At 41.5% G+C, this 288,358-nt stretch overlaps 8 protein-coding genes across 16 annotated transcripts in view; 5 read left to right on the top strand and 3 right to left on the bottom strand.

Annotated features, from left to right (window-relative positions):
• Positions 1–24,849: 24,849 nt before the first annotated feature.
• On the top strand, positions 24,850–43,499 carry LOC149744015 (clathrin light chain B). 3 transcript variants are annotated; one of them, XR_016391457.1, is made up of 7 exons: positions 24,850–25,189; positions 30,189–30,235; positions 37,207–37,324; positions 37,586–37,697; positions 40,124–40,177; positions 41,547–41,671; positions 43,048–43,136. XR_016391457.1 is itself a non-coding variant. In XM_089905157.1 (6 exons), exons 1-6 carry the CDS (start codon positions 25,003–25,005, stop codon positions 43,217–43,219), a joined length of 690 nt encoding a protein of 229 aa, XP_089761283.1. In that variant the 5' UTR covers positions 24,850–25,002; the 3' UTR covers positions 43,220–43,499. The 3 variants fall into 3 exon arrangements, 2 of the variants coding, with proteins under 2 accessions (XP_089761283.1, XP_089761284.1); XM_089905157.1 differs by lacking the exon at positions 41,547–41,671 and having other exon boundaries at positions 43,048–43,499; XM_089905158.1 differs by lacking the exons at positions 40,124–40,177; positions 41,547–41,671 and having other exon boundaries at positions 43,048–43,499.
• Positions 43,500–45,357: 1,858 nt separating this feature from the next.
• LOC111169824 (HIG1 domain family member 2A) lies at positions 45,358–46,328 on the bottom strand. The gene is made up of 2 exons (XM_022564333.2): positions 46,129–46,328; positions 45,358–45,775 (listed from the first exon to the last, which is right to left on the bottom strand). Exons 1-2 carry the CDS (start codon positions 46,280–46,282, stop codon positions 45,609–45,611), a joined length of 321 nt encoding a protein of 106 aa, XP_022420041.1. The 5' UTR covers positions 46,283–46,328; the 3' UTR covers positions 45,358–45,608.
• LOC149744016 (nucleolar protein 16) lies at positions 46,246–50,766 on the top strand. Of its 3 annotated transcripts, XR_016391458.1 has the most exons (7): positions 46,246–46,671; positions 46,762–46,870; positions 47,640–47,748; positions 48,050–48,119; positions 49,649–49,755; positions 50,273–50,402; positions 50,509–50,620. XR_016391458.1 is itself a non-coding variant. In XM_089905159.1 (6 exons), exons 1-6 carry the CDS (start codon positions 46,638–46,640, stop codon positions 50,650–50,652), a joined length of 573 nt encoding a protein of 190 aa, XP_089761285.1. In that variant the 5' UTR covers positions 46,246–46,637; the 3' UTR covers positions 50,653–50,766. The 3 variants fall into 3 exon arrangements, 2 of the variants coding, with proteins under 2 accessions (XP_089761285.1, XP_089761286.1); XM_089905159.1 differs by lacking the exon at positions 50,273–50,402 and having other exon boundaries at positions 50,509–50,766; XM_089905160.1 differs by lacking the exons at positions 47,640–47,748; positions 50,273–50,402 and having other exon boundaries at positions 50,509–50,766.
• On the bottom strand, positions 50,377–68,921 carry LOC149744017 (ADP-ribosylation factor-like protein 10). Of its 3 annotated transcripts, XR_016391456.1 has the most exons (6): positions 66,970–68,921; positions 62,140–63,921; positions 61,315–61,516; positions 58,264–58,439; positions 55,816–56,162; positions 50,377–55,383 (listed from the first exon to the last, which is right to left on the bottom strand). XR_016391456.1 is itself a non-coding variant. In XM_089905155.1 (5 exons), the coding sequence occupies exons 2-5, from the start codon at positions 62,605–62,607 to the stop codon at positions 55,989–55,991; spliced, it is 1,020 nt and encodes a 339-aa protein (XP_089761281.1). In that variant the 5' UTR covers positions 62,608–63,921; positions 66,970–68,921; the 3' UTR covers positions 50,377–55,988. The 3 variants fall into 3 exon arrangements, 2 of the variants coding, with proteins under 2 accessions (XP_089761281.1, XP_089761282.1); XM_089905155.1 differs by having other exon boundaries at positions 50,377–56,162; XM_089905156.1 differs by lacking the exon at positions 66,970–68,921 and having other exon boundaries at positions 50,377–56,162; positions 61,222–61,516; positions 62,140–62,390.
• An 8,607-nt stretch (positions 68,922–77,528) lies between these two features.
• Positions 77,529–91,648, top strand: LOC111169873 (putative monooxygenase p33MONOX). 2 transcript variants are annotated; one of them, XM_022564439.3, is made up of 8 exons: positions 77,529–77,697; positions 78,779–78,878; positions 81,907–82,085; positions 85,204–85,321; positions 87,447–87,571; positions 89,640–89,746; positions 89,940–90,082; positions 90,190–91,648. In XM_022564439.3, the coding sequence occupies exons 1-8, from the start codon at positions 77,605–77,607 to the stop codon at positions 90,396–90,398; spliced, it is 1,074 nt and encodes a 357-aa protein (XP_022420147.1). In that variant the 5' UTR covers positions 77,529–77,604; the 3' UTR covers positions 90,399–91,648. The 2 variants fall into 2 exon arrangements, with proteins under 2 accessions (XP_022420147.1, XP_022420148.1); XM_022564440.3 differs by lacking the exon at positions 77,529–77,697 and adding an exon at positions 79,097–79,183.
• LOC111169871 (SUMO-interacting motif-containing protein 1) lies at positions 86,181–189,690 on the bottom strand. Of its 2 annotated transcripts, XM_022564437.3 has the most exons (10): positions 189,448–189,690; positions 135,452–136,951; positions 131,588–131,820; positions 130,751–130,820; positions 125,664–125,818; positions 120,836–120,988; positions 118,843–118,971; positions 99,448–99,604; positions 99,177–99,261; positions 86,181–92,578 (listed from the first exon to the last, which is right to left on the bottom strand). In XM_022564437.3, exons 1-10 carry the CDS (start codon positions 189,574–189,576, stop codon positions 92,316–92,318), a joined length of 2,874 nt encoding a protein of 957 aa, XP_022420145.1. In that variant the 5' UTR covers positions 189,577–189,690; the 3' UTR covers positions 86,181–92,315. The 2 variants fall into 2 exon arrangements, with proteins under 2 accessions (XP_022420145.1, XP_022420146.1); XM_022564438.3 differs by lacking the exon at positions 135,452–136,951.
• Positions 189,691–272,877: 83,187 nt separating this feature from the next.
• On the top strand, positions 272,878–282,447 carry LOC149744018 (THO complex subunit 3). The gene is made up of 6 exons (XM_089905162.1): positions 272,878–273,213; positions 274,013–274,169; positions 275,581–275,785; positions 279,125–279,286; positions 279,406–279,506; positions 281,915–282,447. Exons 1-6 carry the CDS (start codon positions 272,947–272,949, stop codon positions 282,076–282,078), a joined length of 1,056 nt encoding a protein of 351 aa, XP_089761288.1. The 5' UTR covers positions 272,878–272,946; the 3' UTR covers positions 282,079–282,447.
• Positions 282,448–288,249: 5,802 nt separating this feature from the next.
• The window catches only part of LOC111171131 (centrosomal protein of 78 kDa), an 8,981-nt gene continuing 8,872 nt past the window's right edge, over positions 288,250–288,358 (top strand). The window contains 1 exon segment of the mRNA XM_030761039.2: positions 288,250–288,291. Coding sequence (XP_030616899.2) covers positions 288,250–288,291 — 42 coding nt within the window.

The raw sequence follows: 288,358 nt of genomic DNA on the forward strand, positions 1-288,358 counted from the left end.
GGGGATATAGTGTAGGTTCCACTGAACCAGAGGCTGGGATTACCAACTGGATACTTTGGGCTCAATATGCCAATGAACCTGGAGGTGGAGGAGTTATCATACTGGCAGGGCAATGCCCCTGATCACAGTGAGGGGCCAGGGTTGCTGTTACACACAACAGAGTCAGAAAGAGTATGTCTGGAGCCCAGGGGATTCACTTGGGACACCTTTGGGTGCCTCTATACCCAGTGACAACAGAAAAAAAGCAATTGCAACAACTACAAACTGACAAGGGCCAGGTAACTAAAGGCTCAGACTCCGCAGAAATGAAAGTCTGGATCACTCCACTGGAAAGCAATCAGGCCAACTGAAGTATTAGCTAAGAGTGACAAATTCTAGACTGAACAGTGAAGGAGGGAGATGATGTGATTATCACTTACAGCCTTGGGACCAGCTTCAGCTGCGAACTGTAGCTTGACTCACTAACTCATCTTCCCTGAGTTTTAAGAGAGATTGTGGCTGGTTACTGCCTTAAGGGGAATTTTATGAATGATTGGACTTGTACCACCCCTTTTGGAAGGAGTGAGGGCATTTTGTTCCCACAGTAGAGGAGAACCCTTATTGTCGTATGAGACCAGGTATAATGAGAGGGAATGAATAGCACGGAGGGGTCCAAGGGGTGTGCTGTATCAGATGCCTCTTATGTTTTCACTTCAGATCTTTGCAGTCTCCAAGGCCCTTGGCCACTTGTTTCACCTTGGCCACTTCTGTGGGACCAACTCTACACGGATTCTTTCTAGTCACCACCATGGTGACCCATTTACACAGACACAACCCGACAGCACTTCACCTCACCCGTGCACCACCAGCCTCCCGCCTCCCCCGCTACAGCTTGCCTGTTGCTACTGGAGCACAAGACACTGCGGATCAGCACGGTGCCCACACATGCACTACCCAGAAATGTGGGGGAATTCATGTGCCATGGGGCAAAACCCTGACCAGTGACAGACGGGAATCCACCACATGAAAATTTCTCATTTCCTGCCCCGTGTTGAGCTGTCTTGAGATGCAGTAATTTATATGGTCTCTCTGAGGCAAACCCATGGGGTGGCGCAATGTACTTCCTACCCTGTACTTGTCCCTATTCCTTGCCTCCCTGCTTCATTCTCTCATGCCTGATACCTTGGAATTGTACTCCCCGGTAAAGTATAAACATGTAAGCTTTTGATTCAGGCTATGTTTTCTATGGGACCTAGCCTATGATGTTGTGTATCAAATTAGTGGCTCAACCACGGAGAAAATAATAAGAAAATAATAATTTCAAGTGAATTTAAAACACAGTAATTTGCGTACAAATTCCTGATAGGCTATATCCTAAAAACAGAAAGAAATCTTAAATGATATTTAGTAATCATAGGTCAATAATAATATTGATGTTGTTATTTTAAAACTACACAGACAGGGCTTCCCTGGTGGCGCAGTGGTTGAGAGTCTGCCTGCCGATGCAGGGGACACGGGTTCGTGCCCCGGTCTGGGAAGATCCCACATGCCGCGGAGCAGCTGGGCCCGTGAGCCATGGCCGCTGAGCCTGCGCGTCCGGAGCCTGTGCTCCACAATGGGAGAGGCCACAACAGTGAGAGGCCTGCGTACCGCAAAAAATAAATAAATAAATAAAAAATAAAAACTACAAAGACATAGAAAACAAATTTATGGTTACCAAAGGGGAAAGGAGGGGGAGGGATAAATTAGGAGATTGGGATTAACAGTTACACCCTACTATATATAAAATACATAGACGCACATATGTATAACTGAATCACTTTGCTGTACACCAGAAACTAATACAACATTGTAAACAACTATACTTCAATAAAAAATAAATAAAATAAAAACTATATATTCATGTAGATAGAGCAAAAAAGAGAGATTATGTTATGCATTAGAACCAAGATTTTTGGTGAAAGAGAAATATATATATCTAAAATCAAAAGGATTGAGTAAAAACATTGTAATCTTAAACCTGAATTAGAAATATTAGTAAGAACACAATGTATTTTTCTCTTTCAAACAGAAAATGCGTTGTCTAGTTCTGTTGACTGAAGAGGTCTATAAGAAATAACTACTGAGGAGCCCAGACAGTGGTTTCTAAATATTATTTGCCACTAACAGGTCATAGAACTCTTTGAAGAAACGGCTAATTCCAGTCTGGGGGCAGGAAATGTACAGGATGAGCCAGGAACGTGTACCAGAGAACAAAGAAGTTGTCAAACTGTTACAAGGGGCCAAAGATGGGAAAATTTAAGCGTCAAAAAGTATAGTGACTATCTCTCTTCCACTGAATTGCCTTTGCAACTTTGTCAGTAATCAGTTGTCTATATATGTGCATGTCTTTTTCCAGACTATTTTCTTCCATTGATCTATTTGTTTATCTTGATACCGATACCACACTGTCTTGATTACTGTAACTGTATAATAAATTTTGAAATCTGGTAATGATAGTCCTCCAACTTTTTCTTTGCTAAAGTTGTTTTGACTATTTTAGGTCCTGCTGGGATTTTGTGATTGCATTGACTCTGTAGATTAACACGAGGAGAATTTACACCTTACTGTTGAGTCTTCTAATCAATGAACAAAGAATATCTCTCCGTTTATTTAGACCTTAACTTCTCTCAGCAATATTTTATAGTTTTTAGTGTACAAGTCTTTCATTTTATTTGTTAGGTTTATCTCTAAATATTTAATATTTTTTATGCTATTGTAAATGGCATTTTAAATTGTTAATTTCCTCTTGGTCACTGCTTGTGTATAAAAATACAATTCATTTTGTGTGTTCATCTTGTATTCTGTAAACTTGCTGAACACACATATTAGTTCTAGTAGCTTTTTGTAGAATCTATTTTTCTACTTAATCATATTGTCTATATATGTGTATAAAGGTACTTTTATTTCTTCCTTTTAAATCTAGAACCTCCAGTACAATGTTGAAAAGAAGTGCTAGAAGAGGACAACCTTGTGTGATCTCTGATTATAGAGGAAAAGAGTTCAGTCTTTCACCATTAAGTTTAATGTTAACTGAAGGTTTTTCATAGCTGTCCTTTATCAGGTTGAGGAAGTTTTCTTCAATTCTTAGTTTGCTGAGAGTTTTAATTAGGAAGATGTTGGATTTAGTCAAAGGTTTTTTCTGCATTGAAGTGATCATATGGTTTTTCTCTCTTGGTTTTTTTTAATGTTGTCAATTACATTCATTGATTCTTTAAAAGTGTGGTAAAAAGTATATAACATAAAATTTACCAGTTTAATCATTTTATAGTTACAATTCAGTCTTTTTATAGCTGAATAGTATTCCATTGTATGGGTGTACCACATTTTGTTTATACACTTGTCAGTTGATGAACATTTGGGTTGTTTCCACATTTTTGCTATTGTTAATAGTGCTGTTATGAACATTTGTAAGCAACTTTTGGCTTGAATACCTGTCTTTGATTCTTTTGGATATTAGGAGTAGAATTTCTGGGTCATATGGTAATTTTATGTTTAACCTTCTGAAGAACCACCAAACTGTTTGCCACAAAGGCTGCCTCATTTTACGTTCCACCTGCACTGTATGAGGGTTCCAATTATGCAACATCCTGGCCAATACATTTTCCTTTTTAAAAAAAATTACAGCCATTCTAGCAGGTATAAAGTGGCATCTCATGTGGTTTCAGTTTGCATTTCCCTAGTGACTAATGGTGTTGAGCATCTTTTCATGTGATTGCTGGCTATTTGTATGTCTTCTTTGGAGAAATGTCCATTCATGTCCTCTGCATATTTCTTTTAATTGGGTTGTTTGTCTTTTGGTTGTTGAATTATATGAGTTTATTATATATTCTGGATATTAGATCCTTACCAGATGTGTGATTTGCAGGTATTTCCTCCCATTCTGTAGGTTATATTTTTCCCTTTCTTGATAGTGTCCTTTGATGCACAAAAGTTTTTAATTTTGATGAAGTCAAGTTCATCTATTTTTTTCTTTTGTTGCTTGTGCTTTGGGGTCATCTCTAAGAATCTATTGCCAAATACCAAGTCATGAAGATTTACGCTTAGGTTTGAGAGTTTCACAGTTTTAAGTCTTACATTTACATCTTTGATCTATTTTGAGTTGATTTTTTATATGTTATGAGGCAAGTGTCCAACTTCATTCTTTTGCACTGTGGGTATCTAGTTGTCCCAGCACCATTTGTTGAAGAAGTTATTCTTCTCTTATTGAATAGTCCTGGCACCCTTTTCAAAAACATTTGACGATAGGTATATGGGTTTATTACTGAACTCTCAATACTCTTCTATTGATTTATCTTTATGCCAGTACCTCACTCTTGATTACTGTAGCTTTTTAGTAAGTTATAAAAGTGGGAAGTGTGAATCCTTCAACTTTGTTTTTCTTTTTCAAGATTGTTTTGGCTATTCATGGTTCCTTGAGATTCCACATGAATTTTAAAATCAACCTTACCATTTCTGCAAAAATGGTCATTGGGATTTTGATAGCAGTTACACTGAACCTGTAGACCACTTGGGGATGTATTGTCATCTTGACTATATTAAGTCTTTCAATCCATGAACACTGCATGTCTTTCCATTTGTGTAGGTCTTCCTTAAATTTTTTCAGCAATATTTTGTAGTTCTCAGTGTACAAGCCTTGCACTTCTTTTGTTAAATTTTTTCCTAAGCATTTTATGCTTTTGAGGCTATTGTAAATGAAATTGTTTTCTTAATTGCATTTTTGGATTGTTCATTGCCAGTGTATGGCAATACAACTTTAAAAAAAAATTATTTTATTAAGGGCTTTCCTGGTGGCGCAGTGGTTAAGAGTCTGCCTGCCAGTGCAGGGGACATATGTTCGAGCCTGGTCTGGGAAGATCCCACATGCCGTGGAGAAACTAAACCCGTGCACCACAACTACTGAGCCTGAGCTCTAGAGCCCTCAAGCCACAACTACTGAGCCAGAATGCCACAACTACTGAAGCCTGCGTGCCTAGAGCCCGTGCTCCACAACAAGAGAAGCCCCCACTCACCCCAACTAGAGAAAGCCGGCCTGCATCAACGAAGGCCCAACGCGGCCAAAATAAATAAATAAATAAAATAGAACATTAAAAAAATTACTTTATTGAAGTATAGTTGATTTACAACATAACTATTCTTTGTCTGTTGATCTTTTTATTAATAAATTAATTAATTTATTTATTTTTGGCTGCATTGGGTCTTCATTGCTGCGCATGGGTTTTCTCTAGTTGTGGCAAGTGGGGGCTGCTCTTCATTGGGGTGCGTGGGCTTCTCATTGCGGTGGCTTCTCTTGTTGTGGAGCACAGGCTCTAGGTGCGCGGGCTCAGTAGTTGTAGCTCGCGGGCTCTAGAGCACAGGCTCAGTAGTTGTGGTGCATGAGCTTAGTTGCTCCACAGCATGTGGGATCCTCCTGGACCAGGGCTCGAACCCGTGTCCCCTGCATTGGCAGGCGGGTTCTTAACCACTGCACCACCAGGGAAGTCCCTGTCTGTTGATCTTGAACCCTAAAACATTGCTAAATTCATTTATTAGCTCTAATGGTTTTTGATGTGTAGTCTTAAGGATTTTCAATATATAAAATAATTTCATCTGTAGATAGAGAACATTTTACTTCTTCTGTTCCAATTTGGATGCCTTTTATTTCTCTTTATTGCCTAATTGTTCTGGTTAGAACTTCCAGTACAATGTTGAACAGAAGTGGCAAAAGTGAGCTTTCTTGTATAGGAAGGTTTTTAACTAAAAATTCTGTTTCTTTAACAGATATATGGGTATTCAAGTAGTTTGTGCCTTTCAAGGAAAATTCATCATAGACTTAGATGTAAAACACAAAACTATAAAAGTTCTGGAGGAGAACATTAGACAAAAATCTTTGCGAACTGGGGTTAGGCAAAGATTTCTTAGATATAATACAAAAGTATGATACATAAAAGAACAGATAAATTATAATTCATCAAAATGTAAAACTTCTGCTCTTCAAAAGTCTCTGTTTAGAAAATAAAAAGACAGACTGGAAGAATATATTTGCATACTACATCTGATGAGAGACTTTAGTCAGAAAATATAAAGTACTGTCAAAACTCAATAGTAGGGACTTCCCTGGTGGACCAGGGGAAAAGAATCCATCTTCCAGTGCAGGGGATGCGGGTTTGATCCCTGGTCGGGGAACTAAGATCCCACATGCCGAGGGGCAACTAAGCCCCCAAGCCACAAGTGCTGAGCTCTCGTGCCTCAACTAGAGAGCCCGTGTGCTGCAAACTACAGAACCCACACGCTCTGAAGCTGCGCACCACAACCAGAGAAAGAAAAAACCTGTGTGCCACAGCTAGAGAAGAGCCTGTGCGCCGCAACGGAGAACCCGCCATGCCGCAACTATGACCCAACGCAGCCTAGAAAGAAAGAAAGAAAGAAAGAAAGAAAGAAAGAAAGAAAGAAAAACTCAATAGTAAAATAAACAAACAGTCCAATTTAAATACTAGGTAAAAGCCTTTAAATAAAATATAATAATATTATACTAACTTTAGTTAATGATGTATCACTATTGTTTCATTAACTGTGACAAATATACAATATTAATGTAGAATGTTAATGGGGGAAAGTGGGTATGGGATGTATGGAAACTCTCTGTACTACTTTCACAATTTTTCTGTAATCTAAAACTCTTCTAAAAAATTAACTTTTTAAATGATAAAAATAAAAGTTAAGCCTACTCTTACCCTATGATCCAGCCATTCCACTTCTAGGTATTTACCCAAGAAAAAAGAAAACATGTATTCACACAAAGACTTGTACACAAATGTTCATAACAACTTTATTGATAAACTGGAAACAGAAACAGAAACTGGAAACAACCCAAATATCTATCAACAGGTGAATGGATGAACAAATTTTAGTACTCAGCACAATAAAAAGGAATGAACTACTGATACATGGAACAACATAGATGAATCTTTAAAGAATTACGCTGAGTAAAAGAAGCCAGACAAAAAAGAATGAGTCTTGTATGATTCCATTTACATAAAACTCAAGACAAAATGTAAAACACATCAGCGGATGTCTGGGTATTGGAGGGAGGCAGGGAGATAAGGGAGAGAGGGAACAAAGGGAACAAAGGGAAAAAATACATGTTTCAGGTTATTGGAGATGTTCATTATCTTGATTGCAGGGAGGATTTCCTAGCTGTACACCTATGTCAAAATTTCTCAAATTGTAAACTTTAAATATGTGCAGTTTATTACCTGTCAATTATACGTAAATAGAGGTACTTAGAAAATATAATGCCTACAATGAATTGAAACTCATCAAGTATGTGTAAAACCAGGAGCTTATTATGATATCAGAAAGAGAACAACCACAAACCCATGCTCGTTAATTGCTTTTGGAGATTGCCAGCACATCAGTTCATTTTTCTGAAAGCTGATAAATTAAGAGAAGCAATCAAGCATTGGTCTTACCTGTCCTCTATGAACTCTACCTGTGGGCAAACAAACTGATAACAAGAGAAAGTTCTTTAAGAATTTCCAGCTAATGCATCACAGAAATAATGAATTGGGAGATGGGGATTGACATGTATACACTGATGTGTATAAAATGGATGAATAATAAGAACCTGCTGTATAAAAAATTAAATTAAATTAAATTAAAAATAAATTAATTAATTAAAAAAAGAATTTCCAGCTAATGCAAATATAGTGAGAGAAATAGAATCACCACAGTTTCAACCCCAAATAAAGTAACTGATTTAGATAAAAATCACAAAGAGTGCTAAGAGCCTGAGATGAAAAGCTGATCTGAAACTTTATTATCAAATGATCAGGCTGACAACACCTAAACCTGCTGATCAATGTTAATGTTACTAAGAGGTGACTAGACATGATGTGATATATGATGTGATGCAATGGGAATTTCCCAACATCATGTATGAAATATTCTTGCAAAAAATTCATCTGGAATCTGCTCAAGCCTCTAGATCAGGGTTTCTCAGCTTGGGCTTTACTGACATTTTGGGATGGATAATTCTTTTTTGTGAGGGGCCGTTCTGTGCACGTAAGATGTTTAGCAACATCCCTGGCTGCCACCCACTAGATGATATTAGCAGCTGGCAAGTTGTGACAATTAAAAAAGGTCTCTAAACATTGCCAAATGGCCCCTGGGGGGTGAGATCAACCCTGGTTGAGAACCACCACTCTAGATCTGACTACTAATTTATAGGATGTAATAAAGATCCTGAGAGCAAGTTAAACGCCACCACAGGAATGCAAATGGATAAACCTACACTGAGATAAACTCTACAAAGCAGTAGGATTTCTTCAACAACAGCAACAACAAATTGAAGGAAAAAAGGGTGTGGGGGGAAATGTGTAAATTAAAAAAGATTTAAGAAACATCCTTAAATCCAGTGAGCTAGGAAGCTCCGCACAGTTAAATTTCACCACATATGGATAGAGTGAGACGCTAAGAGACCCCAAACTTTAAGGGAAAGAAAGGTTCCTCCAAAATGCTAATTTAGAACTAGGACTCAGGTACAGAACAGATTGGTGGTTGCCAGAGGCAAGGATGAGGGGTGGATGAAGTGGGTGAAGGAGGTCAAAAAGTGCAAACTTCCGGTTATAAAATAAGTAAGTCATAGGGATGTAATGTATATAGCAAAGTGACTATTGTTAATAATACTGTATTGCAGATTTGAAAGTTGCTAAAAGAGTAGATCTTAAAAGATCTCATCACAAGAGAAAAAAGTTTGTAACTGTGTAGGGTGACAGATGTTAACTAGATTTATTGTGGTGATCATTTCACAATATATACAAATATAGAATCATTATGCTGTACACCTGAAACTAATATGATGCTATATGTTATACATCAATTTAAAAAAAAAAAAGAAAGAAAGAACTAGGACTCAGGGTTTGTTTCACTGGTTTTTAACCTAGCGAAAAGGCAAAGGGCAGGACCATCTCCTGAACAAGCCCTGTCAGCCCAGGCCCAGAAAAAGCAGGGCTACGTTATGGGCAGTAAAGATGCTGAAAGTCAGGAGAACAAGAAAGGCTTTGGGCAGATCTTAGAGAAGAAAATGTCAATTTCATGTTTGGGCATAAAGAAAGAGTCTCAGCACAGCCAGATCTTTTAATTGGATGACCCTGTAGCCTTCAGTGACCTCTGAGGGCCTGAATTTTCTAGGCAGAGACAGGTATATCAGAGACACAGACATCTCAGGAAAATTGTGAATTCCCAAGATCAACAATAGTGAAGGCATTCTCCTTCCTTCCATGGCCCCCAGGGTCCCTGTGCCCAATCCAGCACCAGCCAGGATGCACCAAGAATGTCAGGAACCTCAGAATGCCATCTCCATCTTTAGGGATGTGTATTCATTGTCAACCAGAAAGCCCTCCTCCAGTCTCTACAGAGAAGAAAATTTTGCTCAAAGAAATGTCTCCGTTCAGTTTCAGTAACTCCATTAAGTCTTGGAGAAGCACATCCTCTAACGAAGTTTAACTCTGCTTTTCACAAGCAGTGATATTTATCCTTCATAAACACATTCATTTTTTTTTTTTAAGATTAAGAGGAGATTTCTACTTTTCTCCACTGGCCATGAAGGAGTAACAGGGTTCAAAATTACTCTCCCACAGTACACAACTAGAAAACTGGACAAAATATGTGATAGAATTGTTTTTAGACATTGACACAGCACAGATTTGTGATCCCTGAGAGAAGAGAAACAAATAAGTAAGCCCTGTGATTTTCCAGGCTTTCTGCCTGAAGGAATTTCTAAACTGCTGAGTATGAAAGGGGAACACAAACAGAGCTCAGTGGTTTCAAAAACCGGAGACAGAGATAGGAGTTTGGGGAGATTGAAGTAGATAGGGTTTACAGGGCAGGGTCCTGGAGAGGAGGGAACAAGGCAGAGCAAGTATTCCAGAAATATGCATAGGAATTGCCCTTGATTCTATGACCAAATAACAATCTATATGTGGTGACATGATTTTATATGTAGAAAACCCTGAAGATTCCACACACACACAAAACTATTAGAACTAATATTGGGTGGGCCAGAAAGTTCGTTCGTTTTTTTCCATAAGGTGGATCTAGTAGTACTTACTGGTCTTCAACTTCATTCGAAACAATTTTATTAGATTGTATGTGACAGCTGTCATATCAGCATGCATTTAAAAAAAGACTTATCAAAATTGTGTAGCCATTTTAATACTGAAGATGGAAGAAAAAAAGCAACATTTTTGGCATATTAGGCTTTATTATTTCAAGAAAGGTAAAAACGCAACTGAAATGCACGAAAAGATTTGTGCAGTGTATGGAGAAGGTGTTGTGACTGATCAAACGTGTCAAAAGTGGTTTGCAAAGTTTCGGGCTGGAGATTTCTCACTGGACAATGCTCTCCACAGTCGGGTAGATCAGTTGAGGTTGATAGCGATCAAACTAAAACAATAATTGAGAACAATCAATGTTATACCACGCAGGAGATAGCCGAAATACTCAAAATATCCAAATCAAGCATTGAAAATCATTTGCACCAGCTTGGTTATGTGAATCGCTTTGATATTTGGGTTTCACATAAGTTAAGCGAAAAGACCTTCTTGACCATATTTCCATATGCGATTCTGTATTTAAACGTACTGAAAATGTTCTGTTTTTAAAACAAATTGTGACGGGCTATGAAAAGTGGATACTGTACAGCAATGTGGAACAAAAGAGATCGTGGGGTAAGCTAAATGAACCACCACCAGCCACACCAAAGGCTGGTCTTCATCCAAAGAAGTTGATGTGTATGTGGTGGGATTAGAAGGGAGTCCTCTATTATGATCTCCTTCCAGAAAACCAAACGATTAATTCCAACAAGTACTGCTCCCAGTTAGACCAACTGAACGTGGCACTCAATGAAAAGCATCCAGAATTAGTCAACAGAAAATGCATAATCTTCCATCAGGATAACGCAAGACCGCATGTTTCTTTGATGACCAGGCAAAAACGATTACAGCTTGGCTGGGATGTTCTGATTCATCCACCATATTCACCAGACATTGCACCTTCGGATTTCCATTTATTTCTGTCTTTACAAAATTCTGTTAATGGAAAAAATTTCAATTCCCTAAAAGGCATCTAGAACAGTTCTTTGCTCAAAAATATTAAAAGTTTTGGGAAGATGGAATTATGAAGTTACCTGAAAATTGGCAGAAGGTAGTGGAACAAAAAGGCGAATATGTTGTTCAATACGGTTCTTGGTGAAAATGAAAAATGCGTCTTTTATTTTTACTTAAAAAAACGAAGGCTCGAGCTTCCCTGGTGGCGCAGTGGTTGAGAGTCCGCCTGCCGATGCGGGGGACGCGGGTTCGTGCCCCGGTCCGGGAGGATCCCACATGCCGTGGAGCGGCTGGGCCTGTAAGCCATGGCCGCTGAGCCTGCGCGTCCGGAGTCTGTGCTCCGCGGCAGGAGAGGCCACAGCAGTGAGGGGCCCGCGTACCGTAAAAACAACAACAACAACAAAAAAAACCGAAGGCTCATCTTGGCCCACCCAATACATGGATTCAATAAAGCAGCAGGATACAAAGTCAACATACAAATTTAAGTTGCATTCCTTTACACTAACAATGAAGGTCTGAAAAGGAAATTAAGAAAACAACTCCTTCAATGAATGGTTCTGGGAGAACTGGATATTTACACACAAAAGAATGAAATTGAACCCTTACCTAACACCGCATACAAAAATTAACTGAAAATGGATCTATGACTTAAATGTAAAACCTAAAACAATAAAACTCTTAGAGGAAAACCCGGGACAAAAGCTTCCCAATATTGGATTTGGCAATGATTTCTTGGATATGACACCAAAGGCCCAGGTAAAAAAAAGAAAAGATAGACAAATTGGACTTCATGGAAAAACTTTAAATTTGTGCATCAAAAGACACTATACACAGAGTAAAAAGGCAACCCACAGAAAGGGAGAAAATATTTACAAATCATAAGGAATTAATATCCAGAACACATAAATAAATCCTAAAAGTCAGCAACAAAAAACAAACAAGCCAACTTAAAAATGGGCAAAGGGGGACTTCCCTGGTGGTCCTGTGGTTAAGAATCTGCCTGCCAATGCAGGGGGCACAGGTTTGAGCCCTGGACTGGGAAGATCCCACATGCCGCAGAGCAACTAAGCCCGTGCACCACAACTACTGAGCCTGTGCTCTAGAGCCCGTGAGCCACAACTACTGAGCACACGTGCCACAGCTACTGAAGCCCGTGCACATAGAACCCGTGCTCTTCAACAAGAGAAGCCACCGCAATGAGAAGGCTGCATGCTGAAACGAAGAGTAGCTCCCACTCGCCACAACTAGAGAAAACCCGTGCGCAGCAACGAAGACCCAATGCAGCCAAAAATAAGTATGTAAATTAATTAATTTTAAAAAAAGGGGCAAAGGACTTCAACAGACATTTCTCCAATGAAGATATACAAATGACTAGTAAGCACACGAAGAGATGCTCAACATCACTAACCATCAGGGGAACGCAAATCAAAACCGTATTGAGAAACCACTTCATGCCCATTAAGATGGCTGCTGTCAAAACAAAATAAAGCAGAAAATTAAGCAAGTATTGTCAAGGATATGGAGAAACTGGAACCCCTTGTGGACTGTTGGTGAGAATGTAAAATGGTACAGCCACTGTGGAAAACAGTATGGCAGTTCCTCAAAAAATTAGAAATAGAATTACAATATGATATAGCAATTCCACTTCTGGGGATATATTCAAAGGAATTGAAAGCAGGGTCTTGAAGAGATATTTTCACATCCATGTTAACAGTAGCACTATTCCCAATAGCTAAAATGTGAAAACAACCCAAATGTTCATCAACAGATGAATGGATAAACAAATTGTGGCATACACATACAATGGAACATTATTCAGCTTCAAAAAGGAAGGAAATTGTGACATATGCTACAACATGAATGAAACTTGAGGACATTATGTTAAGGGAAATAAACTAGTTATACAAAGATAAATAATTCATGATTCCACTTATAAGAAATACTTAGACTAGTCAAAATCAGAGACAGATGGTAGAGTGGTTGCCAAGACCTGCAGGGAGGGGAGAACAGGGAGTTATTCTCCCCCTTGTATGGGTAAAGAGTTTCAGTTTTACAAGATGAAAAAAATTCTGGAGATGGATAGTGGTGATGGTTTGCACAACGATATGAATGTACTTAATGCTCTGGACCACATACTTAAAAATGGTTAAGACAGTAAATTTTATGGTATATGTACTTCACACAATAAAAAAATGAGACAAATTGACAGGAAAAAAGACAATTGGCAGTTTAAAGCAAAAAATCATTAATATATTGTGTGGTTTAAACCGTACATAGAAATAAGTGTAGAATAAAATTTGCACAAAAAACGAGAGGAAAGAAATGGAGGTATAATGTTGTAAAGTTTTTATACATGAAATGATATTACATTATTTGAAGATAAACTCTGATAAGTTAAGGATGAGTATCATAAAACCTAGAGCAACTACAAACAAACGAGCAAACAACAACAAAAAACATGCACAAAGAGGCATAATTAGTAAGCCAATAATGGAGGTAAAATTGAATCCTAAAAAATATTCAGGCAATAAAAAGGAAACAAAGAACAAAGAGGATGAGGGAGGAGAGAAAACAAATAGCAAGATCTAAACCCAGTCAGATTAATAATTATATTAAATGTAAATGTCTGAACACTGCAATTAAAAAGCAGAGAATATCAAACTGGATTTAAAAGCTAGACAACTATATGCTTTCAATAAGGAAATCACTTTAAATGCAAAGACACAGGTAGGTTAATAGGAAAGGATGAGAAAAGATATACCATGCAAACACTAATCATAAGAAAGCTGAAATGCCTATATTAAGATCAGACAAAACAGATTTCACAACAAGGAGCATTATCAAGGTTCAAAAGGATCATATCATCATGTAAAAGGCTGAAATTCATCAGGAGACCTTACAATCCAAAGTATGTATGCGCCTAATAATAATAAAGCCTCAAAATGGTGAGAAGCAAAAACTGATAGAACTAAAAGGAGGAAAAGACAAATCCACAACTATAGTTGGAGGTTTGAACACTCCTCTCTCAGTATTTGATCGAATAAGTATAAAGTAAATCAGTAAGGATATAAGAGACAAACAACGCTACCCACCAACTTGACTTAATTGACGTAAAATACTCCACCCTGAAACTGTAGAATACGTATTTCTTCAAGAGCACATGATAGACTGTATGTGTCATAAAACAAGACTCATAAGATTTCAGACTATTGAAATCATATAGAATATATTCCCTGTAGAACCCTCTAAATATTTGCAAATTAAATAACACACTTCTAAATGACTGAGAAGTCAAAAAAATCGTGAGGGAAATTAGAAAATATTTGAAGTAAATTAAAATTAAAAACAATATATCAAAATTTGTAAGATGAGGCTAAAGCAGTGCTTAGAAGGAAATTTATAGCATTAAATATTTGTATTAGAAAGTAAGAAAGGTTTGGGGAATTCCCTTGCAGTCCAGTGCAGTGGTTAGGACTTCATGCTTCCACTGCAGGGGGCATGGGTTCAGTCCCTGGTCTGGGAACTAAGATCCCGCAAGCTGCTCAGTGTGGCAAAAAAATAAAAAAATAAGAAAGGTTTAAAATGAGCACACTAAGCTTCTCTAAGTACGTGGAAGAAGAAACCCAAATTCAAACTCAAAGTGTAAGAAATGGAGTGATAAAAACAAAATAACAAAATGTTAGCAAATTGAATCCAACAATATACAGAAATGATACTGCATCATGACCAAGTGAAATTTATTCCAGGAAAGGTTGGCTTAACATTAAAAAATAAACTATTCTTTAGTTAACTTCTCAGTAGTTGCAGAAAAGGCACTTGACAAAATTCAATACCCATTCATGATAAAATCTCTCAACATACTAGGTGGAAAGGAACTTCCTCATCTTGAGGAAGGGCATGTATGAAAAACAGCTAGCATCATATTGATGATGGACGACTCAAGATTTTCCCCTAAAATTGAGTCCAGGACAAGGATATCCAATCTTACCACTGCTATTCAGCATGGTACTGGAAGTCCTAGCCTGCACAATAATGCAAGAAAAAAAGGCATGCACATTAGAAACAGAAAATTAAATTATCTATATTTGCAGATATGATAATTATGGCAGATTGTATTTTCGGAAGATGTTTTCACAAATATCTCCCATCCCATATGCTCTTCTTGTAATGTGACTTGGACACTTTTCCAATTGAGAGGTGGCCTCTATGTCTCCTTCTCTTGAAATTGGATGGCCTTTTGTGACTTTCATGACCAATATAGTATTGTGAAAGTGATGCTTTGAAACTTTGAAGGCTATAGAACACATAGGTGATATAGCTTCTGCCTTGCTCACAATAGTACTTGTTCTTGAAGCCTTCAGCCACCATGTAAACAATCTGATTGTCCTGAGGATGTTATGCAATAAAGACAGCTCAAATAGCCCACACAGTAAGAGCATACAGAAAGGCTCTGAGACTGTCTGACTAGAGAGAGATGTTCACTTTAGCCTCCCTGGTTTTAGCCCCCTTGCTCTTTCAGCTCTAGCTACCATCTGAAACTCTGAGTCAAAACTCTGCACCTGAGCACTTTCCAAATTCCCGAACCAAAGAAAATCTGAGAGATAATAAAATGTTCGTTGCCCTATCCAGCTAAGTTTTGGGGTAAATTGTTTTCTAGCAAAACTTAGAAAATCATGTACATAGAAAATCTTAAGAAATCTGTTTTTTAAAGCTATTAGAGGGGACTTCCCTGGTGGTCCAGTGGTAAAGAACCCGCCTTCCAATTCGGGGGATGTGAGTTCGATTTCTGGTTGGGGGACTAAGATCCCATATGCCTCTACAGAGCCTACGTGCTCTGGAGCCTGCGTGCCACAACTAGAGAGAAGCCCGCATGCTGCAACAAAGAGCCTGCGCACCGCAACAAAAGATCCCGCATGCCTCAACAAAGATTTTGCCTGCTGCAACTAAGACTGACGCAGCCAAAAATATATAAATAAAGCTATTAGAATGCATGAGCTTAGCAAAACCATAGGATACAGGGTCAATATATTTAAAAAATCTAACAACACTAGGAAAAAAATTGTAACTATGTGAAGTAATGGATATTAACTAAACTTATTGTGGTAATCATTTTGCAATGAATACATAGAGCAAATTGCTATGTTCTACACCTTAAACTCTAAAGCGTTATATGTCAATTATATCTCAATAAAATTGAATATATTTATTTCTATATACTAGCAATAAATAATCAGAAAGTGAAAATTTGAAATATGTCCTTTACAATATCATCAAAAACCATGAAACACTTAGATGGCCAAGAAATATACTTTGAAAGCTACAAAACACAGCTGAAAGAAATTGAAGAAGAGCTTAGTGGAGTGATATACTATGTTCATTTATCTGAAGACTCAATATTGTCAAAGTGTCCATTTTCCAAAAGTTGATCTGTAGATTTTGTTCCTTTCCAGTCAAAATCACAACAGCTTTTTTGGGCGGAAATTTAAAAGCTTATTCTAAAATTTATATGGAGATGCAAAGGATCAAGAAGAAGCAAACAATTTTGAAAAAGAAAAACATAGGTGGAAGAAATACACTATCTGACTACAAAACTTACTTATAGCTATAGTAATCAAGATGTGTAGTATTAGCATAAGGATAGACACAGAGATTAATGGAACAAAACAGAGAATCAAGAAGTAGACCCACATATATATGGTACGTTTATGTTCAACAAAGAGGCAAAGTACATCAATGAGGGAAATTATATAGTCTTTTCAACAAATGAAGCTGGAACAGCTGGACATCATATGGAAAAAAATTAGCCTCAATCCTTATCTCACACCTTACATAAAAATTATCTTGGAATGGATCATAGACCTAAGCATAAAAGATAAAACTTCTAGAAGAAAGCAGAAGAAAAACTGCCACCTTGATGTAGGGCAAAGATTTTTTAAAATAGGTCACAATGGGCTTCCCTGGTGGCGCAGTGGTCGAGAGTCCGCCTGCCGATGCAGGGGACACGGGTTCGTGCCCCGGTCCAGGAAGATCCCACATGCCGCGGAGCGGCTGGGCCCGTGAGCCATGCCCTCTGAGCCTGCGCGTCCAGAGCCTGTGCTCCGCAACGGGGGAGGCCGCGGCAGCGAGAGGCCCGCGTACCGCAAAAAAAAAAAAAAGTCACAAAAAGCATGAACCATAAAAGAAAAAAATTGATAAATTGGACTTCATAAAAGTTTAAAACTTCCGGTCTCTAAAAGACACAGTTACAAAAGTGGAAAGGCAATGGGAAAATATTCACAAAACATATATCTATTGAAGAACTTGAATTTAGAGTAAACGTAAAGCATTCATAACGAACTCAACAATAAGAAAACAATCCAATAATAAAACGGACGAAAGATTTGAACAGACACTTCGGAAGAGAAGATACACAAATGGCTAATAAGTGCATTAATAATGATCAACATTATTAGTTGTCAGGGAAACACGAATGAAAGCCATAATGAGATACCACTGCACACATAGAAAGGCTAAAGTTAAAAAGACAAAGTGTTGGTGGGGATGTGGAGCAACACGAACTCTCACAATTTACTGGTAGGAATGTAAAATGTACAACCACTTTGGAAAACAGTTTAGCTGTTCCTTATAAAGTAAACGTACACTCTTCATACAAACCAGTAACTCCTTCCTAGATGTTTACTCAAGAGAAATGGAAGTATGTCCAAAGGCTGTAGCTTTTGTACCATAGCAAAAACTTACAAACAATTCTAATGCCCATCGATAGGTGAAAAGATAAAACAATTTATGTTTTATTCGTATTACAGAGTTTTTGTTTTTGTTTTTGTTTTTTTTTTTTTGGCTGTGTCGGGTCTTAGTTGCCGCACCCTGGATCTTCGCTGAGGCATACGGGATCTTTCGTTTCGGTGCACAGGCTCTTCTTTGGGGGGCGCGGGCTTCTCTCTAGTTGTGGCCTGCAGTTTTGGGGTTTTTTTAACATCTTTATTGGAGTATAATTGCTTTACAATGGTGTGTTAGTTCCTGCTTTACAACAAAGTGAATCAGCTATACATATACATATATCCCCATATCTCCTCCCTATCCCACCCCTCTGGGTGGTCACTGTTTTTTTTTCTTTTTCTCTCTCCCTAGTTGTCGCGTGTGGGCTCTGTAGTTTGCAGCATGTGGGCTCTCTAGCTGAGGAGCGCGAGCTCAGTAGTTGTGGCACGTGGGCTTAGTTGCCCTGCGGCATGTGGGATCTTAGTTGCCCGACAGGGGTGGAACCCGCGTCCCCTGAATTGGAAGGTGGATTCTTTACCACTGGACAACCAGTGAAGTCCCTACTATTACAAAGTTCTACAGTGCAGTAAAACATTGATATATGAAACAACATGGGTGAATAACAAAAAGTAATCTGTAGTAACAGAAGGCAGTCGTTGCTTGGGGTTGGAGGTTGCAGGCAGTAGGGGGAGTTGACTGAGAAGTAGCATGGGCTTCCCTGGTGGCGCAGTGGTTGACAGTCTGCCTGCCAATGCAGGGGACACGGGTTTGCGCCCCGGTCCGGGGAGGTCCCACAGACCGTGAAGTGGCTAGGCCCGTGAGCCGTGGCCTCTGAGCCTGCGCGTCCAGAGCCTGTGCTCCGCAACGCGAGAGGCCACAACAGTGAGAGGCCCGCGTACCCCTTTTTAGGGTAATACATGTTTCATATCTTGAGTGTGTTGATAGTTATACAGGTATACACATCAGAACTCATGGAATTATACACTTAAAATGGACACACTTTATTGATTATAAATTTTACCTTATAAAGCTGATTTTTCAAAAAGACTTAAGAGACATAAGTAAATGTAATATGGAGACATTGTTTAGATCCTGATTCTAACAAACCAACTGCAAAAAAATAAGACAATTATGAAAATTTGAATACTTACTGAATATTTGCTGATATTAATATTCTTAATTTTTATCTATGATAATTAATATTGTGATTATATTAAGAGGGCATAAGAAATCCTTCTATTTTAGAGACATATTTATAGATGAATTGATATAGCATGTGGGACTTGCTTTAAAAGAATTAAAGCACGGGGCAGTGGTGGGGATGTAGGTGAAACAAGTTTGGCCAAATATTGATAATTATTGAAGCTGGCTGATGGGCACACTGCGGTTTAGTATATTATTGTAATTATAATTTTATTATTATATCATATATTAATTTTGTTATCTCTATATTTGTATATGATTGAAATTGTCCATAATAAAAACTTTTTGTAAGGAACTTAGGAGTTATATCAACCAAATGCAATGTTTTGACCTTGTCTGGATCCTAAGTGAGTAAACCTACAATAGAAAGATATTTATGGCACAAGTGGGGAAATCTGAATACGGATTAGATAATGGATGACACTGCGGAATTTGGAGGAGAAACTTTTTTTGATGTTATAATAATTTTGTGGTTATGTAAAGAAGAAGATGAAGATAAGGACTAAGGAGGAGGAAGAGGAGAAGCTTCAGCCATAACAAGGATCACACCTGGCACGTGATCTTGGTTTCTTCATCTTCCTCTCAAAGGTACCAGAAGTTCTCATAGAAATTGTTTATTCTTTCCCCTGTCAGCTTTATTGAGATATGAATGACATACAATATTGAGTAAGTTTAAGGTGTACAACCAGTTGACTTGATACATTCATATATTGCAAAATAATTACCACCATAGCTTTAGCCTGCACATGTATGACATTAATCATCACCATTTCTTTCTCTTTTTAAATTGAAGTATAGTTGATTTATAATATTGTGTTAGTTTCAGGGGTACAGCAAAGTGATTCAGTTATATATATATATTTTTTCAGATTATTTTCCATTAGAGGTGATTAGAAGATACTGAATATTGTTCCCTGTGTTATACAGTAAATCCTTGTTGCTTATCTATTTTATGTATAGTATAATTGTTTGTATCTGTTAATTCCGTACTCCTAATTTATTCCTCCCCCCATTTATCTCTCCCCTCCCCCCTTTTCCCCTTTGATAACCATAAGTTTGTTTTCTATGTCTGTGTGTCTATTTCTGTTTTGTATGTAGATTCATTTGTATTGTTTGTTAGGTTCCACATATATGTGATATTACATAATAATTGTCTTTCTCTGTCTGACTTTCTCTAGGCCTGTTCTCTAGGACCACCCATGTTGCTGTTGCTGTGCCATATATATATATATATATATATATATATATATGGCACATCTTCTTAAACCAATCATCTGTTGACGGGCACTTGGGTTGTCTCCATGTCTTGGCTATTGTAAATGGTGCTGCTATGAACATTGGGGTGCATGTATCTTTTTGAATTAAGAGTTTTTGTCTTTTCCAGATATATGCCCAGGAGTAGGATTGCTGGATCATATGGTAACTCTTATTTTAGCCTTTTTGAGGAACCTCCATACTGTTTTCCATAGTGGTGGCACCAATTTACATTCCCACCACAGTGTAGGAGGGTTCCCTTTTCTCCACACCCTCCCTAGCATTTTATTCTTTGTAGACTTTTTGATGATAGAGAAATGGTTTATTCTTAAGCCTGGAACATTTTGCTGTGCCAGAAAGTGAGAATGCTCTCAAAGAATGATGTAGACATATCAGAAACACAGGAGCCAGCTTGAAGGGGCTCCCAGTGACCCAATCTTGGACAATTTGAAGCACTAAAATAAATAATGATAGCAAAATACTACAACCCACTTGGATCAAATGAGTCTATGAATCTTGCAGACATAGCAAACAAACAAACACTTTCCCTATAGTAGAAAGCCAACTAATAAATGTATAAGGAATGATGGAACTAGAAAATTACCATTTGGCAACTATCATTATAATACCTGAATCATGCAAAAATCAATAGATGCTATAATGAATGAATCGGTGTAATTTTACAGAGCAATATAAAATTTACAAGTATTAATGTACCCTCCACAAGATATTTATTAATTATAAAGGGAAAAGTAGTAATTTTACAGTGGAGAAACCTAACAGACACCACCTTAACCAAGTGATCAATGTTAACATCACCAGTGGACATCCCTGGCGGTCCAGTTGTTAAGACTCCGAGCTTCCAATGCAGGGGATGCGGGTTTGACCCCTGGTTGGGGAACTGAGATCCCGCATGCCAGCGGCTAAAAAATAAAAAATACATGAATAAACATCACCAGTAACTGGAGAAATTGACATTATATGCTTCCTGACATGATGCACTGAGAGGAACTCAGCATCACATTTGTATTATTCCTGCCAAAAATGTTTAACCTGAATCTAATCAGGAGGAAACAAAGACACCTCAAATTGAAGGATGAAATAACTGACCAGTAATCTTCAAGACATCAATGTCATGAAAGAGAAATAAAGAGAGGAATGGTTCTAGATTGAAGGAGATCAAACAGAGAAGGTAACTGAATGCAGTACATAAATACATTACTTGGGATTTTCTTTTCTTCTATTGTTGGGACATTTGGTGAAATCTGAGTAAGTTATGTCAATTTGATAATGGTATTATATCAATATTAATACCTTGATTTTGATAATTGTATAATAGTTATATAAATGAATGTCCTTATTGTTAGGAAAACACAAAGTGAAATATTTTGGGATGTAGGGTCATGGTGTCTATAACTTACTCTCCAACAGTACAGGAGAAAGAGAGACAGAAATAAAAAGAATAAAGACAATGTGATAAAGTGTTATCATTTAAGGAATCTGGTGAGAGGCCTATGGGAATTATTTACAGTTTTCTGTAAGTCTGAAATTAAAAGTTGAAAAGGGTGGGGGGGAACCTTGAAAGTAAAATCAAAAAAAAAAAAGGAGCTTATTAGTGGGAATGTAAAATGGTGTAGTGGCTCTGGAAACCAGTGTGGTGATTCTTCAAAATATTGAAAATACAATTACCCTATGATCCAGCAATGCCATTCCTGGGTATATATCTAAAAGTACAGAAAGCAGGATCTCAAAGAGATATTTGCACAGCTGTGTTAACAGCAGCATCATTCATAGTAACTAAGGTGGAACCAACCCAAGTGTCCATGGACGGATGGATGAAGAAAATGCGGTATATACATCATACAATGGAATATTATTCAGCCTTAAAAAGGGAGGAAATTCTGTCACATGATACATCTGTCAGAACATGGTGAACCTTGAGAACATGCTAAGTGAAATAAGGATACAATACTGTATGATTTCACCTTCGTGAGGTATCTAAAGCCGTCAAATTTATATTAGCAGGAAGTAGACTGATGGTTGCCATGGGCATTGAGGAAGGGAAAGTGAGGAATTGTTTAACAGGTATAGAATTTTTTTGTTTGTTTGTTTTATAAATTTATTTTTCCCTGTGTTGGGTCTTCGTTGCTGTGCACGGGCTTCCTCTAGTTGCGGTGAGCGGGGGCTACTCTTCGTTGTGGTGCGCAGGCTTCTCATTGTCGTGGCTTCTCTTGTTACACAGCACGGGCTCTAGGCGTGCAGGCTTCAGTAGTTGTGGCACATGGGCTCAGTAGTTGTGGCTCGCGGGCTCTAGAACTCAGGCTCAGTAGTTGTGGCGCACGGGCTTAGTTGCTCTGCGGCGTGTGGGATCCTTCCGGACCAGGGCTCAAACCTGTGTCCCCTGCATTGGCAGGCAGATTCTTAACCACTGCGCCACCAGGAAAGTCCTAGAATTTGTTTTTTAATATGAGAAAGTTCTGGATATCTGTTGAACAACAATGTAATTGTACTTAACACTACTGAACTGTGCACTTAAAAATGGTAAAGGCCATACTTTTGATGTATTTTTTACCACAATTTAAAAAAATCTCTAAATTAAAAAAATAGAAGTTAACATAGTGGATGATTTACAGATGAAATTATATAATATATGGGGAGGAATAAAGGTTGCAGATGAAACAAGACTGACTCTATGTTAGTAACACTGAGGTTCAGGGGTTATTATGTGGAGTTGTATTATACCAATCTTTCTACTCTTTTGCATGCTTGAAATTTTCCATTAAAAATGTTTTTAAAATTTCTCCACTTCAGACTTCATGAGCTGAAATTTAGATTCTGTGCGACTGTCCCATATCTTTACTCAACTTTATTTTATTCATGTCTTTTGACCATTACTGAGCTTCACAATTAAATGGAGAATTAGAAGACAAGAACTGTGTTTAGAGATATCCAAAGATATTTAGGGAGGTGTCAAGAAAGTGGGAATCTCCAGCACAAAGAAGTGCTGCATGGTTCAAAAGATAACTTTTTAACGATCATTTTTAATATTCATGATTAAGAATAAGAGTCATGTACAAGAGCAAGCATGGTTGCAGAATGATCTGGACCAGTAATTTGTATAAATTAAGCATGGAGCTAAATTCTGCTGATGGTTAAATTAGGAAGGAGCAGGAAGGAAGGAAGAAATAGCTGGGAAGAGTGCCTGTAGTGGCACCGAAGTCTCCGGGAACCAAGTAAGAACATCCAGGGGAGAGCATGGCAGGCACAGAGCATGTTCACTAGTCCTTCTGTCTCTACGAAACCTGGAGTCCACATTTATGGCTGGTTTGTTAAACTAGGAAACTTTCAAGGTCTTTTCAGCACCTGAGCCTGCAGCTGGGGGAATGAGGGAGAGGAATGAGATGGATGATGGTGGAGTGCTGTGCTTGGACCAGGTTGTGCAGGGCCTGAAGCTTCTTTCTTTCTTTCCTACACTGATAAATAATTATATTCTTATCATAACAGTGAAAACTACATCAAAGTATTACTGTGCAAAACTGAAATTGCCCTTCGGTGGTCTAGCCTTCTGCTCCCCACCCCCAAGGGAACCCCCAGTTTGCAGCACATCTTTCCTTTCTCTTTTCCAGGTTATAGTTGACTTTCAGGTTTCAAATCAGAAAGAGAAAATCCCAAAGCCCAGATCCAATGGTGGTTCTCCGGGCCCCCCAATACCCTGTGTTTAAATGTCAGAGCGCCTTTTATGCTGTGCTGTCTGGCCATTTCCTATCTGTAGGCCTCTTAGGCTGTAATCTCCCCGTCGCCAAGGCTCGGTTTTACTGTATTTTGGAGACTTTATTCAGGGTGACTGAACGGCAGGCTGCCTGGATAAATTAGGTCTGCCTTTCCCAAGCTGGTTCATACTTAAGGGACATTTAAGGGACCCAGCCTCCAAGTAGGGACCCAGTCAGGACACACAAACTCTGGCGGTCTGAGCTGAAGCCTCACCGAATGAAAGGAAGTGCTGAAGAAATGCACGGAAGCAACACGGCCTTGTGGGAAAGGCCCTGGACTTGCAGGAAAGATGCAGTAAAGCCGTGGGACTTACTGTCATTTCTCCAAGGCTCATGATAATGGGCTTCATAATACCCGCCTAGCTTAGGAGAAGAAACTTTTGCAGAATGAATCAGGAGCCAGGTTGCGCAGCGACCACCCCCTCGGTGCTCCCGAAGCCCGGGCTGCCAACCTGCGGTGGCCCTGTACACGCTATGGTCACTTTCTGCAGTCCGCTTCGCCTCTAGACCCTGCGGGAGCTGCGCCCTGTCCTGGTGTCCTGGAAATGCGTGCTGCTGGCCCGGAGCGGGGAGCGCGGCCCGGGCCTCTGGGCCCCTCGGGCTGCGCCGCCGTCCTGCTGCCGCCCTCCTGTGGCCGCTGTGAGGCGACCTCCGGCCGTCCTGCGGGCCTCCTCCCTCGGCCGGTGACATCACCGCATTCCCGTCCCGGCTCCTCCCGCCTGCAGCCGCAGTGACAGGCGAGCCGGGCCCGGTGGCGGAAAGGAAGTGCGGGGCCGCCGCGCCGAGCCTGTCCCCGCCGAGGCCGGCTCCCCCGGGCGGCTCGGGTGACAGTGTCGCGGCTGCCGGGCGCAGGGCGGGGCACGCGCCGGGCAGAGCCGAGCGGCAGGCGGACGCTTCAGAGAGACGTGGGGAAAATGGCTGATGACTTTGGCTTCTTCTCGTCGACGGAGAGCGGGGCCCCCGAGGCGCCCGAGGAGGACCCGGCGGCTGCTTTCCTGGCCCAGCAGGAGAGTGAAATCGCGGGCATAGAGAATGACGAGGGCTTCGGGGCACCTGCTGGCAGCCAGGCGGCCCTCACGCAGCCGGGACCCGTGAGTGGGGGTGAGTCAGCCTGGTGGCCTGGGGGTTGGGGGACCTGGGGCTCGCACCCGGGGTACCGGGTGGAGTGAAGAGGGCCTGCTATGGCCAGCCAGGAGCAGGCCTGGGGCTAGTGTGTACCTGACCGGAACCTGGAGGAGATGCGGCGGGGACGGGGGGATCTTTTGGAGATCCCCACCTGAGGCCTTGCCTGGGGCTGTGGATCTGGTGGCTCCCAGGACAGAAATTCGTCATGACATTTCATCCCCAAGCCAACTCCACTATTGCCTGGCTCCGGAATCCAACACAGCCCAGGCTTGAGCTTCCCAGTAGGTTGGCTGCCCCAGGCCGAGCCCTGCAGGTGTGGGCAGAACCCCAGATCTCCCTGCCCCTCAGAAGTAGCTCCCTCCTAACAGCTGGGAAAGCAGGGGACGCTGGGTGCTCCAAGAACTCACAGACCTTCCCTGGGGAACACTTGCCATCCTGCAGTCACTGGTCTAGGCACTTTTCTTACATTTAATCATTTCATATGCATTATTAAACCCATTTCAGAGATGGCAAAACCGAGGCTCAAAAGGTACACTACTGAAACAACTAGTAAGTGACAGAGTGAGGATTCTAAACCATTTCTCTCTAACTCTAACCCTTTCCACCTGACCACACTGTCTTCCATATGCCAGGCTCTGAGTTAGACACCAGGGTGGGGGCAGGAGCACAGAGGGCTTCAGTCAGATGTGGTCCTGTCTTCCTGGGGTTGGTAGCTCAATGGTTTTCCAAAGGTGGTCCAGGACTCAGGATTTGGGGCCTGGTCCTTGCAGTACTGTGTTTATCAACAGTGTTCCTGCTCTGGCTCTGCCTGAAAGGGCAATTTCTTAACGTATCTAGTAAAAAAGTAGATATCACTTTCATGGGTACCTCCAAAACAGCGCTTGCTTCTTGTTAATGTTGTCGTTTTGGTAGGAGTTTATGGGCCTGTTGGAATAAGTGGTACCTTACATATTTTTTTAAAATGTTTACAAGTAAGGATCCTTTTAGTCATGTTTGTATTCATTCAGCATCTACTGAGCATCTACTGTGTGCCAGGCCCAGTGGGGATACAGATATGAATAAGACAGTTCCTGTGGCTTGAGGAGCTTGAAGCATCTCTGTATCCTCTTGGTATGAGAAACATAACAAGCCTTTTGTAACATATGAGAAACTGGAGGCCCAGAGAGCCTGAATATCTTGCCCAAAGTCACACAGCCGTGAGTGACAGATCTGGGACTTGATCCCAGGCTTCTCAACTGTGGGCTCCATGCTCTTTCAAATGCTGTGGCAGTCACCCTGGGAGGTGATGAGATGTAGAGGTAGGGAGAGGGGTCTTTTGCTACTCAACCAAGGCAGCAGTGGAGGACTTCTGAAGAAGCAGCAGCTCCTAGCACTTCAGCGGGACCCTCACACATCCCAGGGAATTCCTAGGAAATGTGAGCCCACGTTCATGTACCAGTACTCATTTGTCCACATCTTCCCCTTGAGACCACCAACTTCCCCAGTCGGGTTGGCCTGGGAGAGCCAGTGTCAGAACCACCTAAGAGAGAAGAAGGTAGAAGTCAGGCAGAGGGCCGCAGAGGTGGCTGGGGGTTGAGCAGGCTGTGACCTCTCCCAGGACAATGGGGCTCCAGGGGTTTACAGCCTGGATGGGAGGTTCCCTCTCCGGCAGGGGTGGTGCACAGATTGGCCCCAGACCTGAGGTGGCAGGGAGAGAAGCGGGGACATGGCCCTCTGAGGGTCTCCCAGACTCACAACCAGTAAAGCAGCAAATGCTCAGCTGCTCTGCTGAGTGGGGCACGGGGATCCGGGAGGGGTTATGGGATGGCGGCTCAATAGGTGGCCAGATAGGATGGAATTGATCTGATCCTCCTAGGCCTAGACGGTGATGAGCAAGTAATCCCCCGAGACCAGTGATGAGTGCCAGAAGCCCAAATGAGGTGCGGAAAATGTGCCTTGGGCTGCTGGGAGCTGGGCGGAAGCTCCCGCAGCCAGCACCACTCACCACCATTGAGTCTCGTCTCTTAAATGATGCCCCTGTGCTGAGTGCACTGACGTTGGGCTCCCCAGGAAACTGTTTAGTGTAGGCCTGAGCCTGAGCCACTTTGAGTCTCTCCTCTGGGGCTGGAACGACGGCCAGCCTGAGCAATGGATACTTTGTTTCCATTCATCAGCCTTGGGTAGGGCCCAGGAGGTGTGTACATTTTCACACCCAGATTTCTAAGCACTCCACCTGGCTCTGACCCCGACTTGCCCAGTCATTTCCTGACAAGCCCATTTCCCCTGATGGGCCTCAGTAACCTCCCAGGAATGTTCTGGACCCTTCCTTGTCTGCCCCCGTTCCAAAAGGGGTCAGGGATCTGAGAGAAGCAACACCCACAGGGTTATCCTTGGCACTCGTGTCTGCCGTACTCTGGTTCTGCCGGCTTCGGACTGTGGACACGTGATTATCAACGTGCCGTGGGCTACTCATTGTGGGGACAGAGACTTTTAATTCTGTGTGTGGGTATGTGTGGATTCCCAAAGAGGTTAAGCCTCATTCCAGGGGGACACTCATGGGACTGAGAGACTGGGGCACAGAGACTTTCTGAAGGCCAGGGTGGGCACCTGTGGACAAGGGGCCTGAGGCTGGGACTGGTCGGGGAGGCGGGGCCGCAACTTCCCCTCCAGAAATGCCAGGTGCACAGACCAGCGTCATCGTGAATGGACCCTGGTAACGTAAGGCCCTGGTAGAGGAGATGCCCCAGGAGAAGAAGCCACTTTGCAGAAGATGCTGCCACCAATTTAGGGGCCAGGCCACCCATGCAGGAGAAACCCCATCGGAATGCGTAGGGAGGGTGGCTGACAACGGTTGGTCAAAATCAGTCAATGTTTGGCTGTGCAAACAAAGTTGATTATAATCTATATCAGCTGGGCATTATTTCCATGGGATTAAGTATCCTTCTCTTCAGTCCCCAAGCTGAAAACACTGTCACCATTACTCACAGCTCTACCTGGCTGGTAAAGTGTACTTGTCCATCTGCGGTGATCTTGTGCAGCCTCCTGTGGGTCTTGGCTAAGAGGCATTGCAGTTTCTGAGAGTCCTCAGGCCTTGTAGATAACAGTGGGCCCCCCAAAGAGCAAGTCAGCTTCCATTTAGCCAACACTGCTCACCCTTAGGAGCTGAATGGGGTACAGAGCCTTATGAGGGAGTGAATGACCCGTGGGAGGTCACAGTAATCGCATAAGAGCGTGGGGGATTCTGTACGATATTCTGGGATACCTCAGAGTTGAGACCTTCCATCAGCACCCAGGGAAGTAGGGGAAGTAGTAGACGGCTTCCCAGAGGGGATGACTTGTGAGCTGGGCCTTGGAAAACAACTGGATCCCAAAGCACATTCTTTAGTGAGGGAAGCAGGAAGAAAGGTGTGGGATGAGGCATAGTGTGTTTGGGGAAGGAGGAAACCAGAATAGGGTTTGTGGGAGGGACTGGTGGGAAGTGAGGCAGGAAAAATGGGCAGGGCCAGATTGTAAAGATCCTCACGAGCTATGGGCCAAAGTTCAATGTACTCATTCAACAAATATTTATTGGGCTCCTATTATGTGTCAGGCACTGTTCTAGGTGCTGGATCCCAGCAGTGGACAAAACAAAGTCTCTGCCCTCCCAGAGGGCATTCAAGTGGGGAAGACAGATAATAAGCACATACAAAAATAAACATATCAGGCTGTGGTAGGTGCTACAGAGAAAATAACTGCCCAGGGGAGGAGGTAGGGGTGCTGGGGCATGAATGTCAGGAGTGGTCAGGGAAGGCCTCTAATAAGGCAGTGTTTGAGCAGCAGCTGAAGGGCGTGAGGCAGCAGCCCACATAGAAATGGGCAGGAGAGCTTTCTAGGGAGAGGGGACAGCACCTGCCGAGGCCCCAAGGAAGGAGCAGGCCCTATCGGCCACCATGGTCCACGGGAAGTGGATTTCCTTTTGGTTTGTGTTCATTATATTTTTAATTAGAGGAGTGACATAGGTAAGTGTATGCTTTTCAAAACGTCAACCTTGGCAGCTGGTTTGAAAGAGGTTTGGGAGAGGGTGAAGATGGAGGCAGGGAGGCCAGTGAGTGGACAAAAACCATTTATTCCTTCTTTCTTTAATGCACTGATTCATTTGCTTATTCAACAATTAGTTTCTGAGCGTGTCCTAAGTCACAGGTACCGTGCACGGCTCTGGGGAAGACAGCGGTGAGGATAATGGACACAGGCGTGCCCGTCCAGGTGCTTTCCACTAGCGGGACAGACAGGCCAAAGTAGTTGTACAGGTGGGCCAGGCTGGGGGCAGAGGGCGGAGGGCAACTTTGAGGATTCTTGTTGCAGCAGAAGCCACAGGAATTTGTGACTAACGAGATGTCAGGGAAAGGGACCGGGAGGAGTCACTGTTTAGGTGAGGGCAAAATCGACTCCTTCTGGGAGGGGCAGGAGGAGGAAAAGTAGGCCAGGTGCTGCCTGGTGGGGGCTGTGATTCCTGCTCTCCGAGGTGGAGCCATTGCTCAAGGCACCACAGGGACAGGCAGAGACCTGCAGGCCCCTCTTCCTGAGCCCTCGCAGACCCTGCCCTGGGCCTCCAGAGCCTCTGCCTGTTCACCAGGCACAAGCTCCACAGACAGTTGGGCCATTCCCAGCCGTGGCTGAGGGGAAATAAGTTTTGGGTAGGTGAGGACCTATTATTGGCTGGGTGACCTTGGGCAATCACGTAGCCTCTCTGAGCCTCAATTTGAGAATCTGTAAAATGGGTTGATGACAGCTTTGTCACAAGGCTATGGTGAAAATCAGAGGTCATAATGGCTGTGAGAAGGCTTTGTGCACAGTCAAGGATTGAGCCCAGGTTATTTGCATATCCATTATGTGTGCGTGTAGGGCGGGGAGTTAGTACGCACATGGACATATACAGAGGTTGCTTTGGGGGCTAATGTAAGACCCTGCTTGCTATAAGCTGAGCAATGAGTGATGCTGTCTTCTGTTCTCTTTCCAGCGGGTTCTGAGGACATGGGGACCACAGTCAATGGAGATGTGTATCAGGTAAGCAAGATTCTGTCATAGCAGGGGAAGGGACCGATAGCCTGGGTCTCAGTAACCTTTGGCCCCCATCATGGGTAGGATTAGGGATTCAAGTTCTGTTCATTGGGATGGGAACATCAAGAAAGATTTTGATGTGGTTCTTTTGGTCATGTAGGAGAAGGGGATGAAGAATAAGGACCACAGGGATCAATGGGGTGTTGCCTCAGGTTGCCCGTGATGATGTCCAGCTTCCAGAGGGAGAGATTAAGTGGCCTGCAGTGGCATGGACTAAAGGAAACACAGGGCCCTGCACACGTGTGTGCCATTGGTGGGAGGCTGAAGCCAGTGGTCATCTGCACCATGTCTGAGCATTTTAACTGGGTGAGCCTTGGACCCAGAGATTCCACTTCTCAGAATTTTCCCAAAGGAAATAGCTGGACAAGGACACCCAGATTCTTTGCAGGATTATTTATAATAGCAGACAAACTGGAAACAACCTAAGTGCCTAGTATTGAGGGCCTGGGTAGGTAAATTGGAAAACCATTCTGTTGTTAAAAAGAGCAGTCAGAGCTTTCTGTATTGACATGAAAAGATGCCTATAATATAGTAAATGGAAAAGCAGCTTGCAGAATAATATGCACAGTATGGTCCTGTTTTTTATTTTAGAAATATGTTTTCATGAAAGATCTGAAAGGATGTGTACCAACTGTTAACAGTGGTTAGCCCCGAGCTTGCGGGAGAAGGGGGGATAAGGAAAGGGCTTTCACTTTCACTGGATTGTCTTAAAATTCTTTGTAGTGATCCTATAACACACATGCGCACACACTCACCCCCCCAAAAAAAAACAGCTAGTAAAGATATTTCTAGTTAAATACTGCTTCTCTCCACACTCACTTAACCCCCCTCCCTTCATACATACACAGTTCATTTTGAAAGTACTTAAAGAACTTGGACCACAAATAGCATCCCCAGGACCCCACAGATGCAACAGTCTTTACCCCCAACCTGCAGATACCTGGGTGGGGGCAAAACCTTCACTGGATAAACTTTAATTCCCACTGGACTGGCTCAAAGACCCTTGACTGCTGGGGCTGCAGCTGCAGGATCTCCTGAGCTCTGCTTCGTTGAGGAGCTGGCCTCCTAAATCCTCAGAGAGAACAAACAATACTTTCTTATGTAAGAGAGATGGGCTGGTACCTTACACAGGGCAACTGGCCAAGTCCCATTTCTGGAAAATTACTCAACTACCAGCAAGCTGGAAAAGTCAGTCTCTAGGACTTTAAGGGCTTCGTGTCTCCCTGGCCCTGAGAGCACCAAATAAGCAGCATTGACGCCGGTACAGTTTGGCAGAGCATTGAAACTCAGGCTGCCCCTGTCCTGGGCACACTCAAAAGGACGTGGCCTGACCCAAAAGGTCAGTGTCCTAAAGTGGCCCTGGAGCTGGAGATACACTTGGGACCAGAGAAGTACCTAGAACACCATGAGCAGGATAATTTTCCCTTTCTATACATTAGGATCTTGAGGCCTTCTCCCTCCCTGCCCCAGGCCTCGCTTTGTATTTAATGGATCTGAGAAACCCTGGGCCTCCTCCCCAATCTCGGTGGGAACTCTTATTCTCCCTGCTACCAAGAATAACCCCAGCTATGTTTATCTGTAACTCATTTCACATCTGTGCCACGTTAGCATCCTAACAGGCAGGGGAGAGGTCACAGATGAGGCGAGTCACTCAGAAGCTTAGTGGCCAAGTTCAGGTTCATCTAGGTCTCCTGCCCCTGATCTGGTGTCCTTTGTACCATCCCCTTGTTGCTGGAGCAGGCAGGCCACAGCCCCTGGCTGGCGGGTGGGAAGCCCCTGCAGACTTTTCTTAGGATGGAGCATAGAGCAGGGTCTGGCTTGTGCACCCCAGGCGTTCAAGGGTCCTGGGCAGAACTTTCCTGCTACCTTTCTTAATCTTTTCTGGAAGGCTATGGGCCACTAGGGGGCCCAACTGTGAACCTGATCCCCAACAAGGCCTAAGGATAAGCCTGCATCCCCGTTGAGCTACTTAGAGGAATCAACAGCTCAGCTCAGCTTAGCTTTAGCTGGTCAATCCCACAGATTGGTTATGCCTCATTCTCCTGGCTGTCCCTGGAGTCACAGTACATGCTCGGCCAGCATGGCCCCCCGGAAGCCCTTGTGGTGGTATCCAGTGTCCAGCAGAGGGGTCCCTCGGGAGAGGAGTGCTGGGGAGCTGGGCTGAGACAAGCCCGGCCCTGACTGTAGCCTGTGGCCTTTTGGTCCACAGGCCATTCCCGCCTGACCTCTTCCCTTTCGAGCTTGGGAGGGGCTCAGAGCATTCCTGCAGCCCCTGGTGAGCCCTCCTGGGCTGCCAGCCCCACTGGCGGCTGACCCGATTTCCTCACTGCGACAGTCAAGTGATTAAAGAGGAGCCCGACTGTGGCCCTCCCGACCTCACTGCTCACTGGCAGGGGCAGGGCAGGAAAATAAGTCCAGAGCAGCTGGAGAAGGGGAGCCAGCAAATAGCTTCTCAGGGCCTTGTCTGCTGGCAGCACCACTGTGTTCTTCCTGGTTGTGGTGATGGTACAGCGCAAGCCGGCCTGCTGGGGGCATGCCACGGGCAATGGTGAGCCCTGCAGCTCTGCCACCCGTGCATGTGCATGTGCATGTCCGCTACAGGCTACAGGGGTCACAGGGCAGTTATCGCATTCAGGCCCCATTTTGCACCCCGAGTGGGATGTTGTCACTCCCATTTGACAGGTGACGAAACCTAAGGAGCCCAGGGAAGGGACTTCTTAAAGGTCACACATCCAGTGAGTCGCAGGAGGGGACTTAAAGCCCAGTCGCTCTGATGCTGTGTCCCCGTGCCCTCCACATCGCTTTGCAGGCAGCCCCTCATTCCTTCATTTAGTCAACTCGCATTCTGAGTGCCATGCGCTGTGCTCAGGGCCTCAGATGTAGAGGCAAATCCCATGGATGTTTGTCCTCGAAGAGCTCAAAGGACAGAGACCTGAAAGTCATGCAGGATGGCAAGGGCTTGGGTGTGGGGCTGGTCTCAAGAGTTCTTACTATGCGTCAGGCACCACCCAAAAGCTTTATGTGGATTAACTCATTTCATCCTCCCAACACCCCTACGATGTAGGTTCTGTCATTATCCCCATTTTACAGATGAGGAGGAGGATGCACAGGGAGGTTTAATAGCTCTGGTTGCACAGCAGCAGCAGGGAAGAGCTGGGACCTGAACCAGGCTCAGGCGCCAGACGCTGCACTGAAGTCAGAGAGTGTGACAGGGACGGATGTTGGAAGTGGGTTCCAGGCTGCCCAGGGGCATGTGGGTGGTCCTGGCTAGGGGGACAGCATGTGCAAAGGCACAGAGGATAAGACACGCATTCGGGGGCTTGCCTGGAGCCTGGCACCTGCTGCAGAGAAGGGTGTGCTGGGGGAACCTGAAGAGACCACGGGTGCAGGGCTGCTGTGCCCGCAGGCGGAAGGGATGGGGGTTGGGGGGGCAGGCACAGCTCCCAGCCAGAGCCTGTTACTAGGCCGTGCTGGTGGAGGACGCAGGCCCAGCTTGGCCAGGCTTTGTGCCCAGGGCCTGAGCACAGCATGCTTGGACCACACTGAGCAGCGCCCCTGGATGTGCAGTGCAGCTGCTCGAGGCTCCGCCACCCCCCCCACCCCGCCCCAGAGAAGCCCTAGGGTCTCTCAAGCTGCTCCTACACCCAGACTGCTCCTACGCAGGGCGCTGTGGCGGGCTGCGGCAGAGGAGTTTGGATGGAGTCAGACAACCTGCGCTTCATTTCTGGCTTTTCCCAGCCGGACAGCTTTGGACTAGTCACTGCTCTGAGCTGGATTTCTCATTTGTGAAATTGGGATTAGAAGCCCTGCACTGCTGCCTCCGCAGGTCTGTTGAGAAAAGTGCTCTGTAGCCCTGGAAGCTGCTTCTAAATCCCTGACCTAGCCACTGAGTGAGCCAAGGGGGGTGCGTGTGTGGGTGTGAGAGAGACAGACGGGGAATGGGGCGTGGGGCAGTGGGAGGAGGGGGTGCAGTCTCTAATCTTGGGATGGTAGACTTATCAGGGAGACCAAAATCACGTGACACAGAAGTAACTTTGGTCCCTATTGGCTATGTATGGACACACGTGTGGCTATGTGTGACACCCAGGAATTCAGTTTGAATTCTGGCCCTGCCAGTTCCTGGCCAGGTGACCCTGGGACTTTGGAGCTAGACTTTTCCTACCTGTAAAACAAAGATAATGAAACCCACCATGTAGGGTTGTAAAGACCAAAGGGAACTGTTTAATTGCAAGTTCTCTGCCAGTTTTAAAACGCTGTAACCTGTGAGTCTTAATTTTGGGGCAATCTTGATGGAGATGGTGGGTCCTGAAGGACACCATGGGATGACTTTTACCCAGAGGACCCCCTCCAGCCCACCTCTCCCACCCCATCTGCTCCACACCTGGTAGCATCTCTGTACTCAGATTTTTCCAAAGGCACCGGCCTCATGTGGTCCTTAAGCTGCCAGCTCTTGGTCTGAAATGCCCTTTCCCTATCTCTTCCCAGCCTACTCTGCTCCCAGGCTAGAAAGGTCATGCCCTCCCTTGTCCCCACTCTTTTCATGACCCGTGTTATGCATGTACCCCAGCCATGATCCTCATTTGTGAGGGACTCCCTCTGCAAGCTCCCGGACGATGGGCTGTCTCGTTCATCCCTGACCTCTAGCCTGAACATCGGTTAATTCATTCAAGTAATGTTCTTGAAATCCTCCTACAGCCAGGCCCTCCATGGTCTACATACTATAAAGAGACAGGCAGTTTCTGTCCTCATGGAATTCCCTTACTGGGGGGGCGGGGTAGGGTGGGGTGGGGAGGGCAGATAGTAAACATGTAAACAAACCAGGCTTTTAAGATATCCTGAGTGCCAATAAGAAATAAAATGTAGCACCTGGATAAACACGTAGAAAGTAAAAGTAACTGCATTTGTCTGCAGACGGGACAGTCTATAGGATTGGGCAGAGGTCCTGGTAGCCTAGCCTCAGGACAGGGTTGTTCCCAGAACTGGAAAGGTACATCCGTGATCAACTCGTGTTGTCCAGATTAGGGCCCTGGAAAGGCCCCTCGAGATGTCTTGAGAGACTCTCTCAGTTGAAGTGTAATGCTGGGCAGGAAAGAGGAATAAGGACAGCGCCCCAACTGCCCCACCCAAGGGTGGGCCTGATCCGAGGAGCCAGGCTGCACCTCTCCGCCCTGGGCCTGCCCTTCCTTCTCCCCAAAGACAGCTGGAGATGCAGCCCTGATGTTCCATCTGCGTGCTCCTTCGCCCTGCTGCCCACAGCCCCTTGGGCAGACGCTTACCCAGCCCTTCTTCTGAACCGGGCACATACATGCTGGCCCTGGGGGGGATCTTCATCCACATGGCCACTGCTTACTGATCACCAGCTGTATGCCCACAGCAGGCACCACTGGACAGATGTTGTTGGGTGGGGAGAAGATACGCTGGTACTCGTGACAGTTTTAATGAGTGCTTGCAGGAGGAGCACAGGGAGCAATAAAAAGATGGGACAGGAGTTCAGAGGCTATAAACAAGGTCCTGTCCTGCCCACCGGGAGCTCACGGTCCAGCGGGGAGACACCCGCAGTAGAAGGTGAGGGTGTGACAAGAAGCACAGAGAGGACAGGGTGTGAAATCTGTTTTGGGGCTGGGAAATATCCCAGAGCTGGTGACCTCTGAGCTGGAAACTTGTGGGGTGGAATAAGATTTCATCAGCCAGAGAAAGGAGGGAAGACAACTGAAGGCGAAAAGCACAAAGGAGACAAAAGCCGGCAGCATGGGCATGTGGGATGTGTGCAGACAGGAATGTACAGGGCGGACAGAGCACCAGAGTGGGCGTGCCAGGAGATGGGGCTGGATCATAAAGTCTCCAGCTTTGCGAGACCAGGGGGGAGCCCCATCCTTGTTGGGCTGAGCTCTCAGCCTGCAATGCTTCAAGTCACCACCCTGGCAGGTGGCGTGGAGAATTGGGCAGAGCCCTGGCTTGGGAGCCAGAGGACTGGACTCTGGCCCTGCTTCTGCCACTGTGTTGTGCCATCTCTCCTGGCCTCAGTTTCCTCCCCTATAAAATGGGAATTAATAATAATAATAATTCTAGCTACCATTTACTGAGCCATCACTCCATGCCAGGCACTCTTGTAAATGTCTTATAAATATTGTTGCATCAAATCCTCACAACTAGCTCTTAGAGGTACTTTTATTACTATTCTCACTTCAGATGAGAAAACTGAGGCCAGGCAAGGTTGAGCAACTTGCCTGGGCTACACACATATATAGCAGGCAGTAGAGGTGGGATTTGAACCCAGATGGTCCAGCTGCAGAGTCTGAGTTTTTCATCACTGTACAGTCGTAGCCATGGCCACCCTGCCTATCTCAGGGCTGCTCGTTCACTCAGCAAATAGTTATTGAGTACCTGCTACATGCCAGGCATTGTGCTAGATGCTGGGGACACAGCAGTGAACAGGACAGGCAAGGTCCCTGTTGCCACAAGGGTGACATTCTGATGGAGGAGACAGACAATGGACAAGTAAGCATATTATAAAGTGAGGCCATTTGGGACTGTGTTATTTGGTAAATAAAACTAATAGGGCAGGGCTTTAATGATAGAAACACAGGGAACTCTCTGAGTGCCAAGAAGCGTTTGAAGTTCTTTACACTTTTTTAACTCATTTCATCCTCATATTAACCCTGTGGGGTGGGTGCTATTTTGTAGCCCATTTTATGATGAGGAAAGTGAGGCACAGAGAGGTTGAGTAACTTGCCCACGGTCACACAAGGAGCAGAATTACTGGCAGAGGGCACAGCAAGTGCAAAGGCAGGGTACAGTCCCAGGAGACAGTGGGTATGAGGTGGTTTGAGATGTGAGGGGGTGTCCTGGTACTCAGGTGCCAGACACAGAGGGGCAGGTGGACAGGCTGGGTACACTGCCGTGTGTTTGTGTCCTAGGAGGCTAACGGTCCAGCTGATGGCTACGCTGCAATTGCCCAGGTCGACAGGCTGACGCAGGAACCCGAGAGCATCCGCAAATGGAGAGAGGAGCAGCGGAAACGGCTGCAAGAGCTGGGTGAGGGCAGGGCTGAGTGTGCAAGCTGGGCTGGTCCCCCTGGCCCCGGGCTCCCCACTGGGTTGGCTCTCTGGGACACGGTTGGGTGGGGAAGCCTTAGGCTATATGGGGGCCTGCCCCACCTTAATGTGGGATTAGCTGAGGATGGACCCAGGGCTGCCTGCCGGGGCCGAGGGGAGAAGCAGCAGCCAGAAGCACAGCCAGCTGTGCCTCACATCCCTCCTGGAAAGCTGCTGCTCATTCACCTGTTGTGGGTTGCAGATGCTGCCTCCAAAGTGATGGAACAGGAGTGGCGGGAGAAGGCCAAGAAGGACCTGGAGGAATGGAACCAGCGCCAGAGTGAACAAGTTGAGAAGAATAAGATCAACAACCGGTGAGAGGAGCTGTGAGGGTGCGAGGGGACTGTAGGGTCATGAGGGAACTATGGGGACATGAGAGGACCTACAGGGATATGAGGAGCTATGGGGACATGAGAGGACCTTTGGGGACATGAGAGGAGCTACAGGGATATGAGGAGCTATTGGGGACATAAGAGAACCTATGGGGACACGAGAGGACCTATGGGGCATGAGAGGACCTATGGGGCATGAGAGGACCTATGGGGACGTGAGAGGACCTACAGGGATATGAGGAGCTATGGGGACATAAGAGGACCTATGATGACATGAGAGGACTGATGGGGACATGAGAGGACCTATGGGGACATGAGAGGACCTACAGGGATATGAGGAGCTATGGGGACATAAGAGGACCTATGGTGACATGAGAGGACTGATGGGGACATGAGAGGGCCTATGGGGACATGATAGGACCTATGGGGACATGAGAGGACCTATGGGGACGTGAGAGGACCTACAGGAATATGAGGAGTTATGGGGACATAAGAGGACCTATGGTGACATGAGAGGACTGATGGGGACATGAGAGGACCTATGGGGACATGAGAGGACCTATGGGGACATGAGAGGGCCTACAGGGATATGAGGAGCTATGGGGACATAAGAGGACCTATGGTGACATGAGAGGACTGATGGGGACATGAGAGGACCTATGGGGACATGAGAGGACCTATGGGGACGTGAGGAGCTACGGGGACATGAGAGGACCTATGGGGACAATGAGAGGAACTATGGTGGGGGGACTGTCTTGAGGATGGGTGATTTGGTGGCAAGAACGTGGAGGAAGGAGAAGCCGAACCCACAATGATGTTTCCTCAGTGGCCTGTGGAACTCAGCGCGCTGAGCTCTGCAGAGCTGGTATGCCATTAAGCTCTGACCTCCTCACCACGACAGACAAAAGTGAGTCTGCCAGTAAGCAGATGAGGTCCTGGGACCCAGTGGGATGTAAGCCAGGCCGTCCTGGAGCCCAGTGGCCAACAGCTCGACCTGGGCCCCCTGTGGCCATGGTTATCATGACAGAGAACACAGGCCTGGCAGGAAGGGAAGAACCAAGCCGTGTGCAGGATTTTATTGCTTATAGAAATGATAATGCTTCGACCCAGAAGTGGCTAAAGAATAAAGGGAAGTTAGTGGCCTATATAACTGGAAAGGCCAGGGGTAAGGGCTGCAGACCCAGTGGACTCAGGCACTGAAACAAAGTCCGTCAGTGCTCACTTTTACTGTCTCTCGGTCTGCTTTCCCCTACGTGGCCTTCACTCTTGGGCATACACCCCTGGGATGGGGGCAAAGGTGGCCACTAGCAGCTCCAGGCTTCTGCTCGATTTTCTTGGCAACTTCAGTGAATATAAGCCTCTTGCTCCCAACAGCTCTAGCTGAAGTCCTCCACCTGACCTTCATTGGTCTGGTGTGGGTCACGTGCCCACCCCAGGCCCAGTGATTGTCTCGGGGGAGGGACTCTCCCATAGACCCAGCTTGGTCGATAGTCCCATTACTTGGGTTGTGCATGGGGTCCGGTCCCACCCAAACCACAGGGACTGAGTGGGGGCAGCTGATGCTTCAAAGGACAATCAGGATGCCCTTCCTGGAAGAAGGGGGACAGATGTTGGTCAGGAAAGATAGCAGAGGCCCACCGGAGAATACCTTGCAGAAATGGTCTCAGATTAGAGACTGCCAGCAGCCCCTGCCTCTGAGGCTGTGCACTTCAGGGTACAAGACTTGCCAGAAAGGAAAAGGCTGGCTCTGGGAAGCCACCAGCTGGAAGCTGCTGCATGCCAGGCCCTGGGCCGGGCACTGCGGAGGCTGAGCTGAGAAGGACGCAGTCTGTGTCCTCAAAGAGCAGAGGAGGGAAACACACGGGTACAGCTGAACTCAGTAGTAGGGCCCTCTGCAGGAGAGCTGTGGAAGCAAGGGATGTGGGTGGCGGAGGGACCTCTGTGTCTAGGGACCTGGGCTTTGGAAGGTGGCTAGGAGTTCACCAGGAGAAAGAGGGCAGGGGGTGGGGGAGGGTATTCTAGACTAGGGAACAGCATGATACGAAAGAAAGGACGTTGTGCTTGGGCACCAGGGAGCGGCGGGAGACAGGGCCGGAATGAGGGCTCCCATGTGCAGGGCCTCGGAGGCGAGGGGCAGGCAGACACAGGCGGTGGGGAGCCACTGAAGGTTTGTAAACAGGGGGACTAATATGATAGGGCTGAGTTTTAGAAAAGGCCACCCACTCGGGTGGGTGGAGGATCCCTGCTCTCCTCTCAGGACTGTGGAGAGTTGCTGAGCCTTCCAGAACTATGCTTCCTAACACGTCTCCAACTGGAGGTACTAACGCTGTCTCTCTTTCTCTTTAACCCTCTGCCTGTCTGTCCATCTTGCCATCCCGTCTTCCCCCACCTAACCCCCTTCCCTCAAGGATCGCCGACAAAGCATTCTACCAGCAGCCAGATGCTGATATCATCGGCTACGTGTACGTGTCTCCTTTGCTCCTCTGCAAGGGCCTGTGTGTGGCTGGCAGTTTCTTGAGTCTCCCCCTTGTGGGGTATAAATGAGTATGGCTGGGCCTGGGGCAATGATCAGAGCAGGAGGTGAGCCCGAGGGGTGGGTACAGGCACCAACCCTCCCCTCCATCCCTCCAGCAAATGTTTATTGAGCATCTTTGAGACAGCTTTGCTAAAATCCAGGCAAAGAAAAGAAAGGAATGTCCGGCCATCCCCAGGTGAGAGAAGCAAAGGGCAAAGCAGCCCAACTCCCTCCTTCTGAGATGCCTCTTGGAGGGGGGAGGTGGGGTGAGTCTTCTGTTGAACAAACAAACATTGAGTGCTGGTGCTAGAGGTATAAAGAATGCACAGCCATTCCCCGCTCCTGCCCACAAGTGCACTGCTCCTCCTTAGAACTTCAGCCTGAATTTGGTCATGAGCCCCTGTCCAGACCACCAGCGGTTCCCTTTCACATGTTTCTGCTTTGAGGTCTAGTTGGTCCTGTGCCTGATCCAGACCAGAGATGGCAGAGATTTCCTCTTATGCCGCCCCGCTGGCTGGTAGTGACAGCCTGGACAGTGTGCTGGGGATTGTGAAGCCGAAGAAAATAATGCAGTGATGAATGTGTGATGATTGCCACGTGTGTATGTGCCAAATATTTGCTGTTTCTCGCTCTGGATACGCCCTTGGCAGGCCTCTGACACTGTCTGGGCTAACGCTTCTCTCACAGATCATGGGACACACCAGAATAACAGCTTTCCACTCCTTCCTTCCGTCCACTCTCCCATCTGTCCAGTGCCAGTCTCTGGTCAGACAGGAGTAAGACACACACGGTCTGTCCCCCCAAGTTGCTCATGATCAAGAGCGTGTTGTGATAAGAGCCACATGCAAGGACACAGTGGGCTCAGGGAGAGCCCGGGCAGGCTTCAGAGGTCAGAGTCCGCCGGCCCTTAAAGTGTGAGAAGGAGTGTGCTGGGTGGGGAGGGTGAGAAGGGAATGGCATCCTAGGTGGGAAAAGCTGCTGGGGCAAAGGCGATGAGATGGGAAATATCTAGCGGCCTGCAGCGCCTGGAGCGGTGGGAATGGGGAGAGAAGGTCAGTTTGGAGCCAGTTGCAAAAAGCCTGTCGTGAGATGTTAAAAAGCTCAGACTTGATCCTGAAGGCAGCGGGGAGCCGTGGGAGGTTTCAAGCAGGAGAGTGGGGATGGAAGAAGGGCATCGGCGCTGAGTAATACCACAGGGCGTTCAGTGCTCCTGTTGCACCCGAAGAAGTGGTCCAAGGAGCACCCAAGGGAGTCCTGAAGAGAGGAATAGTCTAGACCAGCGCTTCTCAGACTTCCATGTGCCTATGAATCACCAGGGCCTCTTGTCAAAATGGAGATTCTGATTCAGAAGGACTGAGGTGAGGCCATGATTCTGCATTTGCAACAAGCTCCATGGTGATGCCGGTGCTGCTGGACCATGAACCCCACTTTGAGCAACAAGGTTAGAGGCAAGCCTCTTGACCCAGAAGAGAGAGCTCCTAGGATCGCTCCCCTCAGCCCCACTGGTCAGCCAATGCCACACAGCACCTTACATTTTCTCAAGCCTACACACACCTGCTACGTTGTTTGATTCTCAGGCCAGTGAGACAGATCAGCAAGGTGGAGGCACTGATCCTCCCTTCCCAGGTTAGGAAATAAGCACACACCAGGGAAGCAAGATCACTAGCAAGGGGCCAGGTCACCTGATCTGGGGCCGGCTCATCCTGAGCCGTGGGGATCATGTGGAGAGCTCCCTGCCATCAGTCAGTGCCTGGCATGTGGCAGAACTGGTCCTGCTTGAGATGCAGGGGGCTTCTAAGGAGAAAGGGGCTTTAGGGACACTTGTTAGCTAAACAGGACAGAGACCCAGCCCTCCCCACCCCAGAATCCCTCATTGCTTTTCTCTTAATGATTCCCATGTTTAGGTTTTGTCCACTAAGCTACATTTATTATACTTTGTTTCCCCATTGTTCTTTAATCAGTGGCTTCTGTAACTGTCAGCCAGAACTTCTGATGAAAAACCCACCAGTTTCCATCCTAATTTGATTCCAATCAAAGGCAAAGACTCCAGTGGAGCATTCCTCAGGCTGTGGCACCAAAGAGATAATAGTCATTTGGGGCTAAAAAGAGTTCTGTAGTCAAGTATGCTTGGGATATGGCAGATTCTATATCCATCGTGTACTCACATTTGTGGTGCACATAAGCACATTAAAGGCTTTGCAAGTCTTGTTTTGAAGATCTTCTTCAACTGATTCTTCTATACATTTTTAAGCACAGCTCTTTTCTAAAGAACACTTATAGGGTCCACAGAACCCCGAGGCAATGCTGAACAAGAGACTTCACCTAGGTGGTTAGTTAATGTCCTGCTCAGTTTTTGGAAATGTTGAAAATAGCTGAGATACTGCATTAGTTCCTCCAAGGGCCTTTAGGTGTCAGGAGCCCCAGTTTGGGAACTCTTGATAGAGAGGTAATGAACAGACAGTGCTGGGGCAGGGGTAGGAGGCTACTTGAGCTACAGTGGCAAGGGAAGACCTTTCTGAGGAGGTAAGGCCTGCACTCAGACCTGAATTACCAGAAGCAACAAGCCATGAACAGGTCTGGGGGAAGAGGTGACCGAAAGTACAAAGGCCCTGAGGTAGGACCAAACTAGGCTTCCTCTGATGGCAAGGCTGTTCCTGGGGGCCTGAGGTCAGAGGGCCCGGGGCTGGGGAGGAGACGTCTAGACAAAGGACCCCAGAGTAGGCTGGACAAAGCAGCCTTGCTCAGTGGGAGCAGAGCATCACTGATTAAGGGGAAAGGCAGACAGCTATGAAACCTCTGTCCTATCTCCACCTGCAGGGCATCTGAGGAGGCTTTTGTGAAGGAATCCAAGGAGGAGACCCCAGGCACAGAGTGGGAGAAGGTGGCCCAGCTGTGTGACTTCAACCCCAAGAGCAGCAAGCAGTGCAAAGACGTGTCCCGCCTGCGCTCGGTGCTCATGTCCCTGAAGCAGACGCCGCTGTCCCGCTAGGAGCCTGCCGCCAACATGGCCGCCATACAGGGGCCGGGCCGGGCAGAGGAGGAGCAGCTGCTTTGGCCAGGGGGGAAATGCCTCCAGCAGCTGCTACACAGCCTATTCCGTTCCTCGCCATCTCCCGGGGCCGGGAAGGGGAACCCTCACCCCTCTCAACTGTCATTCCCTCACGGCCCTACGGCCCAGCCCCTCACATCTCCTCTCAGTCCACAAAATTGTGACTGTCCCTCCTGATGTATTTTTTTTTCTTGGCTTAAAGGGTGTGTTGTTAACTCTTTTTACACTTATTTCATTCTCATTTCTCTGGAAGCCACAAACTGGTGTCAGGGCTGTTTGTGCTTAGAACTTTCCCAGCTTCATGGGCTTGAGAGAAGGTAGGGCTATTTCCCTGGTAACCCAGGGGCTCCCAGCTGGCAGAGGGCATCCCAGGGGCTCCCAGCTGGCAGAGGGCATCCCAATCTGTCTATGTCTGCTGCCTCCAGCCCCAGGAGGAAAGACAACCTCTCACAGAATGTTTTTGCAAGCTTGATCCTTTCTGATCCTTGAACAAACCCATGACATAGGGATTCTGTTGGTCTGTCATATAGCCACAGACACCCAGAGGGGAAGCAGCTTGGAGGGAAGAGGCAAGACCAGAGGTTCCCGGTGGGTGCTTCCTCTTTGCCTGGGTGAGGGGCTGGTGAAGGTAGCCTCTGCCACAACCCTTCCTTGGGATTGGTCAGGACCCTCTGCCTCTTTCAGCTGTGCTCTTCTGTGGATTTGGGAGAAACAATCAGTGACAACACCTTCCCCTTCAAGAGAGTTGCAAACAGGTTATGTTCAAGCCATTGTGATCTGAACAATGTTTAAAAATATTTAATTGCCAACCGTATTAGTTTCCTAGAGCTGCCATAACAAAATACCACAGCGTCTGGTTTAGAACAACAGAAATTTATTGTCTCACTGTTCTGGAAGTCATAAATCTGAAATCATGGTGTCAGCAGGGCCATGATCCCTCTAAAGGCACTAGGGAAGTATCTGTGTTCCTTGGTGTTCCTTGCCTTGTACAAGCATTACTACAATCCTGAGTTCATCTTCACATCGCCTGCTCTCTATATGTGTCTGTTGCTGTGTCCAAATTTCCCCTTTGTATAAGGACACCAGTCATATTGGATTAGGGCCCACCCTACTGACCTCATTTTAACTTGATTACCTCTGAAAAGACCCTATTCCCAAATAAGGTCACATTCTGAGGTACTGGGGTTAGGACTTCAACTAATCTTTTCTTTTTTGGAGCGGGGGGAGCCCACAACACCAACAGTTAAAAATAGTGGCCATCCTCTCTAGAAGTGCCGTAGTCCTCACCACTTCATATCTGTTTCTTGTGGAGGCCAAGGGTCACCACAAGTACTGCTTTACATTTATAATCTCTGTCTTACAGCTGAAAGAGCATGGTGGGGGCAAGAAACTTAGCTGGCCTAAGTCATTCAGCTGGTGTTGAAACTGATGGAGTCACAGATGGAAGGAACCTGAATCCGAATCAACACTTTAGGGATGACTGCAGACCAGGAACACCTGTTTGAGACTTTACATGAATGAGAAACTCATGAGTTGCCTCTCTTCTAGAGGTTGCTCAGGTCCCCAGCCTCCTTTCTTCCTTAGCCATAAAACACTAGGTGCTGCCACAAACCACTGGCAAGCTTTGGGGATTATGCTTTATGCTCTTTCTGTTACACCATGCTGCTTCTCTAAGCCTCAGTTTCCTGGTCCATAAAATGCATCAAGAACCAAGCTGAGATGATCTAGATCAGTGGAGCCTTAGGTGCTCTCAGGAGGTGGGATTGGGGTCAGGAGCAGAAGTGGAAGGCAGAGCCCCCTGCCTCTGACAGAACCATGGCAGGCCTCATATGAAGGAAGGTTTTCTACTGAAAGTTTAAAAACTGTTGGAAAGCTCAGTTTTTTGGTTTTTTTTCCATATAACATCACTGTAGAGACTCTCTACTTTTAATAAGTACCCCAGGGTGATTGTTACCAGGAAAGTTTGAGAATCAGTAGACTATTGGAATTCTAAGAGCCCCTGCAGTCTTTAGTCTGTTTTCTCCTAAAACCAAAGACCAAAAGGCATGGGGGTGAGACTGGGAATGAATTCACCAAACTACAAGTGGATCAGAGTTTATTAAGTAGGGAGTGGTGAAGGTGCAGCACAACTAGAAGTATGCAACACTCAAACTGAACCGAACCTGAGATTCCTGAAAAAAATCTGTCGGTTACACAATTGGCCACTTCTGCCCCCACTGATACAGGGGCTTGTCAGGGGAGATGAGGGAATAATGCCAGTGGCAGGACCGGTGGTTGCTCCTGGAGCTGGGAACGATCTCCGCGGAGCTTTCAAGGGCAGGCCACCGACTCAGGGTCGAGATTTCATAGTGGATGCAGCCAGACCCATCAAGATGGCTACGACCGTGAAGCCCTGGGCGGCGATTCGGGTGCGCATCATGAGCTGGGAGCGCTGGCTCTGACCCCGGTGGAAGCAGTAGAGGCCGTAGGTAAGGGCGGCCGCTGTGCCCAGGCAGCCTGAAGAGGCGACAAAGCAGGTGGGAAGCACCCTCCCCGCTTTGGGCTCCTGCCCCCAGGTTCAAAATCTCTAAACAGCAGCCGAGGAGAGGGGTGTATGGGGTGGAGCTGAGGTGGGAGGGGCTGGCCAAAGCGGTGGTCCTCCGTGTCAGAATCGGCCCCATCTCAGCGCCCCAATCCCGTCCAGCTCCTGCTCCAATCACCGCCCGGCCCCTCACCGCCCGGCCCCTTCGCTACATCTCTGGTCCACTCTCATTCCAGTCCCCCCTGGCGTCCCCGGTCCTCCCCGATTTCATTCCCCTCTACATCACTGTCTTCTTGGTCTACAGTACCTTGAGCGCCCGCTTGCTTACCTATGGGTACCATTGGGTTCTCGCGGGTCTTGCGAAGAAACTTTTCCTTGAAGCTTTCCGAAGTGCTGTATACACTGGGGCTAAAGCCCTCAATGACTGGGGGCTGCGATGGCTCAAAGGGTGCCTCCGGAGTGACGGGGCCAGGAGTCGCCATGTTTTAGGCTACAGCAGTAGAAGAAAATCCGGACGCTAAACCCCTCCTCCTGATGAGGTCATCAAAGAGGGCGGGGAAAAGGACTTTGCTCAGTGTTGTACGCAGGTGTAATCCCTCATGGCACTCTGGGAGTCGTAGTAATCAGTCTGCTGTTGCTGCGTGGAGGACTACATTTCCCCAAAGCCTGCGAAACCACGCGATCACTAGCCGGAAGGAGTCGCTACACGAGGTACTTGGAGTGAGAGGCACCGAGTCTGAGTTACCCGTGCTGGGGTCAGTGCGATGCCTAAAGCCAAGGGGAAGACCCGGAGGCAGAAGTTCGGTTATAATGTTAACCGGAAGCGTCTGAACCGGAATGCTCGACGGAAGGCAGCGCCGCGGATCGAATGGTGAGGGGACCAAGGTTCAGGAGGCAGGGGGCCTCGGGCGGGACAGCCGGCGAGATGATGGTTACGCGATCGCCCTCTCTTTTCCCGTAGCTCCCACATCCGACATGCCTGGGACCAGACCAAATCGGTGCGGCAGAACCTGGCCGATATGGGTTTGGCTATGGACCCCAACAGGGCAGTGCCCCTTCTTAAGAGAAAGGTAGTGACGTGGTAGGGTCCAGGCCCTTGCCCTCCACCTCCAGCTCCCCCCCGCCCCCCACTCCCGCCATACTTAGCTGGGTTTCAGAACTTAATCCTGTTTATTATTACCTCCCTCACGCCCTTCCTGGGTTTGCGACTTCCCCACAGCCAACTCGGCCAGGCTGTACTGACTGGGGTTGAGGGTCCCTTCATATTCCCTCCCCCAGCACACATTGGACCTGGGTTGGAACTTCCCCTTTCCTTCTGCACTTACTTTTTTTCCTCTGAAATTAAACTGTTTGGGTCCCTTGGCATCTCAGCCATATTTTTCAGAGTTTATCTTTTTCTGCCCTTAACTTTTCTAATAAGGAGTTTGGAATCTTTACTTACTGTTCCTTACACCTTTCCTCAGTTATCCAGTCGTCCTTGGTCTGAGGCTTCCCAAGGGGTAGTTTTTCCCAGGGCTAATTTCTCCGGAATAATTCTTTTTCTGGACCCGCTTTCAAAAATAGCAGCCCTTTTCACTCAGTAACTTCTTTCCTGCTTTATTTTAATTCATTGGCAGTTGTAAATACTTGATGGTATATTTGTATATTTGCTTATTGTCTGTGCCTCTTTCCGCCAACATAATCTCCTGGGGACAAGAATCTGTGTTCCATTCACTACTAAATCCTGTGCTGCTTAGGATGTGACTAGTCCTCAATAAATAGTCAGCCTAATGAACGGGCTTGCTGATTGGATTTGTCCCATTGCCTTCAGACATGTTTCTTTTTATCCCTTCATGCCAGAAGAAACTGGTGCTGCTGTTTCTTGAACAATTATGAAGCTATAGCCAAGCACCGTCAGCTTGCTCTTCTGCATAAGAGAAGATGTCTGACATCTCTCCCTCACTGTAAAGTATAAAGTGCTTTCACGTGCATTGTTTCATTTGCTAACCGCACAGTTAAGTGAGGCAGGCAAGCGGTATTATGCCCATTTTATAGTTAGGCACAGAAAGATGAATTGCTTACTTGAGCCTCTTGGGAACCACGAAGCTTCCAGGGAGGGCATTAGTTCTTTTTGTCATCTATTCTTGCCTTTGTGGAGGGATCCTTGTGGGTAATGCAGTTGTGTTGGGACGGGCAGGAGCCTTTAGAATTTCCCCTCATCCAGGATCTTTTCCTGTGTCTCCTAATCTCATGGTCTGTGTTCTCTGCAGGTAAAGGCCCTGGAAGTGGACGTGGAGGAGGGGCCTAAGGAGCTCATGCGGAAGCCCTATGTGCTCAATGGTGGGTGTGGGCCACATTCCTCTAGGTCACCATCCTGCTCAGTTAGAGCTGGAAAGGACCCTCAGATGTTCTCATTTCACAGATAGAGAAACTGAGGTTCAGAGGGAAAAAGTGAGCTGTTCTAGGGCTCAGCTTGCAGAGTTAGGACTGTGTCCCGGCTGAGACATTTTCAGTCTACTGGCTAAGCTCCAGTGTGTGAAGGGAGGTCAGAGATGTTCAGGGAGGATGTAACTAGTGCCTGAGAGGATAGAAGAGAAAACGGTAAGTCTCAGGCATACATTCAGCTTCTTATGAGATTAAGGATGAACAGATCTTTTTAAAGATTCCACCATGTAATCTTTCCAATGATAAATCCAATTTTATGTATATTAAGGCTATAGAGACTGAATATTAAAACAGAAGAGGGTAAATTCTGCAGGGAAGCAGGAATACTCTGGAATATTCTACCCATCCTTCCTCTTTCCTGTCTGTGGTTTTTAACAGTTCTCCTAAAGTTTAAAGTATCTGAATGACCAGACATTTGATACAGAATTCTGTGAGTTCCTGTCTGTAGTCTATTTTAATGATTCTTGTAAGTTACTGACTGCACAGGACTGTATATACAAACTCGTGTGTACTCTCTGTAGTCAAAGCTAATCTTAAAAAGTTTTACTTTTAATTCTTTAATTAAAACAAAATTTAATTGTGGTTAAAAAGCACATAAAATTTACCATCTTAATCATTTTAAAATGTATAGCTCATTAGTGTTAAGTATATTCACATCGTCTTGCAACAGAACTCCAGAACTTTCATCTTGCACGACTGAAACTCTTTACTCATGAAACAATAATGCCCTGTTCTCCACCCCCCCCCCTGCCCGCAACCCATGGCAACCAAGTTAAAGATAATTTTGACTATAAGCAATTTTAGCACCTGACCCCGGATAAGATTTGACTACCTCATTTCCATGAGGTAGCTATTTTTCTCCCTTCATAGATGAGGAATGGGGGAGTATTTACCTAGCTATTTTAGGTGTGAGGCCATTATTGGAGCTTGGCTTTTCCCCTCACAAAGTAGTAGATACACAAAGGAGTAGAGAGGTGCCTCAGGCCCTAGTTCTTACAGCTCGAGTTCTCATTTATTCACACCTTTCCATTTCACGTATTGTTATTAACTCTTCAAGAGGTTCTCAGAGAGTTTTAGAGCTGGAAGGGAGCCCTGTCCTGTGGACAGGCACTGCATCTTCATCTCTGTTCCCAGGACCTGGCATTAAGTAGAGATTTTTAGTTTGGTGCCTTTCTTTCACCCATCTGAGGCCCAAAGAGCGGTGACTTGCCTTTCAGTTCATTGCTATACTGATAGATGCTTGTGCCATAGACAGAGCCTGGGACCTGAGGGGCTAAAAAGAAGTTTCTAGCACTGAATTTGCAGATGGAAAAGCTCATCTGATGGTTGGTGTAGCAACTCTTGTGGCTTGGGATTGACTGAGCAGCTCAACTTGTGCAGGAAGCAAAGCCTCATTCCCTGTCTCTCGGCTTCTCTCAACCCAGACCTGGAGGCAGAAGCCAGCCTTCCAGAAAAGAAAGGAAATACGCTATCTCGGGATCTCATTGACTATGTTTGCTACATGGTGGAGAACCATGGGGAGGACTATAAGGTGAGTGGGCTTAGGCCTGGCAGGAGGAACCACTTGGGGCCCTTTGGGAAGGTACCCTGGACCATTCAGGGTCTGATATGCTTGGCTATTGCCTGTTTCCTGAGACTGAATGGAAACAGAGAGGAAAGAGAGAACCTAAGAAATGGATGCCATTGACAGAATGCTTATAATTGGATAGACTGAGTGGCCTGTGGTTCATATCACACTCATTAATATGTTTTGCTTGCATGGTATTTTTATTAATCAACTTGAACTACAGGTGACCCTTGAACAACTTGAGAGTTAATCTGTCTATATTTACAGTTGGTCCTCCAGGTCTGCGGTTCCTCGCATCTAGGGATTCAACCAACCATGGACCATGTAGTGCTGTAGTATTTACTACTGAAAAATATCCGTGTATAAGTCAACCCATGCAGTTCACATCTGTGTTGTTCAAGGGTTAACTGTAGTTGCCATTTTAATTATCGGAGGTTTCAAATAAAAGTTCTTATTTTTGGCTTCTCCTAAAAATTGAAAGATCTGGGTACATTGGACCCCCGTGCCCAGGTGGGATCAGTTGGCGATGGATGGAGAATGAGCTACTCAGTTGGTCCCAGTTCCTGCCTAGTCCCTGAGGGCATTTCCCCACATACACTCTGGCTTTTAAGGTGAGGAATCTGAACCTCAGGGATGGGAAGTAGCTTGCCCAACTCAGGGCTAGGATTTGAACCTTGCCTGTCCAGCCTTCTTCAAGTGGCCCTTCTCCCTTCTTAGGCTATGGCCCGGGATGAGAAGAATTACTATCAAGATACCCCGAAACAGATTCGGAATAAGATCAACGTCTATAAGCGTTTTTACCCAGCGGAGTGGCAAGCCTTTGTCGATTCGTTGCAAAAGAATAAGATGGAGGTTGAGTGACTGGTTTACACCTGCCCCAGGTTGAGGCTTCCTCCTGGACCAGAGAAGCTGAGCCAGGGTTTAAGGCAAGGAGAGGTGTGCGGCTACAGATGAGTCTAGCCAAACCCCATGGAATCAAAAGGTTACAGCGCACACATACACACACACACACACACACACACACACACACAAAATCTCTCTCACACTTCCCTTTGGGGAAGACACTGTCTCCCAGAGGCTTCAATTTATGTTCTTCTGGAGTCTCTGGGAAAAGCCAGAACCTGCTGTTTTCAGAGTGGGTGGTTTGTTTGAATATAGTCTGTGTACAATAAAATACAGTATTTTACTTCTCTGATGGTTTTGTATTTGCCCCTCCCAGCCAAGCCCTGGGGCTGCCTCTGCAAAAACCTACTCAGCCAAGGTAAAGAGGCCATTCAGCCCTTTTTGCTCCATATTCACATGCCTTTCTAGGCACAGCCTCCCTCCTCTTCTCCCCTGTTCTGGTTCCACTGCTCTCTGCCTTGGTCTCCTGCATAGCAGTTCCACTAACGCTTCTACAGAAGCCTGCTGGGAACCCTGGGCTGCTTGGGAGGGGCTTCCAGTGCTTGCCTCACCCCAGGCTGGGGGCTGGTGGAACGGTTCTCCATGGCCCTGGTCTGAGGCCAGCTGTGGCTCAAGGGCCAGAGGGTAAGGAGCTGTATAGCTGCTTCCTGGTCTGTCTTCAAGTGACCTTGCCTTTGCTACTTGTCTTTCCTGAAGGGAGTCTGAGGCCCCCAAACTTGCTTTCTGAGACCGTCTGGGGACTGCTGAATACCACTGTGCTGTGTGCCAAGCACTGGGCTACACACTGCATGGCCATTCCCTGGGGCCAGGCCTGCCTAATTCGGTGGCACGGCTGGTATGTAGCAGGATCACAGACAAAGTGTGGGGTGGGTGCTGGGCATTTTCTTGTCTTGATACGTTATCCTCAGCTATTAATAATACAGAAAACCTGTTCTTAATCTTTCTCCTTAAAGCACGTAAAATTTGTCTCTCCTCACTGCTCTTGAAAAGAAGTGCTTATGTTTTTACATAGAACATTTCACATAAAACCCTGTTAGGTTGTGTGGGATCCTCGTCTTGCAGGTAAAGAAACAGGCTTGAGAGGCATTAACGTGGGGTTTGAAGTCAAGTCTGCACGATGACTAAGCCTAGGCTTTCTCTTGCTGACCTTCTCTTTGGACCCTAAAGGCAGCCCACCTGTCCCACACCATTAAGGCAGGCTGGAAACTAGACAGAAACCACCTCCCATCAGATCCGGCCTGCTAGACTCCAGCAGTGACTGGCCATTGTGAACACCTCAAGCACAGCCTTTATGATTTGAGTCTGCAGCAGAGCTCCTGGGGGCCTTTGTGATTTGGTCTCCTAACTTCTGCCCTTCACAGCATTCCAAATTCAGGCCTTTAACTAGGCTGGGCCCTTAACCTTGTTTCTTCACCCAGTTCAGGTGCCAACTTTAGGAAGTCTTCCATACCACTTTCCTCTGCCCCCAGGCTGGAGTTCCCATGCCCCAGACTTCCTGTAGCAGTGCCTATCACAGTCATAACTACCTTTTAGTCTGGCTGACATTCTCTACCAGACTGGGCTTGAGTGCATGTACCTTGTCTGGGAATCCCAGAGCCCAGCCCAAGGCAGGTACTGGGGGAATGCTTGTGGAATGGCGCCGCCTGCATTCTGACCTCTGGCATGGAGGCACTCAAAAGATGTTCTCGCTCCCATTTCCACGCCTAGCTCTGGCCCCGACAGCTAGAACTCCTCCCAAGAAAGGGTTTGGGTTCCTCCCCAAAAGTACTGAATTAGGCCAAAGCTGATGTTCCTTAACCCCCCCACCCCCATGTGGACTGAAGAGCCAGGGAACTGGAACTTGCTGTTTGACACGTTGTGTCACAGGAAGTGTTCTGGGACCACCCTCCATAGCTGCCCCTCACTGGAACTATAAGCACCAAGCACACGTTCCTCAAAATCAGAATTTACGTGAAACCATATCCAAATTTTTTGCGTTTATTGTATACCTTAAACAGCCACCAACACTCCGTTTTATGCAGTTCGTGGGTCCGTGTTCACAGGGCATGGGCTGGGACAGCAAGGCTCCTTTACTTCACATCTTTGATGGCAATCTTCCCCTTGTCCCTTAATAGGCCCACCTCCTGGAGGCAGCAGGAAAACTTGGAGGTGCCCCTTCTCAGTTACTAGAAAGGACTTAGAGGATGTGGGAGCACATAGCAAAGATGAGAGGCAGACTGCTCAGACTGCCCAGGTCTGAGGTCTGGGGCAGGATGAGGACGACGATGGACACCACAGGCGAGTTTTAGCAGCTGGTTCGAGATGCTGGCAGTTGATACTAAACTAGCATAAGAAAAAAATGTTTCTTTCCCAAAGGCAAGTGGAAACATTATTTTGGAGAACCTGGGGTTTCACTCAGACAGACAGGCTAGAGTTGTGAGATTTTTCATTAGCATTTCTCTGTGGAGGATCGGGAGGCCAGGATGGACCAACTTCACCTCCTCCCCAGTCTTTACAGCTGGATACCAATGTGTCAGTGCAAGCTTGCAACGGGCAGTTCTGGGCGCCAAGAAGTGCCAGAGGAGGCTTCTTAGAATAGGCGGCCAGTCCAAGGTGATGGTCCCAGCAGCCTCAGGATCCCTCTTGCCTAGACCATCCACATGTCCAAGCTCTGGGCCAGGCTGGCCTCTCTTCAGAGGGATAGCAGCAGGTCAGAAGCCATGGTTTCATTTAAATAACTCTTAAGAACAGAAGCCCCTAGAGCCAGGGTAAGTGATCCAGGCACAGGTTCAACCAGCAAGTAGGTGCAGAAACTTCCTTCCCATGTGAAGTGGGCACTGTATTGTCTTCATTAGAATATGAGAGCTGCCCAACCATTCACTCCCTATTCCCAAGCTCAGGTAGAGTCAGGGCAGTAGGGGGAACACAGCGTCACCCAGACTAGTCAGGAACCTCACTTTGAGATGAACAGCTCCAGGTAATGACTGGTTCCCTAAAGCAGTTATCTGGGCTCCAGAACCAAAGTCACATTCAGGAACAACTAGGTAAGAGCACCACAAGGCCAGGCAGTTAGCTGTTCCTAAGAAAGGCCTCTCCCCCACTTTGCCCAATCTGGTCCTGGTAGGAACTGGAGCAGATGAGTACTGTTTGCCACCCAGCCAGGGCAGGCCAGCAGCTCCACACGTGAGGCACAGCCACAGGCCAAAAGAATGTCTATACACTCTGTGCAAGTACCAGGGACCTTCAGTGCTCCTCAGTGGTGTCTTCTGGTGTGCCACTGGGACCTGTCAGTTCTGAGAGTGGTCTTTGAAAGTTGCTAAAGTACATATAGTTAAACTCTAGTCAAGTTCACCTCCCCACAGTGGGGACTTTAAAAACCTTACTACATAGTGATACTCATTAGACCAAAGGCAGATCTTAATTAGTAGAAAAGGGTGCCCCCCTCAACAATGCTGGCTCCAAAGGTAACTTTTAAGTACTAGAGGACAAGGTGGAGTTCATAGAACAGAGAAGTAAAGTCTCTCAACCTTCTAATGGCGAAATGAAAAGTGTCAGCAGAGCTTCAAAGTCTACTCTAAAACCCAAGTCATTCCCGAAATATTTAAAATAAAATCAGTCAAATCACTTCTTAAAGCAGAAAGTTAATCAGAATTTCAAAGAAAGTGATTCTATTCTGAGACATCTACAGCCCACCTTCCTGGCCTGCCCCTTTTGCACCGGTCAAATGAAACAAAGGCACATAATCTCTATTCTCAATTAAAAAGCAAACTGAGTTGGATATCTCCTTGAAAAAAAGGCCCATTTGTGGAGATGACAGTTCAGTGGCCCCTGACAGACAAAAGACTCCTTTTGTCTGCACTAAAGAGAAGTGTCAATCCAGAGACAGTCCTTAAACTGGCTGATCACTGGAAACAGGAGAATCGTGGAATGTGTACTGGAGAGGACAGCAGAAATTCCGTCCAACTTTGCTTTAGCTGGGCAATCAGCAGGTCTAGAAAGGCTGAGTGATGTACCCAAGGCTACCCTGTTGGTTGGTCTGCTGAGTCTCATTTCTTTTTATTTGGGTAACTATGATGAAATTGCCTCTCCCAGAGTCATGTTACCTACACAGACTTTGTGTCCCTTTGACTACTGGGCCAAGTGGTAGAGTTCAAGTTCATATGGATCATCGTGAAGTATTATGACATCAATTACAGCCACAGAGGGTCAGGGGAGTACGAGCTCTGTCTCCACTGACACATGTAGCTTACCACACTGTCATTCATGATTCCAGTTATTTTCCTCAAATATCCAAATTTTCCATGACAATCATCTGGGGGTTTTAATAACAGCACCTAGAAACAGAGCCTAAACTTTGGCCTGTTCCTTTTGTAAATAAATAAATAAATAAATAAATGCAGTTTGGAGGGCAACGTCCCGCTCCACTGACAGTCTTCTTCCCAGGGACACAGGCAGGCTCCTTCCTTCCCCAGACTTATGTAAACATGGGCATTGGCACAGTTAGTGTAAGAGCAGCAGCTTCTGTCTCCAGATTTTGGTGGGGTGGGGGGCTGGGGGAAGCTTTCAATTTTTCTGATTAGCAGGTGAATACCACTTACTCTGTAGTCAAGAGGCTGGTGGGCCAGGCCTCAACCTCGGGGAAGCAGGGAGGTTTCAGAAAGCTCCTTGCTAGGATCTCTAGGTTCGTCCTTGAGCTTCTTATCTTCATGGCTGGGAAATACATCTCCAAGTTAGAAAAAAAACATAGAAATCACTTCTCTTTAAAAAGGATGGCCCTGGGGCCAGAGAGGGAGGGATTGCACAAGGCCATGAGCCAGCTGGGGTTGGAGGATAATGCAGGAGTGGGGGTCTGAGCTCACAGCGTACTGCCCAGAACCTGCCCACATTAGAGGGGTGTGAAGTCACCAGGAGGGAATGGTCTAGACTGGGCATACTTCGGACACCTACAATGGTCCTCAACCACTGGGACCTATAGGGCGGGGAGAACTAAGCCTGCTGAGCAGCTCACTGTACAGGTCAGAGGACGAGGCTGCCTTCCCTGGTGAAAGTGGGATTCACTCCCAGCCCAGAATGGGCAAGACACCATTCTCTCCCACCCTCAGCCTCACCCATCTCCCTGCTTCAGCCTCATGGCTAGCTCACCAAGGCTTCCATATGGTTCCTGGCCTTGCCCAGGCCCTGCTCTTGAGAGGGCGAGGAGGGGAGAAGGGAAGTGCTGCCACATAGCCTGTGCCCCAGGCCCCGGCTGGGGATGAAGAAGCAGGAGGAGCAGAACTGGGGTCCCAGGGCTGGCTGGTGAGCAGGTGGGTACCAGCCTAGGAGAGAAGCTCCAGGAGCAGTCTCCAGATGTGCACGGTGCCAGGATTTTCAAAGCCGGCTCCTGCAGGGGCAATGCTGGCTGCCAAGAGGAAGACCTCCCGCTGGTTATCGACAGCCTGAAGGCCCAGCTCCTGCTGCAGCTCCACCACACTCATGGCCTCGCTCAGGTCCTGGGATGAAACAGAGATGTCAGGCGGGACTGACAGTGTTTCCCAACAACCCACCCTTGTCATCTATGAAATAAACTGTTCTTCGGCTCCCTGGGGGAACACTGGGGCCTAAGTTCTCTCACGGCCACTTGGTCTAAACTCTCTTCCTCATCTCTGACTTTCTTGGTATCAATCTCTTTCCACCCCGTCATTCTTACCCACAGCCACTGTGCTAAGAAAGAGCACTTCCTCTAAGTCAGGCATTGTGATAGGCACTTAATCTTACTTCATTCTCACAGTCCGCACTTAACTGATGAGGAAATAAGCTCAGGGAGGTGAAGTCATTTAGCCAACGAAACAGTGATAAGTGGCAGAGCCAGGTTTCAAACTCAGGTTGGCTTGATGACCAAGTTTATAACCTTTATAGGAATCCTAGCTCAGTTTCCTAAACTTAATGGTGGAGAGAGAGATCTTACAGTAGGGTCACTTCCAGACAAGGGCCTTACCTTCCCTAGACTTCTAGAGACCCAGTGACAAGAAAAAGAAGCCACTACACAACATGGCTGGTGATGGTACATTTTAATTTCAAGCCTAGCCCAAGATTAAAATGATTCTTCTTGGAGCAATTCATAAGAGTGCTGGGACCTCAGGTTCAAAATCACTATAAATTATAGTTTATATACAAGATGATGATGTGATTCACTGTCCAAACTGGGGTACTTCTTTTTATTTTAATTAATTAATTTATTTATTTATTTTAACGTCTTTATTGGAGTCTAATTGCTTTACAATGTTGTGTTAGTTTCTGCTTTATAACAAAGTGAATCAGCTATACATATACATATATCCCCATATCCCCTCCCTCTTGCATCTCCCTCTCACCCTCCCTATCCCACCCCTCTAGGTGGACACAAAGCACTGAACTGATCTCCCTGTGCTATGCAGCTGCTTCCCACTAGCTATTTTACATTTGACCCCTCTAGGCGGTCACAAAGCACCGAGCACCAAGCTGATCTCCCTGTGCTATGCAGCTGCTTCCCACTAGCTATTTTACATTTGGTAGTGTATATATGTCACTGCTACTCTCTCACTTTGTCCCAGCTTACCCTTCCCCCTCCCCATGTCAAACTGGGGTACTTCAGAGACTCAAAGTAGGTAGTATTAATAGTTATACCAGAGCAACAGGCATAAATGGGGGCTGTCCCAGGCAGACCAGGACATATGGTTACCCTATTTATAAATGACGGTCAAGTATTTCCTGATAGGCAGAGGGAACCTGAGGTCAAAAATGGACAGCCTCTCTCCAAGCCAGGCTGGAAACATGCCCCACAGCTATCAGGACCATGGGCACAGGCCACATGAAATATGACAGGACTCTATACTGTGGCAGAGAATGGCATCTTAAGTGTGTGATGCCGAGAGTTGCTGGGCCAGGAGAGGTAGAGTGAAGAGCAGGAACTTTGAGGAAGATCTAAGCTCAACTCCTGGCTTTGCCACATACCAGCTGTAACTTTGGGCTAACAGCAAGGCCTATAGTGGGGTTTTTGTAAGGCTGAAGTGAGGTCACGATTACCAGGTGCTTAGCATGCTGTAAGCACACAATAAATGTTAGTTCTTCTTATTTAATCTGTTCAACTTCTTATTACTTCCTAGCTATAGCTCTCTGATCTAGAGTCAGAAATCATATGGACATAGAAGAGTGGAAAAGGTGCAGGTTTTGGAGTTAAGACATTCCAATTTTACTATTTTCAAGGTGTACAAAATTTCTCTGAGCTTCAGATTCCCCATCTGTAAAATGGAAAGAGTATCCCATATCTTGTAGGGTGAACAGAAGCATAATATGAAATGTTATTTGAAACCACACCTGGGAAATAGTGGACACTTAATAATAATTTTTCTCATTTCTCTAGGATGACAAATGACAGGCAAAGAGGAAGGCAGAGAGAGGATGAGGATTAGGAATGGGAAAAGAGTACAGGTAGCAGAGGTGGGGGACAGTTTCTCAGCTAAGCGTTGCAGGTCATGGGCCTGGGCCCGAATACCTCTCCAGTGCTCCCTGCCCCTGCCCAGGCATCTGTGGACCAAGCCCGCCTGGCCTGAGCCAGCCTCCCATGGCCCTCACCTGCTTGTTGGCCACGATGACGACAGGCAGGTCAGGGTCCTTGTCCAGCAGCTTGTGCAGCTCCTGTCGGGCCCAGGGCATCCGCAGCCGGTCAGCCGAGTCCACCATGAACACCAGCACGTCCACTTCATTCACAAACTCCTTCCAGTAGAAACGCAGATTCTGGCTGCCACCGACTGAGGAGAGGCCAGGGGCCAGCTCAGAGCCTCCCTGGGCCCTGGCTCTCTACATATAGCCTGACCCCACCCCACTTCCTGCCTTCCAAGGCTCCACTGGCCAGGAGCAAGGTTAAGTCCACAGGTTCCAGAGCCAATCAGACCTGGGTTTAGCTCCAGCTCTGACAGCTAGGTCGCCCTGTGCAGGTCGCTACCTCCGAGCATCAGTCTCCTCCTCACTGAACTTACCTAACAGGTTGCAGCAAGACCCAAAGGTACCACATGCAATGCACCTTTCACAGGACTGGTGTATACTATATGCTCAATAAATAGTACTCTGGTTCTTTCTCCTGGGCTGCCTTGCCTCCTCCCAAATCCTAGCTTCCTCCTGGGTCAGTGGCAGCTGTGGTCAGCAGCCAGGACTCCCTGCCCTGCCTGTGCACATCCATTCTCCATTTGGCTTCTCTTGTTCAGTCTAGTCGCCCCATTTTCTTTCCTTGGAAACACCATACTCAATAGTGTCACCAAGTGGCTGCCCAAGTAGCACCCCCAACCTGGGTTATTCCTATTCCCCTCTGTCCCTCTGCAAAGTCCCCACTGGTCATCCTGCATCCTAGTGTTTCTGGTTATACTTCTGACACTTGTGGGCTCTAAGCTCTTTGAGAGTTAGAGCTATTTATCTCTGGATCCCCCCAAAGCCCTCAGCACAATGCCTGGCACATAGCAGGCACTCAACAAGTATATACTGAGTGCTTACTAGGTGCCAAGCACTGATCTGGGTGCTGGAGATACAGAGGTGAGCAAGGCAGGCAGGGGCCCTGCTCTCAAGGAGCTCCCTCCGTAACCAGAAACAACACAGCAGTAACACATAAACACATTCCACAAAGGAAGGAAGTAAAACAGAAAAAGTGAAAGGGGTGGGGTGAGGTGGTTGTATGTGCTGGTGGCTTTGGACTGGTTGGTCTGGGAAGGTGGTCTAAGGAGGCAGCATGTGAGCTGAGTCTGGGATGACGAGAAGGAGCTAGTCATGAGATGAGGCAGAGAGAAGCAGAGCAAGATCCATGTGTTCGAGAAACAGAAGGCTGAGGCGCCGCCAGAAGGGGAGAGGAGGAAGCCATGACCAGCAAGGCTGCCCAGGGCTGGACCACACAGGGCCTGTAAAGCCACAGTGAGTCTGTGGGGAGCCCCTTAAGCATTTTAAGCAAGAATGACATGATCTGATACGGGTTTCTTAAAGATACCTATGGCCAACATTGAGGACAGAAGTAGAAGCAGGAAGACCAGCAAGGAGACTGTTGTAGTCCTGACAGGTGACCATGGCTTGGACCAATTAGGCAGAGATGGAGGTGGGGAGAAGTGAACAGACGCAGACTCGACTGGAGGATAAAGCTGACAGAACTAGCTAATAAAATGGATATAGGAGGTGTGGGGAAGGCAAAAGTCGTCAAAAATGCACAAAGTGCTCACTCTCAGCTGGGGCTGCAGGCCAGGCACTGTAGGAGACCACAGTGAAGTGTGTGCTGTGGGAGGGGAAAGCCCCAGGACTTGAATGGGAGATCTGGGTTTGAATCCAGGTTGGGTGACCTTACTGAGCCTGGGATGTTAACAGGGCAGACCCCTGGGTAACATGAAAACACCAAACCCCTTCTTCCAAGGTGAAGGGAGGGGGATACTGTCTCTGCCAGACAGAATGGGCCTTAAGTGCAGAACCCCCACTTGAATTTTGTGTCCCTGGCACAAGAGATGGAGACAGGGAAAGCTTGTTGAAAGGACTAAATCTCAGGTGAATGTCAACATTTGCTACAGTCAGGGAGAAAAGATGTAGCCAGGGCAGGCTAGCAGGCAAGGCCCTGAGACCAGAGGAACTGGACCCATTCAGGCCAAAAGCCAGGTCCTCAGAGTCCCATCCCACCACTTTAGGACTTAACTAAACCCACCTAGTCTTTATGGTCTGAGTCCTTTGGCTGGCAGGAAGGCTACCTGTCCATCCCCACTGAGTCTGTGGCTGGACACAGGTGGTTAAGTACTGCTGCGCTCTCAATACCCTCTCTCCCATCCTCTCCTGGGATCCCCAAGAGGCCTAACACTGAGGGCAGGAGGATGCTCAGACCCTCTCTGATCACTCACTCAACAAGCTCTCCCAGGTACCTGATTAGGGCTGGGCCCTAGAGGCCAGAGCTGGATCGGATTTATCGGTGCCCCAGATGCCTAGTCAGGGACACAGGGTGGTATGTGGCAAACACTGCAGCAGGAGGAGCTCTTAATCTAGCCTATAGGGGTCAGAGAAGGCTTCAGAGGGATATCATGTTTGACTTAAATCTTGAAGGATGAACAGCAGTTTAACAAGGGAAGAAGGGCTTTCCGGACTGGGGGAACAGTGTGCATGCAAAGCACAGAAGATTAGAAAGAAAACAGCAAGCACCCTTCAGAAACAAGCACTGCAAATGGTGCTTAACATCGAGAGCCCAGAGCCAGATAGTCTGCATTAGCTGACCGGCAAGCTGCGTGCGCTTGGATAAATTATTTTACTGGGCCTCGATAAATTAAAAAAAAATTATTTTTCTGGGCCTCCTTTCCTCACATATAATGAAGGTGGTAACTGTTGCCGGTTTTATGGAGTTGTTGGGAGGGTTTTTTAAGTGATGTCTGTCAAGGGCTTGGCATACTGGAAACTTTAGATGTTAGTATCTCAGTGTTAGGCATGTAGGCTGCAGTAAGGGTGAGGGACAGGGGTCGACCAAGCCAGAGTACAGAGCTTGGACTATATCCTGTGTCGCAGGGAAGCGTGGGAAGGACTTTCTACAGGGGCGTGTCCTGCTTAGATAAAAAGCCACAGCTTGGGTCCAGCTGAAATGATGGGGAGACAGCGGGAGACACGGAGGGAGGGTCTGCTCACTCTCCAGCAGGTCCACCTCGAAGTTCTTGGTGGGCAGCCGCACGGAGTTGAAGCCCCAGGTGGGGATGTGGCCTTCCAGCGGTGGCTTCCCGGCCAGCACGCGCAGGAACGTGCTCTTCCCAGAGCCATCCAGCCCCAGCACCAGCACCTCGCGCTGCTCCAACTCCTCCAACGCCGGCTCCTCGTCCGCTTCGTCCTCGGGCTGTGGGGTACGGGTCAGGCTGCGGTTGGCACCCTCCCGCCTGACCCTTCCCCATAGAAGACCGAAGGCCCAAAGCGCCCATCCCCGCCCTGCCGCCGTTAAAGGGGCAGCCAGGCCCGCTCTGCTGCAAAGGGACTAGCGGGGCCTATGGAGTCCTGAGTCTCAAGACCCGTTCTTCAGGTTTTTCCTGAGTGACCTCGGGCAAATTCCTACCCCTCGCGGAGCGTCAGCCTCCTCAGACTGACAATCCCCAACACCCCACAGCGAAAGGAACAACCGAGTCGGGGTAACGCGCAAATGAACCGCGCGGGCTGGGTGAGGGGGCGGAGGGCCTCTCCCGGCATCCCCCGGCCCGCGCGCACTGCGCAGGCGCCGGGCGGGCGCGGGCTGGGCCCGGCGCGGGCCCGCCAGGCTCCGGCTGCCCGGAGGAAGCCCTAGGCCTACGGCGGCGCATCATAGCACACTCCCCCAAACGCCCACCCGTTCCTCGGTTCCGGGACTCCCGGCCGCCCGACGCGCGTCCACCCGCGCGAGGCCTGCGGCGTCAAACTCCCGCCCCGCAGCGCGGCGGTCACACCCCTCGGCTGCGCGCGCGGAGGCGCAGAACCCCTCCAGGTACTCACATCCCATTCGTCCCACTCCGGAAGGCGGGCAGGCTCCGTGCCCCACCAGGCTTCGCCTCCGTCCCAGCGCCGCTCCCGTCCGCGGCCGAAGTAGGTCTTCCAGAGGATGAAGATCACCGAACCGAGCACGGCCGCCGCGCCACCCAGCGCCAGCACCAACGGGCTTAGCGGCCGCGGCGCCATCGGGCCGGGCGAGGGGCGCGGGTACCGGCTGCACAGGCCGAGCCAGCCGGCCTGCCGAAGATGGCCCCGCTGCGAACTGCCTCGGCCGCGCCCACCCACCCACCCAACAGAGACCCGCACTACAAGCCCCACAATGCACCGCCGCTGTCGCGACAGGCCGCCCGCGCCCTGGCGGCTGGAGTGGGGTCGCTGGCCGGAGCGCGGGGACCTCCTGCCCACTCTGCAAGGTGCGATGTGGAGCGAGAGGCTGTGCCTGGGCAGAACAAGAGGCGGTGATACTGGCATCTACCGAGCACTTGCTGTGTGCCAAGGGGTTAGCTCACAGCTGTTCTAGGTTTCCCCTTAAAACAGTGCCTCTTAGAAGGGAAAACCGAGGCCCAGGCCACACCGTAGTGCTTTGGTGAAGCCTGCGGTCAAACCCTGGCGATCTGTTTCCTGCATCCCTCAAGATCTCGGAAAGGAATTCTATGGGATGGCAGGTTATGGAGTGCAGAAACAGGACTGGAACCCAGGTCCACGACTGTTAGTACGCCCTTCCCTGCCTTGGCTGCTGCCTGGTTCCCAGGGGTTCTGCTCTCTTGTGGTCTCTTGGCATCCTGATGAAGGAGGCAGGTCCAGGAGTCTGTTTAGACCTGACCACTTTGTCCTCCGTGACCCCCAGTGACTGCCAAAGTTTCCAGATGTAACACAAGGAGGAAAAGCAGGAGAAACGGGCCTGGGTACTTAAGAGGAGGACCCTGTGAGGAGAATGGGTATATTTTTACTGTAAACCACCTCAAGCCATCTTATACAACAGGGAGGACTCTGGGCTTTTTTCTAGTCATCCCCCGGTATGCTCAGATCTCTCCTGTTTCCTCTGACTCTGGTTGCTACCTCTCCTTTCCATTTTAGCCCTGCATTTCCTATTCTTTGACCCACCCACCCAGAGAAGCTGTTCTCACCAGGGTCTCTAACAAACCCCTTGTTGGTAAATCCCTTAGTGGCATCTTAGTTCTTATCTTGCTTGACCTCCTGGCACCATTTAACACCGTTAAATCTTTTTTTTTTTCTTTCAGTACGCAGACCTCTCACTGTTGTGGCCTCTCCCGTTGCGGGGCACAGCCTCCGGACGCGCAGGCTCAGCGGCCATGGCTCACGGGCCCAGCCGCTCCGCGGCATGTGGGACCTTCCCGGATCGGGGCGTGAACCCATGTCCCCTGCATCGCCAGGCGGACTCTCATCCACTGCACCACCAGAGAAGCCCTTTTTTTTTTTTTTTTTTAATTTTATTTTTGGCTGCATTGGGTCTTTGTTGCTGCACACGGGCTTTCTCTAGTTGTGGCGAGTAGCGGCTACTCTTCTTTGCAGTGCGCGGGCTTCTCATTACAGTGGCTTCTCTTGTTGCAGAGCACAGGCTCTAGGCACGCAGGCTCAGTAGTTGTGGTGCACGAGCTTAGTTGCTCCGCGGCATGTGGGATCTTCTCGGACCAGGGCTCGAACCCATATCCCCTGCATTGGCAGGCGGATTCTTAACCACTGCACCACCAGGGAAGCCCCAACACTGTTAAATCTTAGCAGATGTTTTAATCTTCTTGGGCTGTCATAACAAAATACCACAGACTGGGTGAAAAACAATAAGAATTTAGTTCTCACAGTTCTGGAGGCTAGGAAGTCCAAGATCAAGGTATCAGCAGATTCAGTTCCCAGCTAGTGCCCTCTTGACTTGCAGGCAGCCACCTTCTCACTGTGTACTCACATGGCAGAGAGAGTGAGCTCTGCTCTCTCTTCCTCTTATGTGGACGCTAATCCCATAGTGGGGCCCCACCCTCTTGACCTCATTTAAATTTAATTACCTCCCAAGAGCACCACCTCCAAATACTATCATTGCTATTACACTGGGGACTAGGGCATCAACATAATGTATTTTGGGGGGATACCACCATTTGGTCCATAACAGCAGGTTTATAAAGAATGCTTCTGCTCCGCAAGTTTAGAACTAATGGAGAAGACAAAGAAGATGTTCAAATGGAGAGAAAAATGTCATCTTTGTTGTCAATAAATGCTGAATTGGAGAAAGTGGCTTAGACATGGGGCCGAAATAGTCTTGCTGATACTTTCTCCTGAAACAGATGGACTATCCACCAGATCAGTGACTCAACTCATCACGCAAGGGCAGGAGTTTTGTACTAAGAATATTAACAGCCAGTATGGCAGAGGCACCAAATAATCAGAAAGGGGTAGGCACTGAAGTGAGAACAGAAACTGTCTAGAAACCTTACAGGGCCAGGCCCCTCCCGAGCAGTCAGAGAGCATCCTGATCCACCATCTCTACAGATGGGCAGGGCAGAAGAGCCCAGAAGCAGCTGGGTTGAGCATACCTACTGTCTTCTCCCAAACTCCCCATTCAAAGAAGTCATTCCTCTGGAGAGAAGTAATGCTTAGCAAGAGAGCCTAAGAGTATGACTCCAGTCCTGTGTTTCAAACTGTAGTTTAAGACCATTAGTGAATTGTGAAATCAATTTATATCATATATATGTTTTATACATATATATATATATATATGGAATACAGTGGACAATAACACCCTCTCATGAAACTTTTGTTTTAAGGGTGTGTGTGTGTGTGTGTGTGTGTGTGTACTGAGGTACCATGTAAAATATCTATACCTTCTTCATGCTTTTTAGGAGATTTTCTCAACCTGATCTTAATATCAATACTTGCTTATTTGGTCTTTCTTTGGCTATATCCACTCTGCTATTCACCCCAGACTTTGAGGTCTTTATTTCATCTATGACATTTTTCATGTCTGACTCTATAGTTGGTTCTTCTGTATGACTTCTTGTTCCTCCTTCATATTTCCCCAATCCTCTCTTTTCCTTTTTAGAATAATACTTAAAATGGGTATTTCATTTCCTGTCCTGCCTAGTCCATGAACTCTGCTGTGTCTGGTTATGGTTGCCCTGTATGTTGTCTTTCTCTTGATGGGTGTGTGTCCCTCAGCTGTCTCTTTTCTGCCCCTGTGAGCTCCTATTTCTTTGGGGCCAGGACTGAGTGCCTGGGGGAGGGGGCAAAGCCCAAGTATAGCTTGAACTTTTCCTGGTGAGTTGAGAAGGAGACTCGTGTACAGTCTATACCTCCTGGTTTATACTGTCCTGAGCAGACATCTGCATCCCTGAAGTACCTCCCTGTACCTCTCTCTATCCAGGTAGGACTCTTACTAGAAGCTGCCACCCATGGTTGCCATAACCTAGTGCCTAAGGTATCAGGAGGGCGGAGAGGAGTGGTGGAAGAGAAGCTAAGGTACAGGCCAGTTCACTGCCTTGTACTTGTTTTTGACTTCCCTCCTCACCCAGAGGCTGTAAGCCACCCCACCCAGCCAGTGCCTTCTCAGCCTGCAGTAATAGTATGGTGACAGCTATAGGGCTGGCCAAGGTCTGCCCCGGACAAGGTGGGGAAGAAGAAAGTGTGTGTCTATCAGAAAACTCTGATGGGGCTGTGTCCTATTCTGCTCTGGGCTGCCATTGTCCACACCCCAGCCCGGCCCTCTTCTGGTAGCCACAGGGCTAGTTTCTCTGATCTGCCAACTTCCCTGTGACTCCTGGGTATCCCCCTGACCTGGGGCTGGCTTGTGCTATCTGCCAACTTGTCAGCTTATCTCCATCTCCTAAAAGAGAAAACTGAAGCCTGGAGAGAGGAAGTGACTTCCCCAAGACCACAGAGTCAATAAATGATGCAACTGGGGTTTGTATCAGGTCTGTGTGATTGCAAAACCATGCTTCTTTAAATATCCTAGATCCCCCTTTACAGTTGCTGGAACCTAGGTCCACTCATTTTATCATACTTTTCATCTGAAAAAGAAGCAAAACTCAAGAGTTTGGCTCTGAAGCCTCTCATATGTATTGGAGGAGAGAAGAGTAGCAGGGTTAAAAGTTATTAGAGCATAATAGAGTTATGTGAGGAGCAGTTAACAAAAGGCCTTCATAGGAGGTGAGGCAGCTGACTGAGAAATGTTGAGTGTGATGAGAACTCAGGAAGGCTTCTACTGCATGAGGTACAAAGATGGTTAAAGGGGATCCCACAATAATTTTCTTGGTGCTCTTAACCAAAAGGGCAGTGGCCATAATGGCTCTAAGGCAAGGAGGGTGTCCCCATGCCACAGGGTCCAGTTGCTGGCTATAATACCCTAAGCATCAATGGTGGTCCCATGTTTTTGGGTGAATATCCCCAGGGCATTCTTTTCCTTTTCATAAACAAAAAGGATTGCAAAACCATGCTTTAAATATCCTAGATCCCCCTTTACAGTTGTTGGAACCTAGGTCCACTCATTTTATCATACTTTTATCATACTGATAATTTTATCATACTTTTATCATACTGATAATTGCAATGTCCAAGAGCAAGTGGGTTCATCAAACTCTCCTTTAAGGCCTTGGAAACTATGTTGTCTGGTTCTCATAAAATTGGGTCCAGGTTGTTATTGTTTAGTAAAATATTACAGAGGTTTGGCCATAAGAAATTTGAAATCCAGTTTTGGCAATAGCCAACTAGCCCAAGAAAACCTCCCAGTGGGCACTTAGTTTTGGGTTTTAGGAAACTTAGGACACCATGAAGTCTATCTGAATCTGAGTGTAGCCCTTGTTCTGATATCAGATATCCTAAATATCAAACCTGGGTTCGGGCAAACTGCAATTTTTCTTTGGTGAACTTCGGTCCCTTTGAGGCTAAAAGCTTTAGCAAGTCGATGCTGTCTTTCTGTGAGAAACCTTGAGAAAGAGAGAAAAGAAATAAATCATCTACATATTGCAACAAAGTAGAACCTCTAGGGGACTTTATATCATCCAGATCAGCTTCTGGGATTTGCAAGAAATAAGAAGTAATGTCTCAAGTAGAACCTTGAGACATCACTGTCCAGGTGAATTGTTTTTCTTCCCAAGTGAAGGCAAAAAGGTAGGTAGGTAGCTTCATCAACAAGAATACTAAAGAATGCACTGCATAAATCAATTACAGTAAAAAATTTACATCTGGTGGGAATGGATGTTAGCAACATACATGGATTAGGAACAACAGGGTGTGGAGAGATAACAGTGTTGTTTGTTGCTCTGAGGTGCAGCACAAACCTCCACCCTTGACCCTTAGGTTTTCTCACTGGTAAAATGGGAGTGTTACAGGGCTACTACAAGGGATAATGAGGCCTTGAGCCTTGTAACTGTTATGGGTCTTATGCCCTGAAGAACTTCTTATAGGGTGTTAACTAATTCTGGGGAGAAGTTTTGAGGGGTCTATATGAATCTTGATGGGAGGTACGCTATGAATTTTGCCAACATCAGTTGGAGATTTTGCCCAGAAGGGGGATGGTAGCTGATTCAATAGGCACAAATGATCTGTGTTTCTAGAATAAGCTCTAATACTGTCAGAGATGGAACAAATAAAAGATGTCAAAGGATCATTTAATTCACCTGGTGGGTGACTTTGATGACTACTGTCAAATTCTAGAATTATTTCCTTTTTTGGGGAGAAAGAAATTCTGGCATGATACTTTTTTTATTTCTTGGCCACACCACACAGCATTCAGGACCCAGACCAGGGATAGAACCCATTCCCCCTGCAGTGGAAGCATGGAGTCCTAACCACTGGACCGCCAGGGAAGTCCCTGGTGTGATACTTCTATAAGAAGTCTTGGCCTAATAAATGGATGAGGTGGAGGGACTGAGGAGAAAGGCATGTATATCTTTCAAAGGGTCTAGACAAAAAAGAATAGGTTCAGGGACAGGAAGCGCTTGAGGTTCATTAGAGATCCCACTGTTGGAACTGTATTAGTACTCCGAGGCAGGGGCTGCTTTATAGTAGTGGGGTTGAGCACCGAGACTGTGGCTGCAGTGTCAGTTAGGATGAGAAGAGACCCATCCCAAATCTGGAGGAGTGTTTCTCCAAGCTGATTAAGAGGGAGGATTGGGAAGCGGCCCCGTAGTTCCTTGGAGCCCTGTCAGTGAGAATTGGGAAGAAGTTGGAAAAGCTGGTTAGAGGGATAATGGTGCCTGAAGTGCTTGAGTCTGTAACAATCTCTTTTCCATGTCCTGGCTCTTTGCAGTAATAGCAGAAACTGGGAGGGTGTTGATTTTATTTAGGGGACTTCATTTTTGGAGTTGAAGATTAAGAATTTTGGTGGTGACTCACCTACAGCGTGAGAGCTGGTTTGCCAGACTACCTAAATCTAGAGTGGACATAATTTCCCAGTTCATCCTGGTCCTTTATATTAGAAGGGAAAGGTCCTGGTTCAGCCCACTAATAAACAGAGTTAAAAGTTACCCATGGGGAATCAATATCTGAAGGAAGATGAGAATTTTCTTAAAAAATAATCTGAAGTTGACTGTAATAGTCATGAACAGGTTCATCAGATTTTTGTGGGCAAGCTTGAATTTTGTCTCAATCAATAGGCTTTGGAAAAGCCCTAGAAATTGCTCAGTGAAGTCACCTAGCAATTGAACAAGCCTGATCATATAATCAATTAGTGGGCTGCTCTCCCAGTTGTAATTCTAGAGCCCTTTCATGATTTTCCCAATTAGGGGTTTTTATCTAAGGCTGGGCCACTGACAAGCATATTAACTAGCTGATATAAGTTGGAGAAACCAGGTTCATAAGTTTGAATGACTATACTTTTAAATTCCTCAGCAAATCCGGGAGGACCTTCAGTTACTTTGGGAAAATCTTTTAACTATGGCTTGCAGTTTAATTTTAATCCAGGGAATATAAGAAATTAAGGGTTTTTCTCTGGGTCCTCAGGAGGCTTAATTTTAAAGGGACAGATTTTCCTCTGAACCTTTAATTTTAAAGGTTCAGAGGAAAAGGGGGTAGGGAGAGTTTCAGAAAAAAGGACAAGTTTGGTGAGAGATTTAGCATGGGGGACTCGAGAGTATAGAGGAGGTGTAGGTGGTATAGAAGGGAAGGAGGAAGATGGCGCTGGGAACAGGGCCTGAACATGAAGAACCAAGGGAGAGAGAGATAAGATGGTGTCAGAGGCAGAATGGGAGACAAAGAAGCCAAGGAAGAAGAGTCCAAGGCTTTGGGAGCCATTTTGTTTTTCTTCATTTGCCGTACTTAATCTTAAAATCTTATTTTTCAGAGAGGCAATTTTAGACTCCTGATAACATTGGGAATCCTCAAAGTACCAATTGAAATAGGCATACAACTCAGTTCTGGAAAATTTTTGAGCCATTTTAGTCCAATTTGGTTTTAATGAAATTAAGTTTGTGGATTTCGAAAGTTCCTCCAAATGGCCTTTGATATTCTAAATTGCCTTTGGTTGGGTTGGTCCATTTGTTGAAATGTGCATGAAGAATGATGCAGTTTTTAAACATAAAATCATTCAGAGTCACTATAGGGAGGACACCCTCAAACTATTTAGGTAACTGATATCCTATTTCTTACAGGTTTTTCTCTAGAGTAAAAACAATTTTCAAACAGCTCAAACAACTTGAAAGCTGATACCATCCAATTCTAAGGAAACAGGTTGGTCCCAGAGAAGCCAGGCCAAAGACTTTCTCAGTCAGTTTCTAGAGAATAGCCCCTATTCCTAAGGAATGGGCTGACAGCTGAACTGGCACAGTTTCAGTGAAGCAGCTCTTGTTCCCATAGGAATGGGCCCACAGCTTCTCAGCCAGCTTCAATTGAAACGTTCTGATCTCAAAAATCAGACCAAGGTGTGAAAAAAGTACTCGCATACAGCACAAGACCTTAACCAGAAAGACGAAAGCTTTAAGTAGATCCCCCCAAAAGCCTGGAGAGCTTCAAAGGCAAAGAGAGTGTGAGCTTGATCCAGGAGAAAGACCAGGGCTGGTGAGAAAAGCAGTGAGCGACAGTGGGCTCAATTGTGGTGCTGCATCTGTTTGCTCACCAGTCCTCGAACCAGCAGGGATCATCTCTGGCCCCCATATGGGCCACCAAAATGTTGACCTAAAATAAAAAGACTGCCAGATATTTCTCCAGCCAAGGTGGGTTTATTCAAGATGAGCAGAGAATTGCAATTTGGGGCCTGCAATTGTGGGAAGCCATGTGCAAGTCCTTGCATGGCAAGGGAAGGAGAACTCTTTTATAAAGGGGAAAAGGAAGCTGGGAGGGCTACAGTAAACAAAGAGTCCATGGCTTTTCACTGGATGAGTCCTTGTCAGGAAGGAAGAGGAATCTTTCTTTTTTTTTGCAGTATGCGGGCCTCTCACTGTTGTGGCCTTTCCCGTTGTGGAGCACAGCCTCTGGACGCGCAGGCTCAGCGGCCATGGCTCACGGGCCCAGCCGCTCCGCGGCATGTGGGATCTTCCCGGAACAGGGCACGAACCCGTGTCCCCTGCATCGGCAGGCGGACTCTCAACCACTGCGCCACCAGGGAAGCCCAAGAGGAATCTTTCTTATTCCTTTTGGGCTCTGTTATCATCATCACAGAGTGTGAGAGCCCCCTGCTTCTGGTCTCTTGACTATTTAATTAAGGTTTCTCTTTATTAATTTTTTTACACTGGAAATAAATACCCAGGAAGTTCCCTCCTCTCCCCAACTCTCTGTAGGGGCTATAGGGACCCCTAGTTGGCAACCATTGTTACATGCAAAGAAAACTGGTCTTAGAGTCAGCAAGACCTGAACAGGGCACAGCATAGTGGTATCAGAAGGATCTGGGCTCAATTTCCGGACCCACTCTGACCTTCATCATGCCACATAACCTCTTTGAACCTGTTTCTTCAACTGTAAAATGAGGATAATGATTGTGCAGACACTGTTGGTGGCCTATCCAACAGAGCCATCCCTCTGTTTTTCTTGCTAACAGAATCCCAACTTTATTTATTTGGTATGTGCTCAGCCTTGGGAGGAGTCATGACTTAAAACTAAGATGATTGGAGCCTTCCAGTTCCTGTTGATCAGTTTTAGTGTAGGGGTGAGCATCTGGCTCAGTTCTGGCCCAGGGGTTGTAGGTAGAAGACTGCTAGCCTTCTAGGAAGTAATTTTCTCCCTTCCCACAGAGAGTGCTGTCATGTGAGGAAGCTCCGCTTTGTGAGCTGGAGCGACCACAGTTCAAACGTGAGGTCCAAGCCTGAAAATGAAACCCAACTTGCTGAGGGAAGGCACAAAAGGGAAGGGAAAACCCAGGTCTCTGAGGATATTATGGAGCTTCCAAACCAATCCGAGGTCTAATTTCCTACAGACTCCTAAATAAACAACAAATACCTTTAGGCCATTGTTAGTTGAGTTTTTCTCTTGACTGCAGCCAAACGCATTGTAACCAATATAATGATCCTTATGGATGAGGCAGTGTATGTAAGAGTGTCTATTCTTGTGCACACGATGTAGGCACTCAAGTGATGTTAACTTCCTCACCTCCTTTGACCCTTCATCCTGCTCACCCTATTGGACCCCAGCCCTGGGTGAATCCAGGGTGTTCCTGCTTCCAGACCGTTAAACTATGCTCCTTAATACACACAACTAGACACATTGGCACTATCAGTTACTCATGGTGACCAGCCTCAACTGGGTCATCCACACTTTCCAGTCAGTTTCTCCTCCTCCACTCTCTGAAATGGCAATTTCAAATCTTTACGTTCTTCTCTCTTTGCCCCTCACCTCACCTCCCCCTCTCTGCTCACAGACAGAAGAGACAGCTCACCTCCTACCTCACCGACAACAAAAAAGCCAGTAGAGGGGGCCTTGCCAATCTTCTCCACCAAACACACGGAAAACTTCCTTCTTTCCGAGGCCAGCCCCTCACATGTCACATGCTTTGGACCCACCCCGGGGTGGTTTTTAGGTCTTCTCTGCCCTAGTCTGTCCTTCCTTAGAACATTCCACCACATACTGTACCAAACAAACATATTCAAATGTACTCACGTCCCATGTTAAACATATTGCTGTAAAATATTTAAATAATTAAAAAGTTTTTCTTTAAAAATTACTTAGCTACAGATAACTTGTCTAATTTTTTTTAATAAATTTATTTATTTTATTTATTTATTTTTGACTGAGTTGGGTCTTTGTTGCTGTGCGCGGGCTTTCTCTAGTTGTGGCGAGCGGGGGCTACTCCTTGTTGCGGTGCGCGGGCTTCAGTAGTTGTGTTGTGTGGGCTCAGTATTTGTGGCGCACGGGCTTAGTTGCTCCGCGGCATGTGAGATCTTCCCAGACCAGGGCTTGATCCCGTGTCCCCTGCATGGGCAGGCAGATTCTTAACCACTGTGCCACCAGGGAAGTCCCAACTTGTCTAATTTGTGATTGGCTATGTTTTTTTGCTTTTTGTTTTTTTTGGGGGAGCACTAAGTTGCTCATTGGGAGTATTTTTCAAGGTGAGAAAAATCTAGCTCTCAATTTGTTTTCAAATGCAACGGCATCTTTATGAGAGTTAAATATTATCATAAAGGAAGTTGATGTAATACTCTGTTGTGCGGACATTTAATTAAACATATTAGTTTTGATTCTGCAGTTTTAAAAAAATCTTGGAGCCAATCATTTAACTTTTAGCGTTCAAAGATGTTTTTGTGGGTCTCTGAAAGACCTGTAGGCCCTAGGTAATTGATCAAATGCCAGGTGCCCCTTCCTGCATCTCAGGGCTCTTAACCCCTTACTCACCTGCATCTTGCACACTTCCCTCTCTGCTGATTCTTCCCAATGCATTTAAATGTGCTCCAACTGCTGTCCAGATAAACCCCAACCCTAATAAAACCTAGCTTAACAAAATCACCCCAGGGCCCATTGCACTAACCTTTCTAACTCTCCCCTCTCTTCCCCTCCCCACCCAAGGCCAACTATGGACTTGTTTACACTATGTCCACTTCCAGGTGGCCCCTCACCCTCATGGCTCTCAGGGGAAAGACCAAAATCCATACCTTGGCCTATAAACCTTGAGCTGGTGGGGGCTCTGCCACCTCAAGGACTCTGCTAATTGCTCCCCACCCTCCAATTCTCCTCAGACACAAGCTTTCTCCTGCCTCTGGGCCTTTGCCCTTGCTTTGGTGCCCCACGTGGAGCACCCTCTTCCACCTACTTCCTTGCCTCTGTAACTCGTATTTCTCTGGGCACCCTCCCCTGATGTTCCAGAGTCAGTCCCCCTATTACATAGCACTTGGTGCTCTTGCCTCCTGATATCTGGCTTTTAATTATTCATAATCTCTCATTCGTTGTCTGTCTCCTCGTATTAGTTTGGTAGGGCTGCCATAACAAAGTATCACAGAGTGGGTGGCTTAAACAACAGAAATTAATTTTCTCACAGTTCTGGAGGCTAGAAGTCCAAGATCAAGGTACCGGCAGGTTTGGTTTCTTTTGCAGCCTCTCTTCTTGGCTTGCAAATTGCCACCTCTCACTGTATCCTCACATGGCCTTTTCCCTGTGCTTGTGTAACTCTGGGGCCTCTTCCTCTTCTTATAAGGACACCAGCCTTATTTTAACCTAATCACCCCTTTACAGCCCTTATCTATAAATAACTGTTAAGTTCTGACGCACTGGGGTTTGGGATTTCATCACATGAATTTTGGGAAGACACAAGTCAGCCTATAACATCCAGGGACCCTTCCCAGTGTATCCTGAGTACCACGCATAGTACCTGACACAAAGTAAGAAACAAAAACACATTTTCTAGCTAACCAACTGCCCCGGACTAACTTTGTGACAGTGGCCGGGTTCCTTCTGTTCTCTGCACCTTAGTTGCTTCATCTGTGATATTAGGCGGGAGAAGTTTGTCTCTAAGGACAGTCTGACAGCTGACCAAGCATCCTTATTTTTTTCAGTGAAATCTTTACCCCTCACCACTAGAGGGCGGTGTTACTGATCTTTGTTTCTTCCTTGGGAATGCGCCTTCAACCCTCTAGCCCCAGGGACGTTAAAGTGGAGGAGCTGAGGCCAAGGATAGCCAGCAGCGAAACTATCAGCTGGGCACTCAGCCCGTCTTGAATTTCAACTCTGCCGCTTCCTGGCTGAGGTATCTTATCCAAAGTTCCCTTGAGAGTGTTAGTTTCCTCTGCTGCGAAATGGGCAATGGAAATGGACAATGCCTAAGCACTACTAGGTGGAATGCCTTATCTGTGATATTATAGGGGGCAGATTTCCAGAGTTCCAAGTCTAGAGATCCCAAAAATGCAAATGCCCCACCTGCTACTATCCCAGTGACCAAGTTTCAGTCCGCTGATGGGTCGTGAGAATGTTGGCAGGTCTATCTAGGGAGTGGACCTTTCTGAGGGCTTGTTACTGACCAGAGAGCGCAGATGTCTAGAGGAAGGCAGGTGGGCAGAGTCTGGTTCCACTCTCTGCCCGTCCCCCATGAAGTAGAAATGCAGGATGATTTGGGGCATCCTGGGTGGATGTAAGAGAGATTCTGGTCAATTTCAGAGGCTCCAAGTTTATTAAAGTATGAAGTGCCCAAGGAGGTGCAAAAAGAAAATTCCGAGTCAAAAGTATTTAGAAAATTAGTTTCGGGACTTCCCTGATGACACAGTGGTTAAGAATATTCCTGCCCATGCAGGGGACACGGGTTCGAGCCTTGGTCCGGGAAGATCCCACATGCCGCGGAGCAACTAAGCCCGTGCGCCACAACTACTGAGCCCACACGCCTAGAGCCCGTGCTCCACAATAAGAGAAGCCACCCCAATGAGAAGCCTGCACACCGCAAAGAAGAGTAACCCCCACTCGCAGCAACTAGAGAGAGCCCATGCACAGCAATGAAGACCCAACGCAGCCCCCCCAAAAATAATAAAATAAATAAATTAATTAATTAAAAAAAATATTTTTTTAAAAAAAGAAAATTAGTTTCGTGGTAAGTGTATGTTGTAAACATACATAAAAAGGCAACCAGATTCCCTGGTCAACCACACACAGGGACCCTTGACTGTTGTCTGTCCCCAGATAAGAACCAACAATCAGACCTCAAAGACCAACCTCCCAAAGATGCTGCCACTCTTGGGGAAATAAAGTGGCTGTGACAATTAAAAGTAGGCTTGGCTAAGAACCAAAACCAGAGGGACTTCCCTGGCGGTCCAGTGCTTAAGACTTCACCTTCCAATGCAGGGGGTGTGGGTTCGATCCCTGGTCGGGGAGCTAAGATCCCACATGCCTCGTGGCCAAAAAACCAAAACATAAAACAGAAGCAATATTGTAACAAATGCAATAAAGACTTTAAAACAAAGAAAGAAAGAAAGAAAAAAAGAACCAAAACCAGAGTGAGAAAAAAAGCACAGAAAAGGCAGTGGAGGGGAATCTCTATTGCCACAAGAGATCCACCCCCGGCACTGAGAAAAACCGCCTGAGATCAAACAGCTCTGAAGGTGCCCTTCTTGGGCCTCATGGATTCAGCTGCGACTGAATCCTCTTTAGCTATGCAACCAGACCATTTAGAAAAGTAGTTTACTTACAAAGAAGGGTTCGAAGGAAGTCCAGGCTTTAGAAGAATAAGCTCCCTAAATAAAAAATACAACACCCATTTAAAGGGGAAAACCCTGTAAGCTTGCAAAGGCTAAAAGTTTATAGCTAGTCTGCTCTTTGGGGAAAACAGCAATTTTCTCAAACGGCTACTGTCTGCCAACATCATGTCACAGCTTCAGACATCAGTATCACAAGAGTCAGGGATAAAGTTGTCTTAGTTAGAGTCAGTAACTTCCAGGAAAGCCTTCAGCTTTCATTAATTTGGGAATAAGACTGAAACAAGGTGATCCTGTCCTGCAATTTATATAAAGGTGCAAAGTGCTCTTTCCTCCCCTTCTGACTAAGATGTGATGTGTATGCCTTCCTTGTGATGGAGGAGGGCAAGGTGTCAGCTTTGTCCCCACAGAGGGCAAAAATTATGGCATATTTTAAAAGTTGCAAATTTACAAAGTAACACTTTTTTTTTTTGAGAATCTATTTTAATTAATTAATTTTGGGCTGCATTGGGTCTTCGTTGCTGCGTGCGGGCTTTCTCTAGTTACGGCAAGCAGGGGCTACTCTTTGTTGTGGTGTGCCGGCTTCTCTTGTTGTGGAGCACGGGCTCTAGGTGCGCGGGCTTCAGTAGTTGTGGCTCACGGGCTCTAGAGAGCAGGCTCAGTAGTTGTGGCACACGGACTTATTTGCTCTGCAGAATGTGGGATCTTCCCGGACCAGGGCTTGAACCCGTGTCCCCTGCATTGGCAGGCGGATTCTTAACCACTGTGCCACCAGGGAAGCCCTGAAGTAACAATTTTTTTTTTTGCGGTACGCGGGCCTCTCACTGTCTTGGCCTCTCCTGTTGCGGAGCACAGGCTCCGGACGCGCAGGCTCAGCGGCCATGGCTCACGGGCCCAGCCGCTCCGCGGCATGCGGGATCTTCCTGGAACAGGGCACGAACCCGTGTCCCCTGCATCGGCAGGCGGACTCTCAACCACTGCACCACCAGGGAAGCCCATGAAAGAACACTTTTAACACGAGAAAAAAATCACACTGCAATGTAATTGTGCTATTTATAAGCTAATCACAGAATTTAGAAAAGACTCTAATTACTGGCATATTCAAGTTTAAAGGTGCATGAAGAAAGCCTCTCAGTCCCGCCAGTAGGCCTGGCCAATGGTCAAATGCTGAAATCTAAAAGTCCTAGCCCCAAGCCCCTATAGCCCTCTTGAAATGAGCCTTGATGGCAAACTTTGGACATGTGGATAGATTGTTTTTCAACTTCGTTTACTTCCTCAACTTTATTGCTTTGTCATATTTGTAAACCCTTTAAGGAAAAAAGAAGTCTTCAGGGTATGACAGTTGAGCTGGCACCTCTCCAAGTGTCACTTTCCTTAGTGTAAAAGGGAAATAATGTTACGACCACCTTACCTAGCAGAGGCTGGTGCTATTTGCTTCCCCTTTTGGTTCTGCTACTAGTATGAACCCTGCCTAACCCAGCTGTTCCTGGAAGAGGGTCCCTGCTCACTTCACCTCTTCTTAGTCAAAGTGCCTTCGCATCTCTTCAACTTCCCCTCCGTGAAACGGGTTTGAGGGTGTCACTTTACTATGCCACCTCCATCTGCCCTCAGCCTGTCACAGACCCAGGCATAAAATGCTAGTCAAGGGTAGCTTTTCGTATGGGAGCTGGCAGTTTCCACACACGGAGCTCTGGCCCTACCAACCTGCAGTGCAGCTAAGATCCTGGGGCTTTCCCGACCGTGGACTACAACTCCCAGCATGCATCGAGCCCCCCCCCCCCCGCCAAATCTCGCGTGAAATGACTTGGCCTCTGGAGACTTTATCGGGAAGGCTGTGGGCCGGCAGCCTGTGGTCCCTCCCTGTTTGGTGTCTGGGGCCTTCTGTGTCGCCACGGGCACAGCGCCGCTCACACCATGGCTTGGGTCCCGAATGCGCCACAGCCTCTCGAGAGACGTGGGTCCTCGGAGCCTCTTTAGTGCCGGAGCTCGGGCCGCAGGCGGCTCCGCGGCGGCGGAAAAACAGGTAACCAGATGAGCCGGACCGGACCCTCCTTGGGGCTCGGTCCTCCACCGGTAAGGAGGGGCGTGCCCCCGTCCCCTCCACCGAGGCCCTGGCCCGGGCCCTCGTGGTGCTTCTCTCCTCTCCCCTTACTCAGGCTCAGACCTTTGCCGGACCGCTCCGTGCATCTCTCGCCCCGCCTTCTGGGGTCCCCCCGTGGGGTATCTCTGTGATCATGCCCCCGCAGCCCCGGCACCGGGCTTCGCCTCTACTTTACCAGGCCGGCCTTGTCCTGGACCCCCCATTTCTCGCCCTTACCTCCCAAGCCTCCTACTTGCCTTGCCCCGGGGAACTTTCAGCTTGTGCCAGGCCCTGGCCCTAATCGCCTTAATCTTTCTTATCCTCGCCGGGTGGAAGAGGCGGTTCAGTCAGCCCAGGCGTTTCACATCCTGGTGGCATTGTCCTGTATCTTATGAAGGAGAAGTCAGAGCTCTGCGGGGAGGGGGAGGGGATGGGCACTGGGAAGTGGAAGGGGAGGTGTCGGGTCGGAATGCTGCCTGGACCCCGAGGATGGCCGACTTTGGTTTCAGCGATATTCTTTAATGAGGAATTAACAATTTTGCCTTCTGAGCTTCATCAGGATAGAGGGGGGAGTGCAGCAAGCTGAAAAGCAAGTAACTTGGCTTTCTCGGAGCTTTGTTTGAACTCCCCTGTAAAATGGAGATGAAACTACCTGCCTTACAGATGGGCCACTTGTCTGTAACCTTGGACAAATCACTTCTGCTTTTTAGTTTCCTTTTCTTTAAATTGGGGGTAAACAATGCCTGCTTTGCAAGGGTTGCTGCAAGGGTTAAAACACAAGATAAGTGTTGTATAAAACCCTTATGAATATCAGTCAGTACTAGCAGCAAGGAATGAATTTACCCACTGTGGTTCCCTCGTCCCTTGCTGTGGGTCAGGTTATTTGGACCCTGAGCCCTAACTTATTTAACGAAATGAGTATAGTATCTCTCGCAAGGTTGTTACAGGAGATACATGAAAGTACAGGAAGGTGTTTGGCAGACTCTGAAGGGCTGTGCCAATGGTGGTTGTTTGTTGTTCTCAGAACCTCTGGAATGGATGGACTCTTCCCGAGCAGCTTGCAGCAGCTGAGCAGTGTTCCTCATTAATATCTGTCAGCATAATCGTCACATCATTTCGCTCTGGTAAGGTGACCTTTTCACTGTGTATGGTGTCTGTGTGACAGGTACAGTGAGACCTTTGATTTTTTCCTTTTTTTTCTCCCTCGCATGTTTGTCCCTCTTTTGTGTGTGTTTCAACCTTGTAACCAAGCCATAAAACTCTGTGTGCTTGTCAGAAGAACAGCATTGGAGCTATTCTTTGGTGTTCACTGTAAGAAAATGCCCTTTGTTGTTTTTATTAGGTGGCAGGGACTCAGCTCTGAATTCTGTATAGAAAAAGCACCTGGATCCCAGTCTTTCAATGGCTTCGAGACAACCAGAAGTGCCTGGTAAACTTAATTCTTTTTGGTAAAGTTATGTTTTGCCCTTAACATTTTGAGCTAGACAGAAACTACTTTTTCTGAACCACATATCAGTAGTAACTCTGTGCCACCAGGAGAGTATTTAGACTTAATAGATTGGCATCATTTAAATATTATCTTATTAACCACCCAGCCAGGGTGTGAACCCAAAAATCTGACTTGAAAGAGAACAGTTATTTCACTTAAGGGTATGACAGATTTGTCACTTTCCTATGTATCAAATAAAAATTTAGAATAAGCTGCGTAGTTCTTAAACCAAAATGATTAAACTCACCCCCTTTTTTTGTGAGGAGGAGATAGGAGGGTGGGAGGAATGAAAGTTTGGGCAAAAAGGCACCAGCCTGATTTCAAGACACATTGAACTTAGTCATGAAAATGCTCACTGCAACATTTAGTGAGTCTTGGGTCTGTACAGGGTTATAATTTCTGGGTTAGTGAAGTCATTGATTCCTCCTTGGACTGTTTTAGTGGGAAGGGCTAGTGATTTTTAAAATCTGAATCACTCAATTTTTGATTCTCAGTAAAGTATAGATGATAGTGCCTGTCTCTCAGGTTTGCTGTGAAGATCAAACATAAAATACATGAAAATGTGAGTTAAAGATGAATATACATTTACTGCCCAGAAAATTTTTTGGTCTCTATTTGTGGGAATTTATCTCCTAGTAAATATTAGCTGACTTTATTATTATTCTTAGGAAGGCTATTGGGATGGCTCTTGGGATGAGTCTTTAAGATGTTTCCGAAATTGCTCCCAAATTAAGTGGAGTCATAGGAGTCTCCCTTGTGTCTCCCGATAAGGATCCATCTCTAGTCTCTAACTTCATCAACCTGTGTTTTAGTTTGTCTTTCATTGTCGTTGTGATGACTGTGAACTCCCTGTAAGCACCCTGGCCGCAGGGTTGCATGCATTAGGTTAATGCTTATAGTGTGTGGAGCATGGAGTGTTGCGTGGCGGGTGTGAGAGCTGGCTGAGATCTGTGTTCCAGCCCCCACCTCACACTTGCTAGTGGGGTGTTGCTTAAGATCTATGCCTCAGTTTCCTGAGCTGGAAAAGGGGAAGAATATCTGCTTAATGAGGATTAGGAAAGATGAGGGATGTAAGTTCCTGGCAAGGAAGGGTACTTGTAATTATGATTTGCTTGTGTGTTTGTTTTAATTGAGATAATTCACATACCATACAATTCAGCCATTTAAAATGAACAGTATAGTGATTTTTAGTATATTCACAAGGTTGTGCAACCATCACCACTGTCTGATTCCAGAACATCTTCCTCACCCACAAAAGAAAACCTTGTCCCTTTAGTAGTCACTGCTGTGGCTCCTCCCTCCCCCCAGGTCCTGGCAACTACTAATCCTCTTTCTGTTTCTATGGATTTGTTAGTAATTGTCATTAATCATAATAATAATGGTAACTGCTTGGCCCTCTTGTTGTTTACATGGAATGTCTTTGCTGGTTTTGGACTTATTGCCGAACAGGTTGATGTCTTGGAGAGTGTGATTGTGTAATTATAGCAGCAGGATAATGTCACACTGAAGGCAGGATCTGGACGTTAGTTCTGCTCTGAAAGGATCAGCAAACAAACAAAATGAACTTTGCTCCCTGATCTGGCAGAGCTGAGTGTGCCCTTGAGGTGGGGAGCCTGCGTCACTGGGGCATTCTGCCAGTCCGTTCCGGTGGACAGGAATGGCAGGATCAGCTGGCAGTGCTTTGTGAGAACCGTTGTCAGTAGTTTCTGTGATGAAAATTGGCTGTGCCATTTAAGTCATATAGAACATTCGAAACTGTTCTAGATGCTGCTGGACAGCATATTATTTGACATATTTCTTGTCATGGTGCTCTTGTTATCTTAGGTGAGTTAGTAAAGACAGAGTATTTTCCACCTCTGGGCCTTCATTTCCTCATGTATAAACTGGGAACAAGATTTCATGGTGGTTTTTTTTGTTTTTTTTGGCCATGAGGCTTGTGGGATTTTAGTCCCCCCAACCAGGGATTGAACCCTGGCCCTCAGCAGTGAAAGCGTGGAGTCCTAACCACTAGACTGCCAGGGAATTCCCAAGACTGCATATCCTCAGTTTTGCCTGAGTTGAGAGTCTTGGGATTGCCATGGGCTTCTGTGGCCTAAAGAATACAAGCTTTGAGGGCTTCCCTGGTGGCGCAGTGGTTGAGAGTCTGCCTGCTGACGCAGGGGTCACGGGTTCGTGCCCCGGTCTGGGAAGATCCCACATGCCACGGAGTGGCTGGGCCCGTGAGCCATGGCTGCTGAGCCTGCACGTCCGGAGCCTGTGCTCCGCCACGGGAGAGGCCACAACGGTGAGAGGCCCGCGTACCCCCCAAAAAAAAAAAAAAAAAAGAATACAAGCTTTGAAATCAGATTGCTTTGGGTTTTGATTTCTTACTGCACTTTGAAGTTATGTGACCTTGCTCAGGTAAATTGAAATTGAATTTTGGTTTCCTAATCCATAAAAATGGATTAGGGCTGCTGTGTGGGTTAAGTGGAGAATCCAGTGTCAGGCAGAGAGGAAGGAATTTGTAGTTACCTTACCTTGACTGGATTAGCTCTTCCAGAACGAGCTTTTCTTGCTCTGTCCCAGAATAAGAGTGTTTCAGAGCTTTCCTGCCTACAGATTAATTTAAAGCTACTGGTATGTTCAGCTGATGAGCCCATCCTGACAGGTGTGTCTGTTCTTAGCTCTTGAGCCTAGTGGGCCTCTAGGCAAGATGTCCCTGCCCATCGGGATGTACCGCCGGGCATTCAGCTATGATGATGCCCTCGAGGACCCTACGCCCATGACTCCTCCTCCATCGGACATGGGCAGCATCCCCTGGAAGCCAGTGATTCCAGAGCGCAAGTATCAGCACCTCGCCAAGGTATCTGACCCCGCTGACTGCTGTTGGCAGGCCCGACCCCTTCGTTCTCCTCCCTCTGCTCCAGAAGCTGTCAGCGGCTCCTGACACCCATAGAATTGGGCAGCCACCAATCCCTGTATATGTTATGTTTTCTGTAGAGTTGGTAGGCCTTTTTCCTTTTTAATTCAAAACTAGAATGGCTGTGTCTTCTACCTGAAATACAAGCTCCCCATCCCCTCTCCTCCTCGTCCTCCCCACCCTCGTTTCCACAGTATTAAATCCAAGCTCCTTAGTCTTAGTCTGGCTCTGCATGGTCCAGGTCCTGTCTGCGCTCCCTCCCCTCCGAATCCACCCCCCACCCCCTGTGATCCAGCCATGCAAGTCACCTAAGATTTCTTGTATTTAATAGGGTATTTGATGCCTCTAAGTCTTTGCTTCTCGCTGCTCCGATTGCCTGGAATGTTCACAGTCCCCATCCTATCCTCGTACTTCATCTGCCTGACAGATGGCATCCTTTAAGTCTTAGCTCAACCATCTCTTCTGTGATTTTCCTCCATCCTCCCAGTAAGACTATCACCCCTCCTTTTGAGGTCTCCAGTGTACTGTGGACCCCTGTTACAATCCCTGTGTTACTTCATTGCCCTCCATTAGCTTCCTGGAGGCAGGGGCCCTGTCTGATTCATACTCCATCTACAGTATCTAGCAGAGGACTTGGCATAAAGTGATTGCAAAAAGATGCTCATTGAGTGATTAAAAATTGGCTCTTTCCTGAACATATGCTGTGCTTTTCCTCATGCTGTCCCTCCTGCCTCAGATGCCCTTCCCCACTGCCATCCTATGTGAGAGCTGCCTCCTTTGTAAGGCCCTCCTGACATGCACACACATGCACACACATACCTCGTTACACACTGATCTGCTCTCACAGCCCTTTTGTGCAGTTGGGCTTCATGGGTTCTGACATGCTTGTTGCAGGCTTGTTTCTGAAGCCTGTGCTTCCTGACTGCAGGGACTGTGTCTCTCTCGCCTCTGACTTTCCAACCACCAAGAATGCCAGAAAGGTGGTCCTGTTGCCTGAATAAGCTAGGCCCACCCAGTTCAGATGAATCCTTTTAAGCTGCAGCTATCGTTTCACTGCACTTTGAGCTGTGTGACAGCTAGGTCCTGACAGCAAGTACCAGTAAGCAGCTGTCTAAGCAGACCTGGGTGTGAGCCACCTAACAGTCTGTGCACCAGCTGTGAGCTTGGGCTTCACCCCTGAGCCACAGTGTCTCTGTGTGAGAGATGAAAATACTTTGTCATGGAGGTGCCATGGGGATTAAATAAAAGAGGAATGGAGGGACTTCCCTGGTGGCACAGTGGTTAAGAATCTGCCTGCCATTGCAGCGGACACGGGTTCAAGCCCTGGTCTGGGAAGATCCCACATGCCATGGAGCAACTAAGCCCGTGCGCCACAACTACGGAGCCTGCGCTCTAGAGCCCGAGAGCCACAACTACTGAGCCCACGCACCTAGAGCCCGTGCTCCGCAACAAGAGAAGCCACCGCAGTGGGAAGCCCGTGCACCGCAACGAAGAGTAGCCCCCGCTCGCCGCAGCTAGAGAAAACCCGCGCACAGCAACGAAGACCCAACGCAGCCAAAAATAAATAAATAAAATAGATAAATTTATATAAAAAAAAAAGAGGATTGAAAGGCCTGGCACATATTAGGTGTGGAGCTGATGTTGTGACTCCTGGCTCCGGGCTTAGCTTCCCTTGGCAGAGCTGTATGTGATCCTTCCTTTCTAAAGAGTGTAGTGTCCCTCCCTTCCCCGCCCCCCCGCCCCCCACATACCATTAAGCTCTCAGAACAGGGCGCTCCTTGCTATGAAAGTACCCCCTACAGCTCTGGGGGAAGTTCCCTATATCAGTTTTCTACTGAAATCTGACCCAGTCAGTTGTTGAGGTGGAAACATTTTGTGTAAAAAGTATTGGCAGTACTAGGGGGAAAGGGCCCCAGCAGCCTGCCTGTGATGCCAAAACAGCAGACTCAAGGGACCGGAGCAGAAAAGAAGCAAGGCTCCTGATAGCTCTTGGGAGGGCAGCCCACTACCCTCTTCATTTATGAAGGCTGCTGCTTGCTCCTCTAGGCAAAGAATGGGCTTCCAGTTTTCTGCTGTGTCCCAGCTGGAACAGCTGACAGTTTGGAACAACTGGCCTTTCTAAGGAGAGCTCAACTTGACTCATTACATGCATTCTTTTGTTTGTCCTAACCATCCATGCCCTAGGCATCCATGTCCCAATTGTCAGCCGTCTTCCAAGTGAGAAAGCAGAGGTTCAAGTTTTGCTCGAGTAAGGTCACAGCTGAAGAGTTTAAATCCTGTTTTGTAACAGGGATACAACATTTCAATACTTCCTTCTACTCCCCTCCTTTCTGACCATCTTTCTTCTCGATTCCTTTGGAGAAGTAGAGAACAAAGAGTAAAACCCAGTCCTCTGCTTCCAGTTAGTCCTGAGCACGGTGTCAGGCGTTTAGATTAAGGAAGGCAGCGTGCTCCAGCTCTCTCATGTTAAAGCTGAGGAGCTACGTAGACTTTCTGGTTTGTTTTAAAAGACCGTTATTGAACCCTTAGAGCAGTGGTCCTCGAAGTGTGGCCTCAGGGACCAACAGCATCAGCATCACTTAGTAATTTGTTAGAAACAAAATTCTTGAGCCCTACCTACTGAATCAGCTCTGGGTTGGGGCCCAGCAGTCTGTTTAACAAGCCCTCCAGGGGATTCTGGTGCTTGGCAAAATTTGCGAACCACTTAGCAAATGCAGTGATTAATTAAGCAAAAGCAAGCATGGTGCTTGGTACACGGTCAATGCTTAGTAATAGTTGTTTCTTCTGTATCCTTAGGGGCATATTGTGTTTTGGACAGACATAATCTGGAAAGATAATAGAGCTCAGAGCTTCAAATTCTGGCTCTCCCACTTTTATAAATACAGGCTATTCGTATGATGTCATATCTTTTGTCACTATGGATAATACATATCTAATTGGGTGTGGACAACCAAGCCCCCCTTCACATATTTTCTCCTGTATCTGATTACTCCCAGAGGAGTAAGTTGAGGCGTGTGACTCCCTTGTCTGGCTCAGGTGCCTCCTTGCCCCTCTTGAACAGGTGGAGGAAGGAGAGGCCAGCGTCTCATCCTGTGCCCTGCCATCGGCCATTGATGCGGACAAGGTCCCCGTGGTGAAGGCTAAAGCTACCCATGTCATCATGAGTTCTCTGATCACAAGTAAGCATTCTGCGCTCTCAGAACTGGGGGCGGGGAAGAGTTTAGGCTTCCTACAACTAGCTGGGGGAGCTCTGCAGACACACTTGCCTTAACCTGTCCTAACCCAGCCCGGCAGAGGTCAGTCTGGCTGCTGAGTCATCACCAGTGTTGAAGCTACATTTAGGTGGAAGACTTGCCCAACGTTAAGCATCTCAGTTGATTTAGGTGCACTCCTGCTGCTTCGTTGCTACAGCCTTATTTTCCCATATCCATCAGCGTGACCTTGGGCAAGTTACTTAACTACTGAGGCTGTTTCCTCCTCTGTGAGATGGGGAATCTGGCCGGCAGGTGGAGGGGAGGATTAGATGGCACCAGTGCTCAGTGGCCGGGAGCGGCTGCTGTTACTGTTTCAAGCTCTGCTGGAGAAGGAGACACACTGAGACATCTCCCACCGCCCCTGCGCTTATTTTTTTAAATTAAATGGCTCAAAGTTGTTCCTCCTCTTGGATCTTGAGACAAGATTGGTGCCTCAAGTGTCTTTGGTCTTAAGAATGTGTGATTTGTGGTCCTGATAAGACTGGAAACGAGAGCTTGAATTTTTAAAAAAAATCTTACAAGTTAACTAAACTTGTTGGTTCCAGAGGGCCCTTCTAGTTGCTTCTAGTGGGAAGTTAACAATTATTAGATATACAGCTCTGCTTGTCAGCAGCAGCCTCTGCCAGGGGCAGGGCACATAGGGGTTCTCTTTAGTTGGCTCAGTTTTGATGTCGGAAGCCCTTGTTTATCTGCTCTGGAGGGCATCAGTTAGTCTTGGGCAATTCCTGAAGAACTCACCCAGGAACCAAAAGTCCAAACTCTTACTTGGACTTTTTCTTATTCACACATAAATGCACTGTTTGAATCAGCAACTATTGCTTGTATTTTGCAAGCTTGAGAAGGTGTCCTGGCAGTGTTAGGAAGCTTAGTCATTGTTCTTTTAGAACAGTGTAACTTCTTTATTGAAAATAGAGTTTACTAACAGTATAGAACATTATAGCGCCCCAGTATATATTACTATCACTCAGATACTTATTTGGCTTAGTCATTTCCACATATATGCATATTTTTATATAATTGCAAATCTAATAGACAAACCATTCTATCAATATTTTTTCAATTAATATTACGATGAACTTTTCATGTTGCTGTAGTCATAAATTTAAAAAAAAAGCTGCATTTAAAATCCTGGCATTTTAAATACCAGGTATCGTATTCATTAAATCCTTTCCTGCTTTTAAAATTTTCAAGTGACTACATGGCAAGACTGGAAAACACCTTTATACATTTAGTGTGTGTGTGTGTGTGTATGTTTCCTTTGCTTCTATTTCTGTTGGAAATAAACTAGTCCCTTAGAAGGGGAATGACTAAGTCATAAAGGACATCTGGCATCTGGACTTTTGGTCCTCAGCTGCCACATTCTTGTACATGGGGGTGTATTACATAGTGTGTGTACAGATTAAGCAAAAACTCCACTGTCAGTCATTCCCAGGTATAACTGACATTGATGACAAGATAATCGGGTCAGACTGCCCTGATAGTGAGTTGAGTCCTGCCTGCTGTGCCAGGCACTGTGGTGGGCAGTTTCACACACAGGAAACATTGGATCAGTAGACCTTGGTTAGTTCAAGGCACATTCTCTCTGGTTTGGATCCAGTTGCTACTTTGGTGCCATCTGTCCTAAACGTGGCCCATTTCTCTTTGGTGAAGATCGTAAAGAGGGTGGTGAGTATCTCTGAGGAAACTTTATATTTGGAGAACTTGCACTGTTTCTGCATGTCAGCTGCCTTCTTCATGTTGCATTTCTGAATACAAAGAAAATGTCCTAGGGTATAAATGAGAGGAAGGTAAGGAGTGTTTCCCTGGAGGTTATCAGGCTGTCCCTTTAGGAGTAACCTGCTCTTTAGCTTGCTGTAAGGGAAGGCTTCTTTCTGCCTAGGCTTCATGTGAGGTTCAGAATTCCTGCCACGATGCCTGTCTGGGCATCCTTTTCGGATGGCCAGTGTGTATGCTCTTGCTCCCGGGGAGAACAGTGGATATCTGTGTTCATCTCCTCCAGTTTGTGATGGGAGAGGGGGATGGGCATGACTGTTATCTCCTCTGTTCCCAGAACAGACCCAGGAGAGCATTCAGCGTTTTGAGCAACAGGCAGGGCTGAGAGATGCTGGCTACACACCCCACAAGGGCCTCACCACCGAGGAGACCAAGTACCTTCGAGTGGCAGAAGCACTCCACGTAAGCTTGTTTCTTAGGAACTTTTAAAAAACAAAACCCTCGGGCTTCCCGGGTGGCGCAGTGGTTGAGAGTCCGCCTGTGGATACAGGGGACACGGGTTCGTGCCCCGGTCCGGGAAGATCCCACGTGCCGCGGGGCGGCTGGGCCCGTGAGCCATGGCCGCTGAGCCTGCACATCCGGAGCCTGTGCTCCACAACGGGAGAGGCCATAACAGTGAGAGGCCCGTGTACCGCAAAAAAAACAAAAACACAAACAAAAAAACAAAACTCTCATCATTCACAGCTTGAGGTGTGGCTGTGGTTTTGAAGTTACCAGCTCAGCTAGTTGGGGGTGTGGAGAGTGGTGGAAAGAGGCTTGAGCGAGGAATTTAGAGCAGGTTTAGTCCCCCTTGTGGTCGCACTTTCTAGCTGAAAGCTCCCGGGCTCTTGGCCTCGTAGTTTCTGCTTATCCATCTATAAAACTTACTGTTTCCCTTACTTCTAGTTCGGAGGGTCAGATGAGATTCTGAGCTTACACAGGTGATATGTGTGAGCACGTTATGAACAACAAAGCCAACGTGGGTCACTATGTACCAGGGTGATTGACTCTGAGGGCGAGAAATGGGAGTCAGGCAACCTCAACAGAGGTAACACTGGCTAGAAAGGAATGTTATGCTCTATGTTTAGTTTTTTAAAAATTAAAATAAATATAGAATTGGGATGTTTTTGCTTTCATTTTAAAAATTGGAACAAATGGAGAATTTTCAGTAAGGTTAATAATGACCAAATAATTGTATGAATAAAATAAAATAGTTTCAAATGATTTTCTTTCAGGGAATATCACTTTATACTTAATAGTGCTTTTAAGATTTATCAAGCACTCATATTCACTTCATCTTCTTATTAATCCTCTGACATAGATACATCCATGTTCTATAAATGAAGAAACTGAGGTCCAGGGTTATGTATTTATTAACCAGTCATAGTACCTGAAATCAAGTCTCCTGATGCCCTATTTCCTGTTGGTTTTTCTCCATATTCCAGAGTTGCCTGAGAATCTGGCTCCCGAGGGGCTCACAAGGAGGATCATGATATACAATACATGGAGGAGGAATAGTTGGGGGTTAGTGGCCTGTGGGCAGGGCTATGAGACGTTGTGGATGGCTGCATTTTGTAATGAGCATCCCGGATGATGTTTGCACACTAAACTTAAAACCACTGCTGTGGCGGGTCAGGGTTGGTTTGGTGTCCAGCTTAAGCTCTCAGACAAGACAGGTCCTTCCGGAGAGGGGCACTGTCAGCCTTTGACACTGAGAACTTTCCAGGGTAGGTGTCAGTCTGAATTCCATTTGCACAGTTCACCCCATATAATGGTGGAACTGAATCTGGCCCACCTTCTGCATCTTGGCCATAGGAGTAGAACATGAGGATGGCTGAAATGCCAGCTCATGTAACTTGATATGTTGAGTGTTGAGAAAATTCATCACGGTCATTTGTTTGAAGTATAGCCTGGGCTGAGCATTGGTGTACTAGACACGGAGCACGGAGACCGTATGGAAGCCTTGACCTAGGAGCAGTGAGAAGTAGGCTTGTCTCCCCTGCTAGAGTGCTGGTCTGTCTGTTAGATGTCTGTTTACAATGCTGAGGGCAGCTGGAGTGACTGGTTATGGGAAGGAAGGGCTGCACAGAGGGAGCATTTAGCTGGAGGGGTTAGCGGCCAAGTCCGCGCTGAGAGGCTGGGGATGGCGGGGTGTGCACGGTAGCGGCAAAGAGGGCAGTTGAGGAAGGCCCGCCACTGGGGTTCTGGCTCGTCCACTTATTGGTTGGTCAATGTGGACAGTCGAAAGCTCTGGTGTGGAATTAGTACAGAGATGTTCAGGATATGCTATAGAATGAATACATTTTTTTAAAAGATGGAACTCTAGTATGGCAGAATCAAAGGAATATCTTCCTATAATCCAAAACTATTTCACCTCTTAATGTTTCCTTTTGCCTGAAGTTAGTGTGAACCAGGTTGTTTATACCCAAACTTAGCTGTTTTGTATTTGCTGTGATTTTTAAAAAGCCTCTCTTCTTACCCATCTGAGCAGAAACTAAAGCTCCAGAGCGGAGAGATAACAAGAGAGGAGAAGCAGCCGGCCTCCACCCAGTCCACCCCAAGCAGCAGCCCCCACTCATCCCCTAAGCAGAAGCCCAGGTGAGCCCTTCCTGCAACCCCCACCCCCCCAGTAGCCGTGGGCTAAAGCAAAGCCAGTGCCACGTCCAACACTGGGAGGTCAGCCTGTGGCTTCCGAGCCAGGAGGGGGAGCTGACAGTCCCTAGTCCTGGCGTGGGACACTTCTAGAGGTGTAGGAAGAGGATGTGTTACCATTTCATTCTTTCTCTTCCAGAGGCTGGTTCACTTCTGGTTCTTCCACAGCCTTACCTGGCCCCAATCTTAGCACCATGGATTCTGGAAGCGGGGAAAAAGACAGAAGCTCGGCAGATAAATGGAGCGTCTTTGGACCAAGATCCCTCCAGAAGTCTGATTCGGGTAAGGCTGCCGCTTCACGGAAGAGAGCAGTGGCGGGCATTTTACCATGTATGTTGGTAGCTGCTTACTAATTTTGAAATCGTTTGCTCTGTGGTTTACTTCTGTAGGAGGTTTTGCCATCCAGGCCTACAAAGGAGCCCAGAAGCCTTCTCCAATGGAACTGATTCGCACACAAGCCACCCGAATGGCCGAGGATCCAGCAGTGTTCAAGCCACCCAAAATGGACATCCCAGTGATAGAAGGGAAGAAACAGCTGCCGCGGGCCCACAATCTAAAACCGCGGGACTTGAATGTTCTCACACCCACTGGCTTCTAGAGCCCTTTCTGTTCCAGGGACTCTGGATAGAGGTGGCTTGAGCCCAGCTCCCCTTTACCTTGGCTCTGACATAGGAAAAGTTTTGTTTTCTCTTTTTAAAAAACTCTCAAACTGAGCCTAGAGCTGGAGACATAACTGGCTTTTGAGAAACATTAGTGCAAAGCTTGTCCTTGTGTGGAAGAAGCCATTTTGTACTGCTTTAGTTTAAAGTTAGACTAAACCTCAGCAGTGATGTATGGGGACCTCATTACCTATTTTTGTATCATTTACCCTACACAAGAACTTTGATCATTACTTAATAGGTAAATAATATTTGTGTTGTTCCAAAACCAAGGCTTCTTGATTCCTTTACCACTGTCCATGTGCACATGGACAAATCATGGCATAGAGGCGTTCACTGACTAGTTTAGATGACTTTGGGCCTCTTGGCTGTGCTGGCACTGTGTGCTCCAGCCTTGTCAGTTATGGGGACCCAGGATCTGTTTGAGATCTGGGTATAGTTAAGAGCCAGCCTTGGTAGGGATCCCCTCTGTTTTCTGCTGAAACCGGAATCTCCTTGCTTTTTGGTAGACCTCATGGATCACTTTGTCCTGCAGCCAGTTCTTACGTAGTACCTCTTGGGCCAGTGCTGTTGGAGGGATGCTTCTCTTTTGTGTGTCACAGAACAAACACTAGCCTTACATATCCTTTGTTGCACTTTAAAGTGAGATTAATTTAACTCCCATTTGGCTGAAAACTTCCGAAGGGAGAAAATCCAGTCTACTGGTTTGGTATAGATAAATGGATGTTAAACTTTCTTAAAGGAGGTGGCAACTGCAGTTCGAGTATAGTCTTGCGGTTCATACGGAACTAGTGTCACCCTATTTTGAGTTTCTTGTTCAGGCCAGGGCCTGAAAAATTCTTTTCTGGGAGGTGGAAGAATTAAAAAATTTTCTGTATGCAATCATTTTCCCCCCAAAAGAGCCTCATACCTTTCTAAACACGTACCTCACTGAGGCAAGGGACGAGGGGAACCACCTTTTCATTTCTCCTCACTGTGTACATGTTCAATCATTGTCTTGAACACTGTCTCAAATTCCTGCTGTCTTTTGCTTTGGACAGTATGGTGTCTACACAAGGAGCTGAGCTGACCTTCCCACAGAGATGCCCTGGAGTCTAAAATGATCAGAACAGTTAATTTATTTGTGTTTTCTGTTATGCTTGTATCTCTTAACTGTTTTGACAATAAAAATCCTTACTACTTTCTCAAATGTGGATGGAACTTTTTTTGGTTCTGTTAAGAGTAGTTATTCCATTCTGCCTGCTTGCAGTCATGAAACCGAAGCGTGATAAACTTGGTATTTTGAAAAACCATTGCTTTTTTATTGTATGTATGCTTTTAACATCAGATTTTTTGTAACACACTCAATCCTTTTGTTTTTACCCCTTTCATTGCATTAGATCTTGACAGACTGGCCACAAAGTCAAATTCATAGGCAATATCACAGGTCCAATATAGGATGTTTGTTTTCCATTAGGGAGAAACAAATATCTCTTTCTCTTTCGAGACAGGTTGTCAGTACCTTGAATGACATAACATTGATGTCTAGAATTTGTTCAGCACACGGATTCTTTTTTCACATCTTGAAATGTTAAACATATAGTGCATATAGTATTACCTGTTTCAAAAGAAGTATAGATAAATAATTTATTAAAAAATATATACACCTTATATATTTAAGCCATATCTGAGAACAGGCTAGGATAGGATTATAAAAAAAAAGATATTTACTAAACAGAAAGTTATTATAGCCTACAGATAAATAAGATAGGTTTGGTCCTATAAGATTTTAAACTACTTTTTATACTTTTAGAACTTCCAAGTAATTTGAGATGGAGTTCAGGAGGTATTCTTGGCGTTCAGTGCTTAGAAGGACCTCAGGGTCTGCTCCAGGCCTGTGGAGAGGAGTCTGCGTCAGGGTTCAGGTCTGCGGCATAGAAAAGCAGGAGCTTCAACAGGTGCACCTTGTCTTGGAGCTGTGGGACGAGCGGCTCCCCCAGTATCTGGACCAGGCGGCTGCGGAAGGCCTCGATCTGTTTCTCCACGTCCACCACTGTGATGTCATCTCCTTGCTGGGGCTTGGGCTTAATCCTTTTGATTATTAAGTCTTTTCGATCGATCACTGAACTCCGTAAGTGCTCTGCAAGAGGGAAAAGGTTAGCGGAACTGTTCTGAACTGCTTTTTATTCCTTTATGACTTGGGAAGATGAAGTCCAATTTTGGTAGGTAGGGTCTAGGCAAAGACTTGATGAGTTACTAGGATACAAGTCAAAGGGCATGTGAGTACCTGTGGTACCTCCATTTCCAGTCCTTTGTTCTTGGTCCTCTTTGGACCTCAAGTTTTACGTATTAAAAAATGTATTTCAAAGTCATTTTAATTTTTTTCAGAGTAGTACATGCTTTGTTTAAGAAAATCAAATTCTACTCAAAGGCTTTTGTCCCCTGTGACTGTTCTCCCCCAGTAGCAGAGTGAAATAGAGCACATTTCCCTGCTTAAAACCCTCCAGATACTTGCCTTTGCTTTCAGAGGCCAAACTCCACATTGTTCTGTGGCCCAGCCTGCCTGCCAGTCTCCTCTAGTCCTGCTCTCCTTCTTACTACCCGGATCTTACCTCCAGTTCTTGAAACAAGCTCTTCCTGCATCATGGCATTTGCACTTGTTCTATCTGGACTGCTTTTCCCCTAGACCTCTGCATGCTTACCTCCTTCTCATCCTTTGGGACTCAGCTAAGAGGCCCTCCCTGACTAGAGTGAGCTGCTTCCCTCGTTTCCCCAGTGTTCCTCTTCATCACAGCACCTGATTTATTTATTGGGTTGCACTCACCAAAACTATAATTGTTTTTGTTGGCTTGTTCACTGTCAGGCACTGTCACTGCAGCTAGAATGTCAGTCCATGAGGGCTGGGCTCAAGTCTCTGCCTCTGACATCACGCACTGGGAAAGGGGTGTACATCCTCATCTCTTCCATGTTCTTGCTGGTCACCAGAGAATAACTAGGCAACCCCAATTGTGAGGCATTCTACAAAATAACTGCCCTGGACTCTTCAAAAATGTACATATTACGAGAGACAAGTAAAGGCTGGGAGCTGTGTTAGATGACAGGAGACTGAAGAGCATAACAACCAAGTACAATGTGTGCTGTTTGACTGAATCCTGGCCCAAAGCAAAACTGAACACCTATAAAGGATATTATCGGCACATATTAGATAATATTAAATCAAGGATAAAATGAGTGGGATGATGAATAGTTGTTATGTAGGGGAATATTCGTATTCTTAAGCTGAAGTATTTAAGCATGAAGGATTATGACAGTGCAACTTACTCTTAACTGGTTCAGCAAGAAAAAAAGAAAAAAGCATATAGATGGATTAACAGATAAACCAAATGTGGCAAAATGTTAACAGCTTATGAATCAAGGTAAAGTTTATATGGGTGTGCATCGTACTATGCTTTAAACTTTTCTGTAAGTCCAAAAATAAAATACTGGGGAAAAGTACAAAGGTCTAAAGGTATCTCATCCCAAATCCATAACTCAGTCCCAACAAGGTTCTGGAAGTGTGTGGAATTGAGGGAAAGGAGCTCAAGGTTACATATAAGGCAAATAAAGTGAGAAGAGCCCTGCAGCCCTTCTGACTCCCAGGTGCGCCAGAGGCCACAACAGTATCATTTTCTCTATCTCATTTATAAAATGGGGGTAATGGCACCTTCATTAACAGGGCTATTAGAAGGACTGAACTACAGTGTCCAGAAATTTGGGAAACAGAATAAACTGAAAAGAAAGTACAATAAATACACTGTAGAGTATCCAAAAAGTCTGGAAACATAGGAGGTGAAGCTGCCTTGAGATGTCATTACAGGGCCCTTTCAACATTCAATCAACAAACATTTACAGTGAGCTTGTGGAGCTTCTGTCTGTGGAACTGGGCTAGACTTCGGGGATGCAGTGGGATCAGAGCCTTGGGCCCAGCCCTCATGGACTGACGTTCTAGCTGCAGTGACAGTGCCTGACAGTGAACAAGCCAACAAAAACAATTATAGTTTTGGTGAGTGCAACCCAATAAATAAATCAGGTGCTGTGATGAAGAGGAACACTGGGGAAACGAGGGAAGCAGCTCACTCTAGTCAGGGAGGGCCTCTTAGCTGAGTCCCAAAGGATGAGAAGGAGATAAGCATGCAAGGGTCTAGGGGAAAAGCAGTCCAGATAGAGAGAACAAGTGCAAATGCCATGATGCAGGAAGAGCTTGTTTCAAGAACTGGAGGTAAGATCTGGGTAGTAAGAAGGAGAGCAGGACTAGAGGAGACTGGCAGGCAGGCTGGGCCACAGAACAATGTGGAGTTTGGCCTCTGAAAGCAAAGGCAAGTATCTGGAGGGTTTTAAGCAGGGAAATGTGCTCTATTTCACTCTGCTACTGGAGGAGAACGGTCACAGGGGACAAAAGCCTTTGAGTAGAATTTGATTTTCTTAAACAAAGCATGTACTACTCTGAAAAACATTAAAATGACTTTGAAAAGATAGAATTGGCTGAATAGAGTGGGATATAGGGAACATGTGGGTTAGGAGCAAGAAGAATTTGGAATTTATTAATACAGGAAATTCAAAGAAGCAAAGGTTGGCAGTGCCCACCTAACCACCATCCAAGGGGAGGAAGTCTAGGCCAGTGGACTTGAACCATTCTGGTCCAGTTGGCAAGGCCTTGGATTTTATGCTTCAGTAGAGGAGAGTTCTTACATCAGAGGTTCTTGTGATTATTGTGTGAGGTGATTTATGTAAAGGGTTTATTTGGCACAAGGCCTGGCTCAAGATATTCTGGCTGGTAGTATTATTAGTTCCTGGATCAACACTAGGATCAGCTACTATTATTTTATCATAATCGTCGTCACTACAGGAATCTCCAATCTAACAGTCACACTGAGCTCTTTATCTTCTCTGCAGATCTTCCATTTATCTCCACGTCAGTACTGGGCGACATCCTTCAGCCTTGGTCACCCATGCCCTGTCACACTGATCTTCAAAGTGCTTCTGATCCGTCACTGCCTTCCCCACTGCACCACCCACACCCTTGTCACCATTATCCCTCCCCTGACCTCTCTGGTCCTTGGCCAAACTATTTATCACACATCAGGCAGAGTGACCTTACTTAAAACCACTTTGATGGGTTCCCTTCACTCTGGAATCAAGGTGAAATTCCTTAACACGAACTCCCTAACAGGAGGGCCCTTCACACCTGCTCCTGTCTAGTACCGTGGTCTCGTTTCGTGCTATTACCCCCTTGCTCCCTGTATCCTAGTCCCACCAGTTTGCTCTATGTTCCTTGGACTCATTAAGCAACTTCTTGTCTCAAGGCCCTTGGACATGCTGTTTCTTCTTTCTGGGAAACTTTTCCCTCCCTATTCGCTTGGCTAACACTGGTACTTCATATCTCAGCCCAAGTATCACTTCTTCAGGGAGGCCTTCCTGGGTTCCTCCATAAACAGTGTGCACTTGTACTTTCCTTCACAGCATTTATTTTCATTGCAATTATATGTTACTTGTGTGGTGGTTTGTTTAGGGTCAATCTCTTTACTAGACAGTTAAGCTCTAGGAGGGCAGGGGCCATGTTGGTCTCATTCATTGAAGTTTTCCCAATGAGCCAGGCACAGAGGAGGCATTCAGTAAATATTTGTTGCCTGGATGAATGTATGAACTTAACTGATCTTGCCTGAGTCTGCTTTTCTCCCCTCTGTGGACAGGGCTCCTTGCAGGAAGGCTGTATGTGAGACTCTCCTTGGAGTGAACAGGTGTCTGACTTCCGCATCGCCCTAAGTGGTCCAGCAGGGCGGAATTCAGGAAAAGCATGCATTTCATTCATTTAAATACTATATGTTTAAATTCCTAGAATTCATGGTTTCAAAATATGAGGTTCTAATTATTCATAAGCATCAGGAAAACTCACGGCATTATGGCAATTCATAATTTTGCCGAGGCTGACTTGAGTTGCATGGTTGTGAAACTGGGGTGTGGGGGATTGATTCTCTCAGCCAGAGAATGTGAGCTCAGCCGACAGCCCAGCATCCACCTCTCAGTGGGGCCACTCTGCCCTCTACAGAAACATTTACAAGATGTGGGGCTTCAAGATATACTTCTGCCCAGGATCAAGGGTAGATACAAAAGTATTTTAACCATGTATAGAGAGTTTAGAAAGTGGGGGGTCGGAAATTCCTTAGAATCTCACCTTCTAATCTGACCCAGTGATTTCATAGAAAATTAGTTCCTTCCAGTGTGCTTTCACCATATACAGACTTTGGCAACAGACCTGGCTCTGCATTTACTTTCCTCTCAGCCTTTGTTTTCCCATCTGTGAAAGGCGGGTGGTACTCACCTTCACAGGGGTACTGGGTTAGATAAGCCAGTGCATGCACATTTACCTATGCTCCCTTCCTCTATTCCTCCATGCTAAGAGGTTCCCATAAACATAGGGCGAGCTTAGGCTCCCCAACCTCTTCCCTTCTTCCCCTGCCCTTGGAGCTGGACAACTCCGGCCGACCTCAAAACACAGTCAACAATGTCCTCAGCCCACTTGAAGAGGACAGAGATGACTAAGGAGCCCTCACAGTAAAATGCCTACTGACAAGGACACTGACCATTTCAGGGAACCATTCAGCTGTGTTCTTTGTAGTTCTTTGTAGGACTCTGTTTTCAAACTACTGGTTCTAAATATTTTTTTCTCCTTCTTAACTCCTGGTCTCCAAAGAAGCTGGAAACAATGTTAAGGATAAAATAGCATTGGAACACACCCCGTTTATTCTTGGTCAATATACACTGGTCTGAGGCCTTCCTCTCCTTTATTCAAGGCAGAAGAATATATTCTGTAATAAAAGTAGATCCCATGTCCATCTTAAATTACTATTGCCCATGACCCAGGTGTATTCCCTGGGACGCAAAACAGAAATGAACAAGAAGTCTTAAAGGTGAACTTTAAGCAAAACCGAGCTGCTTTAATATTAAACTTTCAGCTAGATCTCCAAAAGAAACAATTACATAAACCTCCATAAGGCATGGAATTTGCCTTTGGGGCTTTGTTCTGAGAAGGACACATACCTTTCTTTGAGCGTGTTAAAAAATGCACAAACCACACAATTACATGTCGTGGCCTTGACAATGCTCTCTCTTATGTTTTAGTTACAGGCGCCTGAAACAGAGAAGACCCTCCTGGCCAGATGACAGGCAGCTAACACTGACTGAGCGCTTTCTACTTTTATCTCACGCCCATTAGCAATCAGTCTTGGCAAGTTATGTATTACCATCCCCGTTCTATAGAAGGAAGAAACTGAGGTCTAGAGACATAAAGTTAGCTGCCCAATGCAGAGTAGGTGATGGAGTTGGGATTTAAACCCAGACCTTCTGTCTTAAATCCAGTGCTTTTTAAAATGTTTCTGTAACAGCTTCCTCAATTCCAGGCCCAAGAGGGTGTAAGGACCATCTTATCTTCCCAAGTGCCATTACTGAGCTAAAATCAACCTCAATATGATCATGGCAGGTAAATTATGTATATATGTATGTGTGTGTGTGTGTGTGTGTGTGTGTGTGTGTGTGTATATATATATGCATTTTCCCCCCTTACTGACGGAGAATAAGTTGGACATTGTACCCCTCAATACTTGAGAATGGATTTCCTAAGACCAAGGGTATTTACTTTCATAAGCCAGGATAATTATAAAAAAAAATGAAACTTAATATTAACACAATACTATTATATAATCTACTTAAAATTTACCAATTGTCCCAATAATGCACATTATAACTTCTTTTTCCCTGGTTCAGGATCCTATCCAGGATCATGTTTTACGTTTAATATTCATGTGCTTTAGTTTGTTTTTAATCTGGAACAGTTCTTCAGTCTTTCTTTGTTTTTAAGACATTGTGACTTTTGAAAGTACAGGCCAGCTACTTTGTAAAAGCCCTTCAATCTGGGTTTGTCTGATGCTTCCTTCTGATTAGATTCAGGTCATGAATTTTTGGCAAGAACACTACATAAGTGATGAGGTGTCCTTCTCAGGGTATCACATCAAGAGGCATGTCAGTTTTCTCCCCTGAAAACTTACTATCTTTCCTTATGTAATTAATAATTACATTAGTTTCCCCAGGGACCACATTAATCCTTGGCTAATCAAATCATTCTTATTTGAAGCAGCTATTCCATCATTATCCTTGTCAATATTTGCCCCCTGAGTGTTAATTAGTCTAACTTTTCCAGATCCTCACGGATCACTGGCTTTGCCTGTGACTAGAGCAGAGCCACTTACACAGACTTAAGAGTGTCTTACAACTTTTGCAAGATGTACATTTTTACTTTGCCACTGATTTGCTCTGTATTTGCATCATATTGACGGATATTTACAATGTCCGAGTCAGTGAGCAATCAACCCAACAAAGACGCTGCAGTGATAGGCCACGGAAAGATGCCAGGGCCACATCAGGTCATTACTAAATCCTTCTCATGTCAGGATGACTTTTGTTTACCTGCACAGCCTAATAACTGTGAGGACCACTGTAGTATCTGCCATAACAAAAATACTATATGAATTCTTCTGTTTCACAGCAGTGATTCCGGCTATGTCCTTCCTTGTTCCTCACAGTTACACCAAGGAACAATGGTTTACTGAAGCTAACAAATTAGAGTCCCTTATGTAACTTTAATTCATAATAATGTCCACTGTGAGACTCCCACACCATCTGGTTTGTGACCAAATGCTCCTTACCTCTTAAAACATGTTGGTAACTGGATAACAGAAACTGTAGATGCTCAACCAGTTCATCCCATGTCTGCCACTGGGTTTTATCCGACTGCAGAGATAGTAAAAGCAATTGGTAATAAATGCCTTCCTCAGTTAGAGGTTTTGTACAGTTTTCAAGTCACTTTTACATAATGTAAAAAAGTGTAAAACACTTTTACACGTTTACATAATTTACTTAATCAAGGATTAAGGAAAAGGTGTTCTAGGCCTGGAACTGAAATAGGGAAAAATGTACCTGACACTTGAGCAGTGATGTGGAATTGTTCAGAAAATAGAGGGCCTGGGCCAGAGACAAGGGCAGGCGGGTGGGTGTCTCACAGCTGTGGAGGAATATGATTTCCAGCACTTTGCAGCGCAGAAGGTGGCTCTCCATGGTAGTAAAGAACATCTCTCTGTGTGGAGAAGAGATAGAGAGAGTTCACTATCACAATTATTGTTTCACGGAACATACACCACAATTCTCCCTGAATGCTCTAACCTTTGCCCTAATCCAGAGAAGGCTAAGAAGGAATACAGTGAAGGCCTACAAAATCACAAAGCTTGTGGACAGGGCAGAAATGGATTTGTTCATAAATTTGCAACTGTCAGAAAGAGGGAAAGTCTTTGATATTTGAAAAAGACTAGTTTAGGACACGTTAAGAAGAATTATATCATACTGTAACCAAGAGAATTAATCATGAGATTACATATTTCTGAATGGCCATAATGTGCCAGGTACTGTTTGGCAGAAACAAGGAATAATAAGAGAAATAAAAGAGGATATTGCTCTCAAAAAGCTGATAGTTGAACAGGGGCAAGAAGTATGCAACAGGAAACCTACATAAAGCGCAGGGCAAGTGTACACGTATGCGAGGTGCCTGTGGCGCTCTAGAGACACAGAGAAGAGAGCACATTTGATCAAGGGGCTGGAAGCAGCCTTCGTATGGAGGAGGTGGCGCTGCTGACGGTGGTCTAGGAGTAAAGAAGGCCCGAGGCAGGAGGCATTTCAGTGCAGGGTTAAGCATGGGTAAAAACAAAGAAGTAAAAGTCATAGCTGGGGCACTGCAGCCTTCTTAAATTTCAAGTCTAGGACTTAAGAGTCCCAGAGGGACTCTGGCCCTTGACTTTGTCACTCTGTGCAGGGCAGGGCTTGGCCAGCGAGGGTGGGTTGGAGCACATTCAGAGGCTTCTGAGCGGGATAGCTGTAAAACGGGGGCTGTGCTTCAGAAAGGTGAATCAAACTCATTGTTCTAAAAGCAATGTCAGCTTCCAAAAAAAAAAAAGTTATGAATCTCAGATGCACAGGGTGAATCTCTGGACTGCCTGAAGGTTTTTGCCTGAAGGTTTGTTTGGTGGTTCTTGCCAGGTCTGCTTGTCATAGCAGTTCTGAGGAATAGACGGCTCATGAGCAGATAAGGAGATGGCAGCAACAGAGCTAGCTCTAGATCTCAGAGTTCTTTCTTCTACAACTGCCCCTTTGCAGTTTTGCAACATCTGGAAAAATAGGGTGCTCTTTGTGCCACTGTCACTTATAAAAATGATAAATAACAAAGTATCTATTCATTTTTATTTTCTTTTTTCCCCTTTCCCGTTGCTGTTCCACCAGGCACAGGTATTATTTGTGTAAAAGCAAGGGTAAAAAAGCAGAATAAATACTTTAAAACCTCTGCTTCTTACCATTCAAAAGTTTTAAAAAGTCTGTAATATTTGTGAAAATCCATTTTATCTCTCTTTTTAAAAAAAATATATTTATTTATTTATGGTTGTGTTGGGTCTTCGTTGCTGCACGCGAGCTTTCTCTAGTTGCGGCGAGCGTAGGCTACTCTTCTTTGCGGTGCGCGGGCTTTTCATCGCGGTGGCTTCTCTTGCTGCAGAGCACGGGCTCTGGGCACACGGGCTTCAGTAGTTGTAGCACGTGGGCTTCAGCAGTTGTGGCACGCAGGCTCAGTAGTTGTGGCTCACGGGCTGTAGAGCGCAGCCTCAGTAGTTGTGGCACATGGGCTTAGTTGTTCTGTGGCATGTGGGATCTTCCCGGACCGGGGCTCGAACCCGTGTCCCCTGCATTGGCAGGTGGATTCTTAACCACTGCGCCACCAGGGAAGCCCCATTTTATCTCTTTAATGTGTGGTTTTTTTTTAAGTACGATTCTATACCTCCTCTGACAAATTTTCTTTTTTAATACAAAGGACTCCAAATTATTACATCTATAAGATATTCCCCCAATTCTTTTAAAGTTTAATTTCTACTCTGTATTTGGCCTATTACTTTCACAAGACAGTTTTCCTTTTTAATAACTTTTTATTTCAAACTGTATTTTCTCTTCCAATTTTTATTCCAGGGCCTGCATTTGTCCTGGTTTTATAACCCAAAATGGCAAACCCAGAAATATCCAAGGGACAAGAAAGTAATTTTAATGTATTGGACATAGTAGGAAATCGAGGTACAATTATCTATAGCAATTCAAATTCAAAATTTAAAAACAAGATACAGAGGAAGGCTAACATCCAGATCCAGCCTTAGCAAGTATAGCTGGTATTGGATTTACTCTCCTGTTATCAATAATTATAAACCTGTACAAAATATATGAAATAACTATTTTCAGGCATTGGACAAGCTACTACAAATGACTATTATTCTTGAGAGAAGGGAAACAAAGGTGGTGAACCCCATGTTTACCCCAGATTTCTTGCTGGGGGCACTTTCTAACTAAGGCAGAGGAAAGCGTGGGTCCCAAACAGAAAGCAGTGGGCTTGCTGGGCAGAGCAAACAGAGACTGGAGCTCAGTAGAGCTGAGGTGGCTGGAATTTGTGTCAAAGAAGAGGGAGCTCAAGAAATATGTGTAAGGGGCCCCCTTGGCACACGGACAGGGAGAAGATCCAAAAGCCTGGGAGAGAACAGCTAGTGAGGAGCTATAAGCTGACTGGGAATTCGGGAGAGTACCCAGTGCTGAAAGACATGGGGTTTCAATGAGCTAGAGGAGAGATCTCATTGAACATGTTGGGCATTCAGGTGCAACCCCAGAAAGACTAAGCTACAAGACTAGTATCTTAAGAAGGGTTGATTTAGAACACCCTTACAAATCCTAGAAACAAGGCTTAAAAGGAGAAAGCTAATCTGCCAGTAAATCACTGTCTGCAAGAATGAAACTCAATACTCTTTAAAGGAAGTCAGCAAATTTCAGACTCTCAACAATGTGGCATTCATAATGTTCAGCACACAATAAAAAATTATTAGACAGGGGAAAAAGCAGGAAAATGTGATTCATAACCAGGAGCAAAATGTCCATAGAAACAGGCTAAGAGTTGATACAGATGTTGGAATTAGTAGACAAGGACTTTAGAACAGCTATTATAAATATGTTCAAAATTAACCAACCAACCAACCAACCAGCCGACCAACTAACCAAGAATATATATAATCAGTGATTAGATGGGGACACTTAGCAGAGAGAAATGGACACTATAACAATGAACCAAATGGAGACTCTAGAGCTGAAAAACACAATACCTGAAAAAAAAAATCACTGGATAGGCTTAACAACAATTGGGCACCACAAAAGAAAAGATCAGGGAGCATGAAGACTATCCAAAGTGAAAAAGAGAAAAAAAAAGACAAGTCAAAACAAAATAAAACAAAACAACAACAGTAGAAAACACCAGATCCTCAGTGTTCTGTGGAACAGTGTCATACAGCTTAATGTATATGTACTTGAATTCCCAGAAGATGAAAGTTTGGGGCAAAAAATAATGGCCAAGATATTTCAAAAATTGATCAAAAATATCAACTCACAGATTCCAGAATCTCAATAAACCCCAAGCAGGATAAACATAAAGGAAACCACACCTAGTTATAATAATCAAATTGCTGAAAACAAAAAAAAGCAGCCAGAGAAAAAAGACACATGGCATATAAGGGAACAAAAGTAAGAAATTCTAATGACTTCTCATCAGCAAGCCAGAAGAAAATGGAACATCTTTAAAATAAATTAAAAATACCTATCAATCTAGAACTCATATCAAGTAAAAACACCATTCATATATGAAGGTAAAATAAAAACATTTCCAGATAAACAAAAGCTGAGAGAATTCACTACGGTAGACCTGCACTACAAAAAATGTTAAAAGAGGTTAAGTTCTTTAGGTGGAAGAGAAATGATACCAAATGGAACTTGGATCTTCAACAAAGAAAGAAGAGCACCCAAAATGGTAGCTATGTGGATCTGATGTGTGTTTTATTTCAGCACCACTAAGCAATTAACTCAATTCTGACACTATTTACCATAGTGTCAGATCCCACAGGTTAAGGGCTCAATCCTACAAGACTGCCCTCCCACTCTCTCTTCAGGTGCCAATTGGAAAGTCCAGGTTGTTGACCTGTGTGCTTCTGAACCACTTAGCTATAGATCGAAGGTTCCCAGAAACCCATCTTAGGTTTGATTAATTTGTTACAGTGGCACACAGAACTCAGAGAAACACTTTACTTACTAGATTACCAGTTTATTATAAAAGGATATAACTCAAGAACAGCCAAATGGGAGAGATGCATAAGGTATGGGGAAAGGGTGAGGCCCTTCCATGCTCTCTGGGTACATCACTCTACAGGCATCTCCACCTGTTTACCAACCTGGAAGCTCTCTGAACCCAGGCCTTTTGGGTTTTCAAGGAAGCTGCATTAGATAGGCATGACTGATTAAATCATTGGCCATTGGTAACTGAACTCAACCTCCAGCCCCTGCCCATTCCCAAGACGTGGGGGTGGGGTGGGGGGAGGGCTGGGAGTGGAGGGTTGGAGTCCCAACTCTCTAATTACATGGTTCCCCTGGCAACCAGCTCCTATCCGTAGGTCACCAAATGCTTTCTGAAAGACCCCTCACTAACATAACAAAGATAACTTGATCACTCTTATCACTTATAAAACTCCAAAAGAGCTCTGTGCCAGGAACAGGATGAAGATCAAATATATATATTTCTTATTATAGGTCATAATATCACAGTTAGGTAGTATAAAGACTTTCCGTCCCATATCTCTGAAATTTTTTTAAAAACAACTAAATGTTTAAAGCAAAAATATGATCCCATCCTGGAGTAAAATGTATGACAACAATAGCACAGAGGATGGGAGTGGGGTAAATGGAAATACACAGTTATAAGGTTCTTACATTACATGTTATGATATAATATTAATTCAAGGCAGACTCTAGTAAGTTAAGAATGCATATTGTAATTCCAAGAGCAACCATTAAAAAAAGTAAAACATTTGCTGAAAAAGCATGTGATAAAATTCAATACCTGCTCATGATAAAAACTGAGAAAACTAGGAATAGAAGGGAACTTCTTCAACTTATTAATGAATATCTACAAAAAAACTTATAGCTGGCATAATAATTAATGGTGAACTCATATATATATATTTTTTTGCGGTACACGGGCCTCTCACTGTTGTGGCCTCTCCCGTGGCGGAGCACAGGCTCCAGACGCGCAGGCTCAGTGGCCATGGCTCGCGGGCCTAGCCGCTCCGCAGCATGTGGGATCTTCCCGGACTGGGGCACGAACCTGTGTCCCCTGCATTGGCAGGTCGACTCTCAACCACTGCGCCACCAGGGAAGCCCTGAACTCATATTTTAATTAATCAATAATTAATGAACTGAATGCTTTCCCCTAGATCATGAACAAAGGTGTCTGCTTTCATCACTGCTATTCAACATAGTACTGGAAGTTCTAGCCAGTGCAGTAAGGCAATAAAAGGCATACTGATTGGAAAAAAAGAAATAAAACTTTCCCTATTTGCAGATGACATGATGGTCTACACAGACAATCCTAAGGAATCTTTGGCACAAAAGCATTTTCCTTAAAAGAAAAAGCTGATAAGCTGGACTTCATTAAAATTTAAAACTTGCTTTTTGAAAGACCTTGTTAAAGAGGATGAAAAGACAAACTACAGAATGGGAGAAAATATTTGCAAACTACAGATCTGAAAAAGGATTGTATCTAGAATATATAAAGACTCTTAAAAGTCAACAGTAGGAGAGCAGAGTCAAGATGGAGATGTGGGAAGGTGTGGAGTTAGCTTCTCCCTGCAACTAGGGCGCCTGCCGGCCGCTGGTGGGGGACTCTGATGCCCAAGGAGATGGGAGGAACCCCAAAGTGAACCGGTAGGATGCAGGGGGACTGATGGGGGAGGAGAAGTGTAAGCCAGACAGGATCGGCATCCCTGAGGCCAGGGAGATCAGGAGAGGCAGGCGGGAGGGACTCTCCAGGAAGAGCAGGAGAGGAGGGAGGGCGATTGCCTGGCCCGTCTGGGCCAGGGAGCCTGCTGAGCTCCCAGTCCTGTACCCCCCCCTCCAAAGCCCCATCCAGGCTGCATGGGTCCTGGGGGCATAGGAGGGAGGCAGGGAGATCAGGAGAGGCAGTTGGGAGGAGCCATCTGGGAGGAGTGGGGGATGAGCGGAGGGCGATTGCCCCTCTCACTCGGTATGGGGAGCCTGCTGAGATCCCAGGCCTGTCCCCTGCCCTCCAAATATGTAGGTCCTTGAGGGCATAGGAGGGAGGAGGGGAGATCAGGAGAGGCAGCGGGGAGGGGCCCTCCCAGACTGGAGGAGCAGGAGAGGAGAGGAGGACGTTTGTCACACCCACTTGAGCCCAGGAAGCCTGCTGGGCTCCCAGGTGAAGTCCCCTGCCCTCTCAGACCAGGAGTGGGGGGCACGCCTGGGCCCCTTCTGCTCCTTGAGCCTAAGCCCCATCCCCCACAGCCCCCAGGGCCTGTTCCAGCCCTGTGGGTCCTGAGCATTGGCCCCACCCACTACCCAAACCTCACCCTTGCTTAGGCCCTGCCCTCTGCAGCCAAAGCCTCCTCCCCCACCCCCCTTTTTTTTCCCTCCTCTTTTTTACTACTGTGGTACTGTTGTACCTTCCGGTTGTTGATTCATCTATATTTTTATTTTTATATTCTTCCTAACATATCTGTTAGTTTCCTAGTCTAATTTTATTTTTTACTTTGTTATTGTATTTTATTTTTTTGCCACCCCAGGCAGCTTGTGGGATCTTGGTTCATGAGCCTGCCAGGGTAAGGACAAAGCTCCTGCGGTGGGAGTTCTGAGTCCGAACCACTGGACTAACAGAGAACCTTAGACCCCAGGGAATTTTCATTGGAATGAGGTCTCACGGAGTTCCTCATCTTAGCACCAAGACCCAGCTCTACACAGTAGCCTACAAACCCCAGTGTTGGAAGCCTCAGGCCAAACAACCAGTAAGACAAGAACACAGTCCCACTCATAAAAAAATTTAAAAAAATGAGACGGCAAAATAATATGTCACAGATGGAGGAGCAAGGTAAAAGCCTACAATACCAAAAATATGAAGAGGAAATAGGCAATCTACCTGAAAAAGAATTCAAAGTAATGATAGTGATGATGATTCAGAATCTCGGAAACGGAATGGAGGCACAGACTGAGAAAATACAAGAAATGTTTAACAAAGGTCTAGAAGAAATAAAGAACAAACAGAGATGAACAACACAATAACTGAAATAAAAAATACAGCAGAAGGAATCAGTAACAGAATAACTGAGGCAGAAGAACGAGTAAGTGAGCTGGAAGACAAAATGGTGGAAATAACTGTCGAGGAGCAGAATAAAGAAAAAAGAATGAAAAGAATTGAAGACAATCTCAGAGACCTCTGGGACAACACTAAACACACCAACATTCGAATTATAGGGGTCCCAGAAGAAGAAGAGAAAAAGAAAAGGTCTGAGAAAATATCTGAAGAGATTATAGTTGAAAACTTCCGTTACATGGGAAAGAGTCACTTAAGTCCAAGAAGCAAAGAGAGTCCCATACAGGATAAACCCTAGGAAAAACACACCAAGACACATATTATTCAAACTAACAAAAATTAAATTCAAAGAAAAATATTAAAAGCAGCAAGGGAAAAACAAAAAATAACATATAAAGGAATCCCCATAACATTATCAGCTGATTTTTCAGCAGAAACTCTGCAGGCCAGAAGGGAGTGGCAGGATATACTTAAAGTGATGAAAGAGAAAAACCTACAACCTAGATTACTCTACCCAGCAAGGATCTCATTCAGATTCAATGGAGAAGTCAAAAGCTTTTCAGACAAGGAAAAGCTAAGAGAATTCAGCACCACCAAACCAGCTTTACAACAAACGCTAAAGAAACTTCTCCAAGCGGGAAGCACAAGAGGAGAAAAAGACCCACAGAAACAAACCCAAAACAGTTAAGAAAATAGTAATAGGAACATACATATCGATAATAACCTTGATTATTAAATGCTCCAACCAAAAGACACAGACTGGCTGAATGGATACAAAACAAGACCCATATATATGCTGTCTACAAGAGACCTACTTCACATCTAGGGACATATACAGACTGAAAGTGAAGGGATGGAAAAAGATGTTACAACAGACAAGGAGGGACACTACATAATGATCAAAGGATCAATCCAAGAAGAAGATATAACAATTATAAATATATATTCACCCAGCATAGGAGCACCTCAATACATAGGCAAATGCTAACAACCATGAAAGGAGAAATCTACAGTAACACAATAATAGTAGGGGACTTTAACACCCCAGTTACACCAATGGACAGATCATCCAAACAGAAAATAAATAAGGAAACACAAACTTTAAATGACACAATAGACCAGGCAGATCTAACTGATATTTATACAACATTCCAACCAAACGTGGCAGAATACACTTTCTTCTCAAGTGCACATGGAACATTCTTCAGGATAGATCACATCTTTGGTCACAAATCAAGCCTCGGAAAATTTAAGAAAATTGAAATCACATCAAGCATCTTTTCTGACCACATGCCATGAGACTGGAAATCAATCACAGGAAAAAAACTGTAAAAAACACAAATACATGGAGGCTAAGCAGTGCACTACTAAATAACCAAGGGATCACTGAAGAAATCAAAGAAGAAATAAAAAAATACATAGGAACAAATGACAATGAAAACACGACAACCCAAAACCTATGCGATGCAGCAAAAGCAGTTCTAAGAGAGAAGTTTATAGCAATACAATCTCACTACAAGAAACAAGAAAAATCTCAAATAAACAATCTAACTCTATACTTAAAACAGCTAGAGAAAGAAGAACAAAGAAAACCCAAAGTCAGTAGAAGGAAAGAAATCATAAAGATGAGAGCAGAAATAAATGAAATAGAAATGAAGAAAACAATAGCGAAGATCAATAAAACTAAAAGCTGGTTCTTTGAGAAAAACAAAATTGATAAACCCTTAGTCAGTCTCATCCAGAAAAAAAGGGAGAGGACGCAAATCAATAAAATTAGAAATGAAAAAGGAGAAGTTACAACAGACACCGCAGAAATACAAAGCATCGTAAGAGACTACTACAAGCAACTATATGCCAATAAAATGGACAACCATGAAGAAACGGACAAATTCTTGGAAAGGTACAATTTTCCAAGACTGAACCAGGAAGAATTAGAAAATATAAACAGAACTATCACAAGTAATGAAATTGAAACTGTAATTTAAAATCTTCCAACAAACAAAAGTCCAGGACCAGATGGCTTCACAGGCGAATTCTATCAAACATTTAGAGAAGAGCTAACACCAATCCTTCTCAAACTCTTCCAAAAAAAATCCTGAACAAAATACTAGTAAACAGAACCCAACAGCACATTAAAAGGATCATACACCATGATCAAGTGGGATTTATCCCAGGGATGCAAGGATTCTTTAATATATGCAAATCAATCAATAATGGTACACCACATTAACAAATTAAGGAATAAAAACCATATGATCATCTCAATAGATGCAGAAAAAGCTTTTGACAAAATTCAACACCAATTTATGATAAAAACTCTCCAGAAAATGGGCATAGAGGGAACCTACCTCAACACAATAAAGGCCATATATGACAAACCCACAGCAAGCATCATACTCAATGGTGAAAAACTCAAAGCATTTCCACTAAGATCAGGAAGAAGACAAGGATGTCCACTCTCACCACTCTTATTCAACATAGTTTTGGAAGTCCTAGCCACAGCAATCAGAGAAGAAAAAGAAACAACAGGAATACAAATTGGCACTGTTTGCCAATAACATGATGCTATACATAGAAAATCCTAAAGATGCCACCAGAAAACTACTAGAACTAATCAATGAATTTGGTAAGGTTGCGGGATACAAAATTAATGCACAGAAATCTCTGGCATTCCTATACACCAACAACAAAAAGCAGAAACAGAAACTAAGAAAACACTCCCATTTACCATTGCAACAAAAAGAATAAAATACCTAGGGATAAACCTGCCTAAGGAGGTGAAAGACTTGCACTCAGAAAACTATAAAACACTGACGAAAGAAATCAAAGATGACATAAATGGAGAAATATATCATGTTCTTGGATTGGAAGAATCAATATTGTGAAAATGACTATACTACCTAAAGCAATCTACAGATTCAATGCAATCCCTATCAAACTACCAATGGCATTTTTCACAGAATTAGAACAAAAAACTTTACAATTCGTATGGAAACACAAAAGACTCTGAATAGCCAAGGAATCTTGAGAAAGAAAAATGGAGTTGGAGGAATCAGGCTCCCCAACTTCAAACTATACTACAAAGCTACAGTAATCAAGACAGTATGGTGCTGGCACAAAAACAGAAATATATATCAATGGTACAGGATAGAATGCCCAGAGATAAACCCATGCATATATGGGCACCTAATTACGACAAAGGAGGCAAGAACATACAATGGAGAAAAGACATCCTCTTCAATAAGTGATGCTGGGAAAACTGGACAGCTACGTGTAAAAGAATAAAATTAGAATACTACCTAACACCATACACAAAAATAAACTCCATATGGATTAAACACTTAAACATAAGGCCAGACACTATAAAACTCTTAGAGGAAAACATAGGAAAAACACTCTTTAACATAAACCACAGCAAGATCTTTTTGACCCATATCCTAGAGTAACAGAAATAAAAACAAAAATAAACAAATGGGACTTAAACTTAAGAGCTTTTGCACAGCAAAGGAAACCATAACCAAGACAAAAAGACAACCCTCAGAATGGGAGAAAATAATATTTGCAAATGAAACAACAAAGGATTAGTCTCCAAAATATACAAACAGCTCATGGAGCTCAATATGAAAAAAACCAAACAATCCAGTTAAAAAGTGGGTGGAAGACCTAAATAGACATTTCATACAGATGGCCAAGAGGCACATGAAAAGATGCTCAACATCACTAATTATTAGAGAAATGCAAATCAAAACTACAATGAGGGGCTTCCCTGGTGGTGCAGTGGTTGAGAGTCTGCCTGCCGATGCAAGGGACATGGGTTCGTGCCCCGGTCCGGCAAGATCCCACATGCCGTGGAGCGGCTGGGCCTGTGAGCCATGGCTGCTGAGCCTGCGCGTCCGGAGCCTGTGCTCCGCAACGGGAGGGGCCACAACAGTGAGAGGCCCGTGTACTGCAAAAAAAAACCAAAAACAAACTACAATGAGGTATCACCTCACGCTGATCAGAATGGCCATTATCAAAAAATCTAGAAACAATAAATGCTGGAAAGGGTGTGGTGAAAAGGGAATCCTCCTGCACTGTTGGTGGGAATGTAAATTGATACAGCCACTATGGAGAACAGTATGCAGGTTCCTTAAAAAACTAAAAAGAGAACTACCATATGACCCAGCAATCCCACTACTGGGCATATACCCTGAGAAAACCATAATTCAAAAAGAGACATGTACCAATGTTCATTGCAGCACTATTTACAATAGCCAGGACATGGAACCAACCTAAATGTCCATCGACAGATGAATAGGTAAGGAAGATGTGGCACATATGCACAATGGAATATTACTCAGCCATAAAAAGAAACAAAATTGAGTTATCTGTAGTGAGGTGGATGGGCCTAGAGTCTCTCATACAGAGTGAAGTAAGTCAGAAAAAGAAAAACAGATACCATATGCTAACACATATATATGGAATCTAAAAAAAAAAAAAAGGTACCAATGAACCTAGTTGCAGGGCAGGAATAAAGAGATAGACATAGAAAATGGACTTTAGGACATGGGGTGGGAGGGCAAAGTGAGAGTAGCATTGACATACATACACTACCAAATGTAAAATAGTTGGCTGGTGGGAAGCAGCAGCATAGCACAGGGAGATCGTCTCGGTGCTTTACGATGACCTAGAGGGGGGATGGGAGGGAGGCTCAAGAGGGAAGGGATATGGGGACATGTGTATGCATATGGCTATTCGCTTCACTGTGCAACAGAACTAACACAGTATTATGAAGTAATTATATTCCAATAAAGATCTATTAAAAAAAACCAAACTCAGTAAAAAAGCAAACAAGCTATTTAGAACATGAGAAAAAAATATTTTAGTGAAGATGTTATACAGATGGTATTAAGCACATGAAAAGATGTTCAACTTCATTAGCCATCAGAGAAATGAAGATGAAAATCACAATGAGAATCTACTACACACCTATCAGAATGGCTAAAATAAAAAACAGTAACAACACCAAATGCTGGCCAGGATGCAGAGAAACTGGATCACTCATATACTGCTGGGGGGAATGTAAAACCGTACAACCACTCAAGGAAACAGTTTGGCAGTTTCTTAAAAAAATTAAATAAGTAACTACTATATAATACAAAAATTGTACTCCTTGGCACTTATTCCATAGAAATGAAGACTTACATTTATTCAAAAATTTGTACATGAATGTTTATAGAAGTTTTATTCATAATAGCCCCAAACTGGTAACAAGACAGATATCCTTCAGGAGGTAAATTGTTAAAGAAAAAAAATCAAAGGTACACCCACACTATGGAATACTATTCAGCAATAAAAAATAATCAACTATTAATAGATACAACAACCTGAATGGATCTCCAGAGGTTTATGCTAAGTGAAAAAGCCAATCCCCAAAGGTTACGTACTGTATGATTCCACTTATACAATATCTTGAAATGACAAAACTATAAAAATGAAAAATAGACTAGTATTTGCCAAGGGTTAAGAAAGGGTGGCGGTGGGAGGGTATAGTTCTAAAAGGGCAAAATGAATAATCCTTATGACTATGGAAATGTTCTCTATCTTGGCTTCTATCATTCTTTGTTTTTATTTTTAAAAATTGAAAAAATTTTTATTTTATTTATTTTTATTTTTGGCTGCATTGGGTTGCTGCACACGGGCTTTCTCTATTTGCTGTGAGTGGGGGCTACTCTTTGTTGCAGTGCGCGGGCTTCTTATTGCGGTGGCCTCTCTTGTTGCGGAGCACGGGCTCTAGGCACGCAGGCCTCAGCAGTTGCGGCACGTGGGCTCAGTAGTTGTGGCTCACGGGCTCTAGAGTGCAGGTTCAGTAGTTGAGGCTCACAGGCTTAGTTTCCCTGCGGCATGTGGGATCTTCCCAGACCGGGGCTCAAACCTGTGTCCCCTGCATTGGCAGGTGGATTCTTAACCACTGCGCCACCAGGGAAATCCATTCTTGATATCCTGGTTGTGATACATGCACTAAAGTTTTGCAATATGTTACCATTGGGCAAAATTGTGTAAAGGGTACATGTGATCTCTCTGTACTATTCCTTACAACTACATAAGAATCTACAACTATGTAAAAATAAATTTTTAATTTAAAAAAGTTAAAAAGACTTAGGAAAGATAAAATGGAATAATAGAAAATAATTAATCCAAAAGAAGGCAGAAAAGGAGGTAAAAATGAACAAAGAACAAAAGGGACAAATAGGAAACAAACAGTAAGATGACAGATATAAAACTAATAATTAAATCAAATGTAAATGGAATAAATAACTCCAGTTAAAAGGCAGGGATTTTCAGCTGCGTAAAAAAGCAAATCTGACTATATGCTGTTTACAATAAATATACCTTTTTTTTTTAAACTTTTTTTTTATACTCAGAGAAGAGCTGCAAGAATAGTACAAATAATTCCCAAATACCCTTAGTATTTTTCACTCAGGTTCCCCAAGTGTTAGACATTTACCATATCTTCTTTATCCTTCTTAATAACTGTCTTTCTATTTTTTTTCTCTAAACTATTTGATAGTAAGTTGCAGACATGATGCCCATTTATCCCTAAATACTTGCAGTGTATAATTCCTAAAAACAAGGACATTCTCTAAGATAACCATGTACAATGATAAAAAAAATCAGAAAATTAATCTTAATGCAATACTATTATATTAAGCATAGACTTTAATCAGATTTTTAAAATTGTCTTAATGATGCTATTAATAGCAAAAGAAAATCCCAGATTATGCATTGCATTCAGTTGCCTGTTTTCTAATGTCCTTTGATCTGGAATAGTTCCTCAATCTTGCTTTGTCTTTCATGACATTGACATTTTGGAAAAGTGCAGGTCAGTTTTTTTCATAGAATGTTTCTCATTTGGGATTTCTCTGATGTTTTCCCATGATTTGATTGAGGTTATGCATTTTTTGGCAAGAGGACTGCAAAAATGTTGTGTGTATCATATCAAGGGGCATATGATGTCAATTTGTCCCATTGCTGGTGCTAATTTTGATCACTTGACTATGGTAGTATCTCCACAGTAAAGTTATTATTTTTCACTTCATAATTAATATCTTGTGAGAATATACTTTGAGATTATGCAAATATCTTGGAGTACACAAACTTTCACAATTTTAGTACGCACTCATACCTGAATTTACTCTTATTATGATGGCTTCCAAATGGCATTTTTTCCCCTAATTCATCATTTCTTCTTATATTTATTAGCTGGCTTTCTAATATAAGGAAGAGAGTCCATTTTCTTCCTTCCTATCAGTATTAGAATCATGGATTCTTATTTTACACAACAGTTTATAATGTTCTACTGTCAATATTTATTTGGTACTCAAATTATCCCAGATTTAGTCAGTGGAAGCCCTTTAAGCTTCTTTTGACATGCTCTGAACATTCCTTGAACATTTCCTCACTTTCTGGAGCAAGATGTTCTAGGCTCATTTTATACTTTTCTTTACCTCAGCTCTGGAATTAGTCATTTCCTTAAAGAACTCTGGTTCCTTTTAGTATAAACTAGTATTTAGAAACAAAGATCTGAGTACTAGGTGTGCTCACTGCTACTAGGGTGTAATTGTTTCTATGCTCTCTCAGTGGGTAAAGGTAGGAAACAGACGTATGAATTCACACACACACACACACACACTATATATATATATATATATATATATATAAAACTCATTCACACATCTACATTTATTCCTATGTCTATCTATATTTATTAGAAACCACAAGTTCATGTTGATACCTCCAATTCCAATCCAGCACCACAGGGTTCCTTCTATCCTTTCCCCTTTTCATATGTGTAACTCTCTTCTCTGACAGTGAGAAACTTGGCTCTCATTATCCACAATACATTTATTTGTTTAATCCTAGAATACACATAAGATAGTTTTTGAATTGTTAACTCATACTTTCTGTGAAAAAGAAAGTTACTAACTAGAGTTTAATATTTACTTACACTTCATTTTGTCTTTTGCCTGAGGGCGTTAAGTCCAGATACTGTGTTTTACCTTACTTGGACAGACTAGTGGTTTCCAGGGGTTGGAGAAGATGAATAGTTACCCGTAAAAGGGTAGTACAAGGGATCTTTGTGGTGATGGAACAGTTCCATATATCTTGATTGTGCTGGTGGTTATATGAAGCTACAAATGTGATAAAATTACATAGAACTACCCTCAAATGAGGACAATCTAGGTGAAATGGATGAAATCTGAATATGTTCTGTGGATTATACCAATGTCAATTTCCTTTTTGTGATACTGTTATGGTTATGCAAGATGTAATAACTAGGGGAAAGAGGGTGAAGGGTATACAGGACCCCTCTGTACTAGTTTTTGCAACTTCCTGTGAATCTATAATTATTTAAAAATAAGAAGTAAAAATAAAGTTGCTTGGGCTTGTCCTCCCTCCAATCCCCCACCCCGTGGCCCCAATTATTATTCATTTAAAACACAGGTTAATTTGTGTCTGTTCGTATTGCATGTTAGGCTCCCATCCAACTTCCTTGCTGATTTATTTTTTTTTGAGTATATAAAACATTAATATGGTTCTAAAAGTCTAAAAGTTATAACTATACAAAGAAGTATACTCAGGGAAGTATTACACTACCAATGCTACCATTAAGGTCATTCCAACTCCAGCTCAGCACCTTATCTCCTTTCCAGCCCATTGCCATCTATCTACCCCTGTATGTAAGCAATTTGATTAGACTGCAGTTTGACTTAACTTGGTTTCTTTTTTTGTAAATTATTATAATCATGTATATTTAAAAATTTCTCCTTCTTAGAAAAAGATATGTATATTTATTATGCATACTCTTTTGTATTTTGCTTTGTTTACTTAACAATATATTTTGGAAAACAGATCATAAATATTTTGCTCCTATTTTTAAATTTTACTTTTTTACAGCTACATCTTCACTGTGTAGATGTACCACAGATATTCAACCACTGCCCTATGTATGGGCATTTGGGTCATTTCTAGTATTTTGCAATTACAAACATGCTGTTGTGAATATCCTTGTGCATATGTATTTTTATACTGTTAAAAGTGTACCTTCAGGGGGCTTCCCTGGTGGCGCAGTGGTTGAGAGTCCGCCTGCCGATGCAGGGAACACGTGTTCGTGCCCCGGTCCAGGAAGATCCCACATGCCGCGGAGCGGCTGGGCCCATGCGCCATGGCCGCTGAGCCTGCGCGTCCGGAGCCTGTGCCCCGCAACGGGAGAGGCCACAACAGTGAGAGGCCCGCGTACCGCAAAAAGAAAAAAAAAAAGTGTACCTTCAGGGTAAATTCCTAGACATGAGATTGCTGGGTCAAGAGGTACGTGTACCTTTAATTTTGTTAGATATTGTAAAATTCCCCTCCATAAGGCTTGTACCATTCTGCAGTCCCACCAGCAATGTATGAGTACCTACCTGCTTTCTCAAAGTCTCACTAATGTTATCTTTTATAGTACTTTAAAATTTTTACTATTTAGATAGGTTAGAAATTGTACCTCAGTGTAGTTTTAATTTAAATTTCTTTAAATATGAAGGAGGTTGAACATTATAAGAAAATAAAATCACAGATCACTATCTCTAGTAAACATAGATGCAAAAGCCCTTAACAAAATATTAGCAAATTCAATCTGTCAATAAAAAAAGGATAACATATCACAGTCAAGTAGGGTTTTTTATTCTAGGAATGCAAGGTTGTTTTAATATTAGGAAATTAATCAATGTAATTCATCACACCAATGGAAGAAAGGAGAAAAATTTTGACTATCTCAATAGAGGAAAAAAATTTCACAAATTTTAATACCTGTTCTTCACAAAAACACTCAATATATTAGAAATAGAAGGAAGTCTCCTCAATCTGACAAGGGGTACCTATTAAACACCTACAGCTAATACTACTACTAAATGGTCAAAGACTGAATGTTTGCCCCCTGAGATCAGGCATAAGGCAAGGATGTCTGTTCCTATCACTTCTCCAACATTCTTTTGGAGGTATTAGCCCATGCAATAGGGTAAGATAAACAAGCAAAAGGCATACAGATTGGAAAGGAAGAGGTTAAACTGTTTTTATTTGCAGACAAAATATTGTGTATGTAGAAAATTCTAAGGAAACTACAGAAATATTCCTACTAGAATAAATGAATTCAGCAAGGTTGCAGGATTTCTATATGCTATCAATGAGGCACTGGAAAATGATAGGTCACATGGGTTATGCCCTTGTCAAAACTCATGGAAGGATATTTATGTAAATTAGTTTGTATCATTTAATTGCATGTAAATTATACCTAAACTTTTAAAAGTTAAAACAACCAAGATAAAAGTATATAAAGTATCTTCTAGTATAATTTGGGGTGGTTGCCAATATGCCCTTTCTGAGAAAGTTTTAAAGTAGGGCCAGGTTTTATTTAAACTTTTTTTGTCTATGTTAAGCCCAAATTTGTCTACAGTTACCCATTCCTTAGATTTCCCATCTCTCACCAGAATCTGGGTATAAATGAATGAATGGTATGGGAGTTGGACCCAAATGAAATATCCTTAACAAAGTGATAGCGCAAGCATGGCATTTATGAATGCTTCCTTTTGGCTGACCACTGTAATGTATTGCCTTCTTTGAACTGACCTTGGATTTAAGAAGTCCTGGGGGGCTTCCCTGGTGGTGCAGTGGTTGAGAGTCCGCCTGACGATGCAGGGGACACGGGTTCATGTCTCGGTCCGGGAAGATCCCACATGCCGCGGAGCGGCTAGGCCCGTGAGCCATGGCCGCTGAGCCTGCGCGTCCGGAGCCTGTGCTCCGCCACGGGAGAGGCCACTACAGTGAAAGGCCCGCGTACTGCAAAAAAAAAAAAAAAAGGGCTTCCCTGGTGGCGCAGTGGTTGAGAGTCCGCCTGCCGATGCAGGGGACATGGGTTCGTTCCCCGGTCTGGGAGGATCCCACATGCCGCGGAGCGGCTGGGCCCGTGAGCCATGGCCGCTGGGCCTGCGTGTCCGGAGCCTGAACTCCGCGGCGGGACAGGCCACAACAGTGAGAGGCCCGCGTACCGCAAAAAAAAAAAAAAAAAGAAGTCCTGGGTTTAAATCTGGATTCTGAATGTGATTAACTGTGTAAACTTGGGTTATTTAACTACTTAGAGTATATTTCTCATTTGTTAAACAGTAATAACATTATAAAGTTTTATGAAAACATGAGATAATTAACATGACAATGACTGGCACATTGTAGGGACCCAATAAGTGTTTGTCTTAATCTTAGCAGGGTATTTTAATTAAATCTTTATTACAATTCTATATGGTATGACATTTTCTTCCAATAGAGGAACCAGAACTGTACAAGAATAGTCTTGGCTGCCAACTGGCAGCTTAGGGGATGGGGATGGGAAGCAGACATGGACCTGATGGAGATAATTTCCCCTAAGGGCCACCACCGTACAATGGCTTTCTCATAGTTATCTTCTGTACCAGCAACTGTTCATGAATTCATATTCATTCCAGTTTATTTTTCTTCCTTCAGATTTCTAAAATTACTGGTTCAAAGGAGGAATCACAGGCCCTAGCCAAGAGCTCTATTTCCTTGTCTCTTCCTGATGAAATGCTTTACTAATTAATGCTTAGAGAAACTGAATTCCTTATTCTTAGTATCTCGGCTCATTCTAAAGGTGCAACCCTATTCATTCTTGGGTCACCTCTTTTTCCCCTAATATTGGATATGCCTATTTCATTCATCCATCAAGACTTTAGTGAACAGTTATACCAGGCTCTATGGCTGAGGGTCAGAGAAGATGGTTGTGCCTCACAGCTGAACCTTGAGAGATGAGTAAAGTTATTAGACAGATGGATAAAGTGGGAAAATTTAGGCTCCATTTTAAGGTACCCTGCCTCTTCCCAAGAAATTATGCCTTAGTTGCAAATAATAACAACTGGTTGAGAACCTCTTTCTTTCAAAAGGTTAAAGAGACAGGAACTATCCCTCTACCTCTTTTTTCCTAATTTAACTACCATTTGGAATTCTCTTTTGAAATTACGTTCCCAGACCAAAACAAAAGACAAACAAACAACAACAACAAAAAAACTAAGACTCACCTCTGACTCCTCTCAGGAATGTCCAGCACAAACCCAAACATCATTTCAGCAATTTTATTGGAGCTGCATGTGGGGGTCCTATCCACCTCTACGGCTATGGACAGCATCCTCTGCAGCTGGCATACAATCCTGAGTCCAGAACACAGAACACAAATGAGCGGGAGGGTCTGGCAAAGAGCCACCCTACTGGCTGGGATGAGGTCCCCACCAGTGTACTAAAGGATCTTGTAAAGCACACACTAGGGTCAGGGAGAACTACTCAAGCATCAGCATGCTTTTATTAGCAATTTCACCTACCTGAATCCCTTTTGCCAGATCATACTATCTGAACCTCTCAGAACCTGGGGTTGAGCTGTAAAAGCAAGCTGCTTTTAAATTCAAAAAGAGAAACATACAATCTTAAGGATCTAGAGAACTTTAAGGATCACCTAACCTATAACTTCTCTATTTCACAGATGAAGAAACAGGTCCAGAATGACTAACAATTATTTGAATTTCTTTGATAGGAGAAAATACATATTTACCATATAGTCTTCTCCTGTTACTAGTTCCTTCACAATAATCTTTTACTAAGTTTAGTCTCAGAGTTTCAGCTGGTGAAACGTGACCCTCTCTCTCATCAGACCTAACTGTGGGAGACAGCCAGGCTGATGTGGCAGGAGGAATCTGGGCAACCCCTCAGAAGGTGAGCCTGGCCTTGAAGCTAGCCTCTTCTAACATGCACTATTATTTGTGAGGGAAGGAAGGGCTCTGTTTTCAGAAAATCTGTAGCCAGTGACACAATAGGTGGAACAGGGACTCTGGCATCAGATTCTGGCTCAGCAATGACAAGCTGATCAATTTTTGACAAATTACTAAACTGCTCTCAGTCTAAGTTCTCTCATCTCAAAAAAGGAGAAATAATACCACCTATTTCATAAAGTTGTGCTGTTTAAGATATCTGGCAGACAGGCACTCATTAATGGTAAACAGCAGTGCCTACTGTTGTTGTTAAGATCATGATCACTTTTAGGGGGACCCTATTTTATTCTACTAATATCTACTTACAATAAATTTATTACTATTATTATTATTATATTAGCTTTCATTTAAGGAACAGTGTCTGCTTCTCTCTTGGGTCTATATACTGAGTTCTGGGATAACCCTACTTCCCTACTTTAGGACCTTCCCCAATCTGCTCAAGCAAATATTTCATTGTTCCAAAACATTCTCCCTTTAGATACAAGATTGTCTCCTAAATTAGTGAAAACCCATAGTACTTATATGAAAATCAGGTCAGTGCAACTAGATTATTATATAGCGTTGTGAATTTAGGCACTAATGCTGTATTTGAAATTTCAAGTGTGACTGTCATTTTTAACATAATTGACATGGAATAGCAGGTTACTTGTGCAAGGGCAGCTCCAGCCCCCAAATCCTGGCATTTCTCAAAAAATGCCAAGACCACTTTCAATCCCATTAAAAAAATGCCAGGAATCTCTTTCCAGTGTGGTCTGAGGTAATAGGACCTGCCCTGGTCTGAGCCATTGCTGTTATAACCTGTTGGAACCTGCAGGTTGAACTGCTCTTCTTCTTCCAGGACTGGAGGAGAGACCCAGGTCCTTGAGAACAAGAGGCCTTTGGAACACCCACTACGCATGACTCCTCTTCTGTCAGTGGACAGATGAAGTGGTGAGTAGCTGTAACCCTGTATTGTCTCTTGGAATCTAGGAAAGGGAGGGCACTGTCCTCTGGCTTTTGTTCCATTTCGGCTTTGTGAATTAATATTCACTTAGTGAAGCCCTATTCATCTAGGGGGAAAGCATCTGCTTTTGTTTTACCTTTGGAATTAGGAATTTAGCCTTTAGTCAAACTAAGATAGTTTTTAGTAAAAACCAGCCTATGTTATAAGAGCTTGTTAATTTTGGGGAAACTCCTCTTAGGGGGTGGTGCTGTTCTCTAAAACAGTAAATCCCAATAGCCCCAGGAAAGATAACTTCTGCCTGCTCCTTACAGCTGATTGGTGTTCTTTGTGAGGTTAGGTTGGGGAGAAGGGTGGCTACTGCTGGCCTTCAAGATTCCTGTTCCTGGAGAGGTTTGATTCTCCTTTGGGGACTGAGTTAATCTGTCTTCAGTTACTGCTTTGACCAACCACTTGATGACATCCCTGCAATGGAAAAAAGATAAGAAAGAAAAAGTTTAAACTTCTGTCTTACTATATGGTGCTCAGAACTGCAACTTTAACATGGGCTCCTAGACCTCTAGATTTCCCTAAAGGCAACACAGAGGGTCCTTAGGCTACTTTCAATATTTAAAAAGTCTAATGGAAACCCTGCATTTAATTGCAGTAAGGTTACAAAAGGTAAGTAAAACATCAACATTTTTCTTTAAGTTAGAATTATTGAAAGGTATCTCCAAGGTCAAAGAGCACTATCTGTGGCTTCCTGACCAGGAACATTCCTTGACAAAGTGGAAAGTTGGACTGGATGACTTTGTTGGCTTTCTATTATTAGATGTCAGTTATTAATGCTAATAACCAAGGTTTAGAGTATGTGCAGTAGAGTCAAACCTTACACAGGGTGTAGGCTCACAAAGTTAGTAAGGTAAAAACATCTCATATAGTCAAAATTACTTTTGATGATCACTTAGGTAACCTAGGTAAAAATGATGGATTGAATATACACATCTAATTTTGTTCCCTCCTAAAATGCCACTAATACTACAGTAAATAATTTTTTTAAAAATCCACAAAGAAGGGAAGAAAAGGAGGGCAGATAATAACAGTAAAAATCTGGAAGCTGGAAGGAAAATGAAGTATATTCACAAAACAATATTCTACAGTAGTGGAAATGAATATGCTACAGTGGATAGGTATGGACAAATCTTAGTACTCTATAATAGTAAGTGAAATATAAAAGTACCAATTGATTACATACAACATGATACTCTTTTACATACAGCTAAAAGGAGCTAAAATAAAAATATATACTTTACAGGAACACATATAGATGCAATAAAACTATATAAAAAGGAAAGGAACATGATGAACATTCAGGATGCCAATTACTTTGGGTGCAAGAAGGTGCAAAAAGTGGATGATGGGGGATGGATGTAGGTAATTGTCAAGGTCCTAGCCTTTGATTTAAGGGGTTGGGTAAGAGATGCTGATTACAAAATTCAAAGTAACCAATTAACTAAGTAAATAAGGCAAATGTCATGTTTAGATGATGTTTCATCTAAGTCTATGACTTTGGCAATGGGGTAAATTTTAACTGACTTGGCAGAATTAAGAAAGCTGAATCCTAAGCCAGCAGTAGGGAAGAGCAATCCTATTTAATCCTATTCACCAAAAAATGGAAAAAAAAAAAAAACCTTCAATAAGTGCTGCAAATGGCAGTATGAGGTTTCCATGAAGTTAGGGTAAAAGCGGGTAAATTAAAATAAATATGATGGCTTGTAATCTGTTTAAGAAACTTTTAGATCTTCTCCCCCAATGCTGAAGACTACAGGTTAACTTTGTGGAGAGGTAAAACAGAGGGTCTCTGGACTGGGATACCAGGCACAGCTGGGAGGCAAAGGCATCAAAGCAAAAACAGGGGCTCTAAGTGAACCTATGCATGCTCAGTGCAGAGATCCTTGCCACCTTCCCAGAACTGTCTTCCCAAAACCTGGCAACCTGGTCTTTATCCTTCATGTAGGAAATCTGAAGTCTTTTCTGGAAAACTCATCCAGCCCAAGAGGAAAGACCTAAAGACACTGACGAAGTATTTTCTAAGAAATGGACAGCCAGTTCCACCTACAGGGAAGCTCAGAAATGACAAGTCCTCACCTGTACTCAGAGCTTCCAAGAGCTTTTGAGTCACCCTTAAACGTGGATAGATTACAAAAGTTTACCAGACATCTATGGACATATTCTAACATGAGAGATAAACACCAAAAAGCCAAACCAACCCTCCTTTCTCCTCAAAAAAGCAACTTGGAGAAAACAGACATTATACAGGGAACTAACAAAAACAAAAGCTATCATTAATATAATCAAAAATATGAAAAGATACGGATCCATGAAAGAAAAAGACAAGAACAGAATTCTATTTATTATTTTTAAAAAGGAACATTTAAAGAAAAAGAGCTCTTGGAAATTAAAAACATGATAACAGGAATGAAAATTCTATTTTCCAAGAATGAAGGATATGAAATGGCCCATTGAATGCCCAGCATTCGAGATGAACATAGATCTAAAACAAGTATATTGGGCAAAAAGAGGATTCTATAAACAGCCAGAGAAAAAAATCAAGGCACACACAAAGAATCAGTAATCAAAGTAGCTTATGGCTTCTTTACAGCAATTCTGGAAGCTAGAAGACAATGGAATATTTCCTTTAATATTCTGTAGAAAAGATATTTCTAACCTAAATATCTATACTTACTTATCAATCAACGTGTGGGAAGATAAAGATATTTTCAGACATACAAGATCTCAAAAATTTTACTTCCCACATACCTTTCTAAGAAGCTACTGGAGACTGATCTATCAAAAACATGGGAGTAAACCAAGAAAGAGAAGATATGAAACAGAGATCCAACACTGGAAACAGGTGAAGGGAATTTTCACATTTATGATAAAGACTGGAAAAGAGGACAACCAATCCAGATTGAAGGAGGTCAAAACGTTCCACCACAGATCTTCAAGAAGAAGAACTTCATAAGACTAACCCAGTGTGAATAAACATCTTGATGGGATATTTAAACCAAACGGCAGAGAATCTAGGGTTGACTTCTGATATGCACAAACAATACGAGGAAACTAAAAATGAGGCAGTTATTAACTCTAAGGAAAACAAAAAAGGTATGAGTGAAAGAAAAAGTAATCACAGTTTAGTACTTGGCTCAACTCTGACTAGCACACATAGTTATAGTGATGGAAACATTGGATACTGATCTAAACAAAATTATGATATAACTCTATTAATGGCATGGGGGCTGGGATATGTGTGTGTGTGTGTGTGTGTGTGAAAGAGAGAGAGAGAGAGAGAGAGAGAGAGAGAGAGGAGGTAGAGAGGAAAAAGAGCTAACTCCTCATCTTTCATGTGGGGAGTTAATAGATAATAGCTAACAATGAAAAATCAACAATTAGCAACACAAACAGTTTATTTAGCCATAAAGAGGTAAAAATCCAAAGAATCACTTAAATAAAAGAGTTGAAAGTAGTTACCCCTTGGGAAAGGAAAATGTGGGTGAGGGGATCTGGGGACTAGTGTATTTCTTAAATCATGTAGAACTAGATTATTCTTTGTATGCACAGTTAAAAAAAGAAAAGAAAATCCCTTAAGGGGTCATATGGAGACTGACTTACCATCACTTTCTTTTTAAAAACTTATCTTTGAGGTATAACATATAAAATAAATTGCACACTGGTTTTTGTTTGATGAATTTTTTTTATTTTAAGAAGGAAATGGAAAATTTTATTTGAGCTAAGCTGAGGATTATAACCCGGGAACAGCCTCTCAGAAAGCTCTGACAACTGTCCCACCCATTAGAGGTCAAAGCACAGTTATATACTGTTTGATGAGTTCTGATAAATACATGCACATATCCGTGTAACCACAACCTCAATCTAATAGCCCTCTCTTATTGAATCAAATACAGCTGGTTTCCCCTCCAGCTGGAACTGATTTTTTTCATTGATAAAGCACAAAATAGAGTATGTGGCTTGCATTTAGAGGTTACCAATGCCTATCTTTAAACCCAAGAGTATAGTGTTGGGTATAGTGAGAGGCTCACACAATGAAAGTGAGTGACTTGTCACTGGATTGAGTTGGGTTCATGTCTCCCATCTCCCAATCCAATGCCTAAGCTCACAAAGCAGAATGGTCAGGAGAGTTGCTCTCACTATTTAAATTGTTATTTTTCAATTTTAAACCCAACTATGCTATCCTGTACTCTCTGTAGTTTCTCTACTTACTGATTTTCTACCCCCTATAATCATTAACATTTAAACTTTACATAAAATGGTACATCTAGGGAAATGGATATAAGCATGCAAACTAAGGGAGAAAAAGCGGACTGTTACTTAGAACATAATGAAACGTCCCCCTTTTCTAATTAAAGGAGTTATAATAGTCAATATCCCACACTGGCCTGTGAAAACTATTCTTAACAAATATGCCAGAACATATGAGAATGTAAATGTGAGTGAAAAAAAATCTCAATGATGCTCTGAAAAAAGGAATGCTGGTGAGAACCGTTTCCAAAAGAAGCAAAGCTTGTAGTTCCAGGATGAAAATTCTAGCCTGAGATCCCTACCCTATAAACCACATTTCACCCCATTGGTATAAGGATATGGTAGTTCCCCACTCTGAAGCTTCCAGAAGCTTTGGACCTTATCCTACAAAAAAAGAACACGTGCTTGCTACCTTACTGTACTTTATTGTCAGCCACGTGACCTATTATAATAATAGGCTTTTCAGAAAGTAGTAGTGACAAATGAGATTTATCTTGAGTTACTCAGGGGGATGGAAATAAATTTAGGTTTATAAAAGCTGTGAAAAGTTTTACACAAGTCAAGTTTTCCCCCTGGATCTCACAAGGCCGTCTGAACAATACTGAAATAGACTAAAGGAAGTCTGATGGTCCTCGGGAAAAAAACCACACAAGTTATGGCATCTGACACACAGTTGGTACAGAGAGGTTTTCTTCTAGGACTGTTTATAGTTGTAATAACTATCCCTGTTATACTATCTAGCTACTAGAAAATCTCATCCACCTGATGTTCTCCGGACTTGAGTAGCTGCCCACTTACAGCCCCTACCTCTTGTCATCCCAGGGCTCAGATGGCTGGTTACCTGACATTGTGGGGTTGCTTGTCACAGGATAGCACAGTGCTTGCAATAGATTGCTGCAGGTGCTGTCGCTGCTTCCTCAGGATCTGTTGGAAATCATCTTCCAGGGTTTGTACTACATAACGTAGAAAAAGGACTCGCCCGGGCAGATTTTGTCCCTGGGGGAGAAAAAATGAGAAGTATTTCCTCTCAATCTCCTGGACGACACTGAGCACTGGGCTCTCATAAATACTAAGTCAAGGGAAGGCCCATGAGTCAACGAGTGTGTATCTAAAAGAGAGGTTTCTGGGAGAGAGCAAGCAGTCTAGGTCATTATAAAAGAGGGCAAATAGGGCAATCCTAGAGCTTCAAAAGTCAGTCTCTTTCTTTCACTGAACCTAACTATCAGTCTCAGGATAAACCCTAAACTGTGGATATCCGAACAGAGACAGAAAAAATGACTATGCCAAGCTACTAGATCAAGCAACCATGATGTCTATCTCACTGCTATACTTCTGGTAAGATGAGCTGATGTATATCCTTACTGTGAAAGCAAGTCTGAGCTGGGTTTCCTGTTACAGGTGAAATGATCCTAACTGTTGAAGCCTAACTGATGCAGGTAAAGAGCATGGGCTTTGGTGGTGCACAGACCTTATTTATTTGTTTGTTTGAAACTCAGCTCCATCCCGTATTTAACTTACCCCGCTGAGTCTCAGTGTCCTTGTGATTTATGTGGTGATAACTCTAACCTTACCAAAGCCAGCGTAAGTGTCTGTCACACAGCAGGCAGGCATGCACAATTCATTGGTTTCCCTTTACTGACAAGGAAGGACTTACTTCTGGCCTTGTGCTATTTGTTTTGTAAATGCCTTATAGTTTCTTTGTCCCTCATTTCCTGCATTATTGTCTTTGATTTTTTCGTAGTGAAATGTTTACATTCCTTTCTCATTTCCTTTTGTGTACATTCTACAGCTATTGTCTTTGTGGTTACCATGGGGATTACATTTAACATTCTAAAATTATAATACTTTGAATTTATACCAGCTTAACTTCAATAACACACAAAAACTCTGCTCCTTTACAGCTCTGTTCCCACCCCTTTTAGTTGTTGAAGTCACAATACTATATCTTCATATATTGTGTGCCCCAAAATAAACTAATAATTCTTTTAAATGCATTAATCTTTTAAATTATGTAGAAAACAAAATGTGGAGTTACAATAATACTAGCTTTTAGATTAATACTTTAAAAATGTATTAGTTTCTTAATACATTATAGAAAACCAATGTGGAGTTACAAACCATTGTTACAATAATAGCTTTCATAACTGCCCATGTATTTATCTTTATTTCTTCATACGGCTTCAAGTTACTGTTTAGTTTTCATTTTACCCTTCAGGACTCCCTTTAGCATTTCTTGATGAGCAGGGATAGTAGTAAATGAACTCCCTCAGCTTTTGTTTATCTGGGAATGTCTTTATTTCTCCCTCATTTTTTTTTTTAACAACTTTATTGGAGTATAATTGCTTCACAATGGTGTGTTAGTTTCTGCTGTATAACAAAGTGAATCAGCTATACGTATACTTATATCCTCGTATTGCCTCCCTTTTGCGTCTCCCTCCCACCCTCCCTATCCCACCCCTCTAGGTGGACATAAAGCACTGAGCTGATCTCCCTGTGCTATGCAGCTGCTTCCCACTAGCTATGTATTTTACATTTGGTAGTGTATATATGTCTATGCCACTCTCTCACTTCGTCCCAGCTTACCCTTCTCCCTCCCCATGTCCTCAAGTCCATTCTCTACGTCTGTCTTTATTCCTGTCCTGCCCCTAGGTTCTTCAGAACCTTTTTTTTTTTTTTAGATTCCATATATATGTGTTAGCATATGATATTTGTTTTTCTCTTTCTGATTTACTTCACTCTATATGACAGTCTCTAGATCCATACACCTCACTACAAATAACTCAATTTCGTTTCTTTCTATGGGTAATATTCCATTGTATATATGTGCCACATCTTTTTTAACCATTCATCTGTCGATGGACACTTAGGTTGCTTCCATGTCCTGGCTATTGTAAACAGACCTGCAATTAACATTGTGGTACATGACTCTTTTTGAATTATGGTTTTTTCAGGGTATATGCCCAGTAGTTTCTCCCTCATTTTTGAAGGACAGTTTTGCTGGATACAGGAATCTTGGTTGACTTTTATTCTTTAGCACTTTGAATATATCGCCCCACTAACTTCTGGCCTCCAGTTTCTAATGAGAAATCTCTGATAATCTTATTGAGGATCTTGTATTGATGTGTCACTTCTCTCCTGCTGCTCACCCTCATTTTTAAAGGAAAGTTTTGCCAGATATAGTATTCTTGGTTGACAGTTCTTTTCTTTTAGAACTTTGAATACATCATCCCATTGCCTTCTGACCTGCAAGGTTTCGCTGAGAATCTGCTGAGAGTCTTATACAAACTCACTTTTTTCTTGCTGCTTTCAAGAAAAAGTCTTTCAAAGAAAAAGTCTTTGACTTTTGACAGTTTGATTACAATGTGTCTTGGTGTGGGGTCTCTCTGGTTTATTCTCACTGGAGCTTTCTTGAATTTGTATGCCCACTTCTTTCCTCAGACTTGGAAAGTTTTTGGTTATTATTTCTTCAAATAAGCTCTTTGCCCCTTTCTCTCTTCCGTTTCTGGGACTTCCCTAATGTGTATATGGTCCATTTAATGGTGTCCCATAGTCCCTTAGGTGCTCATCAATTTTCTTTATTCTGTTTTCTTTTTGCTCCTCTGTCTCAGTGATTTCAAATGACCTTTCTTCATGTTCACTGATTTTTTTTCTCCTGCCTGACCAAGACTGTTGTTGAACTCCTCTAGTGAAGTTTTCAATTCAGTAACTGTATTTTTCAGCTCCAGGATATGTTTGATTATTTTCTACAGTTTTTTAAAATTTAATATTCTCATTTTGTTCATGCATTATTTTCTTGCTTCATTTTGTTGTCTGTGTTCTTTTTTAGCTCCTTGAGCATCTTTAAGATAGTTAAAAAATTTTTTTTGTCAGTATGTTGAGAGATTTGTGTTTCTTTAGGGTCAGTTTCTGGAGCTTTATTTCATTCTTTTGATTGGGCCGCATTTCCCTGCCTCTTTGTAATCTTCTTTTGAGATTTAAACATTTGAAAAAAACACCTTTCCCAGTCTTTATCCATTGAGTTCATGCATGGCAAGACCTTCACCAATCAGCTTGGCTAAAGGTCCTGAGACCTCTCAGACCTTTACTGGAGATGTGTTTTCTCTGAGCTTGTGTGTGTGCTTTTATCTGCCTTAATTTCCCAAGTGGCTTGCCCCTACTTCTTCTTGAAAGCCCACAGTCTCTTGCTCCCCCAGTACCTGTTTGTGGAACTGCATACTCTCTGCACCTCTAAAATGCTGCAGTGTTCACATTTCTTTTCAGCCAGAAAACTAAGCCACTGTTCTCAACAGTGCTCTGAGTCAGGTAAGACAGAAACTATCCTCCAAACAAGCCAGAACACTGGACTCAACGTCCACTCTTCTGTTTCCATCCCAAGGGAGGAGCCAAGGTATGGGAGATTTCCTCCTAGTTGCACTGTGCTATGCTAGGTAGAGGGAGGGGTATGGACACACAAAACACCACAAACTTTCCTACTCCTTTCAATGGAGTACCTTCTTGGTTATGCATTGGTTGGCCTGAGTACTACAACTTCTCAACTGGTCTCTAGAGTTTTCACAAAGGTATTCTGGTCCATATATTGTTGTTAACTTGGTATCTCCATTGGGGAATAAGAGCCTGGAGCTTCCTTGTCTGCCCTCTTGGTGGTGTTTCCCAGATCATGCTTCCTTAAAGCCCTGTATTTTTTTGCTCCAATCTGGAGTGATTGCCCTCTAGGTCTACTATTTGCAGTAATCTCAGGACTTCTCTTCCTTACTCTTCTGGATTAGATCTAGTGATACTGGATCCTGTGTCTCCCCCTTTTTTGATTGTTCCCCTATTCTTTGTATGCATATCTTCAAGTAACCTATGAAATGGGGTGTGTGGATATTTTGTCAAGTTTGTACATGTCTGGAAATGTCTTTATTCTACCCTCACAGTTGACTAATAGTTTGGCTGAGTATAGAGTTCTAAGTTGACAATAATTTGTTCCATCCAAGTGCTTTTGGGTTAGCAGACAGAAAGCTGGCAATTAAGTTTAGGGATCCCTAAAGGTCAGAATGCAGACTTTTTTTCTGGAGCACCAACTCTACACTAGCTGCCTTCATTTATGACAGATGGTTCATTCGATTTCTTTTAGACAATGAATCCTCTGATTTTTTTGCCTGAAAGGTAGGTAACCTGGCAACTGAGCTTTCTGTACTCAAAAATAGAGAGATTATCAGTTCCATCTACAAGCTTTCAACAGACTTACAGCTCATATCCTACTTCAACCTTCTTATATACTGTGTTTCTGAGTCCAAAAATTCTCTGCTCTAAAGGGCAGATTTCCTCCCTCTTTGGCTACAGCCCTTCCTCATGTATTCTAGCCTGTAGCTTTCTCAGCCTAGCTTCATCAGTCATCACTCTTATATTTCCTTTAGCTCTTCCAATCTTCATTCAAATCTATTGTCTTTCCCCTTATTTTCAGTGCCATAGGTTTATACATTTCTCTATTCATTTACTGTTATTTTAAATGGAATCTGAAAAAGGAGAGGGATAAGTGAACGTATTCAATCTTGAATTGGAAGACAGCACATACCATTTCAATAGGAATGTTTTGGTCGGGATTGGGGGGAGTAAAAGAAAGGAATAATGGCAAAGACGTTACTACCAGATTTACAGTCACTTTTATTTCTAGTTAAAACTTCCTCTGCGGGGCTTCCCTGGTGGCGCAGTGGTTGAGAGTCCGCCTGCCGATGCAGGGGACACGGGTTCGTGCCCCGGTCTGGGAAGATCCCACATGCCGTGGAGTGGCTGGGCCCGTGAGCCATGGCCACTGAGCCTGCGCGTCCGGAGCCTGTGCTCCGCAACGGGAGAGGCCACAACAGTGAGAGGCCCGCATACCGCAAAAAAAAAAACAAACAAAAAACCTCCTCTGCAAAAGATTTTTGCTTGCAATTGCTATGTTACCTCTTCCTCCATGACATAAGTGAGCAGCTTCCAGTCCCACTCCACCGTCTTGGCATTAGCTGGATGTAGCCTGAAAGTAAAGTGACATCAATCAGAATTCTGGAGAGTTTAGTGGAAGAAGGGATGGGATCTCGAAGATGATAGAAGCAAGAAGCCTCCTCTTATCCTCAGTGCTCTTGCCCACCCTTTGATACAATACCATGTCATCTGAGGGTAGTGGAAGTTCATTTTCTTTGGCTACCCAGTATCCACCTGTCTTTTGGGAAGCATTAGTACCCCAATTTTGCCTTGAAGAAATCAACTCTTTATTATTCTTAGCCCACTGGCTTTACCCACTAGGACCCTGGGATGAAGTCTGTGAAGCATGTCAATCTTGATATTCTATTCCTCAGTTCACAATGATTGGCTCAAAGATGGACTCAGGTCTTATGTTATGCCAATTAAAACCTATAAGACTCAATTTCAGAACTCTGTGTGATTATAAAGGAAGTGGACCCTCTCTTGTACTAAGAATGTTGTAAAAGCTAGAGGCTGAGAAGGTTACCATGTGAAGCCTAGAAACAGCAACGCAGAGCTGAAAAATGGATCCTGGTAACCATTTCTGAACTGAATTAAGTCACATCTTATTCCTAGGTTTCTAGTAACACGAGTCATTAAATTCTCTTTTACCAGCTGTTAAAGCCAGTTTGGATTGAGTTTCCTGTCACTTGCAATACAAATAATACTAATATACTAAGTCACCCTCTCTAATGGTTAGATGAATAAATCTTAGGCAAGAGAAAGTTGTGCCCTGAGTCCAGGTTCCCCAGAAGATTTGCCAAAAGCTAAGGTTCATACTGTTGAATTTTCATGAGAAGCATGTAGGCCTCCTTTAGAACATCCACAGTCTCAGAGCCACTGAGCAGGATTTTCTGGATGATGTGAGCCACAATTTCCCTGGGTGGGTAATGCTGGGGTGACACAAAGTCCATCAAAAACTGCACAGTCCCCAGGGGAAAGTTTTCTTCAATGGTGTTTGCTACCATCCTTAGTCTTCGATGAGGGATAGGTTCTAATTTTTGACCCTTGTTCTGCAGAGATAAAAAGAAATAAATTAGGATGGGTTTCTATAGACATAAAAGCTAGAGGTTCTGGAACAAGTTGAAGACAGGGAAGTTTTCCATGCATTTTAAATATTCATAATTTAAAAAATTGAGACTGGAAAGCCTTATCTAAAAAACTTCTAATGACATGGTAAAATGCTTATATTAAGTTAACAAATAAGAATACAAAGTTCTACATGTAACATGATTTCATCTGTGTTAAAATATAGCATTAGAAAGGAAAGTACAAAAGATTTAAGAGCTAGCCTAAGTTGATTTTGGAATAAGGGTGATAAGATATTTAGGGGTAGCTATGATACTATATCAGATACTGAAACAAAGAGATGAATAAAGATGCTTAAAATATCTTTTATTGTTAGAAGAAGAATTCCATTTTGTTGATTTTTTTTGAGTCAACAGTAAATATTAAGTTGCTTCACCGCCCCCCCCACCAACCCCCAAACAGTATGTATATAAAGAATGAAAGAGAATGTATGAAAAGTGGTTTTCTATTATCTGGGTGGTGAAATGATGGATGATTTTTCCTCTATATGTTCTTTTGTAGTTTTCAATTTTTCTGTAATAGACACATCATCAGAAGAAAAACAAACATTAAAAAGTCTGATACAATAACAACAATAATTATAATAATAAGTTTTAACATTCAACTTATCCTCACTTAATTCTCTCAACAACTGTAAGAAATACATGTTATTATTATTCCTATTTTATAGATAAGGAAACTGAGATTTAGAGTGAGAATTTGTCATGCAATAGATGGCAGAAGCTGGTTTCATACAGCGGTATAACTCCATAGCTACCATCTAAACTCAAACTCTCTATAAACAATAAAACCAACAATAATAAATATATTATTGTTAAAACCCCCAATTATTAAAAAATTTAAAGTGTCTACACATAAAAAGGCAACCAGGAAGGAAATACACCCAATTATTAACATTAATAAATGCTGACTGATAGCATCATGGGTGATTATTTCTTAAGCAAGCATTATTTTTAAAATCTGAGAATAAGTATTAATTTTAAAACATAAGCCAAACAAAGTTTGATAGTTTATGTATAACAGAAAAACAGTGATGGCTGGAATTGCCCTTCTGGGGAGAGGGCAGTTAGCTTTCTTATGTCTCAGGACACCTGAGGGTAACCCCTGATCTCACTGATAACTCAGAGGAGTTAAGGCTAATGTCTGGTTAGCGGCAGCATGGACACTGGCTAAGAAGTTCTTGGAAGAATTTACTGTATAGCACAGGGAATTATATTCAATATCCTGTAAAAACCTATCCTGAAAAAAATAACGGAATCACTTTGTTGTATACCTGAAACTAACATAATATTGTAAATCAACTATATTTTAATAATATAGTTATATAGTATTAAATATATATTTAATATAATAAATATATTATATTTATTGGCTATAAATGGCTATAATAAGTATTATTATAGCCATCCTAGTCGATACAAGGTGGTATCCCATTGTGATTCTGATTTGCAGTTCCCTAATGACTAACGATACAGAAAATCTTTTGAGAAATGTCTATTCAAATCCTTTGCCCATTACTAATATAATACTGTAAATCAACTATACTTCAATAAAAAAATAATGTACTGACCAAAACCCCCAATGAATTAGAACAGAATAGAAAATAAAGTGCATCACACTAAAAACAAGTTCTGGGGGGAGAATGACTTAGTGAAGAACTACTTATAAAAAGCCCAAAAGTAATCAAAAGAGACAGAAAATATTTACAGATGTATTCTAGATGGCTGAGATTCTTTGAGAAGTTAAGAAATAAAGATGAAGAAAAAGCCACTCTGTGTAGCCTAATTGCCACCTTGTAATCTGAGCTATGTGTACACATAAGGTGGACCTGTATCTACTGATGGCTTCTTTGGTTGTGTAGCACCTACAAAGCACTACAGCCTTGACTAGGTAAAAAACTTTCTCAAGTCCTCCAGGTGCTCAATAATGGAATGATGTATCGCCAATCAGAGGCAAACTCATAGGAAAAAAGAGAACAAGCTAGTGTTGGGCAAAGTCATTCAGAAGGAGGAGACATAAAGCCTACTAGAAGGTAGAACAATTAAAACGAGAAAAAAAAATTCACTCTCTAAGGGCAAATCAATGTGAATGCCTGACACCCACTAAGCTGGATTACGGATTGCTCCAACAGGAGAAGCACCTTTTGAATTCTTGAACAACTTCAAGCCAGTCTTCTTAACGTTGGGAATGTGGTTAGGTATAATGAAAAAAAGCTTCATGTTATGGGACTTAGCCACAATTTTTTTTTTTCTTACACATCTAGTTTAGTTCTTACAGATCGATGAAGACTAATGGGAAGTAGCATTCCCATTAAAGTCTTAAAATTGAGCTGGAGAGGGTGTTGAGAAAAGGGAACCCTCCTACACTGTTGGTAGGAATGTAAACTGGTGCTGCCACTATGGAAAACAGTATGGAGGTTCCTCAAAAAACTGAAAATAGAGCTACTATATGTCCAGCAATCCCACTCCTGGGCATATATCTGGAAAAAGACGAAAACTCTAATTTAAAAAGATACAGGCACTCCAATGTTCACAGTAGCACTATGTACAATAGCCAAGACATGGAAACAACCCAAGTGCCCATCAACAGATGATTGGTTTAAGAAGATATGGTACACACACACACAAACACACACACAGTGGAATATTACTCGGCCATAAAAAAGAATGAAATAATGCCATTTGCAGCAACATGGATGGACCTAGAGAATATCATACTAAGTGAAGTAAGTCAGACAGAGAAAGACAGATATTATATAATATCACTTATATGTGGAATCCAAAAAAATAATACCAATGAATCTATCTACAAAACAGAAACAGACTTGCAGATATAGAAAACAAACTTATGGGTACCAAAGGAGAAAGGGAGGTGGGGAAGGACAAGTTAGAAGTATGGGATTAACAGACACAAACTGCTATACATAAAACAGATCAGCAACAAGGATCTATTGTCTAGCACAGGGAACAATATTCTGTATCTTGTAATGATGTGTAATGGAAAATAATCTGAACAAATATATAACTGAATCACTTTGCTGTATACCTGAAACTAAAACAATATTGTGAATCAACTTCAATAAAAAAAATCTTAAAGTTGAATTTCCTCCCCCCAAGTTAGAGAGTAACAATTTTGAAGGTACCAAAGTGTCATGAGTATTATTATCTCTGTAATATGGAAGCTGTAATGAGGGCATCAGGAATTGAGGAAGGAAAGGCAGAGGAATGGAGAAGTATTTGATGAAGGCCTATGATGAGCCAGACACTCCAACAGGCACTTTACATATTATCTCCTTTAATGATACTGTGAAGTATGTTCTTATCTCCATTTTATAGATAGGTGAAGTGACTTCTTCAGTGCCAGATTTTAAGTGTGGGGCTGAATTTGAACCCAGATCTGATTCTACACTGAATGGTTCCACAGTGGGAGAAAGATAAAAATGTCTTAACTCAGCTGGGCCTGTCCTCTCATGCATGGACTCCTTGTAGCATACTAACGTCATGCTAGGCCTATACAAAGGACACCTGATCCCTAGGGGAAGACATGTTAGCTCACCTCTCTTGTGTCTTTATCTGGTATTAGTGTCTGGAAGAAGAGGTGATGCACCGGAGGTCGTAAGAAGTACTTCAGTCTATGCAGGCATGGTCTGTTGCACAACCCACCTTGTGGTGTTCGTGCTTGCACCTGGGCAGATCTGGGGTTGACAGGCTCTGACAGTGATATCTCTTTTCTGGCTGGAGTTTCTGTGACAGAGAGCCAAGGAACTTTCTCTAAGGAAGTTTCAGACTGTGGGCTGGGAGAGCAGCTTGGAGAGGATGGAGCTGAGACATCCATAGGGGTGTCATGGTTCTGTACATCATTTTGTGGAGAGTCAGGCCTGAGTTTTGGTAAATGAGGCAAGTCTCTAAGTGTGTGTGGCATGTCTTCTGGCAAGCACGACATGTCCCCAGGTGAATGTAGCACATCTCCTGATAAGTGTGGGACTTCTCCAGGTGAATGTGGTACACTTCCTGGTGACGGTGGCATGTCTCTTGGTGACTGTGGTACATTGGCTGGTGACTGTGACACATCTGCTGGTGACTGTAGGACATCAGCTGGTGACTGTGGCACATCTCTTGCTGACTGGGGCATGTCTCCTGGTGATTGTGGCATGTCTCCTGATGATTGTAGCATATCTCCTGGTGACTGTGGCATGTCTTGCAGGTGTGCCACATCTTGTGGATACGTTATGTTTTGAGGTGGGCCTGGTACATCTTGAAGTAGGCCCAGTGAGTCTTGAGGTGGGCTTTGTGAGTGTTGAAGTTGCCATGATGAGTCTTGAGGTGGACTTGGCATATTCTGCTGAGCACATGGCACATTCTGAGGGCATGGCACATCTTGAGGAGGGCATGGCCCTTCTTGAGGTGGGTGAGGCAAAGTTTGTAGTTGGCACTGCATGGTTTGTGATGGGCATGACAAGGCTCGCGGTGGGCATGAGGAGGCTCGTGGTGGACACGGTGAGGCTTGCAGTGGGCATGGCAAGGCTCTCAGTGGGCATGGCAAGGCTTGTGGAGGGCAAGGCACATCTTGCTGTGGGCATGGCAAGGGTGCCCTTTGATTGCTACGGCTACCATTATTGCTTGTTGCAGGGAGGGAGTGAATATCTGAAGATAGCTGTAGGCTTGCCAAGAAGCCGAGGTCACCTTTGAATATGGTTGAGCTACAATTCGGCTCTCCTGGATAAACAGAGTCCCCACTGATGGACATAGGGGGCTGGGGACCTTCAAATGCAGTTTCTTCCAAAAGGTCCAAATCCACAGGATCACTGTTAATGATTCTCCGTGCTGCAGGCCGAGAGCTTCTGTCTACCCGCCCTTCCATCACCTCTTTGCTGGAGAGGCTGGCACATGCTTGAAGACTGGCTGGCTCTTTCTGGGAAGGAGCAACGGGTTCTAGAGTCAAGTCAAGAGTGGCAATAGGTCTATTTTCTTCCTCAGATCCTGTTAGGTCAATCACACAGAGTCCATTGCGATCCTTTGCCCTTGGTCTGGTTTCTCTAGTTAAGTCAATGAAGTCCTGTTGAAGGATTGTGAGAAGATAAGAGGTCAAGTAGGGGTCTTAGCTTTATCTAAGAGGACTTAAAGCTTAGCTTTTAAGGATAAAACTATTTCACTTTTTCACTTCACTGACAATTTATATATCTTTTTTTTTTTTTTTTTGCCGTACGCGGGCTTCTCACTGTTGTGGCCTCTCCTGTTGCAGAGCACAGGCTCTGGACGCGCAGGCTCAGCGGCCATGGCTCACGGGCCCAGCCGCTCCGCGGCATGTGGGATCTTCCCGGACTGGGGCATGAACCCGTGTCCCCTGCATCAGCAGGTGGACTCTCAACCACAGCGCCACCAGGGAAGCCCCTATATATCTTATATAACATAAGTGTTAGTTTATTTCTTTTGGCCAAAATTTTCCTCTGTCAAAGCTGCCAATTTCTATACCTTCTTAAATTATCCAAATGCCACAAGCACATAACAGAGGACACAGGGGGAAATGTATTATGATCCAAGGTGAACAGGGGAGTAGTAGAGAAGATTTCAACCTTAAGTCAAAGTAAAAAGCAAACTTTGTTTGGAAAAGCAAATACACAGGATAACCTACAACAGAAGCTAAAGAAGGGAAACATGAGAAGTATGAGAATCTACTTTGTGCTAAGAATGTGTTGAGTGCTTTCACACATCTTTAATTTTCACAATGGCCCTGTCAGGAAGGCATTATCATCTCCATTATACAGATGGGGAAACTAGAGTTCAGAGGGGTTAGGTTATTTACCTATGGATTATACAGTTATGTAGCAGAGACAGACATTCAAACCCAGGCCTGTTTCCTTCTTTCCCTGTTAGGGCCTAGGAATGTACAACTTCATTCAATGTATAGTCAGCCTATAGTCAGATATGGAGAATAATACACTAAGGGTTATAAAACTAACCATTCTAAGTGTGAGCCTAAACTAATTACAAAAAACCTCCTATATTCACCCCCATTCCTTGATGATTAGGCAGTTCACAAAGCCTGATGATGCCAGCCAGAGGTACTGTAAAGAACCTCTGTGTCATGAGCCAGGAAAAATATTGCTCTGCCTTCCAGGTGTCTCCTCACTTGGTTGGGTACCATTGCCACTGCTATGTCGGGTACTAATTGCTGGGCTAGCAATGCTCTTGCTGCTACTACAGCTACCGTGCTATTTCTTTTAATAGATGTGATGGTCACCACTGTCAACGGCACCAAAGCAGGACACAGGATCCTGGGTGGGTCAAGTGAGAAGCTGGCATGCATCTCATCTTGGAATAGGGATTGCTTGGTGAAACCTAATGCCTCATTCCTAAGAAGCAGCCATATAGTATCGCTGCCTCTCTACTGCTAGCTGAACTCAACATAAATAGCTGCAAAGGTCTGAATTCAACTCCTATTCCATCACCAACTCCTAAAGTGCAACATTACCATGTCTCTCTCACTTAAAACCCACCATATGAGCTACAGGATAAAGGGCAAATGCTTTAGTAAAGACTCATAAAGCCCTTCATAATTCAGCCTCTTCGTGATTACTCTCCTCCTCGTGTGCGCAAATCACACAGAACTACTTCAGATCCCCAAATGTGCCATGCTTTCTCAAGTATTTCTATCTTTATGTTTGCTTATGTTCTTTCTTTTGTCTGGAGTGATTATTATCCCTTTGATTGTTTGGAAGTTTCTTGTCTTTCAAGACTCAGCACAGATATCACTGTGTGCGAAAATTCTTCCAGATCACTTCTTGTCCCAAGTTAAATTATTAGTTTTCTCCCTTATATCCCCAATTCATCTGTACAAACCAAAAAGGTTTATCCCAAAGAATTTGATGTTTTTAAATGATATTGAAAATGGAAATAACTTTTTGTCATTTTCCAATTATTCATTGCTAGTATATAGAAATGCTGTTGATTTATGTATGTATATTATCCCTGTATCCTCTGACCTTGCTAAATTCACTTAATAGTTCAGGTAACTTTTTTTGTAGATTCCTTAGTGTTTTCCATATAAGAAATCATGTCTGCAAATAGAGTTTTACTTCTTCCTTTTCAATCTGCATGCCTTTTATTTCTTTTTCTTAACTATTGCAGTGGCTAAGGCATCTAGTATAATTCTCAGCAGAAGTGCTGAAAGCAGACATCTGAGACTTTCATCATTAAGTATAATGTTAGCTGTGTTGCCTTCATAGATGCCCCATATCATGTTGAGAAAGTTCCCTTCTTCTCATTGTTTTCTCAGAGTTTAAAAAAATTTATTTATTTAGGCTGCACTGGGTCTTAGTTGCAACACACAGGATCTTTGTTGTGGCATGTTTAGTTGTGGCTTCTTAGTTGCAGCATGCATGTGGGATCTAGTTCCCTGACCAGGGATCGAACCCGGGCCCCCTGCATTGGGAGCATGGAGTTTTACCCACTGGACCACCAGGGAAGTCCCGTTTTCTGAGAGTTTTAATTGGAAATGGTTGTTAAATTTAGTCAAATGATTTTTATGCACCTGTTGAGATATTTTATGATTTTCCTTTGTACTATTAATATCAAAAATTATATTAACTGATTTTCTAATGTTAAATTAATCCTACGGAAAACTCCACTGGTTATTATGTATTATTTTTTTTCTATATTGTTTTAATATATCAATATTTTATTAAGAATTTTTGCATATTTATGAGGGATATTAGTTTATAGTTTTCTATTCTTGTAATTTCTTTTACTGGTTTTGCTATCAGAATAAAATTGGCCTCATAAAATGATTGGGAGCTATTCCCACCCCCTCTATTTAGGTTGTGTTGGATTGGTACCATATCTTTCTTCAATGTTTATAGAAATCACCAGTGAAGCTATCTGGGCCTGAAATTTGCTTTGTAGTTAAAATTTAGTAGACTATTTAGGCTATTTACATTTTCTACTTCTTGTGTTAGTTCTGTGACTTATGGATTTTGTTATTAAAATTATTAGCATAAAGTTGTTCACAACAGTCCTTTATTATCTTTTTAATTCTATACTCTGTATAGATTTATCCTCAATTTTCTTTTTTTATTCCCAGTATTGGTAATTTGTATCCTTTGCATTTTCTCCCCTGATCAGCCTAGCTAGAAGTTTATCAATTTGACTGATCTTTCCAAAGGACCAGATTTTTCATCCATTCCCTTTATTTCTATTGTTGTCATTATTATTTCCTTCCTTCTATTTACTGTGGATTTAATTTGCCCTTCTTTTTCTAGCTTCTTAATGTGGAAGCTGATACCTTGATTTTCAAAATCTTTCTTTTCTAACATCAGCATTTAAAGCTAAAAATTTCCCTGTAAGTACTGCTTTAGCTTCATCCCACATTTTTTTTTTTTTTTTTTGCGGTACGCAAGTCTCTCACTGTTGTGGCCTCTCCCGTTGCAGAGCACAGGCTCCGGACGTGCAGGCTCAGCAGCCATGGCTCACGGGCCCAGTCGCTCCGCGGTATGTGGGATCTTCCCGGACCGGGGCACGAACCCGTGTCCCCTGCATCGGCAGGCGGACTCTCAACCACTGCGCCACCAGAGAAGCCCCATCCCACAATTTTTAATACACAGTCACTTTATTATCATGTAGTTCAAGCTTACCTTCACCATAGTCAGAAAATAAACCCTGTAAGATTTCAATCTTTTGAAATACACTGAGACTTATTTTATGTCCTAACACATGGCCTACTTGTTGAATGTTCCTTGTACACTTGAAAAAAATGTGCATTCTGCAGTTGTTGGATATAAATGTCAATTAGGTCATGGTTGCTGATAGTAGTAGCTTTTGGATCTTTGATTTTCTTCACCTTTGAGGGGATGCAGTTGTGCTATCAAGTACTGACAGAAGTGTATTAAAGTGTCCAGGGGAGAGACCTTCAAGATGGCGGAGGAGTAAGATGTGGAGCTCATCTTCCTCCCCATAAATACATCAGAAATACATCTACATGTGGAACAACTCATACAGAACACCTACTGAACGCTAGCAGAAAACCTCAGACCTCCCAAGAGGCAAGAAACTCCCCACGTACCTGGGTAGGGCAAAAGAAAAAAGAAAAAACAGAGACAAAAGAATAGGGATGGGACCTGCACCTCTGGGAGGGAGCTGTGAAGGAGGAAAAGTTTCCACACACTAGGAAGCCCCCTCACTGGTGGAGATGGGGGGTGGGTGGGTGGGGGAGCTTCGGAGCCAGAGGAGAGCGCAGCAACAGGGGTGCAGAGGGCAAAGTGGAGAGATTTCCGCACGGAGGATCACTGCCGACCAGCACTCACCAGCCTGAGAGGCTTGTCTGCTCACCTGCCAGGATGGGTGGGGACTGGGAGCAGAGGCTCCGGCATAGGAGGTCAGATCCCAGGGAGAGGACTGGGGTTGGCTGCATGAACACAGGCTGAAGGGGGTCTAGTGTGCCACAGCTAGCAGGGAGGGAGTCTGGGAAAAAGTCTGGAACTGCCTAAGAGGCAAGAGACCATTGTTTCAGGGTGCACGAGGAGAGGGGATTCAGAGCACCACCTAAACAAGTTCCAGAGATAGGCGCGAGCTGCGGCTATCAGGGTGGACACCAGAGATGGTTATGAAATGCTAAGGTGGCTACTGCAGCCACCAAGAAGCCTGTGTGCAAGCACAGGTCATTATCCACACCTCCCCTGCAGGGAGCCTGTGCAACCCGCCACTGCCAGGGTCCTGTGATCCAGGGACAACTTCCCCGGGAGAACACACGGCAAGCCTCAGGCTGTTGCAACATCATGCCAGCCTCTGCCGCCACAGGCTCGCCCCGCATTCAGTACCCCTCCCTCCCTCGGGCCTGAGTGAGCCAGAGGCCCCTAATCAGCTGGTCCTTTATCCTGTCTGGGAGGGAACAGATGCCCTCAGGCGACCTATATGCAGAGGTGGGGCCAATTCCAAAGCTGAACCCCAGCAGCTGTTCCAACAAAGAAGAGAAAGGGAAATTTCTCCCAGCAGCCTCAGGAGCAGGGTATTAAATCTCCACAATCAACATGATGTACCCTGCATCTCTGGACTACCTGAACAGACAACGGATCACCCAAAATTGAGGTGGTGGACTTTGGAAGCAACTGTAGACTCAGGATTTGCTTTCTGCATCTAATTTGTTTCTGGTTTTATGTTTATCTTAGTTTAGTATTTAGAGTTTATTATCATTGGTAGATTTGTTTATTGGTTTGGTTGCTCGCTTCCTTTTTATATATATATATATATATATATTTTTCCTTTTTCTCTTTTCATGAGTGTGTATGTGTATGCTTCTTTGTGTGATTTTGTCTGTATAGATTTGCTTTTACCATTTGTCCTAGGGTTCTGTCTGTCGGTTTTCTTTTTTTTTTTTTTTAGTATAGTTTTTAGTGCTTGTTGTCATTGGTGGATTTGTTTTTTGGTTTGGTTGCTCTCTTCTTTCTTTCTTTCTTTTTTTATTACTTTTTAATATTTTTATTTTTAATGATTATTTTTAATTTCAATAACTTTATTTTATCTCTCTCTCTTTCTCTTTCTTTCTCCTTTTTTTCCGAGCCATGTGGCTGACAGAGTCTTGGTGCTTCAGCTGGGTGTCAGGCCTGTGCCTCTGAGGTGGGAGAGCCGAGTTCAGGACATTGGTCCACCAGAGACCTCCTGGCTTCACATAATATCAAATGGCAAAAGCTCTCCCAGAGATCTCCATCTAAACACTAAGACCCAGCTCCACTCAATGACGAGAGGGCTACAGTGCTGGACACCCTATGACAAACAACTAGCAAGACAGGAACAGAACCCCACCCATTAGCAGAGAGGCTGCCTAAAATCATAACAAGGTCACAGACACCCCAAAACACATCACCGGACATGGTCCTGCCCACCAGAAAGACAAGATCCAGACTCATGCACCAGAACACAGGCACGAGTCCCCGCCACCAGGAAGCTTACATAACCCACTGAACCAACCTTAGCCACTGGGGGCAGTAACCAAAAACAACAGGAACTACAAACCTGTAGCCTGCGAAAAGGAGACCCCCAAACACAGTAAGTTAAGCAAAATGAGAAGACAGAGAAACACAGCAGATGAAGGAGCAAGGTAAAAACCCACCAGACCACAACAAATGAAATAAAAAATTCTCTAGAAGGAATCAATAGCAGAATAACTGAGGCAGAAGAACGGATAAGTGACCTGGAAGATAAAATAGTGGAAATAACTACTACAGAGCAGAATAAAGAAAAAAGAATGAAAAGAATTGAGGACAGTCTCAGAGACCTCTGAGACAATATTAAACACACCAATATTTGAATTATAAGGGTCCCAGAAGAAGAAGAGCAAAAGAAAGGGACTGAGAAAATATTTCAAGAGATTATAGTTGAAAACTTCCCTAATATGGGAAAGAGTCAATCAAGTCCAGGAAGTGCAGAGAGTCCAATATAGGAAAAATCCAAGGAGAAATATGCCAAGACACATTAATCAAACTATCAAAAACTAAATACAAAGAAAAAATATTAAAAGCAGCAAGGGAATAACAACAAATAACATACAAGGGAATCCCCATAAGGTTAACAGCTGATCTATCAGCAGAAGCTCTCAAGCCAGAAGGGAGTGGCATGATATACTTAAAGTGATGAAAGGGAAAAACCTACAACCAAGATTACTCTACCCAGCAAGGATCTCATTCAGATTCAATGGAGAAATCAAAAGCTTTACAAACAAGCAAAAGCTAAGAGAATTCAGCACCACCAAATCAGCTCTACAACAAATGCTAAAGGAAATTCTCTAAGTGAGAAACACAAGAGAAGAAAAGGACCTACAAAAACAAACCCAAAACAATTAAGAAAATGGTCACAGGAACATACATATCAATAATTACCTTAAACGTGAATGGATTAAAAGCTCCAACCAAAAGACACAGACTGGCTGAATGCATACAAAAACAAGACCCATATATATGCTGTCTATAAGAGACCCACTTCAGACCTAGGGACACATACAGACTGAAAGTGAGGTCCTGAAAAAATATATGCCATGCAAATGGAAATCAAAAAAGCTGGAGTAGCAATTCTCGTATCAGACAAAGTAGACATTAAAACAGACTATTACAAGAGACAAAGAAGGACACTACATAATGATCAAGGGATCAATCCAAGAAGAAGATATAACAATTGTCAATATTTATGCACCCAACATAGGAGCACCTCAATACATAAGGCTAATGTTAACAGCCATAAGAGGGGAAATCGACAGTAACATAATCATAGTAGGGGACTTTAACACCACACTTTCAACAATGGACAGATCATCCAAAATGAAAATAAATAAGGAAACACAGCTTTAAATGATTAAACAAGATGGACTTAATTGATATTTATAGGACATTCCATCCAAAAACAAGAGAATACACTTTCTTCTCAAGTGCTCATGGTACATTCTCCAGGATAGATCATATATTGGTTCACAAATCAAGCCTTGGTAAAGTTAAGAAAACTGAAATCATATCAAGTATCTTTTCCGACCACAATGCTATGAGACTAGATATCAATTACAGGAAAAAATCTGTAAAAAATGCAAACCCATGGAGGCTAAACAATACACTACTAAATAACCAAAAGATCACTGAAGAAATCAAAGAGGAAATCAAAAAATACCTAGAAACAAATGACAATGAAAACACGATGACCCAAAACCAAGGGGATGCAGCAAAAGGAGTTTTAAGAGGGAAGTTTATAGCAATACAATCCTACCTCAACAAACAAGAAACATCTCAAATAAACAACCTAACCTTACACCTAAAGCAAGTAGAGAAAGAAGAACAAAAAAACCCCCCAAAGTTAGCAGAACGAAAGAAATCATAAAGATCAGATCATAAATAAATGAAAAGGGAATGAAGGAAACAATAGCAGAGATAAATAAAACTAAAAGCTGGTTCTTTGAGAAGATAAACAAAATCAATAAACCATTAGCAAGACTCATCAAGAAAAAAAGGGAGGGCTTCCCTGGTGGCGCAGTGATTGGGAGTCTGCCTGCCGATGCAGGGGATGCGGGTTCATGCCCCGGTCCAGGAGGATCCCGCATGTCGCAGAGCGGCTGGGCCCATGGGCCGTGGCTGCTGGGCCTGCGCATCCGGAGCCTGTGCTCTGTAACGGGAGAGGCCACAGCAGTGAGAGGCCCGCATACCGCAAAATAAAAATAAAAAAAAAAAAAGAAGAAAAGGGAGAAGACTCAAATAAATAGAATTAGAAATGAAAAAGGTGAAGTAACAACTGACACTGCAGAAATACAAAAGATCATGAGAGATTACTACAAGCAACTATATGCCAATAAAATGGACAACCTGGAAGAAATGGACAAATTCTTAGAAAAGCACAACCTTCTGAGACTGAACCAGGAAGAAACAGAAAATATAAACAGACCAATCACAAGCACTGAAATTGAGACTGTGATTAAAAATCTTCCCACAAACAAAAGCCCAGGACCAGATGGCTTCAAAGGCGAATTCTATCAAACATTTAGAGAAGAGCTAACACCTATCCTTCTCAAACTCTTCCAAAATATAGCAGAGGGAGGAACACTCCCAAACTCATTCTATGAGACCACCATCACCCTGATACCAAAACCAGACAAAGATGTCACAAAGAAAGAAAAGTACCGGCCAATATCACTGGTGAACATAGATGCAAAAATCCTCAACCTAATACTAGCAAACAGAATCCAACAGCACATTAAGAGGATCATACACCATGAACAACTGGGGTTCATCCCAATAATGCAAGGATTCTTCAATATACGCAAATTAATCAGTGTGATAAGCCATATTAACAAATTGAAGGAGAAAATATTGATATTTATGAACATCATATGATCATCTCAATTGATGCAGAAAAAGCTTTCGACAAAATTCAACACCCATTTATGATAAAAACTCTCCAGAAAGTAGGCATAGAGTGAAACTACGTCAATATAATAAAGGCCATATATCACAAACCCACAGCCAATATCGTTCTCAATGGTGAAAAACTGAAACCATTTCCTCTAAGATCAGGAACAAGACAAGGTTGCCCACTCTAACCACTATTATTCAACATAGTTCTGGAAGTTTTAGCCACAGCAATCAGAGAAGAAAAAGAAATAAAATGTATCCAAATCAGAAAAGAAGAAGTAAAACTGTCACTGTTTGCAGAGGACATGATACTATACATAGAGAATCCTAAAGATGCTACCACAAAACTACTAGAGCTAATTAATGAATTTGGTAAAGTAGCAGGATACAAAATTAATGCACAGAAACCTCTTGCATTCCTATACGCTAACCACAAAAAAATCTGGAAGAGAAACTAAGCAAACACTCCCATTTACCATTGCAACAAAAAGAATAAAATACCTAGGAATAAACCTACCTAAGGAGACAAAAGACCTGTATGCAGAAAAGTATAAGACACTGATGAAAGAAATTAAAGATGATACAAACAGATGGAGAGATATACCATGTTCTTGGATTGGAAGAATCAATATTGTGAAAATGACTATACTACCCAAAGCAATCTACAGATTCAAGGCAATCCCTATCAAACTACCAATGGCATTTTTCACAGAACTAGAACAAAAAATTTCACAATTTATATAGAAACACAAAATACCCCAAATAGCCAAAGCAATCATGAGAAAGAAAAACAGAGCTGGAGGAATCAGGTTCCCAGACTTCAGAATATAGTACAAAGCTACAGTAATCAAGACAGTATGGTACTGACACAAAAACAGAAATATAGATCAACAGAACAGGATAGAAAGCCCAGAGATAAACCCACGCACATATGGTCACCTTATTTTTAATAAAGGAGGCAAAAATATACAGTGGAGAAAAGACAGCCTCTTCAATAAGTGGTGTTGGGAAAACTGAAGAGCTACATGTAAAAGAATGAAATTAGAACACTCCCTAACACCATACACAAAGATAAACTTAAAATGGATTAAAGATCTAAATGTAAGGCCAGACACTATAAAACTCTTAGAGGAAAACATATGCAGAACACTCTATGACATAAATCACAGTAAGATCCTTTTTGACCCACCTCCTAGAGAAATGGAAATAAAAACAAAAATAAACAAATGGGACCTAATGAAACTTAAAAGCTTTTGCACAGCAAAGGAAACCATAAACAAGACAAAAAGACCACCCTCAGAATGGGAGAAAATATTTTCAAATGAAGCAACTGACAAAGGATTAATCTCCAAAATTTACAAGCAGCTCATGCAGCTCAATATCCAGAAAACAAACAACCGAATCCAAAAATGTGCAGAAGACATAAATAGACATTTCTCCAAAGAAGATATACAGATTGCGAACAAACCCGTGAAAGGATGCTCAACAAACCCACTAAAGGATGCATTTCTCAATCATTAGAGAAATGTAAATGAAAACTACAATGACATATCACCTCACACCAGTCAGAATGGCTATCATCAAAAAATCTACAAACAGTAAATGCTGGAGAGTGTGTGGAGAAAAGGGAACCCTCTTGCACTGTTGGTGGGAATGTAAATTGATATAGCCACTATGGAGAGCGGTATGGAGGTTCCTTAAAAAACTAAAAATAGAACTACCATACGACCCAGTAATCCCACTACTGGGTCGTTTTCTCAGACGAGAAAACCGTAATTCAAAAAGAGTCATGTAGCAAAATGTTCATTGCAGCTCTATTTACAATAGCCAGGACATGGAAGCAACCTCAGCGTTCATCGACAGATGAATGGATAAAGAACATGTATACATATATATACAATGGAATATCACTCAGCCATAAAAAGAAACAAAATTGAGTTATTTGTAGTGAGGTGGATGGACCTAGAGTCTGTCATACAGAGTGAAATAAGTCAGAAAGAGAAAAACAAATACCATATGCTAACACATATATATGGAATCTAAAAAAAACACAAAATGTTTCTGAAGAACCTAGAGGCAGAACAGGAATAAAGACGCAGACGTAGAGAATGGACTTGAGGACACAGGGTGGGGGAAGGGTAAGCTGGGATGAAGTGAGAGAGTGGCATGGACTTATACATACTACAAAATGTAAAATAGATAGCTACTGGGAAGCAGCCACATAGCACAGGGACATCAGCTTGGTGCTTTGTGACCACCTAGAGGGGTGGCATAGGGAGGGTGATAGGAAGATTCAAGAGGGAGGAGATATGGGGATATATGTATATGTATAGCTCATTTACTTTGTTATAAAGCAGAAATTAACACACCATTGTAAAGCAGAAATTAACACACCATTGTAAAGCAATTATACTCCAATAAAGATGTTAAAAAAATAAAGTGTCCAACTATGATTGTGGCTTTGACCATTTCTCCTTTTCGTTCAGTTAGTTTTTGCTTTGTGTCTTTTGAAATTCTGTTTATTAGGTGTATATACACTTTTAATTATTATACCTTCTTAATGTATTAACCCATTTATCATTATTAGGATTATCATTTATCCTTACTCTCCAGCAATCCTCCTTGTACTGATGTCTATTTTTCTGTTATTAATAGAGCCAATTTAAATTTCTTATGCATACTGTTTCCATGGTGTATTTCTCTCCTTCTGTTCTCCATGTACTTGTATCTTTGTATTTAAAGTGCATCTCATATAAATAGTTCATAGTTGTTACTGCTTTTTCGTCTGGTCTGACAACCTCTGCCTTTTGATTCGTTTTGGGGTCATTTACACTTAATTGGTGATTTATTTGCTTTTATATCTATAATCATGCCATTTATTTCCTATCTGTTCATTGTTCTTCTGTTCCTCCTTTCCCACCCCACTTTGAATTAATCACATATATTTTTTGGAACTCCATTTTAATTCCTTTGTTGGTTTTCTAGCTATATATATATATATTTTTTTTTTTTCTTTGCGGTACACGGGCCTCTCACTGTTGTGGCCTCTCCCATTGCGGAGCACAGGCTCCGGACGTGCAGGCTCAGCGGCCATGGCTCACAGGCCTAGCTGCTCCGCAGTATGTGGGATCTTCCCGGACTGGGGCATGAACCCGTGTCCCCTGCATTGGCAGATGGACTCTCAACCACTGCGCCACCAGGGAAGCCCCTCTAGCTATATTTTTTAATTATATTTTTAGTGGTTACTCAGATGATTACAGTATGCAAATTCAACTAATCCAGTATACTTAGAAAATATATTAAAATACTTAAGGTAAAAATGTAGGAACCTTAAAAAATATTCCTCTTGCCTTGTGCCCCATTATTTTTGTTGTCATATATATTTTACATATATATAATATATATATAATATATATATTATATATATATACATCAATAAGTATAACTTTTATTTTCAGTTATTTGTCTTTTAAGGAAATTAATAGAAGAAAATATTTTCTTTTTACACACATATTTACAAGTTCTAGTTCTCTTCATTCATTTTTGTAGATCCAAGTTTCCATTTGGTGTCATTCCCCTTCAGCTAAAATTTCTCATAGTGCAGGTCTGCTAGTGACAAATTCTCTTTTTCTGTTTATCTGAAAATGTCTTTTATTTTGTCCTTTTTAAAAAATTTTTTTGGTGGCGTTGGGTTTTTGTTGTTGCACACGGGCTTTCTCTAGTTTTGGTGAGCGGGGACTACTCTTCATTGTGGTGCATGGGCTTCTCATTGTGGTGGCCTCTCTTGTTGCGGAGCATGGGCTCTAGGTGCATGGGCTTCAGTAGTTGCAGCACGCGGGCTCAGCAGTTGCAGCATGCAGGCTCAGTAGTTGTGGCTTGCAGGCTCTAGAGCACAGGCTCAGTTGCTGTGGCACATGAGCTTAGTTGCTCCACAGCATGTGGGATGTTCCCGGACCAGGGATTGAACCCTTGTGCCCTGCATTAGCAGGCAGATTCTTAACGACTGTGCCACCAGGGAACTCCTTGTCCTTAATTTTGAAGGACAACTTTCCCATATACAGAATCCTTGGCTAAAGGTTTTTTTTCCTTTATTTGGATATAAGGGAAATGTCAGTCCAATGTCTTTTAGCCTCCAGTTTCTGATAAGAAGTCCGTTGTGTTTTGGTTTTCTTTTTTGGCCACACTGCGTAGCTTGCGGGATCTTAGTTCCTCAACCAGAGAATAAACCTGTGCCCTTGGAAGTGAAACTGCAGAGTCCTAGCCACTGGACCACCAGGGGATTCCCAAGAAGTCTGTTGTTAATTGCACTGTGTGTCCTATATGTAACATATTTTTTTCTGGACAGTCAAGGAGTGGTTTTCTTTGTGTTCATCTTGTCTTGAGTCTGCTGTGCTTCGAGGATCTGTAACTTATTATTTTTTTCCCCACCAAATTTGAGAAAATTTCTGCCATTATTTCTTCAAAAAATTTTTATTACCCCCACCCCTCCTTTTAAGACTCTAATTACCCATATTTTGAATTATTTGATATTTCCCTACAGATCTCTGAGGCTCTGTTCAATTATTTCCATCTTTTCCCCCGCTCTGTTCTTAAAATTGGGTGATTTCTATTGTTCTATCTTAAACACTGCTGTCACTCCTGCCCACCCCGACATCCTGTTTTCTTTTCTAATTTGCTGTTGAGCCCATCTAGTTATTTTAAAATTTTAGTTACTGTAGTTTTAAACTCCCGAACTTGTTTTTTTTTTTTGCTTAAAATAACATAACTTTATTGTCTCACAGTTCTGAAGTCCAGAAGTCCAAAATCAAGGTGTCAGCAGGGCCATGCTCTCTCTGATGGCTGTAGGGGAGACTCCTTCCTTGGCTCTTCTAACTTCTGGGGTTTATTAGCAATCCTTAGCATTCCTTGGCTTCTGGATGTGTGTCTTCACATTATCTTGCCTCTGGACGTGTCTATCTCTATATCCAAATTTCCCCCTTTTATAAAATGAATTTCTGCTGTTTATTGTTTCCATTTTCTCTGTTGAGATTTTCTACCTATTCATTCATTGATGCCATATTTTCTTTAATTGGATGAACATATTTATAATAAATATTTTGTTAAATCCAACACTTAGGCTCAGAGTCAGTTTCTATTGACTGCCTACTTCCCCCCCCCCCCCCCCCGAGTATGGGTCACACTTCTGCTTCTTTACATGTCTAGTAATTTTTGGTCGAAAATTGAGTATTATAGGTAATACACATAATGATTTGATGGTTTTCTTACAAAAACTGTCTTTTCATTTTTGTTGTTGTTCTAGTAGATAGTTAATTTGCCTGAACTCAAACTGCAAGCTTTTTCTCCCTGGCACAATGTAGGTACTGACATCTTTGTTCTTATGGTTTCCAGGTGCTGCTCTTTCAACCTGGCGGTGGGCGGCAGGGTGGTTCTCTCTTGTGCCTGCCTAAATTTGGCTATCAGCCAAAGATTTGTGCAGATTTTACTCTAATTTTGCGGTTTGCCCTTCCTGTGATTCTCTTGCTTCTGGGGATTAGGGATTGCTTCCCTAATTATTTGCTGCTCTGCCAACCTTGATCTCTATCCCCTGACATTTCAAAAGCATAAAATTCCAGCTTTCTGTCACCTAAGTGGCAAATGATTGCGGAATGCAGTTCGTTAAAAGAGCAGCAAATTCACAGATACTGCCCCGTGCAGCTATCCTTCAAGAGTATATTTCTCTCTAGTGTCTGCCTGATTTTTCCCTGGGCCATCAGGGAGTATTTTGGCAGGTAAAGTAGTTTCACAGATTGGAAGTACAATTCAACTGCCTTGCTCCACCTTGGAGAGAGTTTATTGCTTCCCTCTTTGATCACTCTGTAGCACTCTATACATACCAATATCACTTTAGTGCATATCACAGAGTACCTACTTATCCTCTCCCCCATTAGACGTAACTTATTTTTGTATCCTGTATCCTTGGTACCTGCATAGTATTTTGGACTCAACAAATGATAAATGAATAAATTTAATCTAATAATTGTTTATTTATCCTCTCATCTCATTGTCCTCTGATAGTCCTCCTAACTCCTAATTAAGTAATTTGCTTTTCCATCACATGGAAAAGTTTTCACAGACAACAAATTATCTTTCTAATTTTAATAATTATGTCACCAGACAGAAATACAGATGACTAAGGCTCTCCAATAGTTTGTATCTGCAGAATGAAACATAGCAACAAGCCCATAAAGCCCTTGTCCACTCCATTAACCCTATTTTCCAAAACTAGATGCCTCACAACAACCCTGTGAGGTGAATATTATTCACATTTTATAGCTAAAAAAACTAAAACTCAGAAAGCAGAATACTTTTCTTTTGGGTTTCTGGACTTGTTTAAATCAGAAGTCTCAGATTCACCTACGCATGCCAAGGTGTTGGTCCAAGGCTTATTTCCTGATTATGGTGCTGAAAATGGTATTTCCTCTTCACTGCAGGTTCAGCTCATGGTTTTGGTTTTATTTTTCTCCTTGGAGAGTTCTGTTAATTCCTGCCAGCCCAGCAAGCAGGAAAAATTAGTTTCATTCAGGATCTAGTTGTTGTTGTTTTAGCAGAGAACCCTTTCAAGTCAGTCATACTGCTGAAGGCAGAAGTTCCTGGGTTCAGGCCTCTTTACAAGATCCCAGTATTAGTTGTTTATCTTTCCCACTAGGACTGAGTATAATGCCATAGTGACTGGCACAGCATCCAACAAATGGCAAAGTGCTCAAGTAACATCAACTGAATAAAAAAATAATAATTTTGAGGGGGAAAGCTGATCTTCCATACCTCACATATGGAACTTCCACTCAAGAAGACTGAAAATAACGGAGATACTTCAGGTTTCTCTCCACCTATCACTCTTTTCCACAAGGAAAAAGGAATGGCGTCATTATTTGGTGAAACTAGAACCAAGGGCTGAACCAGGAGCCCCCCTTCTTTGTTTTAAGCCCTCTACCCTAAAGATACTATCTGCTTTTTGCTTGGGTAAGTTTACCTTGAAGTTTGTTAGGTAGGAAGGGGTCAACGGGGTTTTAAGTTTAATTTATAGTTTTAGAAAGCCAAAATGGGGCTATAGATCCAGGAAGCTTACTCTAACTAGTTACTATTAGTAACATAGGTATTAGATCAATCTCCATCTATCTGACTTGTATATCCTTTTTCTGTCTCTATGGATTTGCCCACTCTGGACATTTCATATAAATGGAATAATAAATATGTGGCCTTTAATGCCTGGTTTCCTTAACTTAGCATTATGTTTTCAAGATTCCTCCATGTTTTTTAAAAAAAATATTTATTATTTATTTATTTTTGGCTGTGTCGGGTCTTAATTGCAGTATGGAGGATCTTTCATTGCAGTGTGAGGGCTTCTCTCTAGGTGCAGTGCATGGGCTCCAGAGCATGCGGGCTCAGGAGTTAAGGTGCATGGGCTCCAGAGTACGTGGGCTCTGTAGTTGCAGCACATGAGCTCTCTAGTTGTGGTGTGTGGGCTCAGTAGTTGTGGTTCACAGGCTTACTTGCCCCGTGGCATGTGGGATCTTAGTTCCCCAACCAGGGACTGAATCCATGTACCCTGCACTGGAAGGTGTTTTTTTTTTAATTTTTAAATTTTATTTATTTTTTAATTCTTATTAGGTTCTTATTAGTTATCCATTTTATACATAGTAGTCTATACATGTCAATCCCAATCTCTCAATTCATCAAACCACCACACCCACCCCCCACCGCTTTCCCTCCTTGGTGTCCATACGTTTGTTCTCTACATCTGTGTCTCAATTTCTGTCCTGCAAACCAGTTCATCTGTACCATTTTTCTAAGTTCCACATATATGCGTTAATATACAATATTGGTTTTTCTCTTTCTGACTCACTTCATGCTGTATGACAGTCTCTAGATTCACCCACATCTCTAAAAATGACCTAATTTCGTTCCTTTTTATGGCTGAGTAATATTCCATTGTATATATATACCACATCTTCTTTATCCATTTGTCTGCCGATGGGCATTTAGGTTGCTTCCATGACCTGGCTATTGTAAGTAGTGCTGCACTGAACATTGGTGTGCACGTGTCTTTTTGAATTACAGTTTTCTCTGGGTATATGCCCAGTAGTGGGATTGCTAGGTCATATGGGAATTCTATTTTTAATTTTTTAAGGAAACTCCATACTGTTCTCCATAGTGGCTATATCAATTTACACTCCCACCAACAGTGCAAGAGGGTTCCCTTTCCTACAGACCCTCTCCGGCATTTATTGTTTGTAGATTTTCTGAAGATGCCCACTCTAACTGGTGTGAGGTGATACCTCATTGTAGTTTTGATTTGCATTTCTCTAATAATTAGTGATGTTGAGCAGCTTTTCATGTGCTTCTTGGCCATCTGTATGTCTTATTTGGAGAAATGTCTATTTAGGTGTTCTGCCCATTTTTGGATTGGGTTGTTTGTTTTTTAAATATTGAGCTGCATGAGCTGTTTATACATTTTGGAGATTAATCTTTGTCTGGTTTTGGTATCAGGGTGATGGTGGCCTCATAGAATGGGTTTGGGAGTGTTCCTTCCCCTGCAATTTTTTGGAAGAGTTTGAGAAGGATGGGTGTTAGCTCTTCTCTAAATGTTTGATAGAATTCACCTGTGAAGCCATCTGGTCCTGGACTTTTGTTTGTTGGAAGATTTTTAATCACAGTTTCAATTTCATTGCTTGTGATTGGTCTGTTCATATTTTCTATTCCTTTCTGGTTCAGTATTGGAAGGTTATACCTAAGAATTTGTCCATTTTTTCCAGGTTGTCCATTTTATTGGCATTGAGTTGCTTGTACTGGTCTCATAGGATGCTTTGTATTTCTGTGGTGTCTGTTGTAACTTCTCCTTTTTCATTTCTAATTTTATTGATTTGAGTCCTCTCCCTCTTTTTCTTGATGAGTCTGGCTAATGGTTTATCAATTTTGTTTATCTTCTCAAAGAACCAGCTTTTAGTTTTATTGATCTTTGCTATTGTTTTGTTTCTATTTCATTTATTTCTGCTCTGATCTTTATTTCTTTCCTTCTGCTAAGTTTGGGTTTTGTTTGTTCTTCTTTCTCTAGTTCCTTTAGGTGTAAGGTTAGATTGTTTGAGATTTTTCTTGTTTCTTGAGGTAGGCTTGTATTGCTATAAACTTCCCTCTTAGAACTGCTTTTGCTGCATCCCATAAGTTTTGGATTATCCTGTTTTCATTGTCATGTTTTGATTTCCTCTTTGATTTCTTCAGTGACCTCTTGGTTATTTAGTAACGTATTGTTTAGCCTCCATGTGTTTGTGTTTTTTACGTTTTTTCTCTGTAACTGATTTCTAATCTCATAGCATTGTGGTCAGAAAAGATGCTTAATATGCTTTCAATTTTCTTAAATTTACTGAGGCTTGATTTGTGCACTTGAGAAGAAAGTGTAATCTGCTGTTTTTGGATGGAATGTCCTATAAATATCAATTAAAGCTATCTGGTCTATTGTGTCATTTAAAGCTTGTGTTTCCTTATTAATTTTCTGTTTGGATGATCTGTCCATTGGTGTAAGTGAGGTGTTAAAAGTTCCCCACTATTATTCTGTTACTGTCAATTTCCTTTTATAGGTGGTAGCAGTTGCCTTATGTATTGAGGTGCTCCTATTTTGGGTACATATACATTTATTATTGTTATATTTTTTTCTTGGACTGATCCCTTGATCATTATGTAGTGTTCTTCCTTGTCTCTTGTAACATTCTTTATTTTAACGTCTATTTTATCTGATATGAGTATTGCTACTCCAGCTTTCTTTTGATTTCCATTTGCATGGAGTATCTTTTTCCATCCCCTCGCTTTCAGTCTGTATGTGTCCCTAGGTCTGAAGTGGGTCTCTTGTAGATAGCATATATATGGGTCTCGTTTTTGTATCCATTCAGCGATCCTGTGTCTTTTGGTTGGAGCATTTAATCCACTCACGTTTAAGGTAATTGTCGATATGTATGTTCCTATGACCATTTTCTTAATTGTTTTGGGTTTGTTTTTGTAGGTCCTCTTCTGCTCTTGTGTTTCCCACTTAGAGAAGTTCCTTTAGCATTCATTGTAGAGCTGGTTTGGTGGTGCTGAATTCTCTTAGCGTTTGCTTGTCTGTTAAGCTTTTGATTTCTCCATTGAATCTGAATGAGATCCTTGCTGGGTAGAGTAATCTTGGTTGTAGGTTTTTCCCTTTCATCACTTTAAGTATATCATGCCACTCCCTTCTGGCTCGTAGAGTTTCTGCTGACAAATCAGCTCTTAACCTTATGGGAGTTCCCTTGTATGTTATTTGTCATTTTTCCATTGCTGCTTTCAATAATCTTTCTTTGTCTTTAATTTTTGCCAATTTGATTACTATGTGTCTCGGCATGTTTCTCCTTGGGTTTATCCTGTATGGGACTTTCTGGCTTCCTGGACTTGGGTGGCTATTTCCTTTCCCATTCTCTGGTCCTTTCTCTCTCTCTCTCCTTCTGGGACCCCTATAATGTCACTGTTGTTGCGTTTAATGCTGTTCCAGAGGTCTTTTAGGCTGTCTTCATTTCTTTTCATTCTTTTTTCTTTCTTCTGTTCCACAGTAGTGAATTCCACCATTCTGTCTTCCAGGTCACTTATCCGTTCTTCTGCTTCAGTTATCCTGCTATTGAGTCCTTCTAGTATATTTTTCATTTCAGTTACTGTATTGTTCCTCTGTTTGTTTGTCCTTTAATTCTTCTAGGTCTTTGTTAAACATTTCTTGCATCTTCTCGATCTTTGCCTCCATTCTTTTTCCGAGGTCCTGGATCATCTGCACTATCATTATTCTGAATTTCTTTTCTGGAAGGTTGCCTATCTCCAGTTCATTTAGTTGTTTTTCTGGGGTTTTATCTTTTTCCTTCATCTGGTACATAGCCCTCTGCCTTTTCACCTTGTCTATCTTGTGAATGTGGTTTTTGTTCCATAGGCTGCAGGATTGTAGTTCTTCTTGCTTCTGCTGTCTGCTCTCTGTTGGATCAGAAGGTGGATTCTTAACTACTGGACCACCAGGGAAGTGTCCCCAACATTCATCCATGTTGTTATTAGTATTTCATTCCTTTTTGTGGATCTGTTGTATGGCAATAGCACTATTCTTTATTCATTCACCAGTTGATAGACATTTGGGGTGTTTCCACTTACTGGCTATTATGAATAATACTATGAACATCTGTAGACAAGTTTTTGTGTGTTTTGTGTTTTGTTTTCAGTTTTATTGGGTATATGCCTGGAAATGCAAATGCTGGGTCATCAGGTAAGTTCATGTTTGACTTTATAAGAAACTGTCAGTGTTTTCTAGAGTGGCCATATTATTTTACATTACTACCAGCAATGCACAAGTGTTTCAGTTCTTCTGCATCCTTGCCAGCATTTGGAATTGACACCATCTTATTTTGGCCATTCTGATAGAAGTGTAGTGATAGCTCATTATGATTTTAATTGTATTTTCTTAATGGCAAATGATGTTGAACTTTTCATGAAAATACTTGCTGCGCATGTATCGTCTGTCCATATTCTAATTGGAATGTTTGTTTTCTTAGTATTAAGGTTAAAGTATACTATATGTACCTAGATAAGTCTTTTTGTGATATATGTTATTTGTAAATCTTTTCTCCTGGTGTATAGTTTGCCTTTTCATTTTAACAGCGTCTTTCACAGAGCAAAGTTTTAATCAATTGATTTTTAATCAATTAATTTTTTACATTTTATTTTATATTAGAGTATAATTGATTTACACTGTTGTGTTAGTTTCTGGTGTACAGCAAACTGATTCAGTTATACATATACATATATCCATTCTTTATCAGATTCTTTTCCCATAAAGATTATTACAGAATAGTGAGTAGAGTTCCTTGTAGTATGCAGTCGTTTTAATCTATTTTTTCATAATTAATTAATTTTTGGCTGAGTTGGGTCTTTGTTGCTGCGTGCGGGCTTTCTCTAATTGTGGCGAGTGGGGGCTACTGTTCATTGCGGTGTGCGGGATTCTCATCATTTCAGTGGCTTCTCTCATGGAGCCTGGGCTCTAGGCGTGTGGGCTTCAGTAGTTGTAGCTCGCAGGCCCTAGACTGCAGGCTCAGTAGTTGTGGTACATGGGCTTAGTTGCTCTGTGGCGTGTGGGATCTTCCTGAACCAGGGCTCGAATCTGTGTCCCTTGCATTGGCAGGCAGATTTTTAACCACTGTGCCCCCAGGGAAGCACTGATTATCTACTTTATATATAGTAGCGTGTATATGTTAATCCCAAACTCCTAATTTTTCCCTCTCTGCCACCTTTCCCCTTCGATAACCATAAGTTTGTTTTAGAAGTCTGTGAGTCTGTTTCTGTTTTGTAAATAAGTTCACGTGTAACATTTTTTAGATTCCACAAATAACTGATATTATATGATATTTGTCTTTCTCTGTCTGACTTATTACTTCACTTAGTATGATAATCTCTAGGTCCATTCATGTTGCTGCAAATGGCATTATTTCATTCTTTTTTTTTTTGCAGTACACAGGCCTCTCACTGCTATAGCCTCTCCTGTTGCAGAGCACAGGCTCAGGACACGCAGGCTCAGCGGCCATGGCTCACGGGCCCAGCCGCTCTGCGGCATGTGGGATCTTCCCGGACTGGGGCACGAACCCGTGTCCCCTGCATCAGCAGGCGGACTCTCAACCACTGCACCAGGGAAGCCCCTATTTCATTCTTTTTAATGGCTGAGTAATATTCCATTGTATATATGTACCACATCTCCTTTATCCATTCCTCTGTCAGTGGACATTTAGGTTGCTTCCATGTCTTGGCTATTGTAAATAGTGGTGCAATGAACACTGGGGTGCATGTATCTTTTTTAAGTATAGTTTTCTCCAGATATATGCCCAGGAGTGGGATTGCTGGAACATATGGTAACTCTATATTTAGTTTTTTAAGGAACGTCCATACTGTTCTCCATAATGGTTATACCAATTTACATTCCCACCAACAGGGTAGGAAGGTTCCATTTTCTCCACACCCTCTCCAGCATTTATTATTTATCATTATTACTTAAATTTATGTATATATCTTTGGCTGCATTGAGTCTTTGTTGCTGCATGTGGGCTTTCTCTAGTTGCGGCAAGCGGGGGCTACTCTTTGTTGCGGTGCACGGGCTTCTCATTGTGGTGGCTTCTTTTGTTGTGGAGCACAGGCTGTAGGAGCACGGGCCTCAGTAGGTGTGGCACACAGGCTCAGTAGTTGTGGCTTTTGGGCTCTAGAGTGCAGGGCTCAGTAGTTGTGGCACATGGGCTTGGTTGCTCCACGGCATGTGGCATCTTCCTGAACCAGGGCTCGAACCCGTGTCCCCTGAATTGGCAGGCGGATCCTTAACCACTGCATTAAGTCCCTGCAGAATTTATTGTTTGTAGACTTTTTGATGATGGCCATTCTGACCGGTGTGAGGTGATACCTCATTGTAGTTTTGATTCGCATTTCTATAATAATTAGTGATTCTGAGCATGTTTTCATGTGCTTTTTGGTCATTTGTATGGCTTCTTTGGAGAAATGTCTATTTAGAGCTTCTGCCAATTTTCTGATTGGGTTGTTTGTATTTTTCATATTGAGCTGCATGAGTGGTTTGTATATTTTAGAGATTAATCCCTTTTTGGTCACTCATTTCCAAATATTTCTCCCATTCTGTGGGTTGTCTTTTTGTTTTATGGTTTCCATTGTGCAAAAGCTTTTAAGTTTAATTAGGATCCATTTGCTTTTGTTTTTATCTTTGCTACTCTAGGATGTGGATCCAAAAAGATATTGCCGCAATTTATGTCAAAGAGTGTTTTGCCTATGTCTTCCTCTAAGAGTTTTATAGTATCTGGTCTTACATTTAGGTCTTTAATCCATTTTGAGTTTATTTTTGTGTATGGTGTTAGAGAGTGTTCTAATTTCTTTACATGTAGCTGTCCAGTTTTCCCAGCACCACTTATTGAAGAGACTGTCTTTTCTCTATTGTATATCCTTGCCTCCTTTGTCATAGATTAGTTGACCATAGGTGTGTGGGTTTATCTCTGGGTTTTCTATCCTGTTCCATTTGTCTATATTTCTGTTTTTGTGCCAGTACCATATTGTCTTGATTACTGTAGCTTTGTAGTATAGTCTGAAATCAGGGAGTCTGATTGCTCCAGCTCCGCTTTTTTCCCTCAAGACTGCTTTGGTTATTCGGGGTCTTTAGTGTCTCCATACAAATTTTAAGATTTTTTGTTCTAGTTCTGTAAAAACTGCCATTGGTAATTTGATAGGGATTGCATTCAATCTGTAGATTGCTTTGGGTGGTATAATCATTTTCACAACGTTGATTCCTCCAATCCAAGAACATGGTATATCTCTCCATCTGTTTGTATCATCTTTAATTTCTTTCATCAGTGTCTTATATTTTTCTGCATACAGGCCTTTTGTTTCCTTAGGTACGTTTATTCCTAGGTATTTTATTCTTTTTGTTGCAATGGTAAATGGGAGTGTTTCCTTAATTTTTCTTTCAGATTTTTTGTGGTTAGCATATAGGAATGCAAGAGATTTCTGTGCATTAATTTTGTAACCTGCTACTTTACCAAATTCATTAATTAGCTCTAGTAGTTTTGTGGTAGCATCTTTAGGATTCTCTATGTATAGTTTCATGTCCTCTGCAAACAGTGACAGTTTTACTTCTTCTTTTCTGATTTGGATACATTTTATTTCTTTTTCTTCTCTGATTGCTGTGGCTAAAACTTCCAGAACTATGTTGAATAATAGTGGTTAGAGTGGGCAACCTTGTCTTGTTCCTGATCTTAGAGGAAATGGTTTCAGTTTTTCACCATTGAGAACGATATTGGCTGTGGGTTTGTGATATATGGCCTTTATTATATTGAGGTAGGTTCCTTCTATGCCTACTTTCTGGAGAGTTTTATCATAAATGGGTGTTGAATTTTGTCAAAAGCTTTTTCTGCATCAATTGAGATGATCATACGGTTTTTCTCTTTCAATATGTTAATATGGTTTATCACATTGATTGATTTGCATATATTGAAGTATCCTTGCATTCCTGGGATAAACCTCAGTTGATCGTGGTGTATGATCCTTTTAATGTGCTGTTGGATTCTGTTTGCTAGTATTTTGGTGAGGACTTCTGCATCTATGTTCATCAGTGATATTGGCCTGTAATTTTCTTTTTTGTGGTATCTTTGTCTGGTTTGGTATCAAGGTGATGGTGGCCTCATAGAATGAGTTTGGGAGTGTTCCTTCCTCTGCAATTTTTTGGAATACTTTCAGAAGAATAGGTGTTAACTCCTCTCTAAATGTTTGATAGAATTCGCCTTTGAAGCCATCTGGTCCTGGGCTTTTGTTTGTGGGAAGATTTTTAATCACAGTCTCAATTTCAGTGCTTGTGATTGGTCTGTTTATATTTTCTATTTCTTCCTGGTTCAGTCTCAGAAGGTTGTGCTTTTCTAAGAGTTTGTCCATTTCTTCCAGGTTGTCCATTTTATTGGCATACAGTTGTTTGCATCAGTCTCTATGATCCTTTGCATTTCTGTGGTGTCAGCTGTAACTTTTCCTTTTTCATCTCTACTTTTACTGATTTGAGCCCTCTCCCTTTTTTTCTTGAGTCTGGCTAAAGGTTTATCAATTTTGTTTATTTTTTCAAAGAACCAGCTTTTAGTTTCATTGATCTTTTCTATTGTTTTCTTCATCTCTCATTTATTTCTGCTCTGATCTTTATCATTTCTTTCCTTTTGCTAACTTTGGGTTTTGTTTGTTCTCCTTTCTCTAGTTGCTTTAGGTGTAAGGTTAGGTTATTTATTTTAGATTTTTCTTGTTTCCTGAAGTAAGATTGTATTGCTATAAACTTCCCTCTTAGAACTGATTTCCTGCATCCCATAGGTTTTGGATCATTGTGTTTTCGCTTACGTCTCTAGGTATTTTTTGATTTCTTCAGTGATCCATTGGTTGTTTAGTAACATATTGTTTAGTTTTTTACAGTTTTGTGTTTGTGTTTTTTACAGTTTTTTTTTTCTTGTAGTTGATTTCTAATCTCATGGCGTTGTGGTCAGAGAAGATGCTCGATGTGATTTCACGTTTCTTAGATTTACCAAGGCATGCTTTGTGGCCCAGTATGTGATCTATCTTGGAGAATGTTTCATGTGCACTTGAGGAGAATGTGTATTTTGCTGTTTTCAGATGGAATGTTCTATAAATATGAATTAAGTACATCTGGTCTAACGTGTCATTTAAGGCCTGTATTTACTTATTGATTTTCCATCTGGATGATCTGTCCATTGATGAAAATGGGGTGTTAAAGTCCCCCACTATTATGGTGTTACTGTTAATTTCTCCCTTTATGGCCATTAGTATTTGCCTTATACATTGTGTTTCTCGTATGTTGTGAGCACAATTGTTATATCTTCTTATTTTCAATTGTTATAACGTCTTCTTGGATCAGTCACTTGATCATTATGTTGTGTTCTTTGTCTCTTGTAAGAGTCTTTATTTTAAAGTCTATTTTGTCTGATATGAGTACTGCTTCTCCAGCTTTCTTTTGATTTCCATTTGCATGGAATACATTTTCCTTCTGCTCATTTTCAATCTGTATGTGTCCCTAGATCTGAAGTGGGTCTCTTGTAGGCAGCATATATATGGGTATGATTTTTGTATCCATTCAGCCAGTCTATGTCTTTTGGTTGCAGCATTTAATCCATTTACAATTAATGTAATTATTGATATGTATGTTCTTATTGCCACTTTGTTAATTGTTTTGGATTTGTTGTATTTTTTTCTTCCTTTCCTCTTTTGTTCTCTTCTCTTGTGACTTGATGACTACCTTTAGAATTGTGTTTTTTTTGTGTGTATCTATTGTAGATTTTTGGCTTGTGGTTACCAGAAGTTTTGATATAGCAGTCTATATATATATACAAGATTGTTTTAAGTTGCTGGTCTCTTAATTTCAAATGCATTTCTAATATCCTGAGTTTGTACTCTCCTCTTCTCACAATTGCTGGTTTTGATATCACATTTGTGTGTGGATGATTTCCTACCTTTACTGTATTACTGGTGAGCTTTTCCATTCATAATTTTCTTGTTTCTAGTTGTGGGGTTTACTTTTCCACCTAGAGAAGTTTCTTTAGCATTTGTTGTAAGGCTGGTTTGGTTGTGCTGAACTCTTGTAGCTTTTGCTTGTCTGTAAAGCATTTGATTTGTCCGTTGAATCTGAATGAAAGCCTTACTGGATACAGTACTCTTGGTTGTAGGTTTTCCCCTTTCATCACTGTAAATATATCTGGCCTGCAGAGTTTCTCTTGAAAAATCAGCTGATAACTTTATGGGGATTCCCTTGTATGTTATTTGTTGCTTTTCCTTTGTTGCTTTTAATATTTTTTCTTTGTCTTTAATTTTTGTCTATTTGGTTAATGTGTGTCTTGATGTGTTCCTCCTTGGGTTTATCCTGTATGGGACTCTGCATTTCCTAGACTTGAGTGAGCATTTCGTTTCCCATGTTAGGGAAGCTTTTCAGCTATTATTGCTTCAAATATTTTCTCAGGCCCTTTCTCTCTCTCTTCTCCTTGTGAGACCCCTATAATGCAAATGTTGGTGCATTTAATGTTGTCCCAGCAGTTTCTTAGACTGTCCTCATTTCTTTTCATTCCTTTTTCTTTATTCTGTTCTGCAGCAGTGTTTCCACCAATCTGTCTTCCAGCATGCTTATTCATTCTTCTGCCTCATTTATTCTGCTACTGATTCCTTCTAGTGTATTTTTCATTTCAGTTATTGTATTGTTCATCTCTGTTTGCTCTTTAAAGCTTCTAGCTCTTTATTAAACATTTCTTGTATCCTCTCGGTCTGTGCCTCCATTCTTTTTTGAGATATTGGATCATCTTTACTATGATTACTCTGAATTCTTTTTCAGGTAGGTTGCCTATCTCCACTTCACTTAGTTGTTCTTCTGGGCTTTTATCTTGTTCCTTCATCTGGAACATATTCCTCTGCGGTCTCATTTTCTCTAGCTTTCTGTGTTTGTTGTCTCCATTTCTCAGGCTGCAGGATTGTAGTTCTTCTTGCTTCTGGTGTCTGCCCCCTGGTGGGTGGAGTTGGGTCTTGTCCCACTGATGGGAAGGGCCATGTCAAGGGGTGTGTTTATAGGTGGTTGTGGGCTCAGGAAGACTTTAGGCAGCCTGTCTGCTGATGCGTGGGGCTGTGTTTCCACCCTGTTGGTAGTTAGGCCTGAGGTCTCCCAGCAATGGAGCCTGCAGGCTAATGGGTCAGGCCAGGTCTTGGTTCCAGAATGGTTACCTCTGGAGAGCTCACACTAATGAATATCCCTGGGGTCTCTACCACTAGTGTCCTTGCCCCTGCAGTGAGCCACAGCTGACTCTTACTTTCCCAGGAGACCCTACAAGGCCCACAGGTAGCTCTGGCCCAGGGTCCTATGGTGTCACTGCTTTGCCCTGGGTCCCAGTGCATGTGAAACCTTGTGTGTGCCCTCCAAGAGTGGAGTCTCTGTTTCCCCTGGTCCTGTGGAGCTTCTGCACTCAAGCCCTGCTGGCCTTCAAAGCCAAATGTTCTGGGGGCCCTTCCTCCCAATGCCAGACCCCCAGGCTGGGGAGTCTGACATGGGGCTCAGAACTCTCACTCCTGTGGGAGAACCTCTGTGACATAATTATTTTCCACTTTTTGGTTCACCCACCTGGTAGGATATGATTGCATTGTGAAAGCACCCCTCCTACTGTCTCACTGTGGCTTCTTCTTTGTCTTTGGATGTAGAATATCTTTTTTGGCAGGTTCCAGTCTTTTTTGTTGATGGTTATTCAGCAGTTTGTTGTGATTTTGGTGTTTTCGTGAGAGGAGGTGAGCTCAAGTCCTTCTATTCTGCCATCTTGTCTCTATTCCAGGGAGTTTTTATATTAACAAGTTTTGAGTTCTTCAGATCTATTTCAAGAAAGTGGATTAGAAATAGAGTAAAAAAATAAAGATAAATAAAGTAGAAATGGTAACCTACATGGACAAAATGGAAGTCAAAGTCATTGATTCATTCAATCACTCTTTGAGGACAATTGTGCACTAATCATTATTCTAAATGCTTATAGTTTAAAAGAGATACAATCCATTACAACAAAGAAGTTACAGTTTACTGGTGGTAGGGTCATGAGAAAACAAATATTTGGCCCTTCTTCTTTTCCTTGTCCTTAGTCTAATTTCACTTGCTCATGGAGTGATGCATATAGAGGCCTTGCACCCAGCCCTTGAGACCAGAGTTCCTCCAAATTTTTTATTTTGATTAAGTCCAATTTATCTTTTTTTTTTTTTCTGGATTGTGCCTTTGGTGTCATATCTAAGGACTCTATCTAACCTCAGGTCTCAGCAATTTTCACTTATGTTTTCTTCTATAAGCTTTACAGCTTTACATTTTAAATCTATGATCCACTTTGAGTTAATTTTGGTATAAGGTATGATATTTATATCAAGGTTCTTTTCCTTTTTTTTTTTTTGCTTTTGAATGTCAATTGTTCCAGCATCATTTGTCAAAAATACTATCCTTCCTCCATTAAATTGCTTCTGCATCTTCATAAAAAAATCAGCTTGCTGTACTTGTGAGGGTCTATCTCAGGACTCTATTCTATTCCATTGATCTATGTGTCAATACCACACTCTTGTGATAACTGTAGCTAAATTGTAAGTATTAAAATCTGATAGTTTGATTCCTCCAACTATAGTCTTCTTTTTCAAAATTTTTCTGGCTAATTTACTTCCTTTGCCTTTCCACATAAATTTTAGGACAAGCTTATCTATGTTTATAAAGAACCATGTTGAGATTTTGGTAGGAATTAAGTTAAATCTATACATCAATTTGACAGAAATGACATCTTTAGTATGATGAGTCTTCCAGTCCATGAACACAGTATATATTTTCACTCATTCAGGTCTTCTTTCTTTCAGAAGCAGTTTGTAGTTTTCAGTATATGGATCCTATATATATTTTGTTAAATTTATATCTAAGTATCTCATTTTTGTGGATGTGATTGCAAATGATAGTGTTTTCAATTTAGGTTTCTAAATGTTTACTGCTAGCATATAGAAATATGATTAATTTGTGTTGACCTTGTATACAGTGACCTTGCTAACTTATAACCTCACTTATTTGTCCTAGGAGGGTTTCTCTTCCTTCCTTCCTCCCCTCCTCTTATGTTCTTTCTTGTAGATTCCTTAGGATTTTCCATGTAGACAATCATATTATCTGGAAAAAGTTACACTTTTATTTCTTCCTTTACAATCCGTGTGCCCTTTATTTCCTTTTCTTGCCTTATTGTGCCAGCTAAGACATCCAGTACCATATTGAATAGGGGTGTAAAGAGCAGACATCCTTGCCTTATTCCAGAAAGCATTCAGTCTTTGATCATTAAGTATGATGTTAGTTCTAGTGTTTTGTTTTGGTTTCTGTAGATGCTCTTTATTGGGCTGGGGGAAATTCCCTTCTGTTCCTAGTGTGCTGAGAGTTTGTATGATGATTAGGTATTGAATTTTGTCAAATGTGTTTTCTGCATCAACTGATATGATCATGTGGCTTTTCTTCTTAAGACTGTTAATAGATTACATTAATTGGTTTTAAAATACTGAGCCAGCCTGGAATTCCCAGAATAAATCCCACTTAGTTGTGGTATATTATTCTTTTCATACATTGCTGGGTTTGATTTGCTAATATCTTGCTGAGGATTTTTATATCTACATTCATGAGGAATATTGGTCTATAGTTTTCTTTCTTTTTCTTTTTTTGTACTGTCTTTGGTTTTGATATCAAGGTAATGCTCACCTTATAAAATGAGGGGGGTAGTGTTGGTTTTTCTTCTGTTTTCTGAAAGTTGTGTAGAATTGGTGCTATTTCCTCTGTAAATGTTTGGTAGAATTTGCTAGTGACAATTTTGGGTCAGGAGATTTCTTTTCGGAAAATTTTAAATTACTAATTCAATTTCCACAACAGTTATGGGACTATTCAATTATCTATTTAGCCTTGGGAGAGTTTGTGATTTTGGAGGGGAATACGTCCATGTTAACTAAAGTTTCAAATTTATATGACTACAGTTGTTTGGAGTAGTATCTTATTATCCTTTTAATATCTGTGGGGTCTGTAGGGATATTCCTTTTTCCATTCCTGATACTGGTAGTTTGTTTCATCTCCCATTTTTAATTTATCATTCTTGCTAGAGGTTTATCAAAGTTACTGATCTTTTCAAAAGAAATCTTTTAGTTTGATTTTCTCTATTGTCTTTCTGTTATTGATGTCATTGACTTCCACTCTAATATTTATTATTTCCTTCCTTCTGTTTGGATTTATTTTGTATGTATTTCTTTGTTTAGTTTCTTGAGGTATGAGCTTACATGACTGATTTGAGGCCTTTCTTATACATAAGCACTAAGTGCAATATATTTCCCTCTAAGCACTGCTTTAGCTGTGTCCCAAAGATTTTGATATGTTGTATTTTCATTTTAAATCAGTATAATACATTAAAAAATTTCCCTTAAGATTTCTTCTTTGGATGTGGCACATATATACAATGGAATATTACTCAGCCATAAAAAGAAACGAAATTGAGCTATTTGTAATGAGGTGGATAGACCTAGAGTCTGTCATACAGAGTGAAGTAAGTCAGAAAGAGAAAGACAAATACCGTATGCTAACACATATATATGGAATTTAAGAAAAAAAATGTCATGAAGAACCTAGGGGTAAGACAGGAATAAAGACACAGACCTACTGGAGAATGGACTTGAGGATATGGGGAGGGGGAAGGGAGAGCTGTGACAAAGCAAGAGAGAGGCATGGACATATATACACTACCAAACGTAAGGTAGATAGCTAGTGGGAAGCAGCCGCATAGCATAGGGATATCAGCTCGGTGCTTTGTGACCACCTGGAGGGGTGGGATAGGGAGGGTGAGAGGGAGGGAGACGCAAGAGGAAAGAGATATGGGAACATATGTATATGTATAACTGATTCACTTTGTTATAAAGCAGAAACTAACATACCATTGTAAAGCAATTATACCCCAATAAAGATGTTAAAAAAAAAAAGATTTCTTCTTTGACCTATATATTATTTAGACATGTGTTAATTTCCAAGTGTTTGGATATTTTCCTGTTATCTTTGTGTTACTGATTTCTAGTTTGATTCCATTATGGTCAGAGGGCATACTTTTCATGATTTCAATTTTTAAAACATCTATAAGGTTTGTTTAATGACTCAAGATGTGGTCTATCTTGGTGAATGTCCCATGTGTGATAGAACAGATGTTACTGGGTGGAGTGCCAACCATCTTTTTAAAGTTTTAAAAAGTTGGCCTAATGATATACTAAGAATAAGGAGAAGAGTGGCTCTGCTCTCTCATGCTAAGAAAGAAACTTTTTAGTTTTCAAATAAGTAGGACCAAACTTTGGAACCTTGGGAAATTTAAAAGTTGCATTAGACCATCAGAGTCCAAAGGATTATAGAGCAGAAGATCCTACTTTTACACACCAGAGTTCGTGAAATCTCACACAACTCAAGATCAACTCATCCCCAAGATAGTAAGTACAGTATAGGCTCATCTTACTTGGGGATTTGGTTCCAAAGTAGGCCAGTAAGACAAGAATAGTGCCTATTCAATATTTCTCTTGAAGAGAAGCCAGCATAAAGGGGTTACCACTGGCTAACACTGGGTCAATTTGAACAACAAATAAATAGTACTTAAACAAATGATGCTGCAGCAATTGGACATCCATAGGCAAAAATATGAACCTCAACCTAAATCTCAGACCTTACATCAAAATTAACTCAAAACAGATTATAGACTTAAATATAAAATGTAAAACTATAAAACTTTTAGAAAAAAATAAGAGAAAATCTTTGGGCTCTAGGGCCAGGCAAAGAGTTTTTAGACAGCATCAAAAACACTACTTATAAAAGAAAAAAGTGAGTAAATAAGACCTAATCAAAATTTAAAACTTTTGCTCTGTGAAAGCCTGTGTGAAGAGGATGAAAAGACATGTTATAGACTGGGAGAAAAGACCTGCTAATCACAGACCCAACAAAGAAATAGTAACTAGAATATATAAAGAACTCTCACAACTCAACAGTAAAAAAAAAAAAAAAAAAATTCAAGTAGAAAATGGGTTAGATATGAACAGACATTTCGCTGAAGAAGATAGACAGATGGCAAATAAGCACATGGAAAGATATTCAACATCATTAACCATTAGGGAAATTCAAATTAAAATCTCAATGAGATATCACTATATAACAGAATGACTAAAATAAAAATAGTGAAAACACCAAATCTGGGTGAGGATGCAGAGAAACTGGATCACTCATACAATGTCAGTGGAACTGTGTGACTGTTTTTTAAAAAATGAAACAAACAACTACCATAGTACCAGCAATCACAGTCCTGGACGTTTACACTAAAAAAAAAATGAAAAATTCTTCATATAAAAACATGTACATGCATGTTCATAGCAGCTTTATTTGTAACAGCTAAAAACTGCAGTTATCCCCAATGTCCTTCAACAGATGCCTGGTTACACAGACTGGCACATACATACAGTGGAATACTATTCTACAAAAAGGAATGAACTATTGATACACATAATAACTTGGATGAATCTTCCAAGAATCATGATGAGTGAAAAAGCTAATCCCCAATAGTTACATACTACATTATTCTATTTGAATAACATTTTGAAAGGATAAATTTTAAATGAATGTCAGATTAGTGGTTGCCAGGGTTTAGGGATGTGAGTGGGGTGATGGTGATGGTGGTGGTGGGGGGAAGGTGAATGGGGTTATAGAAGGGCAATATGAGGGATCCTTGTGGTATTGGATTGGTTTAATATCTTGATTGTGGTAGTAAATACAAGAACCTACAAAGGTTATAAATCTACAGAACTTAATACACACAAACACACAAATGAATAAAAGTAAAACTGGGGAAATCTCAATAATATAAGCAAATTGTATCAATATCCAGGATGTGATATTACACTATAATTTTGCAAACTGCTACCACTGAAGAAAACTAGGCAAAGTGTACAAGGGATCTCCCTGTATTATTTCTTACAACTGTTTGTGAATCTATAATTATCTCAATAAAAACAAATAAAGAGTAGTAGAAATTATTTAACCAACTGAATAAAACAGAAATCCATTAATTCATACTAATGATAGGTAGACAGGGTGATGTGAAAGAGAAGGAAATATTCTTCTTTATAGTAGAATGCCAACTAATATAATTAGGAAACATAATGCAATCAGGAAATATAATCACTATTTTACAACCATCATGGTAAGAATTGATTTAGGCAAGAAACATCAATGTATGCTAAAACTAAAGTATAGCAATTTCACGAGGATTAGAACACTTAATAGTCTCAGAGTGTCTCCCTACAAATTTCTTACTAATCAAGAGAAAGATAGCACCTTTAAAGTAGAGAAACCTGGCTGATTCTACATCAATGAAGTGACCAATGTTAACATCACCAATAATGAAACAAACTACCTAATGTTCCTCCTGATGAGATGCACTGAGAATATTACTTCTGTTTATCAAAACACCAGAAAGTTGTAAGAAAAGTCACAAATTAGAAGGTAGTTGGCAGTGACTGGTTTGGGAATCCCATATAAAGATGAAAATGGCTAATTAAAGCCACATGCAATAACACTGCTTAATTGTATAAACATAAGATTGAGGAAAAAAGAAAGGCAAAAGAGAATAACGTGCAATATGATTCTGTGATATTGGGATCTAATAAGAAATATATATTTGGTTTTTGTCTCTGGTTCCTGATACAGAGCTCCTAAAACCCTTGTAGTTTCCTTAGTGATAGAAGAGAAGCATCTTCGTTATTAATAAGCCCCTTTCAACCATATCTGTGTTTGTTAATGATATGACTGATGGCTGAAAGCCCCTAGGTATTTCAGGATTGGGGCTAGTTGCTAGAGGAACCAACCATGTGATTAGAGGGTTAGAATTTTCAGCCCTACTTCCTCAGTGTCTGGGGAGGGGAGAGGAACTCAAGATTGAGGCAATCACCAATGGCTAGGGATTTAATCAGTCACACCCACTGTCATGGAGCCTCCATAAAAATCCTAAACAACAGGGTTTGGAGAGCTTCTGAGTTGGTGAACACATCCATGTGCCAGGAGGGTGGTGTACCCTAAATTACATGGAGACAGAAGCTCCTGCACTTGAGACCCTTCTGAACTTTGCCCTCTGTACTTCTTCATCTGGCTGTTCATTTACGTCCTTTATAATAAACTGGTAACAGTAAGTAAAGTGTTTCCCTGAGTTCTGTGAGCCATTATAGCAAATTATCAAACCTTAGAAGGGGGTGTTGGGAATCCCTGATTTGCAGACAAGTTGGAAAGAAGTGAAGGTAACTTGCACTACATGCAATTGGAATCTGAAGAGGCGGGCAGTCTTGTAGGACTGAGCCCTTAACCTGTGGGTTCTATGATGACTGCAGGTAGTGTCAGAATTGAATGAAATTGTGGGACACCCAGTTGGTATCCAGAGAGTTGGAGAATTATCCCCCAATAAACAAATTTGAATAAAAATTTAAAAGTCCCTGGAATAAACTTACTGGGAAATTTCAAGACCTATATTAAGAAAACTTCGATTGTCATATATATAGGCTGTTATATATGACCCTCATGGTAACCACAAAGCAAAAACCTATAGTATATACACAAAAGATAATATGAAAGGAATCTAAGCATAACACTAAAGAAAGTCATCAGACAACAGGGGAAGAGAGCAAAAGAAAGAACAGAGAAGAACTACAAAACTGCCAGAAAACAATTAACAACATGGTAATAAGTACATACCTATCAATAATTAAATGTAAATAGGCTAAATTCTCCAATTAAAAGATATAGAGTGGCTGAGTGGATTAAAAACAAAACAAAACAAGGGCTTCCCTGGTGGTGCAGTGATTGAGAGTCCACCTGCCAATGCAGGGGATGCGGGTTCGTGCCCCGGTCCGGGAGGATCCCGTGTGCCGCGGAGTGGCTGGGCCCGTGGGCCATGGCCACTGGGCCTGCGCGTCCGGAACCTGTGCTCCGCGATGGGAGAGCCCACAGCAGTGAGAGGCCCGTGTATCGCAAAACAAAACAAAACAAGACCCATCTATATGCTGCCTATAAGACTTACTTCAGATGTAAGGACACATACTGACTAAAAGTGAAGGGATGGAAAAAGACGTTCCATGCAAATGGAAACCAAAAGAAAGCTGGGGTAACTGTACTTATATCAGACAAAATAAACTTTAAAACAGACTGTAATAAAAGACAAAGAAGGGCATTACATAATGATAAAGTGGTCAATCAAACCAGAGAATATAACATTTGTAAATATTTATGTACCCAACATAGGAGCGCCTAAATATATAAAGCAAACATTAACAGATGTAATGGGAGAAACTGACAGCAATGAAAAAAACTGTGATATACTTTAATACCCCACTAACATCAATGGATAAATCATTCAGACAGAAAATCAATATGGAAACATTGGCCTTAAAAGACACACTAGACCAGATTAACTTAATAGATATAAACAGAACATTCCAGCCATAATCAACAGAATATACATTCTTCTCATGTGCATATGGAACATTCTCCAGGACAGGCCATATTTAACAAAATAAAGTCTCAATAAATTTAGGAAGACTGAAATCACATCAAGCATCTTTTCTAACAACAATGGTATGAAATAAAAAATTAATTACAAGAAGAAAACTGGAAAAATCACAAATACATGGAGATTAAACAACATGCTACTGAACAGCCAATGGGTAAACAGAGAAATCAAAAGATAAATAAAAAAATACCTTGAGACAAATGAAAATGGAAATACAACTTACCAAAATCTATGGGATGCAGCAAAAGAAGTTTTAAGAAGGAAGTTGATAGTGATACAGGCTTACCTCAAGAAACAAGAAAAATCTCAAAAGACAGAATTTAATTTTACACCTACAGGAACTAGAAAAAGAAGAAATGAATCCTAAAGTTAGGAGAAGGAAGGAAATAACAAAGATCAGAGTAGACAGAAGTGAAATAAAGACTAAAAAGACAACAGAAAAGATCAATGAAACTAAGAGCTGATTCTTTGAAAAGATAAACAAAATGGACAAACCTTTAGCTAGACTCACCAAGAAAAAAATAGAAAGGGCTCAAATGAATAAAATCAGAAATGAAAGAGAAGTTACAACTGATATCACAGAAATACACAGGATCATAAAAGACTACTAAGAGCAATTATATGCTAAAAAATTGGACAACCTAGAAGAAATGGATAAACTCCTAGAAACATACAATTTCCAAGACTGAATCATGAAAAAATAAAAAATCTGAATTGACAGATTACTAATAAAGAGATTGAATCAGTAGTCAAAAACTGCCCCTCACCCCAAACAAAAGTCCAGGGTCATGGCTTCTTTGGTGAATTCTACCAAATATTTAAATAAGATTTAATAACTATCCTTCTCAAACTCTTCCAGAAAACTGAAGAGGAAGGAATTCTTCCAAACTCATTTTACAAGGCAAGAATGGCCTTGATACCAAAACCAGACAAGAATACCACAAAAAAAGAAAATTTCAGGCCAATATCACTGATGAACATAGATGCAGAAATCCTAGCAAACCGAATCCAACAATACATTAAAAGGATCATACACCATGATCAAGTGGGATTTAGTCCAGGAATGAAAGGATGGTTCACCATCCACAATTCAATTAACATGATATACCACATTAACAAAGGATAAAAATCATATGATTATATCAATAGTTGCAGAAAAAGCATTTGACAAAATTCAGCATCCAATTATGACAAAAACTCTCAATAAAGTGGGTAGAGATGGAAACATACCTCAACATAGTAAAGGCAATATATGATAAGGCCACAGCTAACATCATACTCAATGGTGAAAAGCTGAAAGTTTTTCCTCTAAGATCAGGAATAAGACAAGGATGTCCACTCTTGTCACTTTTATTCCACATAGCATTGGAAGTCTTAGCCAGAGCAATTAGGCAAGACACAGAAATAAATGGCAGTTTTTGTGGACATTATATAAAGTATGATAACTCCACCAATAAACTGTAAGAACTAATAAATTCAGGAAAGTTGCAGAGTACAAAATAAATATACAAAAATCTGTTGTATTTCTACACACTAACAATGAACTATCAAAAAAGAAAACAATCCCATTTACAATTTTATCAAAAAGAATAAAATACCTATGAATAAAATTAACCAAGGAGGTAAAAGACCTACACACTGAAAACTATAAGACACTGATGAAAGAAACTGAAGAAAACACAAATGAATGGAAAGATGTTTCATGCTCATGGTTTGGAACAATTAATATTGTTAAAATGCCCATATTACCCAAAGCAATCTACAGATTCAATGCAATCCTCATCAAAATTCTGATGGCACATTTCAGAGAAATAGAACAAAGAATCCTAAAATTTGTATGGAACCACAAAAGACCCCAAATAGCCAAAGCAGTCTTAAGAAAGAAGAACAAAGCTGAAGGCATTGCACTCCCTGATATCAAACTCAGTATGATTTTGGCATAAAAACCGACACATGGATCAATTAAAAAAATAGAGATCTCAGAAACAAACCCACATATATATGGTCAATTAATTTATGAAAAGAGGTAAGACTATACAATGGGGAAGGGACAGTCTCTTTAATAAATGGTGCTAGGAAAACTAGACAGCCACAAGCAAAAGAATGAAACTAGACTATTGATACTATCTTACACCATACACAGAAATTAACTGAAAATGGATTAGAGACCTGAATGGAAGACTCGAAACCACAGAACTCCTAGAAGAAAACATAGGTGGTAAGCTCCCTGACATTGGTCTTGGTGATTATTTTTGTATCTGATTCCAAAAGCAAAGGCAACAAAAGCAAAAATAAACAAGTGGGACTACATCGAACTAAAAAGCTTCTGCACAGCAAAGGAAACCATCAGCAAAATGAAAAGGCAACCTACTGAGTGAGAGAAAATATTTGCAAATCATGCATCTGATAAAAGAGTAATATCCAAAATATATAAAGAACTCATACAACTCAATAACAAAAAACCAAATATCTGATTAAGAAATGGACAGAGGACCTAAATAGACATTTTCCCAAAGAAGACATATAGATGGCCAACAGACACATGAAAAGATGCTCAACATCACTAATTATCAGGGAAATGCAAATCAAAACCACAATGAACTATTACCTCATACCTGTTACAGTGGCTTTTATCAAAAAGACAGGAGATGACAAGGGTTGGCAAGGATGTGGAGAAAAGGGCACCCTTGTGCACTGTTGGTGGGAATGTCAATTGGTACAGCTGCTATGGAAAACAGTACGGAAGCTCCCCCCAAAATTAAAAATAGAACATGTGATCCATCCAGCAATTCTACTTCTGGGTATTTATCTGAAGAAAATGAAAACACTAATTTGAAAAGATATATGCACCACTATGTTCACTGCAGCATTAGTTGCAATAGCCAAGAAATGGAAACAACCTAAGTGTCCACTGATGGATGACCAGATAAATATGTAGTGTGTGTGTGTGTGTGTGTGTGTATAGTATATATATAAATACATATATATATACAATAGAATACTACTCAGCCATAAAAAAGTATGAAATTTTGCCATTTGTGACAACATGGATGGACCTAGAGGGTATCATGCTAAGTGAAATAAGTCAGACAGAGAAAGACAAATACCATATGATTTCACTTATACGTGGAATCTAAAAAGAAAAACAAACACACAATACGAATTCACAGGTACAGAGAACAGAATGGTGTTTGCCGGGAGGGTTGTGAGGGTGGGCAAAATGGGTGAACAGGGTCAAGAGGTATAAACTTCCACTTATAAAATAAGTTATGGGGATGTAATGTTTAGCATAGTAATTATATCAATAATATTTTATAATATATTATTATTTTTATAATATATAATATGTTATATAATAATATTATAATTATAATGTATTATAATAATATATCAATAATATTGCAGGGCGTATTTGAAAGTTGTCAAGAGAGTAAATCTTAAAAATATTCTCATCACAAGAAAAAAATTTTCTTTGTAACTCTGTACGGTGAATGATGGTAACTAGATTTATTAAGGAGGTCATTTTGCAGTGTATACAAATACTGAATCATTATGTTGTACATCTGAAACTAATATAATGGTATATGTCAATTATACCTCAATAAAAAAATGATGAGGATTTTTAGAAAATGTGACATGACACTAAAGTTCATTGATAATGTGTGAAACTTTGGTTAAAAATTTAAAACTTTGTTAATTAACTAGATGGGAGGAATCCTTTCACAATGCATATGCATATCAAATCACCATGACATACACTTTAAATATCTTACAATTTTGTCAATTATTCATCAATAAAGCTAAAATTTTAAATAAATAACCTAAAAAAAAAAGAGAAATGTGACAAAACCCAGAAAAACTCTGGAAAATAATGAGCTGGGGGCTAACACTACCCTAATTTTCATCGTATACCATTCTCTAGTATTTGAATTTTTTGGACTGGTACATGTAAGTTTTTTTTTTTTTAATTAATAAACTTTACTTTTTGGAGCAGTTTTAGGTTCACAGAAAAACTGAGCAGAAAGTAGAGTGTTCCCATATATCCCCTCTCCCCACATATGCACAACCTCCCCCAATATCAGCATCACGGTGGTATATTAGTTACAACTGATGAACCTACACTGACACATTATCAACACCCAAAGCCCATAGTTTACATTAAGGGTTTACTCTTGGTGCTGTACATTTTATGGGTTTTGACAAATGTATAATGACATGTATCTACCATTGTAGTATCATACAGAATAGTTTCACTGCCTGAAAAATCCTGCGCTTTGCTTATTCAGGTCTCCCTCTCCATTAACCCCTGGCAGCCAGTAATCTTTTCACTGTCTCCACAGTTTTCACTTTTCCAGAATGTCGCATTGTTGGAATCATACAGTATGTAGTCTTTTCAGATTACGTATTACTAAGTGAAAAAAGCCACTGAAGTTTACACCAAGTATTTTCATGGCTTGATAGCTTATTTCTTTTTAGTGCTGAATAATATTCCACCGTCTGGATGTACCACAGTTTACTTATCCATTCACTTATTGAAGGACATCTTAGTTGCTTCCAAGTTTCGGCAATTATGAACGAAGCTGATATAAACATCTGTATTCGGTTTTCTGTGTGGACAGAAGTTACAATTCATCTGGGTAAATACCAAGGAGCACAATTGCTGGTTTTTATGGTAAGAACACATTTAGTTTTGTAAAAAACTGCCCAACTGTCTTCCAAATTTGCTGTACCATTTTGCATTCCCACCAGTAATGAGTGAGAATTCCATTATTCCACATCCTCACCAGCATTTGGTGTTTGTTTTGGATTTTGGGTAGTCTAAAATCCAAATGTAGTAATATTTCATTGTTATTTTAATTTGCAATTCTCTAATGGCACATGATGTTGAACATCTTTTCATACACTTATTTGACATCTATATACCTTCTTTGATGACGTATCTGTTTATGTCCTTTGTCCATTTTTTAATCAGGTTGTTTACTTATTGTTGAGTTTTAAGAACTCTTTGCATATTTTCAAAGCAGTCCTTTATCAGATGTGTCTTTTGCAATATTTTTTTCCAGTCTGTGGCTTATCTTCTCATTCTCTTGTCTTTCACAGAGAAGTTTTTAGTAGTAGTGAAGTCCAGCTTAGCAATTATTTCTTCCATAGATCATGTCCTTGGTGTTGTATCTAAAACATCACTGCCAAACCCAAAGTCATCTAGGTTTTCTCCTATGCTATCTTCTGAGAATTTTACAGTTTTGCATCTTATGTTTAGGTCTATGATCCATTTTGAGTTAATTTTTATGAAAGTTGTAAGGTCTGTGTCTAGATTCATTTGTTTGCATGTGAATGTCGTTGTTGCAGCACCGTTTGTTGAAAAGACTATCTTTTGCTCCTTTGTCAAAGATCAGTGGACTATAGTAATGTGGGTCTATTTCAGGGCTTTTTATTCTGTTCCACTGATCTATTTGTCTATTCTTTCATCAATACCACACTGTTTTGATTACTGTAGTTTGTAGTAAGTCTTGAAGTCAGGTAGTGACAGTCCTCTGACTTTGTTCTTCTCCTTCAATATTTAGTTGGCTATTGCTTCTCCATATAAACCTTAATCAGTTTACTGATATCCACAAAATAACTTGCTAGGATCTTGATTGGGAGTGTATTGAATCTATAGATCCGGTTCATAAGAACTGACATCCTGACAATATTGAGTCTTCCTTTCTATGAACATGGAATATATCTCCATTTATTTATTTCTTCTTTGATATATTTTATCAGTTTTATAGTCTTCCTCATATAGATCTTGTACATGTTTTATGAGATTTATACTTAAGTATTTCATTTTTTTAGGTTTTAATGTAAATGGTAATATGTTTTTAATTTCAAATTCCACTTGTTCACTGCTGGTATACAGGAAAGTGACTGACTTTTGTAAGCTGACCTTGCATCCTACAGTCTTGCTATTATCGCTTATTAGTTTTCATTGTTGTTGGTGTTAATTCTTTTGGATTTTTTCCTACATAGGTGATTATGACATCTGTGAGTAAAGACAATTTTATTTCTTCTTTCCTAATCTGTATACTTTTTCTTGTCTAATAGCATTAGTTAGGACTTCCTGTACAATACTGAAAAGCACTGGTGAGAGAGGATGTCCTTGCCTTGCTCCTGATCTTAGTGGGAAATTTTTAAGTTTCTTACCATTAAGTATCAGAGGTTTTTTGTAGCTGTTCTTTATCAAGGTGAGGAAGTTTCCTCTTTAATCCTAGTTTGCTGAGGTTTTCTTTTTTTTTTTTTCTACCATGAATAGGTGTTGGATTTTGTCAGACAGTTTTTCTGCATCTACTAATATGATCATATGATCATATGAAGAAAAAATTTCTTCTTTAGCCTGTTGATATGGTGGATGACATTAGTTGGTTTTCAAATGTTGAACCAGATTTGCATACCTGGAATAAATTCCTCTTGGTCGTGGTGTATAATTCTTTTAATACATTGTTGGATTCAATTGCTAATAGTTTGTTAAGGGTTTTTGTATCTATGTTCAATGAGAGCTACTAGTTTGTAGTTTTCTTTTCTTGTAATGTCTTTGTCTGGTTTTAGGGTATTAGGGTAATGCTGGCCTCAGAGAATGAGTTATTCCCCCTGCTGCTATCTTCTGTAGAGAACTGGTATAATTTCTTCCTTAAATGTTTAGTGGAATATACCAGTGAACCCATCTGAGCCTGGTGTTTTCTGATTTGGAAGGTTATTAATTATTGATTCAATTTCTTTAATAGATACAGGTCTATTCAGATAGTCTATTCATATATCTTTTATAACAAAAATTTAAAGTTTAAAAAGTGTTGGTTATCCCCAAATTACCCTATAAATTTAATAAATTCCAAACAAAAATGGTATTTTTTTAAGGAATGAGTAAGATGATTCAAACATTCCTTTGAAAGTGGAAAGGCTCAAGAATAACTTAAAGGGGAAACAAAAGACAAATAAGGAGGCTTTGCACTACCAAATATCAAGACAACTTCAGAGCTACAGTAATTAAAATATGTAGAAAATAGGCCCCGAATTATCTGCAAACTTAGTTTATGACACAGGTAGTTTTACACGTAATTGGGTAGATCATTCAATAGTATTAAATGAGTTAACTCAATATTTGAGAGGAGTTTTTCCTTTCAGCAAAATTCTATGCAATTGAAAAGTTAGACCATTACATTTGGCACAAATCTAAGAAATTTGATAATATCCAGGTTTGCCAAAGTATAAGAAAACAGGTATTCTTAAACACTGTCCACATAAGAATAGATATTACATCCACTTTGAAGTATAATTTGGTGGTTATATATCAACTAGTGATCTTAGTTGCAAGAAAAAGGGTAGCTCCTAGAATCTAGAGAACCTGAGAACCAAGTTTGGAGTCTACACAGCCAAAACTGATGCTCTAAACCATAGTGCACAACTGAATATGCGATTATCACTGTCAGTGGGCACAAACACCACAGCTTCCATGGCCAGCTATACCCTGTACCCTACTGCTACATGTAATTGCCATTGCTGCTGCTGTCTCACCAAAATGGAGTCTACCTTACCCTGCTTTTTCCCATCACCAGCTTCCAATTCAAAGTCTGGAATAAGTACTTCTGACTGGTATAATCTAGGTTCTATGTCCAAGCATTAGGTGCAAGGGAGCCTGGGAATGTGAGTATCTGGCATTTCAGCTTTTTTTTTTTTTAGGAGGAAATAGATTGTATCTCCAAAGGTGGGAGTTTTACAAACATAGTTCTGGGTTTCAGACACTAGGATCACACAAAGAATGACATTATGTCCACAACAGTGGTATACATTAAAATTATAAATACTTATTACTCTTTAACTCCAGAATTCCATTGTAAGGAACTTGTCCTAAAAACATATTCTTATGACCATGCAAGAGAGTTCATCACATCACAGTCTGTAATAGCAAAAAAATTAAAATCAATAAGGGAGAGGTTCAGAAGGAGAAAAATAAATACCGTATGCTAACACATATATATGGAATCTAAAAAAAAAGTTCTGAAGAAACTAGGGGCAGGATAGGAATAAAGACGCAGACGTAGAGAATGGACTTGAGGACATGGGGAGGGGGAAGGATAAGCTGGGACGAAGTGAGAGTGGCATGGACTTATATATACTACCAAATGTAAAATAGACAGCTAGTGGGAAGCAGCCGCATAACACAGGGAGCAGCTCGGTGCTTTATAACCACCTAGAGGAGTGGGATAGGGAGGGTGGGAGGGAGACGCAAGAGGGAGGAGATATAGGGGTATATGTATATGTATAGATGATTCACTTTGTTATGCAGCAGAAACTAACACAACATTGTAAAGCAACTATACTCCAATAAAGATGTTAAAATAAATAAATAAAAATAAGGGACTGGTTAAACAAATTATGGCATTTTTTATATGAGAATAACATGCAGCTGATAAAATATTTATTGAATGAATACTCACTGTGTGCCAGGAACCATGTTATGCACTGGGAATACCATGGTAAACAAAGTGGACAATAGTCTGAATGAGGTACCAATATTTTTTTTAATGCCTAAAATATATTAAGTGGTTTAAAAAATTACTATGACTCCACTGGGAAAAAAATTAGACATTTAGGTATGTTTGTGTACATACACAGAGAAAACTATTAGTTATCTCTGGAGAGCGGGAATGGACAGGGGTGCATTCTTTCTGATATCCTGAGTTTTTTGCCTCTTTAAAATTTTAAAATAATTTTTATAATTTAAAATGGGGAAATTTTATTTTTTAAATGACACAAATGGTATACCTTAAAAAAAAAAACCCCGAGAACCCACTGGAGACTATAGGGTTTCCTTCTGGAGTGAAGAAAATGTTCTAAAATCTAAAACAATGGTGATTGTTAAACTACTCAGGAAATTTTATGTATGGTATGGAATTATATCTTAATAAAGCTGTTAAGGGGGAACGGGGCAAGTGATCTGCAGGCTTACATGGGAGCCAACCTTGATTTAAGATCCAAATTATCAATAGTTTGACATCTGATGTTTTAAATTAAAAATGTAGGTGAATTTTGCTTCTACTCTAAAACATGTCCATAGTTTTAGTTCCAAAAATCTTTATAAAAAATTATCTTAGGTTGGAAGCCATTATTTATCCCCTGGTTCTCCCATCGCAGAGGGTATTTTGACATAACTTATCTCAGGAGGAAAGGATTCCTTAGAAAACCAATAATAAGAATTCTGTTTCTCCCTGAATAAATAATTAATGAGCACCTACTATGTTTGAGGCATTAAGTATGTGGCTGTGTCCAGCAGGGAACTTGCAATTTTGGGGAGAAGGGGCTGAGAAAGAGAAAGTGATTTAAAAAGTATTTTTAAAGTACATGATAGGGTTTAAAAAATAATTTTTGGATTAAAAAACACTGGTGAGTCTATTCTGATAAAAACACACATTTGAAAAATAGAATTATACTTTGCAATTTGCTTTTTTCCACTTAACTATTTCCAGCATCCCCAGAGGATGTTCCTTTGGAAACACGGTGAGAGGTTTGCAAGTTCACCCCAGGATTTTCAAGACTGACACTAGTGGCGGTAAATCTGCTCTATCAGTTAGCACCTGGTTGAACCTACCTCAGTTTCCTCATCTATCAAATAGGGATAATAATAGTACCTACACCTCATAGGGTTGCAGTGAAGATTACATGAGTTAATCCGTGCAAAGCACTCAACATGGTGCCTGGCATAAATACCAACTTTTCTTACTATGTGATGCTCATCATGATTAACATGGTCAGTTCTATGTACCAAACAGTCACTCTGAATCAAAACACCAGCTCCTTGATGAGAAAGGCACAGAACCCAAACAAAGAAAGTCTTAAAGTTTTATTACTGCCAAGAAGGAAGCCCTGTAAAATTAAAGTTAAACTGTGCTTCCAATTAGGAAGACAATACTACTAAGAAATTAAACTCCTTTAATTAACTTATAAATCTAATGTAGTGGTTCTGAACCAGGGGCAATTTTGCCCCCCACAGGAGACATTTAGCAATATCTGGAGACATTTTTGGTAGTCACAAGTGAAGGGGCTGCTGCTACTGGCTGGCATCTGGTAGGTAGAGACCAAAGATGCTACTAAACATTCCACAGTGCACGGGACAGCTTCCCACAACAAAGAATTATCTGGCCCAAAGAAACCCTGATCTAATGCAATCCTTGATAAGATATTCTAAAATTCACTTGGAGGACTAAATGGTCACAACAGACATGAACTTTTGGGGGAAAAAAAAAGTGAGAAGAGGTATTTGCTCGAATAGATACCAAAAAAAAAAAATACTATCAAACCACAAAAATAAGACAGTCAAATTCTGACATTGAGAATACACAAATCAATGAAACATAAAAAAAACCCAGAAATAGATCCAAGTGCTTAAAATAATCTGGTATAAAAAATGTGTTTCAGATAAATGGAGAAAAATAATTATTTAAGAAATGATTCCCAGACAAATGATTAAAATCATATATTATAAATTCTAATATCCAGAATGTTTCCCTCATACATCTGCAATCAGGATGCATCTAATAGTATATACATTTCATGCGGTAGTTTCTTTTTTCTTGAAAAGCTGTTCTTAAACTGACAGCAAGTCTTAGATTCAGTGTTGTCTTAGAAATAAGGCAATACAGTATATGGAAAATGGTAAGCATACTTCATGCTATATAAAGCATTTCAGATGAATTAAAGAAATAAATGTTAAAAATGAGATAGTCAATGAACAATAATAAGTAAATAATAGGAAAATAATCTCAGGACAGGAAATATCTTTCTCAACATAAAACAAAGAAAAAAATAAAGAAAAAAGATGCACAAATACACATGTAAAATGTAAAACTTCATTAAATAAAACATCACAAACTACAGATTTCTAAATTTAGTGCAATCCCAATTTTAAAAGTAAAAATTATTTGGAAGTTGACCAAGTGATTTTTAAAGTTATTTGAAAGAATAAATATGCAAAATTAGCCAGAAAAATTCTAAAAAAGAAGAGCAATGAAAAGTTTCCTCTGCTTATTATTAAAACAGCATGTAACAAGGTCAAAATACAAAGTCCACAAATAGACACGAAGGTTATTAGTTGATAAAGGTAATATTTCAAACCACTGGGGAAAAAGGACAGATAATTCAATAAATGATGTTGGGACAACTAGCTAACCATCTGGAGAGAAAAATATTAGATTACCATTCTATTCTTTTTTTTTTCTATTCTTTTTTTGAAACTAATTCCAGGTGGATTAATGAAAAAAATATTTATAATCTTAGGAGTGAGGAAAGTCTTTCTAAGTATGACAACAAAGACAGAAATCATAAAGGAAAAGGGTGACAGAACTGACTATGTAAAAATTTAAAACCTCTGTAAAGAAAACCAAAGAAATCAAAAGTGGGGAAAAATATGTAACATGTACGACACAGGGGTAGTTTCCTAGTACAAATTACTACAAACTGGCTGGCTTAAAACAACATCCTCTCACAGTTCTGGAGGCTCAGAAGTCCAAAATCAAGGTGTCTGCAGGACCATGCTCTCTCCAAGGCTCTAGGGGAGAATCTGTTCTGTGCCCTTCTCTTAGCTTCTGGTGTCATGAGCAATCCCTGGTGTTCCTTGATTTGCAGCTGCATAACTCCCTCTCTGTCTTCACATCTTATAAGGATACTAGTCATATCGGACTAAGGGTCCACCCTACTCTATGCTCTCATCTTCACTGATTACATCTGCAATGACTCGATTTTCAAATAAGGTCACATTCTGTAGTGGTGGTGGGGACTTCAACACATCTTTTTGGAGGACCCAATCCAACCTATAAAAAGTCTTTACTATGTGAGTAAAACTGACAAATTAGTAAACACACAAACAGAAACCCAATAGGATAAGAACAGGCAATTCACGCACACACCCTACGTGTGTATATATGTGTGTATATATATATATATATATATATATACACACACACATACATATATATGGAGAGAGAGAGAGAGATCTCCAATAAACATGTGCAAGACGTCCAGCTCTCCTACATGCCGAGCACACACTCTGACCTCCAACCTCACTAGCTGCTCCTCCTCCCCTTGCCTTCCCCTGGGCCAGGCACTGTGGCATGCTCTAGGGCTAGATCCTGGATGCTCTTCCTCTTGTAGACTGTCAACCTAGATGAACTCTTCTAGGTCAATGACTTTACAACTTATGTGCTAATGACACCAAACTAGTCAGGACTTCTCCCCTGGCTTCCAAACTCAGTACAAACCTTATACCTTGCATCTCCAGTTGGCTCTCCCACAGGCATCTTAAATTTAACACCTTTTAAAGAGAACTCTTGAATCTTTCCTCCAACCCTGTTCCTCCCCAAGTCTTCCCCACTTCAATGACTGACACCAACTTGCATCCAGTTGTTCAGGCCAAAACCAGGGCATCATTTTTGATTTCTCCCTTTCCCTCATTAACCACATCCAAAGATCAGGATTTACTTTATAAATGCCTTCCATATCTCTCCAGTCTTCCAGTTGCACCACCTACAAAGCTACAATTATCTCTGGTCTGGAATACTAATGAAACCTCCAAGACTGATCTCCCTGATCCACTTTTGTCCCCTTATAGTAAGGTGAAGCTGGTTTGTTTGGGACAGTTTCAGTTTTCACCTGTTGCTTGATACCCGGTCCAGTTAGTAACTCCTTTCATTTGCAAAAGAATCCCCATTTGGATGACAAATTATATGGTCACCTTGCCTTACAGTCTTTTCTTCTCACAGTAGCTAAAGTCACCTTTTTTTTTTTTTTGCGGTATGTGGGCCTCTCACTCTTGTGGCCTCTCCTGTCACGGAGCACAGGCTCCGGACGCGGAGGCTCAGCGGCCATGGCTCACGGGCCCAGCCGTTACGCGGCATGTGGGATCTTCCCGGACCGGGGCACGAACCCGTGTCCCCTGCACCGGCAGGCGGACTCTCAACCACTGCGCCACCAGGGAAGCCCCTAAAGTCACCTTTTAAAAGTGTAAATCAGATCATGTTTTTCCCCTGCTAAAAACCCTTCAAAGATTTCTTATTACATAAGAATAAATCCAAGTTCCTTACTGTGGTCTAGAAGGTCCTATATAACCTAGCCCACCTACTTCTCATCTCTTCCAACTCTGTCCTTCACTCACATTCTAGCCCCACTGGCCTTTTGATTCTTCCAATTAGTCATGCCCCTTCCAAATTCCAAGCCTTTGTTTTTGCTGCACCCTTTACTGCTACTTTATTCCCCAAGATCTTCTCATAACAAATCTGTCATTTTGTTCTCTTATCAAATATTAACTCTTCAGAAAGGCCTTCTTTGAAGACACAATCTAACGCTCCCAACCCCACCCAAGTTATTCTCTATTATATTGTTCACTTATTTGTTAGTTTATTGCTCTTATTTCTTCACTAGAATGTAGGTCCATTGTCATCCTGTTCACCTTTGGTACCCAAGGTCAGAGCATGTGCTCAATATGTATTTAATGAGAGAATGAATCACAACCCACAACCATAGAAAAAATTAAAACCATGACAGCTCACAAAATCTGGCTATCAAATCAGCAAATATTAAAAGAACAAAAATTCCTTACTTTTCTTCCTAACACTCTGACATGACATTTATGTGATTGTTTATTCTTTGTCTCCCTCTGACTAAAGTGAAATCTCCACAAAAACAGGGACTTGGTTTTGTTACACAGCCATATATTCTTAGCAACTACAAGAGTGCCTGGCATATAGTAAGTGTTCAATAAATATTTACATACTGAATAAATTGACAGTATCTAGGGGTAGATATGGACTAGGTAGTGAAGAAAGGGGTATGGTGAAAATATAATTGGTGCACGATTTCTGTAGGAAATATGACAATATATATCAAAAGCCCTCCAAAGAGGGCATACCTTTAGACTCAGCAATCTCACTTCTAAGAGGAACTTATCCTAAAACAAACAAACAAACAAACAAAGGTACAAAGATTATTTATGAGGAAATTTCTGAGTTGTTTATAATAGAGAAAATTTAGAAATGGCAGCATAATATCCATTTATAGGAAAAGAGAAATGTAATTATAAATCTGTACAATGAAATACATTAAAAATATTGGTGATGTGTATTTATTGATGCAGAAAGAGATAAAAAGTATATTAAAAGAAAAGGCAAACTGAAAACAATGAAGTATAGCAAGACTTCATTTTTGCAAAAACATATGGGGATGACACATGGCTATGTATGAGTGCAGACTGGTATTTACAAATAAAAGTTTAGCCAGGCATACTTCAAAATGTTAACATTGGTTATTTTTGGATAGCGAGATTAAGGGCAATTAAATTTTTTTCTATATACATTTCTCAATTTTTTGTAATTAGGGCAACCAAAATTATCTGAATATGTTCTGCTTTTACAAGTAGGGGGGAAAAAAAGCAATAAATATTATTAAAAAACACAGACACATTTCATCAACTTACTGAAGACTAAAGCCTAGGTTAAGAGCCAGAAGTTCAGAAACATCAACTTCAGCATTGGAGATGGGTTTCTGATTTCCTGAATTCAAGCAAGTTGTTTCCCCTCAGTCAATATTTGTAAAAAAGAAAAAAAAATTACAAAACTTGTTTCTTTCATTTCATTGCTTCCCAAGCTTGAGAAACAGCACAAAGTGTAGCAAAAGCTATCATTTATGCTGGCATTTTCCTTGCATTGCTTCATTAAAAACCTTCTAATGGTCCTGCCAGGTAGGTATTAATGTTCTCAAATGCAAAAGCTGAGAGAAATGACAGAACTTGCCAAAGCTCACACAGCTGTTGGGGGGGGAGGCGGGGGAGTTCCAAGTTCCGTATTTAAACAGAGGTTTCTCTGACCTCAGGGCCTTGAGGAAAAGCTGGACAAAGGCGCTTGAGGCTTTATAACCTTGCTCTCTCAATGCCTCTGATCTTTTGTGTGGTTATCATACCACCCTTATCTAACTTGCAAGAAAGATAAAAGGAGAACCAGCCCAGAGTTTTTAGAAAGGTGGAGTAAGTCTCTGGAGAAGCGAGATTTACACTGGGTACTACTCTGGAACTTGCCCTTCATTTCTCTTCAACTCAAAAGCTCCAAATCAAAATGCTTGGTTGGGTGGTCACAAGGGAGGGGAGGGGGGCAGTTTGAGAGTGCCCCTATGTATGTGTGTGAAGGGTCACAACACACGCGACAGACTGGGATAAGGATGACATCTGGGCACCTGAAGAAGGAAGCTGACCCAGGATGAGGGAAGATGGATACCACTTGGGAGCAAAGGACAAAGTTAGTAGGAAGGACAAATTAAAGGGGGATTGAGAGAAGGAGGAATAGGAAAGAGGAGGAACTGGGAGGAGATGCAGTTGGGAGTTATTCTGCAGTATTTTTTTCTTCCACCTCTTTTCTTTCTATATTCTTTCCCTTGATTATCTCGGTCACAATTAGACCTTCGATGCTCCTTTCTGTTTAGGTGGTTACCAAATCTTTCCAGTCCTGACTTTTCTCCAGAGTTCAAGTCCTCTGCGGTTCAAACTGAATGCAGCATTCCCTCCACCCCAAGCCTGCTCCTACTGTATTTGCTCTCATCGTCAAACATCCATCTGAACTGCTCGCTCTCCCATTCCATCAACCATTCTTTCATCCAACAAATATTTATTGTGGATCTAGTATGTCCCCCACACTGTCACAGCACTAGGGACATCCATTCACTTCCCAAGTTGGGTCACTTTTACCTTGAAAATCTTTTGTCTGTCCATCTCATCTAAATTCTTTACTGAAATTTATTGAGGATCCCTCTTGCTTGAATCATGGCAACATAGCACTATAAGTTAATTGGTTTTGCATGCCATTTATTCTACAGTGACCTCCTAGATTTAGCACTATACCTGAAGTGGCTCACAGTGGAGGCTTAGGGACTACAAACAATGGGAAGGGGATTGGAGAAGCAGAAGCTAGATTTGTCTTGATGAAGTATTTGCAAAGGAAGAAAGGGGTTTACAAATAACATCAGTGTGACAATTCTGTTATTTCTGGGGTGTGGCTTTGGGAGGCTGGGAAGATTGTTGGAAGTCTGATGCTGGGAGTCTCCTGATAGAAAGCCTTGCCCACCTCCCATCCCTTGAGTACTCAATAGCCACTTGTTGATTATATCACCTTCTATGACAGAAACCGCGAATGTTGTGTTCTCCATCGCATCCCCAGCTCTTAGAACATCAGGCCCATAGTAGGAGTTCAATAAATATCTGTGGAGGATTCTAGAAAGGCAGGGACCATAGATGTTTTATTCACTACCTTAGGAAGAAGGACAAAGAGACTGAGGGAAAAAGAAATCGTGCAAGATGTTTCCCTCCTTATCCCGAGCCTGGTAAATGTTTCCTAAGAGAAATAAACGGCCCTCCTGCACAACTCCAAAATCGGGCCCCTCGCTCGGCTGCCAGGCCCTGGAGCGCGGCCACCATCTGGCCCAGGCCCCAGCTTCCCTCCCTCCCCGCCCGGGCTCCTGTTACCTCCCTGCATACATCTGTACCCACCACAAGCCAAACAATTACACGCTCCCGCGTCCCCGCCTCGTGGTCCGCGACTACCCCCAGGACCCTGCGTGCCCCCAGGCCCCCCGGCCGCCACCCCCGCCAAGGCTCGGGGAAGCGCACGGCCCGGCCTGAGACCGCCGCCCGCTGTGGGCTCCTGCACCCCCCGCACCCGGACCTCGTCCATGTGCTCGGCGGCCACTCTCCAGCCTCAGCCCGCTCGGGCTTGAGTGCGGAGCCCGGGAGGCCCGGCTTCCCGACCCGGGCCAGCCGCACTCCTCAGGGTAGAACACGACAGGAAGGCGGCAAGGCGGGAAGCGGTTGCAGCTGTGAGGCGCCCAGGGGCGGGCGGCGGGGCCGCCGGAGCCAGCGGGCCGGGCCGAGGGTGGCCCGAGCAGAGGCGGCGCTCCGGTCGCGGCGGGGTTCGGGAAGCGGCGGCTCGCTCACTCACCACGGTCCGGCGGGGCAGCGCGCCGGTGGTCCGGGACAGGGCCCGGCGGAGCCTCCGCGCCCGGCCCGAGCGGGTCCCCCCGGAGCTCTCGGAGCCGCTGTCGTCCGAGATCACGATGAAGTCCTCCATGGCTGTGGGTCCCGGCCGAGCCAGCGCGCGGACGGCCGGCAACCCGGGAGGCGGCAGCGGCGGCGTTGACTTCGGTTACTGCTGCTGAGGCGGCGGCGGCGACGGCGACGACAACCGGGGCCATCACCCCGACTGCCCCGCCCCGATCCCCGCCCCGTCGGCCCCTTCCCGCCCCTCCGGAGCACCGCCCCCTGGCGGCTGGCGGCGGGCGGCAGGCGGCGGGCGGCTAGCGGCTGGTAGGGTCGCGGTCACGGTTTTTGGCGGTGGCACTCGTTCTCCCTTCCCGGAAAGCGAGAGAAAATCAAGTCGCAGCCGGCTTGGGCCGGTGTTGGGGACGGCCGTGCGGGACGCTGAGGCTGTGAGGGCTTCCCCTGCTGCTTCTGACTCAAGTGTGAGGTGAGGTGTGAACAGGCCTCTCTGACCCAGACAGCCTCGACATACTCGCCCGAAGAGCGTCCCTTTTCTGCACACGTGCAAGTACCTTTGTAGGATCATTTCCTAGAAGTGGAATTACTAGGTCCAAGGCGCTGTTTCTGTTCTGATAAGTGATGCCAAATTACTAAATTGTACCAATTTGCGGTTTCACCAACAATATATGTCACTCAGGAATTTAAACTGAGATTTAGAGATTTGTTCAGTTGGTAGCAGGATCAGAGACTGAAAAAAATGCACAAAGAGAAGCGATGAAGGAGCAGAAATTATAAATATTTAGATGTTATGAATAAGCAAAAAAGATACACCCAGTGGAGGGAGAAGCGGTAGGTAGTTGGTTGTTGAGCAGGAACGTTAAAATCAGGATAGGATCTGTGTTACAATAAATGGGGTATTGACAAAATCTTGCTGCCCAGGCTCTAGCAATTTGGCAGAATGTATTAACAGAGCTAAAGGAAAATGTGTTTATCGGAAAGGGGATTGGTTCCTAAAGGAATGGTTGTCAGGTGCTATCTAAGCACTGCTTAGAGCAGCGATTCTCAAACTTTAGTGAGCATCAGAATCACCCAGAAGGCTTGTTAAAACAGATTGCTGGGCCACACCCCAGGGTTTCTGACTTAGTAGGTTTATGAGGTGGGGCCACCCAGCTTTCATTTCTAACAGGTTCCCAGGTGATGTTGATGCTGCTCTTGTGGGGACCACGCATTGAAAACCTCAGATCAATGGCCAATAGATTTCAGATGTTCTGGTGGTATGTTTGAAATCATCCTTGTTGTGAAGGGATTCATTAAGTTGTTTGTCTTCACCAAATGCCATTAAACATTTAGTTTATTTAACTTATTTTTGGGGCTTCTGTGGCTCAGCACCTCTGTTACCACTTCTTTTCATTCTCCTTAGCTGACTCCTGCTCCTCTCACTTCTTAAATCATGGTGTTCCTCATGACCTTCACATACTTCTCCCTACACAATCTCAATCGTTTCCATGCTTTAATGATAATTTTGATGCTGGTGACCCCCATATGTTTATCCCCAGCCCAGTCCTGTCCTCAAAGCTCCGGATATATATATCCAAATGTCTGTTGAACCTCATAGGCATCTCAAGTTGAATATGTCCAAAACTGAACTCAACCTCCATCCCCCTACCTGGCCCTCCAAAAATAAAGCCTGCTTCTTCTCTGTGTTCCCTACTTTAGTGACTGGTGGTACTACCAGCCAGCAATGGCACAGCTTTATGCCCTCAACAAATCCTGTCTCTTTTACCCCCTAAATATTTCTTGTACTCACTTGCTTCTTTTAGTCTCTGCTCTTATGATTCTAGGCAAGCTAAGATCACCTCTAGTCTAGTCAATAGTCATAGTCTCCTATCCAGTCTTCCTGAATCTATTCTTGTCCTATTTCATTCCTTCCTCCACACTCAGCCAGAGTGCTCTTTAAGAAAGTATGTAATGAACCCCTTCAGTGGCTTCCTAATAACACTATGCCTTCGTGTGCTCAGGTTGCCATGACAAAATACCATAGACTGGTGGCTTAAACAACAGAAATTTATTTTCTCACGGTCCTGGAGGCTGGGAATTCCAAGATTAAGGTGCTGACCAATTCAGTTCTCAGTGAAGACTCTTTCCTTGGGTTGCAGATTTCTCAGTATAACTTTAAATGGCCTTTCCCCAGTGGGTGCATGCAGGGAGAGGGTGAGGGTGAGGATTAATGGCCTTCTTATAAGGGCACTAATCCTATCATGAGGATACCCTCATGCCCTCATGCCTTACTCTAATCTAACCTTAATTACCTTCCAAAGACCACATCTCCAGATACCATTACATTGTGGGGTTAGAGTTTCACCATATGAATTTTGGAAGAACACAAACATAACATGCTATGAACGTCTAAATATAAGGACAAATATAAATAATATGTATTTTGTGTAGATTATATTAATGTTATTTTATATAGTAAATATATGATATGTTTACATATAGTAAGTATATGATTTCACTGTAAGTAAATTTTACCTTAAAAAAAAAGAAATGGTAAAAAATTTTGAGGTTTATGATATGCATGCTATAGTGTTAAGGAGTGAAATGTAATGAAGTCTGCAAATTACTTTGAAATGCATCAAAAATAAGATGGATAAATGTATAGAAAGATAGATGTGGGTAAATAAATATAATAAAACAGTAACATTGTCAAATACATGGTCGTTATATGGGTGTTCACTTTTACCTTTTATGTATATTTAGATGTTTTTATATTATGTTGAGAAAAAAATTAAGAAACAATTATAATTTTACCACTATTTTTTTTTTTTTTTTTTGCGGTATGCAGGCCTCTCACTGCTGTGACCTCTCCCGTTGCGGAGCACAGGCTCCGGATGCGCAGGCTCAGCGGCCGTGGCTCACGGGCCCAGCCGCTCCGCAGCATGTGGGATCCTCCCGGACCGGGGCACGAACCCGTGTTCCCCGCATCGGCAGGCGGACTCTCAACCACTGCGCCACCAGGGAAGCCCTACCACTATTTTAAAAACTTAAACAAAAGAGATTATAATGAACCCCGTGTGCCCATCATCCAGCTTCAAGAATTATCAATCTTGTTCTGTTTATATTCCCACGCACTGTCTCACCTCTACCTTCCTGAATTATTTTAAGGTAAATATCAGACATCACATTGTTTATTCTGCAGACATTTCAGTTTGTATCTTTAAAAGATAAGGAATCTACATTCATCAAGTTATTGTTGAGCATATATGCTGTACTCAAGGGATACAATAGTGAACAACATAGACATGGTCTCTGATCCATGGTGCTTATAGTTTATGGGGAAGACAATAAACTAGTAAATAATTATAGATTATGATAAGTATATAGCCAGTTTGTAAAGTCTTCACTTGTGGGATATAAATATGAAACGATTTAATTTGTTTCCCCTATAACCATTACCACTGTCTTTAGAAATTCACTTAACTCTGTTGAACGGATTCCCTTAAGAATATTCTACTCTGGTCCTATAACTGCAGTCACTTTCAGTAACTAATACAGTCCCATTCCAAGTATTATGACTTAGGCCTGCCTGTTTAAAATCTTTAATCTCTTATTTAATTCATAGCTCTTCCCGTTCTCCTGGTGCAGGTGGACTTGTGGCTACAACAGTTCTTAGTGGAGGGAGTGGTAATGTCACTCCCTTTCTTTCTGCTTGGCTCTGCTCCTAAGTAAGGATGAGGAGGAGGGAGAAAGAATGTTCTCTGCAAGACTGTCCATGAAGAGTTATCTGTTCTTTTTCTTCTGGTTGTTGCTACTTCAGTAACAGTTCTCCCAATGTGTCAGGAGTCTGGATGCCAGCTCTCTTACTTGGAATGGGCACATTGTTGCTCTCTGGGGCCTCCCCTGTGCACTCTCTAATGTAGGAGAGGTCAATCTAAACCCTTTCTCCCAGACATCCCCACCAGTCCCTGCCAGGGGCAGTCTAACGTATAGCCTTTTGTTGTTGGGGGATCTTTGTCTGGAGGGGCTTCTTGGGGAGTGCCAGCAAGGGCCTTAAGCCTCAGCCACCTTCTGTGCTCTCCAGTTGACTCACCCATGGAGAATTTACGTGCATAACTCAAGGAGGAAGGGAATGCAGGCAGCTCCCATCTTAGTGCTCTTCTCTTAGCATCAACAAGCTCTCTCCTCCCTTCCTTCACCCCTAGGGGCATCAGGGGCTTATGCAGGGCAATAGTTCCGTGACTTTCAGACAAGTTCTCAGCTTGGGGAGTGGAGAGAGGAGTAGTTTACTGCACTTTAAACTTGTGGGAAGGGAATGGGAGAACAAGATGAATGGCCTCCATCCTCTTTAGCTAGAGAAAAGCAATGGATGGTTGCCATCTACTATAAGTAATGTTCATTCATGGATATATGAACAAATTGGAAAAAAATTCAAATATCTACTTCTGTTGCAGAATTTATGATTAAAGTGATTAATATTAGTAACTGACTTTCAAACACACAAATAGTGATAAGACTTCAGGGGTACAACAGTGTTCCGATTGTATATATCTTTCTCATCAGCCATCCTGCCTGAAACTCAGGAAATATAGGGCCCCTGGTTGTATAATATGAGTACACTTGAAAAGTTCCTTGTCCTTATCTGGCAACCCAGATGGATGAATACCACCCCGAAGTTGCCTTTCTTAAAACCATTAAGTAGTGTCACTTATGTTTTCTTGGCCATCCTGCATCTGTCTTGAAACAGGCTGCTACCCAAGACTTCCCAAGTTTATGATGATGTTTTTTTCAGAAATTAGTATGTATGTGTATTTTTCTTTTTCCTCTGGGTGACTTATATTATTTTTTCCAGATTTATTGAAATATAATTGACATATAACATTGTGTAAGTATTAGGTGTACAGTGTGATGTTTTTATATATGTATATATGGGGAAATGTTTACCACAATAAGGTTAGTTAATACATCCTTTATCTCACATAATTACCATTTTGTTGTTGTTGTTATGGTGAGAACAGTAAAGCAACATTTAAGTATATAATACAGTATTATTATCTATAGTCATCATGCTGTACATTAGATCCCTGGAACTTATTCATCTTATAACTGAAAGTTTGTACCCTTTGACCAACATCTCCCGATTCCCCCCACCAACCCCCAGACCCTGGTAACCACCATTCTACTCTCGTTTTCTCTGAGTTTTGTGTTTCTAGATTCCACGTATGAGTGAGATCATATAGTATTTGTCTTTCTCTGTCTGAATTATTTCACTTGGGAAAATGCCCTCAAGGTCTAACCATATGGCTGCAAATGGTAGGATTTCCTTTTTTTTATGGCTGAATAATACTTGCGTGTATATTTTTCAAGGTGACACTTCTTCATAGACTTATTCCCCTCAACTCATACATAAATTGGGAGGATAATGCAGTCATTTATTCCTCAAATGGATACTCTATATAATGAGTGCCTACTAGGTGCCAGGCACCTTGTTAGGGGCTGGGGATGCAACAGTGAGCAGGACAGCCCTGGCCTCTATCACAGAGCTTAGCAGTGAAGAAGGTATCCCTTGCTTGTGAATGAAGAAAACAAATCCTGATCCCTTACTTTCTTCTTCTAAAATAATTTTTAATTAAACATTTATAGTACATGAAAAAAATGTGCAAATGCAAATCAAAACCACAATGAGATAACATTTCACACCCATAGGGTGGCTTATTATTAGAAGAAAAAAAGGGAAAAACAAGTTTTGGCAAGGATGTGGAGAAATTGGAACCCTCATGCATTGCTGGTGGGAATGTAAAATGGTGCAGCTGCTGCGGAGAACAGTTTGGCAGTTCCTCAAAAAGTTAGAATTACCATATGATCCAGCAATTTGACTCCTAGGTATTTTCCCAAAAGCCTTGAGAGCAGGGACTCAAACAGATACTTACCCACCAATCTACAGAGCATTATTCATAATAGCCAAAGGTAGAAATCACCCAAGGATTCATCAGCAGATGAATGGTATATCCACACAGTGGAATTCTATTCAGCCTTAAAAAGGATGGAAATTAAAAAAAAAAAAAAAAAAAAAAAGGATGGAAATTATGACATATGCTACACCATGGATGAAAGTTTAGGAAACTATGCTAAATATAATAAGCCAGTCACAAAGAGACAAATATTTTATGATTCTACTTATGTGAGTTACCTAGAATAGGTAAATTCATAGAGACAGAAAAACAGAGGTTATCAGGGGTTGGGGGAAGGGAAATGGGGAGTTATTTAATGGGTACAGAGTTTCTATTTGGGATGATGAAAAAGTTCTAGAAGTTGAGAGTGCTGATGGTTGCATAATATTGTGACCGAACTGTGCCACTGAATTGAACATTAAAAATGGCTGTAATGTAAATTTTATGTATATTTTAACCACAATAAAAATATGTGAATACTTTCCTTTTATTAAAAAATTCAAACGTTATAGACAAGGTGGCCTCTTTGACCACCTCCTCCATCCTGATTCTGGTTCCCCCTCTTCAGTGCTGCTGTGTTTACCCCTCTAGAGCTTTTTTTTTTTAACATTTACCTATATTCATATGTACTTATTCAAAATGACATGTATTTTCAGCTTTATCCAAAAAGCATGTCTGCTTTAGTATGGAGATTTGAAACCATGATTTGCAGTAAAAATGTTCTAAGCAACAGGGCTTCCTTACTTATTAATGGGGACTTTTTTAGTGGATATACATCTTTAAAAGGTTTTTTTATTTTTATTTTTTTCATTGTGGCAAGTCAGTGCCTGCAGACCCACTTTTGTATATGCTAAAGCTGTCCAGCTCATGTTTCTCTCCTGCCTAGGGAACACTCTGTTCCCCTTGCTGGATTCTAGGTATAAACTCCCAGTTTTGGGTCACTCCTCGATTTTGCACTGGACTGCTTTAGTGGGCAGCCTCTCAGTGTGCATAACTTTATTTAAATCATTTTCTTATCCTTTCCTTGTTTCCATTCCAGCTTCTAGTTTGCTGAGATATCAAATAGATGTCAGAGTTTGTATTAAAATTTTGTGTTACTGTGTTCAAAGATGATGCATCCTCATTTTGAGAAAATTAAGGCAATTTAGAATGGTTACAAAACAGAATGTGTAATAACATTGGAGTTTGATAACATCTTTCCAGACATTTCTTAATGTCAATACCCACAGGTGCCAACACACAATTTTATATAAATGGGATCATAGTATGCACATTGTACTGCAATTGGGCTTTCTTAAATTAAAAAAAAAAAGTCCTTACAGTTTTCTCTGTCAGTGGATATAGATCTACAATATCCATTTTTTGACTCATGATAATATTTTTAAAATAGTATGAGATTTGCTCTTATTTTATAGAAAAGCACAAAGAAGCAAACATTCTCCCATCCCTGATAGCCTGTAGGGAACAGTTTGTTAAATTAAAAGAAACAAATCTATGAGATTAGAAAAGTCATGCTACGAAAAGTTACCAAATAAAAAGTGAATGTTGAGAGCCACCCTCCCTTTCCTTGTTCATCTTCCCAAGGCTAAAATGCCTTTCTTAGTTTCTTGTGAATCCTTCAAAACATACAAACTTATTTATATATACTTATTTCTATCTTTCTATCTCCTTTTTGTCTGTTTTTAACACAAAAGATCATAGTATACACAGTTATTTACTTTGCTTTTTCATTTAATATGTTATGGGGATAGTTCCCTAACTGCAAGGTATAAAAAATATATATTATAATATATAATATAACATAATGCATATATTTCTGAGCTGCATAAAAAGTCATTTGTTATAATGTGCCACAATTTATTTAATTAGTTCCCTATCATGGTAATTTTGGATGTTCCTAGGGTTTTGCTTGTTTGTTGTGTGGCTTAGATTTTACTCCTACTGGTAGAACAGTGTTGCAAGAATATCTATGTACTTATCTTAAGTCTTATCAGCATATCTACAGAGAAAATCCTAAGCATTGAGGGCTGGGTTAAAGGATATATGTGTTTTACATTTTGATGGAAATTGACCAAATCATTATCCAGAAAGGTTGCACCAAATGACCTGCCAACAAAAGTGTTTGAGTGCTTGTTTCTGAAACTTCCACAAGCATTGGCTATCAAAAATTTTAGTTGTTGCCAATCAAATACATTAAAATTGGTGTCTTGTTCTGATTTGCATTTAGTTTATTACGAATGAAGTTGAGATACTTAAAAAAATTTCATTGGCCATTTGTAGTTTTTTTCTTGAAATTGTTCATACACATTCACTATTTTTTTTCTCCTGGGCTGTTCATCTTTTTCAATAGCTATCAGTAGAATTTGTATGAATACCTAATGTTTAATGAGCAGAGTATTACATTATTTTATAATTTATTCAACTACCTAATAATGAACACTTAGGATGTTTACAACATCATACTGCAGTTTCAAGTATTCTTATACTTACATACTTATCTGGACCAAATATCTCTTTAAGTTAGATTTCTAGAAATGGGATTCCTTATTTAAAGCCAAATTCTTTGTCAAATTTTTCAAAACAATTTTCGTCGTTTGATGGGGGGATGGTCCAAGTGGAAGGAAAAAAAGAAACAGGAACTAAATAGTTCCTCCTAATTGCAGGGGTAATCAGCTGTAAATTAGAGTTGAACTATTAGGCTGATTGATGATGTTATCATCCTAGTTGCTTTCCTCAGTAAGCTTCTTAAAAATCCTAAATCTCCTTCTCTATTTGTGTGCCCAGACCTCCTGGGAGTCTGTGAGTTCTATGGAGAAAAAAATTAAACTAACTTTGTAATTGTCAAGTGAACAATAGTATTTAAAAATTGTAAGCACATTCTGAATCATTTTATGGCCATGCCATTTTAACGTTGGCTTTACATTTCTGTTTACAGTTGTCTGAGTCGGTACATACTATTTGAAGGAACATTTGGCATCATGGTAGTTCATTAATTTAAGTTGAATGGAGGAAAGTAGTGGGAGAATTGAGTCAGTTACCTATGGCACTGGTGGACTCCTGGGGAAACAGTTCAAAAGAAACTGTGCACAAGCAATCCGTTAAATTAGAAGAATATAGGAAACTATTTGGGGGAGGATGAATTACTTAAATCCTGTCTTTGTATCTAACAATTTGTTCATTAGCAGTAAGTGTAGTAGAAAACATAGAGTGAAGAAATTTTACATTTCTGATTTGAGTAATAATTGGATTAGGTCACCAATTTAGGCCAAATTGTATTAATGACCACAGTGCCAGCCTCAGTTTTATAGGAATTATCAGGATTTAAAATTTTAACTGCATTAAAGGATTCCAGGATTGCTTGGGTGGGCTGCCTTGAGTTAGTAAAGAAATGAAGTTATTAACACAATTTTGTACAACATAATTATCTGAACAGATGTTTTCTGTATTTGTATTCTTGACAAAATCAAATAGACAAAAATTGGTTTGTTCTCATTTATTGACCAAATATGGATTTATTTGATTGTTATGAGGATATCTCTCTATATATATATAGATATATATACAGATAGACATATATAAAACATTAATCTATTTTTCTTTTTTCCAATGTTACTTTCTTGAGGAAAGAAAAATCCAAGATGAAACTAACACTTAAATTAAGTTTTCCTTTGTCCTTTGTTACCACTACATTCAGTTTTACATACCCATTTGCAATGATATTATGACTAGAGTTTTGATTTCTACATTTCATTTAACATATACCATAACTATTTTTCCATGTTTTAATCTGATTTTATTCTTATTTCCCTTTGCCTTATACACTCTTTCTTGACAACTATCATATAACCAATGTCATTTGCTCAGGTACATGAGCCCACACATTTTTCTCCATAACCAAGTAAACATCTACAAATATATATAGACACATACACACATGTAAATAAATACATAAAAATATATAGAAGATTGTGAATTTGTCATTTGTTTTTACAAAAGTCAGATCATAAACCATATATATTCCTAAGTTATATCCTTTGTTGCTTAATTCATCAGGGCAGCCCACCAGAGCAGGAGCTATAGATCCAACTTGAGTTTTTAATAGCCACATAGTTATCCATACTACACACGTATACATTAATTTACTCTTCCTTTATTAGTGGAAATTCAAGTTGTTTTCAAGTTTTTGTCACTACAAACAATGCCACAGTAAATATTCTCATAGATTCATCCTTAGATTGTTAGGACTAGGATTATTAGATCAAAGGATATGTACATATTTTGTTTTTAATATGTAAGGCCATATTACTTACTTTAGAAAGCTGTGTGTGGACCTTATTTGGATCTCGATTCACACAAACTATGAAAATAAATATGACATTTGTAAAACAGTTGGAAATTGCAACACTGACTAGATATTTCATTAAATTAAGGAATTTTTGGTATTTTTTAAGATGTGATAATGGTAGAGATACAAACTGAAATATTTATGGATGAAATACTTTGCTTCAGAAAAGTACTGGAGGGAAAGAAGTGGATGAAAGGATGGATGAAATAAGAGTGGCCATGAGGGCTTCCCTGGTGGCGCAGTGGTTGAGAGTCCGCCTGCTGATGCAGGGGACACGGGTTCGTGCCTCGGTCCGGGAAGATCCCACATGCCGCGGAGCAGCTGGGCCCGTGAGCCATGGCCGCTGAGCCTGCGCGTCCGGAGCCTGTGCTCCGCAATGGGAGAGGCCACAACAGTGATGGCCGCGTACCACAAAAAAAAAAAAAAAAAGAGTGGCCATGAGTTGATAGTTGTTGAAGCTGGTATAATGGGAGCCCGTTATACAATGGTCTTCTTTTATATATGTTTGAAATTTTCCATAATAATAATTTTTAAACATTTTAACAATTCACACTGTAGTGTGAATGAAAAAACCTATTTCCATACATTTCCCTTAGCACTGGGTGTTACCACTTTTTGTTTTTTAAAATCTCATGTGTGAATAAAGGTATTTGTTGTTGTAATTTGCATTTACTTTACTATTAGTGAGGTTGATTATCTTAAGAAAGTGTAAAGCTTCCTCACTGGCAGCTAGCATCCATGCCATGGTATTCCCAAATGAATTTACACAATACTTTCTAGAATATAAGTAAGATGTACACAAGGCCACTCTGGAACAAGACAGAGACAAGACCACTTTGCAGCCATAGAAACAATAAAACAGCTGGAGTGACAGCTGCTCTTTTACCAATGAAAACTTTAGCCTTGCTTTAATTCTGCTTACTAGATAAAAATTATGAAGGTATCAAGCCACTAAATTGCCCCAATTTCTTGACAACCTTCAATCCATAACTGGTCTCTACTTCTTAAACTTTTCTTGAATAATCCAGCACAAGTCCAAGTCCTGTGAGAAGTCCCTTCCAATCCTCTTGCTGAGGCCTGTAATTTCTCTGGAGAACTTTCTCCCTTGTGTCAGCAAGGTAAATGAGCCTACTTTTTTCACTATGGATTTGTTCCTGGAGGCCTTTGGTCAGTGGGCTTTAAAACAATCTTTTCAAAGTTTATTGTCCATTTGAATTTCCTCTTCTTTGGGACATTTTCCTGGTTCAGTGGGTAGTTCTGAAATTTTCCCTTTTGTTTGAGTCAGTCCCATTGATTACTCTAGGACCCATATGTACTACTTCTTAGTCAGAAGGGGTGAAAAATAAGGATTCTCATTCAGGTTGCATCATTCTAGGTTTGATGGCATTAGCAAGAATTTTCAGGATCTTATTAATTCACCAGGAAGGCTGCTGGGAGGTGAGGTTGAAGGTAGGAGCTAAGCTGGACTTCTCTATTTGCTCCAGACAATTCTGGTTGTTTTCTTGGCCACCAATCTTGTTTGGCCAATGTTGATGGCATGTGTGTGTGTGTGTACCATTTATTGCTTGTATCATTAGGTATTGAAAGAGAAAATTCATCACCTTAAATGAGAAGTCTGATATTTATATTAGATTTTGCTTCATATTTTTACAAGCTCTAATGTGAGATAAACATTTAATACTTCTTTGTTAATTGTTCTTTTATTGATATGAAATATCACTATTTGTCCCTTTTAGTGCTTTTTATCTTGAATTCTACCATTTGTTACATTAACATTGTAACATACATAACACAATCTTTTGTTTGGTATGCTGGGGAAATACTTTGATATTTAAAGCCATGTGTCTTCATCCAATATGTAACTCTTTTTCCATTCAAATGACTAGACTCTTAGTCATCCTTTGGCATAAGGGAGATTGTCACAACAGAACCAGAGTACAAAGAGGCAATTCTTGGCTTGTGAAGTTCCCAGCTGAGGCTCAGGTATAAGATATTCTGAGCAAGTTTCTTCACCCAGATTCAGAGGAGAGAAGAGCCAAGTCCTGTTCTGTTTGCTCTATCAGTTCTGTTTCCTTAAGTGTTACTTCTGTCTTTTGTGAAGTGTAGTGTTTCTTAGTTTTGTTTTTTCTTTAATTTTTATTTATTTATTTACTTATTTATTTATTTGGTTGCATTGGGTCTTCATTGCTGCGAACGGGCTTTTTTCTAGTTGCGGCGAGCTGGGGCTGATCTTTGTTGTGGTGCGTGGGCTTCTTATTGCCATGGCTTCTCTTGTTGTGGAGCACGGGCTCTAGGTGTGTGGGCATCAGCAGTTGTGGCACGCAGGCTCAGTAGTTGTGGCTCGTGGGCTCTAGAGTACAGGCTCAGTAGTTGTGGCGCACGGGCTTAGTTGCTCTGCGACATGTGGGGTCTTCCCGGACCAGGGCTCGAACCTGTGTCCCCTGCATTGGCAGGTGGATTTTTTTTTTTTTTTTTTTACGGTACGCGGGCCTCTCACTGTTGTGGCCTCTCCCGTTGCGGAGCACAGGCTCCGGACACGCAGGCTCAGCGGCCATGGCTCACGGGCCCAGCCGCTCCGCGGCATGTGGGATCTTCCCAGACCGGGGTGCGAACTTGTGTCCCCTGCATCGGCAGGCGGACTCTCAACCACTGCGCCACCAGGGAAGCTCTGGCAGGCGGATTTTTAACCACTGTGCCACGAGGGAAGTCCCTGTTTCTTAGTTTTGATGTTAGAGTTTCCCTCAAATGTTTTGTCATTCTTGGGTTGGGTGTTCATCTTGATTTTTGAAGTTCCCTATTAGTCCACATGTGAATGCTAGATGTGTGTATCTCATCTTCTTGCCAGGAATTTCAGGAGAGTTTGAATTTGCTGCTGGATGGTCTATATATACACCATGGAAACCAGCCTGGATGGTCTATATTAGTGTCCGGTCTTCTGGGACCAGGGACAACTACATTATTACTGTGGGCACTGCAATGCCCTGCCTCTCTGGCTCAGCTACTTACACTCACACTTGCTGCTCTTACCAGGAGGCAGAGGTCTCTACTGCCAGTTGCTTTGCAAAAACTGGGGAAGATTATTTTATTAGTTGCCCCAGTTAGGTCTCATTCCTATTTCCCCGTGTCTACTGCCTCTGAGGTTGGAGAACCTTCAAGTTGCTCTCCAGCTTTGCTTCAGTTTCCTCCACTGGACATTTTAGGTTATGATATTCTCTTTCAATCTGATGCAATTTGCTTTCCATTTTCCAGAGACTTCCTTATAATTCCAGCAGATTAATGTGATTATCAACATCATATCAGCCCTCAACATTTCTGGGTAATTCTCAGTTTGATTTCCTGCTCCCTACAGTTATTTATTTCATACCTTTTCTATTCTCCTTAAACCTCTGACTATTCCCCTTCCTTCATATCGTCAGAAGACCTTACCGTTTACTGAAGAAAGAAAATTGAAGCTATCACAGGAGAACTCCCTCATCTTCCCCAAACCAAACTAAAATGCACCCATAACCGCCTCTATCCTTCCTGCCCTCCTGCTGCATTAGAAGTGCTGTTTCTCATCACATTTAAGGTTAATTTCTATAACTGTGTTCTGGGTCCAACTCCCTCCCATTGTCCTCAAACCCTACGCTCTCAACTGCTCTTTCCCTTACCTACATATCCAATTGCTCCTTCCCAACTGGGTCCTTCCCATGCACTTAAACCTTACTAAGTCTGTCCCATCTTAAGAACAACCATAACCCAAACCTTCTTTTCACCTCACTTTACCCTCTAGCTCCCATCCTATTTCTTTTCTTTCCTTTGCAAACTTCCCGAGAGAGTCGTCTACATTAGCAGCTTCCATTTCCTGGACTCACCTTCACTTCTCACCCCACACCTGTCTAGCTTCCACCCCTCCATACTCCACAGAAATGGTGCTCCCTCAGATCATCTGACTTCTATGGTGGTTTTAAACTATGGCCACAAATTCTTTAATATTCTTCCTTCAAAAGGTGGAGTCTAATTGCCCTCCGCTTAAGTGTGGGTTGTACTATCTGACTTGCAGCTGATGAACAGAATACACCAGAAGTGATGGCATATGACTTCTGAGGCTGGGTCACAGTGCGGCTTCAACCTGTCTCTCTTGGGTTGTTTGCTCCGGGGAATCCAGCTGTGAATGGGTCATCTTGGAAGGGGATCTTCCAGTCCTGTAAACTCGTCAGATGACCACAGCCTGCCTGACATCTTGGTTATAGCCTCGTGGGACGCTGAGCCAGAAACACCCAGCTCAGCAGCTCCTGGATTCCTTACTTTCAGAAATTACATGAGTTAACATTTGTTATTGTAAACTGCTGAAGTTTAGGGTATTGTTACACAGCAGTAAATGACTAATATAACCTCCATGCTGTTACATACAAAGAATGCTTAATGTGAGTGTCAGCAGCATTTGCCATTGTTGGCCTCCTCCTCTCTGAAACACTCTTCTCTTTGACCTCATGACACTGATGTCTCCAACCTCTCTGACTCTTCCTTCCCAGAATCCTTTGCAGGCTCTTTCTCCTCTATAAGCAATTAAATGTTGGGCTCCTTAATGTTCAGTCCTAGGCTCACTTCTTTTTCCAATCTAATCTTCCTCCTGGAGAGTTTTCACTCAGCATCTCAGTAAATATGCAGTTGACATTCAAATTTCTTCATCTAGCGCAGACCTCTTCCCAGAACTATTCGCCTATATATCACACTGCTTGCTCAGCATTGTCCTTGATTATCCCCAAAGCACCTCAGTCTCTGTACTCCAAGAACAAACTATCTTTCCTCTCAAAACTTGGTTCTCTTGGGTTGTGGGGAGATGAGTGAAATAGGTGAGGGAAATTAAGAGGTACAAACTTCCAGTTACAGAATAAATGAGTCACAGGGATGAAATGTATAGCATGGGGAATATATTCAACAATAATATGATATCTTTGTATGGCGACAGATGGTGACTAGACTGACCATGGTGATTATTTTGTAATGTATATAAATACTGACTCACTATGTTGTGAACCAGGGACTAACTTAGTGTTGTAGGTCAATTATACTTCAAACAAACCCATAGAAAAAGAGACCAGATTTGTGGTTACCAAAGGTGAGGGGTGTGGGGAGGGGAATTGAATGAAGGTGGTCAAAAGACACAAACTTCCAGTTATAAGATAAATAAGTACTAGGGATGTAATGTACAACATGATTAATATAATTAACACTGATATATGTTATACATGAAAGTTGTTAAGAGAGTAAATCCTAAGAGTTCTCATCATAAAGAAAAAAATATATAAAAATTTTGTATGTATATGAGATAGTGAATGTTCATTAAACTTATTGTGGTAGTTATTTCATGATGTATGTAGGTCAAATCATTATGCTGTATACCTTAAACTTATACAGTGCTGTTATGTCAATTATATCTCAATGAAACTGGAAGAAAAAAATTAAAAAATAGTAATTGAAAACTAAAAACAAAAACTTGGTTCCTTTTCTGTGCATTCTATTTCAGAGAATATCACCACTGCAATCATCTATCCAGTTGCTTTGGGCCATCCATGTACCTCCCTCTCCCTAACTACACTTATCTAATCATTTACCAAACCTGTTCATTTTAACTCCTGTATATCTAGTAAATCTATACCATCCAGGCTGTCATTCTTTCTCACCAGCAGTATTGCAGGAGCTTCCAAACCTATTTCCTTAACATCTACCCTAGGCTTGTCGCCAGTCTGTTCTCTACACTATTGCCCAAGGGATATTTTCAAATATTTTAAAAAACACGACACAAATCTGGTCATGTTTCCTTTCTGCTTAAAAGTCTTTAATGGTTTCCTATCACTGTTTGGATGAAGCCCTCAAATTCTTAATATGACCTGCTGGTCCTTTCATCCTTTTATCATAGCTTACGTCTCTAGCCTCATTGTGCCCTACTCCCCACTTGCTAAAATTCAGCCATTTTGATCTTTCAGCCCTTCTAATGTGCCATGTTCCCTCTTGCTCCAAGACCTTTGTAGGACTCTCTCTGCAATGTTATTATCGGTGGTAGAAGTCAGCATTACCATCCCTGGGTCAGGGGAGACTCCCCACACTTTCAGTCTATATGAGATTCTTTTTTAACCCTCCTAGAGAATTGGGGCCCTTTTCTCTAGAGCGTTACCTCAGTTAATAATTGGGCTGAGAGGTAAGACCCTTTGATTAATATGTGCCCCCACTCCTTCGCCCCCCCCTTTAAATTATAAGTGCTATGAGAGCACTGAGAGTGCCTAACTTTGTTCACTGTTACGGTTCAGTGCCTGGCACAGGGCCCAACACCTGGTGGGCGCTTAATGAACAGCATGGACTGTTCCCTAAAACTTTGGAAGGACTTGCACATAAAATTTTCTGGTCTGGTGCCTTTTTTTTAATTTAAAAAATTGGGTAAAATATGCATAACATAAAATTTGCCATCTTAACCATTTTTAAGTATACAGTTCAGTGGTATTAAATACATTCATAATATTGTGCAACCATCATTACCATTCATCTCCATAACGTTTTTTTTTTTTTGACCATGCCCACGCGGCTTGCGGGATCTTAGTACCCGGGCCAGGGATCAGACCCAGGCCCCTTGCACTGGAAACGCAGAGTCCTAACCACTGGACAGCCAGGGAATTCCCTCCATAACTCTTTTCATCTTGTAAAACTGCATCTTTATACCCATTAAACCATAACTCTCCATTGCCTCCTCCCCCCAGCCCCTGGCACCCACCATTCTACTTAATGTCTCTATGATTTTAACTAAGTATCTCATATAAGTGGAATCATACAATATTTATGACTCTTTCTGGGACTGGCTTATTTCACTTAGCCTGATGTCCTCCAAGTTCATCCATTCTGTAGCATGTGTCAGAATTTCCTTCCTTTTAAAGGCTGAATAATATCTCATTATTCAGCCTTTATTTTAAAGGCTGAATAATATACTAAATTTTGCTTATCCATTCATTCGCTGATGGACACTTGAGTTGTGTCCATGTTTTAGCTATTGTGAAATAACACTGCTATGAACATGGGTGTACAAATATCTTTTTGGGACCCTGCTTTTAGTTCTTCTGGGTATATACCCAGAAGTGGAATTGCTATATCATATGGTAATACTTATTTTTTAAATTTTTTGAGGAACTGCCATAGTGTTTTCCATAGTGGCTATACCATTTTACATTCCCACCAACAGTGCACAAGGATTCCAGTTTCTCCACATTGTTGCCAACATTTGTTATTTTCTGTTTAAAATGGTGTCTCTTAAGCACAAAAATTTTAATGTTGATGCAGTTTATAGGATTTTTCTTTTATGAATTATGCTTTTTGTGTGATATCTAAGGATTCTTTGTCTACCCCAAGGTCATGAGGATTTTCTCCTGTTCTAAGAATTTTACAGTTTTAGCTCTTTTTTAGATCTTTGATTCATTTTGAGTTATTTTTTATGAATGATGTAAGTAAGAACCTAAATTCATCTTTTTGCATGTGAATATCCAATTGTTCCAACAGCATTTGTTGAAAATATTCTTTCCCCATTGAATTATTCTGGCACCTTTGTTGAAAATCAACTGACCGTAAATGTAAGAGTTTATTTTTGGACTCTCAATTCTGTTCCATTGATTTATATATCTATATTTATGCCAGTACACTGTCCTGATTTCTGTAGATTTAGAATTCATTTTGAAATTGGTAGCTGTAAGTCCTTTAACTTTGTTCTTTTTCAAAATTATTTTGAAACAATTCCATTCTAGGTCCTTTGAATTTTTATATGAATTTTAGGATCAGATTGTCAATTTCTGCAAAAAAGGCAGCTGGGATTTTGGTAGGATTGCATTGAATCTATAGATCAATTTAGGGGAGAATTGCCATTTCAAAAAGAGTGAGTCTTCTAATGCATGAACATGAAATGTCTCTCCATTTATTAAAATCTTCTTTAATTTCTCTTAGCAATATTTTGTAGTTTTTTTCTTCCAGTTTCATTCAGAGATGTAAGTGACATACAGCACTGTATAAGTTTAAGGTGTACAACATAATGATTTGACTTAAATACATTATATGGGTCTTATGCTTTATTCTTAAGCATTTTATCTTCTTGATATTGTTGTGAATGGAGTTGTTTTCTTAATTTCATTTATGGATTGCTCATTGTTAGTCAATAGAAGAGCCATTGATTTTTGTATATTGATCTTATATCCTGTGACTTTGCTGAAATTATTTATATTCTACTATTTGTTTGTTTTGTTGTTTAGTGCTGGTGTTTTGTTGTTTAGTGCTGGTGTTACTAGTTCACTTGGAAGCCCATCTGCTCTGGTCCTGACAAATTTCAGTGCCATTTCTGTTATCAGTGATGAACCCCCAGTTGTCTGCAGACCACTCAGCCTGGCCTGGAGCCAATTCAGGGTCAGTTAGGAGGTACAGTTTTTTCATTTATCCTGCTTTTCATCAGGGTTGAAAACACACAGCCGGGATACCTCCTACCAGCGGAAGGGCTAAGATACTGAAAGATTCAGTGGTTATAACTGAGCAGCAACCCCTCTGGCCCTGTTCCATATTTCAGAAGTCCCAAGATCTGGATACCCTGGGGACCTGTGGATTTCTGGATCTTATTCCAAATCCCTACTCCATCCCTGGAGGATGGGGGGCTCTGCCTAGTGCTCCAAGTTTGCAGAAGGTGATTTCTTTTGGTAAGTTATGTTTTCCTGGGGGAAAGTAAGGGCTGGACACTTTTCCTGCCTTGTCTATGACTATTTCAGATGGATTTCCTTTAGAGCTCTATTCTGCAACTAGTGGGCAAATTTGACTCCTATCTAAGTTGATGCCAGCCTGTTGTTGTTGCTTTTCTTTTCTTTGGGGAGCCCTTGCTTTTTGGTCACTGGGAGCTGCTGTGACACTTGGGCGGCTTTTTGTTTGGTAGCTTAGAAATTGTGCTCTCTGAGGTAAGTAGGCCAGATGGGTAACTGTGGGCCCTCCCAGGGCTGGGTATTAGCATTGCAAATATGACTTTTCAGTTCTAGTTAGTAAGGTGACACCCAGGGAGAGAAGGAATTGTGCCAACTAAAGGAAGGTTCTCTCTTATTTATAATTTTCCCCACCAGCAGAAGGTTTTCAAAATATAACATCTGTCTTAGAAGGCTCTGTGCTGTCTAACCATCATCATAATTATTATAATCATAATGTGAATTTAAATTTCAGTGACAATACCAGGTGTGCATAATTTTCTTTATTTTTAATACCTCTTTTGTGTGTGTGAGATAAAGCGCAAGACATTAATTAATTTATTTTTTACTTTTTAAAAAAATTTTGATTGAAATATAGTTGATATACAATGTTGTGTTAGTTTCAGGTGTACAGCAAAGTGATTTGGTAGAATATATATATATGTATATGTTACTTCACCAGCATTAGCATAAATGAATTTGTCTCCTTAACACAAGTTTGTTTATGTTATGACAATCACTGCCAGGTAATGAGGGAGCAAAGGGTTTGAAAAGAAGGTGGCAGGTCTCAAGGAAAATTATTTATAAAAATATTTTACATTTTAATAAGTAAAAAATTTTTCATTATAAAGAAAAAATTTAAATACAGAAAGTAGAAGAAAAAAGAGTCACCTGTGGTGTCATCATCTAGAGACCAAGTGTAGTAATGTGCATTTCTTGTTCTTTTTCCTGTGTATAAACCTAAACAAATATATTTCTCATGTAATTTAGAGAATTACCAAAATAAATATGCTTTGCTTTTAATAACCCCTGCCCAAAACAAAGCAGAACTTGAAAATGGAAAAATGGGAGAAGAGTATTCATTTTACAAAAGAATTCCCTCAAACTTATTTTTCAACGTGGTTCTATTGTTTTTGGAAATGTCATGCTCTTAAAAAATTTCAAATTATACAGAAAAATACGAGAAGATAAAACACTTGACATTCCCCTATTTAAAATGAACTACTATTGGGATACAACTAACCCATTGTTTAGAGATGAATTCATGGCTGTAAATGTCTATGTTGAAAGGAAGAAGGAATGTAAATCAATAACTTAATCTAATATTTTAAAGAACTGGAAGAAGAGCAAACTTAACCCCAAAGCAAACAGAAGGAAGGAAATATTAATGAGCAGAGTAGTAGTAAATGAAATAGAAAAACAATAGAGAAAATCAAGGAAACAAAAAATTGTCAACAAAGTTGGCAAACTTTTAGCTAGACTGACCAAATGTAAAACAGAGAAGACTCAAGTTACTAAAATCAGGAATAAAAGTGGGGACATTGCTATTGACATTATAAATGAAAAGAATTATAAGGGAATTCTATGAACAACTATATGCCAACAAATTAGATTATGTAGATAAAATGGACAAATTCCTAGAAACATGCAAACTACTGAAATTGTCTCAAGAAGAAATAGAGAACCTGAATAGATCTGTAACAACAAAAGGTATTGAATTAGTGATCAAAACCTTTTCACAAAGAGAAGCCCAAGACCATATGGCTTCACTGGTGATTTCTACCAAACATTTGAAGAAGAGTTAACATCAATTCTTCATAAATTCTTCCAAAAAAATAGAAGGAGAGGGATTATATCCCAACTCTTTCTATGAGGTTAGTATTACCCTATTGCCAAAGCCAGATGCAAACCACGAGAAAACTATAGACCAATATCTCCTATGAATCTAGATGTAAAAATCTTCAGCAAAACACTAGCAAACTGAATACAGCAACATATGAAAAGATTGTATGCCATGACCAAATAGGATTTACCTCAGGAATGCAAGGTTTATTCAACATATGGAAATGAATGTAATACACATGTTAATAGAATAAAAAAAATCCACATGATCATCTCAATAACTTCAGTTAAAGCATTTGATAAAATTCAATACCCTTTTAAGATAAAGACAATAAACTAGGAATAGAAAGCAATTTCCCCAGCCCACAAATAACATCATACTTTATGGTGAAAGATGGATAGCTTTTCCCCTAAGATCAGGAACAAGACAAGAATGTTTGCTCTATTCAACATTTTACTGGAAATTTTAGCCAGAGCAATAAGGCAAGAAAGTAATAAAAAGTATCCAGGTTGGAAAGGAAGAAGTAAAACTATTTGCAGATGATATGATCTTTTATACAGAAAATCCTAAGGCATCTACCAAAAAAAATATGAAAGCTAATAAAGGAGTTCAGCAAGGTTGCAAGATATAAGACCAAGATACCAAAATCAGTTCTATTTCTATATACTAGCAATGAACAATCCAAAAATGAAAACAGTTCCATTTATAGTAGTATCAAAAATAATAAAATGCTTAGGAATAAATTAAACAAAAAAGTGTAAGACTTGTACACTGAAAACTGCACAACATTTTTTAAAGAAATTGAAGAACTAAATAAAAGGAAAGACATCTTGTATTCATGGATTTGTAAGACAATATTTTTAAGATGGCAGTGATCTTCAAATTGATCCATAGATTCAATGCAATCGCTATCAAAATCCTAGCTACCTTTTTTTTCGTAGAAATACACAGTGGATTCTAAAATCCATATGGAAATGCAAGGGACCCATTATAGTCAAAACAATATTGAAAAAAAAGAGCACAGAAAATATATTTGAAATTTATTGTATGTGAATTTTATCTCAATAAGAAATATAAAGGAAAATGTTAACTACTGTTAAGATTACCATTGTAGTGAGTATTGTCCAGCCATCCAGATCCTTTATGTAACCCTGTGTTCATGTGACACAAGGGTGCTCTCCTGCTGCACTGTGACCTGCTCAACTCCCCCGCAGTATGTCTCAACTTCTCATGGCAATGGCTACTGAGCTCTACTGTCTATTTTAACGGTCATTTAAAATTCTGTTGAACATACTAGAGTATATTTAACTATTCTCAACGAATAGATGATTTCTAATCTTTGCATATAGTAAAGAATACAGTGATGATTATCCCATAAGTACTTCTTTTTCACTTATGTTATCATCCTTTTGGGTAAATCATTGAAGTGGTATTGCTAGATTGAGAGGTATTTGCATTTTGTAGAGCAGTGGTCCCCAACCTTTTTGGCACCAGGGACCGGTTTCATGGAAGACGATTTTTCCATGGACGGGGTGGGGGAGGGGTAGCGGGGGCGGGGGGAAAGGGATGGTTCAGGCAGTAATGCGAGCGATGGGGAGCAGCAGATGAAATTTCGCTTGCTCGCCTGTCGCTCACCTCCTGCTGTGCGGCCCGGTTCCAAACAGGCCGCGGACCCATACCTGTCCATGGTCCGGGGGTTGGGGACCCCTGTTGTAGAGGACCAAACCACACCGCAGGAAGTTTATTTCAATGTGTGCTTTTAGCACTGGGGCATGAGTTATGTGTTTTTCTCGTGTCATCTTTGTGCAAGTTTAATTATCTACTTCACCTAATACATGTGAAATGTGATTTAATTTACATACAACCCTTTAGGACTATATCAAATATGGATGCATTACTTTTTCTAAGTAGTTCAGCATAATACCATTAATATATGATTTTTTCCCCTATAACCTAGGTTAAGAGTCAAAAAAGAAGATCCTCATAGAAGTAAAATACATGAATACTTGTTGAATAGCATAATACATTAGGAGAATGGAGTAGAATGGAGGATGAAAGGTAAATATAATATCTTACTCTTATGTGAATTTTGTGCAGTAAGTATGTCTTCAAATATTACTTTAGGTAACAGAAACAGTATTTGCTCATTGTAGAATATTTATATATGTTGACAGATATAAAGAAGAAATTAACAATAACCTATAGGTTCATAACTCAGAATCATTAAACATTCTAATATATTTTTTCTATATATGTATTTTTGTCATATAGCAGGTACAATTTTGGATCCTGCTTTTTTTTTTTTTAACAGCATACTCTGAGTATTTTTCTACTTTAATCTTAGTCATAATCCTAATATTGAAAATCAAAAGCTAAAGAAATAATAATATCTTGGGGAAAAATTATATATTTTTCAATGAGCTAAAGAAGTAAAATTTTGGTAAAAAAAAAAGTCTATTTGTGAGGCAGTATGGTTTAGTGGAAAGAATTATGGCTTTGGAGGCAGATAGAACTTAGTTCAGAATGCTGGCTCTACTGCAAGGTATGACCTTAGTTAAGTCACTTATTTATTTATGTAGTGAGGTTAAAATTAATGCCTTACCAAGACACTAATTGAAGAGATCAAAAAAGACCTAAATAAATGCAGAGACATATTGTGTTCATGGATTGGAAGACTCAGTATTGTTAATTCTCCTTAAAGTGACTTACTAGAGATTTAATGCAACTCAAATCCAAATCCCAGAAGGCTTCTGTGATAAACTGAACGTTTATATCCACCCTCCCCACCCCTCCACCGAAATTCCTAAACTGAAACCTAATCCCTAAAGTGATGGTATTTGGAGGTGGGGCCTTTGGAAGGTGATTAGGTTATGAGGCAGAGCTGTCATGAATGGGGTTAGTGTTCTTAGAAAAGAGACTCCAGGGAGCAGATTCCAGAGGGCAATCTTGCTCCATCTACCATATGAAGACACAGCAAGGAGACAGTTGTCTATGAACAAGGAAGCAGATTCTCATCGGGCACCAAATCTGCTGGTACCTTGATCTTGGACTTCCCAGCCTCCAGAACTGTGAGAAATCAACTTCTGTTGTTTATAAGACACCCAGTCTGTGGTACTCTTTTACAGCAGTCTGAACAGACTAAAACAGATTCTTTGTAGATATAGCTTATTCTAAAATTTGTATGGAAAGGAGCTAGAAAGCCAAAACAATTTTGAGAAGGAACAGAGTTGGAGGACTTTTACTACCTGACTTTAAGACATACTGTAAAGCTATAGTTGTTAAGATAGCGTGATATTGGTGAAAGGATAGACATATAGACCAATCAAATACATACACAATATAAAATCTAGAAAATAGACCCTCATAAATGGGGTCAACTCCCTCATAAATGGGGTCAATTGACTTTTGACAAAAGTTAAATGGAAATTTTTAACAAATAGTGCTGGAAAATCCAAATGCAAAAAGGTGAACATTTACCTACACTTAATGTTGCATACAAAAACAAACTCCAATTGGATGATAGACCTAAGTGTAAAGCATAAAACCATAAAGCTCTTAGAAGAAAACATAGGAGAAAATTTTTTCCTATTGGCTTAGACAAATACTTCTTAGCTCTGACACCACTGGCATGATCCATAGAGAAAAAAGTTGATATATTAAACCTAGTCAGAAGTAAAAACTTTTGTTCTGCAAAGAACCCTGTTAAGAAAATAGAAAGCCATCCCCATATTAGGGCACATTACACGTAAGAAAAAAGCACTTGTATCTAAAATATATAAAGAACTCTCAAAACTCAACAGCATTTAACCAAAGAGTTTTTAAAAATGGGCAAAAGATTTGAACAGATTTTTCACCATAGAGGATATAAGGATGGCAAATAAACAACTGAAAAGATGTTCAACATCATTAGTAATAATTAAAACCACAATCAAATTTTATTATATACCCATTAGACTGGCTAAATTAAAAAATACTGACAACACCAAGTGCTGATGAGCATGCAGAATAACTAGAACTCTCATTCATTTCTGGTAGGGCTGAAAATGATACTGCCACTTTAGAAAATAGCTTGGCAGTTTCTTAAACAAGGTAAACATACATTTATCATATGGCTTAGCAATTTCACTTCTAAGGATTTATCCCAGAGAAATGAAAACTTATGTTTACACAAATATTTGTATACATATGGGTATGTGTTTAGTATAACTCATAAGTATAAAAAAATGGAAACCACTCCAATGTCTGTCTGTAGGTGAATGGATACTGGCACATCCACACAGCGGCATACTACTCAGCAAGAGGAGTGAACTATTAATGCACACAACAACATGGATGCATTTCGATAATGTTATTTTAAGTGAAAGAACCCTTTCTCAAAAGGTTACATAATATTCCATTTGTATGACAAACTGGAAAAGGAAAAAATACCAGAACAGAGACCAGATCAGTGCTTGCCAGGAGTTAGGGTTGGGTGTTTGAATACAAAGGGTCAAGGGAATTCTTTCCCTAGTTGGAATTATCCTATGTTCTGTATGTGGTGGTGGTTACAATAATGCATGTGTGTTTAAAATCCCATAGAGCAGTACATGGAAAAAAAAATTTTACTTTTTGTGATTCAAAAAAACCTCTGCCTTGCTGGATTGTCACTGGCATTGAGTAAAGTCTAATCCATCTGATTCCTAAAGGATTCTCATCAAATAGTAGCTGCTGTTACTAGTGGGAGTGTAGAATAGGGGTTTAGCATGCGCTCTTAAGTTAACCAGCCTATGTTGAGATCCTGCTCTGTCACCTACTGGCTTTTGACCTCTCTGTGCCTCAGTGTTCCCTCTAAAATGGGGTAGTGATTGTACCTATCCTAAAGGGTTATTAAGCAGAAAATAAGATAATATAGCCAAATACGTAATGAATTTACACGTTTATTATTAACATCATTTATTGGTTTTTCTCTATTGATTTCTGTAGGAGACAACCTGGGGAAGTGTAGCGGGACTTCCTGAACTTATTGTGGGTTGGCATCCCAAAGGCCTCTGCTGGCATTTGTCTTTGTTGATCAAGGTGGCAAGTAGGACAGCAGTCAGAAAGCAGGAACTATGCAGCTGTTTGGGTGTCCTAATGATTACTGGTAGGACGACCTGGCATAGGGAGAAGGCCCTGGCAGAGAGAGGCCTTCCTTTGTATAATTAGTTTGTCTGTTCTCTTGAAGTTGGTGGGCATCTTAGGTGCTTGTAAATGGACTGCCTGAGCATGTTTTCCAGCAGCAGGAAATTGTGGACTTCCTCTTTCCCCAGACTGAGGGAGGCCCCTCTTTTGAGATTGGTAGTATAGAGTTACTGTGGGCTGATTGGCTGGCTGCAATATTAGGCTCTGGTTGAGGACCTCTTGAAATTCTATCCCAGAGCTTTGAGAGAGTGGTCTTGTTAGTGCCTCTAACCTTTCCTTAGGAGTGACTTTGTTGGGGTTGCTACTGCTTGGATATATCAAAATTCAGTGATGTGGGTAGGGAAGGGTAGGGATGAATGTGGAGTTTTTGAAATCTAATTTTAATTTTAAAATTAACAAAGATTTAGATATAAAAATCTAAATTTATATATAATATGTGTATATATATATATATATATATATATATATATAAAATTTGAGAATTGAGCATTTAATAAAAGTGACCAAGTTCTAGGAGTTCTAATATTATATTATTACCGGGAGATTTTGTGGTTTTGCATTTTTTTTAAATCTCAGAAATAGAGTTTAAAGATTACTATAATTCTGTCATTCATGTTGTAACCAAGAATACTGTGAAATACATGAAATATGAAATGCAGTGCATGAGCTACATACAGCAAGCCTTAAAAGTCATTAGTTATTTACATGTATGTGTATGTATACCTGGCCTCATTCTATAAAGGATTTGTGGGGAATTCCCTGGTGGTCCAGTGGTTAGGACTCCACACTTCCACTGTATGGGTTTGATCCCTGGTCAGGGAACAAAGATCCCGCAAGCTGTGCATATGGCATGGCCAAAAACAATAATAACAACAACAACAAAGAAAAAGGATTTGTGGTGACTTATGACAAACATTGAGAAAAGTAGTAAGATATAAATAAGAAATACAAAATCAAGATAAGACAAATATAAATTAGAATAGAAATTCAAGATTGGGGCAAGCAGAGAAATTGAAGAGAAGTATGCAAAAAGTAAGGGCTTGCTCTTAATTGAATGATTGAACTAAACATTTGGCTCTGAGCTTCCTTGGCAAAGTGAGGAACGGCATAAGCTAACTCTTATTATTAAAAAGAAAAGCACATACCAGCTCCTTAGAGAAAGCAAAGCTTTTGTTAGCTCTTATATCCAAAAAAATGTCTCATGTAGGAGGTTGTTACATATGAACAACATCATTTTAAAAAAATTTTTGAATTTAATTAATTTTTTTTTATACAGCAGGTTCTTATTAGTCATCAATTTTATACACATCAGTGTATACATGTCAATCCCAATCGCCCAATTCATCACACCACCACCCCCCTGCCGCTGCTTTTCCCCCTTGGTGTCCATACGTTTGTTCTCTACTTCTGTGTCTCAATTTCTGGCCTGCAAACCGGTTCATCTGTACCATTTTTCTAGGTTCCACATATATGCGTTAATATATGATATTTCTTTTTCTCTTTCTGACTTACTTCACTCTGTATGACAGTGTCTAGATCCATCCACGTCTCAACAAATGACCCAGTTTTGTTCCTTTTTATGGCTGACTAATATTCCATTGTATATATGTACCACATCTTCTTTATCCATTCGTCTGCCGACGGGCATTTAGGTTGCTTCCATGACCTGGCTATTGTAAATAGTGCAGCAATAAACATTGGGGTGCGTGTGTCTTTTTCAATTATGCTTTTCTCTGGGTATATGCCCAGTAGTGGGATTGCTGGGTCATATGGAAATTCTATTTTTAGTTTTTTAAGGAACCTCCATACTGTTCTCCATAGTGGCTGTATCAATTTACAATCCCACCAACAGTGCAAGAGGGTTCCCTTTTCTCCACACCCTCTCCAGCATTTGTTGTTTGTAGATTTTCTGATGATGCCCATTCTAACTGGTGTGAGGTGATACCTCATTGTAGTTTTGATTTGCATTTCTCTAATGATTAGTGATGTTGAGCAGCTTTTCATGTGCTTCTTGGCCATCTGTATGTCTTCTTTGGAGAGATGTCTGTTTAGGTCTTTTGCCCATTTTTGGATTGGGTTGTTGGATCTTTAACATTGAGCTGCATGAGCTGTTTATATCTTTTGGAGATTAATCCTTTGTCCATTGATTCATTTGCAAATATTTTCTCCCATTCTGAGGGTTGTCTTTTCGTCTTGTTTATGGTTTCCTTTGCTGTGCAAAAGCTTTTAAGTTTCATTGGGTCCCATTTGTTTACTTTTGTTTTTGTTTCCATTACTCTAGGAGGTGGATCAAAAAAGATCTTGCTGTGATTTATGTCAAAGAGTGTTCTTCCTATGTTTTCCTCTAAGAGTTTTATAGTGTCAGTCTTACATTTAGGTCTCTAATCCATTTTGAGTTTATTTTTGTGTATGGTGTTAGAGAGTGTTCTAATTTCATTCTTTTACATGTAGCTGTCCAGTTTTCCCAGCACCACTTATTGAAGAGACTATCTTTTCTCCATTGTATATCCTTGCCTCCTTTGTCATAGATTAGTGGACCATAGGTGCGTGGGTTTATCTCTGGGCTTTCTATCTTGTTCCATTGATCTATGTTTCTGTTTTTGTGCCAGTACCATATTGTCTTGATTGCTGTAGCTTTGTAGTATAGTCTGAAGTCAGAGAGTCTGATTCCTCCAGCTCTGTTTTTTTCCTTCAAGACTGCTTTGGCTATTTGGGATCTTTTGTGTCTCCATACAAATTTTAAGATTTTTTGTTCTAGTTCTGTAAAAAATGCCATTGGTAATTTGATAGGGATTGCATTGAATCTGTAGATTGCTTTGGGTAGTATAGTCATCTTCACAATATTGATTCTTCCAATCCAAGAACATGGTATATCTCTCCATCTGCTGGTATCATCTTTAATTTCTTTCATCAGTCTTATAGTTTTCTGCATACACGTCTTTTGTCACCCTAGGTAGGTTTATTCCTAGGTATTTTATTCTTTTTGTTGCAGTGGTAAATGGGAGTGTTTCCTTAATTTCTCTTTCAGATTTTTCATCATTAGTATATAGGAATGCAAGAGATTTCTGTGCATTAATTTTGTATCCTGCAACTTTTCCAAATTCATTGATTAGCTCTAGTAGTTTTGTGGTAGCATCTTTAGGATTCTCTATGTATAGTATCATGTCATCTGCAAACAGTGACAGTTTTACTTCTTCTTTTCCAATTTGTATTCCTTTTATTTCTTTTTCTTCTCTGATTGCTGTGGCTAGGACTTCCAAAACTATGTTGAATAATAGTGGTGAGAGTGGACATCCTTGTCTTGTTCCTGATCTTAGAGGAAATGCTTTCACTTTTTCACCATTGAGAATGATGTTTGCTGTGGGTTTGTCGTACATGGCCTTTATTATGTTGACGTAGGTTCCGTCTATGTCCACTTTCTGGAGAGTTTTTATCATAAATGGGTGTTGAATTTTGTCAAAAGCTTTTTCCGCATCTATTGAGATGATCAAGGTTTTTTGTTTTGTTTTGTTTTGTTTTGTTTTGTTTGGCAGTACTCAGGCCTCTCACTGTTGTGGCCTCTCCCGTTGCAGAGCACAGGTTCCGGACGCACAGGCCCAGCGGCCATGGCTCACGGGCCCAGCCGCTCCGTGGCATGTGGGATCTTCCTGGACCAGGGCACAAACCCGCGTCCCCTGCATCGGCAGGCGGACTCTCAACAACTGCGCCACCAGGGAAGCCCGATCTTATGGTTTTTCTTCTTCAATTTGTTAATGTGGTGTCTCACATTGATTGATTTGGGTATATTGAAGAATCCTTGCATCCCTGGGATAAATCCCACTTGATCATGGTGTATGATCCTTTTAATGTGTTGTTAGATTCTGTTTGCTAGTATTTTGTTGAGGATTTTTTGCATGTATATTCATCAGGATATTGGGCTGTAATTTTCTTTTTTTGTAGTATCTTTGTCTGGTTTTGGTATCAGGGTGATGGTGGCCTCATAGAATGAGTTTGGGAGTGTTCCTCCCTCTGCAATTTTTTGGAAGAGTTTGAGAAGGATGGATGTTAGCTCTTCGCTAAATGTTTGATAGAATTCACCTATGAAGCCATCTGGTCCTGGACTTTTGTTTGTTGGAAAAATTTTAATCACAGTTTCAATTTCATTACTTGTGATTGGTCTGTTCATATTTTCTATTTCTCCCTGGTTCAGTCTTGGAAGGTTATACTTTTCTAAGAATTTGTCCGTTTCTTCCAGGTTGTCCATTTTATTGGCATAGAGTTGCTTGTACTGGTCTCATAGGATGCTTTGTATTTCTGTGGTGTCAGTTGTAACTTCTCCTTTTTCATTTCTAATTTTATTGATTTGAGTCCTCTCCCTCTTTTTCTTGATGAGTCTGGCTAATGGTTTATCAATTTTGTTTATCTTCTCAGAGAACCAGCCTTTGGTTTTATTGATCTTTGCTATTGTTTTCTTTGTTTCTATTTCATTTATTTCTGCTCTGCTCTTTATGATTTCTTTCCTTCTTCTAACTTTGGGTCTTGTTTGTTCTTCTTTCTCTAGTTCCTTTAGGTGTAAGGTTAGATTGTTTATTTGAGATTTTTCTTGTTTCTTGAGGTAGGCTTGTATTGCTATAAACTTCCCTCTTAGAACTGCTTTTGCTGCATCCCATAGGTGTTGGATCATCATGTTTTCATTGTCATTTGTCTCTAGGTAGTTTTTTGATTTCCTCTTTGATTTCTTCAGTGATCTCTTAGCTATTTAGTAGCATATTGTTTAGCCTCCATGTGTTTGTGTTTACATTTTTTTCCCTGTAATTCATTTCTAATCTCATAGCATTGTGGTCAGAAAAGATGCTTGATATGATTTCAATTTTCTTAAATTTACTGAGGCTTGATTTGTGACCCAAGATGTGATCTATCCTGGAGAATGCTCTGTGCACACTTGAGAAGAAAGTGTAATCTGCTGTTTTTGGGTGGAATGTCCTATAAATATCAATTAAATCTATCTGGTCTTTTGTGTCATTTAAAACTTCTGTTTCCTTATTTATTTTCATTTTGGATGATCTGTCCATTGGTGTAAGTGAGGTGTTAAAATCCCCCACTGTTATTGTGTTACTGTCGATTTCCTCTTTTGTAGCTGTTAGCAGTTGCCTTATGTATTGAGGTGCTCCTATGTTGGGTGCATATATATTTATAATTGTTATATCTTCTTCTTGGATTGATCCCTTGATCATTATGTCATGTCCTTCCTTGTCTCTTGTAACATTCTTTATTCTAAAGTCTATTTTATCTGATATGAGTATTGCTACTCCAGCTTTCTTTTGATTTCCATTGCATGGAATACATTTTCCTTCCCCTCACTTTCAGTCTGTATGTGTCCCTAGGTCTGAAGTGAGTCTCTTGTAGACAGCATATAGATGGGTCTTGTTTTTGTATCCTTTCAGGAAGCCTGTGTCTTTTGGTTGGAGCTTTTAATCCATTCACGTTTAAGGTAATTATTGATATGTATGTTCCTGTGACCATTTTCTTAATTGTTTTGGGTTTGTTTTTGTAGGTCCTTTTCTTCTCTTGTGTTTCTCACTTAGAGAATTTCCTTTAGCATTTGTTGTAGAGCTGATTTGGTGGTGCTGAATTCTCTTAGCTTTTGCTTGTTTGTAAAGCTTTTGATTTCTCCATTGAATCTGAATGATATCCTTGCTGGGTAGAGTAATCTTGGTTGTAGGTTTTTCCCTTTCATCACTTTAAGTATATCATGCCACTCCCTTCTGGCTTGTAGAGTTTCTGCTGAGAAATCAGCTGTTAACCTTATGGGGTTCCCTTGTATGTTATTTGTCATTTTTCCCTTGCTGCTTTCAATAATGTGTCTTTGATTTTTGCCATTTTGATTACTATGTGTCTCAGTGTGTTTCTCCATGGGTTTATCCTGTATGGGACTCTCTGCGTTTCCTGGACTTGGGTGGCTATTTCCTTTCCCATGTTAGGGAAGTTTTCTACTATAATCTCTTCAGATATTTTCTCTGGTCCTTTCTCTCTCTTTTCTCCTTCTGGGACCCCTATAATGTGAATGTTGTTGCGTTTAATGTTGTCCCAGAAGTCTCTTAGGCTGTCTTCATTTGTTTTCATTCTTTTTTCTTTATTCTGTTCCACAGCAGTGAACTCCAGCATTCTGTCTTCCAGGTCACTTATCCGTTCTTCTGCCTCAGTTATTCTGGTCTTGATTCCTTCTAGTGTAGTTTTCATTTCAGTTATTATATTGTTCATCTCTGTTTGTTCTTTAGTTCTTCTAGGTCTTTGTTAAACATTTCTTTCCTGTTCTCGATCTTTGCCTCCATTCTTTTTCTGAGGTCCTGGATCATCTTCACTATCATTATTCTGAATTCTTTTTCTGGAAGGTTGCCTATCTCCACTTCATTTAGTTGTTTTTCTGGGTTTTTTTCTTGTTCCTTCATCTGGTACATAGCCCTCTGCCTTTTCACCTTGTCTATCTTTCTGAGAATGTTGAACAACATCATTTTAAAAAGTATTTTGGTAGGGGCTTCCCTAGTGGCGCAGTGGTTAAGAATCCGCCGGCCAGTGCTGGGGACATGGGTTTAAGCCCTGATCGGGGAAGATCCCACATGCCGCGGAGCAACTAAGCCCATGTGCCACAACTACTGAGCCTGCACTCTAGAGCCCACAAGCCACAACTACTGAGCCCATGTGCCACAACTACTGAAGCCCACATGCCTAGAGCCTGTGCTCTGCAACAAGGGTAGCCACCAGAATGAGAAGACCACACACTGCAACGAAGAGTAGCTCCCGGTCACTGCAACTAAAGAAAACCCTCATGCAGCGACAAAGACCCAATGCAGCCAAAAAAACCAAAAAAAGTATTTTGGTATAAAAAAGAAGACAAAACTGGAACATTTCATAAGAGAAACTTGTAGAAAAGTTTGAAAAGGCAGGTAAGCAAATATAAAACAAAAATCATCCATAATCATAGCTCTATCAATACATTTTGGTGTATATCTTTTCAGGACTTTTTCTGTACTCATATTTGCATATAAAATATGTATTAGTTTGCTTTATCTTCATAAAAATATTTTGAGGGATAGACAAAGCAAGTATGACATGATATCATGCAAAGTACTCAATACAGTTGTTAGCAATATTGTACGCAAAATGTAAGCAAAAAGCCAGTAAGTGTTAATAGAGCATTTTCATTTATTAGGCTGGTACTTTATGTAAAGTAGTGTAATAAGTGCTTTATATAAGCTGCTACCCAGTTGTCACAGCAGTTTTCTCTCAAACTGGGTTATTACCATCATTTCATGGTTTCAAGGAAATTAAATAACTCAAGGTTTTTCAATGACAGTGTTCAGATCCAGATTCATCTAAAAACCTATATGCCTTCTATTGCAACGACCTACTCTGTCTCTGCAAGCCTTGCCATTCTCATTTTACAGATTTACATTTTACATGGCTCTGACAAGTTGACTATTGGCCTAGGTTAGCGAGAGATGGACCCAGGTGTTCAGTGTTAGATTCCTGACTTGTGCCTTCTGGGGAACAGCCCCTTCCCAGCTTCCCTGAAGAATGTTGCAAACCAGCTTGCTACCACTTTTTGTTGGCAGGATATTGCTCTTCAGATGCCTGGGGAGCACTTATTCTCAAGGTTTCTGAGAAAGGTCAATGAGAATAAACTTGGAAGTATTTGCAAGTATCCATCATTCTAATGTTTGCTTGTGGCTCCATTTCTGTGAATATTCCCTTGGCATTGTGACCAAATGCAAAGGGTTTTGTCCAGGTATTATTTGACCTATTAACATCCCTTCCCCATCAATATGGGTTCTTTTATTTTCTCCTCTAGATGTGTGAAAAACAAAAGTAGCAAACTTTGCCACTGATCACTTAAACAGGAAGAGGTTCACTACTTTTAACTAAAAGAACAACCGTTGCAATAGGAAAATTATTAATACGCACGTCAGTGAAGAAGGCCCGGCTTGTGGCAGCTTAGCTGATTGGCAAGATCATGCTCCACCACCATCTTTCCTTGGCTACACAGTCCTAGATGGCTTGCTGTCCAGCCCTAGAGAGCAGGTAAGAAAGAGGGTTTAGAGCTTGGGGCTCTGCCAGTGACTCGGAAGCAAAACTTTATGGTTTGGTTAGTTCTCTAGTTTTTCCGGTCGCATCTGGCCATTTATTAATTGGTCAGTCCAGGTATATCCTACAGTTTCGCCTCTAAATACCAGTAAATTAGGAGGGGTGGTGAGGTCAGCAAGGGGATAGACTGGAGTTGGCCTGGAAAGGCTGAGAAAGGCTGTGCTGATGCTGCATGGCTGTGTTGACTGGCATTGCAACACAGGCATTGCAACACAGGGCTGAGAAACAGTTACGATTATAGTATCATCCAAAGAACAGAAGGGGTCTAATGCAACCTGTTCCTTTTTGGTTGTCTTTGTTCCTAGTTTTTTGCTGATTCCCAAAGTATGTTTGTAGCTTTGGATCTGGGAAGGATGAACTTTTGTTTATCACGCCAAATATTAAGTTGTGAGGTATATGTGTGTACCTTGTGGGTAACTCCCTTCACCTTAACCTGTGTGGGGATAAGGCTGTGCAGCGGAGGTCCTGGCCGAGGGCCCTGTGTGGGCAAATGGAAGGCTACGGGAGAGAGTCCTGGCCAGAGGCAGTTACATCCAATGAGCCAGAAGCAGTTAGTTTCAAGGAGCAGGATCAACCGAAAGCAGGCTGAACTCTCTGCAGCAGGAGACTGAAGTACGGAGTACCAGAAGAGGAATCAGGAACTGGCCAATTCTGGGAGTCCCCAGAGCAGTGTGTGTGTGTGTGTGTGTGTGTGTGTGTGTGTGTGTGTGTGTGGAGCTGGTTGGGGCGGCCTCCGTTTAGAATGACTAAATGGGGTAGCCCTTAAGCTCTTTTCTGTTCAGAGATGTTTGTTTTCTACTCTCTAAGGATTTTAGTCACAAAAGGGACCATGAAATGTCTACCTTCATTGGAAGGAGAAAAGCTCACAGATGGAATTAAGAGGTAAGCCCTATCTTTAGAAGGAGTAGAGGGTGTACACATGGAAGTGCAGTGCACCCTGAGGAATCCCATATGTAGGTATCGTTGCACCTTCTTTCCTCCCTCCGACACTGTGCTGCACTGGAAATAAGGCGGCTTCACACTTGAGCAGAACGGGATTTGAATCCTGGCTCCAGCAGTGATTTATCTGAGCTCACTTTCCTCATCCATAAAGTGGGGATGATTAATCCTCTTCTCCTTGGGTCTTTAGGAGAATTAAAAGAGATAAAGGGTTTGTGAAGCATACAGCACAGGACCTGGCACATGGAGATGCTTCATACATCCCTGCCCTGTGAGAAGGACCAAGACTCTTTTTTTTGGCCATGCCACATGGCTTGTGGGATCTTAGTTCCCTGACCAGGGATTGAACCCGGGCCCTTGGCAGTGAAAGCGCCAAGTCCTAACCACTGGACTGCCAGGGAATTCCCAGGAGCAGCTTTTAATGAAAACATGGGCTGCCTGCAGAGACAGGCCATGGAGTCCACCAGGTTTCTCAGCTTTAAATGCCACAGCTGAGCTAGCCAGTTCATCATTCCAGGAGTAGGTGCTGTGCAGGGAGGAGACTTATCCATCACATACCCTGGGCGTGGTGGGAGGTCCAGAGGAGAAATGTTAGATCTGCTATCTGTGGCATCTGTTGGGGCCCATGATGGATACGTGCGCCTGTGAACAAATGGAGCAGAAGCCAGGACTGTGTGTACGAACGGGGGAAGGAAGAGCAGGAGGTGGGTAAAGCTCTTGTTAGCTGAGGTTTCTGGGAAGGGACTGGATGGAGAGGAGGTGGACGCAGTGCAAGTCTTGAATATGGAGGGTGTGAATATCGGGCAGAGGGTGTGGGAGAAGGCATGCTGGGGGTTGGAGCAAAGCCAAGGTGGCGGCAGGGTCCTGGGATGTGGAGAAGTTCAGGTGGAATGTGAGATGGGCTTGGGGAGAAAAGGAAGGGAGGGTGTCTGGATAATTTCAGTTTGGACTGGTTGGTAGTGTGGCTGGATGAGTAGGGCAGAGTCTGATAGACCTGGGTTGAAATCCTGGTTCTGGAAAAATTTGGCCAAATTACTTCACCACCGTTATTTTTCTTATCTTTAAAATGTACATAATAATAGTGCAACTTATGATGGCTAAGTTGGCATATGTAAGGGATCTGGCACATTGTGGTCATTCAATAGTAGCAACTTTATTGTTATATAGGTGTTAGTATTATATTTGTGTGCTTTATAAACCTTCTTACTTTATGAGGTTTTCATTGTCCTCGGGGTTAATCACACTGTGTACAAAAGGGAGAGTTGTAGAGTTGTCAGTAAGATAGTATAGCCTTCAAAAAAAAAGGAGGTGGTAATTGGACAAAAGAATATTTAAAACTTATTTTTTTTAGTACCCATTTATGGGACTAAGACCCATTGTTAGCATTTAGGGACAGTAACTTGAAAAATATTCAGACAATGATTACAAATTTACTAGCAGTTCATATGTTTGAATTTTTGCTCACATGGAGCCATAAGCCATGATGCTTAAACATCATAGCATCCATCACCTCAGTCTTTCACCCCGTGGGAGAAGCAGGCAGAGTGTGAAAATATGCCCACCTGACCAGCAGTGTCATAGCAACAAAGTCACTGGGTAGAATTTACCTGGCTGAAACATCACCAGGTTCCTCTTCTGGTAATTAATTGTTTTTGAAAGGTGCTGTAGCTAAAGGGAACAGTGGTCATTGGAGCCACCTTGAGTTTGCTAAGAACAAGTTGCTACACTCACCTTTTCCCTTCTTGGTAAAGTTACTAGAATACAGGTCAGGCAATGGTGCAGATACAGCACAGAATCTGTCTAAACATCTCAAGATGTCCTTGAGGACCAAAGGAGATCTGGGCAGGGCAAAGGCCAATTAGTACCTGGTCATCAACTGTACCGAGGAGGGATTAAAGTCAACTTGGAGAAAAATTTCTCTCCTGAAGTGAGATATCACCATGGTGTTCGGGTTGAAGATGACCAGGCCTATGATGATTTATTGGACATTTATGATAGACTGTGTCTCCAAAATGGCAGTGGAGATGCTGTGTTCAACACACAGTAGAGGGGAGGCCCTTCTGCCCTCTTTGTAGACAGGAATCTTTGTTCCTGGGTCAAATGTCTGAGATTCCTCTGAATGCTGGGCCTGGTACAAGAGAGAGGGGAAAATCAGATGGCTGTACTTTGGATCCATTTTATAGATGAAAACTGAGGTTCAGGAAGGTTAGGGAACTTGCCCAGGGTCCCCCGGTCAGTATATTAGTTTGAAGGTTATGTTCTTCCACATGTTATGCCCTGCATGTGGGTCCACAATCCCAACTGTTTAGGTTCAGCCCAGTCTAGATGTATCTTCATAACCACACAAACGTAAAGGTTTGGGAGTCTTTTAAGATTGTTATCCATCAACACAGGGATCTGTCTCGAGCTTCGTGGCAAAGTTGTCATGATGCTGATGGGCAGAAACCAGAGAAGAGAAGGTTTGGCTTAGTGAACTGAAGGGAAATAACACACGAAAGGGCAAGAAGATCCCTTCACTGAGTCACTCATCACCCAGCCAGTGCCAGGCCTGGGCTTGGTCCTGAGGGTACAGATGTGAAGATCAGCCAGTCTCTGCCCCAGGAACCCACAGCCTGGTATGGAGATGGTGACAATACAGTGAGTGGTTTCATAGAAGAACTTTCCCCAGATCTGATCTTCCCAGACCATGTCCTTCTTAGCATTCAGGTCTTAGTTCAGAAGGCACTCCCCTTCCCTTAAAAAAATAACAGCTTTATTATCCACATATTGTGTGATGCTGAATGATGGCCCCCAAAGATGTCTACATCCTGATCCCTGGAACTTGTGAGTATGTTACCCTGCCTGGTAAATATGACTTAGGGTGTGTGATTAAATTAATGATCTGGAGATGGAGATATTATCCTGGATTATTCAGGTGGGTGCAGTGTAATAATAAGGGTCCTCATAAGAGGGAGGCAGGAGGATGAGAGAGAAAAAGGAAATGTGATGTTAGAACTAGAGGTTTAAGTGACACACTTGGAAGATGCAGTAAGGGGTCAAGAGCCAGGGGATACAGGCAGACTCCAGAAGCTAGAAAAGGCAAGGAAACGGATTCCTCCCTGGGCTTCCAGAAGGAACACAGCCCTGCCAACACCTTGATTTTAGTTTTTGACCTCCAGACTGTAAAATAATAAATTGGTGTTGTTTAAAGCCACCTGGTTGTGGCAATTTGTCAAAATAGCAATAGGAAACTAATGTGCATGCCACACAATTCAGTGGATCTTCATATATTCACAAACTTGTACAACCATTACCACAATCAATTTTAGGACATTTTATCACCCTCCCCCTCAAAAAAGCTTATCCCCATTAGTGGTCACTCCTCTTTTCTGCTTATAGTTGGTCATGTGGCTTTGGTTAAGTTTCCTTACTTGTATGAGCCTCAGTTTTCTCATCTGTAAATAGGATACTACCCAATTCCAAAGGATGTTGTAAGAATTCAGTGAGACCATGTGTGTAAGCATTTAGCACAGTGCCTGCAGCCAGCGTTCAGTAGGTTGTGTTATTATTCTTGTAAGTACCAGTGAGGAGGCTGTTGCAGAAGCACAGAGGAGAGCTGAAGGAGGGGCTGGACCAGGCCAGTGGCTGAGGGGTGGAGAGGAGGGGATCTGGTTTCTCTCACATGCTCCAAGCTCTGTGATCCTCCCTCATTGGAGAACAGTTTTACCTTCTTTTAGCACTTGGAATTCTATTAAAGCCGGCCTGCTGGTCCCTGTCCGGCCACTAGAGGGCAGTAGAGCCAAGGACACATAAGGAAGGCGGCGTTGGTGCTGGTCTGTGCGTTTATTCCTGTTCTGACGCCTAATTGTGTTATTTGCGTTGGACTGTCCCCTCCCTCCCTCCTTGCTCTGTGTACTTGCTGACGTTCTTTTTTCCAAACACTTCACATCTCAGGGCACCTCTGAGTCCCTATACCATCTGTGGCCTGGGATTAGTCATGGCTGAAGCCTCTTACTGACAGTTGTGTTTATTTCTCAAGGGCCCTAGTGGCTGCAGACCATGGGGGCCTGTGCACTGCAGCTCAGCAGATCCTAGGATGAACAACAGTTGCTCTTCTGCCAGTTCAAAACTTGGGGCCTGTTCCATCTTGCATTCGTCCTCTGCAATCCAAGGCATATTAATTTCACCCAAATCACACGGACTGAGATGGTGATGGTGGGCTGTGGTGGGTGTGATTCCCTAAAGAAAATTCAAGTGAGGTCACCAGAGGGAGGAAGAATTGATGTTTATGCAAAATGCACAGATGTCCACTACAGCTACCACATGGGAACAGAATAATCCACCAGTTAACAGTCCTGGCTTGGCATTCCAGTTCCCAGGGATGGAATCCCGTTTCCACCGTTAACAAGTTGTGTGACCATGGTTGGGTCACGTCACTTGTCAGTGAGTCTGAGTGTCCCTATCTACAAAATGGGAGTGATGGTCCAGCATTGTGGGCTTGAACCAGTGTGAAAGCACACTGCAAAGGCACCAAGCAGGCACAGCACGTGTTACTACAAGTTGGTGTGGCATGAAGTCAGAAGTCTGTGATGCAGCAAATCAACTTCTGGGTATTTAATCAAAGGAAATGAAAAAGCTAACTCAAAAAATGCATCTGTACTCCCATGTTCATTGCAGCATTATTTACAATAGCCAGGATATGGAAACAACGTAAGTGTTCATTGATGGATGAATAGATAAAGAAATGTGATATATATATATACACCATATATACAATATAATTCAGCCATAGAAAAGAATGAAATATTGCCATTTCCACAACATGGATGGACCTTGAGGGCATTATGCTAAATGAAATAAGTCAGATAGAGGAAGACAAACACCATATGATCTCACTTATATGAGGAATCTAAAAAATAAACCCCAAACCAAGCTTATAGATACAGAGGACAGATTGGTGGTTGCCAGAGGTAGGGGGTGGGGGAGTGGGAGAGATGACTGAAGGTCAAAATGTGCAAACTTTCAGTTATAAAATATGTGGGTCCTGGAATATAATGTACAGCATGGTGACTATAGTTAGCAACAGTGTATTGCATATTTGAATGTTTCTAAGAGAGTGGATCTTAAAAGTTTATCACAAGAAAAAAATTGTAACTATGTATGGTGACAGATGTTAATTAGACTTATTGTGGAGATTATTTTGCAATGTATACAAATAGTGAATCATTACATTGTATACCTTAAATCAATATAATGTTATAATGTAGCAATAACATATATATTATAAAATTATACCTAAATTTAAAAAGTAAATGAAATCTGAAGTCTCTGAATTGTTACCTGACCAGTTCCAGGGCACTTGTCCATAGACAGGCAGCCAAACTGCCCTGGGTTCAAGTCCTCAATCTGCCACTTACTAACTACGTTATTCTCCTCCCTGAAGTGAAGATCAGCATTACTGCCTCCCAGGGTTATTGGGAGAAGTGATGAGGTGATATATAGACCGTGCCTGGCACATATTGTTCTACAACTAATGATAGATGCGTTCTCAGTACAATTATTACCCCAGAGCACACCAGGAGTCCAGGAGAGACTCTGGCAGGACAGAACACGTGCTCTGTGAACAAGCAACCATCCTTCTGGATAAAGGGTGCATTTGGCCAGCAGCCAAGGAGGCTTTGTGTAGCCTGGCCCTTCCTGCCTTCCTTTCAACTTGGGCTGGGTACAGCCTTACGGAGGTTCATCTTTCACTCTTAATTACCCCTCAGGCTCTCCTCTCAGCCTGTCTTTCATTTCCACCACAGGCTTTCAGCCAGACAGTTTGAACAGAATCTCATCTGGAGTGTGTTAACTCTTCTCCACCGTTGCTGGCAGAGATCTGGGATCAGCTCTGCATTGGGACAAGTTGTAAGTAAACACACATTTGCTCTAATGTGGCCTCTCCTCCCATCCCATAGGCTTATCTTATATTGTGAAGCTTCAAATCAGGGAACACAAGAGTGTTTGGAAAAGACCTTAGAAATCATTTAATCCAGTCTACCCATTTTACAGGAGAGTAAATTGAAGATGTTGAGTTGCTCATGTTCACATAGATAACTTGAGGATACGAATAGAGATGGAAATCAGGTCTTCTGACTCTCAGTTCTAAACTCCACAATAACACCGTACCTCAATCTTTCACTCATTCCTTCAAAAAATATGTATTGAGCAGCTAACATCTAATGACTGGTCCTTTTGTGGGCACTGGAACAACAGCGATAAATAAGAAATGATCTGCTCTTATGCTTATGAACTCTTCCTGTATTTTGTCCATCCATCCGTCCATCCATCCATTCATCCAGTGCTTCTGCCTATTTGTTCATCCATCCATCTCCCTTTTTTCCTCTCCATCTCTCATTCATCCCTTCATCTTCATCCTTTTGTAGATTTGTTTCTGTCCATTCATTTCGCCATTCATCTCACTATCAATTTGTTGGCTAATCTATTCATCTATTCATTTATCCCCTACCCATCCATCATCTGTTCCTGTTTCCATGAGTTTGTTTCTCTTTTGGTCCACACATTGGTCTCTTCATCCATTCACAATTCCTTGTGTCTGTACGGCTCTAGGTTTTTGGCTGGTGCTCAGGACTTAGATAAGTAAGAAGTATTTGTATTCGAGTCTTTGTATGAACATATACCTTCTTGTCTCTTGGTTAAATACCTAGGAGTAGAATGGCTAGATCATAGGGTAGACATCGGTTTAACTTTTTAAGAAATTGCTAAAATGTTTTTCAATTAGCTTTTACTCTTTTACATTTCTACCAGTTCCTCCACACCCTTCCCAACTTTTTGCATGGTCACACATTAAATTTTATCCATTGTAATAGGTATGGTTTTAATTTTGTTATTCCCCTAATGACAGATGCTGGTGAGCTCCTTTTCATGTGCTTATTAGTTACCCATATATCATTTTGGCAAAGTGTGTGCAAATACTTTGCCCATTTAAAAAATTGAATTGTTTGTTTTCTTATTATTGAGTGGTATTTTAAAAAATGTACATATATCCTGCATTGAAGTCCTTTATCAGATATAAACTTTGCAAATATTTTTTTCTCCAGCTGTGGTTTGTCTTTTCATTCTCCTAATAGTATTTTTAAGAGGGCAGAGTACATTAATTTGGGTGAACTCCATTTTATTAATTTATTCTCATATGGATCTTTCTTTATGTGTCATGTAATAAATTTTTGCCTAGCATAAGGTCACAAAGATTTTCTACTATTTTTTTCTATATGTCTTATTGTTTCAGGTTTTACTAGGTGTATGATAGATTCTGAGGTAATTTTTTTTAATTTCTTTTTTTATTGGAGTATAGTTGCTTTACAATGTTGTGTTAGTTTCTACTACTGTACAGCAAAGTGAATCAACTACACATATACATACATCCCCTGTTTTTTGGATTTCCTTCCCATTTAGGTCACCACAGAGCATTGAGTAGAGTTCCCTGTGCTATACGTTCTCATTACTTACCTATTTTGTACATAGAATCAATAGTGTATATATGTCAATCCCCATCTCCCAATTCATCCCACCCCTCCCTTCCCCCTTGGTATCCATACGTTTGTTCTCTACGTCTGTGTCTCTATTTCTGCTTTTCAAAGAAGGCAATCTATACCATTTTTTTTTAGATTCCACATATATGCGTTAGTATATGATATTCGTTTTTCTCTTTCTGACCTACTTCACTCTGTATGACAGTCTCTAGGTCCATCCACGTCTCTACAAATGATCCAATTTCGTTCCTTTCAATGGCTGAGTAATATTCCATTGTATATATGCACCACATCTTCTTTATCCATTCCTCTGTTGATGGACATTTAGGTTGCTTCCATGTCCTGGCTATTGTAAATAACGCTGCAGTGAACATTGGGGTGCATGTGTCTTTTTGAATTATGGTTTTCTCTGGCTACATGCCCAGTAGTGGGATTGCTGGGTCATATGGTAATTCTATTTTTAGTTTTTTAAGGAACCTCCATACTGTTCTCCATAGTAGCTGTATCAATTTACATTCCCACCAACAGCACAAGAGGGTTCCCTTTTCTCCACACCCTCTCCAGCATTTATTGTTTGTAGACTTTTTGATGATGGCCATTTTGACCAGTGTGAGGTGGTACCTCACTGTAGCTTTGATTTGCCTTCCTCTAACAATTAGCGATAATGAGCATCTTTTCACATGCCTCTTGGCCATCTGTATGTCTTCTTTGGAGAAATGTCTATTTAGGCCTTCCACCCATTTTTTGATTGGGTTTTTTGTTTTTATGATATTGAGCTGCATGAGTTGTTTGTATATTTTGGAGATTAATCCTTTGTCCGTTGATTCGTTTGCAAATATTTTCTCCCATTCTGAGGGTTGTCTTTTCGTCTTGTTTATGGTTTCCTTTGCTGTGCAAAAGCTTTTAAGTTTCATTAGGTCCCATTTGTTTATTTTTGTTTTTATTTCCATTACTCTAGGAGGTGGGTCAAAAAGGATCTTGCTGCATATTATGTCAGAGTGTTCTGCCTATGTTTTCCTCTAAGAGTTTTATAATGTCTGGCCTTACATTTAGGTTTTTAATCCATTTTGAGTTTATTTTTGTGTATGGTGTAGGGAGTGTTCTAATTTCACTCTTTTATATGTAGCTGTCCAGTTTTCCCAGCACCACTTATTGAAGAGACTGTTTCTTCTCCATTGTTTATTCTTGCCTCCTTTGTCATAGATTAGGTGACCATAGGTGTGTGGGTTTATCTCTGGGCTTTCTGTCCTGTACCATTGATCTATATTTCTGTTTTTGTGCCAGTACCATACTGTCTTGATTACTGTAGCTTTGTAGTATAGTCTGAAGTCAGGGAGCCTGATTCCTCCAGCTCCATTTTTCTATTTTTTTAAAAATTATTTATTTACTTATTATTTATTTTTGGCTGTGCCAGGTCTTAGTCGTGGCATGTGGGATCTTTGTTGCGGCACGCGAGATCTTTAGTTGCAGCATGTGCTATCTTTAGTTGCAGCATGTGGGATCTTTAGTTGCAGCATGTGGGCTCTTAGTTGAGGCATGCGGATTTCTTTGTTGTGGCATGAGGACTCTTAGTTGACGCATGCGGACTTCTTAGTTGCAGCATGCAGACTCTTAGTTGCGGCATGCAAACTTTTAGTTGTGGCAGGCATGCTGGATCTAGTTCCTCAACCAGGGATCGAACCTGGGCACCCTGCATTGGGAGCATGGAGGCTTACCCACTGGGCCATCAGGGAAGTCCCCCGTTTTTCTTTTTCCAAATTGCTTTGGCTATTTGTGTGATTCCATACAAATTGTAAAGTTTTTTGTTCTAGTTCTGTGAAAAATGCCACTAGTAATTTGTTAGGGATTGCATTGAATCTGTAGATTGCTTTGGGTAGTAGAGTCATTTCCACAATGTTGGTTCTTCCAATCCAAGAACATGGTATATATCTCCATCTGTTTGTGTCATCATTGATTTCTTTCATCGGTGTCTTATTGTTTTCTACATACAGGTCTTTTGCCTCCTTAGGGAGATTTATTCCTAGGTATTTTATTCTTTTTGTTGCAGTGGTAAATGGGATTGTTTCCTTAATTTCTCTTTCTGATTTTTCATTGTTAGTGTATAGGAATGCAAGAGATTTCTGTGCATTAATTTTGTATCCTGCAACTTTACCAAATTCATTAATTAGCTCTAGTAATTTTCTGGTGGCATCTTTAGAATTTTCTATGTATAGTATCATGTCATCTGTGAACAGTGACAGTTTTACTTCTTCCTTCCCAATTTGGAATTTTTTTTCCTTTTTATTCTCTGATTGCTGTGGCTAGGACTTCCAAAACTATGTTGAATAATAGTGGCCAGGGTGGACGTCCTTGTCTTGTTCCTGATCTTAGAGGAAATGGTTTCAGTTTTTCACCATTGTGAATGATGTTGGCTGTGGGTTTGTCATATATGGCCTTTATTATGTTGAGGTATCTTCCCTCTATACCCACTTGCTGTAGAGTTCTTATCATAAATGGGTGTTGAATTTTACTGAAAGCTTTTTCTGCATTTATTGAGATTATCATATGGTTTTTATCTTCAATTTTTTAATATGGTGTATCACATTGACTGATTTGCGTATATTGAAGAATCCTTGCATTCCTGGGATAAATCCCACTGGATCATGCTGTATGATCCTTTTAATGTGCTGTTGGATTAGGTTTGCTAGTATTTTGTTGAGGATTTTTGTGTCTATGTTCATCAGTAGTACTGGCCTGTATTTTTCTTTTTTGTGATATCTTTGTCTGGTTTTGGTATCAGGGTGATGGTAGCTTCATAGAATGAGTTTGGGAGTGTTCTGCCCTCTGCAATTTTTGGAAGAGTTTGAGAAGAATAGGTGTTAGCTCTTCTCTAAATGTTTGATAGAATTCACCTGTGAAGCCATCTGGTCCTGGACGTTTGTTTGTTGGAAGATTTTTAATCACGGTTTCAATTTTATTACTTGTGATTGGTCTGTTCATATTTTCTATTTCTTCCTGGTTCAGTCTTGGAAGGTTGTACCTTTCTATGAATTTGTCCGTTTCTTCCAGGTTGTCCTTTTTATTGGCATAGAGTTGCTTGTAGTAGTCTCTTATGATCCTTTGTATTTCTGTGGTGTCAGTTGTAACTTCTCCTTTTTCATTTCTAATTTTATTGATTTGAGTCCTCTCCCTTTTTTTCTTGATGAGTCTGGCTAAAGGTTTATCAATTTTGCTTATCCTCTCGAAGAACCAGCTTTTAGTTTTATTGATCTTTGCTATTGTTTTCTTCGTTTCTATTTCATTTATTTCTGCTCTGATCTTTATGATTTCTTTCCTTCAACTATTTTTTTTGTTCTTTTTCTAGTTGCTTTATGTGTAAGGTTAGGTTGTTTATTTGCAATTTCTCTTATTTCTTGAGGTAGGATTGTATTGCTATAAACTTCCCTCTTAGAACTGCTTTTGTTGTATCCCATAGGTTTTGGGTTGTCGTGTTTTCATTGTCATTTGTTTCTAGGTGTTTTTTGATGTCCTCCTTGATTTCTTCAGTGATCTCTTGGTTATTTAGTAGCATATTGTTTAGACTCCATATGTTTGTGTTTTTTACAGTTTTTTCCCTGTAATTTATTTCTAATCTCATAGCATTGTGGTTGGGAAAGATGCTTGATATGATTTCAATTTTCTTAAATTTATTGAGGCTTGATTCATGACCCAAGGTGTGATCTATCCTGGAGAATGTTCCGAGTGCACCTGAGAAGAAAGTGTAATCTGGTGTTTTTGGATGGAATGTCCTATAAATATCAACTAAGCCTATCTGGTCTAATGTGTCATTTAAGGCTTATGTTTCATTATTAATTTTCTGTCTGGATGATCTATCCATTGGTGTAAGTGGAATGTTAAAGGGTGTAAGTGGAATGTTAAAGTCCCCCACTATTATTGTGTTACTGTAGATTTCCCCTTTTATGGCTGTTAGCATTTCCCATATGTATTGAGGTGCTCCTATGTTGGGTGCATAAACATTTACAATTGTTATATCTTCTTCTTGGATTGATCCCTTGATCATTATTTAGTGTCCTTCCTTGTCTCTTGTAATAGTCTTTATTTTAAAGTCTATTTTGTCTGATATGAGTATTGCTACTCCAGCTTTCTTTTGATTTCCATTTGCATGGAATACCTTTTCCTTCCCCTCACTTTCAGTCTGTATGTGTCCCTAGATCTGAAGTGGGTCTCTTGTAGACAGCATATATATGAGTCTTGTTTTTGTAAAGCCAGTCTGTGTCTTTTGGTTGGAGCATTTAATCCATTTACCTTTAAAGTACTTATCGATATATATGTTCCTATTACCATTTTCTTAATTATTTTGGGTTTGTTTTTGTCGATCTTTCTCTCCTCTTGTGTTTCCTGCCTAGAGAAGTTCCTTTAGCATTTGTTGTAAAGCTGGTCTGGTGGTGCTGAATTGTCTTAGCTTTTGCTTGTTTGTAAAGCTTTTGATTTCTCCATCAAATCTGAATGAGATCCTTGCTAGTTAGTGTAATCTTGGTTGTAGGTTTTCCCCTTTCATCACTTTAAATATATCCTGCCACTCCCTTCTGGCTTGTAGAGTTTCTGTTGAAAAATCAGCTGATAACGTTATGGGGAGTCCCTTTACGTTATTTGTTGCTTTTGCCTTGCTGCTTTTAATATTTTTTCTTTGTATTTAATTTTTATTAGTTTGATTAATATGTGTCTCGGCCTGTTTCTTCTTGGGTTTATCCTGTGTGGGACTCTCTGCACTTCCTGGACTTGATTGACTATTTCCTTTCCCATGTAAGGGAAGTTTTTGACTATAATCTCTTCAAATATTTTCTCAGACCCTTTCTCTTTCTCTTCTTCTTCTTGGACCCAGAGGTCTCTGAGATTGTCCTCATTTCTTTTCATTCTTTTTTTCTTTTTTTTTATTATGCTCTGTGGAAGTTATTTCTAACATTCTATTTTCCAGGTCACTTATCTATTCTTCTGTCTCAGTTATTCTGCTATTGATTTCTACTAGTCAATTTTTAATTTCAGTTATTGTGTTGCTCATCACTGTTTGTTTGTTCTGTAGTTCTTCTAGGTCCTCATCAAACCTTTCTTGTATTTTCTCGATCCATGCCTCCATTCTCTTTCCAAAATTTTGGATCAACTTTACTATCATTACTATGAATTCTTTTTCAGGTATACTGCCTATTTCCTCTTCATTTATTCGGTTTTGTGGGGTTTTGCCTTGCTCCTTCATCTGCAACATATTTCTCTGTCTTCTCTTTTTGTCTAATTTACTGTGTTTGAGGTCTCCTTTCTGCAGGCTTCAGAGTCGTTTTTCCTCTTGCTTCTGGTGTCTGTTCCCAGTGGGTGAGGTTGGTCCAGTGGCTTGTGTAGGCTTCCTGGTGGGAGGGACTGGTGCCTGCATTCTGGTGGGTGGAGCTGGTACTTGTCGCTCTGATGGGCAGGGCCATGTCAGGTGTTGTGTTTTGAGGTGTCTGTGAGCTTAGTAGAGCTTTAGGCAGCCTGTCTGCTGATGGGTGGGTTTGTGTTCCTGTCTTGCTTGTTTTTTGGCATGATGTGTGGCAGGTGGGTGGAGCTGGGTCTTGGATTTGAAATGGAGACCTTCGGGAGAGCTATCACTGATTAATATTCCCAGGGGCTGGGAATTCTCTGGCGATCCAGCATCCTGGACTCAGCACTCCCACTCCAGAGGCTCAGGCCCAACCCCTTGCTGGGGATCCAAGACCCCACAAACCTCATGTCATGGCAATAAAGGGATAAAAAAGGGGCGGGGAAGAAAACAAATGAAAACAAACAGAGAAACAAATCCCAAGACAAATAGCAAAGACAGAAACAAACAAACAGCAACAACAGCAAAAAAAAAAAAAACAAAAAAAACCAGACAAACAAAACCCCAAATGGTAAAATCAAAACCAACCAAACAGAAAAGAAATCAAAGAAACACACACACAGACCCAAAAGAAACAAAAACAAAACCAAAGAAAACAAAAAAGAAGAGAACAACCAGACAAACAAAAGAACCCAGAAATGAAATCAAAAGATTAAAGACAAAACTAACAAAAATACAAAACAGAAGCAAATGCAAACGAAAGAATAAAGCAAAGAAAACAAAACAAACACACAAAAACGATTTAAAAAAAGGAAAAAACACAGAACAACGAAAAAGCAAAGTACATATAGAAATATTAAAAACAATATTGAAAAAATTTAAAAAAGAAAATAAAACAAAAAGAAGAAACCCAAACAAACCAAAAAACCCCAATAAACTAAATAAAATTTAAAATAATTAAAAAAAACCAAACCCAACAACAGAATGAATCAAAACATAATAAAAATAATAGTAATAATAATATTTTCCTGGGGTCTCAAGTGTCAGTGTTCTTGCCCCCACTGTGAGCCACAGCCCACCTCCACCTCCCCAGGAGGCCCTCTAATGCCTCTAGGTTGGCCTCTGGACCCGCTTTGGGTACTGTGGGGGCAGCTCAGACTCTGATCTGGCCCAACTCCCACATGTGCTTGCCCCCGAAGTCCACAGCTGCCAGAGCTAGACTGGTTTCATTTGTGGGAACACATTGTCCATTCAGATATTCCATAGACGCAGGGTCTACCAAGCTGATTGCGGGGATTTAATCTGCAGTTTGTGCCACTGATGGAAAGATTTTTGTTCCTCTTCCTTAGTCGCCCCACTCCTGGGGCTCAGCTGTGGTTTTAGCCTCACCTCTGAGTGTGGGCCACCCCCAGGAGTCTGCTCTGGAGGCTGCCCTGGAGCACTCAGGTCTGCCCCGGTGAAGACAGGGCACGGAGGCAGCACAGCTGCCTGGGTTACAGGAGCCGCAGCAGCAACAGGTGCACGGGGAAGCCGGTGGCCGTGGGCATGAGAGATCCAGCCCTAGTCAAGCCTATTCTAGTGCCTGGCAGCAGGCACATGAGGGCCAACCCTGGCGGGACCCTTTCCTAGCACCTGGGGTGGGCAGGGGCTGGTGTGTGAGGGAAGAGAGGCTGTAATGTCGGCTCCACCCTCTGCACATCATAAAACAGTGGCGCCTTGCTTCCATGGCAGTCCGGGTTTCCTCCACAGGTGAATGCCGGTTGTAGATTTCCTCCCTCCCGTCCCCTCAGGCTGTCTTCTTCTCACCCAACAGCAGTTCTCCTCCCAGGTTTGCTTTCCAATCCCCATGCTCCAGCTCCTGTGCACACCAGCAGACACACATCCCAGTCCAGGGCATGCAGAGCCGTGGCACAGACTGTCTGTGTAGTTCTCACTCTATCCTGTCTGCCACAGACCGGCCATTTCACCCTCTTCCAATAGCTTCAGATGCTTCCCTTCTATCCCACCCAATTTTCCCATCAGTGAGGGGGTTTCCCCGGATGCAGGACCCTCTCCTCTGCTTCAGCTCCCCCCAGGGGCACAGGTCCTGTCCCGCTTCCTCTCCTCTTCTTTCTTCCTTCTTTCTTTCATCCTACCTGGTTATGTGGGGATCTTTATTGTCCTTTCCAGCGCCCAAGGTCTTCTGCTAGTGTTCAGCCGGTGCTCTGTGAGATTTGTTCCATCTGTAGATGTATTCTTGATGCGTTTGTGGAGAGAGATGAACTCCATGTCCTCCTACTCCTCTGCCATCTTGAAAACCCCCAAGGTAATTATTGTATATGGTACAAGGCATGGATCCAACATCGTTTTTTTGCATATGAATATCCAGTTGTTTTACCATCATTTGCTGGAAGACTGCTTTCTCCACTGAATTGCCTTTGTACCTTTGTTAAAATTACTTGTTGATTCCTATAGCAGTGAGCACACCTAGTGCCCAGATCTTGGTTTTTAATATCATTCTTCAATAAAAGGACCTAGGGCTCCTGGGCTGGTTTTAGGACTGCGGCAGGTAATATACAAGATGAACTTAGAGCATTTTGTAGCACCAGAAAGTAAGGAAGTACTGAAAAGAGACAATCCTATATTGATGGGGGTTTGTCCAAAGAACATAACAGCCAACTGACAGAGCTCCCAATGGCCAACTTGAAAAATTTAAGCAACAGTATATAAATAAAGTAGTATTGGATTATAACCCAAAATATAAAATAAATATCCATGAGCCTATACTGATATAAATGACTGAATAAATAAATGGGGGAGAAGAGAAAAATCCCTCTTGTAGAAGAATTTCAAATAATTTATGTATCTATTCCACCTTTAAGGAAGTGGAGCATAACTTCCCACTTATTAAGTGTGGGCTGTGTAGAGTGACATCTTTCCGAAGAGTATAGTATAGAAAGTTGTGGGGGGGGGAAAATAATTTTACAGTGGAAAAAAGTGACAGACACTATCTCAGCCGGTGATCAAAGTTAACTTAAACAGATAAATCATATTGATAGTATATACCTTTGTTAGGCTATGATGAGAATGGCACTGAATCTCTAAAATCTTCCTTCTCCAAACACATACTCCAGTCTAATTATAAAAACGTCAGATGAATCCCAAATGAGGGATATTCTACAAAATACTCAACCAGTACTCCTCAAAATTGTCAGGGTCGTCAAAAACAAGGAAAGTCTGAGAAAGTGTCACAGCTAAGAGGAGTCTATGGAGACATAACAACTAAATGTAATGTACATAGGATACTGGAGCACAAAAAGTTGTTGGTTAACACTAAGAAAGTCTGAATAAACTATGGACTTTAATTAATAACAATGTATCAGTATTGGTTCATTGATTATAACAAATATACTAATGTACGATGTTAACAGTAGGGGAAACTTGATGAGGGGCATATGAGAACTCTATGTACATCTCAATTTTTCTTCTAATAATGAAGTCTATATTTAAAAATCCATTGTTTATATATGTATGGATCTCTCTATTCTGCTTTATCGCTCTATTTGCTATTTTTATAGTGATACCACATTGTTTTGATTACTACAGCTTTATAACAAGTCTTGAAATCAGATAGCATTAGCTTTCCAATTTTGTTCTTTTTCAAAGTTGTTTTGGCTATTCTAGCCTTTTTTTTTTCCATTTCATATGCACTATAGAATAATTTTGTCAATTTTTGCAAAAAAAGCCTGCTGGATCTTCATTGCTATTGCAGTGATAAAATTGGGGAGAATTGACATTTTATCAATATTGGGTTTTCAAATCCCTGCACTATCTCTTTTTTTAGAATCAATTTTATTTATTTATTTATTTATGGTTGTGTTGGGTCTTCATTGCTGCATGCGGGCTTTCTCTAGTTGCGGTGAGCAGGAGCTACTCTTCTTTGCGGTGCGTGGGCTTCTTATTGTGGGGGCTTCTCTTGTTGTGGAGCACAGGCTCTAGGTGTGTGGGCTTCAGTAGTCATGGCACGTGGGCTCAGTAGTTGTGGCTCGTGGGCTCAGTAGTTGTGGCTTGAGGGCTCTAGAGCACAGGCTCAGTAGTTGTGGCACATGGGCTTAGTTGCTCCGTGGCATGTGGGATCTTCGCGGACCAGCAATCGAACCCATGTCCCCTGCATTGGCAGGCAGATTCTTAACCACTGCACCACCAGGGAAGTCCCCTTGCACTATCTCTTTATTTATTTAGCTCTTTAATTTTTTTCAGCAATATTTTGTAGTTTTCAGCATACGTATCTTTCCCATCTTTTGTCAGATTTATCCCTAAGAATTTAACATTTTTAATGCTATAAAAAGTATTTTAATTTCAATTTCTGGTTGTTCATTGCTAGTATATAGAAATGCAGTTGAGTTTTGTATATTGATCTTGTGTCCTGCAACCTTGTTAAACGCACTTGCTAGTTCTAGTAGCTTTTTTGTAGGTTTCAGTAAATTTTCTACATAGGCAATCATATTGTCTGTGAATAAAGACAGTTTTACTCTTTCCTTTCCAATCTGTATGCCTTTTCTTTGTTTTCCTAGTCTTACTGTACCATCTAGAACTCCAGTACAACATTGGATATAGTGAGAACAGACATTTTTGACTTGTTCCTGATTTTAGGGGTAAAGTAGATAGTCTTTCATCATTAAGTGTGACATTAACTGTAGGTATCCTTAGAAGCCCTTTGTCAGGTTCAGCAAGTTCTCTTCAATTTCTAGTTTGCTAAAAGTTTTTATTAGGAATAAATTTTGGATTTTGTTGAATGATTTTTCTGTGTTTATTGAGCTGATTATATGGCCTTTTTTTTTTTAGTTTTTTAATATAGTGAATTATACTGACTAATTTCAAATGTTAAATCAGCCTTGCATTCTTTAGATATATCTCACTTGGTCATGAAGTATTATTGTTTTAAAATATTGTTGGATTTGCTGAAATTTTATTTAGAAGTTCTTGCATTTCTATTCATAAGGGATATTGGTCTGCACTGCTCCTTTAATATCTTTGTGTGATTTGCTGTTGGAGTAATGCTTGCCTCAAAGAATGAGTTTGGAAATATTTCCTCCTCTTTAATTTTCTAGAAAAGTTTATGTAGAATTAATATTATCTCTTCCTTAGATGTTTGGTAGAATTCACTGGGGAAACCATCTGGGCCAGGAGTTTTCTTTGTGGGAAGACTTTTAGCCAAAAACTCAATTTCTTTAATAGATGGGGGCTATTCTCATTAACTAATCCTTCTTAGGTGAGCTTGGGTAGGTTTTGTCTTTCAGTGAATTTGACTATTTCATCTAAGTTGTCAAATTTTTTGGCATAAAGTTGTTCACAAAATTCCTTATCCTTTTAATATATAGAGAGTCTTTAAGGGTATTATCTCCAGTATTCCTGATATTAGTAGTGTGTATCTTCTCTTTTTTCCTAATTAGAATTTCTAGAGGTTTATCAGTTTAGTGGATCTTCTCAAACAGCTCTTGGTTTCATTGATTTTCTCTTTTGCCTTTCTGTTTTCTATTTTAGCAATTTCTGCTTTGATATTTATTATATATTTTCTCCTGCTTATTTTGGGTAAGCACTTATTTTTTCTAGTCTCTTAGGTAGAATTTGAGGTCACTCATTTGAGGCCTTGCATCTTTTCTTAATAAAGGCTTTTGGTGCTTTAAATTACTCCTTAAATATTGCTTTGGTAGCATCCCACAAATTTGGATATATTGTATTTTCATTCAATTCAAAAACTATCTAATTTCCATTTCTATTCCTTTATTAACCACGTGGGTTATTTAGAAGTATCTTATTTATTTTTCTAATATTTGGGGAATTTCCCTATTTATTTATTTATTTATGCTGGATCTTAGTTGTGGCATGCAGGATCTTTTAGTCGTGGCGTGCAGACTCTTTTTAGTTGCGGCATGTGGACTTCTTAGTTGCAGCCTGTGGACTTCTTAGTTGTGGCATGTGGGCTCCTAGTTGCAGCATGTGAGCTTCTTAGTTGCAGCATGCAAACTCTCAGTTGCAGCATGTGAACTCTTAGTTGTGGCATGCATGTGGGATCTAGTTCCCTGACCAGGGGATTGAACCTGGGTCCCCTGCATTGGGAGTGCGGAATCTTACCCACTGGACCACCAAGGAAGTCCCCCCCTATATTGTTTTGATAATTTATTTCTAATTTGATTCCATTGTGGTCAGAGAGCATACTTTATATATTTGAATCCTTTTAAATCTATTGAGATTTGTTTCATGGCCCAGAATTTGGTACATTTGGTAATGTTTCTCATGCATTCTTCTGTTTTTGGGTGGAGTGTTCTAGAAATTTCAATTAGGTCAAGTTGGTTGATAGTGCTGTTTCAGTATTCTATATTTTGATCATTTTCTTTATACCTGTTTTATCAATTATTGAGAGAGTGATATTGAAATATTCAGTTATAATTGTGATTTTAGCTCTTTCTCTGGGCTGTTCTATCAGGTTTTTCATATATATATATATATTTTTTTAATTAATTAATTAATTTATTTTTGGCTGAGTTGGGTCTTCGTTGCTGCACATGGGCTTTCTCTAGTTGTGGTGAGCCGGGCTACTCTTCGTTGTGATGCATGGGCTTCTCATTGAGGTGGCTTCTCTTGTTGCAGAGCACAGGCTCTAGGCGTGTGGGCTTCAGTAGTTGTGGCTCATGGGCTCTAGAGCACAGGCTCAGTAGTTGTGGCACATGGGCTTAGTTGCTCCATGGCATGTCAGATCTTTCTGGACCAGGGATCAAACCCGTGTCCCCCGCATTGGCAGGTGGATTCTTAACCACTGTGCCACCAGGGAAGTCACCTTCTTATATTTTGAAGCTCAGTTATTAGATGTGTATATATTTAAGATTACTACATTCTATTGATTAATTGACCCCTTTATCATAGTCAAATGACCTTCTTTATTCCTATTCCATATCAAAAACTATGTTGTGTGATATTAAAATAATGACTCTTTTGGACTAGTGTTAGCACAATGTATCTTTCTCCATCTTTTTATTTTGGTATGTATATGAAGTACATTTCTTATAAGCAGTATAAAATTGAGGGTTTTTTTTTAATCCAATCTGACAATCTCTGCCTTTTAATTGGGATGCTTAGACTATTTACATTTAATGTGATTATTCATACGGTTAGGACTGAGTCTACCATCTTGCTACTTTTTTTTCCTATTTGTTCCATCTGTTGGTCTCTTTTTCTTTAAATGGTTGCTTTAGAGTTTATAGTATACATTTTTAACTTGTCACAGTCTACCTGCAAATGACATTATACCATTTCATGTATAGTATAAGAATCTTACTGTATTATAGTTCCATTTCTTCATTCTCAGATGGTATGCTATTATTGCCATATATTTTACTTATACACATATTATAATCCCCACAGTATGTTGTTATTTTTATTTACATAGTCAACTATCTTTTAAAGATATTTAAATAATAAGAAAATAATATATTTACCTATGCAGTTGTCACTTCTGGGGCTCTTCATTCCTTTGTTAAGATCTGCATTTCCATATAGTGTCATTTTGCTTCTGTCTGAAGGACTTCCTTTAGCATTTCTTATAGTACAGACCTGCTGGTACTAAATTATTTCAGCATTTCTTAGTATGATAAAGTCTTTATTTCTCTTTAGATTTGGAAAAGTATTTATAATGGGTATAGAATTCTACATTGACAGGTTTTGTTTCTTTCAGTACCCAGGGATAAGTGTCATTCTCTTCTCACTTGCATTGTTTATGATGACCAATCTGCTGTCACCTTTTTCTTTGTTTCTCTCTATATAGTGTCTTTTTTCCCCTCTGGCTACTTTAATGTTTTTCTCTTAATTACTGATTTTGCATTTTTTATTATCATGTATCTTGGTTTAGTTTTCTTCATTTCTTATGCTTGGGTTTTGTTGATCTTTCTGGATCTGTAAATTTCATCGAATTTGAAAATTTTTTAGTTGTTATTTTTCTGTCCTCCTTGATACTTCCTTCAGGTACTCCATTTACATATATACAGTTGGCCTCCATATCTTTAGGTTCTGTGTCTATGGATTCAACCAACCATGGACTGACTGTTCGACTGTGGTTGGTTGAATCTGCAGATGCTGAATCTGTGGAAATGGAGGGCCAATCGTAAGGGACTCGAGCATCCCACAGGTGGTTCTGGAACCAATCCCCTGAGGATACTAAAGGGTGACTGTGTTAGGCTCCTTGAAGTTGTCACACAGCTTACCGATGCTCTTAAATTTTTTTTCCTCTTTTTGTTTCATTTTGGATATTAAATGTTCCCTTGTCTTCAAGTTCACTAATCTTTTCTTCTGTAATGTCTAATCTGCAATTAATCCTATCTGTTGTATTTTTTTGTCTTAGACATTATAGTTTTCATCTTTAGAAGTTTCATCTTTAGAAGTTCAATTTAAAAATATCATCCATGTCTTTTCTTAACTTTTTGGGTCTATGGAGTATAGTTATAATTATAATAACTATTTGATGTTCTTGTCAGCTTATTCTATCATTTCAGGGTCAGTGTAAGTTGATCAATTTTTCTCCTCATTATTGGCCATATTTTCCTGCTGCTTTCTTTGCTATTAATCAGATTAGATGCCAGATATTGTGAATTCTATCTTGTTTGTTGCTAGATATTTTAGTTCTCCTATAAATATTAAGCTTTGTCTGGGGATGAAGCTAAGTTACTAAGAAAAACATTGATCCTTTCAGGTCTTACTTTCAAGATTTGTTAGGTTGGATCAGAGCAGCATTTTTTTTTCCTAGGGCTAATCATTCTCCATTACTGAGGCAAGACTTTTTTGCTTACACTACCCAGGGACCCATGAGTTATTAAGTTTTCTGCTCTGGTTGGTAGGATCAGGTACTCTTCTCAGCCCTCTATGAACTCAGGCACTATTCTCATTCTTCCTTTTAGATAATTTCTCTCTCATCTCTGGTAGTTTCCTTAAACAGGTAAACTGATCAGTTCTCTGGTGAATACCCAAGGCAGACACTCCACAGATAGCTGGAGTTTTCTTTCCAGCTTTGTCCTTTGTGTTATTCTGTCTTGTGAGCACTAGCTGCCTTGGTCTCCCCAGCTTCTCAACTCTGTCTCCCCACCTCCAGAAGCCTACTACTTCTTGTTTTCTTCTTCCTGTACCTGGACAGTGCTCAAGGCAGTAACCTGGGGCAGTCATAGAGCTCACCTTGACTGTTTTTGGTCTTCCATGGTTCATTGCCCTTATTACCTGAGGTCCACTCTCTTGAAAACTGCTGTTTCATACTTTTTCTGTTTTTCTTTTCAGTTGTGTCAGATAGGAGGTTAGCTGCGTTCCATTACTCCATCTCGCTGGAAGCAGAAGCGTCCATTACCTTTTTATTCCATTATTTTTCTTTTAAAACTCACCTTAGAAGCAATCTTCCTCTGTAACAACCGACGGCTCCAGAAAGTGTGTTCCATCATCCTATGACTGCTTTGCTTCTCAAAGCAAGCCTATGAGGTGGCGTCAGATCATCCCCACTTTACTGGTATGGGAACTGAGCCTCAGAGAAGTGAAGGGCCTTGTCCAAAGTCACATGGTCTGTAAAGAATTAAGCCTATGTCCCTACTGCACTGTGCTGCCCTTGTCGTTCCCAGGAGGGGAAGTAGAGCCACATGAAGAAAGGGTTGGCCTTGTTAATATATTTTAAATTATTTTGGGTGGGGAGGGAGATAAATAGGTGGACTCAGAGAGTAATATTTTCCAGGTCACAACGCTAATGAGCCTGGTGCTTAGAGAGGGTCAGGGGTCTCAGTGAGTGGTCTTCCTACTGCACCTACCCCTGACTCATTTCCAAGGAAGGGAGTATGTCTTCTGTGTAATGCATCCAGCCAGAGAGGAGAATTGGGCTTTTGTCCAGAGCTGTGGAATTGGGGATCTAAAACCCTCAGGGAAAAGAGAAAGTTACTGGCCGCTCAGTGGCAGGGTGTGTGTGGGTGAAGGGGAGGCAGGAGCACCAGACAGCTGGGGGTGGACCTGTGGAAGCTGTGGGCTGAGGGCACTGAAGTGGGGGTTGTAGGTGCAGTCGGCTCTCCACCCCTCTCCACCCATCTCCTGGCTTGCATGATTCTCCCTGCTCCTCCCCCTCTTCTGAGAAATAAAGGTGGGAATAAAATAATTAAGCCGTGAGTAGGTGAGGTGTTAGGGAGACAGCTTGCCAGGGTAGGCAGCACAGATGACCGCAGGGTGGGGAGGGAGGTGGTGGGAGGCAAATGTGCAGATCCGAGCTCTGAGAAACTGGGTGGAGGGGGCTCAGCCTGGGTGTGCAGAGTTGCAGGTGGGGACACTGGAGGGTGACACCCCAGGGACAGGTGCTTCCTGGGAAAAAGGTAATATGGTCTTTTCCTGGCTATGGGGGAGGCTTTGGAATGTTCTTGGAGAATTTCTTTAAAGTGAGATTCTTCTTAGAATCTTTTAAAGCATGGAATGGAATGGAACCTGATAGTTTTCATGTATTCAGTGCTATTTTAGGCTCAGAACCCATTTCACACGCATCAACCCATTTCATATCACAATTATCCTATGAGGTAGGTACTATTATTTATTCCATTTCACAGAATTCGAGGCTCAGGCAGGTGGTGGCTCACTCAAGCATCCTATACACTTTTTTTAATGAGAGAGATGTGAGGTGCTAGAGCCTCACTGAACAGAACTCACGTGAGGGGGCTTCCCTCAGCTTGACAGACTTGGAGAGGGATGAGAGAAGAAAACGACGTATTGAAGACTGACACCAAATATGGTATTAGGTACTATATCATATATATTCTGGATGTTTTGACTACTCAATAGCAACTTCCCTTCCATGGGAAGCTGGAACTCGATTTTTATGTGAACATTCCCAATTTTTAAATGTTGGCATCTAATTAAAAAAACCATGTGAGCCCCCAAAATGTTCTTGACTCCAGGTGAAAGGAGTTTTTGGTAATATAGCTCATATGGTGTGCCAGGCTCTGTGCTGGGCCAGAGGGAGCTGAGGACAAGTCAGCCTGGCCTCAGTTCTCCCAGGGCAGCCTGGTTGCAGTTTGTTGTACTGGGATTAGATCTGCGTTATTCTTTAACCCCTTGGCCTGACCTGCAGAATGCTCTTTGTTTGGAAATGGAAACAATAAAGCAATTAATGGCATAATTTGTGGCACTCAGAAACTTGGGAAATGTTTCTAGGGCTTCAGTGTTTCCTGAGGGGCTTTCACTGTCCCATTTGATCCATTCTGTTAAATGAGCAATAATCCCACTTTCCGGGTGGGGCAACCAAGGCTTATAGGAAATAAGGGTCTGAGAGTCACATGAACTGGCCTGGACCCAGGGCTCATGAGTCTGTTTCCCCCTTGCTACATGGTGGCTCAGGTAGAGACAGGGGATGGGGACTGATGTTATTTGAACACTGGGTGTTCATACTGATCTGATTGGATCTTCCCTCAACCCTGTGAGATCAGCCTCATTCTTCATAGCAGATTGTTCAAGGCAGTTGGATTACTTACCTGGCAGCTCAGGGCCACATTGTGAGTGTTCTAGCCAGCAAGGTGGGAGCTGTATCATCTTTATGATCACTGCTACTGTAGTCACAAGCCCTCTCAAGATTCAAGGAAAGGGAACAGACTACCTCACAATAGGGAAAGTATCCAAGACACACTGTAAGAAGAGCATGAGGGATGGGAGATATGACCTTCTTTGGAAAATGTAACATGCAACAGTGTGCAAAGTTTACCTTGCACTGTGTTCTCCAAAGCAGAGGTTTCCATAAACGTTATACTTGAACTTCACATTTTAAATATGTTTAACTATTTAAACATTGTAATAAATGCAACATGAATCCTCAGATATGTTGCATGCTCAATGTTAAAACCTGGAGATGGCCAGCATATTTTTCATGTTGTTAACTCAGTTGTGTGTAAGCTTGACACTAAAGTTTCTCCTCCTATCTCTGTATAATTAGAGAAAATCCTGAAATTCCGAAGCAAGTCTTAAAATACAAGTAGCATTTCCAACTGCTATTCTTCGTGACCTGGAATTTTCTTAGTATTTCCAAAAGAAAAAAAAAAAAAGGACTAAATGCAGTGCTGAGGTTGAAACATGACTGCATCTGTCATCCATAATATCTAATTTCTTTTTGTTTTTGATCTATCCAAACAATATCACTGTTCTCAATGATTGACCTTATAATAAGTACATGTTATAGAGTTTGCCACAGAGGCACCAAATTTCTGTCATTTTCCTTTTACTGGAAGAGGACAACTACATTTCCCAGAGTCCTTTGCATCTGAATTGAGGCAGGTGACTGGATGCTGAGGACCACTGGGATATGGATGGAAGTGGTGTATGCTCTTTCTTCCCCTTCCACAGAGGCCAGGGCTTTATCATGGCTGAATCACAAGATTGTTGGGGGGGGTGAGTCACTGGGGGGAATGGAAATCTGCTAAGAAGAGTTCCTTGACCTGCACTAACTGTGACATGTGCAAGAAAAAAACCTTTGTGTGTTAAGCCACTGTAATATTGGGGTGTATTTGTTATCATAGCAAATCCTGGTCTACCCTGACTGAATCCGAATCAAACTTTTGAAATAAAATTTCTAATAAAACATAGGTCTTATCTGTCCTATAAGTGTTCCATACATTATTTATTTCAAAGAAAAACAGCTCTCCTAATCTAAAAGATTTCAAAATCAGTAATGAAACCTCATGTCTGAATCTTACAGGTGGGGAACTCAAGGACCAAATAGGAGAAATGACTTTTTTACAGTCACACAGCCGTGGCAGGGCTAGAATCCAGCATAAGGATATCTGTAGTTTTAACCTGTGTGAGAACATATGGGTGAGGAAACTTCATATCTGCTGCAATTTATTTATTTATTTACTTAGGCTGTGCCGGGTCTTAGTTGCGGCATGCGGGATCTTCGTTGCTGCCTGCAGACTTCTTAGTCGTGGCATGCATGCGGGATCTAGTTCCCCAACCAGGGATTGAACCCAGGCCCCCTATATTGGGAGCATGGAGTCTCACCCACTGGACCACCAGGGAAGTCCCTGCTGCAAATATTTTGACATAGATTAATAATGCATCAATAAAGCAACTTTTTCATAACATTTTCTAGTCAGAAGCTCTCATGGGCATTTTCTTTCTTTATTCTCTACTCCCCAGATTGTCTCTACTCCCCAGATTGTCTCAACTCCTCAGTGTTGGAGCCTGTGCTGAAGTTCATCAGATATTCCAGGCAGGGCTTGTCTAGAAGCAGAATATACTACACCAAGGATAGTTTGAGATCAAGTGAGAAAAGGACACAGAGACACTCAGAGAGAAAGTTCCTGTGAAGATGTAGACAAAGATTGGAGTTATGCTACTACAAGCCAAGGAAATTTAGAAGCTACCAGAATCTGGGAGAGGCAAGGAAATATTCTCTCCTAGAGCTTGACAGGTACGTGGCCCTGCTGACACCTTGATTTCGAACTTCTGGCCTCCAGGACTGTGAGAAGATAAATTTGTTTTAAGCCATAAAATTTGTGGCAATTTGTTATGGCAGTCTCGGAAACTAATACAGGGTTGTACATAAAACACAGCTGCCTTGTCATGAAATACAGCTTGAGGAGGCTCCAAGATCACCTTTCTCAAAGAGAGCAATGCCATGTCTGACAATATTCATGCAGATATTGTCTTTGTGCTCAGAGATAAATCCTATACACACTTCTGTGGGAAAAGCACCTTGCCCTCAGCTGCCACAAAGTGGTGGACCTGGGTCTGGTTGTGTGTGTGGGGGTGTGGGTATCATGGTGGAGATGACGAGAACGTTCTCATTCCTCCTGCTCCTGGTTCATTCTGTCTCTCCGCCAGTAATTTTCCTTATTTCCCACTCACTCTTCTACTGTTTTCCTCATTCTCTCATTTATCCCCAGGCACGTTGTGGCTTCACCGTGAACATTCCCACCATTGATATCTGTCTGAGTCATCCTTCATGGAGATCTCATTATGAGTTGAATATTTCTTCCCAAATATAACACTATAGACATTAACGATCCTTGAGTAGCAACTACCCTTTTTCTGGGTACAAGTTTCTGGCTTCTGAACAGGTGTGGGACATCCCTGGAGGGAGAAGAATAAAGTGGGCAGTAAGCCCTGCATCATGCACACCCATGGGGATCCTACCCTGACTGATCTTGCCCAAGTGCCTGTTCAGGGTGTTTTCCAGTTGCTTCTTTACTAGGTTCTCCCTTGGGTGCCTTGATAAGTCACTCTCTGAGTCACTCACCAACTCCCTCTTTCTTCTCTCTCAAAGTCAGTTCCCTAATAGTGTGTTGGATAGCTTTGTGAGCCCCTTGATAGATGAGCTTTTGGACCCTTCCTCAGAATATACTCTAGTTCCCATCACTAGTTTCTTCCTTATCTGGGCTCCTCACATAGGAACTTCCTGGATTCCCTAATCCAATCTTCCTGAAGTACTTTTTGCTTTAGCACTTAAAAACAGAGGGCATTGAGTGTTGATGAGACAGGGTTCCAGGCAGGAGCAGAGGCTGGGCCTTGGGGTAGAGTAGGGGCTGATTCTGGGGAAATTGTGGGGATTCTTTAAACTGCATTTGGTTTTGAGGGGCAGGGGTATTAGATATTCCATTGGATAGAATGGAGATGCTAATGGGGAACAGCTACCAAAGATCGGGACTGTAGCCATCAGGGACTTGTGCCTAGTGAGGAGATTCTAGAAGGCCCAGGCCCCATTTCTGTTGCACATGGTTCCCTAAACCTTTGAGAAATGGGAGCTTGTGATGACTGGGCTCATGTTTGCCTCCAGTTCTAGAATAGCTGGAGGGCTGTGGTTCTTGTTCATTAGCAAGTGATTCTAAGCTATTTACAGACTTTACAAGTAATTCCTCTTTTTTTTTTCTCCTCCCAAATTTAGAAATCCACTATCTTTAAAACGTGGATCTTCAGATGCTCCTGAAGACAGACAAGGTGGGGAAAAAGATGCTGCAAGCCTCCAAATAATTGATTATCAGGTCTACCCAGAGGAGGTTGAAGTGAAAGAGGTTCTTGCTGGAGAACAGTGTGAGGAGGTGGGGAGGAACAAGTCCTTGGCAGATGCTGGTCACCATGGGAAGGCAAAACAGGCAGGTGTCAGCAGCTCATTCTTGAGAATGTTGACATAAAGAGGCCAACCAGTAGGTGCTAGCTGGAGATGCGCTCTCTGAAATGTTCAGACTGAGAGTTGGGTGTACTCTGGCAGTGGTAAGAGTAGGGCACTTTAGAAGTGGAGGATGCCAAGTGAATGATTCAGTGGGATTCAAGGGGTGGGTCAAATTCAGTGAGATTGCTATCATGAAGCATGTGGGGTCAGGTGAAGCCATTCTTTTCTTTACTCTGTTTACACGAGAAAACAAAAACAGAATGAACAGCTGGGAATCACACTATCCCCTCTCCAGGCAAGAGGGGATATTCACGAATAATGTGTCTTCTGCATTGAATTCATGTATTGCTGTGTTCTTTCCCTGTTATTCATTTTTACGGTGGATAAAAATATTTTCCATTGATGCTTCTTTGAAAAATTCAAATTAAAAAGTATTTTTGATATGTGTTCCTCAGTGATCTTTCAGTCAGGTATCTTCTGTTTAAGAAGACCCCGAATAGCCAAAGCAATCTTGAGACTGCAAAATGGAGCTGGAGGAATCAGGCTCCCTGACTTCAGACTATACTACAAAGCTACAGTAATCAAGACAGTATGACACTGGCACAAAAACAGAAATATAGATCAACGGAACAGGATAGAAAGCCCAGAGATATACCCACGCACATATGGTCACCTTATCTTTTATTTTTTTTTTTTTTGCGGTACGCGGGCCTTTTACTGTTGTGGCCTCTCCCGTTGCAGAGCAACAGGCTCCGGATGCGCAGTCTCAGTGGCCATGGCTCATGGGCGCAGCCACTCCGTGGCATGTGGGATCTTCCCAGATTGGGGCACAAACCCATGTCCCCTGCATCGGCAGGCAGACTCTCAAACACTGTGCCACCAGGGAAGCCCGGTCACCTTATCTTTGATAAAGGAGGCAAGAATATACAGTGGAGAAAAGACAGCCTCTTCAATAAGTGGTGCTGGGAAAACTGGACAGGTACATGTAAAAGTATGAGATTAGAACACTCCCTAACACCATACACAAAAATAAGCTCAAAATGGATTAAAGACCTAAATGTAAGGCCAGAAACTATCAAACTCTTAGAGGAAAACATAGGCAGAACACTCTATGATATAAATCACAGCAAGGTCCTTTTTTGACTCACCTCCTAGAGAGAAATGGAAATAAAAACAAAAATAAACAAATGGGACCTAATGAGACTTAAAAGCTTTTGCACAGAAAAGGAAACCATTAAACAAGACGAAAAGACAACCCTCAGAATGGGAGAAAATATTTTCAAATGAAGCAACTGACAAAGGATTAATCTCCAAAATTTACAAGCAGCTCATGCAGATCAATAACAAAAAAACAAACAACCCAATCCAAAAATGGGCAGAAGACCTAAATAGACATTTCTCCAAAGAAGATATACAGACTGCCAACAAACACATGAAGGAATGCTCAACATCATTAATCATTAGAGAAATGCAAATCAAAACTACAATGAGATATCATCTCACACCAGTCAGAATGGCCATCATCAAAAAATCTAGAAACAATAAATGCTGGAGAGGGTGTGGAGAAAAGGGAACACTCTTGCACTGCTGGTGGGAATGTAAATTGATACAGTCACTATGGAGAACAGTATGGAGGTTCCTTAAAAAACTACAAATAGAACTACTATGTGACCCAGCAATCCCACTACTGGGCGTATACCCTGAGAAAACCATAATTCAAAAAGAGCCATGTACCAAAATGTTCATTTCAGCTCTATTTACAATAGCCAGGACATGGAAGCAACCTAAGTGTCCATCATCGGATGAATGGATAAAGATGTGGCACATATATACAATGGAATATTACTCAGCCATAAAAAGAAACGAAATTGAGTTATTTGTAGTGAGGTGGATGGACCTAGAGTCTGTCATACAGAGTGAAGTAAGTCAGAAAGAGAAAAGCAAATACTGTATGCTAACACATATATATGGAATCTAAGAAAACAAACAAACAAACAAACAAAAAGCAGTCATGAAGAACCTAGGGGTAAGACAGGAATAAAGACACAGACCTACTAGAGAATGGACTTGAGGATATGGGGAGGGGGAAGGGTAAGCTGTGACAAAGTGAGAGAGTGGCATGGACACATATACACTACCAAACGTAAAATAGATAGCTAGTGGGAAGCAGCCACATAGCACAGGGAGATCAGCTCAAGTGCTTTGTGACCACCTAGATGGGAGAGATAGGGAGGGTGGGAGGGAGGGAGATGCAAGAGGGAAGAGATATGGGAACATATGTATAACTGATTCATTTTGTTATAAAGCAGAAACTAACACACCATTGTAAGGCAATTATACTCCAATAAAGATGTTACAAAAAATAAAAACACAGAGAAATGATCAGATGACTGACAGGAAAAGAAATTTATAAGACAGCAGCCTAACTACCAATTCTCTAAAGAAAGGAGAACTAATAAAATATGAAAATACATTGAAAATTAAAAAATAATAAATAAAATAAAGGTGCTTATTTTAGTCCTAAATATGCAGTTTGCTCCATCAGGTAGGATTCTTATCCCTGAGGCCAGAGCTGAGTTTTTGGCATCTTCTCAGAGACTTTTATAGGATTGGCATGGCTCTGCAGATTTGCCCCAACCCAAAGGCTTGGCTCAGAGACCAAGAATCCATGTGGGAAGGTAACTGAAAAACAAGTATTGTAGGGCTCTGCTCTGCTGCAGGTATCCTGAACTTTAATTATCCAGGTTTTTCTCTGGAGCTTTCTATACAGCCCTCTAGATATGACTGTGGGCTTTGAATAGAAACCCTAATTGCCACTCTACCCCCTGGCCAATCTATCCTCTTCCCCTAGAAGAATGATGATCTAATATTTCTGGAGAATTTCCACCTGAGGTATCTGTCTCTGTAAATGATCTAATAATATGGGTAAGAACAGGCAAAACAAGATCAGTCTGTTCTGGAGGCTAGGTCTAGGAATCCATAACCTGATACATTTCTCTATTTTTCACAAATAATGATGAAAATGGATTCCTCTGGAGAGAGTGGAGAAACAGAAAGAGGATCCCACATCATAGATGATCTAGAAAAATGTCTCAAAAGTTAATCTTGAGCTCAATCCTGGGGCACTAAATTTCCTCAGAAAAAAAAGAGAGATGTCTTTATCATCTGAAGCGCACACTGCCTCAGGCAACTGGGCACTGAGCATTCTTATTAGTAGAGTTCCACACCTGCATCACAGAGCTCTGTATGGGTTCTTGAGGCTGGGGGTGGGAGCACAAGAGGTGGAAGAACCCTTAGTACCTCTCCTCACACTTGAGTCTAGCAGATCCCACCACACATCCTGGACCAACTGCATCCCCTCACCCTTCTCTGGGCTTTGTTGTTTTCCACTTCCAACCTTTCTGCGTATAATAATAATAATTACCTTAGTACAATTCTCCGTTTATTCCCCACATCACCAAAGCTAGGTTCAGCTTTGATCTTACCATTTCCATAGCCTCAAAAGTCTGGAGTTTTGCCAGAAGTTTTTTGTTAATTCTCAGGGATTTACAATCTCAGAATCTCTTCTATTTTCAACTCTGGCTCTGGTTTTGCTTTGCATAAAGCCATGGAACTCAGTTTCCTCCTTCAGATTTCCCCCCAAACATAGACTCTCACAGGAAAGCTTAAGTAAGCAATGTAGTCTCTATTAAAGATAATTCATGGGTGGCAAAAAGGGAGTGTGGTGCCATGGCAAAAAATATTTTTTAATTTAAAAAATTGTGGTAAAATATATATTTACCATCTTACCCATTTGTAAGTGTTCACTTAAGTGGCCTTTAGTCACATTGTTGTGCACGCATCACCAACACCCATCTCTAAAACTCTTTTCATCTTGCACAGCTGAAACTCTGCATTCATTAAACAATAACATCCCAATTCTCCCCTTCCTTCAGCCCCTGGCAACTGCCATTCTATGTCTGTCTGTATGAATTTCACGACTCTAGGAACTTTATATCAGTAGAATCATACAATATTTGTCTTTATGTGACTGGCTTATTTTCACTTAGTATATGTCTTCAGTGTTAACGCAGGTTGTAGCATGTAGAATTTCCTTTTTAAGGCAGAATAATATTCCTTTGTATGTATATACCACATTCTGTTTAGCCATTTATCCTTTGATGGACACTGGGTTGCTTCCACTTTTCGGCTACTGTGAATAATGCTACTGTGGGGCATCGGCAGGTGGACTCTCAACCACTGCGCCACCAGGGAAGCCCCAAAGAACCAACTTTTGCTTTCACTGGTTTTCTCTATTATTTTTCTATTCTCTATTTCATTTATCCCTGCACTAATATTTATTACTTAATTCATTTTATTAGCTTTGGGTTGTTTCTTCTTCTTTTTCCAGTTCCTTAAATTGTAAAGTTAGGTTTTGGACTTGAGATCTTGTTGTTTTTTTTTTGCAGTACGTGGGCCCCTCACCGCTGTGGCCTCTCCCGCCATGAAGCACAGGCTCCGGAAGCGCAGGCCCAGCGGCCATGGCTCACGGGCCCAGCCGCTCCGCGGCATGTGGGATCCTCCCGGACCGGGTCACGAACCCACGTCCGCTGCATTGGCAGGCGGACTCTCAACCACTGCGCCACCAGGGAAGCCCGAGATCTTGTTTTTTAACGTAAGTGTTTATAGTTATCATTTCCTCCGTAGCACTGCTTTTACTGCATCTGTAAGTTTTGGTATGTTGTATTTTTGTTTTCATTGGTCTCTATGTATTTTTAAATGTCCCTGTGATTTCTTTGACCCATTAGTTGTCTAAGAGTGTGCTGTTAATTTCCACAAATTTGTGAATTCTCCAGTTTTACTATTTTTTTAATTAAAAAAATTTTTTTTTAAGTTTTATTTGTTTCTGGCTGTGTTGGGTCTTTGTTACTGTGTGTGGGCTTTCTCTACTTGCGGCCAGCGGAGGCTACTCTTTGTTGCAGTGTGCGGGCTTCTCATTGCGGTGGCTTCTCTTGTGGTGGCGCACAGGCTCTAGGGGCGCAGGCTTCAGTAGTTGTGGCTCGTGGGCTCAGTAGTTGTGGCTCATGCGCTCCAGAGTGCAGGCTCAGTAGTTGCGGCGCATGGGCTTAGTCGCTCTGCAGCATGTGGGATCTTCCTGGACCAGGGCTCAAACCTGTGTCCCCTGTGTTGGCAGGCAGATTCTTAACCACTGAACCACCAGCGAAGTCCCTCCAGTTTTACTTTTGTTATTGATTTCTAACTTCATCCCATTGTGGTTAGAGGAGTCACTTTGTATGACATCTATCTTTAAAAATCAATTGTAGGCGGCTTCCCTGGTGGCGCAGTGGTTGAGAGTCCGCCTACCGATGCAGGGGACGCGGGTTCGTGCCCCGGTCCGGGAAGATCCCACATGCCGCAGAGTGGGTGGGCCCGTGAGCCATGGCCGCTGAGCCTGTGCGTCCAGAGCCTGTGCTCCGCAACGGGAGAGGCCACAACAGTGAGAGGCCCATGTACTGAGAAAAAAAAAATCAATTGTGACTTAATTTGTGGTCTAATATATGGTCTGTCCTGGAAGATGTCCCATGTGTACTTGAGAAGAAAGTGAACGGTGTTCTTGTTGAGTAGTGTTCTGTGTATGTCTGGTAGATTTAGTTGGTCAGTTGTGTTGTTTAAGTCTTCTGTTTCCTTATCTTTTGTCTGGTTGTTCATTTCATTATTGAGAGTGTGGTATTGAAGTCTCCAACTATTCATGGAAAGCTGTCCATTTCTCACTTCAGTGTTTTTCTTTATATATTTTGATGGTCTGTCATTAGATGCATAAATGTTTAATTGTTATATCTTCTAGCTGTATTCTAGCTATCTATCTTTTATTAATGTCCTTCTTTGTCTCTTATAACCTTTTAAAAAAATTTAAAGTCTATTTTGTCTGATATTAATATAACCACCCTTGCTTTCTTCTGGTTATTATTTGCATGGACTATCTTTTTACATCCTTTCATTTTCAATCTATTTTTGTGTTTGGATCTAAAGTATCTTATAGACAGCATACAGTTGGCTCATGTATTTTTATCCATTTTGCCAATCTTTTTCTTTTGATTGGAGGGTTTAATCCATTTGTATTTAAAGCAATTACTTAGAAGGAGGGATTACTTCTGTCATTGTGCTATTTATTTTCTATATGCCTTATGCCTTTTTAATCTCTCATTTCCTGCATTCCTGTCTTCTTTTGTGTTAGATGATTTTTGCAATGAAAATTTTAAATTCCTTTCTAATTTTCTTCCTTTTTTTTGGTTTTAAAAAAATTTTTATTGGAGAATAGTTGCTTTACAATATTGTGTTAGTTTATAATGTACAGCAAAGTGAATCAGTTATATGTATACATATATCCCCTCTTTTTTGGATTTCCTTCTCATTTAGGTCACCACAGAGCACTGAGTAGAGTTCCCTGTGCTATGCAATAGGTTCTCATTAGTTACCTATTTTATACATAGTAGTGTATATATGTCAATCCCAGTCTCCCAATTCATCCCATCCACTGCCCTTTCCCCCTTGGTATCCATACATTTGTTTTCTGTGTCTGTGTCTCTATTTCTGCTTTGTAAATAAGATTGTCTATACCAATTTTTCCAGATTCCACATATATGCATTAATATACGATATTTGTTTTAAAAGAGAGTATTTTTGGTCTGAATTATTCAGCTTGGCTATTGACAAAACTCAACTGGATAATTAAACAAGTCTTCCTTTGACTAGTCCTATATTGGCCTAAGTTTTAGGTTTGGGATGTGAAATGTTGGCACTGGGAAAGTCAGTAAGCAGTCAAGCCCACCTCATCTGAAGGAGACTCTGGGGGTGCAAAACTTAAGGAGGCACTATTCTCAAGATGGGGTAAGTACACTCAGCCCTGAGCATGCCTCCTTAAATTTTGTGTCCTAGTCACCTCTCTTGCCTCACCCTTGTTCTGGTCCTGAAACTGATGCCCCAAAAGGCCAATTTCACCTGACTAAGTGGCATCAGAGCTGGAACTAACATAGATCCTCTAACACCTGATCTGGCACATTCCCCATATAGTGGGCTGCCTCCAGCTTTGCCTATCCTTCCGAGGAAAGACCTTCAAAGCTAAGCAGGAAGTTGTCTGCACAGCTGGGCCAGTGGTCCTCAATCTAGGTGGTACATTAGATTTCCTGAGGGAGTTTTAAATATTCTAAGTCCCCCTCTCTGAGATTTTAAATCAGTTGTTCTGGGATGGACCCTGGAAACATCTTTATTTACATTTTTTAACATCTTTATTGGAGTATAATTGCTTTACAATGTTGTGTTAGTTTCTGCTGTATAACAAAGTGAATCAACTATATGTACACATATATCCCCATATCCCCTCCCTCTTGCGTCTCCCTCCCACCATCCCTATCCCACCCCTCTAGGTGCTCACAAAGCACTGAGCTGATCTTCCTGTGCTACGCAGCTGCTTCCCACTAGCCATCCATTTTACGTTTGGTAGTGTATATACGTCCATGCCACTCTCTCACTTCATCCCAGCTTACCCTTCCCCCTCCCCATGTCCTCAAGTCCATCTCTACATCTGTGTCTTTATTACTCTCCTGCACCTAGGTTCATCAGAACCACTTTTTTTTTTTTTAGATTCCATATATATGTGTTAGCCTATGGTATTTGTTTTTCACTTTCTGATTTACTTCACTCTGTATGACAGATTCTAGGTCCATCCACCTCACTACAAATAACTCAATTTCGTTTCTTTTTATGGCTGAGTAATACTCCACTGTATATATGTACCACATCTTCTTTATCCATTCCTCTGTTGATGAACATTTAGGTTGCTTCCATGTCCTGGCTATTGTAAATAGTGCTGCAATGAACATTGGGGTGCAGGTATAATTTGGAATTATCGTTCTCTCCGGGTATATGCCCAGTAGTGGGATTGCTGGGTCACATGGTAGTTCTATTTTTAGTTTTTTAAGAACCTCCATACTGTTCTCCATAGTGGCTGTATCAATTTACATTCCCACCGACAGTGCAAGAGGGTTTCCTTTTCTCCACAGCCTCTCCAGCATTTATTGTTTGTAGATTTTTTGATGATGGCCATTCTGACCAGCGTGGGGTGATACCTCATTGTAGTTTTGACTTGCTTTTCTCTAATAATTAGTGATGTTGAGCATCCTTTCATGTGTTTGTTGGCAGTCTGTATATCTTCTTTGGAGAAATGTCTATTTAGGTCTTCTGCCCATTTTTGGATTGGGTTCTTCGTTTTTTTGATATTGAGCTGCATGAGCTGCTTGTATATTTTGTCAGTTAATCCTTTGTCAGTTGCTGTGTTTGCAAATATTTTCTCCCATTCTGAGGTTTGTCTTTTCGTCTTGTTTACGGTTTCCTTTGCTGTGCAAAAGCTTTGAAGTTTCATTAGGTCCCATTTGTTTATTTTTGTTTTTATTTCCATTTCTCTAGGAGGTGGGTCAAAAAGAATCTTCCTGTGATTTATGTCATAGAGTGTTCTGTCTGTGTTTTCTTCTAAGAGTTTTATAGTGTCTGGCCTTACATTTAGGTCTTCAATCCATTTTGAGTTTAATTTTATGTATGGTGTTAGGAAGTGTTCTTTTTTTTTTTTTTAAACATATTTATTGGAGTATAATTGCTTTACAATGGTGTGTTAGTTTCTGCTTTACAACAAAATGAATCAGTTATATATATACATATGTTCCCATATCTCTTCCCTCTTGCGTCTCCCTCCCTCCCACCATCCCTATCCCACCCCTCCAGGCGATCAGAAAGCACCGAGCTGATCTCCCTGTGCTATGCGGCTGCTTCCCACTAGCTATCTACCTTACGTTTGGTAGTGAATATATGTCCATGCCTCTCTCTCGCTTTGTCACAGCTTACCCTTCCCCCTCCCCATATCCTCAAGTCCATTCTCTAGTAGGTCTGTGTCTTTATTCCTGTCTTACCCCTAGGTTCTTCATGACATTTTTTTTTCTTAAATTCCATATGTATGTGTTAGCATACGGTATTTGTCTCTCTCTTTCTGACTTACTTCACTCTGTATGACAGACTCTAGGTCTATCCACCTCATTACAAATAGCTCAATTTTGTTTATTTTATGGCTGAGTAATATTCCATTGTATATATGTGCCACATCTTCTTTATCCATTCATCCGATGATGGGCACTTAGGTTGTTTCCATCTCTGGGCTATTGTAAATAGAGCTGCAATGAACATTTTGGTACATGAATCTTTTTGAATTATGGTTTTCTCAGGGTATATGACCAGTAGTGGGATTGCTGGGTCATATGGTAGTTCTATTTTTAGTTTTTTAAGGAACGTCCATACTGTTCTCCACAGTGGCTGTATGAATTTACATTCCCACCAACAGTGCAAGAGGGTTCCCTTTTCTCCACACCCTCTCCAGCATTTATTGTTTCTAGATTTTTTTTTTTTTTTTTTTTTTTTTTTTTTGTTGCGGTACGCGGGCCTCTCACTGTTGTGGCCTCTCGCGTTGAGGAGCACAGGCTCCGGACGCGCAGGCTCAGCGGCCATGGCTCACGGGCCCAGCCGCTCCGCGGCATGTGGGATCCTCCAGGACCGGGGCACGAACCCGTGTCCCCTGCATCGGCAGGCGGACCCCCAACCACCGCGCCACCAGGGAAGCCCTTCTAGATTTTTTGATAATGGCCATTCTGACTGGTGTGAGATGATATCTTGTAGTTTTGATTTGCATTTCTCTAATGATTTGCATTTGATTTGCATTTCTCTAATGTTGAGCATTGTTTCATGTGTTTGTTGGCAGTCTGTATATCTTCTATGGAGAAATGTCTATTTAGGTCTTCTGCCCATTTTTGGATTGGGTTGTTTGTTTTTTTATTATTAAGCTGCATGAGCTGCTTATAAATTTTGGAGATTAATCCTTTGTCAGTTGCTTCATTTGCAAATATTTTCTCCCATTCTGAGGGTTGTCTTTTCGTCTTGTTTATGGTTTCCTTTGCTGTGCAAAAGCTTTGAAGTTTCATTAGGTCCCATTTGTTTATTTTTGTTTTTATTTCCATTTCTCTAGGAGGTGGGTCAAAAAAGGGCCTTGTTGTGATTTACGTCATAGAGTGTTCTGCCTATGTTTTCCTCTAAGAGTTTGATAGTTTCTGGCCTTACATTTAGGTCTTTAATCCATTTTGAGCTTATTTTTGTGTATGGTGTTAGGGAGTGATCTAATCTCATACTTTTACATGTAGCTGTCCAGTTTTCCCAGCACGACAAATTGAAGAGGCTGTCATTTCTCCATTGTATATTCTTGCCTCCTTTATCAAAGATAAGGTGACAATATGTGCGTGGGTTTGTCTCTAGGCTTTCTATCCTGTTCCACTGATCTATATTTCTGTTTTTGTGCCAGTACCATACTTTCTTGATTACTGTAGCTTTGTAGTATAGTCTGGGGTCAGGGAGCCTGATTCCTCCAGCTTCATTTTTCTTTCTCAAGGTTGCTTTGGCTATTCGGGATCTTTTGTGTTTCCATACAAATTGTGAAACTTTTTGTTCTAGTTCTGTAAAAAATGCCATTGGTAGTTTGATAGGAATTGTATTGAATCTGTAGATTGCTTTGGGTAGTAGAGTCATTTTCACAATGTTGATTCTTCCAATCCAAGAACATGGTATATCTCTCCATCTGTCTGTATCATCTTTAATTTCTTTCAACAGTGTCTTATAGTTTTCTGCATACAGGTCTTTTGTCTCTTTAGGTAGGTTTATTCCTAGGTATTTTATTCTTTTTGCTGCAGTGGTAAATGTGATTGTTTCCTTAATTTCTCTATCAGATTTTTTGTTGTTAGTGTATAGGAATGCAAGAGATTTCTGTGCATTAATTTTGTATCCTGCTACTTTACCAAATTCATTGATTAGCTCTAGTAGTTTTGTGGTAGCATTTTTAGGATTCCCTATGTATAGTATTATGTCATCTGCAAACAGTGGCAGTTTTACTTCTTCTTTTCTGATTTGGATACCTTTTATTTCTTTTTCTCCTCTGATTGCTATGGCTAAAACTTCCAAAGCTATGTTGAATAATAGTGGTTAGAGTGGGCAAACTTGTCTTGTTCCTGATCTTAGATGAAATGGTTTCAATTTTTCACCATTGAGAACGATATTGGCTGTGGGTTTGTCATATATGGCCTTTATTATGTTGAGGTAGGTTCCCTCTATGCCTACTTTCTGGAGAGTTTTTATCATAACTGGGTGTTGAATTCTGTCGAAAGCTTTTTCTGCATCTATTGAGATGATCATATGGTTTTTATCCTTCAATTTGTTAATATGGTTTATCACATTGATTGATTTGCATATACTGAAGAATCCTTGCATTCCTGGGATAAACCCCAATTGATCATGGTGTATGTTCCTTTTAATGTGCTGTTGGATTCTGTTTGCTAGTATTTTTGTTGAGGATTTTTGCATCTATATTCATCAGTGATATTATCCAGTAGTTTTCTTTTTTTGTGACATGTTTTTCTGGTTTTGGTAACAGGGTGATGGTGGCCTTGTAGAATGGGTTTGGGAGTGTTCCTCCCTCTGCTATGTTTTGGATGAGTTTGAGAAGGATAAGTGTTAGCTCTACTCTAAATGTTTGATGGAATTCACCTGTGAAACCATCTGATCCTGGACTTTTGTTTGTTGGATGATTTTTACTCACAGTCTCAATTTCAGTGCTTGTGACTGTTCTGTTTATATTTTCTGTTTCTTCCTGGTTCAGTCTTGGAAGGTTGTCCTTTTCTAAGAATTTGTTCATTTCTTCCAGGTTGTCCATTTTATTGGCATTGAGTTGCTTGTAGTAATCTCTCATGATCCTTTGTATTTCTGCAGTGTCAGTTACTTCTCCTTTTTCATTTCAAATTCTGTTGATTTGAGTCTTCCCCTTTTTTTGTTGATGAGTCTGGCTAATGGTTTATCAATTTTGTTTATCTTCTCAAAGAACCAGCTTTTAGTTTTATTGATCTTTGCTATTGTTTCCTTCATTTCTTTTTCATTTATTTCTGATCTGATCTTTATGATTTCTTTCCTTCTGCTAACTTTGGGCTTTTTATTTGTTCTTCTTTTTCTAATTGCTTTAGGTGTAAGGTTAGGTTGTTTGTTTGAGATTTTTCTTGTTTTTTGAGGTAGGACTGTATTGCTATAAACTTCCCTCTTAGAACTGCTTTTGCTACATCCCATAGGTTTTGTGTTGTCGTGTTTTTATTGTCATTTGCTTCTAGGTGTTTTTTGATTTCCTCTTTGATTTCTTCAGTGATCTCTTGGTTATTTAATAGTGTATTATTTAGCCTCCATGTGTTTGTAATTTTTACAGTTTTTTTTTCCTGTAATTGCTATCTAGTCTCATAGCATTGCAGTCAGAAAAGACACTTGATATGATTTCAATTTTCTTAAATTTACCAAGGCTTGATTTGTGACCCAGGATATGATCTATTCTGGAGAATGTTCCAGGAGCACTTGAGAAGAAAGTGTATTCTGTTGTTTTTGGGTGGAATGCCCTATAACTATCAATTAAGTCCCTCTTGTCTAATGTGTCATTTAAAGCTTGTATTTCCTTATTTATTTTCATTTTGGATGATCTGTCCATTGGTGAAAGTGGGGTGTTAAAGTCCCCTACTATTATTGTGTTACTGTCGATTTCCCTTTTTATGGCTGTTAGCATTTGCCTTATGTATTGAGGTGCTCCTATGTTGGGTGCATAAATATTTACAATTGTTATATCTTCTTCTTGGATTGATCCCTTGATCATTATGCAGTGTAATAGTCTTTATTTTAAAGTCTATTTTGTCTGATATGAGAATTGCTACTCCAGCTTTCTTCTGATTTCCATTTGCATGGAATATCTTTTTACATCCCCTCACTTTCAGTCTGTATGTGTCCCTAGGTCTGAAGTGGGTCTCTTGTAGACAGTATATATACAGGTCTTGTTTTTGTATGCATTCAGCCAGTCTGTGTCTTTTGGTTGGAGCATTTAATCCATTTACATTTAAGGTAATTATTGATATGTATGTTCCTATTACTATTTTCTTAATTGTTTTGGGTTTGTTTTTGTAGGTCTTTTCCTTCTCTTGTGTTTCCTGCCTAGAGAAGTTCCTTTAGCATTTGTTGTAGAGCTGGTTTGGTTGTGCTGAATTCTCTTAGCTTTTGCTTGTCTGTAAAGGTTTTAATTTCTCCGTCAAATCTGAATGAGATCCTTGCTGGGTAGAGTAATCTTGGTTGTAGGTTTTCCCCTTTCATCACTGTAAATATGTCCTGCCACTCCTTTCTGGCTTGCAGCGTTTTTGCTGAAAGATCAGCTGTTAACATTATGGGGATTCCCTTGTATGTTATTTGTTGCTTTTGCCTTGCTTCTTTTAATATTTTTCTTTGTATTTATTTTTTGATAGTTTTATTAATATATTTCTTGGCATGTTTCTCCTTGGATTTATCCTGTATGGGACTCTCTGCACTTCCTGGACTTGATTTACTATTTCCTTTTCCATGTTAGGGAAGTTTTCAACTCTAATCTCTTCAAATATTTTCTCAGACCCCTTTTTTTTTGTCTTTTTCTTCTGAGATCCCTATAATTGAATGTTGGTGTGTTTAATGTTGTCCCAGAGGTCTCTGAGACTGTCCTCATTTCTTTTCATTCTTTTTTCTTTATTCTGCCCTGTGGTACTTATTTCCACTCTTTTATCTTCCAGGTCACTTATCCATTCTTCTGCCTCAGTTATTCTGCTATTGATTCCTTCTAGAGAATTTTTAATTTCACTTATTGTGTTGTTCATCATTGTTTGTTTTCTCTTTAGTTCTTCTAGGTCCTTGTTAAAGTTTCTTGTATTTTCTCCATTCTATTTCCAAGATTTTGGATCATCTTTACTATCATTACTCTAAATTCTTTTTCAGGTAGACTGCCTATTTCCTCTTCATTTGTTTGGTCTGGTGGGTTTTTACCTTGCTCCTTCATCTGCTGCATATTTCTCTTTCTTCTCATTTTGTTTAAATTACTGTGTTTGGGGTCTCCTTTTCGCAGGCTACAGGTTCGTAGTTCCCCTTGTTTTTGGTGTCTGCTCCCAGTGGGTGAGGTTGGTTCCGTGGGTTGTGCAGTCCCCTTCTTGGTGAAGGGGACTGGTGCCTATGTTTTGGAGGGTGGGGCTGGATCTAGTCTTTCTTGTGGGCAAGGCCATGTCTGGAGGTGTGTTTTGGGGTGTCTGTGAACTTAGTATGATTTTAGGCAGCCTCTCTGCTAGTGGGTGGGGTTGTGTTCCTGTTTTGCTAGTTGTTTGGCATGGGGCATCCAGCAATGGAGCTTGCTGGCCGTTGGGTGGAGCTGGGTCTTAGCGTTGAGATGGAGATCCCTGGGAGAGTGCTCACAGATAGATATTACATGGGGCCAGGAGGTCTCTGGCAGTCCAGTGTCCTGAACTCGGCTCTCCCGCCTCAGAGGCTCAGGCCTTGCACCAGGTCGGAGCACCAAGACCCTGTCAGCCACACGGCTTTTATTCTCTTACTTAAAGACCTCTTAGCTCACATTGGCAGGTTGAGTTCCCAGGGAAGCAGAGTGATGCAAAGACCAGCATGTGGGATGTTTACTGGGGAGGATCTTGGAATTAACATATTTTATTAACCAAGGGCTGGAGTCGTCTGTGCAGACAGACACAGGCACACAGCAGTCTTCTCCCACACAAGCCTGGAAAGGCAACAGTGTGCTGCTGCCTCTCATGCCCTTTCTGGCCCCTCACCCCATCCCTGCAGCCTCCTCCAGCTTTGGGGAGCGTCTGCATGTTCTCTCCACGTGTGAGCCCCGGGCAGTTTTGATTTTCTTTCTTTCTTTTTTATTGTTTTGGCATATCCTCTAGCTATTTTCTTTGTGGGTACTGTGGGGATTACATTTAAAATCCTAAAGTTATAACACACTAATTTGAATTTATACCAGTTTATCCTCAATAACATACAAAAACTTTCTCCTTTATCAGCGTCGTTCTCATCCCTTTTAGCTGTTGATGTTACAAAATTACATCTTTATACATCATATGCCCCAAAACATAAACTAATACTTCTTTTAAGTGCATTAGTCTCTTAAATTATGTAGAAAACTCTACGTGGAGTTACAAACGTTACAATATTAGCTTTTAGACTTATAATTTCTTAAAATGTACTAGTCTCTTAAATCATGTAGAAAACAAAATATGGAGTTGCAAACTGTTACAATAATAGCTTTTATAGTTGCCCATGTATTGACCTTTATTGAGATCTTTATTTCTTCATATGGTTTTGTGTTATTTTCTATTGTTCTTTCCTTTCATCCTGTAGGATTTTCCTGAAAATTTCTTGCAGGGAAGGTCTAGTGGTAACAAAGTCTTTCAGCTTTTGCTTATCTAGGAATGTCTTAATTTCTCCACCACTTTCAAGGACAGTTTTACTAAATGTAGGATTCTCTGTTGACAGTTTTTTGTTTGTTTTAGCACTTTGAACATATTGGCCCTCTGTCTTCTGGCCTATAAATTTCTGATGAGAAACCTGCTTATAATCTTATTGACAATCCCTTTTATGTGATGAGTTGCTTTTCTCTTGAAGCTTTCAATGATTCTCTTAAAGATTTTTTTAATTTAAGTATAGTTGATTTACAGTGTTCCGTGTACAGCAAAGTGAATCAGTTTCATATATATATGTACTCTTTTTTAAAAAATAAACTTATTTATTTATTTTTGGCTGCGTTGGGTCTTTGTTGCTGTGTGCAGGCTTTCTCTAGTTGCGGTGAGCGGGGGCTACCCTTCACTGTGGTGTGCGGGCTTCTCATTGCGGTTGCTTCTTTTGTTGTGGAGCATGGGCTGTAGGTGATCGGGCTTCAGTAGTTGTGGCACACGGGCTCAGCAGCTGTGGCTCGTGGGCTCTAGAGTGCAGGCTCTGTAGTTGTGGTGCACGGGCTTAGCTGTTCCATGGCATGTGGGATCTTCCTGGACCAGGGCTCGAACCTGTGTCCCCTGCACTGGCAGGCGGATTCTTAACCACTGTGCCACCAGGGAAGCCCCTATATATGTACTCTTTTTAAGATTGTTTCCATTTAGGTTATTACAAGATATTGAATGTAGTTCCCTGTACTATACAGTAGGTCTTTGTTGTTTATCTATTTTATATATGGTAGTGTGTATCTGTTAATCCCAAATTCGTAATTTATCCCTCCCCCACCATTTGTTTTATCCATCCTGGCATTTGAAAGTTTGATTATAATCTATCTCAGTGTGGGTCTCTTTGAGTTCATCTTACTTGGAATTTGTTGAGCTTCTTGGATATTTATCTTTCATCGAATTTGGGAAATTTCCAGTCATTATTTATTTAAATACTTTCTCTGCCCCTTTATCTCTTTCTTCCCCCTCTGGGACCCCCCTCCCCCGCCCCGCCAAACAACACATACGTTGGTACACTTGATAGTGTCCCACAGGTTCCTCAGGCTCTGTTCATTTTTCTTCAATCTTTTTTTCCCCCCTGTTACTCAGAGTTCCAAAACAGTTACATCAGACAGATTCTTCTAGTGCAACTGTTGTCTATGTGGGGAGACAGATTCGTGATTCTTTCTACTCTGCCATCTTCTCAGAATCCTCCCTAAACAGTTTGTACAATAAGTGATGAGGTCATTTTTTTGGGTGCGGGAATCTGCTTTAGTTTCCAATATTACCTAGGTAATATGATAGAAATGTAATACCTTTATAATTAAAATTCTAAGCTGCTAAAATCAAGCTCTGTATCCTTTCCTTAGTTTGATTTCCTCACTTCTCTGACCTTTGTAATGAGTCTACCTTGCCCAGGAGACCCAAACCTCTCCCACCCCATAATGGTCTTTTTGATGTGTCAGCTTGGCTAGGCTACAGTCCCCAGTTAGTCAATCAAACACTAATCTAGATATTTCCATGAAAGTATTTTATAGATGTGATCCATAATCAGTTGACTTTAAATAAAAGAGATTATTTTATATAATCTGGGTGGGCCTGAGTCAATCAGTCGAAAGGCCTTTAAGGCAGCACTCAGACTTCCCTGAGGGAACAAATCCCACCTGTGGAAAGTACCTTCAGCCAGTGCCTGAGAGTTCCAGCCTGTCCATTCTGATGGCCTGCTCTATGGATTTCAGACTTGCCTACCTAACCCCCACAGTGGTATAAAATAATTTCTTGCAATAAATCTCTGTAATATATATCTTTCACTAGTTTGCTTCTCTGGTTAAACTGATACACACCTATACGTTGAAGATTTGCCAGAAGTGACATGCTCCTTCCTGTTTTCTTTTGCAACAGCAGCTTCTCCAAAGTCCCCCACCAACAAAGGACTTATACTTCAAGCCGCCCTCCTTCCTTATCTACTGTTCCTTCACTGTAGGATGTCTCCCTCGGCCCCTGAAAATTCCCTCTACACATCCTGGCATTTCTGGAATTATTATCATTATTATTTTATTCTTTTAGATGTTGGGGGTAGGAGTTTATTAATTAATTTATTTATTTTTGCTGTGTTGGGTCTTCATTTCTGTGTGAGGGCTATCTCCAGTTGTGGCAAGCGGGGGCCACTCTTCATCGCGGTGCGCGGGCCTCTCACTGTTGCGGCCTCTCTTGTTGAGTAGCACAGGCTCCAGACGCTCAGGCTCAGTAGTTGTGGCTCTCGGGCCTAGTTGCTCCGCGGCATGTGGGATCCTCCCAGACCAGGGCTCGAACCCATGTCCTCTCCATTAGCAGGCAGATTCTCAACCACCGTGCCACCAGGGAAGCCCCTGGAATTATTATTTTTGATCTGATTCTGCCCTGAATGACTCAAGTTCCTATGACACCCATATATAAAAACATCCTGCAGAGTCTGAGCAAAGATCAGCTCCCAAAGAGAATTTCTGGGTTGCAGAAGGGACTATAACAATGGTCCATCGACTATATTTTTCAAAAAATGTGAAGATCATAATAGCATGGAAATGCTGGGGAATTTTTATATAGATTCAAGGAGACTAAGGAGACATGATACAGTATAAAATCCTAGACTAGATCTTGTACTGGAGGAAGAAAAATGCTCTAAGGATATTAGTGGGTAAACTGACACAATTGAAATACAGACAGTAGATTAAATTCTATGTTACTGTTCAAATTACCAAAGTTTATAACTATGCTAGGGATAGGAAACAGAATATCCTTATTCTTCGGAAATACTCATTGAAATCTTTAGGTGTAAAGAATAATGATGTATGCAACTTACTCAAAAGAGTAATACGTGTATGTATAGACACAGCTAATGGAACAAATGCTAAAACCAGGTGAACCTGGGCCATGGGAATAACAGCGCTCTTACTACTCTTGCAACTTTTCTGTAAATTTGTTAGTTTTTCCAAACAAAAAGTTTTTTAAAAAATGGCCCATGCCTCTGTTCCCCTGAATTTTGTCTCTTTGAGACTCTCTGACTTCAGTCTCATAGTCCCCAGAAATGTGCTATTACAACTGTCTCAGTGAAGAGCAGTGGGATACACTTATCACAACTGAGGTTCTAACATTTGTGTTTAAAGAATATAGAAAAAGAACTCAGGGAAAATGAAATAAAAAACACATAACATACAAAAATACAGAATTAATACAGAAATTCAAAGAATTACATTTATAACCTAGAGGTTTCAGATACTAAGAATCAGAGTGTAGAATTTGAAGTCAGTACCTCTAATACCAGCCATGTGACCTGGAGCAGGACATTTTACCTCTTCTTTCTTCAGTGTCCTTATCTGGGACCAAGAGATATAAATTCTCAGTGTATGTAGGAAAAAAAACATGCGAGCATATGAAGAAGATTCCTGAAAATGAAAGCTAAGGAGGGAAAACTAGATACCAAATAATCTCCCACCCCAAGATCTTAGTGATGTCATCAATATTCTTTGGAGTCTAAAAAGCTTTGAAGTCTCCAAGAATTTCTAGTTTTAAAGGGGTAGGGAAGTGAATTGGGGAAAGAAAAGGGCCTCATTTCCTAAGGTCCCTCTCAGAACCTTGTGCTTTATATGAGGACTCACTTAGTATTTAGGACCTTATGACACTCTCCCATGCAGCTGGTGGAAATGTAGATTGTTAGAACTTCTTCAGGTGTTTTGGCAATATTTATTCAAATAAAAAAGTGCATATGTGCACAATGAAGTTTGTATAGGGATGTTCACTGCAGTATTGTCCTAAAAGCGAATCATGGACACAAAATGTCCACCAAAGGGATCAGTCAAATAAACTATTATGCATCTATATCATTAAAGACTGCATCCATGAAAAGAATGAGACATATGCATATACTGATAAGAAATGATTTCTTACAGGTGTTTACCATAGAAAACAAGTTATGTAAGGAATTCTACCATTTTGAGGGGTGGGGTAGGATACACACACACCTATCTACCTCTCCCAAGGTGCTTATTTACACTTAAACTATCTCTGGAAGGCCACAAAAGAAATTTAACAATATTTTTTGGAAGGTATGGGTGTGAAGTGTGGGGAATAGTCTAAAGGGCATGACACAGGCAGACATTTACTTTTCACTCTGTATCTTATATATTTTTGCATATATGATCATGTGAATATAGCCCCTTCTAAAAACAAAGAATTTGTATATTTAAAAACATCTCCAAACCCCTTCCCAACACCTCCACCTCTCTTTCCTCCCCTCCCCCTCCCCTCCCTCTCCCCCTCCCCTCCCCCTCCCCTCCCCCTCCCCTCCCCCTCCCCTCCCCCCTCCCCCCTCCCCCTCCCCCTCCCCTCCCCCCTCCCCCCTCCCCCTCCCCCTCCCCTCCCCCCTCCCCCCCTCCCCTCCCCTCCCCTCCCCCTCCCCCTCCCCTCCCCTCCCCTCCCCTCCCCCTCCCCCTCCCCTCCCCTCCCCTCCCCTCCCCCTCCCCTCCCCTCCCCCCCTCCCCTCCCCTCTCCCCCCTCCCCTCCCATCCTACCTCCTCCTCTCCTCCTCCTTCCTCCCGCCCCTACAAACTCCTAGCCCTTTACCCGGCACAAGTTCACCAGCTCGTCCTTCTCCAGCAAGAAATTGAGAGCCTTCAGCATGTGGCTGACAGGTGGGGAGCAACCCTAGAAAAAAGGTGTTTCTGACTGACGGCAAACGGAGGTTTAGAAGAATTGCGTTGGTTTATTTCTTCGATTAAACAGGGATACAAATATATATACCAAGTAGTAGGTAAGGGGAAAATAAAGACCCTAAAAACCTTCTAACCGTTATTTGTAAAGAAAACTTAAAGTGGAACCCTGACTATTTGAAAAGGCAAAAGCGGGCGCGCGCTGCAGGCTGGGACTTGTAGTCCCTCCTGGATGGTCCACAGTGCGGCTGCGCGGAAGAGTGGGCGCTCTCCCGCGCGCATGCGTGCGGCGGCGGCGGCAGGGCTGACTGCAGTCCCGCAGAGTCAACCCAGCCGGTGTCCGGCCGCTCGGCATGGCGATCCCCGCGGCGTCCTTGGGGCCCTCGGCGCTGGGCCAGAGCGGTCCTGGCTCGATGGCTCCCTGGTGCTCAGTGAACAGCGGCCCGACACGCTACGTGCTCGGGATGCAGGAGCTGTTCCGCGGCCACAGCAAGACGCGCGAGTTCCCGGCCCACAGCGCCAAGGTGCACTCGGTGGCCTGGAGCTGCGACGGGCGTCGCCTGGCCTCGGGGTCCTTCGACAAGACGGCCAGCGTCTTCCTGCTGGAGAAGGACCGGTTGGTGAGCCGCTAGGACCCGGCCCAGGCTAGGGAGAAGGACTGTGGTAAAGCGAGGTGTGGTGGCAAGGAGAGAACGGGGGTGAGGAGTGTGGAGGTGAGGAGAGGGGAGGAGGGTGAAGGGGTGTGGAGACGAGGGGCGTGTGTGATGCGAGACAGAGGAGTATGAGGGTGAGGAGGGGGTGAACGGGCTGGGGTGGTAGGGGGTGAAGATGGGGATGCTGGAGAGGAGGACTGGTGGTTAGGGAAGGTGGCCGTGTGTAGGGAGTGTAGTAGTAAGGAGGTGTGAAGATGAGCGGGGAGTCGCGGTGCGGGGATAGTGAAGACCGGGGGTGAGGAGGATGGATGGATGGGCGGTGAGGAGGATGGTGGGGGTGTGGGAGAGTGGTGGGAGGAATTGTGTGGTGGTGAGGGGTGGCTAGGGGCAGTGGTGGTGGGCTCACTGTGGTGGTAAGGAGGGCCTCTCTGAAAATGATAGGGCCTCCATGGCAATGAGCAGGTGGGTTGGGACCCCTTGGTGGCAGAGTAAGGGTAGAAAACCAGAAAGAAGGAGGAAGGCCAGGGAGAGCAAAAGAGTAAGGGCATTGATGTGGAACCCATCCTCAGAACAGTTCAGACTGATTGGGGAGGAAGGGAGGGAGGATATTGGAAGGAGTTTGGGGGAAGAGGCTTGGAAGGATTTGACTCTCTAATTACCCAAACTTTTGTTGGTCACAAGATAGCTCTGTTTAAATAAGGTTGAGAAGTTACATGGGGAGGCAGGTACATATGGGTGAAGTGACATCTGTATTCTGTTCTTTCAGGTCAAAGAAAACAATTATCGGGGACATGGGGATAGTGTGGACCAGCTCTGTTGGCATCCAAGTAATCCTGATCTCTTTGTCACTGCATCTGGAGACAAAACCATTCGCATCTGGGATGTGAGGACTACAAAATGCATTGCCACTGTGAACACTAAAGGTGACTATTCAGAGAGTGGGCAGTAGGAAGATAAGCTACTTATAGTCATTCAACAAGCATTTTGCAAGTATCTTCTCTGTGCATGACCCTGTAGGTATAGGACATCCTGAGCTGAATAAGACAGTTTCCAGCTCCAAGGATATTAGGGTTTAGTGCAAGGAGAGAGACATATGTATAAAAAAAACACTAACGTAATATGACGTGGTCATCCTATAACGGAGAAGTCTACAAAGTAGATACCCAGAATGGAAATGCTTAAGTCTGCCTGGGGGAGATAGGGAGGGCCTCACAGAATTTGAGCAAACTCTTAGGGTAGCCATATAGATTTAGTGGTCAGGGTGCATTGGGTGAGCAGCTCTAGCAGGGAAGAGCATGTGCAAAGGAATGGAGAATTTGGGAAACTGCTGATAGGCTAGAATGGCTGATCTTGGAATAAATGGCTTTGATGGTCTGGGAGAAAATGACCTGGAAGTTGTGAATTACATTTACAGACTGTTTTTCACCACGTATTACCTTATAAACTTTGAGGCCCTTTATTAAATTTTATTGACTAAGATGTTATTGATTATAAGATGCATCAGTATTTTATGGACCATTAGGAAAGAAAATAAAGTTTTATTTATCATATAGTCATGATACACCGAAAATTTTGAGATGTATCCTGATGCATTCTAAGATACATTGTAGGTAATAAAGTGTGAAAAAATATGCATCTTAGAATCAGTAAAGTTGATGAAATTTTTAATTGATGTATTCAGTGTGGGCTACTGGACTTTATTGGCAAGACTTGTACCTGGAGGTGGAATGATGTGGTTTCCCCAACTAGACAACTGGTGATATGTGAGTGATTTAGGTGGTATATGGATGAACATTAAAAACTGATTGTGTATATATTTTAATGCCTACTAGAAAAAAAGAACTAGCCCATAGAATTTATTGCTAAAGGAAAGCTATTTAAGTAAAAATTTGGGGGGTCAATTTTAATAAAAATGTTGAGTGAAGAAAAATATAGCTGTTACATGAATAGTACAAAAATTGTGAAAATGGCATGTGAATGACTGGAGTTTGGGAAGTGCTGGTGTAAGAGTTAGAGGCTTTGGTGTCAAGTCTGGGTTTAGACCTTGGCTCTGTTACTTCACAGCTTTGACACTTTGGCTCATTTCTCTTCCATTTTTTCATCTGTAAAATGGGGGTAAAAAGTGTCCCTTAAAGAAACGTGAGAACTAAAGGGGGACATTTGTAGATGAATGTGCTGGACTCCCAGTTGATCTGTAAGTGGTAGTTCCCTTCTGTTGACGAGGACCTTAGTGAATGAGCTCTGGCAATAGCTCTAGTTTTTCTGTGATAACAAAATAAACTTCTGGAAGATCATGGGCTAACATTATCTTGCTGGTTATGTGTGGGTTCCCAGGGGAGAACATCAATATCTGCTGGAGTCCCGATGGACAGACCATTGCTGTAGGCAACAAGGATGATGTGGTGACGTTCATTGATGCCAAGACACACCGTTCCAAAGCGGAGGAGCAGTTCAAGTTTGAGGTCAATGAAATCTCCTGGAACAATGACAATAACATGTTCTTCCTGACAAATGGCAATGGTTGTATCAACATACTCAGGTGAGGGGTTCTAGCTGAAGGGACTGTCATATCTTTGCACTGGGTGCTGTGGTGGATACCAAGGTGAATTAGATGTGAGTCTATTTTGAAGGACCCAAAAGGACTAATACAGTTGACCTTTGAACAACACGGATTTGAACTGCTCCGTTCCACTTATATGTGGATTTTTTCAAGAGCAAATATTACAGTCCTACCTGATCCGGGGTTGGTTGAATCTGGGATGTGGAACCTTGGATACAGAGGAACCGTGGATACAGAGGACCAACTAAGTTATGTGTAGATTTTTGACTGTGCAGAGAATTGGCACCCCTAACCTTCTTGTTCAAGGTTCAACTGTAGTAATAAAGAATTCTAACCTCTCTTGAGCACCTTTGAACTAGGCATCTTATATTTCACTGAGTCCTCAGAGAAATCCTAGGGAGTCGATGGTGTGCTTCCCATTTCACAGATGAGGATCAGGGACTCTGAGTCACTAGTCAGCTGGTGAGCACTAGAACTGGATGCATTTGGAATTATAGCTAATTCGTACCCTTAAAGTCTCCACTTAAATATCACTTCCCCTCCAGGGAAGCCATCTTCACCCCCAAGGTTAGAAACTTATTTTGTGTACTTCCTGTTGGAAGCATTTCTCATTCTACATTATAATTGCATGTTTATTTCTCTATATCTTCCATTAGACTGTAAACTCCATGAAGGTAGGGACTGTATTTAACTTGTTTACTGTTAAACCCCTAGTGCCTAGCCCAGTATCTGCTACACAAAATTAGGATCTCAGTGAATATCCTCTAAATGAATGAAACTGTGGAATTGAAATTGAGATCTGTCTGATTCTGTTCTTTCTGTTATCTTGGGTGAGCAATGCAAGGCAGAGTGAAATAGGCTCTGTGTGAGAGGCTGGGAGTTTGCTGTAGAATCCCAAGGAAAGAAACTTATATTGATTGTGGCAGTTGGGGGTTGAAGGAGGCAGCTTCTGAGCTTGACCTTGAAAGATTAGTTGAATTTTAAGAATCAGCAAAAGGGAACTGCACAATGGACAAAACAAGTGAGAATTAGCATGATTTATTTAGAGAGTAGTTGGTAGATCAGGGTTGCTGGGAGTGGTGGCAGATAAAGTGTCTGAAGAGAGACGTCCTGAAACGGGAAGATAAAGCTGAAGTATAATTTGAGACCAGGTTATTTGGGTCTGGAATTCTATGCATAGCAATTTGAACTTTATTCTGCAGGCAGTGTTTCTTGTTGTTGTTTTTTTTAAGCTTTTTTATTAGAAAATAAAACAGATACAGAAAACCATGAAATATAAATGTGTAGCTTAATGAACTATTATATGCTTAACACCTGTGTAACTCCACCAGGTCAAGAAATAGTACTTTGCTGGCCACCTCAGAAGTCTTGCCATGGGCTTTGTCCTTCCTAATCAAAACTCCCTCCCCCCAAAACAGTCTTGATTTTTATAATATTTCTTTGTAGTTTTAGCTACCAAGTGTGCATCTCTAGATACTCTAATTTTGCCCACTTAAAAAAGTTTGATATGCCTTTTAAGTCAGCTAAACTACGGAGTCCCCCTCCATCCCTTTCTTTTACTTAGAACTTAGCTGTTGAAAAAGCAGGCTGTTAACCTGTGGAGCTTGTCCCAGTCTGGATTTTGCTGATTCCAAATGCTTGCTTATTTGTTGGAATTTAAGAGACATTTCCTCTAATCTGTTTGGTTACCCAGGAATATAGTTCATTTAGAGAAAGCAGGATAAATGGTTGATTCTTTCCCTTTGTCATTAGGTAATGAGTTAGTTCTCTGTCACCTCCAAAGATGATCACCTAGGGTTTTTTAAATAAAAAAGAATCATTATGGACTCATGGATTTAAGCATGGTAGAAGTGTTTCAGTCTATCGTAATCATTATCCTTATTGAAGCTCAAATTATCTTATTTTTGGCAAATGGGATCCTCTTCAAGTTGGTTCCTGAGTCGTTTTTTCTTTTTTTTTTTTTGACATAATCCTATTAGTCTTCAGTTTCTTGCTCTCTGGTATGACAAGATATGCCAGGTTCATCTTGTGTTTTTCCTGCCTCAAATCTTTAATCAGAAAATTCTGAGAATTCCTGGATTCTTCTACTAGAAAATAATATTGGAGCTAGGAATGTCCATATTGTTGGGTTGACTGTTTATAGACCTTTCCAGTGGACAGAGCTAAGAAGTATATGTATTGTATATACCTTAAAGATAAAATACTTTGTGAATTCATACTGATAACTTCCAGTTAAAATCTCTTTCCTTCCAAACTGAGTGCTCTGGTTCTCAGAGATGCAGGGGATTATAGAATTTGAATATCCCATGGTTGCTTATTACCTTCATCCCTTGTTACACATACAGATATTTCAGAGTAACAATACTACCACCACCACCATCACCAATATGATTGCTTAAAATAGTAAATTTTGCTTTTTGAATATGCTTTCCTCATTCTTCCTCCATTAAAAAAAATAGTACTATATATTGTCAGATTATACAGCTATTACATATTATACCTTAAACATAATATAATTTCCACAAGAAACTACGTATTTAATGCTCATTACCAGCCTGGTAAGTCTGGTACATCTCTAGTCACTGATTGTCAAAACTCACTTTCCAGTTTTGATTCCTCAGGAAGAGTTCAGGGGAACAAGATTCCCTGAGTTCATACTTATTATAGCTTATATACTTCTAAAATTTTAAGATACTTTATGGGGCTTCCCTGGTGGCGCAGTGGTTGAGAGTCCGCCTGCCCATGCAGGGGACACGGGTTCGTGCCCCTGTCCGGGAAGAACCCACATGCCGCGGAACGGCTGGGCCCGTGAGCCATGGCCGCTGAGCCTGCGCGTCCGGAGCCTGTGCTCCGCAACGGGAGAGGCCACAACAGTGAGAGGCCTGCGTGCCGCAAAGAAAAAAAAAAAGATACTTTATTATATTGTGCTTATTATTTGAACTTTTTATAATTAATAGTTTCGCTAGATATAAACATTTCAATTCATATATTCTTGCTGGTGTATCTTAAGTATGTTACTCCATTTTCTTTTCGCATAAAGTGTTACTGTCAAAAAGTCTGATGACAATCTAATTTAAAGTCCAGTAATTTTACTACTATACGTCTTCTTGTTGGTTAGTCTGGGTTCATATTCTCAGGTATGTGGTGTTTCAGTGTATTGTTTGACATCTTTTTATTTCAGGAAAGTTGTTTTGAAATTCCAGTCTTTGATATTTGTTCTGTTGTCTTACTTCCATTTTCTTCTTAGTGCCTCCTCTTACCGTCTTAGTACCACGGTCCTCTTCCCCCAGTTTGATTGCTGTTTGTCTTGTTTCTCAGCTACCCAGAGCTGAAGCCTGTGCAGTCTATCAACGCCCATCCATCCAACTGCATCTGTATCAAGTTTGATCCCATGGGGAAGTATTTTGCCACAGGAAGCGCAGATGCTTTGGTCAGCCTCTGGGATGTAGATGAGTTAGTGTGTGTTCGGTGCTTCTCCAGGTAAGCAACTCTGCCAGCACTTTCCTTGTTGGATAAATTTGTTTTATGTCATGTTGGGTGAAACTGGGCCCTCCTCTCACTGGGATATTTTAATGTCTCCTCTGTCTACTCTGTTATAGGCTGGATTGGCCTGTGAGGACCCTCAGTTTTAGCCATGATGGGAAAATGCTGGCATCGGCATCGGAAGATCATTTCATCGACATTGCTGAAGTAGAGACAGGTAACTATAATGAGACTCCTCTGTCTTTCATTTCTGGCCATCAGGCCTTCTCCTGTCATGTGTTTTCATCTCTGCTCATTACTACTTGGCCAGCATTAGTATAAATGGGTATTAGCATAAATGCCAGCATTAGCACAAACTCCTTAAGGCAAGTTTGTTTATTATGACTATTGTAGTCAGGTAATGGAGGGAGCAAAGAGTTAGGAAAGAAAGGGGCAGGTCTGAAAGAGAGTGATTAAAGAAAATATTTTACATTTTATTCAGTTTTAATTCTTCCATTATAACAAAATTTTTAAAATACAGAAAGGGAGAAGAATGAATGAATAAATGGATGGATGGATGAATGAGTGAATGATCCCACCATTTAAATACAACCTCTTTTAGCATTGCGGAATATTTCTATCTTTTGCCTGTATGTGGACTTAAAAAATACATATATACATTTTATAATTTAAGAAATTATTAAAATAGATGTGATTTGTTTTAAAAAGCAACAAAACAGAACTTGAAAATAGAAAAATGAGAGGTGAGTATTCATTTTACAAAAGAATTTCTCCAGATTTATTTTTTAAAGCAGCTTTATTGTTTTTGGAAATACATGATACTTTATTAAAAGAATTCAAACTATATAGAAAACTTCAAAGAAAGTAAAAAGCTTGACATTCCACGATTTAAAGAGTGCCACTCTTGATAGCATTTTGGTGAGCATTGTCCAGCCATCCAGACATGCAGCTCCTTCATGTCCCCTCGTGTTCATGTGATGCAGGCGTGCTCTCCTGCTGCTCCGGGGCCCTCCCTCCTCACCTGCAGGATCTTACAGCTTCTTACATGGCGATGGCTGTTGAGCTCTACTGCTGTTTTTAATGGGGTTTAGAATTCCATTGGCTATACCAGTATATACCTAAGCTGCCCCACTCTTAGATGGCTTCTGGTCTTTACACCATTATAAATGATTCTTTGATGAGTATCATTTTACTTATGTAGTAATCCTTTCGGGTAAAATTGGGATTGCTGAGTCCAAACTGCTCACATCTTGTCAGGAACCAAACTTCCTTACAGAAGAGTTATTGCAGTGTTTACTCGCAGCAGCAACGCATGCATGGAGTTAAAGGCCGAAAGGGAAATGGAAGGGGAGTAGCAGCCTCCGACACCATTTTTTATGTCTGTGTAACACAGAAATTTGCTCAGACATGTGGCTATAGATTGCCATATCCTAGCATTATGAAGAGTGGTTAACTGTCCCTGAAATAGATTACTTAAAAGAAAAAAAACAACTATATACAAAGCAGAAACAGACTCACAGACATAGAAAACAAACATGGTTTACTAAAAGGGAAAGGGAGTGGGGGGAGGGATAAATTAGGAGTATGGGATTAACAGGTACAAACTACTCTATGTAAAATAAATAAGCAACAAGGATTCACTGTATACTGCAGGGAACTATATTCAATATCTTGTAATAACCTGTAATGGAAAGTGATCTGGAAAAAAAAGAAAAAAAACAAATCAAAACTAAATCACTTTGCTGTACATGCTCTACACCTGAAACTAACACAGTATTGTAAATCAACTATACTTCAATAAAAAAATCTTCTTTATACACATACACACACATATGTATATATGCATATGTGTGTGTGTATATATATATATATATATATATATATAAACAGCTTTATTCAAATACAATTCACATACCATATAGCTGACCAGTTTGAAGTGTATAATTCAGTGTATCATGCATTTTTAAATCAGCACCACACTGTGAACATTTTACTACATTAATCTTAACTCTAAGGTTGAAAAAATGTTAAGCAGGACTAAAAAAAATGGCTTTGGAAAAATTATGTTTAACTTCCACAAGTAGGAAGAAAAATTTTTGGAAAAAGAAATCTATTTGCAAGTCATTGTGGTTTAGTAGAAAGATCTGTGGCTTTGGAAACAGACTGACTTCCTGTGCTGACTCTGCTGTTTCCCTTTTTATTTCCCCTGCTGCTTCCTTGAGGTGTGACTTAACTGTTCAGTCACCTGTTTCTTTATAAAATGGGGTTTAAAATCATTACTTGCCTTGCTGGATTGTCATTATACTTTATTAAGATAAAGTATAATCCATCTGATTCATAAGGGGTGCTCAACAAACAGCTGCTGTTGCTGTTTTTTCAGGAAGGGTAGAATCGGGTTCAGAGCACAGGCTCTTAAGTTAACTGGCCTGCGTTCACATCCTGCTCTGCCACCCACTGCCTCGTGACCCCTCTGCGCCTCAGTGTTCTCTGCAAAATGGGGTAGTAATTGTACTTATCCTATAGGGTTATTAAGCAGATTAAATGATTTAATGTAGGTAAGTGCTTAACGAGTATGGTCTCTTATTATTAATGTATTGATTGGTTTCTCTATATTGATTTTTATAGGAGACAAGTTGTGGGAGGTACAGTGTGAGTCCCCCACCTTCACCGTGGCTTGGCACCCCAAAAGGCCTCTACTGGCATTTGCCTGTGATGACAAAGATGGCAAATATGACAGCAGTCGGGAAGCTGGAACTGTGAAACTTTTTGGGCTTCCTAATGATTCCTGATAGGGGGACCTGATGTATGGAGAAGGCCCAGGCAGAGGCAGGCTTCCATTGTATAGTTAGTTTGGTCTGTTCTCTTGGAGTTGGTGGGCACCTAAAGTATTTATAAATTGGTATAAATTATACAAATCTTCTATCAGGCTGCCCATTCCAGTCTCCTTCGTATTTGTTATGGTAGCTGTTCCCGTTCCTTGCCCCCTGCAGGAGGGCTCTGCAGTGATGACACCAGCATACCTTGTCCTGTCTTTCTGCTTTTGGGGATATGGTGGACTTTGTTGGGCTTGCTTCTGCTTGCCACCTAGTTTGAAGGGGTGGGTGAGGAAGGGTGAGACGGGGATGGAGATTTTTTATAATAAAAAAGAAATACATTTACTGTTGAGAATTGAGCATTTAATAAAACTGACTTTTTAATTATGGGACTTCTAGGACTTTAAAAATTATGGTAACATTATCATTATTATTTTCTTATGTTTTTTTAAATTTTATTTTATTTATTTATTTATTTATTTATTTTTTTTGTTATCCATTTTATACATATTAGTGTATACATGTCAATCCCAATCTCCCAATTCATCACAAGACGACCACCCCCCGCCACTTTCCCCCCTTGGTGTCCATACGTTTGTTCTCTACATCTTTGTCTCAATTTCTGCCCTGCAAACCAGTTCATCTGTACCATTTTTCTAGGTTCCACATATATGTGTTAATATACAATATTTGTTTTTCTCTTTCTAACTTACTTCACTCTGTATGACAGTCTCTAGATCCATCCACATCTCTACAAATAACCCAATTTCATTCCTTTTTATGGCTGAGTAATATTCCATTGTATATATGTACCACATCTTCTTTATCCATTCGTCTTGTCGATGGGCATTTAGATTGCTTCCATGTCCTGGCTATTGTAGATAGTGCAGCAATAAACATTGGGGTGCGTGTGTCTTTTTGAATTATGGTTTTCTCTGGGTATATGCCCAGCAGTGGGATTACTGGGTTGTATGGTAGTTCTATTTTTAGTTTTTTAAGGAACCTCCATATTGTTCTCCATAGTGGCTGTATCAATTTACAATCCCACCAGCAGTTCAAGATGCTTCCCTTTTCTCCACACTCTCTCCAGCATTTGTTGTTTGTAGATTTTCAGATGATGCCCATTCTAACTGGTGTGAGGTGATACCTCATTGTAGTTTTGGTTTGCATTTCTCCAGTAATTAGTGATGTTGAGCAGCTTTTCATGTGCCTCTTGGCCATCTGTATTTCTTCTTTGGAGAAATGTCTATTTAGGTCTTCAGCCCATTTTTGGATAGGGTTTTTTTTTTTTTTAATATTGAGCTGCATGGGCTGTTTATATATTTTGGAGATTAATCCTTTGTCCGTTGATTCGTTTGCAAATATTTTCTCCCATTCTGAGGGTTGGCTTTTCGTCTTGTTTATGGTTTCCTTTGATGTGCAAAAGCTTTTAAGTTTCATTAGGTCCCATTTGTTTATTTTTGTTTTTATTTCCATTACTCTAGGAGGTGGGTCAAAAAGGATCTTGCTGCATATTATGTCAGAGTGTTCTGCCTGTGTTTTCCTCTAAGAGTTTTATAATGTCTGGCCTTACATTTAGGTTTTTAATCCATTTTGAGTTTATTTTTGTGTATGGTGTAGGGAGTGTTCTAATTTCACTCTTTTACATGTAGCTGTCCAGTTTTCCCAGCACCACTTATTGAAGAGACTGTCTCTTCTCCATGTTTATTCTTGCCTCCTTTGTCATAGATTAGGTGACCATAGGTGTGTGGGTTTATCTCTGGGCTTTCTGTCCTGTACCATTGATCTATATTTCTGTTTTTGTGCCACTACCATATTGTCTTGATTACTGTAGCTTTGTAGTATAGTCTGAAGTCTGTAGTCTAGAGTGAGAGGCTTCTATTGATTGTGTGATTGAGAGCTTAGAAACACCTTGAGGCATATTGTACTTACTAGGTATTAGGCACTGTTGGAAGGGGAGGAGGGAGAGGAAGAGAAGGAACTTGAACTCCAGAGGAGAAAAGGCTATAGGGACATAAACCTGAAGCAAACTAAGCTATGGTTGATTTTTAACCACTTAAACTTGACACTATAGATGTCCCCCTTTTCAGTGACACACAGGGGTAATGACCACCTATCTAATTTGTTCTCCACACCAGAACACTTCAATAGTGTAAGGAGGTGCTCTAATGCTGTAACATCAGGACAACAGGTATAAACTGGAACAGCCCAAGGCGGCTTGGGGTATGTGGTCACCCTGCACGAGGGCAGTGACACTGACACAGTATGGAACGAGGTGTAGTCTATACACAGAGACACAGTACATCTGCAGTGGGCAATATTAATTTCATTGTAACAATGGCAATACTGTCTTTGTTTGCAGCTTTTATTGTCAACTTGCATGTAATAACAAATAACTAACCTAAACTGTACTTAGTATGTATTTGCATTAACTTGGTATGTACTGAAATGTACTAGTATGTACTTAGTATATAATAGGCTCTAAGTGCTTTTGCATATATTAACTCATTTAATCCTCTGAATAGCCTTATGAGGTTGGTGCTAATATCATTCCCACTTTTGTGAAAAGGAAGCTAAGACAGGGTAGGAGCTTGCCCAGGCTGTACCTAATTTAGGGTTGGATCGAGGCTTTGAGTTTAGGCTCTCTGCCTGTTGTCTTAAACCTTACTCCCTACTGACTCTCAAATAACAGAAGACTTAACTGCACATAGAACACAATATAAATTTCAACTTTGACAATGTAGAAGCTAGGTTTGGAAGGTAGACAGGAGGTAGAAAGAAGGAAAGATGGTATGAATGTCCTCATTTTACAAAGCGTGACGTTGAGAGAATTTATAGTTGATCAACAATTTAGGTTTTTAAGTATATCACTACAAGTCAAAGAGATCCTGAGCAGTGGAATAACTAATGATGACATAACTTTACTAAGCAGTGTGGAAACAGTGTAAAGGAGCTAAACCCTTACTTAGTAAAATAGAAAATGAACAGATAATGCCTCCAATTTAGTCAGAAAATGGTCATGTAAGAGTATTACTTGGAAATGGGGAAGAATTCAAAATAACAAATAGTTGGACCTCCCTGGTGTCGCAGTGGTTAATAATCTGCCTGCCAAGGCAGGGGACACGGGTTCGAGCCCTGGTCCGGGAAGATCCCACATGCCGCGGAGCAGTGAAGCCTGTGCGCCACAACTACGGAGCCTGTGCTCTAGAGCCTGTGAGCCACAACTACTGAGCCCACGTGCCACAACTACTGAAGCCCGCCCGCCTAGATCCTGTGCTCCACGACAAGAGAGGCCACTGCAATGAAGAGTAGCCCCCGCTCACCGCAACTAGAGAAAGCCAGCACGCAGCAACGAAGACCCAACTCAGCCAAAAATAACTAAATAATAATAATAAAAAAATAACAATAGTTGACGTAAACCTCATAAAAAAGGAAATCCAAACAGCCAGTAAACACAGAAAAGTGTACGACTTCATTAAGTAATAAGAGAAAAGTGAGTCAAAACCAATGAAACTACATGCCAATCAGTTTGACAAATACATAAATGAAGTGTGGTAGTATCAGGTATTGTAGACCTGGAGTACAATGGGAATCTTCTACCCTGCTTATACTGGAGTACAAATCGACACAACTACTTTGGAAAGCATTTAGCACTCTCCATCAACTGAAGGTATATAAATAGCCTGTGACCCAGCAGCCCACACCCCCCGCCCTGTGTAAATGCACAGGAATAACCGGTACAGCAGGATTCCTGTCCATGATTTGCATTAGCACAAACTGAAAACAAACTAAATGTTCATTAAGGGCCAAAAATTAAATAAATTATGTGTATTTGTACAGTGGGAAAACTGTCAAGCAACAAAATTGAATGAACTAGAGCTACAGGCTGCAATGGATGAATTTTTTAAACCAATGTTGAGTGAAAGAAATAAGATAGAAAAGACTTCATATACTATGATAGTCTACATAAAGTTAGTTGACAAAACTAAACTCTTTTGTTAGGGATGCATGCAGGTTAAAGGAAAGGATTGTCAAGAAATGAGGATGGTGTTTAACTGGGAAGAGGGAAGGAGATTGTGATGGGAAAAGGATATGGGGGGGTTTCTAAGATGCTGACAAGTATCAATACTTTCAGATTTGAGTAGTGGTTATGTAAGTATTCTTTTTTTATTTGTCACATTGACAATTTTGTCCTGAGCACTTCTCAGTACACATTATCGTATTTTACAATTAAAAGCCTGAGTAAAGAATCGGTCGCTTCTTGACTGCTGGATGTGGGAGTGGGATGAGACTATTTCATTTTAAGCCCTTCACTACTGTTTGCGTTCACATGTTATTCATTCAGCCCTAATTGAACATACGCTGTGTACCAAGCACTCTTCTGATTTTATATGTGTTTTAACTCATGTAATCCTCACAAGAGCTCTGTGATGTGGGAGCTTATCTCCATTTTATAGATGAGGAAGTTGAGGCCTAGAGTTATAGAACTTGTCCAAGGTTATATAGCTAATGGGTAGTGCCAGGCCCATTTGCCTCAGAGAATCTGAATTTTTACAATATAATCTAAAAGAGAAATTTAATTGCTAATTATAAGAAAAAAAATTGCACATTAAAGAAGACAAGTTTTCATCTATCCAGTTAGAGAAAAACACAGTCTGTCTTTCACACACGTACATCTTGTATTGGCAGGGATTTTCCTTATTAAGCAGTTATTTATTGACCGCCTATGTTGTGCTAGGCACAGGTGCTGGGGATAAACACTTAATAAAATACACCCCCAATCTTCAAATAACTTGCACTCTACGTGAGGAAATAAGCCAACAGTTGTAGTAGAGGTTATATACCAAGTGATACATCGCTGATGGCAGTATAAAATCTCAGAAATCTTTTGGAAAGAAGTTTGGAGATAGGCACCTCAAGCCTTAAAAATGTTCATTTGCTTTGACCTCAAACTCATTTTTACGGATTTATTGCAAGAACGTTATTCTCAATATGGAAAAAAGCTTTCATGCATAAAAACGGTTATTTTGTCTGATAATATTGAAAAGTTGGAAATAATTTAAATGTGTAAAATGGTTAACCAGTAAACCCACTCAGTGGAATATTTTGTAGCCCACACAAAAAAATCAAGGTTATGAATCCCCTGATTATATGAGAAATGATGGATTTCAATGTTAAATGGAGAAAAGGTGAACATAAAATTTGATATCCAATATGATGGGAGCTTTGTCCCAGAAAAATCACCCTAGCCGGTGTACAGAAGGGAGAGCAGATGACAGGAAGGAAAATTATTCCAAAGCTTTATCATTAGTCTTACTTAAGTAATAGAATATCAAGCAATTTTACTTTCTAACTTTTTTGGTTCCATATTTCCATGTAAGGGACATGAATTATTAATACTTTGTGGGAGGAGGGTACACTTTTTCACAAAAATTTAACACTGTTTTCTAATTCCCTCCACTAGAGGGAGAAACTATTTCATGTAATTTCACTTTGATGTGCTATTTAGAACCAGTCAGGAAGTTTTACTCTACTTTCCTCTGACTGTGGTGAGGGTTTTTTTGTTTGTTTGCTTATTTGTTTAGAAATTCTTTGAAATCGGTTTTAGACGATTTATTAAACCATTATATTGAAAGTAGAGGAATTTTGCAATTTTTTCCCGTTTTTCCCCATTGAAAACTTGGCTGGCTTTAGTAATGAAACGTTAAAGAATTTGAAGTTCTTAGACTGTCAGTTTTTTAAACATGATCTGAATATAAAAATATATGTTCATTGAGTAAATTTTTGAAAACAATGAACAACTCATTGAAGGAAATAGAAGCCACCTCTGCATGTACACACACCTAATCTGCTCTTTTGTCTGAAAAAAGTATGAAAAATATTTTGCCATGTCACTAAATACTCTTCTACATCAGAGAATTTGATTAAGCTTATGCACCGTCTCCCAGGAAAAATGCACAGATACATTTTGAATGTAGAACTCCTGAAGCCCATTCATTAACTCTGGTTGAGACCTGTTGTCATTCTTTTCTTAGTGGCTTCATAGCGCATTCCTTCAGACGGTGAGCTGTTTTTATTTAAACCAGTCCCAATTTGGAGGCTCTTAGCTTTCTTCTAGGGTTTGGTTATAAACAATCTTATGACATCATGTTGGTAGATAAATCTTTGCCCACATCTGATTTTCTTAGGGTAAACTCCTGATGTAGGATTGTTGTTAGGTACCAAGAGCTACTCTCCAGAAAGTGATACCAGCTCC

Source organism: Delphinapterus leucas, unplaced genomic scaffold (assembly GCF_059928025.1).
Source record: "Delphinapterus leucas isolate spDelLeu-1000000601 "Yukka" unplaced genomic scaffold, BTC_Dleu_Yukka2 spDelLeu_asBTCV2_sq25, whole genome shotgun sequence".
In the NCBI taxonomy this organism is placed as follows: Eukaryota; Metazoa; Chordata; class Mammalia; order Artiodactyla; family Monodontidae; genus Delphinapterus; species Delphinapterus leucas.

Excerpts from the sequence above, each read along its gene's own strand:
- LOC111169824 (XM_022564333.2), bottom strand. The coding sequence starts at position 46,282 with ATGGCGACTCCTGGCCCCGTCACTCCGGAGGCACCCTTTGAGCCATCG. Across the intron at positions 45,776-46,128 it reads GAACCCAATGGTACCCATAG|GCTGCCTGGGCACAGCGGCC; the intron begins GTAAGCAAGCGG and ends TCGCCTCTTCAG.
- LOC149744017 (XM_089905155.1), bottom strand. The coding sequence starts at position 62,607 with ATGCCAGTATCACCGCCTCTTGTTCTGCCCAGGCACAGCCTCTCGCTC. Across the intron at positions 58,440-61,314 it reads CGAGGTGGACCTGCTGGAGA|TCGGTGGCAGCCAGAATCTG; the intron begins GTGAGCAGACCC and ends GCCTCTCCTCAG. Across the intron at positions 56,163-58,263 it reads TCATCGTGGCCAACAAGCAG|GACCTGAGCGAGGCCATGAG; the intron begins GTGAGGGCCATG and ends GTTTCATCCCAG.
- LOC111169871 (XM_022564437.3), bottom strand. The coding sequence starts at position 189,576 with ATGGAGGACTTCATCGTGATCTCGGACGACAGCGGCTCCGAGAGCTCC. Across the intron at positions 130,821-131,587 it reads CTTCTCATGAAAATTCAACA|GCTACATCCAGCTAATGCCA; the intron begins GTATGAACCTTA and ends CTTTACTTTCAG. Across the intron at positions 125,819-130,750 it reads CTTATGTCATGGAGGAAGAG|GGACAAAATCTGCCCGGGCG; the intron begins GTAACATAGCAA and ends TTTCTCCCCCAG.
- LOC149744016 (XM_089905159.1), top strand. The coding sequence starts at position 46,638 with ATGCTCGACGGAAGGCAGCGCCGCGGATCGAATG. Across the intron at positions 46,672-46,761 it reads GCAGCGCCGCGGATCGAATG|CTCCCACATCCGACATGCCT; the intron begins GTGAGGGGACCA and ends CTTTTCCCGTAG. Across the intron at positions 49,756-50,508 it reads ACCATGGGGAGGACTATAAG|GCTATGGCCCGGGATGAGAA; the intron begins GTGAGTGGGCTT and ends CTCCCTTCTTAG.
- LOC149744018 (XM_089905162.1), top strand. The coding sequence starts at position 272,947 with ATGGCGATCCCCGCGGCGTCCTTGGGGCCCTCGGCGCTGGGCCAGAGC. Across the intron at positions 275,786-279,124 it reads GGTTGTATCAACATACTCAG|CTACCCAGAGCTGAAGCCTG; the intron begins GTGAGGGGTTCT and ends CTTGTTTCTCAG. Across the intron at positions 279,287-279,405 it reads TGTGTTCGGTGCTTCTCCAG|GCTGGATTGGCCTGTGAGGA; the intron begins GTAAGCAACTCT and ends ACTCTGTTATAG.
- LOC111169873 (XM_022564439.3), top strand. The coding sequence starts at position 77,605 with ATGCGCCACAGCCTCTCGAGAGACGTGGGTCCTCGGAGCCTCTTTAGT. Across the intron at positions 77,698-78,778 it reads CCGCGGCGGCGGAAAAACAG|AACCTCTGGAATGGATGGAC; the intron begins GTAACCAGATGA and ends TGTTGTTCTCAG. Across the intron at positions 87,572-89,639 it reads GAGTGGCAGAAGCACTCCAC|AAACTAAAGCTCCAGAGCGG; the intron begins GTAAGCTTGTTT and ends CCATCTGAGCAG.
- LOC149744015 (XM_089905157.1), top strand. The coding sequence starts at position 25,003 with ATGGCTGATGACTTTGGCTTCTTCTCGTCGACGGAGAGCGGGGCCCCC. Across the intron at positions 37,325-37,585 it reads GAAACGGCTGCAAGAGCTGG|ATGCTGCCTCCAAAGTGATG; the intron begins GTGAGGGCAGGG and ends TGTGGGTTGCAG. Across the intron at positions 37,698-40,123 it reads AAGAATAAGATCAACAACCG|GATCGCCGACAAAGCATTCT; the intron begins GTGAGAGGAGCT and ends CCTTCCCTCAAG.